At 51.3% G+C, this 267,874-nt stretch overlaps 11 protein-coding genes, 2 long non-coding RNA genes, 1 other non-coding gene and 3 pseudogenes across 39 annotated transcripts; 9 read left to right on the top strand and 8 right to left on the bottom strand.

Moving 5' to 3' along the window:
- Positions 1–15,800: 15,800 nt before the first annotated feature.
- PNMA8A (PNMA family member 8A) lies at positions 15,801–19,840 on the top strand. The gene is made up of 2 exons (XM_067718327.1): positions 15,801–16,077; positions 16,222–19,840. Exon 2 carries the CDS (start codon positions 16,310–16,312, stop codon positions 17,804–17,806), a length of 1,497 nt encoding a protein of 498 aa, XP_067574428.1. The 5' UTR covers positions 15,801–16,077; positions 16,222–16,309; the 3' UTR covers positions 17,807–19,840.
- Positions 19,841–53,669: 33,829 nt separating this feature from the next.
- On the top strand, positions 53,670–57,925 carry PNMA8C (PNMA family member 8C). Its single transcript, XM_067718438.1, has one exon. It carries the CDS (start codon positions 54,198–54,200, stop codon positions 54,807–54,809), a length of 612 nt encoding a protein of 203 aa, XP_067574539.1. The 5' UTR covers positions 53,670–54,197; the 3' UTR covers positions 54,810–57,925.
- A 5,226-nt stretch (positions 57,926–63,151) lies between these two features.
- CCDC8 (coiled-coil domain containing 8) lies at positions 63,152–66,075 on the top strand. Its single transcript, XM_067717902.1, has one exon. The coding sequence runs from the start codon at positions 64,048–64,050 to the stop codon at positions 65,479–65,481; it is 1,434 nt and encodes a 477-aa protein (XP_067574003.1). The 5' UTR covers positions 63,152–64,047; the 3' UTR covers positions 65,482–66,075.
- A 1,966-nt stretch (positions 66,076–68,041) lies between these two features.
- On the bottom strand, positions 68,042–73,591 carry LOC137215494 (paraneoplastic antigen-like protein 8B; annotated as a pseudogene).
- Positions 73,592–73,598: 7 nt separating this feature from the next.
- Positions 73,599–80,044, top strand: LOC137215493 (paraneoplastic antigen-like protein 8B; annotated as a pseudogene).
- A 26,894-nt stretch (positions 80,045–106,938) lies between these two features.
- On the top strand, positions 106,939–116,346 carry CALM3 (calmodulin 3). Its single transcript, XM_067720968.1, has 6 exons — positions 106,939–107,102; positions 111,405–111,435; positions 113,703–113,846; positions 114,014–114,120; positions 114,389–114,524; positions 114,663–116,346. Exons 1-6 carry the CDS (start codon positions 107,100–107,102, stop codon positions 114,689–114,691), a joined length of 450 nt encoding a protein of 149 aa, XP_067577069.1. The 5' UTR covers positions 106,939–107,099; the 3' UTR covers positions 114,692–116,346.
- A 4,763-nt stretch (positions 116,347–121,109) lies between these two features.
- PTGIR (prostaglandin I2 receptor) lies at positions 121,110–127,267 on the bottom strand. 4 transcript variants are annotated; one of them, XR_010938867.1, is made up of 4 exons: positions 126,945–127,267; positions 124,404–126,268; positions 122,339–123,376; positions 121,110–122,201 (listed from the first exon to the last, which is right to left on the bottom strand). XR_010938867.1 is itself a non-coding variant. In XM_067717921.1 (3 exons), the coding sequence occupies exons 2-3, from the start codon at positions 125,169–125,171 to the stop codon at positions 122,990–122,992; spliced, it is 1,155 nt and encodes a 384-aa protein (XP_067574022.1). In that variant the 5' UTR covers positions 125,172–126,268; positions 126,945–127,267; the 3' UTR covers positions 121,110–122,989. The 4 variants fall into 4 exon arrangements, 2 of the variants coding, with proteins under 2 accessions (XP_067574022.1, XP_067574023.1); XR_010938868.1 differs by having other exon boundaries at positions 121,110–122,124; XM_067717921.1 differs by having other exon boundaries at positions 121,110–123,376.
- A 4,824-nt stretch (positions 127,268–132,091) lies between these two features.
- On the bottom strand, positions 132,092–135,431 carry GNG8 (G protein subunit gamma 8). Of its 6 annotated transcripts, none has more exons than XM_067720995.1 (3): positions 133,892–135,431; positions 132,596–132,681; positions 132,092–132,281 (listed from the first exon to the last, which is right to left on the bottom strand). In XM_067720995.1, the coding sequence occupies exons 1-3, from the start codon at positions 133,893–133,895 to the stop codon at positions 132,153–132,155; spliced, it is 219 nt and encodes a 72-aa protein (XP_067577096.1). In that variant the 5' UTR covers positions 133,896–135,431; the 3' UTR covers positions 132,092–132,152. The 6 variants fall into 6 exon arrangements, with proteins under 6 accessions (XP_067577096.1, XP_067577098.1, XP_067577094.1 ...); XM_067720997.1 differs by having other exon boundaries at positions 134,502–135,431; XM_067720993.1 differs by having other exon boundaries at positions 134,826–135,431.
- Positions 135,432–142,958: 7,527 nt separating this feature from the next.
- On the bottom strand, positions 142,959–152,313 carry DACT3 (dishevelled binding antagonist of beta catenin 3). The gene is made up of 4 exons (XM_067720976.1): positions 151,987–152,313; positions 146,510–146,606; positions 146,190–146,342; positions 142,959–145,205 (listed from the first exon to the last, which is right to left on the bottom strand). Exons 1-4 carry the CDS (start codon positions 152,233–152,235, stop codon positions 143,818–143,820), a joined length of 1,887 nt encoding a protein of 628 aa, XP_067577077.1. The 5' UTR covers positions 152,236–152,313; the 3' UTR covers positions 142,959–143,817.
- LOC137215583 (uncharacterized) lies at positions 150,814–158,934 on the top strand. Its single transcript, XR_010939330.1, has 3 exons — positions 150,814–151,598; positions 155,642–155,801; positions 156,675–158,934. It is a non-coding gene; the product is annotated as an uncharacterized lncRNA (long non-coding RNA).
- Positions 158,935–159,248: 314 nt separating this feature from the next.
- PRKD2 (protein kinase D2) lies at positions 159,249–189,719 on the bottom strand. 2 transcript variants are annotated; one of them, XM_067720972.1, is made up of 19 exons: positions 189,532–189,719; positions 188,825–189,244; positions 186,490–186,628; positions 183,026–183,157; positions 179,859–180,013; positions 179,522–179,744; positions 177,846–177,923; positions 177,617–177,770; positions 174,908–175,025; positions 174,529–174,606; positions 172,870–173,128; positions 171,346–171,398; positions 171,128–171,200; positions 170,546–170,652; positions 169,508–169,669; positions 165,367–165,465; positions 161,547–161,814; positions 160,038–160,123; positions 159,249–159,703 (listed from the first exon to the last, which is right to left on the bottom strand). In XM_067720972.1, exons 2-19 carry the CDS (start codon positions 189,062–189,064, stop codon positions 159,491–159,493), a joined length of 2,637 nt encoding a protein of 878 aa, XP_067577073.1. In that variant the 5' UTR covers positions 189,065–189,244; positions 189,532–189,719; the 3' UTR covers positions 159,249–159,490. The 2 variants fall into 2 exon arrangements, with proteins under 2 accessions (XP_067577073.1, XP_067577074.1); XM_067720973.1 differs by lacking the exons at positions 183,026–183,157; positions 186,490–186,628; positions 188,825–189,244; positions 189,532–189,719 and adding an exon at positions 180,582–182,517.
- A 63-nt stretch (positions 189,720–189,782) lies between these two features.
- On the bottom strand, positions 189,783–218,063 carry STRN4 (striatin 4). 5 transcript variants are annotated; one of them, XR_010939327.1, is made up of 18 exons: positions 217,753–218,063; positions 210,847–210,950; positions 210,274–210,347; positions 209,248–209,326; positions 207,223–207,420; positions 205,079–205,220; positions 201,367–201,526; positions 200,667–200,780; positions 200,211–200,326; positions 198,196–198,371; positions 198,043–198,090; positions 197,560–197,681; positions 196,201–196,371; positions 195,907–196,047; positions 195,355–195,453; positions 195,090–195,176; positions 193,548–193,783; positions 189,783–189,903 (listed from the first exon to the last, which is right to left on the bottom strand). XR_010939327.1 is itself a non-coding variant. In XM_067720975.1 (17 exons), exons 1-17 carry the CDS (start codon positions 218,035–218,037, stop codon positions 193,614–193,616), a joined length of 2,286 nt encoding a protein of 761 aa, XP_067577076.1. In that variant the 5' UTR covers positions 218,038–218,063; the 3' UTR covers positions 192,526–193,613. The 5 variants fall into 5 exon arrangements, 1 of the variants encoding a protein (XP_067577076.1); XR_010939326.1 differs by lacking the exon at positions 189,783–189,903 and adding an exon at positions 192,526–193,293; XR_010939328.1 differs by lacking the exon at positions 189,783–189,903 and adding an exon at positions 192,526–193,293 and having other exon boundaries at positions 200,211–200,305.
- FKRP (fukutin related protein) lies at positions 217,637–227,262 on the top strand. 13 transcript variants are annotated; one of them, XM_067720983.1, is made up of 5 exons: positions 217,666–217,694; positions 218,409–218,467; positions 218,821–218,881; positions 219,283–219,344; positions 223,481–227,262. In XM_067720983.1, exon 5 carries the CDS (start codon positions 223,521–223,523, stop codon positions 225,006–225,008), a length of 1,488 nt encoding a protein of 495 aa, XP_067577084.1. In that variant the 5' UTR covers positions 217,666–217,694; positions 218,409–218,467; positions 218,821–218,881; positions 219,283–219,344; positions 223,481–223,520; the 3' UTR covers positions 225,009–227,262. The 13 variants fall into 13 exon arrangements, with proteins under 13 accessions (XP_067577085.1, XP_067577092.1, XP_067577084.1 ...); XM_067720981.1 differs by having other exon boundaries at positions 217,677–217,694; positions 218,779–218,881; XM_067720990.1 differs by lacking the exon at positions 218,821–218,881 and adding an exon at positions 219,454–219,619 and having other exon boundaries at positions 217,678–217,694.
- A 2,478-nt stretch (positions 227,263–229,740) lies between these two features.
- On the top strand, positions 229,741–229,844 carry LOC137215816 (U6 spliceosomal RNA). The gene has a single exon (XR_010939449.1). It is a non-coding gene; the product is annotated as a U6 spliceosomal RNA (small nuclear RNA).
- A 2,410-nt stretch (positions 229,845–232,254) lies between these two features.
- Positions 232,255–243,630, bottom strand: SLC1A5 (solute carrier family 1 member 5). The gene is made up of 8 exons (XM_067720977.1): positions 242,414–243,630; positions 240,077–240,119; positions 239,604–239,651; positions 238,238–238,404; positions 236,154–236,387; positions 235,176–235,370; positions 234,895–235,029; positions 232,255–233,121 (listed from the first exon to the last, which is right to left on the bottom strand). Exons 1-8 carry the CDS (start codon positions 242,980–242,982, stop codon positions 232,887–232,889), a joined length of 1,626 nt encoding a protein of 541 aa, XP_067577078.1. The 5' UTR covers positions 242,983–243,630; the 3' UTR covers positions 232,255–232,886.
- A 13,261-nt stretch (positions 243,631–256,891) lies between these two features.
- LOC137214647 (uncharacterized) lies at positions 256,892–258,655 on the bottom strand. Its single transcript, XR_010938972.1, has 2 exons — positions 258,195–258,655; positions 256,892–257,016 (listed from the first exon to the last, which is right to left on the bottom strand). It is a non-coding gene; the product is annotated as an uncharacterized lncRNA (long non-coding RNA).
- A 2,160-nt stretch (positions 258,656–260,815) lies between these two features.
- LOC137215490 (small ribosomal subunit protein uS8-like) lies at positions 260,816–261,462 on the top strand (annotated as a pseudogene).
- Positions 261,463–267,874: the final 6,412 nt, after the last annotated feature.

The raw sequence follows: 267,874 nt of genomic DNA, 5'->3' as shown, positions 1-267,874 counted from the left end.
GGGAGAGGCCACAGCAGTGAGAGGCCCGCGTACCACAAAAAAAAAAAAAAAAAAGAAAAAAGTTGGATTGGATACATGGATAGATGGTAGAACAAAAGTATTGTTTACTGAAAATGGCAAGTGTAGAGCAGTGCTTGCCATCTCCTTTTGCATCATCTGGGAGCTGGTTAAACAGCAGGCACCAGGCGCCAGCCTAGAACTACTGCCTCAGGGTCTGCATTTTAACCGAGGTGACCTGGATGCACGTTACCATTTGCGCATTACCATCTGAATTACCAAAAAAAGGGAAAATATGTGTATGGATGAACAAAGGATTTTGTTTTCATTGGGTTCCTGTAAAAAAAAGAGAACAGCACGTGGGACTTCCCTGGTGGCACAGTGGTTAAGAACCTGCCTTCCAATGCAGGGGACACAAGTTCGGGCCCTGGTCTGGGAAGATCCCACATGCCGCGGAGCAACTAAGCCCGTGAGCCACAACTGCCGAAGCCCACGCGCCTAGAGCCCATGCTCCGCAACAAGAGAAGCCACCGCACTGAGAAGCCCTCGCACCGCAACAAAGAGTAGCGCCCGCTCACCGCAACTAGAGAAAGCCCGGGCGCAGCAATGAAGACCCAACACAGCCAAAAATAAATCAATTATTTTTTTTTAAAAAAGAGAGAGAGAACAGCACGAATGGCCAAGAGTCTAATCTCTGGAGGCCTGATCTGGGTTCAAGTGCTAAGCTCCGAACTCCTAGGCTGTGTGAACTTAGACAAGTCATTCAGCTCCATGGGCCTCAGCTTCCACATCTGAAAATGGGGTGATGCTGGATGCAGCCCTTTCCCCGCTGGTCGCTGTGAAGTTTTAGTCCTCAGCACAGAGGACTCAGAGTACCCAGCCCAGAGCAAGGTCTGCCCGTTCCTTGTGCCACTTACATTTTGTAATCATGTATAGATGTACTCACAGTGTAACGCCTCTGTCATAAAGGGGCCAACTCCCCACCAACCACTTGGCCAGGCCACGCAATTGTGCGGGGTCTTAGTTCCCCAACCAGGGGTCCACCCGGGCCCTCCGCAGTAAAAGTGTGGAGTCCTAACCACTGGACCTCCAGGGAAGTCCCCCGACTTTCTTTTTGAGGTTTGACCATCCACAGCGTTTAGATCACCCGCCCCATGTCTGGGAAAGCTCATAGAAAAGCCCGCTCCCTCCTGTCCTTGACAATGGTGTGAAGGTCAAGGCTTACAACCCCCAGCCCCACCTACCGTAAAGACCCAACTCACTCCAACTCTGTTCAAGCCACCAGACTGCCTTGTGCCTGCCCTGGACTCTCCAGAAAGATCCATCCTGTGAGTAAGAAACCTTTTCCTACCCTCTTGGTGCTTGTGGTATCATAAGTCTCGACATCCCAACTGATTTGGGGTGTGTTTGATCCACCCAACCACAAAACCACCTTTTATGGGGCAACCACAAGAGGACTTCACTGTTAAAAACGTGTTGTCATGCAGGAATCATTTGTTTTTAATTGACATATATTTGATTTACAATGTCATGTTCATTTCTGCTGTACAGCAAAGTGACTCAGTTATACATGTATCTGTATTCTATTTCTTACTCTTTTCCATGATGTTTTATTGCAAGATACTGAATATAGTTCCCTGTGCTTTATAGTAGGACCTTGTTGTTTATCCATCCTATATAAAGTAGTTGGCATCTGCTAATTCCAGACTCCCAATCCTTCTCGGTTTTGTTTATAATGACCAGAGACTCATCAACTTGTAGGATGTCACAGCAGGGAGAGAGTTAACTAACATCTACGGCAGTGATTCTCAAGATGTGTTCCTTGGAGCAGCTGCAGTAGCCTGGGTTCTCTCCTCCCTGGAAACTACTGACTCAGAACCCCAGATAAAGGATGATTAAAAGATGATGATGGTGATTCTTTTCATGTATTTATTTATTGTTGGCTGCACCGTGTGGCTTGTGGGAATCTCAGTTCCCCAACCAGGGACTGAACTCGGGCCACAGCAGTGAAAGCCCGGAATCCTAACCACTAGGCCACCAGAGAACTCCCAGGATGGTGATCCTTAACCTTGGCTACTCATTGGAATTCCCTGGGGAGCATTTTAAAAATCGGAATGCCCTGGCCACATCCCCAGAGAGTTTGGACCTGTTGGTCTGGGATGGGGCGTAGGCATCGTAATTGGAAAAGCTCTCCAGGTGACCCTAACATGTGACCAGGGCTTCGAACCATTTCTACTGCAATCCTCCAATTTCAGAGGCAAAACGCTGAAGCCAGATAAGGGGAGGATCTTGCTAAGGTCACAGGGCAAGTTGGTGACAGAGAAGGAGAAGAACGCAGGAGTCCTGATTCCCCCTCAAAGCTTCCTTTCATTCTATATGGCGGCCCTGGGCCCTGTCGGTGGTGGTGCTGTTTTAAAAGTAATAATAATTATTTTTATGTGCCATGAGGAGACTGATATGGCTTACTTTGAAGTCTCCTACGTTCTTTTTTTTTTTAAGATTTTTTTTTTGATGTAGACCATTTTTTTTTTTTTTTTTGATGTGGACCATTTTTAAAGTCTTTATTGAATCTGTTACAATGTTGCTTCTGTTTTATGTTTTGGTTTTTTGGCCCCGAGGCATGTGGGATCTTAGCTCCCCTACCAGGGCTCAAACCCACACCCCCTGCCTTGGAAGGCAAAGTCTTAACCACTGGACTGCCGGGGAAGTCCCCAAAAGGCTTCTACGTTCTTTGAATTAAAACCAATAATCTAACTTTAGTAAGCAAAATGTTCCACAGCAAAATGTTTAAATGGTGTATACGTGGCAAAACGATGGCTCATTTTTCCATGTTTATCGAGGTTTTTCTATAGTAATCATATATTACTTACATCGTTAGATAAAGAATGTCTATAGAAATGACACTGAGGGTAAAAAAAACAAAAACAAGTAACTAGGGTGAGGCGGCCACGGAGCATTTTAATGGAAACGCCAGCTCTAGCCAGGAAAAAAAAAAAGAAAAATGTACAAATGATTCATTTTTTCCTTCAACCTCTAAGCTCAAAACCTTCCTGCTGTGTGAGTGGGTGGCCCTGGAGGGTGGCCTCATTCCTGCATAAACCTTATTTCAGTTGGAATAAAATCTCTCTAGTCGTGGGTCAGACGTATGTGCCTCATTACCACGACCCCGCTCCTAATGTCCTCCATAGCCCAATTCCTTGCATTTAGGGCTTAAATATATGTCATTTTTAAAAACCATTTTTAATGAAAGTATAGCTAATTTACAGTGCTGTGTTAGCTTCAGGTGTACAGCAAAGTGATTCATATATATATATATGAATATTCATATATATATTCATATATATGTATTCTTTTCCATTATAGGTTATTACAAAACATTGAATATAGTTCCCTTTGCTGTACAGTAGGTCTTTGTTGTTTATCTCTCTTTTTTTTTTTTTTTTGGCGGTATGCGGGCCTCTCACTGCTGTGGCCTCTCCCGCTGCGGAGCACAGGCTCCGGACGCGCAGGCTCAGCGGCCATGGCTCACGGGCCCAGCCGCTCCGCGGCATATGGGATCTTCCCGGAGGGGGCACGAACCCGTGTCCCCTGCATCGGCAGGCGGACTCTCAGCCACTGCGCCACCAGGGAAGCCCTGTTTATCTCTTTTATACATAGTAGTGTGTATGTGTTAATCCCAAACTCTTAATTTATCTCCCCCTCCCACCTCCCGCTATCCCCCCGGTAACCATAAGTTTGTTTTCTATGTCTGTGAGTCTATTTCTATTTTGTAAATAAGTTTATTTATATCATTTTTTTTTAGATTCCACATATAAATGATATCTTATGATATTTGTCTTTCTCTGTCTCACATGCTTCACTTGATATGATAATCTCCAGGTCCATCCATTTTGCTGCAAATAGCATTCTTTTTATGGCTGAGTGATATTCCATTATATATATATCTTCTTTATCCATTCATCTGTTGATGGACATTTAGGTGGCTTCCACATCTTGGCTATTGTAAATAGTGCTGCTATGAACATTGGGGTGCATGTATCTTTTGGAATTAGAATTTTCTCCAGATATATGCCCAAGAGTGGGATTGCTGGATCATATGGTAACTCTATTTTTTGTTTTTTAAGGAACCTCCATACTCTTATCTATAGTGGCTGCACCAATTTACATTCCCAGCAACAGTGTAAGAGGACACACCCAAAGATATGTGATTTTTCCCTCCATGTGGTAGCTTTCAGGCCCACAAGGGAGTATGATCTACCTCTCTTCATGTTGTTTATTAAATTTGGTTTACCAGTTGTCTTTCTGCTGTGTTGCCATCTTCAAGTAGATATTTATAATGTTTGGCAAACGTAAATATAATTTAGTATTCAAAGAATTTGAAAACAACAATACACATCTTCTTTCAGAAAAATAAATAAAATAGTTTATTCTCTTTTGTCCTTTAGTTAAAGTCTTCAGACAAAAACGCAGGATTAGTCACCAGCCAAGACGACTATTCTCACCATGTGACACTTTCCAGACACCAGGAAGAAATATGATCAGTGTCCACAACATAAACGAGAGAAGCTTCGCCTGACTGTTTTGTGCATTTGGTCTTTTTAAAATGCGCACTTGTACCGCTGGGTTCAGATTTTCATCCATGGAACATTCTAGAAAGTAGACATAACATTCATTCCATTGCTGTACCTGAATGAGTAGCTGCTTGTAAAAAACATTTTTTAAAGTCATGGAATATGTATCATGCATACAGACATGTGCCCCAAACACAGTTTAACAAAAAACATAGCAAACTCCATGGTCCTATGACCCATCAAGAAACGGTCAGTCCAGAAGCCCCACGTGTCCTGCTCATCACAAATTCCTCCCTCCCCCCAGGGTAAATCATACCCTGCTTTGTGATAAACACTTCCTTGCTTTTCTATAGATATGTATGTTTATTACCAAGCTATGCATCTCTCAACACTATAGATCTGACTAGTTTTGAATGTTATATTCATGCAATCCTACTGTATAGATTATTTTGCTGTGTGGCTGATTTTCAGGAAAAATAACTTAAGCAAAGGAAAAGAACATGGGGCCTCCCAGTTTCCTGGCTATGTTTCCTCCCTTGGAACCTTGTTCCTTCCCTTTAGAGAGTGGAGACAGCTGCTGGGTATTTTTTTGTCAGGAGAAAGTTCAGGGCCTGCAGCTGGTGGCTGTAACCTGAGCCCCAGCTCAGATGAGAACACATCTCTCCCCCCAACACATAATCCCAAGGTTTTGTCGATTATTTCCAGAGAGGAAGAGAGAGAGAACTCAGAATGGCCCTGGGAGGGGATAGAGTTGCCAGTTCCGTGGTATTGAAGCATGAGGCCGTATTTTATTTTATTTTTAAATTTTTTTATTTTGATGTGGACCATTTTTAAAGTCTTTATTGAATTTGTTACAATATTGCTTCTGTTTTTTGGGGGTTTTTTTGTTGCGGTATGTGGGCCTCTCACTGCTGTGGCCTCTCCCGTTGCGGAGCACAGGCTCCGGACGCGCAGGCTCAGCGGCCATGGCTCACGGACCCAGCCGCGCCGCGGCATGTAGGATCTTCCCAGACCGGGGCACGAACCTGTGTCGCCTGCACCGGCAGGAGGGCTCTCAACCACTGCGCCACCAGGGAAGCCCTGTGGGAGATTTTTATTGTCCTCTTTTCAGTATGTTCTTTCATAATAGCTATCTATTGCTCTTTTTTGGTGTTCTATAATCAGATTAAGACACTTATTCATACTTGCCCCCCTCACACAAATTAGGAAAAGATAAAATAAGTGCTTGTCCAGAAAACCATTCATTTCCCCATCTTGGATAATAATAGTGATGAAAGCTATGTGCTGAGTGAGTTCTAGGTGCCAGGCCCTGAGATTCATATGTAACATCCCCAGAATCCTCCCAACACCCCATTTTGCAAACAGAGAAGCTGAGGCTCAGAAAGATGGAGTGATGTGCTCAAGGTTTCCCAGCTCTGAGGTCATGAGCCTGACCCAAGATCACCATCACTTTAAACGTCCTCCCCTCTTGCATTAGTGTCTTTGGAGAATTTATGGCAAATCCATCCAATAAAAATATTCCCAAGCCCTTCCTCTGTGTTCGGCCTGTGCTGGGGACACAGAGGTGACCAATGACAGCCCCAGCTCTGACCCCCCCCAGGATTCACAATCCAGTGGGGGAGACAGACCCATATCCAGGCAGTGATGACCCAGAGTGTGCAGAGTTGGGACAAAGGAGCCTCAAGGGGGCGCTGGACCCATCTTGGGCAGTCAGGGAGGGCTTCTTGGAGGAAGCTGAGCCCTGAAGGACAAGGAGGTGTGATCCAGGTCAAGTGTGACCAAGGCTTTGCAGGGAGAAGCCCAGGGCACTGTGAGACTCCAGAAAAACTTACAGTGAGTGGAGGAATCCAAGCTGAACAAGAAAGGTAAATTCCAGATCCTCCCCAGAACTGCTCTTGGATAATCACATATCTTAGGACTGGCCATGAGGTTTGGTCTCTGGTGGGCAGGTGATGGAACAGAGGAGGAGGGTCTCTGATGAGAGCAGCTGGCAGTCTCTTCCAGGCCCAGCCCTACTCAGGGAGCTCTGTGGATCTCTACTCTGCTCAGTTCCAGAGCCAGGGTCACCAGGCTGCCCTTATCCTCTTTGTTTGGGGTCCAAGTCCCCGGTCAGGGACACAGCAAGCCAGACAGATGTAAGTTCAAATCCTGACTCCCGGGACTTCTCTGGTGGTCCAGCGGTTAAGACTCCGTGCTTCCACTGCAGGGGTCTCTGGTTCGATCTCTGGTCCGGGAACTAAGATCCCACATGCCACATGGTGTGGCCAAAATATTTTTTAAAAAATCTCACCAAATCCTGGCTCCCTACAAACTGGATGTGTGGTTTCTGAGCCTCAGTGTCCTCATCTATATAATGGGTTGATAATCTCTAGTCCGTGTGCCTGTTGTGAGGGTTAAATTCATATCAGATCACACCTCTGCTCAGAACCCCATGGTGTCTCCCATGTTCCTCTGAGAAAAAGCCAAGTCCTCCCAAGACCTCAGTCCCTCTCTGATCACAACTCCCACCTTCTCCCCCTCCCTCCCTCTGCACCAGTCACACTAGGCTCCTTGCTGCTCCTCAGACATCTCACGATCTCCAGCCCCTGGGCCTTTGCACTGGCTGTTTCCTTGTCTGGAAAGACTCTACTCCATCTATCTGCAAGGCTCATGGATTTTATCTGTTTTGTTCACTGCTGTATAAACAGTACTAGAACCATGCTTAATAATAATAATAGTAATTTTATATTATATTATATTAATATAACAATGATATTAGTGATGATCATAATTATTACAAGAGCCCCTAGGCATATTCAAGTGCTCAGCTCCATCCCTGAGGTTACCTTGTTACCAAGTCTAAGCTTGTACTGCTTACTGAATGACGGGTCAATAAGTCGAGAGATGAATTGTTGAGGCAAGAAATAGCAACTTTATTTGGAAAGCCAGCAGACTGAGAAGATGGTGGACTAGTGTCCCAAAGAACCACCTTGCCTGGGGTGGATGTTAGTTTCTTCTATAAAACAAAGAGGGGGAGGTAAGGAGGTAAAGTATAAAAGGTGATAAGTTATTGTATTTCCTGGTTCCAGCCAGATTCCAGAGGGGATGTGTTAATTTCTTCCTTCCTGCAGCCATTCACAGGTAAGTCTGGTCAGGATGTTTCCTGTGAGCTAAACAAAGGTACTTTAGCTTAACGCTCAGGCATGGGAGACAGAGTTCCTGGAGATGGGCTATTATGTATACTTTAAGCTTATAGGCAACATCCCTTTAGTGAATAACTTATAGCAAAAGCAATAAAATACAAAGGTTAAAATAAAAGAAACAGATCCAGTATGGAGTCAGATTTATTCTTCCTGATTACAACCCCCCTACCTCTGGCCCTCACTTTCTCTGGGTCTCAGCGTGCACTACAGTCAGGCCAGCAGGGGTTGTCCTAGAAGATGGCTCTCATTGGCTCTGACCATCTGATGGTTCTTTTAGCTGGACCAACAAGGAGAGGGAATTCAAGAAATCCACTGGGAAAGCTTGCCAGGATAAAAAGTAAATTTTTGTGGTAAGGCCTGTTAACAAGCAGTGGAGATTTTTGAAAATGTACATGTGAAGAGTAATGGAGGGTGGTGATGAGAAGGGGACTTGAGCTGTGAATACTCCAACCTTGATTTGACTAGGGGGACCTGAGCTTAGAGAGAAGAGGCAGAGAGAGTACAGGTTGAAAAGTTTCCCTGGAATGGCCACCCACAGGATTTATGGCCACCTGGATTGACTGGCCTCATTGACTGTCATCAAGAAAAAAAATCACCCTCCAAGGCAGCGGAGGGCGGGCGTCTCTCTTGTGGAGTTTACTATTTACCTGTCTACACTGATGAATAAGCACTCCTTTGTTCTGGCTCCCTTCCCAGCACTGCAGACAGAGGCAACCCTCTTTCTTTTGTCTTATTTATTTATTTTTAAAGAGAGTGTCTCACTCTCTGGCTTCAGAGTTCCAGTGGTTGTCCAAATGGCCGGCTCCATTTCCAACCCAGGACAGTCAATGGATGCAGTCATTTATTCATTCAGTAAAGAATGATTAAATGTCCCTCTATGGCGAACACTGTCTAGATTCTGGGAATCTGATGGTGAAAAAGACAGGGAAGGTGCCTACCCTTGGGGGCTTCTGTTGTCATGGGGAGTACAAATTTAGATAGTGTATGTACTATCTTTAAACCACTTTGGGAATTGTTTGTTACGCAGCGATGCTAACTGATACACTAATAAGCCAACGTGATGTGATAGTGATTTTTGTGAGTGTGTGTGAAGGAGAAACTCCTGCAGTTAGGTAGAATCTGGTAAGGCTTCTTAGAGGAGGTGACATTTGGGCCAAGGCTTGAAGGTCAAGGAGGGAACCACATAGGGAACAGCAAGTACAAACATCCTAAGGTGAGAATAGTGGAAGATCATGGCTGAAAAAGATGTAAATGAACATGGAAATGATTCAGTTCTTAAGCTGGGGGTGGGGTGGTGGGTAAACTGGCACGCAGGCACTCATTCTATTATTGTATATACCTTTTTTCATATATCTAAATATTTAATAATGACAGTTTTCTAAAATTATGAGAATAATTATTTAAATAGAGAACAGGGTATATATTTATTTGGTTAAATATTTCAACAAAACAAGGACAGATAGGATGACTCTTCCTAACCAGTTAACAATATGAATTTTACCTTTTAAAAGTTGTAGTACCAGATATTATGAGAACAGTTAGGATTAAAACAATAAAATCCTGTGGGGATGCATTTTACTCTTTCTGTTAGCAAGAAAAATGAAAAATAAAATACCAAAGATAGAAGACATTTTCTTTCTTTCCTTAAAAAAAAAATTCATGGAAATTAAAAAATGTAAACGACAGTAGTGAGAATAGTATAATTACCTCCATCTATAACAATTTTTTTTCAGGGTCAACTCACAGCCAATCTTGTTCCTTCTATCCCCCTACCCTCTTGTTTTTTCTGGAGTATTTTAACAATAATTTTTTTCAAAGTATATGGGTATTTGGAAATAGCCTGTGTATTTTTTTTTTTTTTTTTGGCCACACTGCACAGCTTGTGGGATCTTAATTCCCTCTGCAGTGGAAGCGTGGAGGCCTAACCACTGGACCACCAGGGAATTCCCTATAGTCTGTGTATTTTTAATGATTATATGAGATGGAGAAATATATGTGCAGACTCACATCAGATGCTGAGGTTAGCAGTCTGGGGGTTAGCATTGACGGGGAAAGCCATGTCACAGGACCTTTAGAAAGTACAAATTGAAGAAACTCTGGAGCAAGAAGGAGCTCTCACAGCACAAACCGGATAGAACAAGTCAGATGAGTCACAGAACCACCACAGTGGGTTATTACAACTTACTCAGGAGGGGAAATCTGGGTGGGAGCCCAGAGCCCCTGGACCTCAGTATTCATGGAAATTCTGTGTGTTCTCATTTAAAGTACACAAGAAGACAAAATAAAAACCTAAAGGTGAAACAGAGAGGAAGAGGATGCAAAGGTAACCCTAAAGTGCCAAGACGGGTGAAAGTGTTGGGGCTGCATGGACGCGTTGTCATGGAAACTGCAGTTGGAAGTGTTGTCATGGAAACCACAGCCAGGACTCCTACCAAAGTTGCTTCAAAACTATTTTTAGATCCACTGGTAATCATCGGTGGTTCACTGTTGGGAGAAGTTTCAGGCAGCTGATTCCACTTACACACACACATACACACTCACAGACATATATATACACATGCATATATACATATGTACAAATATATATTTATAATTACCTATACATATAATTGTATATTGTGTATGTAATTATAAATATTTGTTTGCTCATATATAAATAACAAATTTAAAGTTTTTCTCTCTCACGCATTTATTTATCTCTTTACTATTTTGGAATGCTTAATTAACTCAATCTGCTTCTCTGATTCAACCCTGACTGAAACACTCTCAGGCATCCGTGTAGTGAAGAGTTAACTCAACAGGTCTGGGTTGTCCAAACCCCATACCTTTTAAAGCATCAACTAGCCCTTCTCTGACTCCTGGGTAACCTCTAAGCCTTAGAGGATCCTGTACTAATAATGCAATTTATGGTGGTGGCCTTGTGCCATGCAGCATCGCTTTGACCTCTGGAGATGCTGACGGCTGAGTAACTAAAGTCAGTCACATGTGTGCTCCATGCCTACATGACTGACCCAGAAAAAAAAAATCCTGGACACTAAGGCTCAGGTGAGCTTCCCTGGCTGGCAATACTCTGTGTATGTTGTCACACACTGTTGCTGGGAAAAGTAAGTGTTGTCCCTGTAACTCCACTGGGAGAGGATAACTGGAAGCTGACACCTGGTCTCTCCCAGACTCTGCCTTAGGCACCTTTTCCCTTTGCTGATTTTAAACTGTATCCTTTTCTTGTAATAAAGTATAATTGTGAGTACAATCGTTTTTCTGAGTCCCAGGAAGACTCCCAGCAAATCATTGAAACTGAGGGTGGTCTTGTGACCCTCAACACAGTATCTCAAATTCATCATGGCCCAAACTAAACTTCTGATTCACCCTCTCCCTTCTTTCCCAAGTCTGTTCTCCATCAAACCTTCCCCGGCACTTAAAACTAAGTGCCGTCATGCCCCTTCTAGTTACTCGTTCCAAAACCCTGGGGTCATATTTGCTTAGTTTACCTTGCACCCTACATCTAATCCATCAGCAAAACAGCGAAGACTGGTATGAAATATTTACAGAAAAGTGCACATATCATAGGCATATAACATGTTGAATTTTCACAATCGGAACACACCTATAACCGACAACCAGAACAAGAAACAGAGCGGGAGGGAGACACATTTCAAGTCATTAGACATTCCACAGGAAACAACTCTCCTGACTTCTAAAAACATGGTTAATTTTGCCTGTTTTTGTACTTCATATAAATGGTATGATACAGTATGTGCTCTTGTGTATCTGGTTTCTTTTGCTCAAGATTTTGCAGGATTCATTTATATTGTTGCGTGTCATTGTAGATCATTCATTCTAATTGTTTAGTATTTTATTGTGTGAACGTTCTACAGTTTATCTGCTCTTCTGTTGACTGGTGTTTGGGTAGCTTCTAGATTTTGGCTACTAGGAACTATGCTGCAATGAATATCCTTGTCTATAGTTTTAGTGAACACATTTCTGTTGGGTACATACATAGCTAGGCGTGGGGTTCCTAAGTTGTAGGGCTAGCATCTGCTTTCCTTTAGTGGATACAGCCAAAGCGTTTCCAAAATACACATACACGGGACGTGTACACGTATTACACGTATGAGAGTTCCAGTCAATCTTCTCCTCATCAACACTTGGCATTTTTTGACCTTTTAATTTTATCCATTTTCCATCAGCAAATTGACAACAGTGCCCTTGTGCTACCGCTAGATTTTAGTACAACTTGCTACACTCTTCTAACAAGAACATCCCATTTGGTAGACATTATGCTACCAATCTTCTTGTTACTTTCCTGGACCCAATGGTTCAACCATCCCAGAACAAACTCCAGGTCAATGGAAAGATGGTATAAGAAGAATTCCACTCAACAGTGGGAGTGGGGCTTCCCTGGTGGCACAGTAGGTGAGAGTCCGCCTGCCGATGCAGGGGACACGGGTTCATGCCCCGGTCTGGGAGGATCCCACATGCCGCGGAGCGGCTGGGCCCGTGAGCCATGGCCGCTGAGCCTGAGCGTCCGGAGCCTGTGCTCCGCAACGGGAGAGGCCACAACAGTGAGAGGCCCAAGTAACGCAAAAAAAAAAAAAACAAAAAACAAACAGTGGGAGGACTCCTGGAACTCTTGCCTTTACAATAATAACAGTTTACTATGTGTCAGGACCAAATACACATTGTTTACTTATTTATTTATTTTTGGCTGCGCTGGGTCTTCGTTGCTGTGTGTGGGCTTTCTCTAGTTGTGGAGAGCGGGGCTACTTTTCGTTGCGGTGTGCAGGCTTCTCATTGCAGTGGCTTCTCCTGCTGCGGAGCATGGGCTGTAGGTGCACGGGCTTCAGTAGTTGTGGTACATGGGCTTAGTTCCTCCGTGGCATGTGGGAGCTTCCTGGGTCAGGGATGGAACCCATGTCTCCCACATTGGCAGGAGGATTCTTAACCACTGAGCCACCAGGAAAGCTCCAAATTCACATTTTTTATTTTATTTTATTTTATTTTTTGGCTGCATTGGATCTTCGTTGCTGCTCACGGGCTTTCTCTAGTTGCGGCCAGCGGGGTCTACTCTTCGTTGCGGTGTGCGGGCTTCTCATTGCGGTGGCTTCTCGTTGCAGAGCACAGGCTCTAGGTGCTCAGGCTTCAGTAGTTGTGGTGCACAGGCTTAGTTGCTCTGCGGCACGTGGGATCTTCCCGGATCAGGGATGAAACCCGCCTCCCCGCATTGGCAGGTGGATTCTTAACCACTGCACCACCAGGGAAGCCCCCAAATACACATTTTTTAAAATAAAACGTTGAATGCTGAGTATTCGGTCACAGGCAAAAATCATCATCATAGAATGAACTTTAGGGAATAAAAGAATAAATCTGAAATTCTATCAAATTCAAAATTTTTTATTACAATTTTATTTTTTAAATTTAGTACGCAATTTCTTCTTAAGTTTGGGTGTATAATCTTGTAGCAAAGTCAGCTACAACTTGCTCTTTTGGCGACTCTACTTTATGATACTAAATGGAGGAAGAAGAAACAAGACATATTTGACCAGCTCAGCTGATGGTGACACTTACCCAACTATCAACCTTTCCTTCCTTGCTAAAAGTAACTGACTAGAGTAGAAGATTTATTGTCTCATCATCTGAGAAACTGGAGGATCTTGTTGATAGTAATGATGGTATATCATTGAAACAAACCCATGAAGTGAAACTCGGTGCACTGCTAGAAAAAGCTACCTTGGGGAATCTTTTCAGGGACCAAAGATCGTGGCTCTCTGCATCTTTTGAAGTGATGTCAATCATCACCAATCCTAGACGCATTCTACTTTTGCAATATCTTCTTGTTATCACTTGCTGCATAATAAGCCATCCCCAAACTTAGCGGCATAGAACAACTGTTTGTTATACGCACTGATTCTATGGGTCAGGAATTTACACAGGGTAAAGCAATGATGGTTTGTTTTTGCTACGCCATGTCTAGCCCTCAACTGGGATGATGTAAGTGGTTAGAGAGTGACTCAAGTGGTTGAGGGGTAGAATCATCTACAAGTTTCTTTACTCCCATGTGTGGTGCCTGGACTGAGATCACTTGAAGGCTGGGCTCAGCTGGGAATCGTTGACTGGAGCACACACATGTGGCTTCTCCATGTGGCTTGGGCTTCCTCACAGCATGGCAGCCAGAGGATAGTTGAACTTCTTACTTGGATGCTCAAAGATCCAAGGATGAGATTGTCCCAATGAACAAGGAAGAAGTTGCGGGGCTTCCCTGGTGGCGCAGTGGTTGAGAGTCCGCCTGCCGATGCAGGGGACACGGGTTCGTGCCCCGGTCCGGGAAGATCCCACATGCTGCGGGGTGGCTGGGCCCGTGAGCCATGGCCGCTGAGCCCGCGCGTCTGGAGCCTGTGCTCCACAACGGGAGAGGCCACAACAGTGAGAGGCCCGTGTACCGCAAAAAAAAAAAAAAAAAAGGAAGAAGTTGCATGGCCTCCTAGCCTGAGGAGTCACATAGCTTCCCTTCCATGATACTATTGGTTCAATCATTTCCTTTCTACCACACTCGCTATTGGTTAATGCAGTTACAAGTCTGCTCAGATTCAAGAGGAGGGGACATAGATCCCCACCTCTCTGTAGAAGGAATGTTAAAGAATTTATGGCAACGTTTTAAAACCACTGCATAGTGACATACATTCATTCTTCAGCTGATTCATAGAATTTCAACATGTTAAACACTTGAGATTTTAAAACTCTAGTTATGGGCTTCCCTGGTGGCGCAGTGTTTAAGAATCTGCCTGCCAATGCAGGGGACACGGGTTTGAGCCCTGGTTCAGGAAGATCCCACATGCCGTGGAGCAACTAAGCTCGTGTGCCACAACTACTGAGCCTGCGCTCTAGAGCCCTCGAGCCATAACTACTGAGTCCACACACCACAACTACTGAAGCCCACGCACCTAGAGCCCATGCTCCGCAACAAGAGAAGCCACCGCAATAAGAAGCCTGTGCACCGCAACAAAGACCCAACACAGCCAAAAATAAAATAAATAAATTTTAAAAACTAATAAAACTTTAGTTATAGCTAGAGTGTTTGTCTTTACTGGAATGTGAATATTCAAATTTAGCAATTTGAATGATGTCTAAAATATGATGGCAGCTCGGGCAATCAATCACACAAATATTGATCATGCCCAAGTTCAGGGATATCAGAGAGGAAAGTGAAATGGATACCTGGCTATTTGGTCTTGCAAAGGCCAATTCCAAAATGGAATCCAAACAACAGATTTTGGTTGAACACCCAGGCCCACTGCATTTTTCATATGTGATCTCCCCCAATCTTCAAAATTTCCAGATCAGGAAAGTTTTTATTGGTATTCCTATTGTGAAGAAGAGGAAGGAGCTCAGAGAGTTCAAATTTCTTGTTTAAGATCGCACAGTTAGGAAGCCACATTGATAGATGTATCAGTGAGGGCCTGACAGGAAACATGGCAACTCATCCTGAGTCACTGAGGACTGTTTCATCAACTATTAACAAAGGTGTTACCTGTAGGCAGTGAGTTGAGGAAACCAGCAAGGAAAGGTGAGGCACTATCCCCAGGCTTGAAGGGGGTGGAAAATCGAGAAGTTTCTAGAAACTTTTGGAAATTTCTGGAACAAGGAACTGTAGCTAACCTAGAAGGCTCTCAACAAGAGCTGTGGCTTTTATTAGGGGAACTCAGGGGGACTGAAGCTGCTGTTTCCTCGCGCCCTCTGCTTTCTGTTGTCTCCTAGGAGTCTTGTTGGCTCAACCCAACAGGAAGGCTGAGGGTAAGAAGGGTAGTTGGTGCGGCCACAGAAGTCAGCACCCCCCACCCCCGTCCCGGAGGCCCATGTTGAGTAGAGAAAGGTGGAAAGACCGGGTCCGGGAGGGCAATCAGAGAACATGCAGACCTCGGGCTCGGTGAATAGATCGCACTCCCACGCGATTCCCCAGGCCCAGTTGCACAGCCCACGCGCTAGCTTGCAACCACCGGTTGCCATGGAGACCGCGGGTACTACGCGGGAGCAAGTGCGCAAGCGCGCCCTGGGACGCCGGCCTCGGCTCAGCGCAGCTGCCTGGACCCAGGCGAGACGCCACCTGACGCGCCCTGTCCGAGCGGGGGCGGACGCTGTCGTCTCGGGCACTTGGCCCAGAGCATCCGTGCCGGCGTGGCCCGAGCTGGCACCTGGCAAGCCGGCTGCATCCCGGCGGCCTCTCCTTGGCCCGTCTGGGCGGTCAGAGGCGGGGCTGCCGCTTCCCTGACGGGCTGGCCGAGAGCCAGGCCCCGGGGAGGCCGCTCGCGGTTTTCGGCGATTCCAGGACACGTGTGAGCACCCGGGGCCCGGTTTGGGGAGGAAGACCTTGGGAAAGCGCGAGGCCTCCTGCAGGCCAGCCTTGGAGGGGGCAGCTGAGAGCTCTGGGCCTGGCCTTGTTCCCGGGAATTTGACCTCCCAATCCTGTCACCTTACAGGATTGCTGTTTAGGGACCACTGCAGCCCCGGTCCACGTCGTAGACTCTTCAGCACACGTGGGAATCGAGCTGCCAGGTGTCCACGACCATGGCGGTGAACCTTTTGGAGGACTGGTGCCGGGGGATGGAAGTGGACATCCACAGGTGCCTGTTGGTCACAGGCATCCCGGAGGACTGTGGCCAAGTGGAAATTGAGGAGACCTTGAATGGGGTCCTCTCCCCGCTGGGCCCATACTTTGTGCTCAACAAGATTTTTTTGAGGGAAGAGAATGCCAAAGCTGCCCTCGTTGAGGTAGGCGAGGGTGTGAATCTGAGGGCCGTACCCCGGGAATTCCCAGGAAGGGGGGGCATCTGGAGAGTGGTCAGTAGGGACCCCACCCAGGATGCTGAGTTTTTAAAAAACCTGAGTGAATTCCTGGCTGCAGAGGGGCGCACCCGGGAGGATGTGGTCCGCCTGCTGCAGCTCAGCCAGTCCCCACCACCCCAGAACCGGAATCAGCCCCCAGAGGACTGGGCAGAAGCTTTGGGGGTGCTTCTGGGGGCGGTGGTGCAAATCATCTTCTGCATGGAGGGCGAGATCCGCAGCCGGGAGGAAGCTAGGGCTCGAGAGGTTGCTGAAGCCCAAGCAGTGGCATCCTTGACTTTGACAACAGCGAGGAAGGTCAAGAAGGAGCCAGGGTGGGCTGCAGAGGTGGGCTCTGCCTTGAAGATGGAGAACCTGGACGGCTGGAATGACGTGGAAGATGAGGGTGACCCTCTTGAACCTCTGGTTCAAAAGGCTGGAGCTAAGACTTTCCCCAGGAGAAAGAAGCAGAAAAAAACTCCCAAGCAGGAACCAGTGCCCTGGAAGAAATCCAGAGGCAGCCATTCCCACAGCTCGGCCTTGTTGGAGGATCCGGAAGCTGATGACGCTGAAAATATGGAGATGTCAGAATACATCAGGAGCAGCAGGAAGCCCTGTGTGAAGCGGGAGGGGTCAGCTTTGAAGAAGGCCCTAGCGAAATGTGCCTGGAAGTCTCCCAGCAACCCGCCCCACGATGCCCAGGCAGAAGCTGCGAGCCCTGGAGTTGCCTCTGAGTCAGACCAAGACGGCGGTCCAGAGGGTCCACAAAAGAAGAATACCATGGTCTGGGCCTCGGCAAAGAGCCCTGCTCCCACGAGGAAGAAGAAGAGGGTGAGCTTGGGCCCCGTCTCTTATGTCCTTGTCGATTCAGAAAACACCAGGAAGAAGCCAGAGATTCCAAAGAAAGGGCAAGGCTCGAGAAGGGATGCGTTGGATCAGAAGGCCCTTCAGAGCCCACAGCCCGCTGAGCCACCAGCCTCAACCTCCCAGGGTCCAAAGGCCAAGCCACAAGGCTCTCCTCATGCCTCCAGTGGTGAGAATGACAGCAGAAGTCATTTGGGTTGTGTCAACAAGCGGCTGAAGGGGGAGGAACAGCACGGGCAGGTGGGGACAGAGGAACCCAAGGGGACAGAGGGTCCAATGGTCGTTGAGGAGGACCCCAGTGCAGTGGAGGGAGTGAGTGACACACCAGTTGAGGTTTTAGAGGCTGGGAGCCCTGACCCCCCTCCTAGGAGCCCCTGAGGCCAACACTGGGGATACCTGTGGGGACAGGAGGTGGCGGAGCAAACCCACTGACCTATCTTTTGTTGGTGAGTGTCTCCGTGGTATTCTCCGGTCATCTGACACTTCATCTGCTCCATCTCCCTCAGTAAGAATTGAATCATTTGGGGTTATATATTGTTTGTCAGAGTAAGTGGCTTTCAGGGTGGAGTTTTCTGGAGGCCTGTTTGGGAGATGGAAATGTTCAAGGACTTAGAAGTTCCAAGGAAGTGAAAAAACTTTCCAGTGACACCTCTCCCTGCTTCCCCTCTCGAGCTGTTCTAATTTATCCACAGAACCCAGAAAACCTAGATTTCCGTCTGCACCTGAGCAGTCGAAAAAAGACCAAGGAAGAAGTTCCAAGCGGGGAACAACGTTTCTCTTGTCGTCGACTTTTCACTGTTTTAGGGACCCACCCAGTTCGTAGAGATCCAGCTCTCAGAGGTAAATGGTATGTGAGATGTAGGTGGGAGGAATTAGGGTAAGGAGGCGTACCCCTGTGCTTTTTCTCTGCCAGGCCTGCTTTTTCACCTCCTCCTAGACTCGCCTTCAGAGGTTGGAGAGTCACTAAGCAGATTGGGAAGACTCTAAAACGTTCACCTTGGCACATGGGCAAGGTCACTGTTACGTTCATTCACGTTCGGCCTTTCTCCCCCATCCCCTGCTTCCTTTTCTGGATACTCAGCCAACCTCTGCAGGGCCTGGCATTGTAAAGGGCGGGGCGACCGCTCGCTCCCTCCTTCCCTTTCTCTGCTTCGACCACCGGGTAGGTTAAGCGAAGATCTTTGCTGCAGACCTGACTTCCTTGCCGCTACTGGTCTGCGATATCTATCCTCCAGTTCTCTAACCAGAGGATGTTAAGGTCCAAGCATCGGTTTGGGGGGAAAAAAGATTGTCCACTTAGGCCTTGAAGTGTTTGGTTTTCGGTCCTGTTAATAAAAATGGGACTTGGATTCCCATTTGGGGTGAAACCCTTGCAGGAAGCATGGGGGAGCAATGGGTAGGAAAGGACTCTGGCCTTCCTGGTTCCCTGGCTCTAATTCCATCCAATACCCCCAAACTCTTTTTGAGGCTGAAGACCAAATCTCACATTCTAGGAAGAGAGAGAAAAACATTCTTTAAAACTTGGCTGTGAATTTCTGCTCTCTGACTAGACCAGAATGCCATGTGTCCTGGGTGTGCAGGAGTCGGGGGAGGGGCGGGTTCCCTGAGCTCAGTGGTTTCCAGATTGTATCCCGGGGAAGCCCGAGCTGTGCTTAAAGAAGTAATCCGAATCTATTTTTTCATGTATTTAAAAAACAACAGCAACTGAAAGATGACTACTTGAAGGTGTCGTAAGTCAAACAAGTCACATCAGAGACTATCAAAATAGGACCTTGTGTTCACCCGTTAGCTTGTTTTGGTACAGGTATCCAATTCGTTCATTCCACCACCTATTTGCCTATAATTGAATTTCTTGTAAATGTGACTGATAGGAAAAGTTCCAAGTGGGAGAAGTTGGTCCTGCGCATGGCCTGTCGTAGAACACTCCGAAAGAAGTTTCCCTTTGTAATTCACATCCTCTTGTCCTGCTGTGATGCTCAATTGTGTGATGGTAGATGTATCAATACGGCGCACAGTAATTCATATTCTATCCGAGAGAGCTTTAGGGTCTCTCTTCTGGCTTCAGTTTTTGTGATGAAGAACGTGAACAGTTGTTAGACGTTGTTGGTGATTCAACTTGGAAAACAGATTTCTTGTTGACGATTCATTTCAAAAGCCTGGATGAGTCTGAGGATGCAGGAAGAAAGGAGGTGGTTTCCGTTTGTAGCTCTTCACCTGCGTGCGTCACGGTTTTCCTTGGGTCCGAGCAAAACCAAACAGGAGTGAATTGGCCTTTCGAGGTGACGAAAGCCTCCAGCTCTCCAGCTCCTAATTTCAGAATCAGGTCCATTAGGGCTTCGTTGTGTTAACAGATTGACACCATGATTAGTAAATGTAAATGTATATGCTGTAAAATAAAGTTTAGCAAACTAAGTATCTGTTGAGTCTCTTATAGGCGCCAGTGGTATGGACTGTTTAATTTGAGAAAAGGGTTCCCCCCCCACGCTGAACGATACACACTGTCCTAGACACCCAGCCCAGCTGTTGCAGACCTGGGTTCAAGCTGGAAGGGTCGTCAATTTCCTGTGAGAGAAGAAGTCATCAAGATGTCTCTCATTGCTACATGGCCTGCCACCAACGTGAAAGCCTTCCCCAGACAGCCTGCGTTTTTTAGAAGTTTCTAGAACAGGTACCTGGTGTTGTGAATTAACCTGAGAAGGCGAGTTTATTTTTAAAAGCAGCTTCCCCTCAGACAGAAGCTGAGGTGTTTCAAGAAAAATTCGAGTTAAGTTTCCTCCTGACCAAGCCCCTCCCCTGCTTGGGACGCCTGAACCAGGGGGCCACCGCATCAGAGTGCACCCCTGCTGCACAAGAGACCAAAGGGGAAGCTGGACTTTGAGGACGGGGGAGCTAATTAGGCACTGCAGTATGCACACCTAAAAACCCAGGTCAGAGGTTAATTTACTGGGTCCTTTACTTCGCCCCTCTATGGGAAAAGCCACGTTTGGCCAAGATCTTTATGCATCTCCCATGACCAGCCCCTCCCTCCAGTTTGCACCCAGTCTGTCAGGAAAGGCTGGAAGTGGGGGAACATGGCCGGAAGTGGGAGGAGATCCTGGGATGGGGCTCCGAGGGGTACAGGGGAAGTCAGCCGTCCAAGGAAACCCCTCAGACCGCTGCTTGGACGGGTCAGCATTCTGTTCAGGGGCGGGCCTCAGAGCAAGGCCTGGCCGCAGGGGCCTCCAGGGCAAGGCGCACGTGCTGAGGAGAGGGTTGCACGCCACCAGGAGGACCTGAAGGTAAAGTTTGCTCATCCATTCGTGCTTCTGTTTAGCCAGAATTTATCGAGCATCTACCATGGGACAGCCAGGAACAAGACAGAGCCCTACCCTCCGGGAGCTGACATTCCAACAGGGAAGTGGACGATATGCATAGATATATGACGGCGGGTAAGAGTTGGTGAGTACCGTGACAAGGTATAAAGCAGGAGAGGGTCGAGGTGAGTGTGTGTGCGAGAGAGAAGAGAGAATTGGCTGTTTTACACAGTGGTCAGGGAGCGCCTCTCTTAGGAGGTGACGTTTGAACAGACCTGAAGGAGGTGAAGGGTGAGACAGACCACCGGCTGGTGGGACAGCATCCCAAGCAGAGGGAACAATCGGTGTGAAAGGAGGCACGAGGGTGCCTGGTCTGAGAAAAAGGCCGGCGTGGCTGCAGTGGAGGGAAGCAAGGAAGAAGTGAGGAAACGACTCAGGAAGGATGGAATTCGGCTTTCGTCTGAGCGAGTCAGGAGAGGGGAGGGTCGTGATCCAGCTACGATGTTCACAGGCTCCCTTCCCCGTTCCAATTCTCCATCCAACTGTTACTCTGAGGAGGAGATTTCTCTGCTCGTGGTTGGACATACAGGCTGTAAAGTGTAATCCTTGATCTGAAGAAGTGATGCTCTGCCGTCCAAACTGGTCCAGTATCTTGTGGCTCTTTTATAGGACTCTGGGCACTTGCATCTTCCGCTGAGTGAGAAAAGCCTAGTCTGGAGTCAGTTTCCATTTCCATCAACCTCCGTTTGGAGCCCCGCCCCCCCCCCGCCCCGGCTAGCGGCGTCAGCCTCACGTGCCGGCTACCTAAGATCAGGCCTTCCCACCAGAGGGTTTGCCGCACAGCCATGTGCAGTCTCTGTCTCTCGTTGGCAGATCCAGCAGTTCTTACTGGCATTTTGTGCCTCAGAGGGTGCAAGAGGACTGTGTCTGGCTTCAGCCCCTCTCTGTATTGCTGCAGTGCCCCCATAGCCACTCATTCCGTGGCCCCAGGTGACCAACTCAAGGGACCACATGAGGATATCTGCTTGTGGATTCCAGTCACCTTCCAAACCTGGGAGTTCTGAAAGGCACCGACATGTCCTACTTTAACGCACCTCCTAAATTCCCCTAGTGATTTCCACAGGGCTGTGCCCCATATGGGCATCCCTTTATTTATTTATTTATCTTTGTCTGTGTTGAGTCTCTGTTGCTGCGCGCGGGCTTTCTCCAGTTGCGTTGAGTGGGGGCTACTCTTTGTTGCGGTGCGCCGGCTTCCCATTGCGTTGGCTTCTCTTGTTGTGGAGCATGGGCTCTAGGTGTGTGGGCTTCAGTAGTTGTGGCAGGTGGACTCAGTAGTTGTGGCACGTGGACTCAGTAGTTGTGGCTTGCGGGCTCCAGAGCACAGGCTCAGCAGTTGTGGCGCACGGGCTTAGTTGCTCTGCGGCATGTGTGATCTTCCCAGACCAGGGCTTGAACCCGCGTCCCCTGCACTGGCAGGCGGATTCTCAACCACTGAGCCACCAGGGAAGCCCCTGGGCATCCCTTTAAAGGCCAGGTTTCCCATGGCCAGGCCATTGACCATCACTCATGAGTCAGTAAAAACCAAAGCGGATTTTACCACTTTAATTCTTCCACCACCGTTGGGGAAACATCATGCACTTCAGCCCACCGAGCTGATTTGTTTTTACGTCCTTCCACTCTCTTCTGGAGTTCCCTACTAGTAGAATGTAAACTACTAGATGTAAAAGACCAGTAGATAAGGGCTTCCCTGGTGGCGCAGTGGTTGAGAGTCCGCCTGCCGATGCAGGGGACACGGGTTCGTGCCCCAGTCCGGGAAGATCCCACATGCCGCGGAGCGGCTGGGCCCGTGGGCCATGGCTGCTGAGCCTGCGCATCCGGAGCCTGTGCTCCGCAACAGGAGAGGCCACAACAATGAGAGGCCCGCGTACTGCAAAAAAAAACAGAAAAAAACCAGACCAGTAGATGCTGATGGAGGTCATCTTGCCACCATGTATCAGGAAGTGCAAAGGCCCTGAGGCAGGAGTATTTCTTGTGTCGGGGAGGCCAGTGCAGCTGGAACAGAGTGAGCAGGAGGGGAAATAGGAGGTGAGGTCAGAGTGGGTAGACTTTCTGAACCCAAGGCAATACAGAGGAAAGCAGATGCAGAGGAGAGAAAAAGAGAATATTGTTTGTATTAAGTGAGAGCCTGGCTCCAGCCTTGCCTGAAAGCCAGACTCTTGGACTTTGGGGTTACATGAATCAATAAATACCTTACTTTTTCTTTTCTTTCTCTTGCCTTTGCCTATCCTCTCCCCCGCCCCCCCCCCCAGCAATCTGAATTAGCTTATTTCACGCCTGACAGTTTCCTGATTAATGAAACTACGAAAAGGAGTACAATGAAAACTAAATCACCCATCCAGCCTAGATTCCAGAGTTTAGTGGTTTCTTTTGTGTCCTTCCAGAGATGCTCTATGTAGATGGAAGATTTACAGCACTTATATGCAGATATATTTTCATCCTCTTTCTCACTCAAATGTAAGAATACTATGCACATTTTTCTGGGCCTTGTTTTTTCACCTGATATATCTTAGAGAATGTTCCAGTTTTCATCATCTGGCTGCCTAGTGTCTGGGTTAATGGCTTCAGGTACGTTTGTATCCAGCTGCTCAAAGACAAGTCTCAGGAATCTGGCTCCCCGGCCACTCTAAGCTCCTTCCTGTGTGTTGGTTTCTTTCTCGGGCCAGCCTCTCCATGGCGACAAAGGTAGCTGCCAGCAGTGTAAAGCTATTTGATCCTGAAAAGCTCCCAGTAAAAATGGGTGTGTTTTCCGATGGTTCCAGATACTGTCTCAGGGAAGACTTCTGATAGCCCCCCCACCCCCCATAACATGTCTAGCTCCAAACCAGAGTGGCTGATTGGCCAGCCTGGGTCACATATCCCTGTGACAGTGGGTGTAGTCCCTTTGATAGACAGCCAGCCCCTCCAGATATCAGTGGAAGAAGGGAGGGACCGGTTTTCAAGAGGGATGCAGAGAGGACAAAATAGATACCGAATGACTCCTATTCAGGACAAATCTTTAGTTCTCCAGCTCAGAGTAAAGCCTTGGAGAGACCCTAGAGGGCAGGCCACAGGATGGGCCTGGGGGAGACACAGCCTAGGGGAGTGGGTAAGGGAGACAACCTGCTTGAGTTTGAATCCCAGCTCCACTCTCTGACTGTGTGACCTTGGGCAGGTCCCTTCCCCTTCATTTCTTTACCTGTAAAATGGGGCCTATCAACTTCACAGAGTCCTCCCAAGGCGGGAGACTCTACAGTAATGGGTAAGACTGTTGGGTCTTTAAAATCCTTTATGATAAGCACCATAACTAGAAGGTAAGTAAGAAATATTTTAAACGGGGGGTGTCTTTGGGGAGAGGGATGAGAAGGTGATGGGGAGAGAAGAATTTCTTTTTCATTTTGTTCCTTTTTTGTACCTTTTGCGTTTTTGGCCTTGCCCATGAATTCTTTTTACTTCTGTAAGATGTCAGTAGGGCTGTTTTCTGACAGGTGGGATGACAGGCCATTTTTTTCCTCCCCAATATTTGTGTTCTGTAACCTAAAGCGCATTGACTAAGGTTGCCGAGATAACTTGTTTTTCTAGAGGTTTTGGAATAAAGATTCCTTTGAGATACGCACATATATTTGACATCGTGTTAAATGTGCCACGGGTAGGTGAATTGGTAGCTTTGTGCTGCCTTTGAAAAAAATTGTGGTAAAATACACATAACATAAAATGTAGCAGTTGAACCGTTTGTTTTCAGTGTACAGTCCAGTGGCATTAAGTACATTCACGTGGCTGTGCAGTCATCACCCCCATCCATCCATAGAATCTTTTCATCTTGTAAAACTGAAACTCGAACCGATAACAATAACTCCATGGCATCCTCCCTCCAGTGTTCAACAACCACCATAGAAATGGACTCACTTTTTATGACTGGCTTGTATCACCTAGAATAATGTCCTCAAGGTTCATCTCTGTCATAGCATGTGTCAGAATTTTCTTCCTTTTAAAAAAGAAGAATGTTCTTCCCCAATAATATCCCATTGTATGTGTGTATCACATTTTGTTTATCCGTTCATCCACTGATGGACACTTGGGTTGCTTCCACCTTTTGGCTGTTGCAAATAGTGCTGCTATCAACATGGGCGTATAAATATCTCTTTCACTCCCTGCTTTCAATTCTCTCAGGTATATACCCAGAAGTGGAATTGCTGGATCATATGGTAATTCTATTTTTAATTTTTTGAGGAACTGCCATACTGTTTTCCATCCTGCTCCCTTGATTTTTTTGTTTTGGTTTGGTTTTTTGTTTTCATTTTTGTTTTGTTTTGTTTTTGGCTGCATCAGGTCTTAGTTGCAGCACAGGGGATCTTCACTGTGGCATGCGTGATCCTCCACTGTAGCACGCAGACTCAGTAGTTGCGGCATGCGGGCTCTCTAGTTGTGGCTCGCGTGCTGAGTAATTGTGGCGCGTGGGCTTCGTTGCCCCGTGGATGTGGGATCTTAGTTCTCCGACCAGGGATCGAACCCACGTCCCCTGCTTTGGAAGACGGATTCCTAACCACTGGACCACCAGCTAAGTCCCATGCTCCCTTGATTTTGAAATCCCAGCCTTTTTCTGCAAAATTGTAGAAGCAGGGGACCACATGGCAGAAACTTCTCTGGCCCATCTGCCGCCAGTATGCTCCACTTTCACTGTGATAATGATGAGTGAACCTGGAACAGATTTTGCCAGCATAATCTGGCATGACAGAGGATGGCTGTGCTTACTGTAAATTTGAGGTGTTCTCCTAATACCCTCTGTTTATGGGAAGGAATGTGAGCACTTGTTAAATAGTGTTAAAAATTCAACACTGAAACAAAAGTACACCACTCTTCTTCCAGGCCTTAAGATCTGTTAACTTTGAGCATTTCCGGTAATTGCAGGGTGAACAGTTTTAACATTCTCACAGCTGGAGTAACCAAGAAAATTCTAAAACAGACCAGGAAAGAGGATGAGCCTTGCGGGTTATTAAAGATATTATAAAAATATGTTATGAATCCACAATAACAGATAGTGCAGTAGAACAGACCGGCAAATCCAGGAATAGACACACAGATTTGGGGAATTTTGTTTGGTGGTTTTGCAAATCAGTGGGAAAAGAGAGATTACTGAACAGCTGGTGTTGTGGCAGCAGTGGGAAGAGAGGCTAGTTACTCTTATAAATTCCAGATGTATCAAAGAATAAAACACAAAAAACTAAAAGGATGAAAGTCGTAGAAGAAAATACAGGCGAATTTGTCCGTCATTCTGGCATGAGAAAGATCTAAGCAGGATACAAACCCTAAGGGCCACACCAAGGAAGAAATCAATTCATTTTTCAACATAAAAATTAAAAGTCACCCTGTGACAGATGTTACTATTAAAAAAAAAAGACACGATACACTTGCAAAATGTTTCTAATGTATATCATAGGAAAGAGCTAATTTTTTAACTCTAGTAAGAGCTGGTTCAAGTTAATGAGCAAAAGATGAACACCCTAATAGAAAAATGGGCAAAGCATATGAACAGGCAATTCACTGGGAAGATATTACGAACAACTGATAAATTATGTGAAAAGTAAGCTTACTGCACTCAAGCTACAATCAGTGCAAATCAAAACAAGAGAGCCTTGTTCACCTGATGGGCAAACCTTCTTACACATCGTACATACTCCCTCCTGGCAACCATATTAGGGAAAGGCAGCTTCGTAGAGCGTATGTGTTTAAACTGATGCCAAGTTTCTGGAGTTTTTAATCGATATTTGGTGATTACAACTAATATTTTCACAGAGCACCAGTGAGCCTCTGTTACTTTAACAAAATAATCAATCTGGTGGTGCTACTTGCATGGTGGAATGCCACATACTTTGAAAAATTTACTTTTTTATATTTCCTCACATTAAAAAATACAACACCACAGAGATTTAAAAGCACGCAAACAGAGACATGATTCGATCCAAACATTAGCCAGTGTGGTCGGATGAATTCATTTCTCCACAGATAAAGCAGTGACTTTTTCTACACATTGTGCTTAGAGATTTGTACTTTTTGCAACAGAACGAGTGACTGAGATCAGAGAGCTGTGCTGGTCTGTGCTAACACCACTTGGGTACGTCCAGGCCTGTAAAAGTGGCCCCGGAAGTCCTGGGTCTACAGAGCGCATCTGTCCTTCTCAGTTAAGCGTCAGGTGGGACCGTCCCAGGTCCTTTGGGTCCTGGCTCTTGTCGAGCCCTGATGGCCATGGAACAGCAAGAGGATGCATGGCAGGTCTCAGCATGACTCCATGGTCCTGGGATCATCTTAGTGCCCGGTGTAAGATTTGGCGTTTGTCCTGTGACTGCTGCAATTTTGATGAGGAAAGGAAGGACTTATTAGATAGACTTAGTGGGTCCACTATGAGACCACGTTTCCTCTGACTTCACTTTCAAGCTTCTGGCTCCATTTAATTGAAGTGTATCCTGGGTTTGCAAAGCGAGCTATAGAAAAATGATCATACGAGAAGATAGGGAAATTTCTGGGGAAAAAAAATGTACTGAGTAGGGATTACCACATAATCTTAAAAAATGTATGTAACACATAAAAATGTAAACATGTATATCTTAATTCATTTAGAAGTATAGTGTCTGTGCTTTTAGCCACTGAAGAGGAAGTGGAAAAAAAGAAAGATGAACTGCAAACTGGGAATAATGTTAACAGCATGTATAACACACATGGGCTAATTAATTTACCAAAAGCTGATTCAGAATAATAATATGAAAAAGACAACCTGGCAGAAAAGTATACAAAGGCCAGGACAGGCAGTTTGGAGAAAAAAAAACAAGATGACTATTAAGTGTGTGAAAAGAACAACGCTCGACCCCATTCCTATTTTAAGAATTAAAATCAAAAGCAATGAATTATAGTTTTTCACCAATCAGAAATTTGAAAATTGGATAACAACCCACTGCTGGTGAGGCTGTGGAGAAATGGGCAATCTCCTCCACTGTTTGTAGGGAGGTGAATGTGTCCAATCCGGAAATGATCTCAATGCCTGTGGTTTCAGGACTGGTTAAATCAATTATCAGCCATTCGTATGTGCCGACGCAAAAGGATTTCTGAGCTATCTTATTAATTTAAGGAAACATTCAGAAGAATGCATATTAGGATCATTTTTGTTTAAACACAAAAGATTTGTATATACATGCTGGTTTATGAATAATTTATTTTTCTGATAGTAACAAGTAAATAAAGAGTAATAACAAAGCTGTCCTTTTGGGGAAGGGTCTAGGGGAGGAGTAGCAATAAGGTGAGTCTCACTTTTCATATTTTGTCTTTAAGTACTCTGAATATTCCAACAATGAACAATTCATTCATTCATCAGTGGATAAGAATCCATCTGCCAATACAGGGGACACGGGTTCGATCCCTGGCCTGGGAAGATCCCACATGCCACAGAGCAACTAAGCCCATGCGCCACAACTGCTGAGCCTGTGTGCTAGAGCCCACAAGCCACAACTACTGAGCCCGCGCGCCACAACTACTGAAGCCCACACACTTAGAGCCCATTCTCCGCAACAAGAGAAGCCACCGCAATGAGAAGCCCACACACCACAACGACAAGTAGCCCCTGCTTGCCGCACGCAGCAACCAAGACCCGATGCTGCCAAAAATAAAACAAACAAACAAGAAAACAAAATAACCAGAGATAGTACAACCACTCTGGGGAACTACTTGGAAGTTTCTTAAGGTTAGCCGTACCCTTGCCACATGACGCAGGCAATCTACTCCTAGTATTTTTGCCCAAGAGAAATGAAAACCTCTATCTACCAAAAACGTGTACCTGAACGTTCACAGCAGCCTCTTGCTGATTATAGCCCAAATCTGGAAACAACCCAAATGTCATACCAATTTTAGTTATCCATGAGTTGATGGAGAGTTGGGCTGTCTCCACTGTTTGGCTGTCGTGAATAATGCTGCTGTGAACATTCATGTAACAAATTTTTGGGTTGCCATATGTTTTCTTTTCTCTTGGGTTACCTAGGAAGTGGTTCATCCACTCAATGGAATATTACTCAATGACAAAAAGGAATGAAATACTGATACCCACAACAATATGGACAAATCTCAAGGTTGTTTTTTTTTAAATTGAAGTACAGTTTATTTACAATGTTTCAGGTGTACAGCAAAGTGATTCAATTATACATATATATATATATATAATTTTTTTCAGATTCTTTTCCATTAGACGTTATTAAAAGATATTGAATCTAGTTCCCTGTGCTGTACAGTAGGTCCTTGTTTATCTATCAAAGGTTTTATTTTAAAGGGAAGAACCCAGATACAAAATAAATACACATACTAGTCTTAGTTCAGGCTGCTTGAACAGAGCGCCATAGACCGGCGACTTATAAACAACAGAAGTTTATTTCTCACAGTTCTGCAGACTGGAAATTCGAGATCAGGATGCCAGCATGGTTCTGGGGAGGGCCTCCTTCCAGGTTGCAGATGGCAGACTTCTCTTTGAATCCTGACATGGCTAGGGATCTCTCCGGGGTCTCTTTTATAACGGCACTAATCCCATTCAGGAGGGCTCCACCCTCATGATCTAATCACCCCCAAGACCCCCCACCTCCTAACACATCACCTCAAGGATTGGGATTTCAACATATGAATTTTAGGGGGACACAGACATTCAATCGGTAGCATTACTGTATGAGTCCATTTATAAGAAGTTTTAGAACAGGAAGAGCTAATCTCTGGTGGAAAAAATCAGAACCGTGCTTGCCTCAGTTGGGGGAAGGTGTTTGCGAGGGGGTTTGGTGGAATGTTCTGTGACCGGGGTGGTGGTTGCACGGGTATACGTGTCTGTCCAGACTCACCGAATTGTACACTTAGAATGTGTGCATTTCACTGTGCGTAAATGACACCTCAATAAACACAGTTTTTAAAAAGTAAAGCGGGGTAGGGCTTCCCTGGTGGCGCAGTGGTTAAGAATCCACCTGCCAGTGCAGGGGACACGGGTTCAAGCCCTGGTCTTGGAAGATCCCACACGCTGCGGAACAATTAAACCTGTGAGCCACAACTATTGAAGCCCGCGCGCCTAGAGCCCGAGCTCCATAACAAGAGAAGCCACCGCAGTGAGAAGCCCGCGCACCTTAACAAAGAGTAGCCCCCGCTCACCGCAACTAGAGAAAGACCGCGTGCAGCAACAAAGACCCAACGCAGCCAAAAACAAATAATAAATAAATAAAATAAATAAATTTATTTTAAACAGAAAGTAAAGGGGGGGACTTCCCTGGTGGTCCAGTGGGTAAGACTACACACTCCCAGTGGAGGGGGCCCGGGTTCGATCCCTGGTTGGGGAACTAGATCCCGCATGCCACAATTAAGAGCCTGCATGCCACAACTAAAAGATTCCACATGCTGCAAGAAGATCCTAAAAGAAAAAAAAAAGAAGATCCTGCGTGCTGCAACTAAGACCTGGTGCAGCCAAAATAAAAATAAATATTTAAAAATAAAAAGGGGGGTGATTTTATTTTCATCTTTATAGTTCTGTGCACTGAATGATTAACAGCCAAAACCATAACTATGTTGTACACTAAAAGCCACATCACCGTGACGGGGCTGGTTTAACGCATTTTGTGTGTGGTTATAAATCTTGTGGTAAGCCAGCTCCAGCTCACTTTGTGAGCCTGTTTACATTACCCATCAACGCGATGTGGATTAAGACTGTTATAGCCCAGCTTGGGTCTCTGTTTGCAATTCAGGTCTGACACGTCCGTTCTCATAAAACTGTGCATGTGAGTCACATCGCAGGGGTGTGGAAGTCACATTCAGTTCAAGGTCGGGGGCTCAGACAGAGGGGTGGAGGCTGCTTGGTCCAGTGTGAGGATGCAACAAATCTCCGCCCCGGAGGAGGAGCTGTTGGAATGGATTTTCCTGTTGGATCCTGTGACCTTGACACTTCTGAGGGGAAGGTGCTCAGTTATTAAAGGATATTAATGACTCAAATGAACCCAATTCCCCATACTTGACTTACAAGCATTTGGTTTAACCGAACCACATCCTGACATTATAAAGGCAAACTATTTAAAATCTGCCACCCTCTGAGAACGGCCAGAACACTCAGGAAAATGAAAATTAAGATAGGGGAGTGAGTCCTAGTAGATAGTGAAATGGATTATGAAGCTGAGATATCACTTATTTTGTTTATGCTGAAGAAATAGACCAACCACTATATTCAATATCTTGTAATAAACTATAATGGAAAGGAATCAAAAAAAAAGAAAACGTGTGTGTGTGTGTGTATATATATATATCTGAACCACTTTGCTGTATACCTGAAACTAACACAGTATTTTAATTCAAAATACTTTAATTTAAAAAAAAGAAACGAAATAAACCAACAAAACAGTGAGACAATAATGAGTAAATAAATAGAAATTCATACAGCTGAGAAGTTAGACTCTGACTATGGTGCTATTTATTTTAAGTTAGCAGGGGAGAAAGGGGATTTTCTAGGCATAGCTAGTGCTTAGAAAACTGGGCAGCCACTTGGAAAACAGGACTAAAGTTGGGTTCTCTGCTTCCTTCTGCCAAAATACCTTCCAGAAGGATCACAGACGTACATGTAAAAAAGAAATCAACAAATATTTAGATAAAAACAGGAGTAACTTTACTTACCATTTTGGAAGCAGGAGGCATTTCCAAGAAGGACTCAAAGCCCAGAGGTCATGAGGGAAAAGATGAAATCAACCTGATTATATTAAACAAATACTTAGAAAAAAAAATCCACAAAGTCAAAAGAAAACAAACTGGGGCTTCCCTGGTGGCGCAGTGGTTGAGAGTCCGCCTGCCGATGCAGACGCAGGTTCGTGCCCTGGTCTGGGAGGATCCCACATGCCGCGGAGCGGCTGGGCCCGTGAGCCATGGCCGCTGAGCCTGCGCGTCCGGAGCCTGTGCTCCGCAACGGGAGAGGCCACAACAGTGAGAGGCCCGCGTACCGCAAAAAAAAAAAAAAAAAAAAAAAAAACAACAAACTGGAGAACACACTTACCATAAGTATGATGGACTCAAGATGAATATTCTCAATTTACAAAGAGCTTGTACATATCAAAGAAAAGGAAAACATAGAACAATCTGGCAAGGACCTCAATAGGAAATTCACAGAAAAAAATAATAAACAAAAAGCCAACAAAGGGTTTACTTTCCTACCAAATGTTTATGTAACATAACACAATGTGCCAAGCACTCATGAGCATTTTCCTAATATCTACTTATTTAAGACAAAAAAAAAAAAAAAATGGGGAGGGGGGTGCTATTATGATCCTCCCCATTTTTATAGATGAGGAAACTCATCACCCAAAGAGGTCAATAACCAGCCCAAGGTCACTCTGTTGGCAAATGGTAGAGCCCAGATTGGGATCCTGGGGTTCCAAGACAGGCTTTAACCAGGACGCCACACTGCTTCCCCACCTCTCTCATGAATGATTAAAATAAGGGCAAAGCCAAACAGCCATGCGATCTCATCATTCACCTATCAACGTAACAATAATGCAAAAGTTTAGGGATGCCCAGCCTGGCGAGGGCTTGGGGAAGCAGGCACCTGGCTATTATTTTTCTTTTCCTTTTTTTTTTTTTTTTTTTGATATATTCAAAGTGCTGAAAGGGAAAACCCTGCAACTTAGGATATTCTACTCAGGTGTTCTTAACAGGCATGGACATTTGTACTTCCTTCTGAGGGCGATGTGGTTCTAGCCATCAAGATTTAAAGTATACTCATCCAGCTGTGCTGAGGTATGCCAGGGATGCTGGTTATAGCATTTTTGTAAAAGGGAGGAGGAAACTGGAAGCAATATGGTTAAATGATTTATGGGACACCATAGGAAGGAACACTGTGCAGTTGTCAGAATGAAATGGATCTCAGTGCTGATTGCCGGGCCATATTTTTAAAACCTTTTATTGAGAAGTATGTGTATCCTAAGTGTTCAGCTGGACGCATTTTAGCAAATGGAACACACCTGTGCAACAGCCCCCAGAAAACGCCTAAGGCTCCCCCCACCAAAGTCTATTGAGAGCCCTGCCCGTCCTCCACCCTTCCCCCACCCCCCAACCTCACTCGCAGAGGTAGGTTCTCTCCAAGCCACACTTTTCAGTGAACAAACTCTGCTGCAAAAAAGATGCATTATGATTCCTTTTGTTGAATATTTTAAGAAGGAATAATAACGCATTGATATTGTTAATACATGCATACAGATATATTTGTTTCAGGAAGGTACAGGGTTTTTTTTTGTTTGTTTGTTTTTTCGGTACGCGGGCCTCTCACTGTTGTGGCCTCTCCCGTTGCGGAGCACAGGCTCCGGACGCGCAGGCTCAGCGGCCGAAGATCACGGGCCTAGCCGCTCCGCTGCATGTGGGGTCTTCCCGGACCGGGGCACGAACCCGTGTCCCCTGCATTGGCAGGCGGACTCTCAACCACTGCGCCACCAGGGAAGCCACAGGTATTTTTTCTTTAATAGTGATTGCCCTTAGAGTGAGGGACGGGGTAGAGGGCAGGTGGAAGGGGTGCAAGGTGGGGACCTTCAGGGTTTATTCTGGTTTCCTGTGCTTTGTCAATTTCTAACCATACAATCATATTGAGTGTCTTTTTTTCTTTCTTTCTTTTTTGGCCGCTCCGTGGCATGCGGGATCTTAGTTTCCTGACCAGGGATCAAACCTGTGCCCCCTGCAGTGGAAACGCAGGAGTCTTTAACCACTGGACCGCCAGGGAAGTCCCGTATTAGGTGTTTCTTTTCCGTAGTCAATATTCAGCCATAAAATGGCGTGAAGTGCTGATACGTGCTACATGTGGCTGGACCTCGAAAACATTAAGCTGAGTGAAAGAAGCCAGGCGCAAAAGGCCACATATCGTACGATCTATATATATGAAACGTCCAGAATTGGGAAATCTGTAGAGACAGAAAGCGGGTTAGTGGTTGTCAGGGGCTGGGGGAGGGCGAATGGGGTTCGACTGCTTAATGAGTACAGGTTTCTTTTTGGGGTGATGAAAAGATCTTGGGTCTAGATAGAGGTGGTGGTTCCACTACATCGTGATCTACTCAATGCCGCTGAATTGTGCATTTTAAAATGGCTCGGGGCTTCCCTGGTGGCGCAGTGGTTGAGAGTCCGCCTGCCGATGCAGGGGACGCGGGTTCGTGCCCCGGTCCGGGAAGATCCCACATGCCGCGGAGTGGCTGGGCCCGTGAGCCATGGCCGCCGAGCCTGCGCGTCCGGAGCCTGTGCTCCGCAACGGGAGAGGCCACAACAGTGAGGGGCCCGCGTATCGCAAAAAATAAATAAATAAATAAATAATCTAGTAAAATGGCTCATTTTATGTCACGTGAATTTCAGTGCAATGTTTTTAAGTAGTAAAAAAAAGTCTGGCATCTGGATCATGGACCTTTTTTGAGGGGGGGTACGGTAGAGGTTCTTCTTTATACGTCACCTTGAATTTAAAAAGCCACAAAGCCAAACGCCCGTGTTAGCTCTGGCTGCTGGGGAATGTAGCTCTGCTGCAGATCTCGGAAGAAAACTTTTGCTGTCCTCTTTAGATGTGTATTTGAGTTTTTGTTTTGTTTTGTTTTTTGTTTTGTTTTTTTGCTGTACGCGGGCCTCTCACTGCCGTGGCCTCTCCCGTTGCAGAGCACAGGCTCCGGACGCGCAGGCTCAGCGGCCATGGCTCACGGGCCCAGCCGCTCCGCGGCACGTGGGATCTTCCCGGACCGGGGCACGAACCCGCGTCCCCTGCATCGGCAGGCGGACTCTCAACCACTGCACCACCAGGGAAGACGTATTTGAGTTTTTTTAATCAACATGTTTTTGGTTGGAAAGTTTTTAGCTTTCCAAGGGTCAGTTTTTAAAATTCCAGCCTGGGCTCTTCCATTCTCACAAAACTGGAAAAGGAAGAGGGCTTGCAGAGAGTACAAGTCTGGTCATGCTCAAGCAAAGCGAAGCCATGGGGCCCCCGCCTCAGTGGGAACGTTCTGAAACAAGCGTGAGTGTGTAGCTAATGTCAACGATTACAGCCCACTTTCATGCTCCAGGCGTGTTCTGGGTGTTTCCCCTATGACTTTCACACTTCGATGAGAAATGCGAACATTTACAGAATGTTCAAGGGCAAAACGCTGAAGTAAAAATTCCCTCCCACTGCTTTTCCGTGATCCTGTACGCACTTAACTGAAGCATTTCCTATGAGGGCAGGCTGAGCTGCTTTTAAAACTGTCAACATGTAGGAATAGGGAGGGAAACATCCCGAATAAACAACCGGAAAACAGAGAGATAGGTCAGTCACGCAAGGGGATTGGCTCGGATAAATATGAAACTGTATGATGAGCCTGCAATAATTAAAACAGTCCAGTACAGACCGAAGAAAGGGAGGAACAGAGCAACGTAAATCGACGAAGAGTGTTTACAAATATAGGTGGGGTTTCAAATCGGCACAGGAAAGGTGAATTATTCAAAAAGTGGTCTTGGGACAACAAGCTAACAGTTTGGGGGAAAACAGCCCACTCCTTACATCAAAATTAATTCCAGACGGATCCAAGTGTATAAAATGAAATTGTAAGAGTTGCAGAGGGAAAGATGGGTGGATCGTTGATCATCTTGGAGGGGAGGAAGCTTGTCTCTTTTTTATTTTTCATTCTTTTAAATTGAAGTATAGTTGATTTACAAAGTTGTGTTAATTTCTGCTGTACAAAGTGATTGAGTTTTATATATATATACACACATATATATAAATATGTACATTCTTTTTTAAATATTCTTTTCCATTATGGATAATCATAGGATACTGAATATAGTTCTCTGTGCTATACAGTAGGACCTTTTTTTTATCCATTCCATGTATAATAGTTTGCATCTGCTAACCCCAAACTCCCACTCCATCCCTCCCCCAGCCCCCTCCCCCTTGGCAACCACAAGTCTATCCTCTAGGTCCCTGATTCTGTTTCTGTTTCATAGATAGGCTGCTTTGTGTCATATTTTAGATTCCACATATAAGTGATATCATATGGTATTCGTCTTTCTCTTTCTGACTTACTTCATTTAGTATGCTAATCTCTAGTTGCATCCATGTTGCTGCAAATGGCATTATTTTGTTCTTTTTTATGCCTGAGTAGTATTTCATTATGTATATGTACCACATCTTTATCCATTCATCTGTGAATGGACAGGTAGGTTGTTTCCATGTCTTCGCTATTGTGAATAGTGCTGCTATGAACATAGGGGTGCATGCATCTTTTTGAATTATAGTTCTGTCTGGATATATACCCAGGAATGGGATGGCTGGATCTTATGGTAATTCTATTTTTAGTTTTCTGAGGAACCTCCATACCGTTCTCCATAGTGGCTTCACCAGTTTACATTCCCACCAACAGTGTAGGAGGATTCCCTTTTCTCCACATCCTCTGGAGGGGAGGAAGCTTTTCAAAGCTGAGTGGACTCGCAGAGTTCAAAGATCTTAACACAAATGTAGGCTCAGCCGGGACCCAGCGAGGGGTTCCAGTCTCATGTAACCTGAAACCATCAAAGAAAACCGGCTTCTCAGCCACTGTGATTAACAGAAAAGTTAAGATTTTTATACAAGAAAAAAATAACAAAGTCAAAAGATAGTGACAAACTGGGGAAAAATAGAGGTTTCCTGCCTCCCTTTACAAAAAACTCACGTAAATGATCAACAGAAAGAGGAACAGCTGAGAAAAATAAGCAAGAGACACGGATTGGAAGTTTACCGGAAAACAAGCGTCCACAGCTAGTAAACACATAAAAAGATGCTCAGCGTCACACTTAAAGAAAAGCAGAGCAGAAACAGTCACAAGATAAGGATGGACTTAGAGATCAGGGGAGTAGAGCCGAGAGCCTAGAAAACAACCAGGAGATACCATTGTCCACGTACGTGATTGGCAAAAGTTCTAAAAGTTGTGTAATAGCCAGTGTTGACCAGGATGTGGTGAAACAGTGTCACTCATTATTATTGGGAGTGTGAACTGGTCCAAAGGCCATGTGGCAATAGCTGTCAAAGTTTCAAAAGACTTCTGTTTTGGATCCCAGGGAACCTGCTGCTAGCAGTTTTCTCCTGCCACATAGTCTCAAATATATGCCATAGCTCTCAAGAGCTATTAAAGGGGAGGGTTTGTAAGAGTGGAAAATGGGGCTTCCCTGGTGGCGCAGTGGTTGAGAGTTCACCTGCCGATGCAGGGGACACGGGTTCGTGCCCCGGTCCGGGAAGATCCCACATGCCGCGGAGCGGCTGGGCCCATAAGCCATGGCCGCTGAGCCAGCGCGTCCGGAGCCTGTGCTCCGCAACGAGAGAGGCCACGACAGTGAGAGGCCCACATAACGCAAAAAAAAAAAAAAAAAAAAAGAGTGGAAAATGAAAGTGATCCAAGGGTCCATCAGTATGGAACTGATTAAATGAACTGGGGTACAACGCTGGGAGGATGGGACACTCTATAGACATGAAAAAGAAATGCTTAGGACTTCCCTGGCGGCGCAGTGGTTAAGAATCCACCTGCCAATGCAGGGGACATGGGTTCGATCCCTGGTCCCGGAAGATCCCACGTGCCGCGGAGCAGCTAGACCCGTGAGCCACAACTACTGAGCCCGCGTGCCACAGCTACTGAAGCCCGTGGGCCTAGAACCCGTGCTCCGCAACAAGAGAAGCCACCGCAATCAGAAGCCCGCGCACCGCAACAAGGAGTAGCCCCCACTCGCCACAACTAGAGAAAGCCCGCGCGCAGCAACAAAGACCCAATGCAGCCAAAAATAAATAAATAAATAAAATTAATTAATTGAAAAATATTTTCCAAGTTGTACTATAATACATCAGTGATAGACATCTAAGCATTTCTTTTTTTTTTTAATTTATTTATTTTTGGCTGCATTGAGTCTTTGTTGCTGTGCGCCGGCTTTCTCTAGTTGCGGGAGCGGGGGCTACCCTTCCTTGCGGGGTGCAGGCTTCTCATTGCGGTGGCTTCTCTTGTTGCGGAGCACAGGCTGTAGGCACACGGGCTTCAGTAGTTGTGGCGCGTGGGCTCAGTAGTTGTGGCTCGCAGACTCTAGAGCGCAGGCTCAGTAGTTGTGTAGCTCGGGCTTAGTTGCTTCGTGGCATGTGGGAGCTTCCTGGACCAGGACTCCAACCCATGTCCCCTGCATTGGCAGGCGGATTCTTAACCACTGTGCCACCAGTGAAGTTCCGGAAAATATTTTTAAAATACCCAGGTGCAGTAGGGCACATGGGATCACCTTGGTATAAATGAAAAATATTATGTGGGGCTTCCCTGGTGGCGCAGTGGTTGAGAGTCCGCCTGCCGATGCAGGGGACACTGGTTCGTGCCCCTGTCCAGGAGGATCCCACATGCCGTGGAGCGGCTGGGCCCATGAGCCATGGCCGCTGAGCCTGCGCTCCGCAACGGGAGAGGCCACAACAGTGAGAGGCCCGTGTACCACAAAAAAAAAAAAAAATGTTATGTGGTTACAAATGGTAGTATATGCATCAATTCTTTTTTTTTCCCCCCTGGAAGGAAAAACAACAAACTTTGAAAAGGGATTCTTCTGAGGTAGGGAAATGAGTGGAAGGTGGGTGGGTGTGGGTGTGGGAGGGCTTTACTGCCATCCTTGTCTGTAGCTCTCACATTTGAAAGCACATTATTTTTTAGAATGCCGACATGGCGAGATAGTAAGACTTTTTCATTTTCTCTGTACCTCTTTGCATTAAAAAATGACACTGTAGTTTAAAAAAAAAAATGAAATTACCCGCACACCACATTCATAGATATTTGCTAAGTTAACCAGATTTTTCTGCTCTTCTTGGCAGTGTTTCCTGTCGTTTCTGTACAATATGTACTTCTTATAAAGTACCTTTGTCTTGGAAGGTGTATCCCTTTGGACGCTCTTTAGTTTTTAAACATTTTTCGTCTGGGCAGGTCCATGCCTGAAAAACTCCACCATTTCTGCAAAGCACAAGCCTTGTCACACTCAACGTAATGACAAGTAAACCTTGGGCACTGCTGTCGTGGAGAAAGTTCCAATCCCTGAGTAATAGTTCTATAAAAGCCAGTGAATGTGTAACAACTGAGGCGTGATCACAGGCTGTCGGGGACACGGGTTGGGTGCCTCCCCGTGACTTTGACATTCAGGCTAAGGAGTGCGAACAGCTGAGATTCTTATTAACTCTAAAATGAAAATCCCCCCCTACCTGTTTGTCCACCTCCTGGAAATTGACATATGCTTGCAGAAGAAGCTGCTGAAAAATTGTTACCATATGAGAATAATGGAGAAACTTTGAAGGTAGGGGCAAGAGTAAGCCCTTTCAGACAGCAAAATGCGTCCAAACCGTTTGGTGCCCCCAGGTACAAGGTTTTTGGTTTTAATGAAGGCAGCGCTGCTATTCACCAGGCAAGATGAGGACCAAGCAGCCAAACCTTTCTTTGGAGAGTGAGGGGATAAAAGCTGGATTTCTACGTTCCTTTCACTGAAATCCAGATGGATCCGAAAGTTAAATGCAAACCATGAAGCCATCAAGCACTCCAAAAAAAACTGGTGAATTAATATATGCACTTAGAAGTGGGGGAAATATTTTTCTAAGTGGAAAAACAGAACTCAGACGCTATGAGGAGCAAGCTTGATACATTTGAATTTGAAAGCTTGTATACGATCAAAGAATTGTAAAGTCGAAAAAACTGACAAACTGAATGCCTATATTTGAAATCATTCCATCGATGCGTTCTTTTTTTTTTTCTCCATTTCCAAAATCTTTTAATTGATTTTTTTTTTAACATTTTAATGGTTGTTAAATGAGCTGTTCTCAACTTTCTTTTCAGCAATGTCCCAGCTCTGGTACCAGTTTTTAAACAGCTGTCAGTTCTAATCTTGGTTACACATATCCAAAAGGATTCAAAGTGGGGCAATGAGGAAGTTGTGGGGGTTTTTAAATTTTTGATCAAATTGTGAAATTCTTGTCATTTCTAATCTTGGTTACGCAGGTCCAGAAGGATTCAAAGTGGTGCAGTGGGGGACTTTTTTTTTTTTTAACATCTGAATGGAATTGTGAAACTCTTGTCATTTCTTACCACAGATGAGAAAGGAAATACCCTGAATTTGCCAGCATGAAGCCATCTAGAATAGCAAACCCTTGTGTTCAAACTTGTCACCCAGTCATTTGTTATAAAGCTGTTATGTCACAAGGCTGAATAAATCCTTAGCAGATGCTCTTGTCATTTTGTGGAGCCTGAGGAATGTGAGAGGTGGCAACTGCTGGCTTAAACAATCTCACTGGCGAGGACGTGCCAGGGCCGGACTATTCAGATACGGCTATAAGTGTTTTATTCAGTGACAGATTTACAAGCGCAATCAGAGCTGCAGAAAAAGGAAGGGGAAGAAAAAAAGAAAGAAAGAAAAAAGCATCACTGTGGTTGCTGCCAATAATGTGGTCTTGGCTTCCAACAGATTCTATTTTTAGGTTGTGGTGGCTTGGTTTTTATTTAATAAGGACCCATATAAAGAAGAAAACAAGAAGTGACCCATTAACCTACTGCCAAAATAGCCCCTGTGGACATTTAAAAATAAGATATGCACAGTGTTAGACACTGAGGCAGTGCAGGATTGAAAATAGAAAGCACGATCCCATCCCACTTGTCCTCTGCCTCCCCTAAAGCCAATGGCTGTAGCACATTCACATTTTTCCTTCTAAAAGAGAAAAAATGTTTATGTATATACTGGCGCACATCTCTCTATGTGTGTGCGTATGCATATATTTGTGTGTGTATATGTGTCTGTGTCTATATGTCTTGTGTACATGTGTGTAAATGTATGTATATGTATATAGACGCATATGTATTTATATCTGTATACATGGTTGGATATGTACACATGTATATGTGTGCATGTATAAATGTATGCATATATGTTGGTGTGTATGTGTTTTTGTATATGTGTCTGTGATAACAGCATAAGTAGTTGCTTATATATCACACAGGATCTATTTTTGTATTAATTAATTAATTGATTTTTAAATTTTGGGCTGCATTGTGTCTTCGTTGCTGCACGCAGGCCTTTCTCTAGTTGCAGCGAGTGGGGGCTACTCTTCGTTGTGGTTCGTGGACTTATTGCTGTGACTTCTCTTGTTGCAGAGCATGGGCTTTAGGTGCATGGGCTTCAGTAGCTGTGGCATGCGGGCTCAGTAGTTGTGGCTCGTGGGCTTAGTTGCTCTGCAGCATGTGGGATCTTCCCGGACCAGGGCTCGAACCCGTGTCCCCTGCATTGGCAGGTGGATTCTTAAACCACTGCACCACCAGGGAAGCCCCACGCAGGATCTATTAAGAAATATCATCAGTTCTACTTTCCGGATGGACCCAGAATCCATTCACTTTTTACCCTGGATTGGTCTCCATCTCCTCCCACCTCCCTGCCTGCTCCCATGATTGCCACATAAACCCAATGAAATTTAGATTTCAGATAAATGATTTGGTTTGGTATAAGTATGTCCCAAATATTGTATGGGACATGCTTATAACTAAAATAATATTCATTGTTTATCTGAAATTAAAATTTCACTGGGCAACCTACCTTTTAATTTATTATATCCAGCAACCTCTAGCCTCACTATAGAAGATTCCCCACATGCGGCCAGAGGGTTCCTGTTAGCCCCTAAGGCAGATCATGTCCCTCTCTGCTCAGAACCCTGGCTCCTATATCCCTCAGAATCAAAGCCCAAAATCTCATCATGGCCCTACTAACTTTACCTTCTACTTACTTCTTTGCCTTCACCTCCCTCCACTCTGTCCCTTGTTTACTCTGCTCCAGCTGAGACAGGCTGGGACCTGGGACCCTTTGCTGCAGTGCTGCCATGCTTGCACCTGGACACTCCTCTCCTCCAGCAACAGAATACAAAGAAACTGTGTGGGACTAAAAATAACTGTGTGCATGTGCACTTGGGGCAAATTCTGGACCAAAGATACAAAGAGACCAAAAAAACCCAACTGCCACTTTTGAAGAGCCTGGAGCAAAAGCAGGGGTCGGGGTGGGGGTGGGGGGTCGGGAGCAAAGACAGGATACTGCGCTCGCCCCCTGCACACAACACCACCTAAGGGGTGGGCAAACCACCTAAGCCACCGCTCCAGCCGGACCCCTGGACACACCCCTACCCTCACCCCATGTAAGGAACAAGCTCGCCCCCCCAACCCCCTGGCCCCAGGGAGCGAGCCAGCAAGGGAACCTGTTGTTTGTTCTCGCTCCCCCCGCTGCCGCAGGGGCCCCCAAAAAGCCTTGCCTGACTTTCTTGTCTGGCCTCTGATCAATTTCTATTGTTGAAGAAGGCCAAGAACCCTGGTCCGTAACACAGCTACCCTGCTATTCCTTGATCACAATACGCATAGTCCTGCCTCGGGGCCTTTGCACTGGCTGTTCTGTCTGCCTGAACTGCTGTTGCTCCAGATAGTTCCATGACTTACTCTCTCATTTCCTTTAAGTCTTTGTTCAAATGGCATCTTTTCAATGACACACGCTCTGACCACTCTACCAAAAAATGCCTCCCTCCTCCCCCCCCATATCTTTAGAATTTATCACTTCCTCACTTACTGTTTTATTTATTTATTTATTTGTCTCCTCCTACTAGAATATAAGCTCCATGAGGGCAGGAATTTTCTTTTTTTCTTTCTTTCTTTTTGGCTGCGTTGGGTCTTAGTTGCTGCGTGTGGGCTTTCTCTAGTTGGCGGTGAGCAGGGGTTACTCTTCCTTGCGGTGCGTGGGATTCTCATTGCAGTGGCTTCTCTTGTTGCGGAGCACAGGCTCTAGGTGCGCGGGTTCAGTAGTTGTGGCTCGCAGGCTCTAGAGCATAGGCTCAGTAGTTGTGGCGCACGGGCTTAGTTGCTCCGCGGCATGGGATCTTCCCGGACCAGGGCTCGAACCCGTGTCCCCTGCATTGGCAGGCAGATTCTTAACCACTGCACCACCAGGGAAGCCCTTTTTTCCTTCTTTTGCTGTGCACACCTCTGTAAGACACTTCCCAGCCTCCTCTGACCACATGACTGAGTTCTAAGCAACGGGACCTGAGTGGAAGGGAATTTAAACCTCCTGCCCATGATTGTCTCTACTTGTTCCTCGTTGAAGCCAACTGGAACAGAGAAGCCTCCCGGCACCACCTCAGAAGCCAAAAGTTGAACATGGAGGAGCTAAAAGGTGGAAGGAACTCGGGTTCCTGGATCACACCTTGAGGAAAAGCATCTACGATCAAGAACAACCATGACTTCACATGAGCAGGAATAAACTCCTATCATTATTTGAGCCATTAGACATTTTTGGGGGGCGTGTTTGTTACAGCAGCTAATGTTCCCCTGACTAAGACAACAGGAGAAATGAGGTTTATAGTTTCCCCAGGTGAAGTCTAGTTGATAGAGAGATACATATTCCTTTCCCAGCTCTGGACCTAGTAGTCAAAGGCAGGTTCTGGTATAAAATTCATGGAGTGTCTTTCCAAGGAGGACTGATAGCAACCCTCTTCCCTATGTATTGATCACATCAACTTAAGAGGCTGTATTTATTAGGCTATTTTACTTTTAAGCTACAGAAGCTCAGGCTTCTGTTTTAAAAAAGCTGAATTGGCTCTTGGAAATACAGTGCGGGCAGAGCAGAGTGGGTTGTATTTTTTGGTTTTTTGTTTGGACACCTTTACAACAATTGGGATATAAATGGCTGTCTCTCTGAGTCTGCCTTCTCTGCACGTCTCTGCCTGTTGGCTTTATTTTTTGAATCTGAGACCACCTTTTTTTTTTCAGGAGAAGCTCCTGGCACATTCTAAGCTCACATTCCCCAAATTCTCATTTTTCCAAAGAAGAATTGAGGCTGTCTCTGGTCTTAAGGTCTGAGAGCCCACCTGTCCCCTCCTGCAATCCTGTCCTGGCATCTCCAACAACTGTCTGCGTAATGCTGAGTAACACCCCATGGCTCTCTGGGCCCAGTTTCTCTTCTGTAAGTCAGTCAGTAAAGAATGTGTTTGACCGAAAGTAATAGAAAACGATGATATAAAAAATATGTACTTATTTTTCTCACATAACAAAAAATCCGGAAGAATGTGGTTTGGTATTGGTTCAATGACATCTGATGTCCCAGGTTCTTTGTCTCTCTGCCTCACCATCCTTAGAGTGTTGACTTTCACGTTTGTGCCTGTTGCTTCATGACCACAGGATGGCTGCTACAGCTCTGACCATCACATCCACAATCAAGGTACGAATAAGGGGAAAGCCCTTTCTGACCCTTATTATCAGGGACACAAAGGTTTGCGCGAAGCCTCCCAGCTGACTTCTGCTTTCATCTCCTTGGCCATGATGGTGTCACATGACTGTGAGTAATAGTCAAGGATGCTGGGAAAATGAGTCCTTGTCTTTCAGCCTCGAAAACAGTGGTGGGTAGTGAAGAAGGGGGCTGGGAATGATCTTTGGGTTACCATAGGAACCACTGGAGTTCAGTGTCATGAATGTGATGAATAAGGAAGAGCCTGAGACAAGGAGGAAACAGAAGTTCTTATGGGGTGTGAGGATGATTCCTTTCTATGGGGGGTGTAATTTACAGCTGGGGGACAATCCATGGTCAGTTGTGACTCTGGAATCTTCTGTGACAAGGGGGAAGTAACAGAAACAACAATAATAATACAACAGTAATAATTAGCAACTAACATATGTGCCAGGCACCTGCTCTACAAACACAGACTCATTTATTGCTCAAACAAACCCTATGATTACTCCTATGATCATATCCTCACTGGGCTCACAGCTTCACTCATATTCCCCACAGTGTGTTCCCCACTCAGCAGCCAGAGGGAATCTTTAAAACTGAAGTCAGATTATGTCTCTCCTTAGCTCAGAGCCCTCCCACAGCTCCTCCCTCACTCACAGTAAAAGCCAGAGTCCTTGCCGTGGACCCAAAAGCCTCAGACAATCTGCCCTCCCTCCACCTGTCATCTCTCTGACCTCATTTCCCCCTACTTCTCACCCTGCCAGCCACACTAGCTTCCTTGCTTTTTTCTTGCAAGCTCTAGGCATGCTCCTGCCCCAGGACCTTTGCACTTGCTAAATCCTTCTGCTAAGGTTCTTTCCCAATTTCCAGAGGACTTGCTCCCTCGCCTCCTTCAGGTCTCTACTGAGATGTCCCTTTCTCCCCAAGGTCTCCTTGACCCAGTCCCCCAGCTCTGTCAGTTCCTCCTTCTTGATTTGTTGGTTACCTAGCCCTTAGCACCATCTCACTGCCCGTAGAGTTTATTCATTTCTTTTGTTTTTCTCCTTCTCTAGAGTGGAAGCTCCCCAAGGGCTGGGGTGTTTGCCTGTCTCATTCATGCTGCATCTCCAGCACTTAGAACAGTGCCTGAAACATAGAAGATGCTCAATAAATATCAGTTGGATACAGGAATGGTTGATCTCCATTTGGAAGATAAAGAGAGCTACTGTTGGTTGTGCACTTACTGTGTGCCAGCGACCACCCTAAGCACCTCCAATGTATCCATGCACCAAACCTTCATTACAATGCTGTGAGGATTCAGTTATCCCCAATTTACAGATTGAGAAATTGAGGCCCAGGGAGATGAAGAGAGCTGCTCTACCGAGTTTCTGCTACGGTAATAAATTACTACAAACTCAGTGACTTAAAACAATACACATTTATGGTCTTAAATTCTGGAGATTAGAAATCTAAACAGGTCAGCAGGGCTGTCTTCCTTCTAGAGGCTCGAGGGACGAATCCCTTTCCCTGCCTTTTCCATTGTATAGAGGCTGCCTGCATTCCCTGGCTCATGGCCCTTCCGTGCCTCTCTCGGAACTCTGCTTCCCTCCTTCTCTGACTCTGACCCTCCTGCTTCCCTCTTTCCTATATAAGGATCTTTTTGATTCCATTGGGCCCCCCTGGATGATCTAGGTTACTGTCCCCATCTCAGGGTCCTTAACCTGATCACATCTGTGAAGTCCCTTTTGCCGCAGCGGGGCAACACGTTCCCAGGGTCAGCACAGCAACTGTCCTTGGGGGACATTATTCACCCCATCACAGTTCCTGTAGTTACGTTCAGAAAATAATCCACGGCGCTGAGATCCAAACTCACATCTGGCTGGCTGCAGAGCCCCCGATCTATCCTACTCGCCATGACTGCGGGAGGAGACACGTCACAGCCCCCACCTTTCTCTGGGGTACAAAGAGAAGCTTCCCGAGCCGCTCGGAGGCCCGCCAAGCTCTGCGCGCCGCGTTCCCTCTGTCCCCCCAGCTCCCCACCCCCTGCCACTGGGTTTCTGCTCCTGGAATGCAACTTGTTTCCTTTGGACTTTGGCCTGTGAACAACCTTCCAGGCCCTTCCCTCCCCCTCAGCCCGGGGACGTGCTCAGGCGTGTTGGAAGGACCGAGGGGCCAGCCGGCGCCAGATTCTGGGCCCGGAGCACAGGGAGGGTTTGCAGATGGGCTGGGGAAGGGGCCCCACTTTTTGTGCAAAAACCATGCCCTGCCATGATGCAGGGAAGACTCAAACATCCAGCCTCCCAGATTTCACAGAAAACCCAGAACCACAAACCTCAAATGCGTAACCCTCCTGTTTTTCTAGTAAGTTTTCCTCACCAAGCCTGTGGCTGGCGATTCTCCTCTCTCCTCAAACCTCCAAGTGCCCCCACCCATCCTGAATCCCCAACTGCTGATCGCGCATCTTCCTTTATTAAGAACAGAGGCGAGACAGGCAGAGGTATTATGGGATAGAATTTAAGTCTGGATTCTGCAGCTCAACTGCCCAACTTCAGAAAGACTTGCCTCTTACCAGCTGTGTGACCTTGGGGAAGGCCATTCCCCTCTGTGGGCCTCAGTGTTCTCATCTGTAAGATGGGGATGAAATCGTAACAGTACCTACCTCTGAGGATTTTTATGCAAATCCAACGAGTTATATTTGCAAAGTGCTTAGAACAGGGTCTGGTATGTAAGCACTATATAAGTTTTTGTTAAAAAAGAAAATAAAATTAAAATTTGCTTCCTTAGCTTCCCATGGTGAAACCCACCTTTGCCAACATACGCTTGCTTTTCTCTTCCATCCTTGGAGGAAATGGCCATGCTCCCACCAAAAGCCAGTCCCTTCTCTGCACTGGGGTCCCACCTTCCTTACTGGGGGAAGGCTCCATCTCTCTCTAACCTGTTTCACAGTCTCTCTTGCATCATTTATTGGTTTTTAGAAGCCCTCTTTGACCCCATCTCCAGCTACCACCCCATTCCCCCCCTTTCCTCTTTATAGCAAAACACCTTGAAAGAACTGCTACCCTTGGGTTTCGAAAGACACCTTCTGGTCACTGTTCCAACCCCCTGTGCTTTGATTTCTGTTCCCACCTCTCAAAAAGTACAGGGGCCTACGTTTTGTAAAGCCAGCAAAACAGCCACTTCTCTGCCCTCATCTGACTGCTACCCCTTCCCTGAAACCCTCTCTTCTCTGTGCTGTTACATTCTTCTTTTGAAATAATTACAAACTTACAGCTGAGTTGCAAACTAGGACCAAGAACTCCTGCATCCCTGTAACATTCTGGCAGGTATGTGTCATCATTCCATCTCTCTGTTTCTCCCCAGCTGTCCTCCTTTCTCCCTCTGTTATGAGCTGTGTCCCTCCCCCCAAAATGATATGTTGAAGTCTTAACCCCCAGTAGCTCAGAATGTGACCTTATTTGCAAAGAGGGTGGCTGCAGACGTAATCAATAAAGATGAGGTCCTACTAGAGTAGAATGGGCTCCGAATCCCATGTGACTGGTGTCCAGTAAGAAGACAGCCACAGGGCTTCCCTAATGGCGCAGTGGTTGAGAGTCCGCCTGCCGATGCAGGGGACACAGGTTCGTGCCCCGATCTGGGAAGATCCCACATGCCGCGGAGCGGCTGGGCCCGTGAGCCATGGCCGCTGAGCCTGCGCATCCGGAGCCTGTGCTCCGCAACGGGAGAGGCCACAACAGTGAGAGGCCCGCGTACCGCAAAAAAAAAAAAAAAAAAAAAAAAAGTGGCATCTGCCAGGCTGCTCTGGCATGAATCACTACCTTTCCCTTTGTAACTCCTCTCTTTGCTTTAAACACACACACACACACACACACACACACACACTTCCCTTCGTTTTGTAAGCAATACCTCTTGAGGATTTCAGTTTCCTAGAAAGGGAATCTTGATACCTGCACAGGGAGACGCCCTCCTGCTTTTCTTTCACATGTGCAATTGTCCCGTTATACGGATGCATCATGATTTGCTAAACAGCCCTCTATAAGCGGATTCTTGGGCCAATTCCAATATTTTGCTATTCTTCTTTGCTCTTCAAGCACACACTCTTGGGGTTCTTTTGCCCCCTCCCCTCCTGTGCAATCCCTCTTCTTGACTTCTCCTCTTCTGCCTGACATTGATCCACCCCAGGGCCATTTTCTCTCCTTTCTCCACACCCTCTCTCTAGATGATCTCATCCTGCCCCTCAGCTTAAAATACCTCCATGTGTCAATGACTTCTATATTTATATCTCCACCCCATCTCTCCCCCGAGCTCCGGGCTCGCATGTCTAACTCCATTTGGAGGTCTGATAGGCATATCACATTTAAGACCTCCCCAAAAGGAATTCCTGATCTCCCAGCTCATTTCTCCCTAAAGTTTCCCCATCATGGTGAATAGACCTACCATCGTTCTAAACATCTGAGCCAAAAATAGAGGCATTAAGACTTTTTCATTGCGGTGCAATTCATGTAACATAAAATCAACCATCTTAAAGTGTACAAGTGGCATTTGTACCTTCACAATGTTGTGCGACCATCACCTCTATCTAGTCCAAGAATTTTCATCACCCCCAAAGGAAATCCAATACTCATTAAGCAGTCACCCCCATTCCCCCCTCCCTCAATACCTGGCAACCACTAATCAATTTTATATCCCTACGGCTTTACTTGTTTGGTAAAGCCTCTCTCCTGCTTTATTTTTTCCCAAAACGACTCATTATCACCCTGTGACATATTCTATATCTTTCTTATTTATTTTGTCTCTGCTCTGTCTGCCCAACAGAGTGCCAGCTCTCAAACGGCAGGGAATTTTGTCTGTCTTGTTCACTGCTCTATCCCCACTGCCTAGAATCCAACTCATACGTGGTGCAGATGATATACTAATTTCCTTTATTTGTAAAGCTTTCCTACTCCTCAGCAAAAAAAAAAAAAAAAAAAAGAACCTCAAATTTTTTTTTAAAAGAGTAAAGATAGGGCTTCCCTGGTGGCACAGTGGTTGAGAGTCTGCCTGCCGATGCAGGGGACACGGGTTCGTGCCCTGGTCCGGGAGGATCCCACGTGCCGTGGAGCGGCTGAACCTGTGAGCCATGGTCGCTGAGCCTGCTTGTCCGGAGCCTGTGCTCTGCAACGGGAGAGGGCACAACAGTGAGAGGCCCGCATACCACAAAAAAAAAAAAAAAAAAAAAAAAAAGAGTAAAGATATGAACAGAAAATTTAGAGAAAAAATTAAATTAAATTAAAAATTAAAAAATTAACTAGCTGTGTGGCCCTAGGTAAGTGATTTACCCTCTCTGATCCTTTCCCTGACTATAAAATACAGGAGCTGCTCAATAAATACTCATTGAATAAATGAGCAACTAAATCAGTAAAACAATATATAACTCATAAACTGTGGTAAAAGTTAAATGACTTACTGAAAAAGAATATATATATATAGAAAAAGAATACATATATGTATATATGTATATGTATATAATTGAATCACTTTGCTGTACACCTAATACAACATTGGAAATCAACTATACTTCAATTTTAAAAAAATGGTTTAAAGAAATTAAATGACTTAGTACAGATTCAGGGCTTAGAATGTCGTCTGGCACACCGCATGCCCTATGTAAGTGATAGTGATGACTCCTTTTAAAAATAGTATTATTGCTGTGGTTATTATATGCAACCTTCAAGATCCCTTCCAGTGTCACCTCCTCCAGGAAGCCTTACTGGATGAGACCAGACAGGATCAGTTGCTCATGGTCCCCAAAGCACTTTATGTAGTTTTCTCTTTAAACTTCAGCAAGACACGTCCCAATTAGTATACTCTGTATTCTCTGCCCCGCACCAAAGATCAGAACACATTTTTGTGATAATTATAGGGCTTTTCTCCCTGTAAACAGGCTGGCCTGGCCTGTCATAACCACTGGACTCTAAGCTCCTAAAAGTAGAGCTTATTTCACTCACTCAAGTATGCCTAACACGTCGCCCAGAGCCTGGAACAAGGAAACTTCTCAAGCAATCTTGGTGGATCCAATAAATGCACCATTCTGTCGCCTGCCTCTCAGTATGTAACGTACATAAACCCAGGGATATGCAATAGTACCCCAAGGATTCATAAATCCATGGGAAGGGAAGAAGGAAACATTTGTTTCTCCTTGTGTTGAGAACTCTTAGTACTTTTTTTTTCTTTTTTACACCCTTATAGTTATTTATCAGGTGAACAATACGTTTAAAAATCGTCATTGCAAAAAAAAAAAATTGTCGTTGCCAAGAACTCTTGGTATTCTTTATTTTTTTAATTAATTAAGGCTGCGTTGGGTTTTCATTGCTGGGTGCGGGCTTTCTCTAGTTGAGGTGAGCTGGGGCTACTCTTTGTTGCGGTGCACGGGCTTCTCATTGCCGAGACTTCTCTTGTTGCGGAGCACAGGCTCTAGGCGCGCGGGCTTCAATAATTGTGGCACGTGGACTCAGTAGTTGTGGCTTGCGGGCTCTAGAGCACAGGCTCAGTAGTTGTGACGTGCGGGCTTACTTGTTCTGCGGCATGCAGGATCTTCCCGGACCAGGGCTCGAACCCGTGTCCCCTGCATTGGCAGGCAGATTTTTATCCACTGCACCACCAGGGAAATCCCTCCTGGTATTCTTTTCTTTTCTTTTCTTTTCTTTTCTTTTTTGCGGTATGTGGGCCTCTCACTGTTGTGGCCTCTCCCGTTGCGGAGCACAGGCTCCGGACGCGCAGGCTTAGCGGCCATGGCTCACCGGCCCAGCCGCTCCACGGCACGTGGGATCCTCCGAGACCGGGGCACGAACCCGTGTCCCCTGCATCGGCAGGCGGACTCCCAACCACTGCGCCACCAGGGAAGCCGTCTCTTGGTATTCTTTTAACAACTTTCCCATATCTTGTGCAGCAGTGTTAACTAAATTCCTCATGTTGTACATTACATCCCTATTATTTTTTTATTACTCAAAGTTTGTACCTTTTGACCACCTTCACCCATTTTTTTCCACGCTTGACCCCCTGTCTCTGGCCACCACCAATCTGTTTGCTGTATATATGAGTTTGGGTTTTTTTTTTAAAGATTCCACATATATTTGAGATGATATAGTATTTGTCTTTCTGTATCTGACTTATTTCACTTAGCATTAAATCCTCAAGGTCCATCCACATTGTCATAAATAGCAGGGTTTCCTTCTTTTTAGTGGCTGAACGGTATTCGTGTGTGTGTGTGTGTGTGTGTGTGTGTGTGTGACATTTTCTTTATCCATTCATTCATTGATGGGCACTTAGGTTGTTTCCATATCTTGGCTATTATAAATAATGCTGCTGTGAACATGGGTGTGCAGATATCTTTTAGTGTTTTCCTTTCCTTCGTATAAATACCCAGAAGTGGAAATGTTGGATCATATGGTTGATCTGTTTTTCATTTTCTGAGGAATCTCCATACTGTTTTTCATATTAGCTGCACCAAGTTACATTCCCCAAGGCAAATATTCATGACCTTCCCACCATAATAGCTATTCCGTCACTTCTGTTATCTAAATCTCATGCAAATTTTCTTTTAGACAACTCTAACCCAGAACCACCAGGGGAAAGGTGTTCTAGGGTACATAGGCCCCACTTAGCTAAGTTGGACAGAACTAAATTGCCACACAGCCCAGAGGGGGACAGCAGCCTACCCAAGGTCACACAGCAACTGTATGATGGAACAGGAACCAAGCCAGGTGACACAATAGGGCACTTTCTTCTCAGGGAACAGCATAGTGTTATATGAGGTTAAATGTTTAGGCCCAGGCGTCAGGGTGCCCGAGGAAGGAAGTCTAGCTTTGTCATTCATTAGCTATGTGGCCTTAGGTAACTGAATTAACCTCTCTGATCCCCAGTTTTCTTGCCTATAAAATTGGGGACACTAATAATACCCCTTCCTAGGGTCGCTGTAAAATGAAGTGCGTGTGCAGAGTTTAGCATGGTGCCGGGCACATTGTGAGAGCCTGTGGCGGGCACCACTGTGTACACTGTTATTTCCAATTCCCCTGCACGTCTACGTGCAAGGGTGACTGTACTTCCCCACCTCCCGGAAGTTAGGTGTGCTCATGTGACTTGCTTTGGCCAATGAAATATGAGCAAAAGTCACATGTAGCTTCCTGGTGGAAGCATTCAAATGCTGGTGCACGAGTCCCTCTGCTCTCTATTCGCTTGCTGTGGTAGTCGTGGGAGCACACGATGACTTGGAAATAGAAAAGCAGCCTGCATCACTGAACCACAGCATGAAGGGGGTTGCCCTGAGAGGTCTCTGTGATTCTCTCAGCTCTGCCTTCCTCTGGAAGTAGAATTCATCCTCAAGATGGCTTCTCTTGTGGTTTTCCCAGATGGCTTCCTGCAGCTCCCATATTTATTCTTTCCCATCTAGGGGGAAAGAGAGGGTATTCCTCCTCGTAACTAGTCACAAAACTCCTGAGCGTCTTTCTGATTGGACTAAGTCCATGTATCCAGACCCTAACCAATCTCCATGACCAGGGAGATAGAATGCACTGATTGGCTTGGGCCTGGGTTACCTGGGTGACCACTTCTGAACCAATCACTGTGGCAAGGGGGTGGGATTATGCTGATTAGTTCAAACCCTTCAGTGCCCGTCCCTGGAGCTGGGAGTTTAGAGGGTGTCAGTCTGATTCAAACTTATGGCTTTTATTACTGGGATGGTAAGAGGAGAAATGGCCATTGTGAAGGTGAACACGTGTGCAGGACATTTCTTTTTCCTTTTAAAAAATATATTTGAAACAGTCACAAACTTATAGGAAAGTTGCATGTATGGTACAAAGAACTTCCCCCCCCACCAACGGTTTTGAGAGTAAATTGCAAATCTGGTACCCTATCATCCCTGAATATTGTAGTGGGTGTGTCCTACAAACAAGGACATTCCACGGTAAAGATACTTTTGTTCCCGTTGATTCATACATTTTATATGAGACAACATAATAGCCCACATTCCTCCACCAAACTTTCCATCTACCCGTTTACTTATATCCACATAGATTCATGGATTCTTGTTTTATTTAAGGGGTTATGATCTGTTGCGCTCATTTTTTTTTTTTTTCTTTTGGTACGCGGGCCTCTCACTGTTGTGGCCTCTCCCGTTGCGGAGCACAGGCTCGGGACGCGCAGGCTCAGCGGCCATGGCTCACGGGCCCAGCCGCTCCGCGGCATGTGGGATCCTCCCAGACCGGGGCACGAACCCGTGTCCCCTGCATCGGCAGGCGGACTCTCAACCACTGCGCCACCAGGGAAGCCCTGTTGCGCTCATTTTTAATGTTGATGCTCAAAATGTCCCAGATTTGGCCAGTGGGAGCCCTTCAAGCTGGCTCTATGCCCTTCCACCTGTTCTCATCATTCTTTGAGTATTTCCTTACTTTCTGACCCCAAAAATGTTCCAGACTCTTCTTGTATCTTCCCTGTCCCCCGACCCCTAGAATCAGCTATTTTCTCAAGGGAGAAGAGAGGGTACTTCTGAAGGCGGGTGGCTGACCCCTCACCCCTGAATGACCCCCCTCAGACTCAGATTTCAATGCAGCGGGCCGGGCCATTGGCAGAGGCAATGCTCTAGGAGTTGCCATGGAGACCGCTGAGCTGCAGAGCGGAAGGAGGCGGTGATGTCATTGTGGGAGCAAGTGCAGCGGCCACATCCTTGTCTCAGCCAGGCTACAGGGCAGTGAGGGTAGCCTCTGGGCCAGCGGCAAGGAACGAGCCGCCCTGCCCGCCAGGCACCCTCGCAGGACACCCCGGTGACAGCAGCCCCAGAGCGATCAGCCGTCCCAGATTTGCTGAGACTGACAGGGCCTGCGAGGCCTTTGAGGACCACCGCCAGAAGAGGGACCAGCATCTTCATACTCTCTCTGGTGCGGCCTTGCCTAGGACTCAGGATCCACGAGCTAGCCGGCAGACACCCACCCCTGCTTCACACTCTGTAAGTCCCTAGGAATTCCCAAGAGCCCCCTGGGAGGGAGGTTACAGAAGGCTGGACACTGTGCAGCCCTGTGGGCAGGGCCTGGGGCATCTTTGGCCGAGGTGGACAAACTAGGCCCCGTGAGGCCTCTCTCTTTGCCTTCGGAAGGGGTCGTGGCGTCCTGGATAACGTTTTGGATTCCCGAGACAGCTCAGGTGTGCGCCATCGGGCATACTGCTGCCTCAGAGAGCTGGGTAAGATGCTTTTCGGCGTCAAGGACATTGCATTGTTGGAGCATGGGTGCAAGGTTTTTGAGGTGGACAGTTACAAGTCTCTGATGATCCTGGGTATCCCGGAAAACTGCAACCGTGAGGAATTCGAAGAGATCATACAGGCCTCCCTAAAACCTCTGGGTAAGTTCAAAGTGGCTGGGAAGGCCTTTGTGGAAGAAGAGAGCTCCAAGGCCGTCATCGTTAGGCTGGCAGAGGACATCAATTATGCCATGATCTCCAGGGAGATCAAGGGCAAGGGCGGCATGTGGAGAGTGGTCTACATGCCCCGGAAGCAGGATATTGAATTCCTGACCAAGCTGAACCTCTTCCTGCAGAGCCAGGGCAGGACGGCGGAAGATGTGGCCCGGGTCCTAAGGCAGGAACTGTGCCCGACAGTGACGGGCCCCAGAGAACTTCCTGCCAGAAACTGCTATGAGCCTGGGCCAGGGGAGAAACCGGGGCCTGGGGCCACTGCTGCAGGGGACGGGGTGCCACCTCTGGACTCCACGAAGGAGAGCAAGGCGGGAGATGGCAAGAAAGGCAAGCGGAAGCACAAGAAAAACCGTCGACGACACCATGCATCTGACAGGAAGCTGTGAGGTGACCTGGGGTGGGCGTCAGCTGAGTGGGTGTGGGTGGCGACTTGGAAAGGTGGGTGCCCTCTGAGTAAGTTCGGGGGATGAGAGTGAATGTGGATAATGCGAGTGAGGATGGGTTACCCAGTCAAGGGAGTGGGCAACTTTTCAGTAAGAATGGGTAACATCTGACTAGTGTGAGCAAAGGTGGGTATTTTTGTTTTTGGTTTTTTCGCGGTACGCGGGCCTCTCACTGCCGTGGCCTCTCCGTTGCAGAGCACAGGCTCCGGACGCGCAGGCTCAGCGGCCATGGCTCACGGGCCCAGCCGCTCCGCGGCATGTGGGATCTTCCCGGACTGGGGCACGAACCCGTGTCCTCTGCATTGGCAGGCGGACTCTCAACCACTGCGCCACCAGGGAAGCCCTGCATTGTTTTTAAAAGGGGGGTGTTATCAGATCTCATGGCCAAGATAACACAAAACACACAGCTTTCTTCTATCTCACTGGCTTCCAGTGGCTGATGGGAAAAGTGAAACAATTTATCTGGAATAAAAAGACTAACAGCTATCCTGTGTTCCAGGCACTGTGCAGAGTCCTTCATATTCACTAATTCATTGTATCTTCCCATCCCTTGGGGTATGGGACTATAGGTCCACAACCCCTGATTCAAAACCCTCGGGCCAGATGTGGTTCGGAATTCAGAGTATTGGGTTTTAGAAAAGTGATACAGAGACTATATCTTATATTGTGTAATTCACCCCCAGGGGGGATTTGGGCAGCTCCCATAATCATATCCATTAGTATTCTAATAGTAGAGAAATACTGACATTAAGTGAAATAAATGAAAACTGCAAATAGCCTCCTGTCAGTCTAGATATTGCTTCCAATTTTTTTTCATTTTTTGGATACATTTTTTGGTGCAAAGCTTTCAGAGCTTTTTGGATTTCAGAAGAGGAGCTAAGTGATTATGAACTATCATTTTATCGTGACCATCTTCTCATTCTATGGCTGAAGAAAGCGATGCTCAGAAAGGTTAAGTGACTTGCCTAAGGCCACACAGGAAAGCTCAAAAGAAATTGAAGCCCAGGTCTTTCTGACTACAGTCTGTGCCCTAACACAGATCCCAAGAAAAGGGGACAGGTCACACCACAGTGGGGGGGCACACGAGGAAGCTCCAGGATTGGTCAGGAGGCAGAGGGAGAGGGAGAGGGGGAACCGTGGACAAGAACTTTATTATGGTTTCTTCAGGGAAGGAATGGGTGAGGCAGGGAAGGCAGGCTCAGAATTGGCTAGTCTGAAAAATTTCAGCAGGCTCTGGGGTAAAGGGGCTGTCCCTAGGTGTCTGGGACCTGGCCCCGGAGTGAATAGGGTAGGTGGATGGTGGCCCAGAGTGTGAGGGCTTAATAAAGAAGGTAGCTGGGGGCACGGGCTCTGGATTGGTTGGTTCGTTTGCATTTGAAGAACACGTTCAAGGACAAGCATTGTTCCCTTTCTCTAGGAATTGCCTAACCCTGGGAAGGGCAGCCCCTCAAGGGTCAGCAAGTCCCCAGATGTCAAAGCATCAGAGTACAGAAAATAAAAGACATGGTTAATACAGTGATAAACATACAACATGGATAACTATCTCTGTAAGTTCATAGTGGAACTAAATTCCTCTAATCTGCTTGCTCATTAGGCAACCTGCCAGTTAAGGCAGCAGAAGCCTCTGTCTGGTGTATGGAGGTTGGAGGTGAGGAATAGTGTTGGACGGATGGCCTGGGTACGAGTCCGGTCTCTTCCACTTCCCAGAGCGTGAGCCTGGGCACGCCTCTTATCCCCCTGTGCCTTGGGTTGCTTATCTGTAAAATGGGGCTAGTAGTAACCTATTTCACCAGGTTTGGGGGAGGAGTAAATCTGTCCAGACATATAAAGGACTTAGCACAGTGGCTGAGAGGGGGAAGCTGTTAAGTGTTGGCCGTTGGGATCCTGGATCCAGTGACAGTTGCGTTTTGCGTTGACAAAGAACACAGTCTGGTTTTAGAGCTCAGATTCCTGAACTTGATAAAAGCGTACCCAGCTCCCACAGCAGACTACGTGTTCTCTGTGTGCTGACAAAAGGCTGCTTCAGAATGGGATGCCGAAAGGCAGACTGGTGAATCTACCAAGGTCATGACCTTCGGAAGACAGTACCCACAGTTCCCTGGCATCAACAGGGCACACAATGGAAGGAGTGTCAAAGGATTTGGAGCTACACGGTCCTGGGCTCAATTCTTGATTCTGCTACCTGTTTAGCCGTGTGTCTTCAGGGAGCTGACTTCACATCTCTGGGCCTTAGTTTCTTTATCTGTAAAGTGGGGCTAATGCTACCCATGCTGCAGATTCTTTGCAACAGAGAGAGGATACAGCTTGCAGTGAAAAACGTAGGCTCTGAAATATTCATAGGAGCTTTAGTCATAAATCTGCTAGAACCCAGATCTCCACTGAGAAGCGAATGGATAAATCGTGGAGTATTCACTCAATAAATGATGACATAGCAACTAAAAGGAATGATCTACAGATACAGCAACACAGATGAGTTCCCAAATCATGATGTTGAGTGAAAGAAGCCAAACAAAAAGGACACATTGTATGATTCTTTTGATATAAAACGCTAAAAAAAGCAACACTTATAGGACAGAAGTCAGATCAGTGGTTGGGGGTAGGCAGAGGTGACGGCCATAAACGGTACAAGGGGAGTTTTGGGGCTGATGGAAGGATTCTATATCTTGATGGTGGTGACTCTAAAACTTACCACAATGGACATTTAAAAAGGTTACGTTGTATAAGATATAAAGTATACTTTCAATAAAACTGACTTAATGAAATAAAGAGTGGGCGGTCTAGAGGTGGGCTGCCTGGGTAAAGTACTTCATTTTTGTGCCTCAATTTCCTCATCTGTGAAATGGGTTGATAGTAATCGTACCTATTGTTGAGGGTGATCATGAAGACTCAAAAAGATGCTATCTGAAGATCAAGTGCTCAGTAAGGGGGAGGCGATTTTACAGGAAAGTTCAGTGTGAGATATGTGAATGCCAAAAGTTTCATAGACTCCTGAGAGAAGGGAGGTCTAACCATTGGAACGCCCTCGTGTGAGGCTGGCGACGAGGGGCAGGCAGCAGACAGAAGCTTGTGGCCCCATCACGCCAGTCTCTGTCACCATCTTCACATGGCCTCCTCCGATTCTGTACCTCTTTTCTGTGTCTCTGTCATCTGCTTCCTCTGCTTCTCTCTTATAAGGACATTCCTGATGGTAGTTTTTGGGTCCACCCAGATAATCCATGGCAATCTCATCTCAAATCTTTACCTGCATCTGCAAAGACCCTTTTTCCAGATAAAGCACCATTTTCCAATTCCAGGGATGAGGACCTGAAATCTTTGGGTAGATATTATTCAACCTGAGAGCCCCCCGCGCCCTTTAAAGGGCTCCTCTATGTTGCTAAAATTGGACAAACCGTAATTTCCGATCTGGTTCTTCGCTGCTATTGTGGTACTTCCAGTTGGTCAAGTTCCTCTAGGGACATTCAGTTCCTCACCTACTTCTGTCCATCCTTACCAGCCATCACCTCTGTCAGAGTCATTTGGGAAGATTTTTAAATGTAGTACCCCACCCCCACCCTAAGACATTCTGATCCAGTAGGCTGGACTCAGGAAAGTGGGATTTCTAAAACTCTTCCCAGTGATTCTAATGTGCAACCAGATTTGAGAATCACTGCTTTAGAGAAATGTGCCACATGAATAAATGAATGAATGAATGATTCTTTAAATATACGGCTGCTCTAACTACCAGCTTTGCTTCCATACTCACCAGAAGCCTTCAGATTTGGGATTGGGGAGGGTGGGAGGGGAGAGCGACCCAATTATGTGGTTGGAGTGTGGGCCACAAGGCTGCTTCCTGCTGTATGTGTTGAGGACCTACTATGTGCTGTCACTTAACCCAGTGATATCTGGTTCAAAAGTGTGGATAATTTATATCCTGTTCATTCTAGATAGGGATCTGATTTCGGGACATTTAGGACAAATCTGGTGACTGTGCCAGAGTTACAAATGTCACCTGGGAGAGAAGTCTTCGGGGATTGCCCGCCAACCTTGTTCCCTACCCACAACCACCACAGGCAACAGGGCAAATAAAGGAGGCTTAAGAGTATGGGGCTGGAGGGACTTCCCTGGCAGTCCAGTGGTTAAGATTCTGCACTTCCGGGCTTCCCTGGTGGCGCAGCGGTTGAGAGTCCGCCTGCCGATGCAGGCGACACGAGTTCGCGCCCCAGTCCGGGAGGATCCCACATGCCGCGGAGCGGCGGGGCCCGTGAGCCATGGCCGCTGAGCCTTGCGCGTCCGGAGCCTGTGCTCCGCAACGGGAGAGGCCACAGCAGTGAGAGGCCCGCGTACCGCAAAAAAAAAAAAAAAAAGATTCTGCACTTCCACTGCAGGGGACACAGGTTCGACCCCTGGTCAGGGAACTAAGATCCCACATTATTTAAAAAGAGTATGGGGTGGGACTTCCTTGGTGGTCCAGTGGTTAAGCCTTCCCCTTCCAATGCAGGGGGTGTGGATTCGATCCCTGGTGGGGGAGCTGAGATCCCACATGCCTGCAAACAAGGAACCAAAACATAAAACAGAAGCAATATTGTAACAATTTCAATAAAGACTTAAAAAAAAAAGAAGTAGGAGGCTGGGATCTAAGAATCCTGAGTGATTCAAAGTTCTGCCACTTCTTAGCTGTGTGGCTGCCTTTGGCCTCAGTTTTTCTCATCTGAAAAATGGGAATAATACTTGTTTAGGAGGGGTTGTGGGATTAAAAGAGAAAATGCACAGGGTTGGGGGTAAAATAGGTGCTCAAGAAAAATGAATTATTATCAGTATTATTACATTCCAGGCTTGAGGGCTTATGCAAAGATGAAAGCTGCTGAGAAAAAAGAAAACAGATCGATCTGCTTGTACTGATACGGAAAGACTTCAAGATATGCTACTAAAAAAAAAAAAAAAAGATATGCTACTAAGTGAAAAAAGCATGTTTTATAGCACTAGATCTAGAATCCCCTCATTCATTCATTCAACAGATACTTTGAGCTCCGATCAGCACTGTTCTAGATTCTGCAAATTCAGCAGCGAACAAACTAGACAAATATCCCTGCTGTCATGGGGCTAGTATTCTAATAGGGTGAGACAATGAATAAATAAGAAAATACGAGGACGTGGTAAATGATGTGATGAAAATAATTCAGGATCATGTTAAAAATCCTCATGGGTTAAATTCTAAAATTACCAATGCCAGCATTTTTTTTTTAGAAAACAAAGTACAGAGGCATTTAACTGTGGTTACTTTGGGGGGAGAGGCTGGAGGCTTGGGACGGGGGGAGGGAGACTTGTTTTTCATTTTAGCCTTTCTGTAAACTTCAGCATTTTCTTAAGTGTGTGTGTGTGTTACTTTTATTAATTTTTTTTAAAGTGGCAACCAAGTGTAGCTGGGTAGAGAGCGCTGAGCCATGTTTTGTTTTCTTCCTCCATTCTTTCTGGATTTTTCATTTCTTTTAAACAAGTACAGAAGTAGGAGCTATAATTATCGGTTTTTTCCGGGGCGGCTGGAGAATCTCGCCTGCCAGCGAGCTGGGTAATCCAAATCGCCCACAGCGGAACTGCTCAGGGATTGGCAATTTGTGTAACAATGTTGAACATTTGAGGGTTTTATTTCTAGGATAATCCCCAATAATAATTTTACCAGTTACAAAACCCAATGCCTCATCCGCGAGGCCATTCCCACGTGGAAGCCTTGACTTATCAGAGTTGGATTCTTAAGCCAACATTCCTCAACCAGAGGTGTCGCAGAAATTTTTAGTTTCGGACCTCTACAAAGCAGCTTCTCAGGGAAGCTGATTTGTGGGATCAGGCCGAGGGAAGTAATAAGAGGCTGAGAGGAGTGGCTACCTTGCTCCGCCCTCCGCCTCCGCCCACCCTCTCAGAGCGGACCATCGGGAAGGAGTGCATCTTCCTCGTTGCCATGGAGAACGCTGGGAGGCGGGGAGAGAAATTGTGCAAGAGGGAGGGGCGTAGTGACCCCGGCGGCTGGGATGGAGCTTGTGAGAGGAGGAGGAGAAAATCCAGCGAAGCCTAACGATCCGGCTCTGCAAAGGCAAAAACAACCCGAATGAGCCAATAACTGTGAAGAGGTCTCAGCGAGACCTTAACCATCCCCCGCCCCCGCAAGCATCTTTCTTCCTCCCTTCTTTCCTTCTCTCCCTTCCTTCTTTCCCTAAACATCTGCCTGCTTCCTTCAAGAGTGAAATAAAATCACACGTGGTGAGTTAAAGTTACACGTGTTCATTTTTATACTTTTATATTAAAGTCATTAGTTTACAGGTTTTGTTGTTGCGATATTTCTTTTAACAGTTCTAGTTCGTTATAATTGGTCTCCTTTGTAATCCCATGGATGCAATTCTATGCGTTGAAAAACTATCCTGAAAAGGGTCTATGGCACAGAAAGGGTTAAGGATTCCTGGACTGGAGGGCCCAGAAGAGGGTGGAGGCCAACTAGTAGTTTGGGGGTGGCAGGCAGTATGACCTTTCTAAAATGATGACCTTTGAGGTAGGAGATTGCCAAGAGGATGTGGGAGCAGAACATTTTGGGTGTTGGGAACAGCAAGTGCAAAGGCCCTGAGGTGGCAGTAAGCCTGTGTGTTGGATGAACAGTTAGGAGGCAGGTGTGGCTGGAGTGGAGTGAGGAGGAGAGGAAGAGAGAGGGAAGTGGGGAGATTTAATAGGGCTTCGTGGGCCTCAGAGTTACCTGGGAAGCTTTGCAAATCCTGGTCAACACGTCCCAGGGATCCTGACGCACTATGTCTGTGGCCAAGTCTGAGGACCTTAAATTTAATTTAACTTATTTTAATGAACATTACTTTTCTTTTTTGGCCCCTCTGCAGGGTTTGTGGGATCTTAATTCCCCGACCAGGGATTGAACCCGTGCCCTTGGCAGTGAAAGTGCGGGGTTGCAACCACTGGACCTCCAGGGAATTCCCTTAATGAACATTTTCGATTGCTAAAAAATCTAAGGAATCCTAAAGGATATGGAGTGAAAAGTACATGTCTCTGCCACCTCTGGGGGTCCCTAGTCCCCCTCCCCAGACACAGCCATTTTGGGCGGTACTTATATATGTGATGAGTAAACATATGCACCTAGACCCTTTGGCCTTCGCATGCGCACACGCTCACACACACGTCAGACTGTTTCAGATTCAAATCCAGGTTCCAATACTTCCTGGCCATGTGACCTTGAGCAAGTGATTTTATTTCCTCAGCTATAAAATGGGAATGATCATCATATTACCTGTCTCATAATGTTTTGGTGAGTTAATTTCATGAGTTAATTCGTAGAGAGCACTTAGAAAGATGCCTAGTACATAGGAAGTGCTCCATAAAAGGTGACTATTCTCAGTCACTTCTTTTTTTTCATAGCTGCCTAGTATATATCACTTTAAGAACAGAGCTGTACAGTTTAGTCAATTACTACAAATGAACAATTAGGTTCATTTGACACAGGCTGGGACCTGGGATCCTTTGCTGCAGTGCTGCCATGCTTGCACCTGGACACACGTCTCCTCCAGCAACAGAATACAAGGAAACTATATGGGACTAAAAATAACTGCATGCATGCGCAGTTAGGGCAAATGCTGGACAAAAGATACCAAAAAATTCCAACTGCCACTTTTGAAGAGCCCAGAACAAAAGCAGGGGGTCTGGAGCAAAAACAGGGTACTGCGCATGCCCCCTGCACACAACATCACCTAAGGGGTGGGCAAACCACCTAAGCCACCGCTCCAGCCGGACCCCTGGACACACCCCTACCCTCACCCCATATGAGGATCTCCCCACACACACACACACCCGGCCCCAGGGAGCGAGCCGGCAAGAGAACGTGTTGTTTGTTCACACACCCCCCTGCTGCGGCAGGGGCCCCAATAAAGCCTTGCCTGAATTCCTTGTCTGGCCTCTGATCAATTTCTATTGATTAAGGAGGTGAAGAACCCTGGTCGGTAACACATTCATTCACTCAAAAATATTTCTTGGGCACCTACTGTGTGCCAAGCCCCACACTGCGGTTGGTGCAGAAAGACCCTGGTACCAAGGTCTCCACCCACACATCTCGGTATATAGGTAGGAACTGCTGGTACCACAAGTCACGCGATTTTAAAACGGTAATATACGGTGCCAATGGCTTTCAAAGGGACTGTCCCATTAGCACGCCCACCTTCAGGGCTTGGCTGGAACCCGCACGTTTAGGATGGCAGGTTTGGGAACTGCTGCCTTTCCTGGGGTAAGGTGCTGACGTGGGCTTGGGCTTTGGCGCGGGCGTTCAGCTTGGAAGATAGGGCCCCTGAGAGGCCCGGGGCGCGGCCACACCCCTGTGGGGGAGGGGAGCGAGGGCGTCCCGAAGGGAGTGGACAGCCCCCTTGTCAGTCTTCCCGAGTCCCGGAGTGTAAGATGAGAAGGGGGTAGGTGGGCCTCATCCTGGGGGAAGGCGAGGAGGAGCTTCCTGCGCGCGCGCGCTCCTAGGCATTGAGCGCTCGGGCTGGGAGGTGGGAGGTGCGTCAAGGTCAGCCTGGACCGGGGTGGCAGCCTGCCTAGGGGCGGGAGACCCTCCTGGGGAACTGGGCTGCGGCCTCCAAGCGCCTCGGCCATATTGAATAGCCACGGCTGAGCCTTCTTTGTCTGCGAAGTTCTCTCCCAAGTTCCAGGCACGTCCCTGGAACAGGAAGAGCCTCCGGGCAGCCCCTGTATCGCAGCTGCAGCCGGGACACCCGTTTGCAGCTTGCGGTGGGCTTGAAGCCTCAGGACTGACCTCATCCCGGCTCACGTAAGCATCCTGGAAATTGATCCCCACCAGTCCTTGAGGGGAGCGGGACTTGATCAAGACCAGACTCGTTGCAGGCGGAGAAATTGGGAGGGGAGACTCTCCCGGCGGCGCCACCGAGACCCCACCCTCACCCCCAAGACCCGGGGCTACGAGTAGTTTGGGCTCATTGCCCCCACCCCAGATTTCACCCTGGAGATTTTAAAGACCCTCGAGAAAAGCCATGTGGGGGGCTGGTTCCCCTGGGGCTTCCTCCCATCCCCCGACTGCCTGATCCTCTGGAGCGTCCCCGACGTCTGCAAAGATGTGGATTTGGACGTCCTCGTGGAAGCCTTGAAGCCTGTAGGGACCTTTAAGAAGATCGGCAAGGTGTTTCGCCGGGAGGAGGACTCCACAGTGGGGATGCTGCAAATCGGGGAGGACGTGGACTATTTGCTCATCCCCCGCGAAGTCAGGCTGGCGGGAGGCGTCTGGAGGGTCATCTCCAAGCCCGCCACCAAGGAGGCGGAATTTCGGGAGCGGCTGATCCAGTTTCTGGAGGAAGAAGGCCGCACCCTGGAGGATGTGGCCCGCATCATAGAGAAGAGCACTCCGCATCCACCCCAACCCCCCAAAAAACCCAAGGGGCCCCGGATGAGGAGAGTCCGGCAGATGGTGGCCCCACCTCCCCGGCTGGTCGTGGGCACTTATGACAGCAGCAACGCCAGTGACAGCGAGTTCAGCGACTTCGAGACCTCCAGAGACAAGGGTGGCAAGGGCCGCAGAGGCACGGGGCGCGGCAGGAAGGTGCGCAAAATGCCTGTGAGTTACCTGGGCAGCAAATTCCTTGGCAGCGACCTGGAGAGCGAGGGTGACGAGGAACTGGTGGAGGCCTTCCTCCGGCGAGGGGAGAAGAAGCCCAGCGCGCCGCCAGCCCGCCGCCGGGTGAACCTGCCAGTGCCCATGTTTGAGGACAACCCGGTGCCCCAGCTGTCCAAGGCGGACAGGTGGCGGGAGTACGTCACCCAGGTGTCCTGGGGGAAGCTGAAGCGGAGGGTGAAGGGCTGGGCACCGAGGTCCAGCCCAGGGGTGGGCGAAGCCTGGCAGGCCTCTACCAGGTTGGAGAGGGATGGCGTATCAGTGCCCCGCAGCGCCAGCCTGGGGGATAATGTGGGAAATGCAGGAGACGGGCAGGTGCCTGAGAGCCCCCCAAGACGGTGGAGGCCTAAGATCAACTGGGCCTCATTCTGGCGTCGCAGGAGAGAGGAGGCAGCAGCCAGGGCTCAGGGGGCAGAGGCTGTAGATGAGCAGAGAGTGGAGGCCGTAGATAATCAGAGGGTGGAGGCCGTAGGTGATCAAAGAGCAGGGGCCGTGGCTGTCCAGGGGGCAGAGGCCATGGCTGTCCAGGGGGCAGAGGCTGTGGGTAATCAGAGGGCAGAAGATGCAGATAATCAGAGGGCAGAAGCCCCAGCTGTCCAGAGGGTAGAGGATGCAGATAATCAGAGGGCAGAGGCACCAGATGTCCAGGGAGCAGAGGCTGTATCTGAGGAGGCAGAGGCCATATCTGACCAGAGGGCAGAGACCCCAGCTGTCCAGGGAGTTGAATCCTTAGCTGCTGGGAGGGCCCTAGGGGTCAGCCCAGGATCTAGGACCCGGAAACAGGTCAAGACAGTGAGGTTCCAGACCCCTGGACGCTTTTCATGGTTCCGAAAGCGCCGGAGAGCCTTCTGGTACGCTCCCCGGTTGCCCACCCTGCCCAAGAGAGCCCCCAGGGCAGGCGGGGCTAGGAGCCTCAGGGTCTTGAGGGCTGAGGCCAGAGCAGAGGCAGAGCACGGGGAGCAGGAAAACCAGCTGTGAGGAGAGGGCAGGGGGGCCACGGAGGACCTCGCCACCTGCCACAGTATGGGCCGCTCAGGGTGTGTCCCTAACTCCGACCCTTGGACAGAGGTGCTATCTCCGTACTTGAAAATGGAGGTACAGCAAGGGCTTGGCAGTGCCCCGTGCATCTCCATCTAACACCCCTCTTTGTTTTCTTGTTAAAATTGTGTCTCTCATGCATTGATTTAATTTTGTTTTCTCGTGGCTTGTGGGATCTTAATTCCTGGATCAGGGATTGAACCTGGGCCCGGCAGTAAAAGTGCCAAATCCTAACCACTGGACCACCAGGGAATTCCCCATGCATTGATTTTTTTTAAATATAGACTCTTTATAGTAACCCAAGGAATGTAAATAAATAAACCCATACAACGGGGTCGGGGTCGTATCACCCATGATTTTAACTTCTTCATATGCAATTCTGGGTGCTCAGCTTGAAAAGGGAGAGGTGAGGGAGAAATTCCTTCCCCTTCTCCTTTTTCTTCGCCCTTTCGCCTGCACACTTAAACTCACTGCCTCCTGGAACTTAAAAAGAGGGCGCAGGTCAACATGCAAATAAAAGTGTTTACAAACTTATTTCTTGGCTGTGGACTCGGCAACTGAAGAGTGCTCCAGGGTGATTTTGTCATAGCCTTGTGTCCCCTCCCCTCCCCCCCTCCATGACGGCGACTTGTGTTTAAGTCACTTTGCTTGCCATCCCCACATTCCTGGGTTCTGCAGGCTTGGTGGGTACAGGGCCCGCAGTTTACATGCTTCGTCACATCTTGGCTACCAAGTACAGAATCATCATCTGGGAAACGTGGCCAAAACGCGGGTTCTGGAGCCCTTTGTGCCAGAGCTGTGAATTGCTGGTGCAGGCTGTGAGGCCCAGGAATCCGTTTTGATCAAGCCCCACAAACGTCTCCTGGGGCAGCTTGGCTCCTGGACACACTGAAAAAACTTCATTGCAATAGGAACAGGGCAAAAGGTGCGTTGTGGTGTGGTAGTGAGCAGTACGCTGTGACTGGCCCTTATAATCGGGAGACATCAGGTTGCTACATGCTGTGGGAGCTGGGGGACATTTCTCTGTGTTGTTTTGTGTCCCCTCACCCAACCTCACTGGGGGAAAAACACAGCAAATGACCCTGGCCCAACCTCGATACAGGCAGGAGAAAAGGGAATTCTTGGAGGGAGGTCTGAAGGTCACCTGGGTCCTCCTGAAGCTGCAGTCCTGGCCTGAGCTTCTTAGACCTGACTCAGTAGAGCTGTAGGGCTGGTTGGGGGTAGGGGGGGCGAGAATATGCATTCCTAAGAAGTTCCCAGGAGACGGGGATGCAGCTGGTTTCAGGACCTTATTTTGAGAACTGCGGCAGCCTGGCCGAAAGTTCAAAAAACAGGCGGAGCTTTGAAGTTTCAAGGCAGTGGACCAGTGCCCGCGCACCTTTAGTGCTCAAGAAGGGCCGTCATCCCCTTGATTTTAACCATCTGTCCTGGAGCGCTTCCTGGTTGGGACAGTGGGCGCACCCTGAGAGCCACCACGGCGCGATTTTAACCATCGGTCTTGGAGCGCCACCTGGTGGATAAACGGGCCACGGCAACTCGCCTGAGTTGACACTACCTCCTCAGGCCTAGTTGTAGCGGGGCGGAGCGTCCTGTCTTGGGGCGGGGCCTGCAATAAGGAAGGCGGGGCCTCGTGGGCAACAGAATTTGAGGAACCGAATAGAGGGAAAGGCTTGTTGTTTTCTGTTTCTGGAGCCCTGGCTTCTCCCTCCAGGCCGTTCTAGGACCAGGTCACATCCCCGGGAGTCTAGGGGGCCCCTGTCTCCGTTTGAGCAGACCGAGGGGTGGGACGGCTTACTCCTAGAGGTCCCAGGAAGGGGAGGGGGGCACGCTCCCGACCTGTCTGCTCGCCCCGACCCCAGGGACCTCTGCACTCTAACAATCTAAACTCCAGTAACGTGGAATCCAAAGAGACAGCCACCCCTGTGAAGGCAGGTGGACTGTTTTGGAGACACGGTCTCCCTTACGCTTAGCAGGGAATCCTGGCACCTGAGCGGTCAGGGGTTACACACGAATAAACCCCAATCACCACAGCCCTGGCCCCGGGCTTTTGCTCGGGCTGTTCCTGCCTCCTGAGAGCGCTTCCCTCGGGTATCTGCCGGCCATACCCCTCCCCTCCAGCGCTGAGGGGAGTCAGCCCACGGGAGGTGGGGTGGGGGACAGCTGGTGGGACGTGCAGGGAGCCACAGGCCCGTGAAGGAGCACCGCCTGGTACTGCAGAGAAAAGCCAACACTCTGTATGGGAATTGTCCCAAACTGAAAATGTTGCAAATAATTCCCACTCTTTGAAACCACCGTGCAGGTTGAGTGACAGATTCGGTGTCTGGGCACCAGCAGGTGGCTCTGGCCTTGAGGAGCTGGTGCATTTGTACCAGCTACACTTCAGATGGGCAGGGCAGGTGTGGGTCTCTCTCCCTCTCATCCTTCCCCTCCTTCCTTGGTCCTGGTCACCAGAGCCCCGCCCCTCCCTTTCCCTCCCCCACCTCTTTTCCCCTCCCCCAGGAGCAGCCCCTCTGCCTCTCAGGCTTCTCTTCCTGGAATCATCTCCTCCCCCAGCAGGGAGGTTCAGCCTTCCTGACTGAAGGCTCAGCTACATCCTGACACCCCCGCGCGGCTGGGTGGCCGAGCCTCCATCACAGAGCCCGGCCCCATCAGATTGGGGTGGAGGACAGGGGCACAGAGACGCTGGCCAGAAGCATGAGTCTGGAAGGGATCGGGGCTCTACGAACAGCCAGAAAGAACTCACTGGCACTGCTGGCCTCCCCCAGTGCCCGGTGTCCACGGACACGCTCACCCCTGCACTAACGCGGGAGACCCAAAGACAATCCCGCTGGGGGGGGCCTGAGACCCCGTCCCATCACCTAGGGCTGCTGCCTCCGCGGGCGCCCGTTACACTCTTCCTTCTTCCCTTGGGCTCGCTCGCGCCACCTGCAACGGAGGGACTGAAAGGACAGGGGAGCGAGCGGTGGGCGGGCGCGCACTTTAGAGCTCAGTGCCCACGGTTCAGCGGTTGCCGCCTCCGCGGCGGGGAGGGCCGAGGGGCGGAACTGGGGCTCCACCGGCAGCGGCAGCCTCGCCGTGGCCTTAGCGGCACTTGGGGGGCAGCCTCTTGCCCCGACCAGCCTTCTTCCCACGCGTGGACTTGGAGCCGGCGGGCGGCCGAGCCCTGGGCTGGCCGCCCTTGGCCTGCGCCCCAGCGCCCGCGCGTCCCTTCCTGCTATTGCTTCCTGCCGCCTCGTCCTGGGCTTCCGTCTCGGGAGGGATGCCCAGCCCGCCGGGGCCGCCGTCTCCCCCTCGGGTTTTGCGGGTCCCCGACGGGGCGGGAGCCGCTGCCCAAGCCCGCCCGACCCAGGGCCCTAAAGGCCAGGCGGACCCGCTTGGCCCGGGGCTTCCTGGACGCGCGGTCCTCGGGCTCAGACTCCTCGCTCTCCACGTCCTCCGACTCCCTGTTCCCGCGGGCCGCTCGCAGCGCCAAGACCTCCCCCAGGTTGCCTTTGGCGCATCTGAACCTCCCGCTCTGCCAGGCCTTTTCCTTTTCTTCCTATCACCTCAGCCACGTCCCGGGCATCCAGGAGCACCGCTAGCTCCAGGAGGCCGCCCTCATCTTCCTCGTCCTCGCCCCAGCCCGCCAGCGGGCCACCGGGAGCCTTCTTCCCTTTGCAGGTGGTCCGAGGCTCAGCCCCGGTGGAGATGCATCCCAGCAGGTGAGCGCCGTCTTTGGTCTTCCTCAGGACCACGGCGTCCACCTGGCGGCCTGCCTCCTCCACCTTCACCCGGGTTCCGGAAGTGTCCTTGGCTATGACGGACAAGACCTCGGGCAGGGCAGCTTTCTTGTCGCTCCAGCCCAGAAACTCGATCACAGAAGCAATTTTCAAACATCTCGTCGCAGGCGGAGTGGCCCGCGGGGTCTGTACAAGGCACAATGGCCACAAACTCGGGAATGTCCACCCCCCTCTTTCCTGATCCCCGTTTTCCTGAGACTCGCTTTGGGAGGCGTCACTGCCCATGGTTTCCTCGTCCGATGTGTCTCTCACTGCGAGTAAGTAGGGCCACTAAGTCTGGAATTTCGCTCCGGTCTTCTTTGATGTTCAGGCTGATCGACTCAGCCCCAGGGGGATCGTTCTCCATCTTCCTCTTCTTGGCTTTGTCCGTCACCGTTGCCAGGGCCAAGAACTCGCCGGGACCGTTCCATCATCTCCTTCCCTCTGGAGGGCCCACTTCCTAACAGGCTCCTTCGCGGCGGGCTGGAGGGTGGCGTACAGCGCGCTCTGTTCGCCATCCCCGCTCAAGTCCTCCTTGCCTATCTCCTCGATCATGATACCCAGGCTCTAGTCGGGAGAGTCTTGGGACTCCCGCTCCCCGACGTGGATGGCCGCCCTCCACGACGCTCTTCTGGCCCACCTGCTGCCTCTGGTTCTGTTTCTGCGACCCCGACGGCCCCTCCTAGCACCTTTGGCTGCACCAGGAGGGGGGCCAGCCTCCCTGACCCCCGGCTCCGACCCCAGAGCCAGGGTCTCCGAAGCGGGAGGGGTGGGCTTGTCCCCGGGGGCCCTGGCCACTGCGGCCTGTGGGGGCCTTTTATCCAACAGCAAGCGTTTCATCTGCCTCAGGACTCTCGTGCCCTCCGCGCTGTCCTTGCACAGAACCCTCCAGACGCCGTCCTTGCCCGGGATCTCCCCGGGGATGGCACCGTGATTAATGCCCTTCACAAACTCCATCAGGGAGGCCTTGGCCTACTCGTCCCTCACGGCCCGCGTGTTCCGCAGCCTGAACTTGCCCAGGGGCAGCAAGGCCGGCTTCAGAACGGCTTCGATGGCTGTCTGCTCCAGGTCCTCTGGGATGCCGGTGACCAGCAGGGCCCTGTGCACGTCCACGGCCAGCCCCCTGCACCAGTCCCCCAAAAGGCTCATGGCCACGGTGCCGCCGCTGGCGCTGACAGCGGAGCAGGAGGGAGCCCGAGGCGGACGTGGGCTGCGGTCCCCTGTGCAAATGCCACTCTGGAACAGCGCCACAGGGCTTGGAGTTCAGGTTCAGGTGAATGTGGCAAGGCTTGGGCTCCAGCTGCCCCTGGGCGGCTGACGCAGCGTCCTTTCCCGAGGCCCCTCCCCACAGGGGTCCTAGCATCCACAGGAAGCTTACGAGTCAAACCCAGGGATGCCACCGGCCCGGCCCCTCCGCCCTTTGTTCCTGACAGAGGCTGAGTGACACCGCGGCGCCCGGGACAGGTGCTGGGGAGGGCGACGCCGTGCGCCCCCGGAGCGGCGCGGGGAGGGGCGCCACGCTCGCCTGCCTGTGGTCGGGCCTGGCCTTGCACCCTCTGCTCAATCTCAGCAGTTCCGGGCGACGGGTCTGCTCCGCCCTGCGCCTGCGCACATGGGCTAGCCCCGCCTCCCAGCGGCACCCCATCTCCATGGCAACACTGCGGGCTGGAGCAGGGGTCGGAGTTGGTGGGGTCTGAGGAGCCGGCTCTGGACAAGCCTGAGGAACGGAAGACTCAGGGGGTGGGATCACCATTAGTGATGAGCCCCAAAAGGCCATATTCACAGGGGGCGAAACAGCAGTCAGGGGGACCCGAGCTCCTTCAGGGGATAGAGGCCTCTTTTTGGTAGAGGACCGGCTTCCTGCAGGGTTGCAATTCCCCTCCACAGTGTAGGTGGAGTTCAGGATATAGAGACGTAAACCAAGGGCTATGGGGGAAAAAAAGTGGTGGGGGGGAATTCCCTGGCGGTCCAGTGGTTAGGACTTCGTGCTTCCACAGCAGGGGTCACAGGTTCGATCCCTGGTCCGGGAACTAAGATCCCACAAGCGGCCCGGCGCGGACAAAGAAAAAACAGCAAAAAAGCCTATGGCCTCCCACGGTGGAACCAGGACTCACTCAGAGTTTTCAGGCCTCACTCAGTGGGGACGGGCTTCAATAAGGGTACACAGGCCTCAGCTGTGAGGTGAGGGCATCATTTGGGGTCCACAGCTCTCACTGATGGGGTACGGGCCTCGTTCAATGAGGCCTCGCTCTTGCAGATGTTTCTGTAGCCATAACGATGCACGTGCAATTCACCGTGTGTTTTTGTACACAGTTTCTGTACGTGTATGATCCTCAGTGAGATCAGACGTGAATTCTGCAAGAAGGCATTTCCGCTGACTGGGTCCACAGGCTGGGACAGGTGAATATCATAGCTACTCCAAATACACATCTGCATCGTCATCCTTTATAAACCTCCCCCACCCGCAACTCTATGTAAATCAGGCGCCTTGGTCCAGCTCTTGAGTTTCTACTGCTGCTCGCTGCCCTCGCAGTGACTCTGGGAAGGTCCCTGGGCTTCTCTACGCCTCGGTTTGCTCCTCTGTGAAATGGCGATAACCATTAACCCTACCTCACAGGATCCTTAGGGGGATTGAAGGTGATGAGCCATGAAAGCCCTTGGAACAGAGGTTGGCCCAGAGTTGGTGCTCCATGAAAGATACCTATGGGACTTCTTTCTTGAGAACGTATGATATAATCATTCAACAAATATATTAATTAATTTAATTGTTAAATAAATAAGTATATAAATAAAGAAGAAACCCAAACACTTCCTTTTTTTTTTTTTAACGTAGGAAGAGTTTACTGCAAGGTTACCATGGAAACTGGGCCTAGGGCAAACCAAAGGGCTTTCTTACTCTCCTACCCACGCCCTTGCAGCTCTTATTTTCCCTGCTTTCCTCTTTTCCTTTCGCCTTCCTGATCCCCAAATGGATGTTATCCTTCTCTCTAGAGCAGCGTTGTCCGACAGAAATATAATGCGAGCCCCCAAGGCAAGCCACATGCAAAATGTTAAGTTTGCTAACGTCCACCTTCAATAAATACAAAACAGGTGAGGGCTTCCCTGGTGGCGCAGTGGTTGAGAGTTCGCCTGCTGATGCAGGGGACACGGGTTCGTGCCCCGGTCCGGGAGCATCCCACATGCCGCGGAGTGGCTGGGCCCGTGAGCCATGGCTGCTAAGCCTGCGCGTCCGGAGCCTGTGCTCCACCAACAGGAGTGGTCACAACAGTAAGAGGCCCACGTACCGCAAAATAAATAAATAAAAAATAAAATAAAAAACAGGTGAAATGAATTTTAAGAATAGATTTCATTTTTAATATAAATTTGTTTATTTATTTTTGGCTGTGTTGGGTCTTCGTTGCTTCGTGTGCGGGCTTTCTCTAGTTGCGGCGCCACAGGCTCAGTTGCTCTGCAGTATGTGGGATCTTCCTGGACCAGGGTTCGAACATGTGTCCACTGCATTGGCAGGCAGATTCTTAACCACTACGCCACCAGGGAAGTCCTGGCTACAAGTTCTTTGACCGCCATCTGGAAGCGGCGTCCACATACCCTTTTCTTGAATCTGAATCTAGACATGCTGTGACTGCCTCGACAAGTATGGCAGCAGTGATGCTATGTGTCTCCCAAGGCCAGTTATAAAAGACTTTTGCCCACTTCTCTTGGAATATTTGCTCTCAAGACCCCCCTCCCAGGACATTCCTGCTTGAAACTTAACCTCCATGCTGTGAGGAAGCCCAACTCACACGGAGAGACCAATAGAGGTGCTCAAGCCAACACCTCCAGCTAAGCCCAGTTTTCAAGTCATCCCAGACCAGGCACCAGACATGACTGATGAAGCTTCCAAATGATTCCAGACCTTAGCCATTGGAGTCACCCCAGCTAAGGTACCAGATGTTGTGGAACTGAAAAAAAAGCCATTCCCCATTATTCCCTTTCATTATGCTGACCTACAGATTCCATGAACATAATAAAACATTTTTGTTTTATGCCAGTGAGTTTAGAGTGGTTTGTTATGCAGCAAAAGTAACCAGCACACACCCATCCCATCCTTACAGCTTTGGACAGGTAACTAACCTCTCTCCGTGCCTCCATTTACGTCCCTGAAAATGGGGATCACGTTCTCTTAGCGTCGTCAGGAAGATAGGAGAGGTTGTGGCGTGCTCGTGCCCAGCGAACCCCCGTGGCACTCAGCAAGTCCTACTGAGGTTATGAATCAGCGGCCGGTCATTTCCAGATTACCCACAGCTGACCATGACCGCAATGGGGGCAGCTTGCGTAGAGACCACGGCGAGCCCCAAGACCGTGTACCGTCCCCATCCCGGTGCCTCGGGCCCCTAATGATCTGCCCCAGCTCACCCTGGCCTCTCCCCGTCCCTCGCTCCTCCACACCCAGTTTTCCCCTCCCCCCAGAGTTTGCGGAGACGGCAAGGAAGGGGTCCGCTCACAGACCCTGGAGTCACACGGACGTGACTTGAGTCAAGCCAGATCGCCTGGGTTCAGATTCCGGCTCTGTGTGACTCTGACAAGTCATCTGCCTTCTCTGAATCTGTAAAATGGGCACAGTAAGGGCACCTAAACTTGCGTTGAAATCATCAAGGCGCATGTATTAAGAGATATATAAATAACAGCTATTGTTGTTCTTGCTGTTAGTGTTGAACCCCAGCACCCCACTTCAGAGCTGAATCAACTTAAGCAAATTATTTCGCCCGCGCACTTGAACGCTGGGGAAGCGCCTTCGCAGGTGCGTCTTTAAGTAGCGGCCCTGGAGCGCCGCCTGGTGGTCAATACGGGCGCCGCAGAACTTCATCTACTGCGCGCGCAGCCCCCCCACTATTCCCTCCCCGCGGTTCTGGGACCTGGTACATCCCTGAGAGGGGGAAGAGTGTTGAGGGAGGGAGTCCCAGGTTCGGGCATCGGATCTATCTCCCCGCCCCCCCAAACTGAAGGGGCTGGTGTTGGAGGTTTGCTAGATTCAAGGTGGGCATCAGGCTCGTGTCAGCCCGTACCACAGTCACACTAACACACACAAAACACACACTGGCTCACACACACTCACTTGCATTCACACAAGGTGACATTGACACACACTTGGACTGAGCTACTCTATTCCCTCCTACAAACATACACACACACACACACACACACACACACACACACACACACACACAATTCGCACATAACCAGAGACAGACACAGAAACCCATTCATTGGCACCCCGAGACTCGCCCCACCTACATCCACAGAGAGACACACACAGCCCTAACAAATGAAACACACAGATACACTACACATGCCTCAGCCCGAAACACCCACATCCTCATCTATAACACGGGAACAAACCCACCAACTCCACAAGGAGACCGCCAGAGAGCATGCAGGGACCAAGCGACGCCTCACCCCTCGCCCACTCTCGCCCCGCTATTGGAGCCGGGAAGGTTGCTCCTGCCCATGAAGGGACGGACCCCGCCCGGAGGGACCCGCCAGATTCTCCCTCAGGCTCACCAAGGCCAACCGAACCTGCCCTGGGGCGCAGGGAGCTTGGACCTGCAGGCTGAGGGGGTGCCACCGCCACCTGGAGCTCTGTGTGTGGACACTGGCCTGGAGACTTGGGCCAGGTCCGTGGGTGTGTGTCGGGGAGCTGCCATCAGACTGCCAGACTTGGGAAGACTCCGAGGGAGGGCGAGAGTCTGATCCAGCCCCACTCCCGCCCTTCCCATTCATCCTCCACGTGACATCACAAACTTGACCCTGTCTCTCCTCTCCTCTAAACCTCTCTATGGCTCCCCAGTGCCCTCGGGAGAAAGCACAGGCTCCTCGCCTTGTCCTATGAGGCTCTGCATACTGCGGTCCCGCCCTCCTCCCGGGTCTCTTTCCAGCCTAAAGTATCCGGCTTCCGTGTTAAGCTCTACTCAGGAGTGTCCTATGACGGGCACCCCTCCGCCCACACACACACTAGGGAGGGCAGGGCCTGGGCTGTCACAGTCACCACTGGGGCTCCAGATAGGTGGAAGCAGGTTCTGGGGGGATGTGTGTGGAAGGAAGGAAAGACGACAGGGAGAACGGAACGGAGGGAGAGAGGGAAGAAAGATCTTTAAAATTTAAACCTTCAGTCCATCTTTCTTCTCTGAGCCACGTCTCCCTGTGCCCACCAGAGGATGCTCTGACCCAGCAAATCCCTAAAGCAGCGACTCAGCTCGCTCTTCGTACAAAAAGGTATTACGATACTGAAGAGGATTAATACCAATAACCGCTACTGAAAGCCCTACTGCACCCCAGGACGTGTGCTAAACCCTCCACGTGCCTAAGCCAACACAGCAGCTCAAAGTATCGTGCAAAGGAGGAAAGTGAGGCTCAGAGATGTTGTTTGACTCTCCCAGCGTCACACAGCACCTAAACTGCAGAGAAGCTTCCCACTCTGGCCTTGGAGACCCAACCGCCCTTTGCTCCTTGGCCACATCCCTGGTGTAACCAACTCACAATTCCCCGTGGACCTGGCCTTGCCTCTTCCCCCACTCGGCCACACCTCATTCCCCTCAGCTCTTTAGGTCTCCTGTCCTCCATCCAGCCACTGGGGTCTTCATACACCAACCCCCTCGAAAACACTTCTTCCCTACTTCACAGAGGGTCACCTCCTCCCTTCAGACTCAGCTCAGTGTCACCTGTTTCGGGAAGCTGGCCCCAATCCAGAATCAGCTGCAGCTCTTCCGACCCACCTCCCCTGAGAATGCAGGCGTTTCCCTCCTAGCACTCGCTTCCGCTTCCGCTCCTGAGCTCCAGGAGGCAGAGCCTGCCTCAGTCATCACTGCTCCCAGCGACCTGCACAGGTGGGTCCCAGGACAGCCACTAGAGAAACACTGAATGAATGAGTGAATGAAGTCTCTGGGCGGGAATGCTTCAGTGAGCACCTGAAAGGGTGAATGCTCTTCCCCAACCAGTGTTCCAGAGATTCGACAACAGACACCCCCAGCCAAGGAGAGGGCCCCATACTCCCTTTCAGGCCCTCCCCTATCCAGGTACAGTGAGTCTCACTACTGCCCTTCCTCCCCTGGGGACAGAATCTCCTGCTTTCCAGCCCAGTATCCACCCCCCACACTCCCACCCCCGTCTCCTAAGTGATTTGCCTCCATTTCTCCTTGTGGCATCCCCTCCCTCATGTGGAGGGAGCCAGGTGGTTCCTGTGGGAATCACTAACCCTCACCCACCACTCCCCAAAACCTGGCCAATCAAAGCACTCCCTCCCTCTCCAGTCCCTGTGATTGGTGCAGGGGCAGGCAAATGACCCAGCCTGGCCAATCAAAGCACTCCCTCCCTCTCCAGTCCCTGTGATTGGTGCAGGGGCAGGCACATGACCCAGCTGATCCAATGGGAGCTGGGCCAGAGTCTTTGGTTGAATAAATGAATGAAGGGGCCCTGGAACCAGCCATGACTGAAGCTAATACAACCTGGACTTTACAGTAACGTGAGCCAATGAATTCCCTTTTCTGCTTAATCCAGGACAACTTCGGTTTCTGCACTTGGAACTCAAAGTGTCCTGTGTAATTTGTTCCCCCTAAAGCATTCTCCAAGCCCCCAAGAAGGAGGGGCACAGGGGCCTCTCAGTACCCTGCCAGACATTACCTCTGGCTCGAAGTGCTGGAGCAGGACTTGAGGGGACCAGGGAAGGGTCTTCCTGACTTCTCAGACCCGGCACCGTCACCTGCCATAGGTTCCTGAGGCTTTTTGCCTCATTCCTGGGGCCCCAGGTCTCATGCCAACAGGGAACCAGTAAAGGCGGTCTTGCTGCTCTGGAAGAATCCCAACGGCAGGAAAGTTCTCGGTCAGTGTTTGCTGGATGGGCCCACGCTTGCGCAGACTGGCAGCTCAGCCATCAGGTGGGCTGAGGAGAAAGGAATCTGATTTTATTTCTAATAGTTTGCCCAGAGGGAAGGAGGGAATGAACGAATGTCATTACCTGGGGCTCATCCTGCAGCCTGGGGCCTGGGTCACCACCACAGTGTGTCCAGGTCCCAAGTGAGGGGGAGGCGGAGGGGAGGGGAGGGGATGGGAGGGGAGGGGAGGGGGATGGGAGGGGAGGGGAGGGGGAGGGGAGGGGGAGGGGAGGGGAGGGGAGGGGGAGGGGAGGGGAGGGGAGGGGGAGGGCAGGGACAGGCCCTAAGGCTTGAAGGGGCAGTTCTGGAGGTAGCGCTTGAGGTGTTAATGCGGTAATTACTGAGATATCATTCAAGTGGCCCCCTGGGGGTCACTATGATATGATTTGCAGTGGCCGCAGGCCCTTCCCACGAGCATGCCTTGCCCTCTGAGCACCCCACCTGCTCTGATCTACAGAGAAGGTCCCACCGCAGTCCTGGTAGCTGTGGCTGCCCGGAGGGCTGTGAAACCCGGACAGCAGTCGTGCGCCTGAACCAGGCCTGGCCCACTGCTCGGGCTCAGCCTCCATCTCACACAGCCACCTCGGGGCCCTTAGCCCCACCGGGACACAGACCTGCCACTTGCACTCCCATCTCCGGCCTCAGCTTCAGTCCAGACCCCGCCTCCTGGCCCTAGCATCAAACTCACTCCAGACCCGGAGTAACCCCGAATGAGGGCTGATCACCCCCCATTAAGGCCTGGACCTCCTGAGACTTGATCCGCGAGTGAGCGGGGCTGAGTTTTCTGTGTGAGGCCTGCCCAGTGAAACTACAAGGCGAATATTCTCATTTTCATTGGGTTCCTCAAAACAAATGCTCAGACCCTGGCAACAGCCTGAAAGCGGTTGTCATGGAACCGGCAGTAGCCCGTGGGGGAAGGAGAGCTGCCAGTGCCCGGGAGCCAAAGCCTGCTGCCCACTCTGATGTAGATGCGGAAAAACTGGCAGGACGAAGCGGGAGGGGGTGTGTGTCACACTTGGCTGGAGTGGGAGGGAGAGTAGTGATCCGTCACCCAGGAGGCCCATACTCATGCAGGGGGCTGGCTGTGGACGTGCACAGGGCCCTGCTGGTCACCAGCATCCCGGAGGACCTGGAAAAGGCAGCCATCGAAGCCGTCCTGCAGCCAGCCTTCCCGCGCCAGGGAACGTTCAGGTTGAGGAACACGAGGGACGTGAGGGAGGAGAAGGCCAAGGCCGCCTTCATGGAGTTTGTGGCGGACATTAATCACGGTGCCATCCCCAGGGGGACCCCGGGCAAGGACGGCGTCTGGAGGGTTCTGTGCAAGGACACGAGAGTCCTGAGGCGGAAGAAACTGTCCTGAGGCAGCTGCTGCATGGAAGGCTCCCACGGGCCGCAGTGGCCAGGGCCCCCGGGGACTCACCTGCCGATTCAGAGACCCAGGCCCCGTTCCTGGTGCAGCCAGCAGGGCTAGCAAGGGCAGTGCGGGGCGGGGGGGGTCTCAGAAATAGAGCCAGAGACAAAAAGAGGGGCCGAGGAGGACCGCCATTTACCTCTGCAAAAGAGAAGCTGAAGGATTCTTCCATCAGAGCCTGGGCATCGAGCTCGCAGAGGTGGAAGAGGAGGACTTGGGCGGGGATAAGTGGCAATGCCAGCGCGCTCTACGCAACACTCCAAACGGCTGCGAGGAAGCCGTGCAGAGAGACGTGGATGAGGCAGACAGTCTCCATGGAGTTCTTGGCCCTGGGGACCGTTTTGGACAAAGCCAAGAAGAAAGTGACAGAAAGAGCCCCCCGATGTGATCAGCTTGAGCTGATCACAGAAGCCAGAAGCGGCATCTGCAACACGGTGGCTCTCACGGCCACGAGGGACACACCTGATGAGGTGCTCAAGGGCAGTGCTTCAGGAGGTGAGTCTGAGGAATGAAGCAACCAGGTCACCCAGAAGGGCATGGAGAACCCCGAGTTCTAGACATCATGGTCTACAGGATTTCATCAGACATCAAAACCTGCAAGGAGACGTTGAAAATCGCTTCTGTGATCGAGTCGCTGGGCTGGAGCGGAAAGAAAGACAAGAAAGCTGCCCTGCCCGAGGTCTTGTCCGTCATGGCCAAGGACACTTCCGGAACCCGAGTGAAGGTGGAGGAGGCAGGCCGCCAGGTGGACGCCGTGGTCCTGAGGAAGGCCAAAGACGGCGCTCACTTGCTGGGATGCATCTCCACCGGGGCTGAACCTCGGACCACCTGCAAAGGGAAGAAGGCTCCCGGTGGCCCGCTGCGGGGCTGGGGCGAGGACGAGGAAGATGAGGGCGGCCTCCTGGAGCTAGCGGTGCTCCTGGATGCCCGGGACGTGGCTGAGGTGATAGGAAGAAAAGGAAAAGGCCTGGCAGAGCGGGAGGTTCAGATGCGCCAAAGGCAACCTGGGGGAGGTCTTGGCGCTGCGGGCGGCCCGCGGGAAAGGGAGTCGGAGGACGTGGAGAGCGAGGAGTCTGAGGCCGAGGACCGCGCGTCCAGGAAGCCCCGGGCCAAGCGGGTCCGCCTGGCCTTTAGGGCCCCGGATCGGGCGGGCTGGGCAGCGGCTCCCGCCCCGTCGGGGACCCGCAAAACCCGAGGTGGAGGCGGCGGCCCCGGCGGGCTGGGCATCCCTCCCGAGACGGAAGCCCAGGACGAGGCGGCAGGAAGCAATAGCAGGAAGGGACGCGCGGGCGCTGGGGCGCAGGCCAAGGGCGGCCAGCCCAGGGCTCGGCCGCCCGCCGGCTCCAAGTCCACGCGTGGGAAGAAGGCTGGTCGGGGCAAGAGGCTGCCCCCCAAGTGCCGCTAAGGCCACGGCGAGGCTGCCGCTGCCGGTGGGGCCCCAGTTCCGCCCCTCGGCCCTCCCCGCCGCGGAGGCGGCAACCGCTGAACCGTGGGCACTGAGCTCTAAAGTGCGCGCCCGCCCACCGCTCGCTCCCCTGTCCTTTCAGTCCCTCCGTTGCAGGTGGCGCGAGCGAGTCCAAGGGAAGAAGGAAGAGTGTAACGGGCGCCCGCGGAGGCAGCAGCCCTAGGTGATGGGACGGGGTCTCAGGCCCCCCCCAGCGGGATTGTCTTTGGGTCTCCCGCGTTAGCGCGGGGGTGAGCGTGTCCGTGGACACCGGGCACTGGGGGAGGCCAGCAGTGCCAGTGAGTTCTTTCTGGCTGTTCGTAGAGCCCCGATCCCTTCCAGACTCATGCTTCTGGCCAGCGTCTCCGTGCCCCTGTCCTCCACCCCAATCTGATGGGGGCCGGGCTCTGTGATGGAAGCTCGGCCACCCAGCCGCGCGGGGGTGTCAGGATGTAGCTGAGCCTTCAGTCAGGAAGGCTGAACCTCCCTGCTGGGGGAGGAGATGATTCCAGGAAGAGAAGCCTGAGAGGCAGAGGGGTTGCTCCTGGGGGAGGGGAAAAGAGGTGAGGGAGGGAAAGGGAGGGGCGGGGCTCTGGTGACCAGGACCAAGGAAGGAGGGGAAGGAAGAGAGAGAGAGAGACCCACACCTGCCCTGCCCATCTGAAGTGTAGCTGGTACACATGCGCCAGCTCCTCAAGGCCAGAGCCACCTGCTGGTGCCCAGACACCGAATCTGTCACTCAACCTGCACGGTGTTTTCAAAAAATGGGTATTATTTGAAACATTTTCTTTTTTAAAAAATATTTATTTATTTTTGGCTGCGTTGAGTCTTCGTTGCTGCGCGCGGGCTTTCTCTAGTTGCGGCGAACGGGGCTACTCTGTTGCAGTTTTCAGGCTTCTCGTTGCGGTGGCTTCTCTTGTTGTGGAGCACGGGCTCTAGGCGCGTGGACTTCAGTAGTTGTGGTGCGCGGGCTTAGTTGTTCTGTGGCCTGTGGGATCTTCCCGGACCAGGGCATGAACCTGTGTCCCCTGCATCAGCAGGGGGATTCTTAACCACTGCGCCACCAGGGACGTCCTATTTGCGACATTTTCAATTTGGGACAATTCCCATACAGAGTGTTGGCTTTTCTCTGCAGTACCAGGCGGTGCTCCCCCCATGGGCTTGTGGGTCCCCCTGCACGTCCCACGAGCTGCCCCCACCTCCCGTGGGCTGACTGTGCCCTCAGCGCTGGCCTGGTAGCCCCTGACTTAAGGTGATAGGGTTCTCCAGTTCGCTGTTTGAGTAAATCAAAGGCCAGAGGGAACTCTGAGGGGGAACCTGTGAGGGGCTGAGGCTGGTCTGGGCCAGTGTCGGAGCTGCCCCAGGACCTGTCTTTAGAGGGGAGGAAATGCCCCCAGAAAGGAAATGCCCACAGCCTGGCCTTAGAGTCCCCCCAAGTAACCTGGCCTGGCGCTGTCAGGGGTCAGCACGTGCTGTCCAAGTGAAGACGCTTCCGGGTTGTGTCCGCGTCCGTGTGGTGACACGGGCACCAGCCCCCTCTGCCCATCGCAATGTTTTCCCTGTATCGCCATCTCCACCACTGCCCCTCCAGGTCCCCTTGTCCTGGGGCCATTTGTGTATCTGTGTCCAAGTTCCCGTGCCGGAGGGAGCCCTGCACATCTCGAGGGAGGCACAGGGGCCTGGGGGGGGGTGTGTGTCCCCGCAGCCCAGCTGGACGGTCCGAGCCCCACCTCGGGACACCCGGGGCAGAAGCTGACTCAGGAGCTGCTTCCCCGGTCGTGGTCGGAAGTGGCCCCCTCTGGGCTACAGGGACCTCCCCGGGGACAGAGAGGAGCTGACCCTGGAACAGGCCAGGGTGGACCTGGGGCTGGGGACGAAGCCCCTTCCTCCCCGGGAGGCTGAGGGACCTTGGGGGCCTGGCCCTGGGCTGAGCAGCCTCCGGCAATGTGTGGGGTGGCGAGGCCCCACGTGTGACTTCTCCCTGTGTCACCTGGGATCCTGCAGTCAACTGAGTTAAGCACCTGACCTGGTCTCTGGGTGCTCCGTGCAATGGGGGAGGGGAGCGTCTAAGGCTGGGTAAACAGATGCCCACGTGTCATGGCTGATGTGTGGCCAGAACACCCTGGAAACACCCTGTCTCTGTTTTACACCCAGTGTCCTTTGCTTCTTCAGTGCCTGGGCCCCCGCCTGGCCCTTAGCCCAGCATCATCTCATCCTGAGCAAGTAGGATGAGACGATGCTGGGCTAAGTAGAATTAAGCTCCACCTCTTGAAGGGAAGAGCATCAAAGAATTTGTGGTCATATTGTAAGATCACCACAGAGATCTTTATCATTTCTTGGCTCATTTTCTGCCAAACCCATATAAATTAAAGCTGCATTTGCACAGGGGGAGAAATGGTTGGCAGTTCCTGGGATTTTCTCCATTCTCCATCACAGCACGTGCTCATGCATATAAGGATTTGCTTGGGACTAAGAGGTAAAAGGTATGTAATGGGCTCAAGGGCAGATTCCTTCATTTCTTAACAGCACCTTCTGGTTACATAGGAATTCACAGTTTCCGTCCTGTCTAGATCTAGGGCACATTGAGACAGATAGGGAAATTACAGCAGAGATTCATTACAGGGCAAAAAGGAAGCCCAGTGCCTCATTAGGAACATTTTCAGGGACAAGTTAAAGAATACTCATTTAGTAGTGATTTAAACAGAGCAAGAAGTCAAGCAGTGGGAGGTGCTGGGTTTGATTTAGCAGCTCAACAATGTGAATTTCAGAGTGTGCAATTTCCCTGGCTTCTCTTCATTGTCACAAAATGGCTGCAGCAGCTCCAGACATCATATTCATACACGATGTTCAAAGACAGGAAGTAGGGGAATGCAGAAAGCAGGAAATTTCTCCTCCTTAACGGTAGGAAAGCCTTTTCCCAGAAGCCCCCAGCAGACCTCCTTTTTTATATCACTTTGACCGGTACGTGATCACATGGCTACCCCCCTGACAAAGGGTGGAGTTGATTAAGGTCAAGGAAGCTCTGTCTGACACCTGAATAAAATCCAGTTTTTGTTAGGAAGAAAGAGGGGCAGGGATAGCTTTGTGGATAGGCAGTAAACAGTATTTCATACATGTTCTGGTTATCTATTGCTGTATAACAAACTACCCCAAAACTTCATGCCTTAAATCAACAAATATTTTGCACACATTCATCTCTTCTCCATGCGGCATTGGCTAGGGATACCTCTACTGAGAGCTAAGGATCCTCTTCTAAGATACCTCACCCCTTTGGCTGGCAAGTTTGGGCTGACTGTCACCAAGAAAACTATTCCTAATCGATTCACATACCATGGAATGTGCTATACAAGTGCTTCCCACGCCTGATCTCATGGACTCTGTGCAGCACCCCTATAATGGAGTTACTATGATTTCCATTTTAATGAGGCCCAGAGAAGTTTAGAGCCTTCTGCATCATCACACAAAGGGTGCGTGTCAGAGCTGGGCTCTTTGAACCCAAACCTTCTGGGCTCCAAAGCCTGTTCCATTAAGCTCAGTAATTCCCAGCTCTCTGGATGCACTCTGCCTCTTCCTGCCCCCTCCAGAAATCACGTGACAATGAAAGCGGGGCAGAGTGTGGTTGCTATAGAAACAGCTCCGAATCCACTCTGGTTTATAAAATCGAGCGCATCCCGTGCTGACTTGTACTGCGTTAGCACAGGTTACCTATGACCTGCTGGAGACACGCGGGGGGTGGCGGGGGCGTGTGGGGCTGCTTCTGATTGACTCACTGCTTATGAGTCACAGCTGTGACTGTAGGTGTCGCTGTAACAAATACCCCGACATCTCAGCGGCTCGCGGCAGCAAAGGTTTGTTTCTCAGGCGTGTTGTTACACATCTGTGCAGTGGGCTGTGGATACTCTGCATTCTAGAAGCCTAAGGGGCAACCCTCATTTGGGCGTCTTCTTCTGACGCTGGCAGGTCAATGGCCAAACCTGCAGCGTCTGTCACAGCTTCCGCTGGTATCGGGCACTCGGCACATCCCCTCGCAACTGGACCAAGGCAAATCACAAGCCGCCTTGATTCTTGGGAGTCGCCAGCTACTTGGCGACAATCAGGAATGTGTACCCTCCTTAGAGGATCGGTGAACGAATGGAAAGATAGAATAATCTAACCCTCCACCGTCACACAGCAAAGGCAAAACCTCTTTCCGTGGGGCTTTTGAGCTCTTGTCTCCTGCACTAGGCTGTGCACTTGTCTGTCAGGTTTGAGGATCAGACTGTCCTCAGCTGAGCCCCTCGCTGCCCTGAGCCTCAACGTCCTCATCTGTAAAATTCAGCCTCGGGTGTTCTTGTGAGGTTGGGCTGTGATCGTTCATGAAAAGCATTTAGTACAGCCCAGGGCACGAGATAAACCTAAGCCTTGGCTATGAGGGTGTTAGGAGCCGGAGGCTGGGATGATGCGTGGGTTTGGAGCGCCTTCTGCTGGAAGAAGACATAACAGCAGGGCTGCCCAGGCCGGGGACCACTCTGCATCTCAGAACCTCATCTGTAACCATGACCTAACGATGATGTCAACATCGTGCGATTGCTTGAGGACTGATGGTGTTAATGCATGTAAAATTACTAGAGTAATGTGATGAATTAAAGGTAAGTGCAAATTCTTTATCCTTCTTCCCATCTGGAGGTGGAGTTTATTAGAATGAAGCGGTAGTCACATTGAGGCTGCCTGCTTCTGCCTACGGACTTTTGGAACATTTGCTCTCGGGAAACTCTGTCAGAAGACCCAGCCGCCGAGTTTTGGGAAGGCCGAGCCACATGGAGAGGCTGTGGGTAGACGCTGCAGTTGAGAATCCCAGCTGAGGCACTAAGAGTTTGTTCCCTAAACTATACTATACCATTTGATGGAGGGTAGAGAACCCCACCCAAAACAAATCCTTTGTAGCAGAAGATTTAGATCTAATGGCTGAGGGAAACCTATGTATTTGTAATTTGGGCTTACTATGCCCCCAGGAAAGTGAGCAAATCCAGAAGCCTTTTGGGACTGTTCAAAGAAGGACTTCCCAAGAGTATAGGAGGAATGTATGGCTGATTAATAGAACAGTTTCCTGTTTTCCAACAGGAAGCTTGGGGATATATGCATGGTGACGAATCACTCATCTTCTGGTGGAATTTTTTTAATCCTTTTTTTTTCTTTTTTCTGGCTGCACGCAGCATGTGGGATCTCAGTTCCCTGACCAGGAATCAAACCCGTGCCCCCTGCAGTGGAATCACAGAATCCTAATCACTGGACCACCAGGGAATTCTTGGAAATTTTTAAAAATAATTCTCAAGGACTTACATTCTGCATTGATTAGGACTATGGTTGAAGCTGTTGGCTGCAAGTTCCAAAGGTGCTGATGGGTATAAAAAAGCATGACAGCCTGGTGGCTTAAACAACAGAAATTAATTTTCTCACAATTCTGAAGGCCAGGAGTCTGAGATCAAGGTGTCAGCAGGGTTGGTTTCTTCTGAGGCCTCTCTCCTTGCCTTGCAGGTGGCTGTCTTCTCCCTGTGTCCTCACAAGCTCTGCCCTGTGTGTGTGTCTGTGTCCTAATTTCCTCTTCTTATACCATCAGTCCTATTGGATTAGGGCCTTTTAATCCAATTTAAGCTCATTTAACTTAGTTGCCTCTCTAAGCATTTTATCTCCGAATACAGTCACATTCGAAGGTGCTGGGGGGTTAGGACTTCAACATATGAATTTGGAGAATGACACAATTCAGCCCATAACAATAGGAAACTCTGGCCTGGAGAGACTGTTGACACAAATATTTTCCGGGCAGGTGGGGGAAGGTTCTGGTTAAGTTTCAAGAATGTAAGATCCTTACAAACAGGGACCAGTGCCTGATTGTTCACTGTTAAATCCCCAATGCCCTGCACTGTGTGTGGCACAGAGGAGAAAATAAATGTTCGTTGAATGAATGAATGAATGTATGAATGAATGAGAAGCTTGCCTGTAAGAGGCCATTTTAACCTTACTGGTTTTGTGTTGATACCTTCTGGAATGTAACTCTTCACCCTGAGGCCATAGTTCCTACAAAGTGTGTTTCAAATGTTTGTGGTGAGAGGGGCTTCCCTGGTGGCGCACTGGTTAAGAACCCGCCTGCCAATGCAAAGGACACGGGTTCGAGCCCTGGTCTGGGAAGACCCCACAGGCCGCGGAGCAACTAAGTCCATGCGCCACAACTACTGAGCCTGTGCTCTAGAGCCCGTGAGCCACAACTACTGAGCCCACATGCCACAACTATTGAAGCCTGTGCTCCTAGAGCCCATGATCCACACTGCAATGAGAAGCCCACGTACCGCCACGAAGAGTAGCCCCCACTCACGCACAGCAACGAAGACCCAAAGCAGCCAAAAATAAATAAATTAATTAATTTAAAAAAATATTTGTGGTGAGAAACTTCATTCACTGTACATCTAAAAAATAGGAAATAGAATGCATCACTCCAGCTGGAAATATTTAACTCCCTGATTAAAGCATCACTAATCCTGTTATAATTAACTCACCTTGTCCAGAAAGTGGGAAGGGTCTCCTGGAGTTAAGAAACGGATTGGTGTGCTTTTTCTCCTTTTATAAGTTTATGTAAGTAAAAGGAAAATAAAGTTATAGCAGCTTCATTTTCACATAAGCTACCTGGTTTCTGGATATCTGAGTTTGGGAGCTCTGCTCTAGCGCAATCTGGAAAGGAGCATGGATCAGCAAGGGGTGTTTCAGCTACCAGTTACAGATAACCAAACTGACAGCAGACATAAGCAAAAAGGATATTTCTTAGCTTTTTAACTAAAATTTTGGAGGAAGGAGGCTTCTGGGTTTAATCGGTCAAGTATGTTATCAAGAACCTAGAATGTTTCTATTCCTCCACTTATTAGCTTTTGCCTTCCAGCTTGTTGCCTTATGGTTACAAAATGGCTGCCAAGCTCCAGGCATCACCTTTTCACACAAAAAGCAAAAAGCAGGGGGGTGGGGGTGATGAGAGAGTCCTTTCCTCTCATGCCTCTCCTCTTTTATCCAGCAGCGAAAATATTTCCCAAAAGCCCTCAGCATACTCATTGGCCAGAACTGGCTCACTGCATACCAGTAGCTGCAGGGGAGTCTGGGAAAGAACGGAGCTGGCTTTTTTAGCTTTTATAGTATCACAGTAGTATGTAGGAAAGGGGCTGGAAGTGATTGTTAGATCAGCCAATCAACATTATTAACGACTGAGGTGCACTCATGCCCACCGAAAAAATAATTTTTATAAGTTTTTTTAAATAAACTTATTTTATTTATTTATTTATTTTTGGCTGTATTGGGTCTTCATTGCTGCACACAGGCTTTCTCTAGTTGCCGTGAGTGGGGGCTACTCTTCATTGCGGTGTGCAGGCTTCTCATTGCAGTGGCTTCTCTTGTTGCAGAGCACAGGCTCTAGGCATGCAGGTTTCAGTAGTTGTGGCGCATGGGCTTAGTTGATCCATGGCATGTGAGATCTTCCTGGACCAGGGCTCAAACCTGTGTCCCCTGCACTGGCAGGCAGCTTCTTAACCACTGCGCCACCAGGGAAGCCCACAAAAATAATTGTTAAACATTAAAACAAAGAGAGAGAGATGAAGCTGTCCCTTCTCTCCTGCAGCTTCAGTGGGAGGGTTACTACCTCTTATCATAAGTCTTTCTAAAGAATCAGCTTCGAGGGCACTCCCTGGCCGTCCAGTGGTTAGGACTCTGCGCTTTCACTGCCCAGGACGTTGGTCGGGGAACCAATATCCCCGTAAGCTGCATGGTGTGGCCAAAAGACAAAAATTAAAATTAAAAAATAAAATAAAAATCAGTTTCCATAAAGTGGCAGATTGAGAATAATCCCCAAACATCCATATTGTTTTCCTGTACAGCCAGGAGGCTTGAGTGAATTTTCCTGTTACCAGCCTCCTCTGTTCTCTGTTCAATTTAAGCCTGTCCTTGGAAAGAGAATTTGAACAAGAGTCTGGGAGATTCTCTTAGAAACTGTTGCAATTTCCAAAGAAAAATAACCTCCCAAAGAAGCCTACTTTTCTGATTGGCTGTCTTCCTTGATATTTGTTGCCATGGTGTTAACAAGATTAAATAGTCTATTTTTTAAAGAATAAATAACCATAGGTCTTCTCTATCAAATCAGGAAAAGACTATTTCTATCCTTCCACGAACATTATGAAATAAAGGCCCAAGTCTTTTCTAGACTTGCTTTTTAACAAAGAAATCGAAAGTCTCATCCCAACTAAATTAACAAAAGCGTTTATCACAACGTCTACTCTCCTGCTAATGGCAAGTATTGCTATCGGATCCAGCGCGCCATCTGGTGGTCGGTGAGAGAACAGCAGGACTGTATCTACCGCAAGTCGCCCGGTTTGCGATATGTACTGTTACGGCAGCCCTAACACATAACACAACAGGTTTGTTTCTGGTGGTCTTAGACTGATTGGGCCAGAACACCTGACTGCTTTGACCAACAAAATATGACAGAAGTGACATTATGCCAGTCCTGGACCCAGCCTTTAGAGGACAAGCAGCTTCCATTGTGACCTCTTGGAGCCCTGATCTGCCATGTAAGAATTGCAACTACCCCAAGGGCATCCTGCAGTGAGAAGGCCCAGGAGAATCGAAGCTCCAGGCCTGTGAGTGAAGAAGCCATCTTGAAAATGTATCCTCCAGCCCCAGCTGCCTCAGCCGATGCCACGCAGAGCCGAGATGAACATCCAACCAAGGCCTTTCTGACTTCCTGACCCACAAAATTGTGAACTCCAGTTTCTAGGTACTTGATAAATGTCTGTTGGATCGTTCAATGTATAAACGCCCTCCTCCTTCTCCACAGCCACTTTCCTTTGGCTTCTAGTGTCTCTCACTGTTCTTCTACATCACAGCTACCCCTGGTCCTCCTGATGATTCCTTTTTTCTCACTTTCTTGAGCTTCCATCCTCCAGAGGCTTTGTGATCTAATCCCAGAAGCGACATACCTTTTTTTTTTTTTTTTTTTTTTTTGCCGTATTGTATTTGTTAGAAGCCAGCCACTACATCTGACCTACCCCCAAAGGGGTATAAATCTCAGAAGGATGTAAACGGCTGGTGGCGGGATCGTTGGAGACCGTCTTAGAGGTTGCCTATCACAAGTACATGAGTTAAGGTGATTATAAATATGACCACGGCTCCATCTGGTGGGAAATGCTGGTAAACAACAGAATATGTGACAAACTGGGGAGTTTTAACAATTCGGACTCCATGAAACACAGAAAACACAGGACACCCAGTTAAACTTAAATCTCAGAAAAACATCGAATACCTTTTTTAGTGTAAGTATGTCCCATGCAATGATCCGTACATACTTATTCTAAAAAATAACTCATTGAACACCAAGGGAGGAGCATCCACGGAGCCTTTGGCTATCCAGCCCGGAACTCAGACACAGGGCTGGTGGGGTCGGCAGAATAATGCCCCCCAAAGATGTCCACGTCTGAATCCCCGCAACCCGTGAAAATATTACTCTACATAACAAAAGGGAATGTTTTGCTGTGATTAATTTAAGGCTGTTGAGATCGGGGGACTTCCCTGGCGGTCCAGTGGTTAAGACTTCACACTTCCACTGCAGGGCATAGGATGGGTTCCATCCCTAGTGGGGGAACTGATTCCACACGCCGCACAGAGTGGCCAAAAAAAAAAAAAAAAGAGGCTATTGAGATCAAGAGTTATCTTGGATTCCCTGGGTAGACCCACTGTAAACACCATGGTCTTGATAAGTGTTAGGAGTTGAATTGTGTTCCCCAAAGAGATATATTGAAGTCCTCTCCCCCGGGACCTCAGAACGTTCCCCACAAAGATATATTGAAGTCCTCTCCCCTGGAACCTCAGAACGTTCCCCAAAAAGATATATTGAAGTCCTCTCCCTCAGGACCTCAGAATGTGACCTTATTTGGAAATAGCGTTGTTGCAGATGTAATTAGTTAAATTAAAATGAGGTCTGGGCTTCCCTGGTGGCGCAGTGGTTAAGAACCCGCCTGCCAGTGCAGGGGACACGGGTTCAAGCCCTGGTCCGGGAAGATCCCACATGCCGCGGAGCAACTAAACCCGTGCGCCACAACTACCGAGCCTGCGCTCTAGAGCCCGTACTCCGCAACGAGAGAAGCCACCGCAATGAGAAGGCTGCACACCGCAATGAAGAGTGGCCCCCGCTCGCCGCAACTAGAGAAAACCCGCGCGCAGCAACGGAGACACAAAGCAGCCAAAAATAAATAAATAAAATAAATTTTTTAAAAAATGAGGTCAGACTGGAGTAGCATGGGTTCTTAATCCAATATAACTGGCGTCTTTATAAGACAAGGTGAGGATGCGAGGGAAGGATGCCATGTAAAGATGGAAGCAGACAGTGCAGTGCTGCAGCTGCAAGCTAAGGAATGCCCCGGCCACCCCCAGAAGCTGGAAGAGGCAAGGAAGGATTCCCTTACCGGTTTCAGAGGGAGCTTGGCCCTGCCAACACCTTGATTTCCTTTGTTGTTTTTTTAAAAATATATTTATTTATTTATTTGGCTGCATCGGGTCTTAGTTACGGCACACGGGATCTTCGTTGCAGCATGCGGGATCTTTCGTTTCCACGCACGGGCTTCTCTCTAGTTGTGGCGCCGGGGCTCCAGAGCACGCGGGCTCAGTAGTTACATCGCACGGGCTCAGTTGCCCTGAGGCATGTGGGAACTTATTTTCCCGACCAGGGATCGATACTTCACCCCTGCATTGGAAGGTAGATTCTTAACCACTGGACCAAAACCATGAGATAATAAATTTCTGTTGTTACAAGTCACCCAATTTGTGGTACTTCGTTACAGTAGCTCTAGAAAACTAATACAGTGAGGAAAAGAGGGATGCCAGAGAGAGAGAGAGAGATGTGATGGTGGAGGTAGAGGTCAGAGAGGGAGAGAATGGAAGATGCTCTGCTGCTGGCTTTGCAGATGGAGAAGAGACGGTTACTGACCAGGGTTCTTGGCCTCCTTAATCAATAGAAATTGATCCGAGGCCAGACAAGAAATTCAGGCAAGGCTTTATTGGGGCCCCTGCGGCAGCAGAGGGGAGCGAGAACAAACAACAGGTTCCCTTGCTGGCTCACTCCCTGGGGCCAGGGGGTTGGGGGGCGAGCTTGTTCCTTATATGGGGTGAGGGTAGGGGTGTGTCCAGGGGCCGGGCCGGAGGGGTGGCTTAGGTGTTTTGCCCACCCCTTAGGTGGTGGTGTGTGCAGGGGCGGGCGCAGTACCCTGTCTTTGCTCCCAACCCCTGCTTTTGCTCCAGGCTCTTCAAAAGTGGCAGTTGGGTTTTTTGGTCTCTTTGTATCTTTGGTCCAGAATTTGCCCCAAGTGCACATGCACGGAGTTATTTTTAGTCCCATACAGTTTCTTTGTATTTTGTTGCTGGAGGAGGGGTGTGTCCAGGTGCAAGCGTGGCAGCGCTGCAGCAAAGGGTCCCAGGTCCCAGCCTGTCTCAAGACCACGAGCCAAGGAAGGCAGGTGGCTTCTAGACGCTGGAGAAAGTTTAGGAAATGCATTCTCTCCAGAGCTTCCAGAAGGAGCACAGCCCTGCTGACACCTTAGTTTAGTCGTATGTAACCCACGTCAATCACCTCTGCTCCAGAACTGTAAGAAAATTCGTACGTGTTATTTTAAGCCACTCAATGTGTGGTGATTTGTTGCAGCAGCAACAGGAAACTGATATGGCTGGGCTGAGGACAAAGATGCAGGCAGGCAGACGGGAAATGTCATTAGAGAGAGAAGCACAGAGATGAATAAGATCAGGGTGAAAGGGTGAAGATGCCTAGAGGGCCTGAGCACGGGGTGGGGGGAGGGGTCAGCCAGGTACCATGCACAGACCAGGGGAGGGGAGGCCCTGAGGGAGGCTGGTAAGAAGCCATCAGAGATCAGAGTGCAAAGGACAGAAGCCCAGGGCTGACGCCTGTCATTCATGTAGACGGGTGGGGGTGGGGGGCGTGGAGCTCCCACTTCTCAGGGATGGTCCCCACGTCATCTCCGTGCTGATGTCTTCCCCATACGGCTCTCGCACCCAGCCCGGCTGCCGGAGCACCAGGTCCCATTGGGCCTCCGCTGCAATTACATGCAAACCATGGGTGACGAGTTCCAAAGGTACAAATGGGAACCTTGAATGGAGAGACTGGAGACACAGTGTTTCCCGGTGAGATGCGGTTAATGCGCCAGTTCCACTGGAAAAATGGAAAATCCGAAAGAGCACAAACTTGTGTGTTTTGTCCACCTCTGGATTCCTAGGACCTAGAACAGCAGCTCTTGACCGGGGGTGGGGGGGGGGGGCGGGGCGGCAAGAGACATCTGGCAGGGAAACCTTTTTGTCTGTCGCAACTGGAGTCAGAAGTGGAGGTGGGGCAGGGATGCTAAATGCCCCACAGTGAACAAGAGAGCCTCCTGAACACACACACGTACACACACACCCCTAAGAATGACCCTGACCACGGCAGACAGAATAATGATCTCCCAAAGCTCTGTGTGGCCTAATCCCCAGAACCGAGGAACATGTTAGAATACATGGCCAAGAAGAATTAGGGTAGCAGATGAAATTAAGGCTGCTAAATCAACCTAAATTAAGGAGACTGGGAATTCCCTGGCCGTCCAGTAGTTAGGACTCCCAGTTCTCACTGCCAAGGGCCTAGGTTTGAGCCTTGTTTGGGGAACAAAGATCCCCACAAGCCACGCGGTGCGGCCTAGATAAATAAATAAATAAATCCAAGCGCATAGGAATTAAAAATAAAACAAAATGGGGAGATTATCCTGGATTATCTTGGTGGACCCAAGGTAATCATAAGAATCCTTAAAAGTGGAAGAGGAAACAAGAAGAGAGAACCAGAGAGACGGCAGCATGAGAAGGACCTGGCCTGATGTTCCTGGCTTTGAGGATAGAAGAAGGGGCCACAAGCCAAGGAAAGCACGTGGTTTCTAGAAACCGGAGAAGGCAAGGAAAGAGATAACAGATTCTCTACTAAAGCCCCACCACCACAAAAGGAATACAGCCCTGCTGACACCTTGATTTTAGCTCATTAAGACCCATTTTGGACGTCTGACCTTTAGAACCGTCAAAGAATAAATGTGTGTTGTTTCAAGCCAGTAAGTTTGCAATCATCTGTCGCAGAAGCCATAGGAAACCAATACAGGCCCCAAACGTCAACAGATTTGGTTTCAAGAGAATCTAGCCTTGAACAGCACCTGGCATGCAGTAGCTGCTCAAAAGATATTTCTCGAAGGAATGAATGATTGAAAGTTGGATCTAGGGACTTCCCTGGTGGTCCAGTGGGGGGGACTCTGAGCTCCCAATGCAGGGGGCCCAGGTTTGATTCCTGGTCAGGGAACTAGATCCCACACGCATGTGGCCACTAAGGGTTCGCATGCTACAACTAAGAAGCCCTCATGCTGCAACTCAGACCCAGCGCAGCCAAAATAAACAAATAAATAAATAAATTTTTAAAAAAAGAATGTTGGATCTATACAAATGATTTCCGTTTTGTGACAGAAGAGTGTTTCCTGACTGGTTCTTAGCCAACAGATTGCTAATGAGAGGTGCCTTTCCACATCATCACCTGTGTTCATTCATTCTGGAATTTCTTTTTCTTTTTTTAAATTTTGGCCATGCAGCATGGCTTGCGGGATCTTTCTTCCCGGACTAGGGACTGAACCTGGGCCCGCAGCAGTGAAAGAGTGGAGTCCTAACCACTGGACCACCAGGGAAATCTCTGGAATTTCATCTTTAACCCTGAGGCTGAGATGACCACAAACTTGGCTTATACGTTTGCTACCGGGAGGTGTGTTTAATTATTGTGTGTGCGCGAAATAGAACTTATCCCTCAAGTTTGAGATTTAACCCTTCATGACATCGTCACTAATCCAGTTATAATTAAATCACCTCGAGCAGAAGGGCCAGAGAAACTCCTGGAGTTTTGAAAAGAATCTGTGTGCTTTGCCTCCTATCATAAGTTTATGTGAGTAAATATAAAATTAAGTTCGAACAGTTTCAGGGTTTTTGTAAGCTTGATAGGTATGTAATTCACATGCCAGAAAAATCCACCCTTTTAAAGTGTACTAGTCAGTGGTTTGGGGTATATTCCCTGAGCTCTGCAGCCGTTAGCACCATCAATTTTAGAACGTTGTCATCACCTGACAACAGAAATCCTGAAGTGTTCAAACAAAAACTTGTACATCAATGTTCTCAGCAGGATTATTCATGACAGCCAAAAGGTAGTGACAGCCCAAATGGCTATCAACAGATAAATGAATAAACAAAGTACAGTGTATCTGTACAATGGAATAGTATTCAGTCATAAAGAAGGAATGAAGGACTGATACACACTACTTCTTTTCCCCCCACCCCCACCATCCCCTTCTGGCTCTTGCTCTCCTGGCCCTTTGGACACCCTTGTAATAAATCCCCTGCGTTAAATTTCCTCTGCTTGAAACACCTGGAGTAGCTTCTGTTGAGAAGACACAACTCTACAGAGCTCAATTTCTGTGAGTGTATCTCTATTCCAGGCAGAGCACAGCTGGAAAGGGAGCAAGATGAAGCGTGGTTATTATGACAGTGCCTCAACTAAAGACGAATTCTAGGAAAATAGAACTTTTTTTTCAACCTCTACCCGCTCAGGCTGATCCGGGACAAACACCCTTGTTCAGGGGTGTGTAGGGGATGGGGTTGGAGGAGAGGTGTGTGTTACTCTGTGGGCCCCTGAGCCTATGGGCGGAAGAAGGGAACTCAATGTCTTAGTTTGCTCACGCTTTGATAACAAATACCCTCAATTGGGTGGCTTTAACAACAGACATATATTTTCTCACAGTTCTGGAGGCTGAGAAGTCCAAGATCAAGATGCTGCTTTTTGCCTGTGGTGTCAACCAAGGAGATTCAGAATCAGCTCCTTAAAATGCAAGTTCTCAACTAGTAGCCAATGCAGTTTGAAAAAGTGATTTTAAATTTTTAATAAAAATAATGTTGAAAATGTAAAAGAGAGGACTTCCCTGGTGGTGCAGTGGTTGACAGTCCGCCTGCCGATGCAGGGGACGCGGGTTCGTGCCCCGGTCCGGGAAGATCTCACATGTCGCGGAGCGGCTGGGCCCGTGAGCCATGGCCGCTGAGCCTGCACGTCCAGAGTCTGTGCTCCGCAACGGGAGAGGCCACAGCAGTGAGACGTCCACGTACGCAAAAAAATAAATAAATAAATAAATAAAAAAGAGGGACTTCTCTGGCGGTCCAGTGGTTAAGACTCTGCGCTTTCAATGCAGGGGACGCGGGTTCGATCCCTGGTCAAGGAACTATGATCACAACATGCCACGCGGCCAAAAAAAAAAAAAAAAAAGTAAAAAGTAAAAGAGGTGAAGATGTTCTCTCTTCCCTGCAGCTACATGAATAATAAAGCCCATCTAAAGAATCTGCCCCATAAGGAAACAAACTGAGAACACCCATCTGGTTTTCCTGTGCAATCTGGAGGCTTGAGTTCCTGTCACCGACCTGTTCTGTTCATTTAAGACTGTCCTTGAAGGATAATTTGAACAAAAGAGTCTTTGAGAGTCTCCTTGAAATTGTTGCCATATCTTGAGAAAAATAACCTCCGAGAGAAATCTGCAATTCTGATTGGTTTTCTTCCTTGATCATTTGTTGCCATAGTGATAACATCATCTCTATTGTTAAAAGGAATAAATGTCGGTTTTCTCTCTCTCTCTCAATCTGAAGAGGATCGTTGGCACTTTTCTCCCACAAACATAATGGAAATAAAAGCCTGTGACTCTGCTAGATTTCTTACTTTTAAGGAAGACATTGAGAATCCTGACTCATTTAAGTGAACCAAAGCGCTCAGCCACTATGTGCACAAATGGCGGTAGCTATGGTCACCGCGATGGCGGTGAGTTGCAATCATAACTTCACCAGAGCGCCCGCTGGTGGGAAATGAGAGAACAACAGGTCTGGCCCTGCTAGGAGACCACCCCCCTCCCCTCCATTCCTCTTTGGAGCGCTCACCACCACCCGCCACCTGGTCAGTCTCGCGATGGACAGAGAGAGGACAGAGATCCTTGCAGATTCTGCAGAGGATGGAGGAATAGCCTCTCCCTCTCTCAGCACACGCTATGGACACCTACTGTGTGCCAGGCATTGTGTCATGCCTTGCACACTATCCAACATCATTGCAACCCCTTAAGGAGGAAATATGACCCTCCCGCTTTCTGCAGATGAGGACTCCATAAACAGAGAGGTTAAGTCTCTTGACCAAGGTCACACAGCCAGAAACTGGAGGAGCCATGAGTTATTTAAAACCAGGTCTCTCTGACTCTAGGCAGAGAAATACAGCACAGAGGAAGTGTGATGGGATCCAGAAGGCTCCCAATCTACCTTCAAGAGAGATTATCCAGTAAGGGGCTTTCAACATCCAACCATATAACTGTCCTGGTAAATCGTGGCTAACAGTTACTGAGCACTTGTTATGTGCTATGTTCTTGGCTAAGCACTTGAGATACATAATCTCACTAAATCCTCCTGATAGATTTAAGGAGAAAAATTATTGTGCCTATTTCATAGAAGAAGAGACTGAGGTTCAGAGAGGCCCATTAAATTGCCCAAGGTTACACAACTGGGAAGTATTGGAATCAGGATTATGAACGCATGTCTGCCTGGCTCCAAAGGTTCTGCTCTTCTGGACTACACTATTAGGAAGAGAGACAGGATTTGGATTTGAGTGTGGCCCTGACTCAGTGCAAAAAGTGCTTTCTGGACCTAGGCACCAACTGTGACATTTTCTGATTATAGTCCTTCTGTATCCAGAGGTTCCCCCTCCACGGAGTCAACTAACCTTGGATCACAAATATTTGAAAAAAATTCCAGAAAGTTCCAAAAAGCAAAACTTGAATTTGTTATGCTCCAGCAACTATTTACATAGCAAATACACTGTATTAGGTATTATGAGTAATCTAGAGATGGTTTAAAGTACACACGAGGATGTGTGGATGTTATATGCACATACTATGCCATGTTATGTAAGGGACTGGAGCATCTCAGGATTTTGGTACCCATGGCAGTGTGTGTGTGTGTGTGTGTGTGTGTGTGTGTGTGTGTGTGTGTGAGGGTTTCCTGGAACCAATCCCCTGTGGAGACAGAGAGACAACTGGTAGTGGCTTAGTTTTTTTGTCTTGGTTATCTATTGCTGTATAACAAATCACCCCCAAAACCTGGTGGCTTAAAACAACAATTATTTATTTTGCTCACAAACCTGCAATTTGGAGAAGGCAGTGACAGTACTCTGCTCCACATGGTATCATCTGGAGAGCATCAGAATCTGCTTTCAAAATGGCACACTCATGTGAGCTGTCTTCTGGGAGCTCAGCTGGAACTGAGGGCTTGAGGCCTCATTTCCTCTCCACATGGTTTCTTCCTCTGGCTGCTTGAGCTTCCTTACAGTATGGCAGCTGGCTTTCAAGAGCAAGCGTCCCAAGAGAACAACTCAGAAGTGCATAGCATTTTTACAAGCTAGCTTTGGAGTTACGTAACATCACTTCCACTTTATTGGTCAAGGCCCACTCGGATTCCAGGGAAGGAGACACAGACTCCACTCCTGATGCAGGAATGGCAAGGTTCTAGAAGAGCATGTGGGATGTGAGACATTTTTGTGGCCATCTCCGGAAAATAAAATCTGTCACACTCCTGAAGGCAGCATAAGGTAGAGGGAAATCTCCCACTTGATCTCACTTTGCCCACTCTCTGGGAGGAGGGGGTGTTTTACTGGGGGAAGATGGGAGACTGAAGACCCTGCCTTGGTCTTAGAGCCCTAAGAATCCAAGACTTGTTTTGAGGACAAAAGGTGTCATTTGGGGAGAAGGTATCTCTTTGCGGGGATATTTAAGGATCCATGGGCTGGACCTGCCTGTTATTGAATGGCTTGCCAGAGACCTCCAGATAACTCAGTGGGTAATTCTGGAAACACCAAGGTCAAGATCCCAGTCTTTGCGGCCAGGCAGGCCAGTGTCCAAACCCCAGCTTTGCCACTATCTGTGTATCTCTGGTCCATTGCCACCTCACTTTCCTAACTTCCTAATCAAAAGAATATCCAGTGGGGGGTCCAAGGAAGATTGAGGTACAAGGTGTATGGATCAGAGCAGGATCTGGAGCAAGAAGCAGTATTGGTGTTGCTGGCGGGTGTTTCAGGCCCACCGCGGCTAACATCTATTTCCATCGGTGCCGCAGCTGCTCCCTACCCCTGTAGGGGCACAAGCTGCTACAACTGGGTCATCCAGGTTCACAGTACCTTTCCCCATCAGAACTGCACACAAGCTGGGATGTACGCCATATAAATGGAATAAACTACATCAGTTTAACCCACAACGACAGATGCCCCAAGGTGAAACATGCAGTGAGCTTCCAGAGAACAAAATCATCCCCTCCAGAAATTTAACGTCTGTGACACTTTTGCCAGGGAAGAAAAGAGGGTGGCAGAAATCTGTGCAAATGGTCCCATGCACTGCCGTTTAATGGTCACAGACATGAATGAGGACCCCTGGGAACATCTTTGCTGAATATGGTCCTTGCCATTTCTGTACTGGGAGAGGGTTAAAATGAAGGGATTGAGATTAGGCTGTCCTACACTTCTGGGGTGAAAAAGATATGATGACAGAATAATATATAAAGACAGAAAAGCACTAATTATAGCCCTGCTTTTGAAGAGCTCTGTACATCATTTGGGGACCTCATCGTTTAGACTGGATGGTTCTTTTTTTTTTTTTTTGGCTGCGTTGGGTCTTCGCTGCTGCGCGCAGGTTTTCTCTAGTTGTGGCGAGCAAGGACTACTCTTCACTGCCGTGCGCAGGCTTCTCATTGTGGTGCCTTCTCTTGTTATGGAGCATGGGCTCTAGGCGCACGGGCTTCAGTAGTTGTGGCACGCAGGCTCAGTAGTTGTGGTGCATGGGCTCAGTTGGCCTCAGCATGTGGGATCTTCCCAGACCAGGGCTTGAACCCGTGTCCCCTGAATTGGCAGGTGGATTCTTAACCACTGCATCACCAGGGAAGTCCAATACTGGATGGTTCTTGGGTAGCAGTCTGTGGAAAAAATTAAGTAATCTAAAGCAAGCAGAGGAGGGTCTGATGAGCACTGATATTTACGAAGAGTTGGAGTATCTCCCTGCAGATTACTTATTAATTACAAAAGGAAAAAGAGTAACTTTACAGCTAGAAACATCACCATTGCCAGTAATGGGACAAAATGCATCATCTGCCTCCAGATAAGATGCACTGAGGACACAGAATGACTTCTACGACAGTCTTTCTTTTTAAAAACTATATAACCCAGGGCTTCCCTGGTGGCGCAGTGGTTGGGAGTCCGCCTGCCGACGCAGGGGACACGGGTTCGTGCCCCGGTCCGGGAGGATCCCACATGCCGCGGAGCGGCTGGGCCCGTGAGCCATGGCCGCTGAGCCTGCGCGTCTGGAGCCTGTGCTCCGCAACGGGAGAGGCCACAACAGTGAGAGGCCCGCGTACCGCAAAAAAATCAAAACAAAACAAAACAAAACTATATAACCTGAATCTGGTCGTGAAAAAACATCAGACCAACCCAAATAGACATTCTACAAAATAACTGACATGAAATTTCAAAACTGTCCATGTCATAAAACACAGAGAAAGACTGAGGAACTGTTCCAAACTAAAGCAGTATGATAGTTAATGGAATATGTCATCCTGGCTGGATAAAATTAAGGGAAAAAAACACTTTTTTTTTTTTTTTTTTTTGCTATAAAGGTCATAATTGGAACAATTGACAAACTTTGATAAAGTTCCATAGATTAGATAATTGTATCATTGCTGAATGTCCTGATTTTGATTGTTGTAACTGTAATTTCATAGGCAAATGTCTTTGTTCTTAGGAAATTCACATTTGAGCATTTGGAGATAATGTGGCATGAAGTCTGCAACTTATTCTCAAATGATTCAGAAAATATATACATAAACGTATGGATGGATAATAATGCCATATTTAATCAATTCTTGGTCGCTCATTTTAACGTGTCTGAATCCAGGCTTCCTCTTCAACAAAGGTCAGCCAGGTAGCTGTCCACCTGCAGATGTCATCGGCTCTCTGCGTACATCTAACCTTGTGCATGGGTGACAATGGCTTGGAGGAAAATCCTGGAGACAAAAGCAGCACCGTTTAACAAATGCTGCCTCATGATGGCACAAAGAATGATATCTTGAGTAGCAATGACCCTGAGCAAAAAGTGCATCTGTATTTACCTAGAAATAATCCTAGAGAACAAGCTGATATAGTATTAGAACGAGCTTCCGTAAGAGGCTGGATTCAAGATCACTTATAAAAAGTCATAATGTCAATACACACCAGGCTGCTAGAAAATTGTGGAAAATTGGATCCCATTCAGATTGTCAACAAAAACTTTAAAATATCTAGAAATAATCCTGCCCAAGTTAGTAGGAATCAAATGAAGAAAATTTTTTTTTTTTTTTTTTTTTTTTGCAGTACGCGGGCCTCTCACTGTTGTGGCCTCTCCCGTTGTGGAGCACAGCCTCCGGACGCGCAGGCTCAGCGGCCATGGCTCACAGGCCCAGCCACTCCGCGGCATATGGGATCTTCTCAGACCGGGGCACGAACCCGCATCCCCTGCATCGGCAGGCAGACTCTCAACCACTGCGCCACCAGGGAAGCCCTTCCCAGTCTCTCTTGCAGTTATGTCTGGCCTGCGTCTGGGTTCTGGCCAATGAAATGCAATCAAAATACATGAGCTACATCCAGGACAAGTCACTACACGATCCTCTGTGTTCTCTCTTTCCCCAAATTCTGGCTGGACAGAAGATCCAGAAGAGAAGTTTGAGTATGCAGTGGATAACAGAACCATAAAAGAAAAGGAACTGGGTCTCTGAAGACCATCTCCCTAAAAGGAACTCCCGCATTAGACATTGTGTGAGTGAGATATATATACAGTGTTATTGTGTTAAGCCACTGAGACTTGGGAGCTTATTTGTTACGGCATCTCAGATTGCTTACCCTAACTACTGCATCTTCTCAGTGACAACACTAAATGTCCTTCTTTGCCTGTTTTTTACCTTCCTGCTAATTGGGAAGTGGCAGCAACTGTAGCAGCTCCTTAGGTACGTTCGTGGAACCCACATGTGGATGATGGCAGGGCCAACCCACCAGCCCTGGATGACCTCATGTAGTAATACTGGGACTGAATCAGCTGCAGGAGATGATTTTTGGAGGAAGAAAGTGAGTGTGAGGAAACTGCTTTGGGAGAAAAGGTTTGGAGACAAAATAGAAATGAGTAAAGAAGGGGATTAAGAATGTTTCCCCATGTCATAGACAACTTAACTTTCCTCTTTTTTTCCAGGAATTTGCCAAGAAAAATCCAAGACATTTTTATGTGGTGGGCCTTCTTCCCACCACACACCCCTCTTGCTAACCCGACCCCAGTTTTGTCCAGGTACCAGGTAACAATGTGCTCAAGGAAGGTGTGCCTTGACCCAAAAGGTGAACCTTGTTTGGTCTAAACCTTGTTCCTGTTTGCTAGTGATTGATTTAGGAGTGATCATGTGACCCATTTTGTGCCAATGAAACTTGAAGGGGTTTTGAGAAAAGGTTTATTCTCTCTGATAAAGGGAAATAAAAGAACCTTATTCTATTCCATCTTGACTTTGGTTACTGCCTTGGGAAGTAACGTTTGGAGCTGTGGCAGCCACCTTGCCACCATAAAGCTATGAGCCTAAAGACAGAAAATATTGAAGATACCAGAGCAGAAGGAGAAAAAAAGTCTGGGTCCTTGGTTGCATCATTGAGCCACTGAACCAGTCCTGATCTGACCCTGCCTCCAGACTATTATGTAAGATAATTTTTTAAAAGAAAACTTAGTGAGGTAAAAAAATCACAGGTAGGTGACCAATTTAAGGATACTTGGAGCAATCACTATAAAAATGCAAAGAGGTAGAGTTAAAAAAAGCAATCTTCAATAGCAACAAGGACACTCAGAGCCCAGATCTTAGTTTCTAACCTAATTATCCAATAAAAGGAGCCAGGGCTCCTTAGAGAAATGGCTGATTGTAGGATTGGAGCAAGAAATATGCAAGATGAGTCTGGAACATCCTAGAAAGTAGTAGCCAGAAAGTAAGGAAGTGCTAACACACACGCGCATGTGCACACGCACACACACACACACACACACACACACACGATGAGGCTAGTGGAATCAGTAGGTCACAGCGAGCATCATTTCTGAAGCATGAAATGGAATGGGAAAGAAAATATCAGAGTACCTTGTCTATAGTAAGACCAAGTTCTGCTTCTGAAATTTTTGTTTCAGACTAAATATATAGTTTCTGAAAAAAAATATATGAAACATGGCTGGATTATGATGTAAAATGTGGTTCTTGCTGTGACGCTCACTCAAAATAATTTGAAAGCCACTTATCAAGGATATAGTTAAGAGTAGAACTGCTAGATTTTAGCAAATGTACACGTTCAACTTAACAGATATGGTCAAATGTCTCTCTGTGACGAAGACCATGGTATGATCACCAAATTCTGTTTCCTGTTTCCTCTTCTGGGGCACGGGAGAAAATACACTTCTCCATCCCTTAGCAGTGACATGGGACCATGTGGCTGGTTCTGGACAATGAAATGTGCGCTGAAGTGACAGATGTCACTTCTACTAAGACAATGAAAACTCCCTGGGACATTCTCCAATCTCTCTTCCCCTGCTGTGGCAACATAGACACCCTCAGGAGAGAGAAAAGAGCCTGGGACACTGAGTCACCACATGGAGGACATCTGTCCTGCAGAGAGGCCAAGACACTTGGTGGATTTTATGTGAGTGAGAAAGAAACTTTAACTGTGTTAACTGAGATTTTTGCAGCTGTTACTGTACTATAACCTAGCCTACCCTAAATGGGACACTCACTAGGGTCCTTGTATCAATATATTCTCCCACCAGCACTGTAGGGGAATTTCCATCTCCCCATATTTATCTAGTTATTTTTAAAAAGTATTTATTGAGCACCTATTATATTCCTGGCTCTGCTTTTGGCACTGAAGATACAACAGTGAACACAATAGAAAGATCAGACCTCATGGAACTTATATTCCAGTGGGAGAATCAAACTCTAAATAGAATAAATAAGAAAAGTATATCATATTTGAGAAAGTGGTCCCACCTATGAAAAAAATAAGGTCAAGTAAAGGCAATTGGGAGTGTTGGTTTACAATTTTAAATGGGATGGTCAAGGTAGGCCGTCACTGAAGACGTGTCATTTGAACAAAGCAAAAGAGGAGACAAAGCACATATAACTATCATGGGTAGAGCATTTGAGGAAGAGGAAATAATACAAAGGCTCTGAGGCAGGGGTCAGCCAAATGTGTTCAAAAAACAGCAAAGAGGCCAATGTGGCTGGAACCAAGAGAGGAGTGTGGGGAGGTGATGTCAGAGAAATAACAGGGTCACCAGATCGTGGCGTGGATCCAGCAACAGATCGTATTATTGGACTTGGTGTTTATCCAGCTGGTGGAAGTGAACTGGGATGTTGATGATAATGGGGTTAAGCCTTTGTTTATTGATCATTCCTAAAGCTCAGAAGATTTGAAGCCACTATCGAGATTCTTGCCTGGCTGTAGCATAGGACAACCTGAGACCTGGAAGTTCAGGTGGTCCCCTGTAAGTTCACTAAGCTCATTTCCCAACCATGGAAAGAAGGTGCTTTGAGATTAGGATCACCAGAGTTAGCAATTAGAAGTACAGGACTCCAGTTGAACTCGAAATTCCAGATCAACAACAAAAAATATATTTTAGTATAAGTATGCTCCATGCAACTTTTGCTCAAAAATATTACATTGAGGGCTTCCCTGGTGGCGCAGTGGTTGAGAGTCCGCCTGCCGATGCAGGGCACACGGGTTCGTGCCCCGGTCCGGGAAGATCCCACGTGCCGTGGAGCGGCTGGGCCCGTGAGCCATGGCCGCTGAGCCTGCGCGTCCGGAGCCTGTGCTCCACAACGGGAGAGGCCACAACACTGAGAGGCCCGCATACCACAAAACAAAACAAAACAAAACTCTAGAACAGGCAAAACTAATCTCTAATGACAGAAACCAGAACAATGGTTGCTTGAGGGGGACAGGAATTGACGGGAAAGAGCCACAAGGGAACTCACTTCTGGGATGACAGAAATGTTCTACAGCTTGTCTTGGGTGGTGGTTACATGGCGTACACAATTATCAAAACTCATTGAACTGAACACTTTAAGATCTGTGGCATTTTATTGAATGTAAATTATGCCACGCCTGGAAAAAAATAAGAGTCATACAATTGACTCTGAACCACTCAGAGGTATGGAAGCAGGACATGCTGATTGGTTTACGCCTGAACCACATGACCCCTCACTAATGTAGGCATAAGAGCTTCCACCAAAGCAAGGGCAGTAACCAAAAAGGGGACATGTATGTGTTTGGCTGTTATAACAAAGTGATCCAAAATAACAGTGGCTTAAGCAATACAGAAATTTATTTCACTCTCGAATAAAAGTTTGGCACTGGGGATGGAAGGGTGGGCTCTGCTCCAGGCAATCATCAAGGTGCCAGGTGAGTATGGTCACCATTGGTCTCTCATCTAATGCCTACAAGGGCTGCTCTACTAGCAGGCAAGAGGAGAAGAAGGAGGGCATGTCCTCCCCTTTAACGGTATACCCAGAAGTTTCATATATCACTATCCTTTCTGGCAAGAATTCAATCAAATGACCACTCATAAGGGCAAGGAAGGTTGGGAAATGTAGTTTTCATTCAGGATCGCAATGTGCCCAGCTAAACTTCTATTATGCTGGAAGACAGGTAAAATGGATAATAGAAGACAAATATGATCTCTCTCACTGGTAGTGTAATGGTGTTTAAGAGTGTGGGGTTTTCAGGCAAACTGCTGGGGATCAAATCCTGACTCTACCTCCTACTGTGTGACCATGGGCAAGCTACTTCACTTCTCTGTTTTTGGTCAAGCTTTCATACCTCTCTGGTCTCATCTAATTCCAGTGGCAATAAAGCAGTTTCATCAGGTGGAAAATGGAAGTAACAAACCCATAGGGATATTGTAAGAACTAAATAAACTAATGGATGCAAAGCAAATGGAATGGTGCATGGAACAGAGTAAGTGCTCAAACATGTTAATAGTAGTATATGTATTATTTCGTAGGCCTAAGTAAATCAGAAGTTAAGGTCTGCCTGGCAGAAATCAAGACTCAGAGACAGGGAGGAGAGAGAAGGGGGGAGAGAGCATGAGCCTGACTTCATTTTGCTTATTTGTTCAGCAAATGTTGACTGGGTCCTTGGCCTTCTCTGTTTCAGGGCCAATGCTGATGACCAAGACAGAGTTTAGCCCAGCTCACATCCATCAGAAAATCTTTGGGTGCAAGTGACAGAAATTCAACTCAAACCAGTTTGGGATAAATGGGAAATTTTAATAGCTCATATATGCAAAATCCTGGCATGATGGCTGCGCAGCTGGCCTCAAGAGTACTGGAACCAGGGAAGTGAATGGCAACAGGACTCTCTCACTCCATCTCTTCTTTGCCTCTCCTTGGTATCACTTTTATTCTCCCCTCCAGGGTGGGAAAATGGCCACAGACAGTGCCAGACCTATTTCTTCACAGCCTCACCACGCAAAAAGAAAAGGCTTCCTGTCCCCAAACTCTAGATCCAAAAACCTAGGGAAGGACTCTCATTAGCCTACATCCTGTTCCAGGTGTGACATAATGATTGGCGAGTGAGTCATTCCTCAGCCAATCACCGAGAGGGGTACGGGACATGTAATCGAATGGCAGCTCCCATTCTAAACAAGGGAAGGGGAGCGTTTCTGAGCTCCAGTAAACAGTCTCAGCTAACCTTGGCACTCTTTTTCCTCCTATGGCTGGAACCTTAGAACAAGGAGTGCAAGAGTCAAGTGGTCTACAAGACAACAGGACAATGGTTGGGAAGTTTGGTCTCCCCAGCCCAGCCAATCACGGGTCCCTACATTACACCAGGCACCCAATTCAGTCTTTTTTAATGAATGACTGAATTAACGCCCTGTTCCCAGAGGCTGTCCTGCGACGGCCCCACTTTCACAGACCCTGAGCCAATCAGGAGTGAAGCGGGGATAGGGGTTCCGGACACCTGTGGAGGGTGTCACAGGGTGCACACACCTGTCCCAACGGACAGCACCTTTAGGGTAAAAGAGGAACCTTGAAGACCCCGCCACATCATAGGGCGCAGTTGGGGGCGGGGCTTCCAGGCCAGCATATTGGATTGCACCATCTTCCATCTGTTAGAGGGGAGAGCCGAGAAAGTGCTTCTGCATCTTCCGCCACCCCTTTACCACTCCCTGACCAAGAAGATGATGTATTTGCTTCTCTAACAGTCACACAATTTTCCCCTTCGCCTCATTACGCCTCACAGCTCCACGCAGACACACATTTAGGGCTGCCCACCACCACCACGCAGTGGCTCGCCCCAGTTTGACGCATTGCAGGGAAGGCCGGACCAATCGGCACCGCGCTCTCATTTCCGCCGTCGCCCAGGCCCAATAGCGGCGCGGCTCACACAGGAACGCGTCACGCGCCGCCGAGCAGTGCCCCTCCGCCGAGGAGAAAAGTAGAGTGGGCACAGGGGGCGGGGCGCGCGGCGACGGAAAGTAGTCCCCCGGCGGGTGCGCGCGCGCGCGGCCGGCCACAAACCCAGCCCCGAGCGGGGTGGGAGCGAGAGATCCGCGGGCCCGGCAGTGCGGAGAGAGGCGCGGAGGGATCCGTGGGAGCCGCAGTGCGGCGGCGCGCGGACCGGGCGGGGCGGGGCGCGCGCGGCGGCCGTTGAGGGACCGTTGGGGCGGGCGGCGGCGGCGGCGGCGGCGGCGGCGGCGGCGCGCGCTGCGGGCAGTGAGTGTGGAGGCGCGGACGCGCGGCGGAGCTCAAGCTGCTGCAGCTGCTGCCGCCGCCGGAGGAACCTTGATCCCCGTGCTCCGGACACCCCGGGCCTCGCCATGGTGAGTGAGGCTGAAGGGCCGCCGAGGCTGGGAGCTCTGAGGTGGGCGCGGCGGGGCAGGACCCCCGAGAGCGCGAGTGGACCCAGAATGGGGGGTGTTTGGGCTCCGGAGAGCGCCTCTGGACCCCTCTGTGCCCCACTATCGAGGGCATTCGAACCCAGAGCGGGACGTTTGGATCCGAAAAGGGGGTTGGGGCTTCCAAAAGCGACTTTTAGCACCAGATGGGTTCTCTGGTCCCCAGAAGGGGCACCTGAGCCCTCCAAGGGGGTATTTGAACCCAGGATGGAGCATCTGGACCTTCAGAGGGTAAGGGCTCTTGGACCCAGGATGGGGCGTTTGGTCGCTAAGGTGAGGTGTTTGGATTCCCGGGGGGCGAGGTAAGAAACATTGGCTAAGGAAGGGGGTGATTTGTGCCCTGATAAAGGCTTTGGGTCCTGAGAGGATGCAGGGAAGGGGGCTCGGAGGGAAGCCGGGCTGCTGGGGAGCTCCCCGAGAGGGGGCCGTGGGTAGCTGGGCCTGGATGGGGGGAGTGCTCCTGGAGCGGCGGGGGGGGCCCTTCTACAGATCAGACCCTTGAGGGGAGAGAAGGAGGTTCTCCAAAGACCGACAGTGCAGAGGAAGGAGGAGGAGGGTGAGATGCAAGCTTGGGGAAGAAGAGCCTGGGGTGGGTGGCAGCCGAGGTTAGGAGATGCTCTGGAAACCTGCAGGGACTGAAGAGGATTGGGGTCGGGGAAGTGGTCAAAAGGGGATGGCGAGCTTGCCAGTGCTGGGGGGACAGGGGGCCTCGTGGTTGATGTGGGGGGCAGCCAGAGAAGGTTCTGCGGTTACTGGTGGGTTAAGGCTATTGAACTAGGAAGGGAGGTTGGGTTTGGAAGTGCGGAGTGTTGCGTTTGGGTCCATGAGGAGGTGGCTTTCCGAGGTGAGGGGTGGGAGAGGACTTTGGCTCGGGTGGTGTGGGAGGTGGGGTGGAAGGAGATCTGGGGACGTGTTGGAGAAAATGAATGGCGGTGAGGTGGGCCTCGGGTTGGAGGTGGATGTGGGTAGCTCCCTGGAAGTTTCCAGGGCAAGCTGGGACAAAGACTGTTCAGTCTGGATGGGGGGTGGGCTGCAGAGGCCGGAGGGAGTGGCTCTCGGGTCCCCTTCCCAGAAAGAATGAAGCTGGGCAGAAGGCAGGGCAGTGGGAGCAGGTGGGCGGAGTTGTTCGGGCCCCAATGGCGCACTGACGCTGTAGGAAATGGGGGTGGGAGATGAAAGTTTGGGCTGCATCAAACGAGCCAGCTTTTTCAGCCTTGAACCTCACCCGCTCACTGTCCCTTTCAGACCAAGAGAGCTGTTCTTTCCAAACAGGAATGCTGGTTTTCTCATGGTCTCCAGCTCCACGCACCGCTCTGCATCTCCTCACTTGTGCCAAATGACAGTGCAGTGCAGTGTGGCGTCGGTGACAATCGGACGCCTGTTCCTGTGGCCTCGGGGTGGGGACTGCAGAGCTTGACTAGAGGAGACCTCCAGAAGGACCCCTTCATCAGCCCGAGGGCCGCTTGTTCTGTTCCGGGCCCTCACTGAGTGCTTCTGTTAATTCACACAGCTGGGGCTTTGAGAGAAAACCAGCAGACTAGTTCTTTCCCGGTCCCTGCTACCCACAACACCCCTAACCCCCCAGGCTTAGCCTTGGGACCGGGCGCAGCCATCATCCCTGGCAAGGCTGGGGAGAACAGGCCGCCGCTGCTGTGTATCAGATCTCATACTTGCTGACACAGGCTTCATGGCTCCTCTCACCTCTCCCCCATTTTCCCCCAGCAGAACCTTGCTAAACGGGCGCCGAATCACTGGCAGGTGCTAGGAGGCCCCCCGCCTCCCAAATAGGACCCGAGCTTTGGCCCTACTAGTTTCCCTTTCCATTTGTAATCGGCAAGGTATGGATGGGTGGGACAAGTCACTGCTAACTGGCCTTGGACTTTGGCCTGAGCTCTGTGGCTCCTCCTTGGCCCGGGTGAGGGGCCCTGGCCTTGGTTTCTGATCTCATCTAACACTGCTCTCTGGCACTGGCTGGGGGCTGGGGCAAGGCAGAGAAATAATACCCTCTTCCCTCCCCCACCCCAGGATTATTTTTTTTTCCTTGTCCAGCTCCTTGCTGGAGCCTAAGATGAGGGGCATGGAAGCAGGAGACCAACTGGGTTATTTTGGAGACAGTTGTTGGTGAAAGCTGAAAATCTTCAGCTCTGGAAAGGGAAGAAGCCCTGAGAAGGGCTCCCCAGCGGTGATCAGTTTCCTGGGCAGCAGCCATGCTTTGAGATCTCTAGCTCGGAGCTGGGACCTTTCCTTCTCCAAGCAGGGCAGAGGGTCTCCTAACAGGGAGGGAGAGAGTGTGCGATGGGCCCTACAGTCAGAGCCACGCCTATTTGCAGTGACCCTGTAGGAGTGTGGCCGAGCCTCTCTGCGCCTTGCAGCTTGGCGGTGGGGAGCGGCAGACACCGGCCTTCAGAGCCACTCTGGGCCATTCTGCAGCCTGTTCCAACCGCCTTGCCCGCAGCCCCTGCCACTGCTGCCCGAAGGTGGTGTGGTAGGGGCGCGGAGGTCCCCGACTGGACTAGCTTTTTCCATCCAGGCCAGGGGAAGAGGATGAAAGCAGAGGGGATGGCGGCCCTGCTCCCCAGACTGCTGCTCTCCCGTCTGCCTCCTCCCCTCCCCTCCCCTGGCATCACCTGGCCTTGGTAACCAGAAGCCCATCCTCTGTTCTCACTTTCCCCCAGCAGCTTCCTCGGGTGTCAGGACCTAGGGGATCGGCTCCGGCTTCTTTACCCGTAGAAGCCAGGGGAAGCGGAGGAGCAAGGGGCTGTGGGCCTAGGGCTGCCAGGCTGGCGTTCAGGAGCCCAGCAGCCCTGGGTCTTTTTTGAAAGCGATGCAGAAGTGGCTCCATTTGGCCTCCTAACCTTCCCTTTAGACTTTGGACTTTTCCAGAATGTGCATGTGTGGTGTTTTTCCTTCTCTACCTTCCTGCTTCCCCCTCCCTTAGCCATCTCCCCTCTGTCATCATCACTTTGATTTCCCCTCCCATTCTGACTATTTGGGGCTTGGCCTAAGTTTCTCTTCCCTTAGATTTAAAAAAAAAAAAGAAAGAAAGAAAGAAAGAAAGAAAAAGGACATTTGAGACCTGTTCTAACGTGATCGGTCTTCATATTTGGGACAGGGTTGGGGGGTTGTTGCTAGCTTTGGAAACTTTATAGAGAATAATGCAAATACACACAATGGCATGCATCAGTTTGGGGGGCTCTCAGAGTCAACGCTAGAAGCCCCTTTCCGCTAATTGTGAAAGGAAATAAAGGAAGGGGATGGTGGTCTGGGGAGAGCGGTGCCTTTTTGGCAGCATTCACAAAAACCAAGGAAAATTCCTTTTTTGATGCTAAATGTTGGGATTTTGTTCCCCTCATGGCTGCTCCCCCGGAGGATCCCTATGCCTGGCTAGTTCCCAGCACACCAGTGTGGGACAAGCTAGCCTTTGCGTCTCCTCTGCCCCGCATGCAGTAAGGGCTGCCTGCCACCGTCCTAACGACCAAACGGAGCGGCCAGGGCCGGAGAGGGTTCAAAACTGCAGTGCAGCGGGGGAAGCTGACTTTAGTCCTCCAGCCTCTGCCACCACTGCCTGCTGCAGTCCCCTCCCTGACACCCACCCTTCCTGCCCAAAAGAAACAGCAGAATGGTGCCCCGTGCACAAGAGAGTGGGGGGCTGCCCCCTGCCTGAGCAGGATTCTGTTAGGCACTCGGAGCGCCTCAGAGCCACCAGTTAGGAGAATTGTTGACAGCTGGGTCCACTGTGCTCGGACCTAGTGCCTCCAAATCTGTGACACAGAAACTAGCGAAGAGCCCCCAGACGCCTTCCCTCTGCCCTACCCAAGGGCTGGCCTGTTTTGGTCTGGAGCCTTCTAGAGCTGCTTGATTAGGCCTCTAGGGCAACTGCTCCCTTCACTCAGCCTCTGGGGCTCCCGTGCTGTGCTGGTGCAGCTGGGTCGGGTCTGGGGCAGCACTTCCTCCCGCCCACCGTGGCTCCAGAGCACTGGGCTGGATTGGAGACCTCGCAGTCTGGGCGGTGTAATCAGGCCCTGCGTCAGGCTGCTCTGGGTTTCCAGCCCACCTTAGTCCCCAGCTTCCTGGACCACCAGACTTTATCCCAGACCCTGGCTCTGGCATGACCTCCCTTGCCCAGGTATGTGGGTGCCGTGTGGAACCAGCCTCACCAGAGGGGGCCGGGCTGAGCAAGGAAGATGTACCAGCCTGTGACTAACTTTCTCCTTCCTGCTTTTCCAGGCTGACCAGCTGACTGAGGAGCAGATCGCAGGTGAGCTTGCCTCCCTCCCTCCCTCCCTCCCTCCCTCCCTCCCTCCCGCTGCCGCGGGAAGGCCTCTGCATCCCCAGCCAAATCTTGCTCCGGCCAGAGGAGCGTGTGACAGATAAACCTATTGTGTGTAAGAGCACGCCACTGCCCCAGTAACACCGAACCTCACAGTCCTGAGCCCGAAACCCACCGGACGGCAGGGCTGGCTCCTCTCCTGGCCATGGCTCCTCGGGGTCTTTTAATCAGTGGCTGCAGGGTGAGCCCGACCCCTGCCGGTTAGGCTCAGAAGGTGAGCTCCCTGCCTCACTGTGGGGCTGCAGAGCTCCTGGCCCACTTGAGGAGCCTCCCAGGAGATGGCTCGGCACTCCCACCTCCGCAGTCGCCTTTGCACGCGCTCGCACTTGCTTCCTCCTGGGCCAGAAGTGCCTTCCCCCGGCGGTTTGCACTGACGGGCAGCTCCTTCTCATCCTTCGGGTCTCGGCTCCAATGTTGCCTTGGAAGGGACTTCCCTGACTCCCCTCTCAAATAGACAGCTTTCCTTTACTCTCCTTCAGGTCACTCTGTTTCCTTCACAGCCTTTCTCTCTATCTGAAATTATTTTATGATGTCTTTACCTGCTGTATCTCCTGTCACTAGATGAGTTCCTTATTTGGGGACTTTGTGTCAGTCCCTGCTGTATCTTTGGTGCCTAAAGCATAGTAGGTGCTCTGTAAATTTTTGTTCGCTCAATAACTAAAATGAATGAACAACGGAATGATCACATATTTCCCAGTAAGCTAAAAGAAATCCTTGAATCCTGTCTAATTCATTTTTGTAGCCCCACTGTCCCCTAAAGCCCAGGAAGTCACAGCTGCAGGAAGTACTGTGTGTTGAGCAGGTTTCCCTGCCCCCCGCCCCAAGACGATGCGCTGCCTGAGGACAGAGGCCAGTTCTCAGTTACGCTCCACAGCCATGGGCTGGAGCAAAGTAGCCCCTGGGCCCCAGCAGCTACCCAACCCCAGCTTTGCTGTCACGTTCAACACGCTCCACGTAACTGGTACTGAAGGTCCAGCTTCTGAAGTGGGAGGAGACAGGGATGGACTTGGCCTTCTCTCCTTTCCTCCCCTCCCCGCACCCCTCCTCCTCCCCCCACACTTTCTGCTTCTAAACTTTGGCCCCCGGTGGCTATGGAGACCCACCGAGGAAAGCCAGAGAACCCCCTTGTTGTTTAGTGATCATGAGCGCAGGGTGCCCACATGACCCCCTCCCCCAAAGAACAACAAGGCCTCAGCACAGGGCGGTGGCAGCATCCCCAGGGAGACACTTAATGCTTCTCCAGGGCCCAGGGGCTCGGGGGCAAAGCTTCCCGGCTGTACGTGTGGCTCCTGCCACACTCAACCCCCGCTCTGCCCTCGGGTAACACAAACACACGCTCCACGTCACGCCCCCGTCCCCACCACCCCCACCCCCCACCGTACCCATTAGCAAACTGTCCACCACCTCACCCCAGCCCACGCCCTGTGGGAATAGGCTGCCAGGCATCTGTTCTCTGAGGGTTTGGGGGTGGGGAGAACCAGGTGCCGAAATGGGCCCAGTGGGAGGGCAGGAGCCACGCGCTTCTCTCCCGCTCCTGATGCGTCCCCAGCTGTGGCCTTCCCACTCAGTGCCACTAGCGCCTCATCCTCCTGGCTTGGCAGCCATCCCCTCTCCTTCCGTCCCCCCACCTACCCCACGCATCGTCCGTCAGCCGTGCTCTGCTGCCGGCCACCCCCAGACTCCACCATACACAGCGCTCGGCTCCTCTGGAAACCAGGGAACTGGGCTGGCGGTACCAGTCAGGAGGGATGCCGTGCCGCCCAGAGGCGTCCTGCACCTCTCCTTCCCTTCCTTTCCCAGCCAGTTGACCTTGGCTGGCATACTTCAGATAGAGACTTCCCACGGCTCTCATCCCCTCCATGACGTTGGTCCGTTTCATCATTTGAGGGAGAGGCTGAAGCCAGGGACCAAGAAGAAATGTAGGAAGGTCTAAGGCCACTGTCACCCATTTTCCCCTCTGTCCCCACTGAGCTAGGGTGACAGACAGGCAGCTTTGCCTGGCACAGGCCAGGTGCTCAGTAAGTGCCGACTGAAAGAAGGAAGGGTCCGGCCCTGAGTACAGAGGCGAGAGGCTTGGGCTGGAGTTGAAGTCTTGTTCTGGTTTCTTTAGGTGGGCCTGACTCTTTCGGCCTGTCTCCCAAGGTCAGGACTTCCCTGTGTCCTCAGCCTCTGACTCACTGTCTTTCTTCTCCCAGAATTCAAGGAGGCCTTCTCCCTCTTTGACAAGGATGGAGATGGTACCATCACCACCAAGGAGTTGGGGACAGTGATGAGATCCCTGGGACAGAACCCCACTGAAGCCGAGCTGCAGGACATGATCAATGAGGTGGACGCAGATGGTGAGCCCCATGGAGCGGGTGGGCAGCCCCACTCCCGGTCACCCTCACGACCACGGGGAACCTTCCTCCACTGATGGATGAGCCGGTGTCTATCCTCTGCCAGGGCTCCGGGCTCGTCTCCCAGGGCCCAGGCCCAGAGCATCCCTGCTCCCTTCCCCACCTTGCAGGGAACGGGACCATTGACTTCCCGGAGTTCCTGACCATGATGGCCAGAAAGATGAAGGATACAGACAGCGAGGAGGAGATCCGAGAGGCCTTCCGTGTCTTTGACAAGGTGAGCAGGCCTTTCCCAGAGTGGCTCTGGGACTCCGGCAGAGAGCAGAACAGGTGGCGTCCCAGGATGCCCTGTGTAACGGGAGTCAGAACTTCCAGGAGGCCCAGGCCCCAGTGCCATCCCCGCTGCCGACTTGCTCTGCCACCTCAGGAAGCCCCCCTGCCCCTGCTGAGTGTGGGTGACTTGACAGTTCCTGCACTGTGGCCCCCAGGGAAGAGCCGGGCGAATGCCTCGAGCTCAAAGCTTTTGTCTGTCCCCCGACACCCAGGATGGCAATGGCTACATCAGCGCCGCAGAGCTGCGCCACGTCATGACGAACCTGGGTGAGAAGCTGACCGATGAGGAAGTGGATGAGATGATCAGAGAGGCTGACATCGACGGAGACGGCCAGGTCAATTACGAAGGTGAGCCTACCCGGCCCCTGTCTCTGGGCCAGCAGGAGCTTCTGGAACAAGCCCCCAGGTCGGGGTGGGGTGCGGGTGCGGCTTGGGGCTGAGCCCTGCTCGCTGGCTGACCTCCTCCCTGTCTGCTTCCCTCCACAGAGTTTGTACAGATGATGACTGCAAAGTGAAGGCCCCCGGGCAGCTGGTGATGCCCGTTCTCTTGATCTCTCTTCCCGCGCGCGCATCTTCAACACTCCCCTGCGTATCCCGGTTCTAGCAAACACCAGTTGATTGACTGAGAATCTGATAAAGCAACAAAAGATTTGTCCCAAGCTGCATGATTGCTCTTTCTCTTCCTCCCAAGTCTCCTTCCATGCCCCTGCCACCTCTTCCTTTTGCCCTTCCCCCTTCCATTCACATCTTCCAAGGCCTGATGCATTCATAAGATGAGCCCCCTAGTCCCCTTGTCGGGGGGGCCCTGCCCTCCTTCTCCAGCCCGGGTGGCTCTCGTCCGTCTTGGTTTGTTTCTTTTCATATGTCCTCTTATATTTTGGGTGCCGGGTGGCTGCCAGCCCTGTCCCGGGACCTGCTGGGGAGGGGCCGAGGCCCTCCGAGGGCCGGGCAGGAGAGCATGCCTTTCGCTGTTGCATGCGACCAGCCCTGTGATTCCCTGTGCCGATTCCAGCAGCCTGTTGGGGCAGGGGTGCCGAGAGAGGCATTGCAGAAGGACTGAGGACGGGGCGGGGCGGCGGGGGGGTTCCAGAGTTGTGGTGTTGACTGGATGTGGCCCAGGAGGGGGTCAAGGGGCGAGGGAGGCTTGGAAGCCGGCATTCTTTCCCACTTGAGGAGGCCGGCTCAGAGAAGGGGCCGGAGAGAGTGGACGAGGCTCAGATGCCATTGGCTGCTCTTCTGAACCCATCTGATCGGCTTCCTGAGGTGGGGCTGAGCGGGGCTGCTCCCCGGACCCTCCTGCACGTTGTCCAGCCCGTGCTCCTGACGCGATCTCAAGCTGTCCTGTAAACACCTGGTGCTAACATCCCATGCCGCTCCCTCGTGACGCCCCTGCCCCCCCGCATCGAGGTCCCCTCGTCGGAATGGACGTGGGGATGGCCGCTTTGTAATATGCTGGTTATCCTTTCTTTTTCTTCATGCCCCTTAAAGCTTTAATTTTGTCCAACACCGTGCTGGGCTAGCTGAGGGGTGGAGAGAGGGAAGATGTGCCCCACCACACTCTGAAGAGAACATGCCTGCAATAAAACAGTCCCGTCGGCCAGCTGCCCTGGAGGACCAGTGGCCGCGGGCAGCTCTGCTTCCTCCGCCGGCCCCTCCCGCTCCCCTGTGGTGACTTGGCTGGCTCCCCGACCTTTGTGCTGTCTCTGTGCCCGCCTCTGCCCTCGCCCACCTGCCTGCCCTCACACTCCCCGGCCGAGAGCATGAGCCGTGACCTTGCTTCTGATTTTCGCCTCTGGGACAATTCAGTCAATGTGGGCAGTTTGGTCATCCGGATTTTTTTTTGTTTTTTTCCCTGTTCATTTCATCTGCCCTCCACTCCCTCCCCAGCCCCAGGTTGATCAAATGGCTTTTCCTGGGACCTGCCCAGCTTTGAGAATCTCTTCTCATCCCCACCCTCAGGCACCCAACCTCCGGGCGACGGAAGGGGAGGGATGGGGCATAGTGGGAGACCTAGCCGAGAGCTGAGGGTTAGGGCAGGTAAGCGTTAGGCTGTGGATGTTTTCGGAGTGTTTTGGTTTGTTTTTTTTAAACCGGGCAATATTGTGTTCAGTTCAAGCTGTGAAGAAAAATATATATCAATGTTTTCCAATAAAATACAGTGACTACCTGACTCTGCTCTTCTACTCTTGTCTTGGTTAATGGGCCTGCTGCCTGCAAGGGCCTGGAGCCCTTCCCCGGAAGAGCCTGTCCTCCGTGCTCGCTCAGGAGACTTGGCCTCAGCACTGCACAGCCACAGTTCAGAGCCCAACCAGACTGCCGGGTGGTTGAGGGCAGGATTCTATCCTGGCAGCGCAGCCCGTCAGCTCTGAGTGCTCGCCATTGGACATCTTGGGACCTGCATGCGTGTGCGAGAGAGACTGAGCCCGCCTTAGTGGGGGCCTCTATCAGTCACACGAATGACTGCAAGATGAGGCCTGAGAAGGCCTGAGGCAGGTCCATTGCGTCACAAGAACATCCCAGTTTGGGGGTTGAGGGCGGCGGGCAGCATCAAGCTGAAAGGTGAGTGGTCACCGGGGTGTGTGGGGGTGGGGGAAGGAAAGGCATCATCCCAGAGAACAAGAAGGCAGGGTCAGGCCCTGGGGGCCTAGGCCGGGGGGGGGCGGGGGCTGCGGTCTCGACAGGGTGCTCCGGCCAAGAGGTGACCAGTGTCAAGCGGGAACCCTGAGTGCCAAGTTCGAACACGCGGTGGGGAGAAAAGAGGCGTGATCCTGAGCTCACAGCTTCAGTCAGCTCCTGGAGAGGGCACACGACTAAGATTTGAAAGAAAAAGCCCCAAACAACTGCAAACCATAGAAAGCTCCTCAGCTTCCCTGAGGTAAGTGGGGATGAAAAAGAAAGGAGGGGAGGCCCTGCCCCCAACTACCAAACACTGGTCGATAGACGTCATCTAACATCTGAGCTGCTCTCACTCAACCAGGGGCTGGGCAGGAGGCGAGCAGAGACAGCTCAGTGGAGTAAAAAGACTTCTGCTCACCTTTACCCGGCCTTGGGAGGACGGAGAAGCCTGGCAGGGTTCAAACTCAGGGTCCTTCCTGTGGCAGAAAGGAGACACATTTTTCCAAAGCCCCAGTTTCTCTGCCCCCTTTTTCTGCCCTCTGGTTGTGGCTCGAAATTGGTGCAGTAAAGATGGTAGAGTGTTGTGGGTAAGAGCTCGGGGTCCGGAGCACTAAACTGCATGCATGGCCTTGGGTAGACGGCTCTCTGCCCCTGTTTGGGAAGTGGGGCTGTGATAACACTGACCTCGGGACTTCCCTGGCGGTCCAGTGGTTCAGACTCCATGCTTCCACTACAGGGGGCGTGGGTTCGATCCCTGGTCAGGGAACTAAGTCCCGCATACCACGTGATGTGGCCAAGAAAACCCACTGACCAGGGCCAGCCGAGGATTGGTGAGCCCGCAGGAGCCAGGCCTGGGGTGCAGTGAGCGTCCAGGGGGCATGAGCTGCTCTCCATTGGGTGCTTTCTACTCCACGGGCTGTCTTCTAAGCTCTGCCTCCGTGATCTCATTGAATCCTTCAAGCAGCCATCTGGGCTGGGTGCTGTTAGTCCCCATTTGGCAGACTAGGAAACTGAGGCCCAGAGAAGTGCAAGAACTAGTCCAGGGTGATTAAGCAGAAAGTGAGAGCTGGAATCTGAACCAGATGTGACCTGAGCAGTCAGTCCATGCTCTCAGCTGCCTGGCTTTAGAGTAAATGGTCTTTTTTTTTTTTTTAAGATGATTTCAGGTAGGCCAGAGACAGCCAGTGGGAAGGCTAGGCTGAGGCTGGGGTCACAACGGTGGAGTCTGTGATGGGAGCTGCCTTCTTAGCAGCCAGGATACCTGTGGAAAATTCTGGTCTTATAGCTGTGAAGAAGATAGGTTTTGGTGACTCACAGAATTGGGCTCCAACCCAGAGTGACCACTGCAGTGTCTGTATACTCACTAAGCCTCAGGTCCCACCTCTGTCACTTCCTACCTGATAACCTTGGAGCAGTGACTTCACTTCTCTGAGCCTCAGTTTACCAGTCTGCAAAATGGAGAATAGTAATTGTCTCTCAAAGGAGGATCAGAAAATATTGTGCCGCTTTTTAGACATCGTCTCATTTACTTCTCACCCAGGCCAGGTTGAGTCTTAATAAAATTTAGTATGCATTTATGACATGCATCCTCCCCAGTGGGCATATGAGCACAAGATAAGTTATCATCAAGAGCTGACAGGAGGGGGCTTCCCTGGCAGTCCAGTGGTTAAGACTCTGCACCTCCACTGCAGGGGCGTGGGTTCAATCCTTGGTTGGGAAGTTCTGCGCTGCGTAGTGTAGCCAAAAAAAAAAAAAAAAGAACTGAAAGGAATGGAGGCGGGGGTCAGGGGGGCAGCTAAAACCTCTAGCACCACACTTCTTGGAAGTGGGTGAGCTGGGACTGGAACCCCAGATTATTCGCATCCCAAATGCCCACGATTTTAACCACCGCATTGCTTTGCCTGCACTTCTCTACTGCCCCGTCGTTTATTTTCCCCCTTGGGCCCTGTGTTTTGACTTTTACTCCCATATGGCCTGCGTTATTAAAAAGTCATGACTTCTCTTTCCCATTCTTTATTAATGACAGACACAGAGATGGCGCTCTGCGCTGCTAATGACATGGGCAGGCAGGGAGGGGCAAGCATCAGCTGATGCTTGCTGTGGGTCATTTCCAACTCAGGCTTACAGATCCCGTGGGCCAGCTCAAAACCTGTCCTGAGAAAGTGACTACACAGGGGGACACATCGGGAGGTGCCCAACTGGGGCCCACTGGAGGGAAATCCAGGTTCCCCTCACCTCCCAGAGGGGAGCTCCAATGCAGTGGCTCTGGAACCACCTCTAAGTGTCATTCCCAGTGTGACCAGCAGGTGGGGCACTGACCACAGAAGGCCCAAGAGCAGCTACTCCCGGGGACTGGCCAGGGTGTATATGTGTGTGCGTGCTTAAGTTCCATCTGTGCCCGAAAGTCAGAAATTAATCAAGAAATGAAGTTAAAAGTGCATAAAATCTCCTTGAGGGAGACAGACCTGTTCCCAGCGTGTCACTTCTTGACCCCAACGCCAGACCAGAGCGGGCGCCTCCCTTTCACTGTGTGCTCGGTACATTCCACAGCTTGTAAATTTATATTTTTGTGGCTTATTGTAATACATATTTCTGTGATTATTAAATTCTCACCACCACTGAATTGTGAGCGAGGCAGGGCCAAGGCGGTGTCAGTCACTGCTATTTCCCCAGCAGGCACAGAGCAGGCTCAAGGGAATGTGTGTTGAATGAATGAATGAAATGAAGGAAAGGAGGCATCAGAGGCCAGAGTCAGAACTGTGAGCACAACAGAAACACTCTTCTTTACTTGGTTCACTTTCTTCCAATCCTCAGGTCCTGGCTCAGCCATCTCCTCCTCCAAGAAACCCTCCCTGATGTCCCCCAAGACTCCACCCTTCACAACGTCCAGCCCTGCCCCCTCTGAACTGTGAGCTCCAGGAGCGCAGGGCCAAGGCTGTCTGTCCCTGCCATGTCCCCAGTGTCATAGGGACAAAACCTGACATACAGTAAGCCCTCAATCAGAGCCTGCTGAATGAGTGAACGGACGTCTGTGCTACAACAGGCTGCAGTGAGAGCGCCTGAGAGGAGTGATTAAGTCTTCAAGGAGGAGGAATAGCCTAAAGCAGGAACTTGAAGGGCAAGGGAGCTTTTGACATATGGAGAAGGGGAAACACGTCTCATGGGAAGGGTGAGCTCAGCGAGCTAAGAGGTGGAGGCCCCAAAGGTCATGGGCTCTTTGGGGAAACCTCGGTCGTCTGCTGTGGCCAAGCAGAGAGTGTGGGAGCCCTTGGAGCTCGGCAGGCAGGGGAGGAACCATTCAGACAGGACCTCCAGACAGGACCATGGCAGCCAGCGGAGAGGCTACCCGGGCAGTCAGGGGTCAGGAACCAGCCAAGAGAGGAGCTTCCAAATCATCCTGGAGGGGCCGAGGGAGCTGTTGGAAAACCCGCACCCTGGCAGACAGTGTAGACATCCAGGCCAGAGCTGGTGGGGGTCTAAGATAAACAGTGGGATGCAGAGAAGGGGGAAGATTCCTGAGATGTTAGGCCTGGTGGGTAAAAGCCCGCAGAAAACCAGCTTCAACACTTAATCCTCTCCTCCCCTTAATCCACATCCGAAAAATAGGACTGATAATGGCACCCACCTTGGGCGAGGATGCCGTGGGTTCCAAAGCCCAGCCCTGCGCTGCCATTCAGCCAATGCTGAGGCCAGAACTGACCCACCTTCCAGGTGCAGCACAGAGAGAGGAGGGAAGCGTGCCCCCCACCCCCGGGGTCTTGCCTGGACAGGCAGCCCTGCCCCACCTCGACTCCTGCCTGAAACACAGCCCCTCCATCCCATCCCTTCTGCACGCTCCTCCAGGGGCACCTTTGGGCTGGTTCCCACTGAGGCTGGGCCAGGATTGGTAACAAAGACCGGACCCCACCTGTTGTTTCTTGAACTGTTTTTTGGTTTGTTTTGGTACAAGTCAAATTTTTACTATTAAATTCAAGCAATAGGACTTCCCTGGTGGCGCAGTGGTTAAGAATCCGCCTGCCAATGCGGGGGACACTGGTTCAATCCCTAGTCTGGAAAGATCCCACATGCTGCAGAGCAACTAAGCCTGTGAGCCACAACTACTGAAGCCCGCGTGCCTAGAGCCCGTGCTCCGCAACAAGAGAAGCCACCGCAACGAGAAGCCCGCGCACCGCAACGGAGAGTAGCCCCCGCTCGCCGCAACTAGAGAAAGCCCGCGCGCAGCAACGAAGACCCAACGCAGCCAAAAATAAATAAATAAAATAAAATAAAATAAAATATGCTAAAAATAAATGAAAAATAAATTCAAGCGATACAATATTTCTCTGGCAAGACTGCTATAAAAGTTTCTAAACTTCCTCAATTTTTTTTTCAGTATTACATTTTTTTTTTTATTGTGGTAAAATATCCATAACACAAAATGTACCATTTTAACCATCTTAAAAAGTACAATTCGGTGACATTTAGTACATTCATGACGTTGTACAACCACCGCCACTATCTAGTTCCAGGACATTTTCATCACCCCAAAAGGAAACCCCATACCCATTAAGCAGTCGTTTGACCTATTTTTAACTCTCGCAGACACCCCTTCAAATGAAACATAATGTCTGGTGGGAAGAAGTCAAACCAATGGAGAAAAGCGTTGTTTTCAAACAGCATTTGCCCAGTTGCCAAAGACCACTACAGTAGCCACAACAATAACAACGGCAGTGACAGTAACCCGTATTGTGGGCTTTACTCCAGGCCCTGTGCTAAACTGCTTTTCAGGGGAATCATTTAATCCTCAGCACGGCCTTGTAAGCTAAGTATTAGATTATGATCACCATTCTACGCAAAAGGAAACCAAAGCAAACTCATCAGCCCAACAGTGATCTGAGCTAAGAAGCTAAAAAGATAGACCAGGGACTTCCCTGGTGGTCCAGTGGTTAGGACTCTGGACTCCCACTGCAGGGTTCCATGGCTGCCGCTATTGTCTTTATAGGAAGCTCATGCCTCATCTACTCCTCCAGCCCTCCCCAGGGGCAGATTTACTGTTTTAACCCTGAAGCCAAGTGAGAAAGGGGAACCCAGGGCTGGGGGTGAGTCTGGGGGGCTTTCCCATTCACCTCCTCCCACCAGCAGAAGCACCACTTCCTTTCATGTTCACTCCTGGAAAACCCTTGAATTCTGTACCTGAGGGCAGGGGATGGCAACGAGAAGGGGGGAGGGGTGGATGGCTGGACATCACCCCAGCAATCAGAAGGGGAATTGAAGGCTGGAAATCACCCCAGAGGAATCCAGGGTGGGGCCGAGACTGCTCTGTGTCCCCAGCACTTGGTAGAGTCAGCGACCACTATGTTGAATGAATGAATGAATGAATGAATGACATTTGGGTGACAGTTCCCAGGACACAGGCAGTGAAGTGAGGCTCTGAGAGGGGGCATAGGGACAGGCACAGGACTTAGGTCTGAGTTCTTGGGCCGTCCCTGGGTTCTGTACCTCCCACCACTTCATTCCCCAGCTTCTCCCCCAGCCCAGGGCCCCACCATCCACATCTTGCAACTCACCAAGCCATGCAGTTTCCAGGCACCCGTCCAGTGGTGTCACCCACAATGCAACAGTCTCCCCTTCTTCACCTCCCCTGCGGGGACCAGGCCTCCCAAGTCTGATGGGGAATCAGAAGTAAAGGGAAGCAGGGAGCTTGTCGGAGAATCCTGGGCTCCCATGAGGCAGAGAGAGGGTGGCTCTTGGAGTGGACTGGGAGAGGGCAGGGCTGCCCGCTGGGGGTTTGGGGCGGGCATCCAGGGCACCCTGCATGAATGAGGATCAGAGCCAGAACCCTAACCAGAGCAGACCTGAGTGCACAGAAGCTGTTGGGAACTTTTCTACCTTCTAAATATTTAGACAGCGAGATGGATAGGCAAAGCGAGGGCCAGACCAGGCCACCCAGGTCACCGGATATTTTGAGAGAACTGTTCTTTTTATGCTCCAGGATAATTGTTTCCTCTCCCTCTCTCCCTCCTCCCACAGCCCATCGTGGCCACCCCGAAGGAGGAGAAATAGCAGCTGATCACCCCCCTGAATCCAGGGGGTCAACATTCTGGCCGGCTGGGCTCCAGGATCCAGCTCTGGGCTTGTCCACCCGCAGCCACCGGTCAAGTCCCTGAATTTCTGGCTGCTGCTCTCGGAAGACAGGGCAGGAGATCACGGGGCAGATGTCAGCAGAGGGAGCAGGCTGTCTCGGACCCCACTTTGGACGGTGTTCCCACGGTGCTGCTGGATGGCTGTAGGACAGGCAAGGGTGCCCCCTGCCCCTCGCCCCAGGCTGACGAATGCACCCAGCTCCCATCCTTCCCCCCGAGAGCAGTGGGGGCCCTTGAGCCCTTCCTCCCCGAGGCCGGCTGGGAGAGGGACGTCTGCAAGTCGCCCGGGCCAGGCCTCAGGCACAAGCAACAGAACCAGAGCTTGAGCCGCTGGAAGACGGCCTTGCGGAAAAGGATGAAGACCCAGGGATCCAGGATGGGGTTGAAGGCATTGAAACGGAAAGCGAGGAGGTCCCCCATCTCACTGCTGTCCGGGGCGATGGCCTGGGTGAAGCCGTGGATCTGAGGGCAGAGTGAGGGTGTCAAGCAGCACCCACGAGTCCTCTGCCCCCACCCACACCCCACCCTCGATCCCCTCCCCCCACTTGCTCACTGGCAGAAACGAAGGAGGGGTGGCCTGTCGGAAGGGGAAGGAAATAAGATAAGATGAAAACTAACAAACAAGTGCATCTGGGGAGCAGAGGGAGAGAAAGCCCCAGGAGACAGCCAGCAAAGCCCTAGAGGGAGAGAGATGGGGCGGTAGGGCTGGGTGCCAGGGCTGTGTCTGTGTGTGTCCAGTTTCTGAGTCCTCTGTAACCCCCCAAAGGTTTGACGACCCTCAGATCTAGCCCAGCCTTTGCGTTTTACAGAAAGAGGAACCGAGGCCCAGAGTATAGACAGGATGACTGGGTGCCACAGGGCCAGGGTTGGCCCCGCTGCAATTTGGGAGGGGCAGGGCAGGAGTTCCTGCAGGAAAGGGGCGAGGCCAGGAGATGCCAAGGGCAGACCCATGGGTGGGGCTGGGGAAGTGGGGAGCACGGTGGCAGGGAGATCAGACTCTGGCATCAGAGGAGCCCAGGGTGCAGACCTGCCTCTGTGTGATCATGGGCAAAAGACATCATCACCTGTCCTCTGTAAAAATGGTGACAGGGCAGAGACTTCGTCACATTTCTTGCTAAATGCTTGTGGAATAGATGCATAAGATCATTTTGGAGATTGTCGGAGAAAGGATTTCTAAACCACTGAGCACAGGGTGGACAGAGAGCAATGAATGGCGGATCTTATTATCATTGTAGGGGTAGGAGAAGGTTGGTGGGGGGTGGAATTGGTAGGGTTGGGGAGCTAGAGATGTGGAAGGGGGAGACAAGGGTCAGAAGGGGTCAAGTGGGGCAGAAGCAAATGGGGAGACTTCTCCAGCAAGCCTGGACAAAGCCTCTCATCTCTTCGGGTCTCAGTTTCCCCATGTGTGAAATGGGTACAAACGATGGAGGACGGCGCTGGGCTCTGCCTTCCTCCCCACCGCCCACCCCGATCTGCCGAGGGGACTCACCGTGAGAGGCAGGGAGCACACGGCCATGATGCCTGTCATGAGTGCCAGCAGAATCAGGTGGTCAACCTCGTCTTCGCCCGCCCGGGGGCTGGGGACCAGCGAGCCGTGGTGGCGCCTCTGCTGGCGGTACATGCGGCAGAGGCTGAGGGTGACCGAGCCGTTGCAGAGGAAGATGGTGGCCACCAGCAGGGCCACGAGGCTGGCGTAGGCCAGCGAGAATGCGCAGCCGCCCAGCTCGGCCGAGCGCATACGGATGAAGCACCAGCTGCCCGGGCAGTACTGCTGGTGTTGGCCCAGGCCCAGCAGGGGCAGCGAGCAGAAGACGGCGCAGAAGCCGTAGATGGCGGGCAGCGCCAGGCGGGCGCGGCGCGGCCCGTCCAGCCGGGCGTAGAGGTAGGGGTGGCTGAGGGCCAGGCAGCGCTCCACGGCCATGGCGAAGAGGATGAGCGTGGAGGCCAGGCCGAAGAAGGTCATGGCGAAGGCGAAGGCATCGCACAGCGCCGGGCGGCCCCGGGCCAGGCCCAGCAGCGAGCTGTTGCGGGCGTAGGCCGCGAACACCACTGGACTCAGGAAGCACGTGCCCAGCAGGTCGGTGACCGCCAGCCCGGTGACCAGCACCGCGAAGGCCGAGGGGCGTGACCGTCGCCGCGCCCCCAAGATGCCCAGCGCCAGCCCGTTGCCCACCACGCCCGCCACGAACATCAGGGCGCTGGTGGCCGGGCCCACCGAGTCCCGCACGTACGTGAGGTTCTGGCACGAATCCGCCATCCCCGGCCTCCGGCGGCCGCCCGGGCCGGAGGGGTCCCCGGGGTGGGAGGTGGCGACGGAGGGGAGCCGCGCCGGGTCCGGCCCTGCGACGCCCACCACCGCGCTCCCCTCCCCGTGGTCCTCGCTGCAGTTGGAGGTCGGGGGGGGGGGGGAGGGAGGGTCCCAGTCAACCTACCGCAATTCTTGTGCGACTGTTTCTCTCCCCTCTGTCTTCCCCAGGCTCTGGTACTCTCTCTCTCTCTTTCCCCTATTTCTTTCCTTCCCTACATCTGTCTCTCTGTCTAGTCTTTTCCTCTTCAAGCCCCTAGTTCTTTCCTTCTCTGTCTCTGTCTCTTGCTGTGTCTCTGTCTCTGTCTCCTCCCTGGTCCACCCCCTCTGCCTCCCTCCCTCCCTCCCTCCCTCTCTCCTGACAGCCGTCTATTCCCTTCTCCGCGTTTCTGCTTTCCCAGCCCCTCCTCACTGCCTGCGGTCTCTCTCAGCTCCTCCTCTGTCCCCTCGCTCCTTCTCCGGGGTCGTGCTCGCTGGGTCCCTCTCCGAGTGTCAGCTTCCCCCTCCTCCCCTCCCTCCTCCCTCCCTTTCTACTCATCTTGCCTGCTCACCCCGGCTTTTTCATTTCCTCTCTCTGCCCCATGTTCCCCCGCCTCTGCTTTCCCCAGAGGGCCCTGGCCTCCGTCCGCCTTCCCTGGCACGCTCCCTCCATGCCCTCTCCCCAAGACATCCATCTCCCGCCTCCCCCTCCCCCTCCCTGTGTCCCCTCACGGTCCCCATCACCGAGCCACCTGCCACCTCGCACACTCAGGACTCTGCCAGCGTTCTTCCCTTCCCAGCGCCGGCCGGGTGGGGATCACCCGAGTCATCATCACCCTGGAGTTGGGAGCTTGCCAGCAGGGACCCGGGCGGGACCTGAGGGGCACAGCCGACCAGTCTGCAAGGCTGTCTGGGGTGGCTTCTGGCATCTATTCTGGGCTCAGGCCCCACGGGGTTAGAACATTGCCCAAGGATTGAGAAATGACCAGGAAATTCCTGCCTGATGTAGTGTTTTCCAGGCACAACTGAGCTTGCTTTTCCCTGGACACAGTTCACTCCTTCCATGAGCCCTGGGGGGGTTGGGGGGCAGGGGGGAGAGGAGAGACTTGGCATCTGCTGGTACGGGACCAGCCCCCACCCCATCCCGCCAGGATTTCCACTGCTCAGCATCAAAGGGGAGCACCCTCCTGCCCTCTTGCCTCTCACGCTAGCACTCCCAGGCCTCAGGCCAAGCTCTGGTGACCTTGACTTCAAAGAATAATATTTTAGCCACAGACAGCCGTCCAGGGCTCCAGCACTGCTGTTCCTTAATTCCTCCCACTCCTCTACAAACACACCACCAGCGCAGAGCCGCCACCCTCCAGCCAGTGTGAGCAGCCTGTGTGTCCCAGACGCCGGCACAGCGGTCACCAGTCCCTGTTGCCACTGAGCCTGTGGCTTTCCATGCAGACTCCCAACCCATAAGGGCCACATGGGACCTCAGAGACCTTCTCAGACACCTCTTATTTTTCAGGGAGTCAGTCTAAGTGCAGAGATGACAAATTCAAGCTCTCACTCCATTTGACTGGAGTTTCTGCCCCAGTTCGACCACCCCCTTGCTATGGGATAGTCCCAGGCCAGGATGAGAAGCCAGTGGACCTCAGTTTCTTAATCTGTACAATGGGCTTCGTGGGCCTGGTGGCCAACCATGGCCAGTGGCCCATCCCAGACCCCCCTTTGTAACAAGGAGAGAGCCTGTGTACATACCGTATCCCAGCCAAGGCCAGGAAGGATGGTCCTGACCCCAAGGACTGGACGTGGGGCAGCTACAGACTTCCCCTCTCCGTCGCCATGCCACCCCTGCTTCCGTGACCACAATCCCCTCCCCCCTCCCCCTCCTCCATCTCCCTATCACCCATGCCCAGCTGGTACCCCCAGCTTCCGCCAGGATGGATGCCCCAGCTCCAGCCACACCAGGGGCTCCAAGAATGACCCTTCAGCCCCACTCTGAGGGTGCCTGTGTGTGTGTGTCTCAGGCATCCTGGCCACGTGGTACCGCCCTCACTCTCTGCGATCCCAGGCGGAGCAGAGGGAACTCAGGAAGTTCTATCATATTAATGATGATGCCTGGCAGGCTCGCGTCCTGTCTCTGCATCAGGGATGTTGCAGGAGTGCCAGGGGAGGTGGGGGTGGAGCTCTGGTTCCTGGAACTTCCCTCCTACTGGCTTCCTGCCCCCACCAGGCACTGCTGAACGTTCAGGAAGTCCACGCTGCTCCCATGCCCATCGGGGCCTCAGACAGGCGCCTCCCCCAGGCCTCAGTTTCCCCACCTTTGCCGCTGGGGGCCGGGAGCCCTGGCGACCCTGGCATCAGTTCTGTGCTCCAGAGCAGGCAGGAGAGGTGGCAACTGTAACTCGCTCCTAAGGAGAGGACTAAGGGTCCCTGGGGTCCATGCCAGTGTTGGACACACTCACGCCACGACAAGGGCACAAAGCGTTCCCCTTCCACCCGGGTGCCCTGGGGTGAGAGGTCACCCCAGCTGGGCTGGGCTGGGGGTGGGGTGACTTCTGGGGCGGGAAGAGCTGTGGGAAGGAACTGCTCTGGATGGGTGAGTCAGCGCCCTCCCCCTGCCACAAGTCAGGCCTCCCCAGAGGGACCCTGGGGCAGCGCCACAGAAGAGAGAGGACAGCCCAGAGACAACTGGGAATGGACACACAGCACTGGGAGCGGGGGAAGAACGGGTACCTGGGAGGGGGTGTGCTAGGGACTGTGGGTGTGTGAACTTCATGTGTGGGTTTGTGTGACCTAAGCGAGCATCGTGTCAGCATAGTGAGTGTGGGGTGTGTGTGTGTGTGTGTGTGTGTGTGTGTGTGTGTGAGTGGAGGGCATTCTTTCCTCTAAGGTCTCTTTGTGCATCTGTGTCTACTGGTGCGTCCACGCGTGTCTGTTTATTGGGGCCCACCTGTTTCTTTATGGCTGTGTTGGCCCACGTGGGTCTCTAAGCCTCGATGTTCGTCATCACATGGCTGCCATGCCCTTGGGATGTTGTTGGAAGGTTAGAGACGGAGTTCACCCTGCCTGCCTCTAGGAAGTCCTCAAACAGCTACCGTTGGTGTTGTTATTCAGCGAACCCTAACCCACTCACTGTGGGTCAAGGGCTGGGGGCGCAGAGGGCCTCAGAGGGCACCATCTGATGGGGGCGCGGTCCCAAGTGGCGTGCGACAAGTGATGGGAGAGGAAGGTCATAGCTGGAGCCTGGGCAGGCCCTCAGCTGAGTCATTCCATCTGGGTGGGTGTGCTCAAGGGGGCAGGCACCAACAAGGCCAGGAAATGGGACCAGGATGGGCTCTTCCACACCTGCCGGCCAGCGCCTCCTGCTGCCTGGCCAGGCCTGCCTGACCTAAGATGCCAGCCCACCCTGCGCCCGACCCTCTCCTGGCTCCCTGGTTTCCGTCCTTCTGGTCCTGCCCTGGGAGGAAGCTGGCCTCACCGCGTACCCCACACACACGCCACCAGCTGCTCATGCCTGCCAGGCCCGCCTGTCGCCTGTGCCCGCTCACTGCTGTGAGAAGCCGCTGTGTGTCCATCCTGACCCATCCTTCCTTAGCAGGTCCCAGCCGCCCCAGCTAGAGACCAATTTTCTCTGCCCAGCGCCCTTTTCTCCACCACCAGTGGGTCCTTGCCTACCTACTGGCCGCTGTTTCCCTCTCCGGCTACTGGTGTCCCTGCTCTGTCGCTCCTTTCCCACCTTTGCCTGGGCCGTGCGCCTCACCTGAGGTCCCCTCACTTCTGTCCTTCAAGGCCCCCTTTGAACCCCTCCAGCACCTCCTGAAGTCATCCATCGACTTCTCCCACTCCATCCTCAAACCCCGACTGACCAGGTGACATCACTTCTCCATGCCGCTCTTCCATGTCTGTAAAATGGGGGTAAACAGAGTCTTTTGGGGGCTACCGTGAGAATTACGGGAGATGGGGCTTGTGAAACCGGACTCCCAGTAAGTGATGGCCGTGATTCTGGATCCTTCTGGCTCTGGGTTGTCCCACCCCTTACCCCCGGCCCCTCAGTGCCAAGCACATGGGTGGGGTGTGGAAGGAGGACAGCTGGGTGGGGCAGCCCCCAGCCCTGGGGTTTGGGGTGAAATGGGAGAGAACTGCTGGGCGCAAGCACTACCCCAGGCCTTCACCTCTCTGCCTCTTGGCCTGGCTCTGCCTCCAGCCTGGGCCTGACCCCAGAGCTGACTTCAGAGCTGGGGGTGGCAGGAAAGAGCAGCGGGTAACCAGAAGCGGGTGCTACGGAGTCCTACCCGCTAATGACGTTATCTGGTTTGCAGGCTGGTCACCCAGGACCTGCTCTGGCTTCTCCCTTCTGGCTTCTCCTCCCTCCCAGCCTCAGTCTGGGTGCAGGCTCACCCAGCCCCCCTCCTTCTCCAGGCAGACATTTCCTCCCACTCCCTGCCCCCCACCAGGTCAGCCAGCCCCACTTGCTTCTCCCCAGCTTCCATTCTCCCAGACCAGTTCCAAGGTCCCAGGTCTCAAAGGATCTGAATCCCAACAGTCCAGGCTCAAGAAATCCTTACACTCCTGAAGTGCCGAGCTCTGGAATCCTAGCCCGACAAGGGCGCTGGACCCCAGCATCCTGGCCCCGCACTGGTCAAAGACTCCAGAATTCCAGCCCTCCAAGTTCCTGGGATTCTAGACTCCTTTGCATTTCGGGTTCTAAGATGCAAGGATGCTGGGTCTGTGAAATTCCAGAATCCTTCTGGCAACTTCCCTCCCAGCATCCCTCCTCCCCCCACTCCCCCCCCCGAGCTCATCCTTGGCTCTCTCTGTCCCCCATCTCCCCCGGGGCTCCCACAGACATGATGCAACCAGACCGGAGCCGGCTGAGAGGTAGGAGACAGGAGGGAGATATAATTACAGCTTCTCTTGCCTCAATTCAACAGGAAGCTCAGAGTTGGGACCCAGGGGACCCTAATCCAATGTGAATAATGGAGCACTTGCCAGACACAGGCACAGTCCCTCTCTGGGCAGCGGAAGCCCAGTGAGCCACCTTCATCCAGATCCAGGGTGCAGTCTCAAGATGAGAGAGTGAGGAGAGGGGAGAGGTTGCAAACTCAGTGGCCCTTGGACCAACCAGGTAAAATAATTAACCAAACCCACAGGTCACCCAGTCTGCATTTCTTTTTTTTCTTTTTTTAAAATTTATTTATTTATTGTTGGCTGCGTTGGGTCTTCGTTGCTGCACTTGGGCTTTCTCTAGTTGCGGCGAGCGGGGGCTACTCTTCGTTGCGGTGCACGGGCTTCTCATTGCGGTGGCTTCTCTTGTTGCGGAGCACAGGCTCTAGGCGCGGGGGCTTCAGTGGCACGCGGGCTCAGTAGTTGTGTCTCGCGGGCTCTAGTAAGCACAGGCTCAGTAGTTGTGGCGCACGGGCTTAGTTGCTGCTCCGCGGCACGTGGGATCTTCCTGGACCAGGGCTGGAATGCATGTCCCCTGCATCGGCAGGTGGATTCTTAACCACTGTACCACCAGGGAAGTCCAGTCTGCATTTCTTTATTTTCAACAGAGACATGGGTTCAAGATGTTTTACCTTTCTCTTCATTCCTCTGTAAGAAGCCCGCGGCACAGGCTCTGTGATAGATAGTAACTGACTCTCAGCCTCCTTAACTGGGAGACAATGGGGTATGGTGGGGACTTTGGCAAACTAGAAGGCCCAGGGCCCATCTCATAGCCTCTGGTCACCCTGCAGGGTTGTGCAGGTCTGAGGTCACCAGCCCTTCCAAATGGAAGAAGCCAGAAATATGGACTTTTATGTGAAGTACTCCTATCTAACTGCAGGCTATATAGGTCCTGCAGACCACCAATGTGTGAAGTGGTAAACACAGGACAGGAACCAGGGCTGTCACAGTCACCTGTGTCCAGAACAAAGGAAATCGGGAGGAATGCATACATTAATTTGTCTCCCGTAGCCACACATCTCTCTTCTCTGGGTCCCCAAGTTTTTGTGTTTGTTTTTTCGGGGGTTGTTTTGGCCACACCCTGTGGCATGCGGGATCTTAGTTCCCCCCGACGAGGGATCGAACCCGTGACCCCTGCAGTGGAAGCACAGAGTCCTAACCACAGGACCGCTAGGGAAGTTCCCTGGGTCCCCAAGTTTTATTATCACCATGTCCCAGCTCAGATGTTCCCTCCTCCAGGAAGCCCTCCCTGACCTTCAAGCTGAGTCAGGCATTCCCTCTGAATTCCCCCATCCCAGCCTTGCCCACTCTGAATCATCACTATCTGGGGACAGGTCTGTCTCTCCCACTGGATTCTGAGCCCCAGAAGCCCAGGGCCAGGACTGTCTCAGTCATGACCGTGTCCCCAGTTTCAACCAGCACAGGGCCAGGAGTGTTTGGAATAATGAATAAATGAACAGAGAAAAGTTCAGTGCTTAAGGAGAGGGGGGCCTGTGTCAGGGACTAACCAGATGTGGAAAAAGGGGGTGGAATCATTCAGGGGATGAGAAAGGTGGACACTGGGGATTCTAAGAACCTCCAACTCAGGAGGGAGGAGAGAAGAGAGGCCAGCTGAGAGGTTCAGGTAGCGCTGGAGTCCAGTCTTCACCCCATTATCTCCTAGCCACCTTTGGCTCAGTTTCCTCATCTGTAAAATGGGTGTCATACAAGTAGCCAGCTGCTTTCTGAGGCTGCTGGGTCGATTAAATAAATTCAGAATCGCGGAACACTCTGTGGAGGCCAGAGCCAGGAGCGCTCATTTCCTCCCCTAACCCCTCCGCATCCACAAACCCCGCATAACCTCACGCCCTGCCAGACACTCCACACACACTCAGAAGGGGTGAGACGGGACACCGGCTCCCCTACGGTGGCCCCAAGCTCTGCGCGTGCCTCAGTTTCCCCGAAAGCACAGGCACCACCACAGTCACCACGTTTATTGGATTCATACTTTGACAGGGGAGGGTAAGCTGTCGGGAGGGCTCAGAGCAGGACGCAGAAGAGGCGCTTGTCGCGGAAGGGGTTCTCTGCGGCGGGTACCGGCGTCACCAACGGGTCGTCTTTGGCATGAGTCTCGCAGAAGGCCAGGAGTTCGGCCGCCGCCTGTGACACCTGCGGGCACCCGGGTGGAGATGTTCACGCCCCGCCCCGCCCTTTGCCTGGGCCCCTCCTCGGGTCAGGCCCGCCCCTTATCAGACCCCGCCCCCTTGTCCGGACCGCTCCCATTACCCGGGCCCGCCCTTGGGCCCCGCCTTAGCTCTGGCCACGTCCCTTATTGGGCTCCGCCCCCTTGCCTAGGCCCCCTCCCCGGGTTCTGTCCGGTTCCGAAGGGGATCTCTACACGGCTCCCGGCCCCACCCCCAACACTGACCGGTCCAAACCCCAGCCCCGGAGCCCCCGCCTTCCTCCCCACCCCGACCCAGCACCTTCATACGGTCGATGTTCACCTCCAGCTTCAGCTGTTCCACCGTCTTCCGGGCCTCCGCTATCTTGGCCATGTTGTTGGACATGGCTGCGGCGGGGACAGGGTTAAAAGCCGGCGGGAGTCGGGGCGGAGGGGCAGGCAAGGGCAAAGCTGGGTCCCCAGATAGGGATGGCGGTGGTGATGGGACCCAGTAACAGGGGCGTGCGTGGAAGGGCGCACGAAAGGGGTGCCCAGAGGAAGGTGGAGGAAGGGACAGGAAAACAGAAGAAAAGGGGAGAGATGAAGATCTGCGCAGATGGGGTACCAAGAAGCCGAGAGGAGAGGGGCAAGTGGAGGGATGGAGGGGTGCACGGATGGGGTACCTAGAGTCAGGTGGAGGGAGGAACAGAGAGAGGAGAAGGAAGCCGGGAGGGAAACACAGGTGGGAGGCTGAGAGGCAGGTGGAGGGAGGGACAGAAGGACAGGGCCACAGGTGTTGGATCAAGATCCAGGGATCCAGGTGTCTTCACCTCCCGGGGATACAGCATGAGCCAGGAGGGGTCCCTCCCCAGGCCAATTAGCGGTGGCTCCAGGGAGAAGGGGGAATTAAGATCACGGTGGGAGGGGCCCAGAGGGGGCCTCATTAGGGCCTTCGCAGCAGCTGCCCCCTCTGCCCCCCTGGGGGAGCCCCCCTCACCCCAGCTCTGGCCACCTCAAAGGCTTCTCTTGCTCATTAGCAGCCGGAGAGAGGGCTGGAGAGGGGGGGCAACCCAGCCATGACTGCGAGAGGGGCAGAAAGGATGGAAAGAGGGAAAAACAGAGGGGCAGAGGAAGAAACAAAATGACAGAGGCAGAGTCTGAGGCACAGGGGGGAATAAAGAGACTGAGGAGGGATAGAAAGATGGAGAGATGGGGAGGGACGGAGTGATGCAGGGAGCAGCGAAAGAGGGAGACAAATAGAGGGGTAAAGAAAGGGACAGAGTGATACAGGGGGAGGGAAGCACAGAGGGGACGAGGGGACCGAGGGAGGATAGAGAAGGGGAGATGGAAGGGTTGGGGAGGGATGGAGTGATGGAGTGGGAGAGGAGAGAGAGGGACAAATGGAGCGGTAGAGGGAGGGACAGCGAGGAGAGGGAGAGAGAGGCACAGAGGAGATAAAGGGACAGAGGAGAGAAGGGGCAGGGGGACAGAGAGAAGGAAGTGGAAGGGCAGGAGGAGAGATGGAGTGACGAAAGGGGACAGAGAGGGGCACATGGAGGGACAGAGGGAGAGACGGGCTGCTGGAGATGCAGAAGTGTAAAGTCATTCATTCACTCACGCATCCATTCATTCCCAGGCAGAGGAACTAGCTGGCGGGGCCGAGACCGGAGCCTCCTACCTGTTGCTGCTCAGGGCCGGGATGGCGGGCGGGTGGCAGAGGCTGGGAAGCAGCGTCTGGGTCCCCCCTCAGCCCCGCCCCGCCCCCTCTCCTGGGGCACAGTCTCTGAGGACCCGCCTCCTCCTGCCACTGCCACCACCATCCCCTTCGCCCTCGCTGCCTCGCCTCCGTCTCTCTGGGTCCTCTTGTTATGTCTGTCCGTCCCCCTCTTTGTCTTTGTGTTTCTGTGCCTCTCTCTCTCCCTCTATCTCTCTTGCAGCCTCCCCTCTCAATCTCTGTCTCTCACTCTCTCTCTCTCTCTGTCTCTCACTCTCTCTCTCTCTCACACACACACACGCTCACACACACACACACACACTCACAGGTAAAGACAGTCTCTCAAGATGTGCCTCATGCTCTGCTGCATTTATTCCACAGTCACACAAATCTCTCCTGTGGGTCCCACACAGCCTCTCACTCCATTACATATGCTCTGCCACCCTGTCACATCCCCCACCTCAGTGTCACCCCATCCCAGATGACCCCTCTCAGCAAGCAGACTCACACTCACTGTCCCTGGCAGAGAAATGAACAATATCACGTTGTGTCACACGGTGCTGCACACGGTCTCCTGAACCAGCTGTGCTCAACACACAACCTCCCAGAGCGCCACAGTCACACAGCCTCTCAAAATGTCACACGGTCCCTCACAGTCTCTCCGAGTCTGGCCCATCCTCACTGGTGACATCTTACACAACTCGAGAGTGTCAAGCATACACACACAGCTCCGCACAGGATCGCACACAATCTCTCAAGATGTCATGCCGAGCCTTACACAGTGTGTCACACACAGCTGTCGCCCTCACACCGCAATCTCCTGGTGTCACACACGTACACTTACACACACGAGGTTTCTCTCGTACACCCATCTGAGTGCCCAGGATGGTTGAACACGCTCTAATGCACTGTCATGACACTGGGCCAGTCTCAGGGTCCCACATGGTCTGTGTTACACACAGTCCCACCCAGCTTCTCCTACGTCATCAGTGTGGCTGAAACATCCTGTCTCACACTCACATGGTCACTCTCACACCCAGCTCCCCCGCCCCCGGGGCCTCTCACACTGCTTCTCACATCATTACCTGGTGAATCACACTTATTCATTCTCGCCCTCTCTCACACACCATCTGCCCGTGTGACACACACAACTCTCCTGTCCTCACCATGTTGCACAGTGTCACACACGATCTCTTGCTCACGTATGGTTTCTCGATGCCACAAACATCCCCCAAATAGTGTCTCAGGGACACCCAACCTCACGGTGTCACACGCAGTCACCTATAGGTCATCTCGGTCACCTCACATACACTGTCACACACAACGTCTCGGTGTAACACGATTTCACACAGTCACACTCTGTTTCTGGTTGTCACAGAAAATCTCACAAGGTCACACAGCCACACACAACCTCTGGCGTCACGCGCGATCTCAAGTAGTACACACTCACACAGTGAGTCTCTTGGCGTCACACACTACCTGCCGGTGTCACCCACGGGCGGCCACAGTGTTCTGCACCAGGCACACCCATGCGGGCGCGCGCACTCTGCCTGCTGTCCTCTCCTTACAGCCCCCTGCGGGCCACACGGGGGCGCCCGCGGCCCGCCGAGCTGCCCACCCTGCCGGCGCCAAAGCCGTAGGCGGCTGTGGAAACCCTGAGGGCAAGGCGCCCCCGCTGTCCAGCTAGGCATGCAGACGTGGGAAAGAGACACAGAAAGGTGGAGGGAGCTAGAGGGAGATCACTGAAGATGGACTGGGACACAGAAATTCAGAGAGGGAGAGAGAGACGCAGGGAGAGACAGAGGCAGAGAGAGATAGGGACACAGAGACGGAAATTTGGAGAGATAGAGACCTAGGGACTAAGACAGAGACAGGCAGAGGGTTGCAGAGAGAGACAGACATAGAGACGTACAGGGTACAGGAGACACACACAGAAAAGTACAGAGACAGAAATAGTGACCGAGAAACACAGACACCCAGAGACACAAAACAGAGCGGGGTAGAGAGACAGAAAACTCAGACCGCGCCCTCCGCAGGGGACCTGAAGGCGGAGGCGCGTCCGAGGGACCTGACCTCCGGGCAGCCAAGGGGGCGTGGTGGTTCGGGGCGGGGTTTATAAGGGGAGTGTTCGGAGGGCGGGTCGGTAGGGGCGTGGCCTGGGTGCGGCGTGTCGCCCAAGTGGGCTGCGGGAGGGGCTGAGGCAGAGACCGGGGAAGAGGTGGAGGTGGGGGAGAGCCTCGTCTCTACTGCACTCACCCCATCCCAATTCGGTTTTTACCGCTTGAACAGGGAAACGAGACCTGCCGGGAGCGGATACGGGCCGGGGTCCCTGGTAGCGATTTGATAGGGGGGTATCGGACTCTAGCTCCCCTCCCTCCTACCCCGCGGGAGCAACGGGGCCAGATGGGGGAGGGAACCAGGCTCACATCTGGAAAGCATCAGGCGCGCCGGACGTGCCAGGGCCCCGGGCCCAGCTGCGGAAGAGCGGAGGGGAGTTAGGGCGCCCCAGTCCCCCGCCCTTAGCGGGGTCGGCCGGCGCCGGGGAGGGGCCTGGGCTTACGCCGAACCTCGGCGCCTTCCGCAGCTGGTTTCCATCAGCAGTTCTGGCCCGGGCAGCCCCCGAGGAGGAAACGCAGCTTAGAGCGGGGAAAGACAGGGTGACAACCCAGTCTCCCCTCCCTCCCTCCGACAGCAGCCAGAGGTTGGGGGCGGGGGAGACGGACAGGGGGACACTAACTGAACGGAGCGTAACCTCCATTTCTCTTCCCAGTTGCGGACCTTTCCACCCTACGCATAACCTTAGTTTCCAGATGTGCAATCCTGCCCTGTGTTGCCCAGGAATTTCCCAGCCTCATGACAATGGTATTACTGGCCCCATTTTCTGGAGGGAGAAACTGAGACCCTGGATTCGGATTCAGTTCTGACTTTAATTATTCAAGAAACATGCAGTGGGACTTCCCTGGCCGTCCAGTGGTTAAGACCCAGCGCTTCCAGCGCAGGGGGCACGAGTTCGATCCCTGGTCGGGGAACTAGGATCCCCCACGCTGCCTGGCACTGCCAAAACAATATATTAAAAAAGAAGAAAAGAAAAGAAAGAAACGTGCAGTGAATGCCAACACTAATTCTAGTGTCAAATACCCAATCCCTATTGAACACTGTCACCCAGATGTCTAGAGTATCTCAAATTCAGTGGTCCAAAACTGAGCTCCTAATTCCACCCGCCAAACTCCTACCACAGTCTTACCCATCTCAGTTGATAGTAAATCTTTGGGGTCAATCTGGACTCCCCTCCTCTTCTCACACCCCACAACTGATCTAGCAACAGATCCAATTAACTCCATCTTCAAAGTCTGTCCACAATCCAGTCACTTCTCACCTCCTCTGCTGCCCCCACTCTGGTCCAGGCATCATGCCCTCCAGCTTGGACTATTATAGTCGCTGCTCACTGGGTTTCCAGCTTCTAACTCTGTCTCCCTCAGCCTGTTCCTCACAGAGCAGCCAGAGGGACTCTAACAAAGTCCCCAGGTAATAATAGCAAGGGTTAGTGAGAATGGCGAAACTGGAACCCTCATATGTTGCTGGTGGGAATGTAAGATGAAGCTGCTATTTTAGAAAACAGTCTGGCAGTTCCTCAAAAGATTACAGAGTTACCAGATGACCCAGCAATTCCATTCTTAGGTATCTACCTAAGAGAAATGAAAGCATATGTTCACACACAAACTTGTACATGAATGTTCATAGCAGTATTATTCACAATAGCCCCAAAGTGGAAACAACCCAAATATGCATCAACTGATGAATGGATAAACTAAATGTGGTACATCCAAACAGTGGACTATCATTTGACAATAAAAAGAAATGAAGTACTGACACATGCTACAACATGCATGAACTTTGAAAACATTACGCTAAGTGAAAGACGCAGTTACAAAAGGCTGCATATTGCAGGATTCCATTTCTATGTCCAGAACAGGCAACTCTACAGAGACAAAAGTAGATTAGTGGTTGCCAGGGGCTGGGGAGACTGGAGGTTGACAAGTAAGGGGGACAGAGTTTCTACTTGGGATGATGGAAATTTTCTGAAATTTACTGTGGTGATAGTATAGTCACAGCACAACTCTGTGACTAGAATAAAAGCCATTGATAAGACATTGATAAAAGACATTGAAGAAGACATAAATAAATGGAAAGACATCCCGTGTTCATGGATTGGAAGAATTAATATTGTTAAAATGTCCATACTACCCAAAGCAATCTACAGATTCAATGCAATCTCTATCAAATTTCCAATGGCATTTTTCACAGAAATAGAACAAACAATTCTAAAATGTGTATGAAATCACAAAAGACCCTGAATAGCCAAAGCAATCTTGAGAAAGAAATACAAAGCTGGAGGCATCATGTACCCTAGTTTCAAACTATATTACAAAGGTATAGTAATTAAAACAATATGGACCCAGCAAGCCCACTACTGGGCATATACCCAGAGAAAACCATAATTCAAAAAGACTCATGCGCCCCAATGTTCATTGCAGCACTATTTACAATAGCCAGGACACAGAAACAACCTAAGTGTTCATCAACAGAGGAATGGATAAAGAAGACATGGTACATATGTACAATGGAATATTACTCAGCCATAAAAAGGAACGAAATTGGGTCATTTGTAGAGACATGGATGGACCTAGAGACTGTCATATAGAGTGAAGTAAGTCAGAAAGAGAAAAACAAATATCATATATTAACGCATATATGTGGAATCTGTAAAAATATTGGTATAGACGATCTTATTTACAAAGCAGAAACAGAGACACAGATGTAGAGAACAAATGTATGGATACCAAGGGGGAAAAGGGGGGATGGGATGAATTGGGAGATTGGAATTGACATATATACACTATGGATACCATGTATAAAATAGATAATTAATGAGAACCTACTGTATAGCACAGGGAACTCTACTCAATACTCTGTGGTGACCTAAATGGGAAGGAAATCCAAAAAAGAGGGGATATATGTATATGTATAGCTGATTCACTTTGTTGTACAGTAGAAACTAACACAACATTGTAAAGCAACTATACGCCAATAAAATTTTTTTTTAAAAACCCCAATATGGTACTGGTACAAAAACAGAAACATAGATCAATAGACCAGAATAGAGAGCCCAGAAATAAACCCATGCGTACATGGGCAATTAATTTACAACAAAGGAGCCAAGAATATACAATAGAGAAAAGATAGTCTCTTCAGTAAATGGTGTTCTGAAAACTGAACAGCTACATGCAGAAGAATCACAAAAAGTAACTCAAATGGATTAAATACTTGAAACTAAGACCTGAAACCACAAAAGTCCTAGAAGAAAACATAGGCGGTAAGCTCCTTGACATCAGTCTTGGAGATGATTTTTTTGGATTTGACACGAAAAGCAAAGGCAACAAAAGCAAAAATAAACAAGTGGGACTACATCAAATTAAAAGCTTCTGCACAGCAAAGGAAGTCATCAACAAAATGAAAGGGCAACCTACAGAAAGGGAGAAAATATTTGCAAACCATGCACAGGATAACGGATTAATATCCAAAATATATAAAGAACTCATACAACTCAATAGAAAAAAAAATCTGATTTAAAAATGGGCAGAGGATCTGAATAGACATTTTTCCAAAGGAGACATACAGATGGCCAACAGGTACATGAAAAGGTACTCAACATCACTAATCACCAGGGAAATGCAAATCAAAGCCACAATGAGATATCACCTCACCCCTATCAGAACGCCATCATCAAAAAGACAAGCCATAACCAATGTTTTCGAGGATGCGGAGAAAAAGGAACCCTCCTGCATTATTGTTAGGAATGTAAATTGGTGCAGCCACTATGGAAATCAGTATGGAGTTTCCTCAAAAAATTAAAAATAGAACTACTGTATGATCCAGCAATTCCACTCTGAGTATTTATCTGAAGAAAATGAAAACACTAATTTGAAAGGATATATGCACCCCTGTGTTCATTGCAGCACTTCTTACAATAGCCAAGATTATAGAAGCGACCTAAGCGTTCATCGATAGGTGCCTGAATAGAGAAAATTTGAATATAATGCAATATTATTCAGCCATAAAAAAGAAGGAAATCATGCCACTTGCGACAACATGGATGCACAAGTGACATAAGTCAGACAGAGAAAGACAAATATCACATGGTCTCCTTATATATGGAATCTAAAAAAAACAGGCACAACATTGTAAATCAACTATACTTCAATAAAAACTAAAATTAAAAATAATTAAATAAAATACAGTCCTTCAGCAAAATAAATAAATAAATAAAAACAAAACCAAGTTCATAGGTACAGAGAACAGACTGAGAGTTGTCAGAGGGGTGGGGGGGCTGGGCAAAATGGGCGAAGGGGATCAAAAGCAAATTTCCAGTTATAAAATAAATGTCATGGGATGTAATGTACAACATGGTGACTATAGTTGATAATCCTGTACTGAACATTTGAAAGTTGCTAAGAGTCAATCTTAAAGGCTCTCATCACAAGGAAAGGAAAATAAAGAAACAAAAGCCATTGAGCTCTATATTTTATATGGGTGAATTTTATGGTAGTGAATTATGTTTCCATAGAACTGTTAACCCCTCTTCCCCTCCAAACACCTAAGTCCCTCTTCTGCTCTGAGTTCTCCCATGGCTCCCATCTCCGGAGGAGTAAAAACCAAGTTCCTCACCATGGCCCACGAGGCCCCACGGGATGCAGTGGTCCCAATCATTCTTTGCCCTCGCCTCCCCCTCTTCTCCCCCTCACTCACCGCTCCAGACACGCTGGATTCCTGGTTATTTTGCCAACATACTAGGCACTGTTTTGGCTTCAGCAGTGGCTGACCCCTCTGCCTGGAGGCTCTTCCCCAAGAGATCCACAAGCCTAACTCCCCCACTTCCTTCAGGTCTCTGTTCAAATGCCACCCTCTCAATTAGACAGCTCTGATCACTCTACTTAAAATTACAAACTCCTCTCTTCCCCCATCCCTCCCAATTCCATCATATCTCTGCTCAGTTTCCCCCCACAGTCCTTAACACCTTTAAAAATTATAGAAGTTATATATTTATTATGTCAACATCCCCTCCTGCCCCCCCCCAGCCCCTATCCCTGTGAGCAGTTCCTTGTGTATCCGTCTAGAGATGAGCCATATAGAAATAGGCTTATAGGGCAATGGCTAACAGCATGGACTCTTAGGCAGTCTGAACTTAAATTCTGGCTTTGCTACTTATTGGTTTCAGGTTACTCAAGAGATCTGTGCCTCAGTTTCTCCATCTGTAAAACGGGCATAATAATCATATCTACCTCCATGAAATTGTGAGGATTAAATGAGTCAGAGAATGGAGTCTGGCATATAAAATAAGTGCTCATTGAGTGTCAGCTGTTACTTTTTATGATTAAGCACTAAAATTTTAAAAAGGAAGAAAGGTCAGCCATCTGTAATTCAACCATGTTGACCACTGTGTGGCCTGTGTATCCTTAGACAAGTCCCTTCCCCTTTTGGCTTTAGTTGCCCCTTTTATGAAACAGAGATGGGGCAAATACTCCCAAGGGCTTGAGAAGCAATGACTTTTCCCGCAAACTTTAAAAAATAGCTTTGGGAGTTCCTTGGCAGTCCAGTGGTTAGGACACAGCACTTTCACTGCAGTGGCCCCGGTTCAATCCCTGGTTGGGGAACTAAGATTCTGCAAACCGCGACTAAGAGGCCGTATGCTGCAACTAAGAAGCCCCCATGTCGCAGCTAAGAAGCCTGCATGCCTCAACTAAGAAGCCCGCAGGCCACAACTAAGTCCACATTCTACAACTGAGACACAGCACAGCCCAAATAAATGAATAAATAAATATAAAAAAAAGAAAGTAGGGAGACATGCTAATTAAAACAGAACACCATTCCGCTCCCCCCCCCCAGATTGGCAAAATGAAAATGATTAATAGCATCTCTTGTTTGGTGAAGGAGTGGGAAAATGGGCATCTCAGGGGTTGCTGTTGGAAATGTCAACTGAGGGCAGTCTCAGTGGAAGGAAGTGTGACCAAGTCAATTAAAAATTTTTAAATGATGGTACTGTAATGACCAAGCCAGTCTATTTCTAGGAGTGGATCCTACAGAAATATATATATGTAAAAAAGAGGCATGTACAAGGACATAACTGCAGTAAGGTCCAAAACAGCAAAGGAACTGAGGAGCTGACAACAGGGTTAGATTATGGGTACCCCCGACCCCATGGAATCGTATGCAGCTACTACAGTGATAGGAAAATACGTCATCTAAATTTAGATGAAATGAACAAATCCCTAGAATACAACTTAGTAAAACTGACATAAGAAGAAATAGAAAAGCATAAACAAATAAAATAAAATAGAAAAGCTAAATAGTACTAAACCCGCAGAGATTCAATTAATTAAAAGCCTTCCCATATAGAAATCTCCAGGCACAGATAACAAAAAAAATTGATAAACAATGCATACATATGGCTCAATTTATGTAAGTATATAGTTTTACCTATATAGAGTATAACTATATGTATATGCATATATATAGTTACATATATTTATATAGCTACAAGATTCATATATGTATGCAAACACATAAAGGAAAACATACAAGGATGCACATCAAACTGATTATGATGACTTCTGAGAGAAGGCGTTTGGGGCTGTCCCTTTACCTACATTATTTCCATTTAAAAAATTTTTGTTTTTTATTTCTTTATTATTTCCATTTTTATGAAACCATATTTATGACCAAACAAAACTCAACCAAAGGTCAGAGTCATTGAAGTAAAATATTCAATGGTAAGAAAATGCTATTGAGACCTACCCTGGGATCTGCCATCTGGTTCTGGACACTACATACCCAGAGCAAACCGTAGTTGCTCAATAAATATTAGTCCAAAGGAAAAGCCCATTTAGCCACAGAAGGAGAGTCCACCACCACGTATGTAACACTGTGCATTTATTTACAAAGAGGTTAGAGAAACACACAGATTCTGGCCCCCCTGTGCACTGGGGAGTCACCATCGTCATAATAAATACAGTAAGTTTAAAAAAAGAAAAAAAATACTGGATCAGAACAACGGAGGGTCATCCTGGACTCCCCCCACTCCCTCTCACAGAGGGTGCCACGAGATAGAAGCCATCTTCCTTCCCCTCTTCTACCCTCCAATCCTCCATATCTGTCCGGGGAGGGAGGTGAAAGAGTCTTTCTTTCTAGGTGTTACCAACTCCTACTTGACCCTCAAAACCCCAAAGTCAGTGCTCCTTCCCTTCCCAGGGCACTCTGCAGGCACCGTCTGGGTCAGACACAGAGTCTCTGACCAGGGTGCTAAGGGGGTATCCTAAGGGTCCAGGGACATGGAGGGGGGCACTTTGTGAATGAGGGGGGCCATATCTGGGCATGGAAAGGAGGAATAAGAAGGCTCAGTGAGAGAATGAAGGGGAACAAACGGACTAAGTGTCTAAACTAAAATGGGGAAATTCAAACTGAATTACCCCTGCTGCATACCATAGTACACCCATAGTACAGATGAAGAAAGTGAGGCCCACAGAAAGGGAACTTTCTTGCCCAAGGGCTGCAGAGCCAGCAGCTGAACTGGGTCAAACAGGGCTCCTCCCCCATTCCTCCCTGTGGTGGAGGGGGAGCCTTTTCAACCAAGACTGCAGTGGATGGGGCAGTGAGGAAGGGTCTTTGGAAGCAGAGAAAATGGTGGTCTTTGGAAGGGAGGTGTAGAAGGGTCAGTGATTGGGGGTGTGATGGTGCAGAGGCCATGAAGGGGGAGCCCAAGCAAACCTCTAAACTCACACTGTAGTCATGACCTTGAGAGAACCCGAACGGAAACGCAATATCTTCTTCTTGAGCGCGTGGGAAGCCTTGATCTTCACAAAGACTTTGGCGGGGCCCGCGGGCGCCCCTACACCTGCACCAGCCCCTGGCCCGGAGGCCGCGGTGGCTGCCACCAACTGCTGCGGCCACACGAGGCCACCGCTGCCATCGGAGTCGCTGGATGCGGAGCTGAAGGCAGGCGACTCTCCCTCGCTGGCGCTAGATTCACTCTCCCCGTAGCCGACGCCGACGCCGCCTGTCGGGCCCCGGCGTCCGAGGGGCCCCAGGCGCCCGGCCGAGCACTCCGAGTCGCTGCCCGCGCAGCCATAGAGCAAACGGCGCTGAGGAGCTGACGGGGATGGGCCAGGACCCGGGCCGCGGGCGGCGGGACCGCGGGGCCGGCCTCGGCGCCCATCGGCAGCGTCGATCTCGGCCGTGGAGCGCCAGCGGCGGCAGGACCCCGCGGCCTGAGCCGCGAGAGTGGGCGCTGGACCACGGCGGGGCCGTGGCGGCCGAGGCTCTTCTCTTTCGGCTGTAGGGTACTTGGGGGGGCCCGGAGGAACCGCGGCGGCGCGGCCCAAAAGGCTGGTCTCGGACTGGGAGCGAGCGGCCTTGCGAGCCCTGGGCGAGCCCCGGCGGCCCGAAGCCTCGGTCATGCGTCCGCGGCGGCCCGCGGCCCGGGGACGCTCCCGGGGTGGGGACTGCTCCACGCTGCGGCCGCGGGTTAGTGGGGGCGCTTTGCGGCGCGCCGCGCGGCCGGGGAGGCCGCGGGTGGCGGCCTGCGCGCCTGGGATGTACTGTGCCTTCACCAGGCGGCCCTCGGCCGGGCTGTCGGGGGGCGAGGGGGCAGCGGGCGGTGCGGCGGGCTCGGGGGCCGCCTCCGACTCCCATGGCGAAGCCCAGCCGCGGCCCAAGGGGGCCGGGCTGGCGGGACGGCCCACCGCGCGCTCCACCGGGGGCTCCGGCGCGGACCGCGCGCCTCCGGGGGGCGGGGACGCGTCGGGCGGCCGCTGGCGCACGCTGTTCTGGCGCCGCGGGCCCCCGTCCGCGCCCCCGGGACTGGTCCGGGGCTGGCCCGCCCCCCGGCGGCGGCGCCTGCGCAAGAGCGCCGAGATGTAGCCGTCCAGGGGCCGCCCGGAGCCCGCGGCGTCTGGCGAGTCCGGGGGAGGACGGCTGCACGGCCGCGGGCTGCGCAGCGCCACGGCGTGCAGGGGGCTGGGCGTCAGGAAGGGCCCCGCGCGGGCTCGTCGCTCCGCGGAGGAGCAGGCCTCCGGGACCGCAGCCGTCGGGTAGGGCGCCGAGAAGGACCGGGGCACGGCTGCCCGGGCGCCCACCGCCTCGTGTGCACTGGGACTGGCGTCTCCTAGGGGAGGGAGGCAAAAAGGGAAGAGAGGCTCTCAAAGCCTTTTCCCAATGAGCCTAGGAGGGGCAAATTGCCCACCACCTCTCCTACTCTCCCACTCCCATTAAAAACAAAACACACACACACACACACACACACAACCTGCTCTCACCCCTTCTCGCACACTAGGTTGATAACAAAATCTTCACAGTGGCCTATAAGACCTTGAATGGTCTGTCCTGCATCCGTGTCTCTGACCTCCAACTCCTCTACATTTATAGGTTTTCAGCTACACTGGCCTGCATGAAGGGGCCAGTCACGCTCCAGCCTCAGGGCCTTTGTACTTGCTGTTCCTGCTGCCTGAACTACTCCTCCCTCAGGGTATCTGCTTGGCCCACTCCCTCACTTACTTTAGGGCCCCACTCAAATGCCACAGTCTCAGTGACCTCCTCTCTGGCCATATTTTCTAAAATTGGAGTTCCCTCCCCAACTCCAAGGGACACGCTGTCGTCCCCTTCCCTAATTTTCTTTTCATGGTACATGTCAATATCTAATATCCCAGATATTTTACTTATTTAGCTTGTATATTACCTATTTCTCCCACTAGAATGTCAGCTTCATGAAGACAGTGATTTTACTGCTGTATCCCTCACCCCTAGGATATGTGCTAGGAATGCACATAGTAGGGACTCAGAAACTTACTTGAATAAATGAACGGCAATTTTTGTTTACCTAATGGCTACCATGTGCCAAGTTCAATGTCTTAGGGCAGAGGCTCACTGAATAGTCAAAACTTCCCTATGAAGTAGGTGCTGTCATTAATCCCATTTTAACAGATGGAGAAACAGAGGGCCAGAAAGAAGCAACATGCTCAAAATCACACAAAAAGGGACTGTCACGGCCAGAATTCGAATCCAGGTTGGTCTGACTCAGACGCTTGTGTTTAAAAGCATCCTCTTATTGTCCATTCCCTGGCTCTCGGGGGCCCAACCCCACCCACCTTACCTAGGGACTTGGGCCTCTCGCTGGCATAGATGCCCCGGGGTTCAGAGGGACCCAGGCGTCCATAGGAGCCAGATCCAGAGAAGCCACTGTCCCCACAAAAGGTCGAGGGTGGTGAGTCCGGACCTCCTGTGGAGCTGGGGTCTTCATAGAAGCCTGGATTCCAAAAAGAAGGGGAGAGACAATCAGGGGGGCCTGAAAGGGGAAACCAGGGGTGGGGAGGAAAGGAGGAGATCAAGAGGCATAGAGTGGGGAGCCTGAGAAACAGGAGACAGTGGGGTGGGGTGTCCCAGGCAGACCCCACTACCTCTAGCCATGCTTACCCGAGCTGCGCCCACTCTCCTGTTCCAGGCCCCCAGACTCCAGGCTCAGGTCTCCCAGCTGCTGGCCCAGGTCCCAGATGAGCCCGGGCAAGGCTTCCTGAGGAGGTGGGAAAAGCAAGATGGTCAGAAGTACCCCCGAGCCCTCTGCCAACTGGTCCCCTATTCTAGGAGCTCATGGGCAGGGTTTCACTTTGACAGGGAGGCTGTGATTTCAAAAAGGTAAAAGAGTACCCAAGTTCCAGGATCCCCCTCAAGATCTCTGTCCCTTCATCCCATTAGAAAGTCCTCTGGCTGTCTAACTCTAGTCCCTCATGCTGCAGTCACCTCGTTCCCTCTTAAGTGTGAGTGATAAGTCTTCAGAAGTCCCCATCCCTTGTCCCCTCCCTATCAGCTCTTCCCTCTATCTGGTGCTCATGGCCCCTTAACTTTATTAGAATGTCCCTCTTTGAGTGTAACTTCAGGTCTTCTTGCTGTAAGGGCAGTTCGCCGCTAAAAGTTGGTGTTGAGGACCTAGCAGATCTCTTAGCCATCCATTCGTCTGCCTTCTCCCAGACTTTGACTCTCCTTTCTCAGATGCTCCTATCTTCCCCCACTGCTCCTTATAACCAATGGAAGGTCCTTCTGCAAGTCTTCCTTAAGTCCTTCCTGCTGCAGATTTTTTAAAAAATAAATTTATTTATTTTTGGCTGAGTTGGGTCTTTGTTGCTGTGCGCGGACTTTCTCTAGTTGTGGCGAGTGGGGTCTTCTCATTGCAGAGCATGGGGTCTAGGCGCACGGGCTTCAGCAGTTGTGGCACGTAAGCTCTAGAGCATAGGCTCAGTAGTTGTGGCTCAAGGGCTTAGTTGCTCCGCAGCTTGTGGGATCTTCCTGGACCAGGGCTCAAACACCGTGTCCCCTGCATTGGCAGGCGGATTCTTAACCACTGCACCACCAGGGAAGTCCCCTGCTGCAGACTGATTCTTTCCCTCATTTGGATGACACAAGCTGACCATGACTCATAAATCTTTGCTTCTCCTCTCAGAAAGAATCCCCCCCATGCCTACTGGAAAGTCCTTCTGTGAATCTAGCCTTAGTGGTATTGTACTACAGCGGTGAACCCCAGCGGGTTCCTTTGTCCCCAGCAGGGACCACATCCTCCTCCTGCCCTTGCTCCATTCCCACCCAGAAGCCCCCATTGTCTGCTGCAGTTCCACATCCCCATGGGAAATTTCGATGGAGTCTACCCTGGATCCTTGCTGCAGGAAAAGACCATTTCCTATCAGATGTGGATAAATGAAGGTGAAAACCCTTTAAAAGGGGAGTGACTATGATGCGGTGGGGGTAGGGGCTGAAGCAACACAGATGGGGTCTCCAAGACACTAGGACTTAACCCTATTTTGGAAAACAGGGCCAGAGCCAGGAAGAGTCTCACGCGGATCTGGGTGAGGCCAGAGGTGGTGGCAGCCTCAGGCAGACGGTTGACCCTCAGACAAAAGCGGCTTGTCTGGACGGCAGGCGGCAGGAGGGAGGGAAGGAGGGAGGAGGGGCTGAGAGGGCAGACGCCCAGCCTTGCCTATTTAGGGCAGAAAGACTGGCCGGCTCCCCCGCAGACAACGCCCCCCCCCACCCCCGCCCCGCAGCTTCCTACTCCTTCGGCTGTTCTCCTGGGCCCCAGTCCCCACCCCTCCCCCCTAGAACAGAAGCCCCCGTCTGGGCTTGTTTATGGGAGGAAAGTCAACAAATCGTTCCACTTTGGGCTCCTGCCCTGCGTGTAAAGAGGTGCTCGGGGTGGTGTCATCTTTGAGCAGAAGCCAGGAATGCAGCCGAATTGTGCAGCCTCAGGAGTGGCTAAAAAACATCAAGGACCTCCCCTATACCCCATAACCTGTTCCCCACTAATCATGCCCTTGCTCACGCTGCTGGAGCCACACTGGCCTCCTCGCTGTTCCCTGAACATATCACACATGCTCCTACCTCGGTGGGATGTGTTTCCCCAGCATACCCTCCTGGCTCTCTCCCTTGCTTCATTCAGATTGTTACATGCTCCCTTCTCTGACCACTCTTTCCAAAATAGCTCCTGATCATTCTGCACCTGGGTTGCCCTGCCTTTTTTCCACCATAGCAGTAATGACCTCCTGACTTAAAGTGACATATCAGGCTATTTGTTTATTGTCCTTCTCCCTAGATTGTCAGCCCCAGCCCCAGGAGGGCAGAGATTTTTGTCTGTTTTGTATACTGCTGTGCCTTCCCCCACCTCCACACGCACCCCCCAACCCGCCCCAGTGTCTAGAACAGCTCTTGGCACAAAGTAGGTGCTCAGGAAATATCTGGGGAAGGAATGAATGAATACCACAGAATACTATACAGCTGTTAAAATGGAATGAGGCAATTTCTATATAGAACCATCTCCAAGACCTATCATGGAGTGGAAAAAGAAAAATGCAGAATGTATAGTATAAGGGTGAGTCAGAACTACTGGGGGGTCGTGTTAAAACCTAAATTACTGGGTCTGACCTACAGAGCTTCTGATTCCAGGCAGAAGCCTGAGAATTTGCATTTTGAACAAGTTCCCCAGTGACGCTGCTAGTGGTCCAGCGGGTCACACTTTGAGAACCACTGTCCATAGTGTCTGACACCTCACCCAAGAAACTGGAATTTGAAAAAAAGCAAAGCGAACTCTACGTATCGTGGTATGTAAGCTGTTTCTGCGCATAGATGCAGAACTCACACCAGGGTGACAGTGGTGGTGATCACAGGGGAGAGGGTGCATTTACGGGGTCAAGGGAGGGATGAGGGGACTGGATGGTAGGATGAAGTGTTTATGGAGGCATGGCTGGGAGCCAGATTGCCAGGGTTCAAATTCAGCTCTGCCACTTCCCAGCTGTGTGACCTTAAGCAGGTTACTTCACCTCTCTGGGCCTTAGTTTCCTCATCTGTAACATGGGCATCATTCGACTCCCTCTCCTATGAGGTTGTTGTGAGGATTAAATGAGTTTAAACAGCAGTTCCTTTTAGGCACTTAATAAATGCTGGATTTCATTATTACATGAAAGCTATGAATTTCTAACAAGGAAAATATAAAATCACGTTTTACTTGTGTAGTTAGAAATAAGAGAAAAAATATATATTTTTTTCCCGGTAAGTTCTGCAGGTCTAATTTCAGTTCTTCCACTGCAGGGAAGAGTAGGAGTTTGGAAGATAAACAGCAGAGGCCTCCTCTTCCCTTGTGCCTGGACCCCCCAGCACCCCCGTAGTCTACACACCCCACCCCATTTGTAAGTCTGACCTCATTTCTTCCAGCTGCAAAGGGACAAATCTTTAAAAGACCAGAAGGTCCTTGGCCTGAATCTGGCTCCCTGCCTACCCACAATGCCCCTCACCCTTTTTTTGCAAGCCCTTCAGCAAGTGGGCCTGAGGCTCTCCAGCTCAGGCAGGTTTGACATGAATGTGGTTCGGACCCCTGGAGACCCCTTTGCCCAAACTTTCCCAGACCTTGGCTGCCCCCACTCACATGCCCCCAATCTGTGTCCAGTTCCCTTTATCTCTGCTAGGAAGTCCTTCTGCAAGTCTAACTTTAATCCTTCTTGCTGGAAGGGGACCATTTTCCTTGGTGGGAGAGAACAGAACTCCTGCCCCCATTCAGGATTCTTGCCTCTTTTCTCTGAGATACCCCTAATCTTTCCCTTCATCCCCATCATTCCTATTAGAAACGAACCAACTCTGGCTTCCATCTTTCTTGCTTCAAAGGGAGTGTATTCCTGGGAGGGGGGTGGAGGAGTGGGAGGGGTAAGCTTCATAAAACAGAGACTCAGGGACCAGAGGAGGCTCCCACCCCCTCTTTGGAAGGACCCAGGAACCCCCAACACCAGAGGAGTTTATATTTAGCGCTTCTCTGCTCCTCCCTCAGTGGCGCTGTCTCCTTCCCGTTGCCTGCCACCGCCTCCTCCCTGACGCTGGGACGGAGCTTTGCCTGGAGATTGTGGGGGGAAGAGGCCCCTCCACTACCACTTCTTGGGGAGATACTGAGGGCTGGGGGGTAGACAGAGGGGCAGAGAAGGGGGAGACTGAGGCAGAGAGAGGCAGAGGATGAGGGACAGGGAGGCAGGACACAGCTGGCCCATCCGCATGCCTTCTCCCTTTCCTTGGAGGGGTGGGAGGTGCCTTCCCAAGCCCAGCCAGCTCAGGGTGGGGTGAGCTGCTGAAGGCCCCTACAACGCGTCTCTAACTTTGGGAGGGGGTGAGGCCTCCCACAGCTGTTTCTGTTTCCAGAGAAGAATGTGCAGGGTCCCTCTCCCCACCGGGGGTGGGGGGGGGCTGGGGGGGGAGGGACTGGGCTTGCAGCCCCAGAGTCTGGCTTCAGTATTCCTCCCCATTCTCCATCTGGGGAGGGGGCAGTCGAGGTCAGTAGCAGGGAGAGCCCCCTCCCCCCACTACCTCGGCTCAGGTTTCCCCAAACGGGAAGCTCTGACCACACACAGGCTTGGGGATGGGATCAGCAAGTGAAGCCCGGGTCTGGGGCCTGGCGGGCTGGGGGGAGGGGAAGAGAGAAAGGGACAAGGATGTGGGGCAGGAAGAGAGAGAGGTGCAGAAATGCGAGAAGGGAAGGCCAGGGAGACAGAGATAGAGAGACAGAGGATTGGGAAAGACGGAGAAAGAGACACAAAGTCACAGAGATGGGGCAGTTGGGAAAAGAGTGCAAGAAACACAGGAAGAGGTCAGGAGAATTAAGAAATGGCATAGAGACGGAAAGAGGGGTGATGCTCCTTAAGTAATTCTGGAGAACTCTGGCTCATCTTCCACTATCAGAGCACCCAGGGAATCTAGAAGTCAGACACCCATGCTGCCTCAATCTACCGCCTCTTGGCTTAACCAGGGCTGTGGCCAGGTAGGAAAGGAGGGAAAGTGTCACAGAGGGTCAAGATCACCGTGGGATCCTAAGGGACTGTGAACTTCCTCTCAGCAGCAATCCCTCCCTCAGGAGGCCCGAGGATCCCCTCCCCCCCTCCCTGCCCCCTCCGGAGATCTCCAAGCACACCAGGACTTAGGGAAGTCGGGGCCCGGTATGGAGGCCGGGAGAGAGGCATGTTTGGATCCTGCCGTGTGACCTTGGGTGAGTCGTTTGCCTTCTCTGAGACTCAGGGTTTTTTTCTCTGTGAAGTGGGAACTATCACCCCCTGCCCCCCAAGCTGCAAGAAGACAACGCTCGCCAAATACTCAGCCTGGGCTTGACACATACTTGGTGCCCAGATGGATTTTCTTTGGGGAAGGGGTGTAGGGAATGGGCCTGAGGGTCCGGCGGAGGCAATGCAGCCCCCTTCCCCAGTTTGGGGGCGGGGAGGCCTGATCCCGCCCGCCGCCCCGACCCCCCAGCCCCACCCCCCTCTCCTTTCCCCCTCCTCCCTCCCCCACCCGGACGGGTGTCTGAGCATCCAGCCGAGACAGGCGGACAGACAGACACAGACGGGGGCAGAGGGACGGACGGACAGGCGGCCCCTCACCAGCTGCTCTTCCAGGGCCGCTGCGGCCCGGCGCGCCGCCGCCGCATCTTCGTCCTCGTCGGCGTCCTCCTCGTCCTCGGCCTCGGCGCCCCCCATTCCGGGCTGGGCCAGCCGCAGCGCCTGCTGCACGCGGTACTCCTGCCTCTCCCGGAGCCAGTGTAACTCGCAGAGCCCGGCCAGGCTGCCCTCCAGCCAGCCCCGCAGCCGACCCCTCTCGGGGCTCACCGGGAAGGAGAAGGCCCGGATCATGGCTGCGGCCCCCCGCCCCAGCCCGGCCGGGCCCCGCGGCCACCCCTCTCCCGGTCCCACCTCCCCGCCCCAAGAGCCCGCCTGCCCGCCCGCCCGCTGGCCCGGCTGTCACCGTCTCATCTGCATAGGCGCCCGCCCATTGGGCCGCCCACCCGCGCCTTATCTGCATGGCCACGCCCCCGGCGACAGAGCAACCATCGCTTATTGGCTGGTACCCTTCCTTACGAAGATGCTCTGCTGTGCACCCGCGCCCCCCAACGCGACGCATGCTCGCAGCTGCCTACTCGCTCTGCTTACTGGCCTCTTCGCCACGCCCCCCTTCTCACCTCCCTTTGGGCCGTGGCCATGTCCCCACGCGTCACAATGAAACAAGTCTGCCCCTTGCCCCGATGTCATTGGTCCTTGTCTCCCCTGCAGCTGGTTCCGCCCCCTTGCAGGAGAGGTCTGGCTGCCATTGGACTGTCCCGCGAGAGGGGCAGGGGTGATCTATAAATAGAGAATCTGTCCCCGTGACACTTTGGCAGCTGCTTCTCTCCCCCCACCCCTCGTAACCTTCAGCTTCTGAGGCTAAGCGGGGGGTCGGAAAGGGTTTGAGAGTCGAGTGCTGATTTTGCCTGCTCTTCCAGGAAGCCTTCCCAGACATTCAGCTGTAAAAGTAGAGGGCCAAACCACTAAAAATTGGTAATCCTCCCATAAAATTGTGCTTCTGAGCGAGACCGGCTTCACGAGCATACGACCGGCTTAGAAGGGCCCCGAGCTTGGTTTAATATTCTGCTGTTACTGTCTTGAAATTCTTATTTTTTTGAAAACGGGCCTCGCATTTTCATTTTGCACTGAGCCTTTCAAATTCGGTAGCCAGTCTTACGTCTAAGAGTTTAAGATCGGTCATGTCCCAAATTCTGGAATTATAAGACCCTGGCTGTAAGATTCTATGATTCCACCCTAACAGAATCTAAGCGTCTTTTGTCTCCCAGATGCTGTGAGGCTTTGCGCTCACCATTCTACGATTCCAGGGGCCTTTGTTCTACGTTCTAAGAGGCTTTGTTCTCAGCCTTCTAAGATGCTCTGTTCTCAACGTTCTGTGGTTCATAAGTCTGAGCCTGACGTTCGTTTCCAAGGTTCCCTCCTCCCTCCCCTGGCTCCGCGAGCGGGGCTGGCGCCCCCTCAGGCGGCCAGCCAGTGTCACTACACCGAGTGTGCGTCCCTACAACCTTCAAGATTTAGCTTCAAAATTCATACCCATTTCTCAGACAGACCTTCACTCCCTAAAAGCCAGGGCCCAGAAGATCATGTAAGACCCTCCCTCTTTTATGATCCCAGGTTACCTTCCGGTCCTGAACTGGAGAGACAATGTTGGTGACTGAGAGCAAAGACTCCAGAACCAGACTGCCTAGGGTGAGCCCTAGCTCTGCCACTTTCTAGCTGTGTGACCTTGGGAAACATGCTTAACCTCTCTGTGCCTCAATTTCCTTAGCTGTATAATCGGAGTTGTAACACTGTCTACCTCATAGAGTTGTTATGAGGATTAAGGGAGATGTTTGTCAAGTGCTTGGAGTAGTGCCTTCCATGTATAAAGAGCCACAGAAGGGCCTGATAAATAAGTTAAAAATAATCTAGTGAGTCCCAAGGAGAAAAAATGAGTCTGGGTTTTAGTAGAGATAAACTTTATTTAATCCCCCTCTTGTTTTATTATTATTATTATTTACTTACTTATTTTGGCTGTGCTGGGTCTTAGTTGCCGCACGCGGGATCTTAGTCGTGGCATGCATGCGGGATCTAGTTCCTTGGCCAGGGATCGAACCCGGGCCCCCTGCATCGGGAGCATGGAGTCTTACCCACTGGACCACCAGGGAAGTCCCCCCTGCCTCTTGTTTAAGACAGATGTAGACTGTCCTTACATTACCTAAATTTACCAACAATGGGGAGATGATCAGGCTGATGAAAGGGGATATGGAAAACTCTCTCTCAAACAAGATTTTCTTAGTAGTAAGGATCTGGGGTGATGTCAGGATTGTTCTTCATCTCTGCTGTTTGTGCAAGACCAGTTGAACCATTTGCTGTGTAAAATGTTGGATCTGGAGCTGACTTAGGGGTTCTGGCCATTTGAAGATGGGTATTCCTAGGAAGACAAATAAAAAGAGAATTATTCATGGTTGAATAAGGGAGTAAAACCAAGATTTGAGACCAGAGGGCAGCCATTTAAGAGGGTTCCAAGAAGGAGGTGAAGAGAGATCCTTGGTTGGTGGAGTCAGAACAGCGGTAGCAATTTTGTGGATTTCCTTGTTGGCCTTTTCATGTTGATGACGATGATGTCTGCAGAATTCCTGGGGATGAACCTGGAACTTCCTGGTTCCAGGAAGTTCCTGGGGTTACTTCCAACCGCAGCACACAAGTCCCTGCCCTGGAAACCCCTGAAGAGTTGTCCAAACATGGTCAGAGGCCAGATGAAATCCTTGGAGTTTACTCCCAAGCATTTGGTTTCTTATCCCAAGGTTTCTTTGGGTCCTGATGAAAAAGGAGATTACAGACATCCTGGATCTGCATGATTTCAGCCTCCACAGGATTTGGCGGATCTCTCACGTTTGTGAGGAGTTGGGTGTTTGACAGGAGAAAGAATGAATTCTGAGGTATTGACAGAATGAAGGGAAATTGAAACGCTGATAAGGGCTGCGAAGTCGCCACGAGTAAATTATGAATCACTGGGGGGCAATCCAAGACTCGTGGAAATAATTGCCTTATTTATTTGAGTGGTCAGAAAACAAATGTCGATTAAAGGTGGAAAACCAAGGAGAAGGTGCAGGGACAGGACTGGGACCATGAGATGAGTCACAAGAGGTGCGATGCCACTGACACCAAGAGACATTGTCAGTGACATCAGTTGACTCGGGATTAGTAATATTGTGATAGCTGGAAAACCCAGGTGAGTTCAATGAGGAGGTGGTTCCTGCCATTATGGTTTTATGGCATCATTTAAAGTTCAGTGATTACAGAAACTGAGTCCCGTGAAGGGGCCATTAGGGAAGTTGTATTGAATAAAAGGAGGACGTGAATCCTGATTCATAGATGGTGCAGGCAGGGAGAACTTCCTGTAACAATCGAGCACTGAGTTGGGAGGGGTCTTGGAAGGGAGTATGTGGGACAATGCTCAATCCATCTGCAACGATCCTATTTTCCAAATCAGGTCACATTCTCAGATACTGGGGGATAAGACTTTCACATATATTTGGGGGGACACAATTAAACCCGTAACAGACCCAGAAACCACTGGAGTTGCATTTTCAGTCTTGGGTGAAGATGAAATTAATGATGGGATAAATGCGTTCTGTGGATAAGGTCTTACCTTCAGGTGCAAGGACATGTACTAAATAGTATACTTGTGGCTTACATCGTTGTAATTTGTCCCCAGATATCTTGCGTCCCTATGAGCAAGGGCACGGGGTAGATATTGAGTGGCAGTGAGTGAGCTGTTGAAATGAACAGACGAGAAGATGATCCACGTTTTGGATTAGAGAGGAACTGCAAGGGAAAACCAAATCCTTCAAATTTATACTCAGCGTCTGAGAAAAGTAAGTAGGAACTTCAGTGAGTCCTTGAGACCTACCTGTCCGTGTATATTGTTGATGTTCCCAGGTGAAAATAAAGAGAGACTGTGAATTGGGGGGTGTTGGAAGGAATAGAGGCTGGCCAGGAAGGTGTATGGATCGGGAGCTCTCGGGAACCAAGCTTTGACTATTTTATTTATAGCCTAGAGGTCTTGGACTAGCCAGTATCCCAGTGGAAACACTGTGGTTCTTCTTGGTTCCCTGACCAGGGATTGAACCCAGGCCCTCGGCAGTAAAAACGCAGAGTCCTAACCACTGGACCGCGAGGGAATTTCCAACATTGGGGTTCTTGACAGTCAAGATGGGAGTGTTGCAGGGGCTGGAGGTGGGTATGAGGAGGCCTTGAATGATGGGTTGAGTGTGTCAGAGCATGTGAAGGTGGTTTCAGGAGGGACATGAAAAAAATCTATTTCCACTTTAAGAGGCTCAGCCTCTGAGATGCATCCTATGTTTGCTGAGTTGGAGGCCCAAAGAGAATCACGGGTTGGGGTCAGCATATCTTGACTCTGTGGGCCTCAGGGAGAGGTTGATGGGTTTTTTTCTGGGGGGTGAGGGAGATTAGTGATCTAAGATGGACAGTGGCAGTCAGGGACTGGGAAAAATAGGCTCTCTTGTGAACATGAAATGTTAATGTTCCCAAATGATAAAATATCCCTTCCTGAAAGACTTATTGGAATAATCTGAGTAAGAAACTGTGCTGGGTAGTAAGGGGCCTAACAAGACGGACGGAGAGTGGCTTAGACACGGTGTGGCAAATTGTGGCATCTCATGGCAATCATTGCTGGGCAGGGGGCTTCTCTGGTGGCGCAGTGGTTAAGCATCTGCCTGCCAATGCAGGGAACACGGGTTCGAGCCCTGGTCTGGGAAGATCCCACATGCTGCGAAGCAGTTAAGCCCATGTGCCACAACTACTGAAGCCCACGCGCCTAGAGCCCGTGCTCCGCAACAAGAGAAGCCACTGCAGTGAGAAGCCCGTGCACCGCAACGGAGAGTAGCCCGCAAGAAGCAAGCCACTAAGAAGCAACGAAGACCCAACGCAGCCATGAATAAATAAATCAAATAAATCAATTTAAAAATCATTGCTGGGCACCAAGGGAGGGTAAGGGGTTGGGGGGACTGTGAGATACTTAAGGGGGTGGGGTGGCCCCTGTATCTACAAAGCCGGGGCTAGCACGTCCATTAATGAGAACGGTCATTTCCCTCTGTGGGTTGAAGGGTGTTTATGGACACAGAGGAAAAAATCTGCTGGGAGTCCCTGAGGAGACTGAATACAATTCCGTTTTGTATTTTAAAGCTGGACAGTCTCAAATCCAACGTCCCTTTTCTTTACAGTACCTATAGCTGTCTCTGTCAAGATTTGGTTTAGTGTTTTGTGATGGCCCTGATAGGATGGACCTTTTTTTTTCTTTTCCTCTCCCGTTGTTTAAGTAGGAGGTCTTAAACTGGATTGTGTGAATTTTTTTTTTTTCCTGCATCCTCTTGTTGGGCTCTCTTGGAGTTCTGGAATCAAGGCATTTCTCCAGCTAACATGGTGTTTTTCATCATGTCTCTAATTTTTGGTCTCAGAATGTTGACAAAACTCGTGGCCACGATAGAAGCGGTGTGACTGTCAAGGACCAGGCCTTCCCATACATTTCCTGGACTGGCTGTATCATTGCAGATGGATTTGGGACTCTGTTGTCTACACTCCTGGATTTTAGACCAGTCAGTTTTAGGAGAAGCATTCAGGATGGAGTCTAAGAGACATTTATTCCCCCATAGTATTGGCTTGGATTCTGCCTCGGAGGTGTTCTGGCTCATTTGGAGATCCTCATTGACTGAAGTTCATTTAGCTTTTTCAAACTAAAGATGTGCAACTCCGGAACCGACCAGCAGATGGACTAATGGATATAAATTGGAAAGACTTGGAGCGTAAGCTCTGGGTACTAGCCTAAATTGGCTGCTAAATACCACCCTGTTTTTATGGGGCTCGGGAAAATCTCTAACTATGGCGTGTAACTCCAAGCGTGACCAAGGTGTAAAGAGAACTTGTCTAAGTGCATGCTCTGATTGCTTGCCTTCAGCTGTAGGGCCAACAATCTGAGTGAACAACGGGGAGCTAGGGAGCTGAAGGGCAGGGGTCAAAGGAAGAGAGAGGTTCCCTCTGCCTACAACCTCAGGGCCAAGGTGAACCTTAAGAAGTCAGCTCAGGGACTTCGCTGGTGGCCCAGTGGTTAAGACTCCACGCTCCCAATGCAGGGGGCACAGGTTCGATCCTTGGTCAGGGAACTAGATCCCGCATGCCACAACTGAAGATTCGCATACCGCAATGAAGATCGCGCATAACGCAACTAACACCTGGTGCAGCCAAATATTTAAAAAAAAAAAAAAGTCAGCTCAGAAGAGCTGTCCCCAGACCCCCAGGCTCCCTCTAGGCTGCCCCAGCCTCTTGGGCTCTCCCATTCCAGCCCTCCCCACTCTCGGTCATCACTCACAGGGAACGGGTCTGTCTCCCCCACGGGATGGTGAACCCCCCTGAAGGCAGGACCTGGGCTGTCTCAGTTACCACCGTGTCCCCAGCATCATCCAGCACAGTGTGAGAAATGGAGGAACCGACGAGTGGGCACATTCAGTGTGTAGACAAGTCATCGCATCAATTTAAGAGAAAACACCAGCTGCTGTGTATCAGCTTTCTACCGTGGGCCAGACTTGTGCTAACTGCATTGTTATTAATACTTGTGATTAGTAGCAATAAGACCAAATAAAAAATTAAACCGTTAAGCCATGAGATTACTTGCTTTTCTATAAATCCTTCCCCCCTCCGATCACATTCCTTCCATCTCTCCTCCATTACTCTTCCCTCTCGTATGCTCCTCCACACTGTTCCCCTCTAGTCCTCCCTCCTGGCAGTGCTCCCTCTGTGTATATATATATATATATTTTTTTTAATTAATTAATTTATTTTTGCCTGCGTTGGGTCTTTGTTGCTGTGTGCGGGCTTTCTCTAGTTGCGGCGAGCCGGGACTACTCTTCGTTGAGGCACGCGGGCTTCTCATTGCTGTGGCTTCTCTTGTTGCAGATCATGGGCTCTAGGCGCGCGGGCTTCAGTAGTTGTAGCACGTGGGCTCAGTAGTTGTGGCTCGCGCGGGCTCTAGAGCGCAGGCTCAGTAGTTGTGGTGCACGGGCTTAGTTGCTCCGCAGCCTGTGGGATCTTCCCGGACCAGGGCTGGAACCCCTGACCCCTGCATTGGCAGGCGGAGTCTCAACCACTGCGCCACCAGGGAAGCCCCCTCTGTATATTTTTTACCCCAGTTAGTTCTCCTTCCAAAACTCCTCTCCCTTCAGTGCTCCTCCCCATCCCTCCTCCATCCCATCTTCTTTCCAGGTGAACTCCATCTGGGTGAACAACAAACTAATGATAGGAGAGTGCGGTGTGGCCAAAAGATCAAGGCCATTGGGCCAGGGATGAGTCCGTTTTAATTGCTGAGGAATTAGCTTTGTAAATAACCCCGGCCCCTGCCCCCAGCCCCGCCATGCCCCTCCCCCGGGGCGTGTCCAGTTTGGGCTGGAACCTGCTTCCCCTAGAACAGTTCATCGCTGGGAAGGCGTGGAGGGCCCCTCTCCGAAGACAGGAGGAGAGCATCACGAGGCAGCCAGGGCGGGAGCACGAGGCCTCAGAGGACACTGATGCGCTCGGCCAGCCCCTGCATCTCGTGGTCCCGGGGTGGGAGGCTCCCGCCGAACTCCCCGTCGGCTGGCAGCCCCGACCCGGGCAGCGGGTGCTCTGCCACGAACTGCTCCCAGCGCGCATCATCACTCTCGTGCGTTATGTACCGTTCGCCCATCTTCCCCTCCAGCTCTCGGAGGTCCAGCCACGTCTGGTACTCCTGGGCGGAGGAGAACAGGGGTTAGTTTGGGTGCTGCACCAAGGGCAGGCAATAGCGGCCAGAGCTTCGCCCCCATATGATCTGCCCTGCCAGTGAGAAGCCGGGTACGAGGGAAGGTGAAGGCACACCCTTCACAACCTGCCCAGCCAATTAGCTCCACCCCCTTCTACAGCCCAGCCAATGGGAGGCTCAGCCACGTTCCACGTCCATGAAAAATGTACCTACCTCCTTCACTACCTTAGCAGCCAGTAAGAGATATGGCTCCACCCCTTCCTCTAACCCAGCCAATGGGCCAGCCCCTCCCACTTCGCTCTCAGCCCCGCCCCTGCATCACCTGTAACCAGGGGTGGCTGAGAGACTTGTCCACGCTGTAGCGCTTGCGCATCTTCACCTGCAGTAGGTTGTTGATGAGGTCGATGGCTGCACCGGAAGGAGAGAGACGGCTCAAGCCCTGCGGGGTGTGGGGCCGTCCCTCCTCCAACAGGAATCCCAGCCTACTAACCTGCCATCCAGGCCTTCCTTCTTCACTGGCATGAAAGCGTCACCTGCACTAATCACTCACCCACCCATTTCCTCGTTAAATTACACATTTACCCCCACCCCTCACGAGGCACACACTAGATCCTCCATCTCTTCTCCAAGTCTCTACCTCAGTTTCCCCATTCCTATATCACCTTCATAAGTTTTGTCATACACAAGTACATACAGGATCTTGGCTTGCAGGATCTCAGTTCCCCGACCAGGGATTGAGCCTGGGCCACAGCAGTGAAAGCGCGGAGTCCTAACCTCTAGGCCAGCAGGGAGCTCCCAAATGATTGTCTTAACTAACCTCCCTCCCACACTTCCTGTCCTCCTGAGCTTCTGGCTTCAGGACCTGCCCCTTGTTCTAACTTATCTAAGGCTTCTTGATGCACCCCAGTATCTTAGCCCTGCCCTTAGCTCACCCTCATACTTGGCTTTGCCCCAGAGCCACGGCCTCAGGACTTAATTTTCCCAGGCCCATCTTGAAGTCGGCAAGGCGCATCACACTACCAGGTCACAACGCCACAGCCCCTATATGCAGAGATCCCAAGATCTGCCTCCATCCTGGCCCCCAACCCCTGCCACCATATGCTTCTCTGACCTCCACCTGCTCCCAGGTTCCAGGTGTGACTTTGGTCTCAGGGCCGGTCAGTCCTTCTCCTGGACAGCTTCAGAAATCCTCCATGGCCCTGCCCCTCCTCTAGCCATGCCCCTAAACCAGCTCCCTCCATCACTGGATCCAACACCATGGCCCCAGGCCCATCTCCATCCCAGTCACAGACCCAATACCCGGCAAATTAGCCAAGCCCGTGTTTCTTAACCTTGCCCCATGGTCCCACCGCTTCTGCAGGACTAACCCTTTTGGGGTCATAACCCCAAAGACTCCAGGCCCCAGCCAGTGCCTTGGGAGGATCTGTTCCCTCTCTTGGCCACCCCAGCCCATTGGCTTTCTCAGGTCTAGTCCCTCTCCTGGTCCCACCCTAGACAAGCCAAGTCTTAGCCCCCAAGGCAGCAAGGGTCTGTCTTAGCGCTGCTAGGACACTTCCTTTCCAAATCACATGACCTGGTCTAGGCCTGAGTCTAGGGACCCTGGTTCCATACACCCTCTTGAGTCCCTGGCCCAACGTCCCAGGTCCTGGTGCCTCCCTGTTTAAAAGACGGCCCTCCCCATGCCCTTGCCCCATCACTAGGCTCCACCCTCATGATACCAGGCTGTTTTTTAGGGCCCAACCCTCCTGCGGCCCCGCCCATTCTTCCCACCATGCCCCCACCAGGGGGCCTCGGCCCTCGCCTCGGCCCAGGGGTCAGGTGAGTCCCACACCTCCCGCGGAGATGCAGCTCCAAGGGCAGGCTGGGTACATGAAGGCAGCGTTCTGAATCTGGTCTTTGATGTCCTCGTCCTCGTTGAAGGGAAACGTGCCACTGAGGCTGACGTACATGATCACGCCCACTGACCACATGTCCAGCGAGCGGTTGTAGCCCTGGTTGAGCAGCACCTCGGGCGCCAGGTAGGCCGGCGTGCCCACCACCGAGCGCCGGAACGACTTCTCGCCGATGATACGCGCGAAGCCGAAGTCACACAGCTTCACCTGCGGAGGCGAAGGGTAGAGGGTCTGAGGGTGTGTGGAGGTCGTGCTTCCCGCCCCTCCGCAAGTGTACCCCACCGCGGTATTCCAGACAAACTCGAACGCTGGTTCGAATCCAGCTTCCTCTGTTCACTAGCTGGGTGACCCTGGGCAAGTGACTTCCTCTCTCTGTGCCTCAGTTTCCTCATCTGTACGAGGAGGAGGAGGACGAGGGGGAGCGTACCAACGCCTGTATCAGATGGCGGCCGTGAGGATTCCCTGAGTTGATCCATCTAAAACTCACAGGACAATAAATGGCCGGCGTGCAGTGAGGGGTCCGTAAAGGCTCCCTGCCACTTGACCTCTGTCACATCGAGCAGGTCTCAACCTCCTCGTGCCTCTGCTTCCTCTTTTGCACAGTGGAGATGCTAACAGTTCCTACTTAAAGGGTAGGGTGTATGAACTGAAATATATGGAAGATGTTAGGAGCAGCGGCAGGCATAGAGCGAGCCTCGGCGACCTCAGCGGAGGGACCTAACTTCTCCCAGCACGGGTTTTGTCTTCTGGGTTGGGAATGTTAACAGCAGCTGCCGCTCAGGCTTCCCTGGGGATTAAATGGGACCGAACATGTAAATCGCTGACGATGGTATCCAGACGGTAACAGGTGAGAACTTACCTTGCCCTTGTTGGGGGCAGTCTAGGGTCATGGACAGGCTTTAGAGCCAGCAATATCTGGGTTCAAGGTCCTGTCTGCTGCTTACCAGTCCATGGGCAGCTGCTACCTCTATTCACATACTGTCCCTCCCCTACACAAAACCCTTCTCTGGCTGACTATTGCCCTGAGCCTCTGTTGCCTTCAAAAACAGCCACACCCCAACCCCTGACCCAAATCTCAATGTGACAACCAAACCACCCTTTCCTAAGATCCTTTGCCCTTCTGACAGACCTTATAATCTTTTCCTTTTCTAAGATCCACGCTTTTCTACCTATCTTACAATGGAATATTATATGGCCATAAAAAGAAGTGAAGTTCTGACACATGCTACAACCTAAATGAACCCTGAAAACATTAACTAAGCGAAAGAAGCCAGTCACAAAGACCACATATTATATTATTGTATATTCCATATATTTAATTCCATTTATATGCAATGCTCAGAACAGACAAATCCATGGAAAGCAGATCGGTGGTTGTGGGTTGGGGGGACGATGGGACTGGAGGATGTTGGCTAAGAGGTATGAGGTTTCTTTTGTGGTGGTGAAAATATTCCAAAATTGATCGTGGTGATGGTTGCACAACTCTGAATACATTAAAAGCCACTGAACTGTATACTTTAAATCGGTGAATTGTATAGTATATGCATTATATCTCAATAAAGCCGTTAAAAAAACAAAAGTACAGATCTTTCCACCACAGGGCCTTTGCACAGGCTGTTCCAGCTGCCTAGAACACTTGTCCCCCCAGAAAACTACTCCTTCTTCAGATAGGTTTTCTCTGACTCTCCACTGGGCTATACAGTTACGTGAGCTCATAGAACTGTGTCATGGAACTCATCACAGATATAATTACATTTCTGGGACAAATTGATCAACATTTGCTCTTCCCTCTATGATCTTTGCTGTCCAATATGGTGGCCACTGGCCACATGTGGCTGCTGAGCACATGAATGTGGCAAGTGCAACTGAGGAACTACTTTCTATTTAATTTTAATTAATTTATATTTAAAAAGGGATCCTAGGGACTTCCCTGGCAGTCCAGTGGTTAAGAATCCGCACTTCCACTGCAGGGGGCATGGGTCTGATCCCTGGCTGGGGAACTAGGATCCCACGTGCCGTGCGGTACGGTCAAAAATAAAAAATAAAATAAAAATAAAAAGGGATTCTAGATTTTGTTATTGGAAAACTTTTAAATACGCTTGGAACAACTTGGGTGTGTCAATCCACTTTCCCAACGGTTAATTTTATGAAATCTAAGTACAAAACCGAGTATTTCTGATAGAAATTTAATATCTGAATTGAGATGTGCTGTAAGTGTCAAATACACACCGGATTTGGAACACAGTATGAAAAGAAAGAATATTTCATTAGTAATGTTTATGCTGGGACTTCCCTGGTGGTCCAGTGGCTAAGACTCCATGCACCCAGTGCAGGGGGCATAGGTTCGATCCCTGGTCAGGGAACTAGATCCCACATGCTGCAGCTGAGAGTTCACATGCCGCAACTAAAGATACTGCATGTTGCAACTAAGATCCGGCGCAGCCAAACAAACTAATAAATAAATATACTTTTTTTAATTTAAAAAAACTCAATAATGTTTATGCTGATTGCATGTTGAAATTGTCATATTTAGATATACTAAATAATTATTAAAGTTAATTTCACCAGTTTCTTTTCACTGTTTAAAATGTGCCTACTAGAAAATGTAAAATTACACATATGGTTCACATTATATTTCTAGTAGATATTACTGCTCGAAGTTAGAGTTTCTCATTCACTGCACTATTGACATTAGGGAAAGATAATCCTTTGTTATGGGGCTGTCCTGTGCACTGTAGGGTGTTTAGATGCCCGTAGCAACTGCCCCCCCCAAACAGTTGTGACAACCAAAAATGTCTCCAACATTGTCAAATGTCCCCCGGGGGGCAAAATCACCCCCCCACTCCCGCTGTAAACCAGTGGGCATAGAGATGGGGATGTCTCTACTTACCACAGTTCCTAATGCCCCAGCATGGAGCCTGGCACAAAGCAGGCACACAGTAATTTTTAGTTGGTGACCAAAATGAACTTTTAAAATGAAACGAAATAATCACAAAACATAGATAATAAAGCAAAAACTTCACAGGGATGTGGAAGGGCTAAATGAGAACCTATAACTAAAGGCCCGTGAACACAGTAGGCACACAATCAACTGTAGCTGTTATAATCATCACTCTTGCTTAATCTGGTTCTGCCCCAAGGGGGTTCTCATCGACTAGTCAGAGGCTCATCAAAACTGTTTTCCTAAGAGACCCACAGAAGAAATTACCAGTGGCCCCCCTCTGATATCTGTTCTCTGCTTCTCCCCTTCCTAAAAATCCTGAATTTTTAATGAGCCACATGGTCACCCAGAATGAAAACTACATTTCCCAGTTCCCTTTGCAGCCAGCCATGACCACGTGATAAAGTTCCAGTCAATGGGATGTGAGAAGTGCCCCATGCAACTTCAAAGTATTGCCTTAGGGAAGGTAAGGGGTGTATCCATTTCTTCTACCCCGTTTCTTTCCTCTCTTCCTCCCACCCCCATTATCTTTTCACAATTGGGGGCGCGGCAGCAGCACATCATGGACCATGAAGACCAGGCAACACCATAGAGAGGCCAGCACACGACAGCAGGAGCTGTGGTCCCAACACCATGGAGCTGCTTTTTCACCCTCAAAATGCTTATGCTGGACCCTACACGAGTGAGAGACAAGCCTCTATCTCATTTAGGCCATTATCTTGGGTCTCTGTGTCTGATTAATTATCTTGATTAATACAATCCCCACCCACCACCAGTACTGGAAGGACTTCCCCAAATCAGGAGGAGACATGTCTGACCTGAGGAAATGGGTCGGCTGACGCCAGCAACACATTTTCCGGTTTCAAGTCACAGTGGACGATATTCTTGAAGTGAAGGTGTCTCAAAGCCACCAGGATCTGAGGGGAGGCAATGGAGCCAGTAAGAAAGTTAGAAAGGTCCCTGCCCCAAGATTCTGCCCTCAGCAGCCAGCCCTCCACACCCCATCCATGCCCCACTCTGTACCCCTAAAGATGCCCCCCAGCACTAGGGGAGGCACTGGAGCACCAACGAAGAATTTCAAAAACCCAGAACCATTTCCATCAGAGATAGGAGTTGGACATACAATTCTAGGAAGGCTGAACTGGAGCAGAGATTTGGGAAGCTCCTGAGACACCTTGGCATGTGGATCATGATGAAAAAGTGCTATGAATAAAGCAGTGGCTTTCAAGGAGGTACTATTGTGTGATTCCATTTTTTAAAAAATATTTTTCAGCCATTAAAAAAATGGAAACAATACAAACAATACCAACATGACATGTCATAAATTAAACGTAACACCTTTAAGAGGTGGGGGGATTGTAGAGCCAGCCTACTAAGGTAGCAAACCTGGCTCCACACTTACTAGCCTGTTGCCTAGGGCAAGTCTCTTAACCTCTCCGGGTCTCAGTTTTCTCACCTGTAAAATGGGGGTAATAGCAGTACCCATCCTCATGGGTTGCTGTGAGCTTTAAGTGAGTTGACGCATATAGAGTGCTTAGGGCAGTGTCTGGCACAGAGCAAGCGCTCCACGTGAGCTATTATTATTGTTGCTGTTTTTAGTTATTATTCTTGTGGTGGTCTGTTAGCAGACATATTCTTGTGAGTGTTTCAAATAAAACTTTTCCTGCTGTATCTATTAATTTAAGAGTATTCTATGATGGCAAGGTGAGCTGACTTAAAAAAAAACTAAAACAAAAAACTGTTACCATCTGTTACCACTAATCTACGGGAGCCATGATTTTCCTTGATTCTAGGTAACCCAAACAAAATACACAGGAAGTACAGAGTGATATAAGCATGAAGTTGTAATCTATATCTTAGAACTGAAGTATTTGTACTTTCTCATTGTTTTTGCTGGATGATTTTCGAGTACGGAAATGCTATTTGAAAGCTACTGCTGAGGTCCAAGCTCCTCATTCTACAGACAGGGAGACTGAGATCCAAAGACGTATATGGACATCCTCTTCTACAGATCTTCAGTTTTTTTATTTTTCCAACCCCTAGTAAATGTGGTGAACAGAAAGGGCAGATTGGAAGCTAGACAGACCCAGGTTCAAACCTTGGCCAGACAGCTACCTAGCGATGTGACCTTGTAGCTGTGTGACCCTGGGCAAGACCTAGGAACCTCCCTCCACCTCAGTTTCCTCATCTGTAAGATGTGGATTATAGTAATACCTACCTCAAAGGTGGTTGTGAAGCCTATAAGTTCATGAGGTATAGGGCTTAGCACAGGACTTGGGGTGGGGCAGGCAAGAGGCAAAAAGCAGAAATCTGCAAAGGGAAAGAGAAAGAGAGAGAAGAGCACAGGCAAAAAGAGAGGAAGAGATGAAAGACCAGAAAGAGAAACTGCCTCAGTTGCTGAAGGCAGGCAGTTTCCTCTCCCCACCTGAAGTCTGGATGAGCCTGCCTCAGTGGGTTTCTAACCCCACCCTGCAAGTCAGCCTGACAAAGGCACACAGCTTGGGAGAGCAAGGGTGCTGGGCCTGGAGAAAGGAAGCCAGCACAGGGGACTTTGCAACCAACAGAGAACATGTCCCAGAATCAGGTGTGGAACCAGCCACGTGGGAAGATCTTTCTAGGAAGGCTGTGAAACCCAGAAAATGAAAGTAAACCATGAACAAAATAAAGAGGAAAAGAAATACTGGGATTAGAGATGGGTACAACACAAGCAGCAAAGATCCAGGGTCCTTCATATACAAAGAGCTCTTACAATTCAATAAGAATAATCCAATTGAAAAATGGGCAAAGAGTGCATAAAGCACAGGCCAATAAACATGTGAAAATATGCTCAACTTCACCCATAATTTTTAAACCAGCAAATGAAGCCACATGTAGTATTATTTTTCCACCTTTAAAACTGGTGATTGGGCTTCCCTGGTGGCACAGTGGTTATGAGTCTGCCTGCCAATGCAGGGGACATGGGTTCGAGCCCTGATCCAGGAAGATCCCACATGCCACAGAGCAACTAAGCCAGTGCACCACAACTACTGGGCCTGCACTCTAGAGCCCACGAGCCACAACTACTGAGCTCACGTGCCACAACAACTGACGCCTGCATACCTAGAGCCCGTGCTCAGCAACAAGAGAAGCTACTGCAATGATAAGCCCACGTACCACCAGGAAGAGTAGCCCCCACTCGCCACAACTAGAGAAAGCCCACCCGCGGCAATGAAGACCCAATGCAGCCAAAAATAAATAAATAACATTAAAAAAAAAAAAAGACTGGTGATTATATTGGGAATTCCCTGGCTGTCCAGTGGTTAGGACTAGGTGTTTTTACTGCTGTGGCCTGGGTTCAATTCCTGGTTGGGGAACTAAGATCGTGCAAGCCATGCAGCATGGCAAACAAACAAACAAAAAGCCTGGTGATTATATTATCCAGAGTTAGTCAGGAGTGAGAAAATAGACACCCTCAAACTTTGTTGGTGAGAACAAAGATTGAAGGAGGTTTTAGAGGACTTCCCTGGTGGCATAGTTGTTAAGAATCTGCCTGCCAATGCCGGGGACGTGGGTTCGATCCCTGGTGCAGGAAGATCCTACATGCCACGGTGCAACTAAGCCCATTCGCCACAACTACTGAAGCCCGTGCGCCTAGAGCCAGAGCTCCGCAGCAAGAGAAGCCACCGCAATGAGAAGCCTGCGGGCAGCAATGAAGACCCAACGCAGCCAAAAATAAATAAATTTATTAAAAAAAAAAAAAAAAAGAAAGAGGTTTTAGAGAATAACCGGGCAACATCTTTTTTAAAAATTTAAAGCACATTTCCCTGGGTTCAGGAGTCTACTCTTCGAAATGTATTCTATTGAAATTCTGCCACCAGAACCTGTCGACGTTTGTAGACAAATGTTCACAGGATGTTGTTTGCAGTAGTGGAATAGTGAGACCAACTACATGCTCAGCAACTGGGGAATTTGGTGACACCCGCCATGGGGCGCAATTAAGAAAAAGAGACAGTCCTGCTAACTACACACTGAACTAGAACAGTCTTCCAGAAGCACTGTTAAAGTGGAAGTAAGAAGCAGAACAACGTAGCGTTATATACGTGAAATCAATTAAAATGCATGCACTTGTGCACGTGCACACACACACAAATAGCACAAATTAGTTTGACTTTACTCAGTAAAAGCACAGCTCCCAGGTTTAAATCCCACCAGCTGTGTGACCCTGGGCAAGTTACTTATAAGGTCCCTGAGCCTCAGTAAAATGGGAGTAATAATAACCACTACCACATAGGTTGCTATGAAGATTAAATGAACTAAAACAGTGCCTGGCATAGAGTAAGTGCTCAATAAAGTTTAGTGACCACATTATTTATCATCCTCATTATCAGCATCCCCCGTCCCAGCCCCGCCCACTCTGGGGGATCACTGTCCAGGGCTGGGGCTATTTTGGTCACCGCTGTGTCCTCACCCTGCCCAGTATGGCCAGGCACAGTGGTTCAGGCAGTGTTTGTTGAACCATTTAATAAATGAATGAATGAATGATCTCCTCAGAGAAAGGCCTCTCTCCCCTTCCTTGTTTCTTCATGAATAAAGTCAGGCCCAGTGAACCTGACTCATTATATAAAGTAATAAAAAATATAAAATGATAATCATTTATTATTTTTCTATAATAAGTTGTTATTACTACTCTATTATTTTCTACTTATTATCCTATTATGTTTCTATTGTTATTACTCTATTATTATTCTATTAACTGTTCTATTATAATCTATTATAATTTAAAAAGTATCACTCTATTACTTTTTCTATGATTGTTATTATTACTCTATTATTACGTTTTCTATTACTCGCTATTATGACTCCCACCCAAGGTCTGCCTGCCCTTCGGGGGCACACGGCACATGCGCGTCTTGCAGGGCAGGTGGGGAGCCTGGGCGGGGAGGCTGGCGTTGGGCGGGGCAGTGGGCGGGACAGGCGCACCTGGGTGATGAGGAACTTGGTGAGGCGCTCAGGCAGCCGGCCCTTCTCGCTGGAGAGGATCATCTCCAGCATGTCCCCGTGCAGCTTCTCCATCACCACAAATACCTTCTCCGGGGTCTCGAACATACACTCCAGGTTGACAATCCCCGGGTGCCGCAGACTCTGGGGTGGGTGGGGTGGGAGGGGGGGCGGGGGTCAGAACCCAGGTCACCCGCAAACTTGAGACCCTAGAGGGCAAGCCATAGGAGCAGGCAGACGACAAACAAGACAGATATCCCCGGAGGGTCGGCTGTTCCTTCCCTGGGGGTGCCATTGGGGGAGGGGAAAGGGCTTCCACAGCCCCAGACAGAACCACCCCTCCAGCGCCACCAAGTGTTCGGAAGGATCTTTACATCATGAAATTCTGGTGAAGGTCCAGGGTTGTGGGAAGAAGAGAAGGGGAGCGTGGAGAAATGGGAAGGAGCTTTGTACATCTGTATCTTTTAAATCCCTGCCCTCCTTCCCTTCCCCAGCCCTTGCCTAGCTGAACCCCATCTCTCCCACCCAGGTCCCCACCCAGCCTCCTCCCTGGGGTACAGGTTCCAGCCCCACACCTTTTCCCCCTACCCTCCAATAGCAGCCTGAGGGATCTTTCGAAAGTTCACATCTGACCCTGTCCCTTCCTTGCTCAAAATCCTTCCATGGCTCCCCAGCACCCTCAGGAGAAAGCCCATAGGGTGTGACCCCCAGCCTCCCCCCTAGCCTCACCACCCACCACCTTTCTTCACATAAACCATCTAGTAACCTTGAACTCCTTCTAGTTCCTAGAAGACTTCGTGTTCCCTCTCACCTCTGGACCTTTGCACGGGTTGGTCCCTCTGCTCAGAATACCTTCTCTACCCCTTCAGTCTCAACATGCATGGTGCCTCCGCTAGGAAGCCTTCCCTGACTATCCCCAGACTGGAGGAAGTGGCAAGGGGGCAAAGGAGGAAGTGGGAAGGGAAGGCCCTTCCTGGGTGGGGAGGGGGGCAGAGTTGGACCACAGATCTCAGGGGTCACCTGCAGAATGGCTACTTCGTTCCGGAGTTGGCTCTCCTGCTTGGTGGGGAAACGCAGTTTGTCGATGACCTTTACTGCCACGTCCCGGCCTGTCTTCCGGTGCTTTCCTGGGCAGGGGGTAGGGGAGATGGGGGATGAGGGGAGCAGGACCTTCCAGTCCTGGCAAGAGGAAGGCCCCACCAGAGGGACACAGCCGGAATTGGGCAGAGGTGGATGAAAGGCCATCATGGGGGCTCTGAGGGGTCCCCAGGAGAGATGCGAGGGGTGGGGGGCCCTGGGAATAAAGGTGGAAAGTAAAGACAGAGCTCCGAGGAGGGGAATCTATAACATGGGAAACTAGATATATAACCAATCAGAATCTAGCATCTAGCTCTGTGGCCAATCAGCATAGAATTTACCTTCCCTATTAATAACGGGAGAAAAGTCATTGGCCTTTCCCAGTGAGAAAAGGCGAGCCTGCAACCATCTGCCCCCAGGATCTAGCTTTCTAATCAGCTAGAAAAAGTGGTGAGCATGCAGGCAATCACAGGGAAGGTCTGGGCTCAAGACCCCTTTCTGGGTCAGCTCTTGAAGCATCCTTACCGCCATAGACCACTCCAAACTGGCCCGAGCCCAGCACCTCATCCGGGAAGATCTGGTAGACAGTGGCAATGTCCTGCAGGGTGGGGACAGGGAGGGTCAGGGGTGCAAATGGAGATGGGGAGGTCAAGGAGACTAGGAGGGTGGGAGAGCTTGGAGGCTGTTTGGGAGCGGGAGGGGGAACACATCCTCGGGGCTGTGGGATGCGGGCAGGGTCTCACCACATTCTCTTGGATCTGGCTGTTAGACACAGAGATGCTCAGAGAAGCTTGTCCTGGGGAGAGGGGGAGGCGGAGGTGAGGGGACTCCAGGCTCAAGGTCACGTTCACCCATAACTCCACCCTCTGGAGCCAGTAGTCAGGCTACTGACTGACTTGTCCACTAAGAACCTCAGTTTCCTCCTCTGGAAGAATGGAAACCATAAAAAGACCTCTCTCCTAGGGCCAGTGAGAGGAGGAAATGAGACAGGAGCTCAAAAAGTGAGGCCATGAATGAGTTCACAGAGCATTTCACTCTGTGATCTCAGCACCAAGTGATGATCCCATTTTACAGAGGAGGAAACTAAGGCTCAGCGGGAAACTCCAAACTGACTCCAGCCTCTTCCCCTGCATTTGCCCCACTACTAATCCAACCAAGCTCAGACATTTCCAAAGTCTTGATCCTTCTGCCATTTGAACATCTGTCCCCTCCCTGAGGAACATCCGGCCCTCGCCCCTCAGCCTCCTCCCTGGTCTCCCTGCCCCGTTCCGCCCTCTCCTATTTGCCCTCCATAAGGAAGCCAGAGGGATCTTGCTGAAGCACAAACCTGACTCCATCCTTCCCCTGCTCAAAACCGTGCCATGGCCGCCCAGTGCCCTGAGGAGGAAGGCCGAGGCCCTTAAACAAGCAGAGTTTGTGTGTATTCCCAACATGCTGGCCTCCTTGCTGAGCCTCCGATACAGCAAGTTCTCTCCTACCTCTGGGCCTTTGCATTTGCAGTTTCCTCTGCCAGGAATGCTCTTTCCCTCATTGTGGACTTAGTTAAATCCTCCTCATCTCTCAGTCTCAGCTCAAATGTTACTCCTGGGGCCATGTCAGATTCCTTTAGCACATGTTCTACGTCCCACTTGTCTTTCATCCAGGATGACCTGATGAATGTCTGTTACTCACCCTCGACTATGAGCTCCATAAGGCGGGAACCTGGGACTCCCTGATCATCCTTTGCCTCTGCGTGAAAGGATTTCCCACTTCCTTTCCCTTCATTTCACCCCTCTTCAATTTCCAGGTCTTAGCTCAGATGTTGCCTCCTTCAGGAAGCCCTCCGGGACACCCAGGCTGGGTTAGTCACCCCCTCTGAGCTCCCACAGCCCTTTGGCTCCCCTATCCCAGCCCTGCCCACTCTGAGTCATCACTGTCTGGGAACAGGTCTGTCTTCCCTACTGGACCAGGAAGGCAGGTCCTGAGCTGTCTTGGTCATAGCGGTGGCCCCAGCATTACCCGGCACAGGTCAGGCACAAAGGAGCACGAATCAAAAAGTCTGAACTCACAGTTTGGCGGAGTTGGCACCCCTGGGAAAAGACTCAGAAAGGGAAAGTAACATGCCCAAGACTGTACGTTAGGTCTAGGGCTTAATGATTTAGACCCAGGCCTGCTGAGTCCAGAAGCCACATTCTCCACTCTGACATTCCCTGGCTCTTCCCTTCTCCAGGATCCCACCCAAGCCCTCCAAGACCCATCCTCCCAGGGACCCAGGGTGGGGGACTTACTGTGGGGCGCATGGCCTGGGGCACTGGGTGCATCCTGGAGGATGACAGGCATCAGGGCCTGGCGGATGGCTGTTTCCCAGCCCCGGGCAGTCTCGGCCCCCTGCCCGCTGGGCCCCCCTGGGGCCCCGCCAGGGGTTTCGCCCACAAAGTAGGTGGTGTTGGCAGTGACAATCTCGAAGCAGTGTGGGTTGGTGCCTGGTGGCACAAGGCTGAAGTTCTGGGCAGGCTCCACAGCGAGGATTTCAGACAGTGGAATTTCCTGGCAGGACACAGAGCCAGCACCCGTGAGGGCTCCAGGCTGACCCTGGGGCTCTCCACTTACTCAGATGAGGACACAGAACCCAGTGTCATTGCAGAAGGGGCTGGTTTGCATGGAGGGGTCAGGAAAGGCCTCCTGGTGGAAGTTACATTGAAGCAGAGATCGGAAAGGTAAGAAGAGGCCAGCTGGTGGAGGAGTGGGTGGAGCATGTGCAAAGGCCCTGAGGTAGAAAAGGCTTGTGTTCAAGGAACATGTCGTATCCCCATTACATGGATAGTGCCTGGCACACAGTAGGCATGCCATGTTTGATGAACTAATAAAGGATAAAAATAAAATAAATTAATTAATGAAATCAGGCTAGGCCCAGGCCTCATGGGCCTCATGGGCCACAGGGAGGAGCCTGAGCTTTGTCTCCAGGGCCTTGGGGAGCCACAGAAGGGTTTAGTGCAAGGTGGGGAGTAGTTCTCTCTGGCTGTGTGTGGAGGGTGGATGGGAGAGGATGGGACTGACATAGGAGACCAGGAAGGAGGCAGAGGGGACCCTGGGAGGAGAGAGGGTGCGGTGTCTATGGGGAGGAAAAAGAGTGTGCTTTGAAAAGTGTTGAAAGACAAAGGAAGGGAGGAAGAAAAGAAGGAAAGAGTGAGAAAGAGAGACAGACTTATGTAGCCAGTAAAACCAGGAGACAGAGACGTTGTGGTGGGGATGGTATTTTAGATAAAGTGGCTTGAGGAAGACGGGAAGGATAAGAAGGAAGCAGCCATTGGAAGGGTAAGGAAGATGCTCCAGGGCAGGTAAACAGCGAGGTGTCTGGGTTTTATTCCAAGGGCAGTGGGAGCCATTGGAAGCTTGTGATGGTTTTAATGGACTCCTCTGGCTGCTGCGTGGGAAAAGACTGAGGACAAGGGCAGAAGGACCGTGGAGGAGACTGGCGGGAATGCAGCGCTGGCATGGGAGGCGGTGATGAATGAATACAAAGAAAGAATTCAAAAAATTAATTATAAGGTTATAATGATAACACACTTATAGTTACTGGGAGTTTAACGGAGCTTAACATACGCCTGGCCCTAAACTAATTGCTCCACGTAGATTATCTCTTTGAATTCTGGCATTAGCCCTGAGGCGAGGACTATTCTTTGAGGCCTTTTACAGGTGAGACACGTGGGGTGCAGAGAGGTGAGGTAACTTGCTTGGATCCCCCAGCTGGAAAGTGATGGAGCTGAGATCAAACACGGGGAAGGGCATCCAGGTGGGCGACACTTGCTGATGGGATGGAAGCGGGCAAGCAGGGGTGGGCAGAGAGTGTGATTCGCAGGTGTTTGCCTGAAGCAACTGGGAGAGGAGGGGAGAAGATAGTGGACAAAGAGGAGAGGTCTGGGGGATCTGGGAGCCAGAAGGCCCACCTTGTAGTATCTGTTGGTTGTGTTGTTCTGGAAGAGCGTGATGCACTTGCAATCCAGGCGCCAATAGTGCCGCTTCCTCTGTTGGGAGAGGTGCTTGAGAGACTGAGGTTGTCTGCCCCACATGCTGCTAGGGCTCTGACTCTAATCCCAGCCAACCCCCGCCCCTAATTCTAGCCCCGCCCCGCCCCTGACCTTGCCTTAGTCCCGCCCCTCCCCTAAATCCTGTCCCTCCCCCTTCATCCCTATAGCCACCCCTCTAATTCTACCTCAGCCTTCAGCATGACCCCGCCCACTCCATACCCCAACCGGCTCCGCCCCCTCAAACCCCCGCTCTCCCCAACTCTAGCCCCACCCACCTGACCGCGCCCCACCCACTCACCAGCGTGTCCTTGTTGCTGTAATGAACCACCCAACCCTCACGTAGCGTCGTGCTGGATTTCCGTGTTGTGTGTCGCACTGACTGCACCACCCTCATTAGGGGGATGTACCCCAGGGAGCTGAGGGTTGGGGAGAGGAAGGGGTGAGAGGTTACAAGCAGAAAATAGCAGTAGTGCCTGGGGCCGCGGCGGGTGGTGGTAGAGGCCTGTTCGGGGCCGGGGGTGGGGGGGTGGGGGGGTGCATCTCTGGGCAGCCAGGGGTTTTTTTGGCCACACTTTTTTCCTTTGTGGTTTCCAGATTTCCCATAATGAGGAAGGGGACTCTTGAGAGGCCCACATTAAGAGGCTGCGTTCCAAAGCCAGGCTGCCTGGCAAATTACCTAACCACTTCGTGCCTCAGTTTCTCCACCCAAAGGGGTTGCTGTGAGAAGTGAAGCCTTTCTTAGGAGTTTAGCATAGTACTTGGCACACAGTGGGCCTCCAATAAGTGCTAATTAGTACTGAGCCCATTGATTGTGGAGCCAGCTGTGTGACATTGGGCAAGGGACTCAACCCCTCTGTGCCTCATTTCTCTCATCTGTGCACGTGCTATTATGACAGTGAGGAAATGAAGGCTGAGAGAAATTAAGTGACTTGCCCAACTTCAGAACCAACATCCTCTTGATCCCTGCGCTAGACCTGGACTTGAGAGGCCTTGGCCACTTCTCTTTGCCTCTCTGAGACTCGGTTTCCTCATCTGTGAAACAGGCTGCCTCTCCCAACAGCCCTCCCCTCCCAAGTCCTTCAAGGTCCAACTCTGATAGCCTATGATTCTGTTACTAAACACTCCCAGGAAAGACCTGGGAGAAAGGGATTCTGAGGTTCCAGGTGGCTAGGGCCGGGTGGCACGAGTAAGAAACTCTCAGTGATCACTGTGACCTGAATACCCGTCCCCCCTCTGGCCTCACTTCCCCTCCTCTTCCCATCACTCTCCCTGCTTCAGCCATCCCAGGTTCCTTGATACTCCTGCAACATTGTTGATTCTACCTCAGGGCCTTTGCACTTGCTATTCCCTCTGCTTGGTAGCCTCTTCCCCCAGATATCTTCCACACCACTCCTTCCCTCCCCTCCCTCAGATCTCTTTAAAGCTACAACATTTCCTCACAGAGGGCTCCTTTAACGACCCTAAGCAAGATAGCATGTCCCCATTTTCTATCCCCTCTCATTTCCTTTTTAATTTTATTTTTGATAGCAGTTACCAGTATCTTATAATAACCTATAACGGAAAAGAATCTGAAAAAGAATACATATATTATTCTCTCTCCCTCTCTCTCTCTCTCTCTCTCTCTATATATATATATATATACTGAATCACTTTGCTGTACACTTGAAACTAACACAACACTGTAAATCAACCATACTTCAATTAAAAATTTTTTTTTCTAAAACATATGAAAAAAAGTGAAAAGGTTCAAAGGATGAGATTAAAAATAGAGAAATGGAAATGCAAATATTTTCTTCTCATACCTCCAAATGGATCATCTCTCACCCTTCCCACTTTAGAGATTCAAGATTCAAATACTAGGGAGAACTCCTTTTCCATTTTCTGAGCACTTATAACCTGGCAAGCACTTTCCCTGCATGATCAAATAGAATTTGCACAATCTGTAAGGCACGTCCCCAGTCCCCAGGAGGAAACTGAGGCAGGCAGAGAAAGGACCAGCAGTTTAAGTGATGGAGCTGGGATCCATCTCTCAGCCTCCAGTGCCCTGTGCTTTTAGCCCTGCTGCTTTCCTGCCACCTCGATAAACAGTCATCCATGGAGGAAGCCAGGCCTTGTCCTAGGCACTTGGGAGGCGGATAAATATCCTTGCCCTCGAGCACTTGAACTCACATTCTAGTGAAGCTGAAGATTAATTCCATTTCTAATTTAAAATGTGTAATTAAGTAAAAGTTATTATTTTTCAGAGCTTCCATGCCAGAAGAAAGCCACTGCCTGTCAGTTCGTTGGGGATATTTTCCTTTCCCCATTTTACAGATGGGAAGACTGAGGCACCAAAAGGAGAAGGGACTTGTTTAAGGCCATACAAATCAATCCAAGGCCAAAACGGTTGAAAGAAAATGGATATTCTCCCTTCCTTTTTAAGATTTAGGGCTCTGGGATAAGAGTTAAACTAACACTTACTGTATACCAGGTACTGTTTCACATACTTGATTCACATTAATTCATTTCATTCTCGCAACAACCCTATACGGTAGGTACTACTTTATCCCCATTTTACTGATGAGAAAACTGAGGCCCAGAGAGGTTAATCTCTTGCCTAAGGCCATACAGCAGTCTGGTTCCAGAGTCCATATTCTCACTCACTCTTTGTACTGTCACTTTGCCATATGGACTGTTTCTAGAAGGACCCACCAGAACCTAATCCCAGTGGCATCCTCTGGGCAGAGGGGCTGGGCAGCTGAGAGGCAGGGAAGTGGGAGGGGTTGACTATATATGTTTTGAGTGACTGTATTACCAGTTCCAATAAAAGAAAAACAATTTAAGTTAAAATAGGCTTCCATTAAAACTTGTTAAAAATGTAAATCAGGAAGAAAGGTTAGGTTAAAAAAATAAAGTTCGGATGCTTGAAAAAGTTCGCCTCAGGAACCTGAGAAATTTGTAAGAATGGGGTGATGTCAACCCATTGTAGGGACGGAGAACGGCCTTTGCTGGAGAGGGCCCTGGGTACCTCTGGGCCTTGCCTCCCTCGCCTTCCTCCTCCTCGCTGGCATGGAGAGCATTTTCTGAGTGGGAGCCCGGGACGAAACCCGAGTCATCTGACTCATCCATGAGGGAGCTCTTGTCAGCCTCGCTGAAATCAGTGGCCTCCTCCATCGGCACATCTGGGAGGACAGGGGCATCAGAGGGGCCTCCACACAGTCCTGCTGCCCTTTCCCACTCAGCCCCCAGCCTCTTACCTCCATTGATGAGTGCCTCCCCCAAACAGTCATTAGGGACTCGGGTGGCGCAGCGTTTGTGACAGTTGAACTTGCAATCTGGTAGGAGGACAGGGAACATGGAGTGGGGTGGGAGGGGGAAGAGAGGTCACCTCTAAGGGTTGACCCTTGACCCCTAGCCCCCAGTCTCAAAAGAGTTCGCTATTGCTTTTTGGGGCAGGAAAGCTAAATGACCCTTCCCTGGTCATCCCTCCTTTAAGCCACAGTCCCCAGTTATAGAGAGGCTTGATTAAATAGAGGAGGGCCAGATGAAGTGTCCGTGGCTTGACAGCCCTAGCACTCTAAGGGTCTAAAGTTCTAACAGTGTAGCTATCCGTCACCCTAGATTTCTACAATTATAGAGTGTAATCGCATGTAACATTCTATGATTCTAGACTTCAGGCTTTTGAGGGCGGGGTTTCTCAACCTTTGGCACTATGAACATTTTGGGCTGGAAAATTCCTTGTTGTGGCGGGTTGTTCTGAACATCATAGGATTTTTAGCAGCATCCCCGATCTCTACCCATCTGATGCCAGTAGCACCAGCCCCATATGACAAACAAAAATGTTTCCAGACATTGACAAACATCCCCCCTTGGGCAAAACTGTCCTTGGTTGAGAACCATTGTTTGGTTGAGAAGTTTGAAGACTCCGAGGTTCTGGGCTGCTATACATCAAAGATCCTGGAATTCTATGAAAACTTATTTTGCTAAGGTCCTTATGATTCTAGATTTCTAAGACTGCAGAGTCTGATGTCCAAGTTTCTAGAACTCTACACATCTATGCTTCTACAGTTCTACAGTTCTAGACTGCTAAGATTCTTTGATGTCTGAGGTTTTAAGGTTTTATGTGTCTAAACTCTAGAATTCGGTGACCCTACAGTTCTATGATTCTAGACTTCTAAGCCTGTAGAATCTGAGAGTTCCAAAGTTCTTGGGTTCTGTACACCCAGGAATCTAGAACTTAATGTTTCTATGGTTCTTCAGCTGTAGACATCTAAGATGCTAGAATTTGACTGTTCTGATGAATTCTAGAATTGGATGGCTCTAACCTTTTTATGGATCTAGACTTCTGGTATTTCCGAATTTGATCGTTCAAAGTTCTGGGATCTTAGATTTCTAGGACTCCAGAATTTGATGGTTTCAAGGCTATATGATTCTAGACTTCTAAGACTCAAATGTTTTGCTTCTAGGTTTCTATTCTTCTCAATTCCTATGGTTTTAAAGTTCTAACATTCTGAGAATCTATAATTTGATGGTTCTAATATTTATGAGTCTAAAGTTCTATGATTCTTTTTGCTGAATCCTATGATCTAGAATTCTTGGAACTTATGTTTCTAAGGTTCTCTGATTCAAGAATTCTCAAGTTCTAAGGTTTTAGAATTCCATGCTAAGTATCATATGCATCTAGATTTCTTAGGTGCTAGGATTCCAAGTTTCTAATGACTGAGGTTCTAGGATTCCAGAATTCCAAAGGTTCTAGAACTTCAGGATTCAGGGCACTCCCTTTCCAAGGCCCTGTGCTTCTAAGGATCAGAACAGAGATTTTTGTTTCCTGCCACAAGCCCAGCTGAGATCCTAAGCCTCAGTGTGTCTGTGTGATGGGGGGTGTTCTGACTCTGTCCCTCGCCACCCCCCAACGTGGGGGGCCCCCGCTGACCTTTGCACTGCAGGCCCTGGCGAAAGAGGCCCTTGAGCAGTTTCTTGCAAGCCTGGCAGACGGTGGGCCGCGTGTAGCTGTGGATGAGGAAGGTGTGTGGCACCTTGACCTTGGACAGCAGCATCTTGTCCAGCTCGATCGGGCGACCGGTGTAGGATGAGACAGAAGATGAGGAGGACGAGGATGTGGGGCGGCGAGGGATGAGCTCGGTGGTGCTACGGCTCTATCAGATGGCAAGGTGGAAAGGGACACCTCAGCGCATCGTCCCTGCGCCTGGACCTCATCAACCCCCAACCACCACCCCTCCCCACCCCTCCCCACTCCCCCAGCTGCTCACCAGCTCATCAGTCATGCTGAGGAGGGACTCAGAGGTGCCGAGGCGCACCGAATGGCCACTGGCCAGAGACGTGGACGATAGGCGTCGCTTGCGGGCCCCACTGCAGTTGTTGGGGATGCTGAAGGCGCAGCGTTTGTGGTAGTTCAGTCCGCAGCCTGTGTGGGGCGCCCGACGGTCAGAGACATAGCCTCCACCTGACCTGGGCACTGAAGCTCAGCTCCCCCCACCACGCGCCCCTCCCCCCCTTCGCCACCTTCTCCTTTTCTGAGGATCTGGAACACAGCACGTCCCTCAGGATGCCTCTTCCTAGTGTAATTAACGTCAGCGGAACACTACAAAACCCAATTCAGGCAGAACAGCTAATGGCTGAGAGCCTTCAGGAATAAAGGTTTGGGGAACTCCCTGACGGTCCAGTGGTTAGGATCCCGCGCTTTCGGTGAGGCCAAAAAAAAAAAACAGGAATAAAGTTTTGGGCCACCCCAACAGACAAAATACCATGAGCAGGTGAGGTGCTGGCTGAGGGCAAAGGGAATATGGACCAGGCAGTGGAGAAGGCAGAGAAGGAAGCCACAGCCACGTGCCCAGTTGCAGCCGTGAGGACAGTCATAGTATCTCTTCCTTACTTTGTTATGAATATGTGCATACACCAAATATTTTTGTTTTCTTCCCTCTTCTACCCCCTTATCATCTAACATAAGATATTAATAATAATTAACTTTATACCGTGATATTTGTTACGGGATATCAAAGGAGAAGACGGAATATCACACAAGGACATCGTCTTATGGGGAAAGAGCATTTTTCAGTTGTACTCGGGATGGTTGTATCATATCATGTGGAAGTGTGACTTTGTTCTTTCTTTTCTTTTCTATTTTTAATCCTTGACCACGAAAGAGTCAGGCTCAGCTTGTCATTTCCTACTGGACTTCCTGAATGCTTCTCCATACATCTCTGGTGATTCCAAATGATTCCAGGATCTCTTTCTGGAGTAAAGAATGTTCCTCCAGCCTTTGGAAGCTTCCTTCGGACATTTTATGAAGATTGTCTTCTGGCAGCCGGCCTCTTATAGACTTTCCTGTGCAGTAATTCCTCATCATAGGCACTGTCTCAAATGCACAATGTCATGCTGCAGAGGCAAGCTTGGGGATTGCTGTTGCTGCTACGAGGAGAGTTTCAGGATGGCAAATTGCACACAGGAACCATATCCCAGTTTTGGCCTTTAATCACTCACATGCCTCACAGAATTTCAGAATCTCATCTATGGTTCCTGTTATGAGTATCAAGGTAGAATCAAACTCCCGTAGGAAGGCGTCAATGGCATAAAGTACAGGCATAAAGTATTGGAACCCTATGAACTTGGACCATCATCTGTGATGCTGGGCCGATGAAGTCCATTCGGAGAATGGCCATTAGAACTTGGTGATACCAGGTTTGCTCCACGACAACAGTTACATAAACCAAGACTTCAAGAGTTGGATATGGCATGTGGACGATGGCAATATCGATAGCAGCTTTGAATGCAGTAAATTGGTGTTTTGCAGGCCTGACACAGCTATTATCCCTAGAGTCCTTAAATAATGCCACAAGTATATTTAACTTTTTTTTTTTTCCGTGCCGTGCGGCATGTGGGGATCTTAGTTCCCTGACCAGGGATTGAACCCGCACCCCCTGCAGTGGAAGCACAAAGTCTTAACCACTGGACCACCAGGGAAGTCCTCCACAAGTATATTTAGGGCTGCATGATAACAATCCCAGTCGATGCTGTGGGTCATCTGGAACACAAGGTATCAGGGACTCCGGATTTCTACAGGAGCATGATAGCCACAAAGCTGGAGATCCTTAGGCAATGGAACATCTGAGAATACGCCTCTAATAGTGGAGCACACTGAACAACAATGGAGATGCAGGTCGTCATCATATAATGGATGGTCTTCATCTGCTGTGTGTAGAGCAGAGCCAAGGTGGGTGTGCGGCCTTCCTCTGCAGGGGAGGCGTGATCTCAGCATTCCCCCTCAGAAGCATCAAAGACGGGAACAGTGAACCTGTGAATCCTGACACTTGGGCTTAACCTTGAGACATCTTGTCTCAAAGGAACACACTGTGTTCCTTTATTTTTTTAAAGTATGATTTAGGGAGACGTGTATGGGTGCCTGTTATAGACTGAATGTTTGTGTTCTCCCCAAATTCATATGTTGAAGCCCTAACCTTCAGTGTGACTGTATTTGGAGATGGGGCCTTTAAGGAGGTAATTAAGGTTAAATGAGGCCATAAGGATGGGGCCCTGATCAGTGGGATTGGGGTCCTTATAAACGGAAGAGACATGAAAAATCGCTCTCTCTCCACGTGCTATGTGAGCACAGGAGGAGATGGTGGCCATCTGCAAGCTAGGAAGAGAGCCCTCACCAGGAACCATATCTTGTCAGAACCCAGATCTTGTTTACGCCACCCAGCCCGTGATCTTTCGTTAGGACAGCCCTAGCAGACGGAAGTGCCAAGTTGCCAACAGTTGGACTCTGATAGCTTTATGTGTCACATCCCCAGTTATTCAAACGATAATCTGCGTGTTGCTGTGAAGGTATCTGGAGATGTGATTCAAGTCCACAATCAGTTGACTTTAAGTGACGGAGATCATCCTAGTTAATCTGGGTGGGCCTGTTTCAGTCAGTTGAAAGGCTTAAAGAGCCGAGCTGAGATTTCCGAGCTGGAGAGCAGCTTCATCTCCTGCCTGTTCTCCCTGACGACCCGCCCTGCGGATTTCAGAGTGGCCAGCGCCCACAATCCTGTAAGCCAATTCCTTCCAAAAATCCCTTAACATATGCCTCCCTACAGGCTCCGTTTCTCCGGTTGATCCCTGACTGATATAGGCTCCGCCCTCTTCCCCATCACCCCTGTTCTCCCCCAAAGCTCTGCCCCTTACCACTCCCTCGGAGCTCCACCTCCCAGTCCCCACCCCCAAATGGAGCCCCACCCAGACCCCGCCCTCCACCCAAGCTCCGCCTCCTGTGCCCACCTCCAGTTCCTTCCCCAAGCCCTGCCTCTGGGCGCTCACCTCTCCCTCCGAACCCCACCTCTTAGGCCCCACCTCCTGGCCCTGAGCTCCAGCCCGGCCCCGCCCTCACGCCCACAACCTACCTCCTGGCCCCGCCTCCAGCCCCTCCGCCTCTCACCTTCACACTTGAGGCCCTGGCGCACTAGGCCGAAGAGCATCTCTCCGCAGTGGTCGCAGAAGGCAGGCGCTCGGTAGGAGTGCACCGTGAGGGCGTGCGGGCGGATCTGGAAGTCCTCGAAGGTGGCCGAAGCTGCAGGCAGCAGGGAGGGGCGGATGGTTGAATCGGGACCAGCGGTGGCCATTTCACCCTCCGCATTCCCGGGTTTCACACAGCCCTGTCAACTGCAATGTTTGATCTTTCCTTCAATCATTTACTCGCATCCTACATTTCATTCGACCTGGGTTCAAATCCCAGCTCCACCATTGGCCAAAACACCTATGTGCCTATGCCAGGGACCAGGGAGGGGGAATGGGGAATTGTTTAATGGGCACAGATTTCCAGTTTTGCAAGATGAAAACAGTTCTGGAGGTTGGTTACACAACATTGTGAATGTAATTAACACTACTGAACACTAGACTTTGAATATGGTTAAGATGGTAATTTTATGTTGCATATATTTTATCACAATTAAAAAATTTTTAATTAAAAAACACAGATAGGGCTTCTCTGGTGGCACAGTGGTTAAGAATCCGCCTGCCAAAAAAAAAAAAAAGACAAAAGACCTGGAAAAGGTAAGGGTCTGGACCATGCAGGTGTCTAGGGAAGAACATGCCCAGTAACATAATAGTATCGCCTTATAGTTCTTTTTTTCAAAATTTATTTTGATGAATGTTCCGCTTACACTTTTTTATTTCTATTTTTGAAAACTAATTAATTTATTATAATTTTTGGCTGAGTTGGGTCTTCATTGCTGCACGCGGGCTTTCTCTAGTTGCAGCGAGCGGGGGCTACTCTTCGTTGCAGTGCGTGGGCTTCTCATTGCAGTGACTTCTTTTTTTGTGGAGGACGGGCTTTAGGCCCGCGGGCTCAATAGTTGTGGCTCGAGGGATCAGTTGCTCTGCAGCATGTGGGATCTTCCCGGACCAGGGCTCGAACCCGTGTCCCCTGCTTTGGCAGGCGGATTCTTAACCACTGCACCATCAGGGAAGTCCCTATGGTTCTTTTCTATGGGTTAAATGAATATATGGAAAGCTTTTTTTTTTTTTTGGCCACGCGACGCGGCTTATGGGATTTTAGTTCCCCGACCAGGGATCGAAACGGGGCCCTCAGCAGTGAGAGCACGGAGTCTTAACCACTGAACCGTCAGGGAATTCCCGGAAAGCTCTTAAAACAGTACCTGGCTCAGAGAAAATGCTCAATAAATGTTAGCTATTATTTTAAAGTTTCATTTTTGGACTAAATCTTGTTCCTCTCCCCACCCCCATCCCCCCCAATTTCTGTCTAATATTAAGCTATTTTTCTTAGTATTATGCAATGGAGAGGGGACTCTGTTCTATGTGCCAAGCACTGTTTACACATGCAGGATAAAGCTCTGAACAAGAGAGTTTCACCACTCTTAGAGATCTGACATTCTTCTGAGGAGAGGGAAAAGATACATCAAACAAACAAACAAACAAACAAACAAGGATATTTCTGACAATGAGGAAATGGCAGTTAAGCTGAGATCCAAATAACAAGAAGGTGCTAGCTATGAGAAGACAGGACAGGGTCGGGGGTGGGGGAGAAGGACAGCAAGTGCAAAGGCCCTGAGGTGGGAGGGAGCTTGATTTCTTCAAGGGACAGAGGGCAGACAAGATGGTTGGAACAAAGAAAATAAGAAGGACAGTGTTAAGAGATGAATTTGGGGAATTGGCAGGGCCCAGGTCATGGACAGCCTTGAGGCCACGTTGAGGAGTTTGCATTTTGTTCCGAGGGTAATGCAGAGTAAGGGGAGGATTCTGAGCAGTGGAGTGTCATGAGCTGACTTAGGTGCTACTGCAATAGTCTGGGCAGGAGGTGATGGTGGCTTGGATCAGTGGAGGGAGGAAAGAAATAGATTCAGGATGAGTGAGACCAGTAGGTTTGAGGATGGACCAAGTGAAGGGGTGAGAGAAAAAGAGGAGCCAGGGGTGGCCCAAAGTTTGGGGCATGAGCACCTGGGTGAATGGTGATACCCTTCACCAAGCTGGAGAATACTGTGGGAAGAGCAGGTTTAGAAGGGCGAAATCAAGATTTCTGTCTTGGACAGGCTGTATCTGAGAGGCCTGGAGCTGCCGAGTAAAAGCGTCAGGGAGACAGCTGCAGGAACAAGACTTGGGTTTGGGGAGAGACCAGGATGAAGATAAAAATCCAAGGGTGGCAAGCCTATATGAGGGACGTAAATCCAAACTTCTTCTTTTTTTAATGATTTATGCTCTTTATTTATTGGCTGCGTTGGGCCTTCGTTGCTGCGCGTGGGCTTCCTCTAGTTGAGGCGAGAGGGGGCTACTCTTTGTTGCGGTGCGCGGGCTTCTCATTGCGGTGGCTTCCTTGTTGTGGAGCACGGGCTCTAGGCTCCCAGGTTTCAGTAGTTGCGGCACGTGGGCTCAGCAGTTATGGCTCGCGGGTTCTAGAGCGCAGGCTCAGTAGTTGTGACGCACGGGCTTAGTTGCTCTGCAGCATGTGGGATCTTCCCGGACCAGGGATCGAACCGGTGTCCCCTGCATTGGCAGGAGGATTCTTAACCACTGCACCACCAGGGAAGTCCCGTTAATCCAAACTTCTAACTGTCATCCATCCATCTATCCAACAAATTTTACGGAGCATTGCAGTACTCCGGGTGGGGGTGGGGGGCAGGGGAGGACATACAGCCATGAGTAAGGTACCTCCTACCCCCCTACCCTACCCTCCTGAAGGAACCAAGGGCTAAAGAGTCCTCTAAGTGCTGAGAGCTTGCCCACCCATCAAATGGGAATGGCCAGTGGGTGGACTAGATTTTGGCTGAAAATACAGGTACCCGGGTTTCATCTCATGCTGCAGAGTCTGATTTAATTTAGCATTTCATTGGGAGGAGGCACAGGCAGCAAAACATTTTTAACTTTACATCAAAGTGTAACGTAGGTCTAGGAAAGGACATATCAGAAATGCACAGCTTAATGAATTGTCAAACTGTACACGCCCATGTCACCAGCATTCTGATGGATAAATGGAAGTTTAAACCATTGTGCCCCCCACCCAACTCCAGCTGCCAAAAAGGTACCCACTCTCTTGGCTTCTAACAAAATAGCGTAATTGTCTTTGTGCTTCGTAAATGGAATGATACAATATGTAGTCTGATGTCTAGCTTCTGTCCCTCAGCATTAGGTGTGAGATTCATCCGCGTTGCCGTGGATGGTTTATGTTCAGTGCGGTGCGAATTCCACAATGTGCAGGCACCACACCTACCCATTCCGTAACGGTGGTTTGTAAAAAGCTCCCGCGGTGATTCTAATTTGCAGCCAAGGCTTAGAACCGCTGGTCCCTAACTTTAAGAACTAAGTTTCTGGGCCCACCTCCCCTCCCCCTCCTCCCGATGCCCCGCCCCCGCTCGAGGCTCCGCCCCTAGGCCCGCCTCGGCCTCTCACCCGACAGTACCACCTCCACCAGGTCGCCCTCCTGGATGTCTCCGGCAGAGCGCACCAACTGCAGGAGGTTGGCCGACGTGGGGTCATGTTTGAAGAGCAGGATCTTGTCGTAAAGGCCATAGAAGCCACACTCGGGGAACTGAGGAGCGGGAGAAGGAGGTGGTGACGGAAAAGCTCAAAGCAGCGGTCTGGAACCCTCCCAGGGCAGGGCCGGCTGTTTCCCCCGGAAACTCAGAGACCCCGCAGCCCCTCGCTTCCTGCCCGCTCCCTCCCAAGCCCAGCTCGAGCTGAGCCGGGCAGGGTGCCAGGGCCCCAGGTGTGCTGGGAGCGAGCGCTGGCCAGAGTTTGAGAGAGTGGCTCTGGGAGCGTGGGCACCTAGAATCTTCTGGAGATGGACGGGGGTAGGGCTGAGTGAGCATCCCTTCCCTTATCTCCCCACCACCTCCCGCTCCCCCTCACCCCCAGCTTCCTTCCTGGAACTGTTGTTGTCCCTGTTACCTGGCTCCAGGCCCAGCACTGGGGCTGGGCGATCTGGAAGGAGGGGATTTAGGACTCCTAGTTTGTGGGGGAGGGGGGTGTGGAAAGGCTAGGGCTCAAGGGAGCTGGAAACTGGCACGGTGTCCCCCACCCAATGCCTCAAGGACCCAGGTGTCCCGGTCCCTAGCTTGGGGAGGCGGGGCAGGAAATGAAACCTGGTAGAACAGAAAGTGAAACCGCCCAGGTGGAGCCACTGGAAGGAAGGAAAGGGGCCCTACCACACCTGGACGGGGTGGGGAGGGGGGCAGAAAATAAAACTGCGGTGAGGCCTGAGGCGGTAGGCTGAGGACTTGAGCATCGGATAAAGAACTTCACCCAGGGGACAATCATGCCCTCTCCCCTGCCTGTTTTCCCAAGGAGCAGGCTAAGTGTGCGAGCTGGGCCTGCTAGTTTTGGGGTTTGGGGTAGGTGGCAAAGGAAGCTCTATCTGTTCTTGTTGCTGGGAGAGGGTCCACAGGTGGCCAGGACTGCCAGGGTCCTGACTGCCTTGGAGGTCTTTCTCTAAGCTTCAGTTTCCTTGTCTGTAAAATGGGGGAGTTGGCCCAGTTCCTAATGTTTTGTCTGCAGCCCAAAGAATTCATTCCCAGGAATCTAAGAAGATCCTACAATTTGGGTATTTTGGGATTCCAGCATGCTCACATTATAGGATTATACATTCTAGATTCCAACAAATTATCATGATAAGTTTTAGGATTTTAATAATCTAGATTAGTAGTAGTCTAATATTTTAAAGTTCTAGGAATCTGCTAAACTAGGGTTCTAATATTTGAATATCTTAGCATGAAAGGATTTCAGCGACCCAGCATTCCAGAATTCTAACATTTTTACGCTCTAGGAGTCTAACAACGATGGAATCAAATATTCCAACATTTTAATGTTTTAGTATTTCAACAACCTCGGGTTCTAATGTTTGAACACTTTAATATCAGAGGAGTTCAGTTACCTAGCAGTTGCATATTCCAACAATTTAGAATTCTAACATTTTAACACTTTTACAGTCCAAAATTCCAACAGCAGAGTAGCCCACTATTCCAATTTTTTTTTTAATTCTAACTTTTAACATTCTAGAATCCAAGCATTGCGTCCCACCTGATTTCCCCTTGCCGTGCTCCCCCAGGCCCCAACCCCAGTGACCCTCGTGTCCAAAGCGAAGAGTGGGGTGGGACTGGGGAAGGTTCGTTTTCACAGACTAGCATTAGAGCCGGGGGGTGGGGGGACACTGATCAGGAGAGGGGACAGACACCTCAGAGCCTCTGGACTGTGAAGAGGCGCACCTGCCCCTCCACACACGCTCAAGCCTGGGGGAGGGCAGAGATTGGACTCTGAGACCTCACTTGCCCCTGGCAGCTACTGCAGGCACCCACACCCACACATGTCACTTGATCGCCACGGCCAGCCTGGCTTCAGTTTCTACTGTTTCCACCAAATGGGAGGCCGGGGATAGGCCTGGACAGGGAGGTCCCCCGACATCTGCTGCTCCCACCTGCCCCTTCCTCTCGGCTCCTACACCTCACCCGTCCCTCCCTTCCTCCATGCTGTCTGCAGCAAACAACAACATCCAGGGACATGCAATTTGGGGAGGCCTCTGGGGCACCCCACCCCTGACCAGGCCTCTCTCAAAGGAGTGGTGGGGTGAGGAGGCAACTGGGGGCCAATGCCCCCCCCCCTCAGTCGCCCAAGGCTTATCCCCCTTCTCTCCCTCTTCCTTATATACTGGGCTGGAGATCGCCTCTGCCAGCACCTCCCCACTCTTCCAGACCTCTCCTCAAGCTAGGTGAGGGGAACCCTGTGCCCTCACCTTCTGGTCAACGATGGAGCAAGCCAGCTGCTTCACGTGGGCCAGCTCGGAGGCGGTGGGCAACAGCACGAACTCGCGGGTCAGCCCGATCTGGATGTGGAAGGACACCCCCGAGCCCGGCGCCGGGACATGGGACAGCAGCGGTGGCGGAGCCTGCAGTTCCAAGCTGCCAGAGGGCGGAGGAGACCCCGGCCCGGGAAAGCCCGGGAGTCCGGCGGGATGGGAGGGTGCGGCGGCCATAGGGCGAGGCCCGGGACCCGCCGCCCGGCGCCCACCCGGGATCAGGCTGCAGGAGCCTGAGCAGGGAGGCTCAGGTCCCTGGATCCGAGGTATCTTGTTAGCTGGTGGTAGGAGCGCGGGGATCCCGGGGATCCGAGAAGAGAATCCTGGCAGGTTGAGGGAACTCGAGGAGGTGGGACCCTGGGAAGTTAGAGAAAAGGAATCTCGTGGATCAGACGCCCGCCCGGAGATTAAGGGATCACAGACGATCAGAAAGGAGAAATCTAATGGTTTGGGCGGCCCAGCGATTGGGAGATTCCAAGAAATCAAAAAAGAAAATCTAGTAGGCCGGGGTCACAGGGATCAGAAGAGCCCAGGATCCAAAGGCTCGCTGGAGAAAGAAGGGATTGGAAAAGGAGCAGGTGGGGCCAAGAATCCAGTGGCTGTAAGAAGAGGATCCACATAAGAAGGGAGCTCGAGGGATTCACCAGATCTTGGGGTGGAGAGCAGGAGTCTCTGAGTCGGGGATCGAATGGATCCCAGGGATCCGACGGCGGGCCTGGGAATGGGCAGAGGGATTCCGAGGGCTGGGGTGCTAAGGCGGGAATCTCACGGGTCTCGGCAGTTGGAGAAAAATTCGGTCGGGGGCCGCGGAGAAGGGGGTGTTACCGGCGGCAGTGGGGTGGCGGGGGGTGGGAGGGAAGGGAGGGTCGTCCGGCGCCGGGCGCCGGTGGCTCTTTTTCCCACTCCAAAGTTTAATTCGGCGGCTGCGGCCCAGGAGGAAGTGTCCGGAGTGACAGTTCAGTCGGCCAATCGGTGCCGGCCTCGGTGACGTCAAGAGGGCGGAGCCTGACGAGGGCCTGCGGGCGGAAGAGTAGGGCGGGCTTAGCGCCTCCGAGTTGGGGCGGCACCTCCCGCTCCCGGGTCTGGGGACCCGGGGGTGGGAGATGCGGGGAAGGGAGGCGAGACTGATTCCTTCCCACCTCACACCCAAATCTGGAAAACTGACTTTTCCCTGAGCTGGAGAGGGAGGGGCAAGCCACCCTCACCCCCACCACAGGTCGCGAGGCCGGGGCTGAGGAGGCGTCTGGCCCTTTAAGGAAGGGGGCCGTCTCGCCTGGCCTGCATCCGGCGCCCACCGCTGGGGAAAGGGTGGGAGGCGGTGTCAGGTCTGGCCCGCTCTCCGGGCCGGGCCTGCCTCTTCCCAGGGCGTCAGCACGCCCGCCCCCTCCCCCCACTCCCGAGCCCATTACACAGGTGGGAAGACCGAGAGACCTCCAGATGGGCAGAGGTCCTTGCCTCAGGTCTGTCTCCAGCGACCTTGGCCAAAGTGCCAGGAGCAAACTGCAGAGGCCAGGGCTGGGTTACCCGCGCGCGGAGAGAGTCAGGCACAGGGCAGGTGGAGAAGGGGTGTAGTTTCCTTCCATCAGCTCCCCACTCCACCCCAGTGTTTAGGAGGGTGAAGAGCCAAAGAAAAGCCTCGGGGTGCCTGGAAGGACCATAGCGACCAGGGAGGACCACACATCCACACCACTTCATAGATGGAGAGCACATAGTTCTCCTGGGGAAGTGTGCACATGTCTGTCTCTGTGTGACTTTAGGTTGGTGACCTACCCCCTCTGAGCCTGTTTCTCTTTTAGATGGGACAATAATAGGACTGACCCCAGAGGGTCTTTGTGGGGATTAATGAGATGGTTTAAGGGTGCCTACAACACAGCAGAAGCTCAGTAATGGTGACTGGCTATAATGCGCTGAGATAAAGGGGTGGGCACCTCAGGCACTCAGGTGTTTGTGGGTGGGTTTGTTCATATAGTCTTTCAGCAAGTATGGATTGAGGCCCTAATATGTGCTAGGCCTGTCATAAAACACCTCTTCCAGGACCAATTCCAACTTGGTTTCTCCTCCCTAGCTAATAATGAGTGGCTACCATTTAGTTTACATACAGGAAGCTGAACCCTCAGAGAGGCAAAATGACTTGTCCAAGATTGCCAAGCGAGTAGCTACCACCCACTGGCTTCACTGAGGGGCCAAGGCCTGGCTGAGCCCCAGAGGCATCCCAATAGAGATGGGCCACCGCCGCCTAGACTCCCGACCAGCAGGGCTGGGTAGCGGGGATGAGGAACTCACGATGAGCCCACATTCCTGGTAAAGGGCTGTTGGGGGTAGCTGAGGTCGGCACAGTAGCAAATCTGTCACCACATCCGGGGGCTGGCTGGGGCTGGGGAAGGAAGTCTGAGGCTGGAGCGAAACCCTAAACCACCACCTGGGGAAGCGGCACAGAGCCCAGAGGGATGAGGGGGCAGTGAGGCCACATGGTACCCATAGCTGGGCTCCTGTCAGCCTCACCTGATGGCCATCTGCCCACCTGTGCCCTTTGTCCAGACCAGCAGACGACCACCATGGTGAAATCCTAACGTGAGTGTGCACTTCTCAGGCCTTCCTCCTTCCTCAAGTGTTCATGGGGCCCTGACAGGAGCCAGGCCCTGTTCTGGGCACTGGGGTGCAGCCTTTGATAAGCCAGGAGGTGGGCATTACTGAAAGGCTCACTTTACAGGGGAGGCTGAGGCCCAAGGAGGTGCCAGGACTTGCCCAAGGACCTCTGGCTGGTAGGCAAAGAGGCCTCATAGCAAGCAGAGGGAGTCACAAGGGACTGGATACCAATTCTGATTTGTATCCTGCTGGGCCCTGAGCAAGCTCCTCGAGCCCCCGCCTCCATCTCTCGTCCTTTGTAACGTGTGCATAATGCTGCGCTCCCCTTCTTGAGGTTGTGGGGACCTAGTGAAATGGCACGTGAAGAGCTCTGAGGGCACAGCCGACTACTGTGATTCAGCCACCGCAGAGAAGGGAGAAGGGAATGGCATGTCCCAGGGTCTCCCTTCCTTCCCACTCCATGCAGGCCCAGGCGTGGGGCAGGGAGAGAAGGGGGGCGTTCAGTTTTCTGGATTAGCACTTTGGCCTCACTACCAACCATCACACAGGGGGCGGGGGGGATGAGGAGCTGAACCGTCACATTGTTTCATCTGCTAGTCAGGGCTCTGCTGTAGCCCCTGGGGAGGGAGCGCTTAGGGACAGAAAGGAGGGGCACAGGGAGATTCGGTCCTTGCCCCCACTTCCGTCCCGCCACCCACACCCCACCCAAGATCTGGGCCCCTCTCTGCACCCCCGCCCTACCACGAAACCCCAACCCATCACATCCCGTCGCCAAGCTCCACCCACCCCTGGCAGAGCCAGTCACTCCTCCCCGCGAGTCCCTGGTCCCCTCAGTAGTCAGCACCGCCGCCCATCTTACTCCAAAGGGTTTATTGAGACAAGGTTCACAGGCAAGACCAGGGCAGAGGGGATGGGGCTTATAAACAGGAACCTGGAAGGGGGCCTGAGAGCACAGGGTGGAACCCAAAAACGAGAGTGAAATAAATAGAGGAAGAGAGTGGAGGGTCAGGAGAGGAGACGGACAGACTATCACACAGTGATAACAACATGGGTGGGGGTGGGGCTCCATTAAAATCCCATTTATTTATACAGATATACAGGGAGTTACGGGGGACCCGAGGGACCCCACTCCACCCTCCATGCGCCACAGAGGGGCAAGAGAAGGCCACCTCTCCCCATGGGTGACCCCACGGGGGTTTGGGGGGCTGCCCTTGGAGGAGTGTTGGGGGGAGGTAGGGGTGGGCACCTCCCCCGAGGGCATCACCAGCTCCCCAGGCAGTTACTGGCCCTGGCGGCGTTGGGTAGTGTCTGGAAAGCTGTGCTGAGGAACTGGAGGGGAGGGGGTTTACTGGGTGCGCTCCGGGGCGGGCCAGGCCCGCACCTCCACAGAGGACAGCCCAGCCTGCAGCTGGCTCCAGGGCCCCGGCAGACCCAGAGCAGGGGCATTGGGGGCTCCTCCCGGCACAGCTCCCACCCGGATCCAGGGAGGTGGAAAGGAGGGGTCAGGGGTTCAAAGAGAGAACCTGGCACCTTCTGGCGTCTTGGAAAAGCTAATCCCTAAGGACACCCAGCCCTGGCTGTACAGCCCCTGCAGAGAAGGCAGCTCAGAGACCTGGAGTGGGTGTCAGGGTGAAGAGAAAATTCCCAGAGACCATCCTGGAGGGCGATTCCTGAAGGAGGCCACGCCCCGGCGGGATGCCCGGGGGAAGGACGGGCCGAGGGGAGGGCCTCCTGGGGAAAGGGCCAGTTAGCACCACCAGGCTCCAAGGCAGGCAGGAAGAAGCCAGGCCTTGGGGCCTACAGACCAAGGCTGGAGTCACCTATGGGGGGCAGAAGGGAGGGGAGACTGGACCACGACCTCCAGGGTGCAAGAGGCCAGGCAGCTCCAGCCCCTCCTCTGAATGCCCAGGGGCTACCTTGGCAATTCTCACAGGGCATCCTGACTAGGATTTCGGGTCTTGGCACCCTCTGGAAATGCCAGGCGAAGGGGTGTTTGTGAGGGCCCCATCGGGGGTGAGGATGCAGGGGGCTTCTGCCCTCCCAAGCCAAGCCTCCCTCCCATCTGGCCCCTCACCTCAGTCCCACCTGCCCAGCCCCGCTCCCCAGCCAGCGTGGCGGCCTGGGCGGGGCCAGGTGGGCATCATACGAAGACCTTGGCCAGGGCGTCGGCGCCCGCGCTGGCGATGAGGGCCTTGCTGGGGTGGCAGGCGACAGCATGGATGGCCTCCTCGTGCTTCTTGCGGTGGGCTGTGATCTCCTGAACGCATGTCTTATTGTCCAGGCTCCACAGACGCAGGGAGCAGTCGTGGCCTGTGCAGATGTGGGAGCAGCCGTGGCCATCACCCAGCAGCTCCGGGTCCCCCTGCCTCCTTGCCCAGACCTGCTCCCCGAACCTGGCCTCATCCGAAGGCCTGGGAGTTGGGTGGGGCTCGCTCCTCTGCCCAGTTGCCTCCAGATGCCCAGCGTGAAGGACTGCCCTTCTGACCAGCCTATCATCCAGCCATCTAGGCACCGAGTGTTCACTGAGCACCTACTGTGTCCTGCACTTGGGGGCGTGGTGAACAAAACAGGCAAATCTCCCTGCCCCTGTGGTGCTGCGTCCCAGTGTGTGAGACAGTAAACAAGAGAACAGGATAAACGAGGTCAGGTGGTCACAAGTGCTGTGAGCACAAGTCAGTCAGTGTGAGGACCGTGTGGCCCAGGGGGTAGGGCAGGGGGAAGAACCTTCCAGGCAGCGGGGACAGCCAGGGGCAGGTCCTGAAGACTGACAGCCTGAGCAGGCAGGCGGGGGGTGGGGGGAAGTAGACTGCGCCAGGCCTTGGGGCCATGAGCCACTGCGGGGAGACCGCCGGACTTAGGCGTTACCGGGATCTGGTGGGCTGCAGTGGGGGGACCTGGGCCCTGTACTGAATTTTTGCCTGGGCCTGATCTCACTGACTGTTCCCTCAACCGGCGTCCTCCCTGGAGACAGCTGTAGCACCGTCCTGGGCCACCCCCGCCCTCCACTGCCACTGCTCACGCCTGTGTGTGCACTCGCTTGCCGACACCCCGGGGCAGGCTCGGTCTGGTCAGGCCTCTGTAACCGCCAGCGCACACCCTTCACCCCCTGGGGAGCTTCAGCCCCTTCTCCATCCACCCAAGTCCCAGCCCATCCCGTTGAGGTGCAGCTCCACACTCACTGGGGCTCAGTGCCTTTATCCACAGACAGCAGGTGCACCAAATGCTAAAATTTCTCGTGGGGACCGAGAGTCAGATAAACCTGAACTTCAATTCCTGCAACCCTGTGGGCTGTGACCAAGTGAAATGACTTCTCTAGCCCCAGTCACCACATCCGTGGAGTGGGAATAACAGTACCAACCTCATTCAAATCCAATGAGATGATGTGGGAGAGGGCCTACAGTGGGCTCCGGTGCACAGTGCTTTGCTGTCCCCATTCCAGCCACAGAGGGGCTCCAGGCCCCTGCTCGGACAGCACTCCCACCAGCTCCCCACCCTCAGGGAGCCCCCGGAGTACTCCCTCGGGACCAGAGCCTGGGTCTCTTCCTCTTCCTCTCCCCAGCCTGCCAGGAAAGGCACACGCCCTCACTCCTTAGGAGCCAGGAGGCTCCCGACTTACTTCCTGACATCAGGAATGCGCCATTGGGGTCCACGGCTAGGCAGGTGACTGCATCCAGGTGGGCAACCATGGAGTGCACGGATCTCCCTGAAGGGAGAGAGGTGGGCAGCAGGTTACTTTCCACTCTGCGCCTTGCTGGGAAGGTGAAGGGGCTAGAAGGGACACAGCCTTCAATGTGGGCACCAGGAGGTCTGCCATCTGAGCCTGGTCGACCCCTGCTCCCCCTGAGCACACGTGAAGGGGGGCCAGGAAGGTTGGGCCTCACCTGTCCGGTTGTCCAGGAAGCGGATGCCTCTGTCGTCATGGGCGGTGATGGTGAGGGGCTGGCTTGGATGACTCACCACCTGGTTGATCTGGGTTGGGCCTGACAGGAAAAACGAGGGAGAGGGGAAGAGGTCAAGGGTGGGAGGCAATCAGGGAGACCGGGACAAAGATAAGAGGAGAACCACCATCCCATGCCCATCCTCTGCTTAGACAGCGAGCAGGGCCGGGCACTCCGGCTGCTCCCTCCTGGGCCCCGTGCTTCATCTGTGCAATGGACACTGCATGGCCTCGGGGCGAGCAGGAGGGATGACAAACACGAAGACGGTCCTTCTGCTCCACCAAGTGGCCCATGGGCGAGTCCCTCGTGATGTCTCTCCAGTCAGCCCTCCTGAGCACACTGTGCCGTCCATAATGGCAGTGACCGGGACCTGATCTCCGTCCCTCTCAGAACCCCCAAGGGGGCAGGGTAGCCACTTTCCGTTGACTGGGCAGCAGGTCACCAAAGCCACAGGAGAAACTGGGGCCCTGGAGGCATTCCTGGGGCCTCCCTTACCGCTGTTTCCCCGGGAGTCCAGTGTGAGGAGGGCACTGCCAGCCTCCAGGTCATACAGGACGGTGTCGCCAGAGCGGAAGGAGGCCACAATGTGGGCAGGCTCGGTGCTGGTGAAGGCCACTGAGGTGGGGGTCCCATGATCTGAAGGCGGAGGGGGAGAGAAGGCTGCCTAACGGCCCTGCTCTTCCCTGGGCACGGGGGGACGGGAGGCGACCCTCCTCTGGGGGCCTCCGTCTGTACGGCTCCTGTGCCACCTGTCAGGGTCCCGCATGCCCCCATGTCCCCCCCACTCACCGCTCGCTGTGGGGAAGGTACAGAGGCAGGTTGGGCTGCTGCTGCTGGGGTCCCAGATGCGGACGGTGCCGTCGGCAGAGCAGGAGGCCAGGCGCTGGGAGGTGGGACTGAAGGCCAGGCCCCACACTGCATCCCTGTGGCCCTCCAGGACGTGGCTCAACACGCTCGGGTCTGGACCCGCCAGAGGGAGAGAAGGGCTGCGTCAGGGCCGCCGGCCCCGGCCCCAGCCGCGACAGCCCTGGAGCACCAGTTCTGCCGAGACGCAGGCACTGAGCTCGAGCTGCCCTTTCGTCTGGCTTCGTCTCCAAATCCTCACGCCTGCTCTGACCGCTAGCTGTTCTGTGAAGCTTTCAGGGCCCTGAAGGCGCCGCAGAGTGGAAGCTCCAGAAGGTGGGGATTTCCTTGTTCCCTGCTGTCCCCGCAGGCCCGCGATAGTGCCTGGCACAAAGCCGCTGCTCGAGATACCTTTTAGGACTTAGTTAAGGGGATGAGGGACAAGGGTGGCTCTGTGGCCCTGGGACCCTTTGCAGCCTGGCCCCTGTGGGTCAGCCCCACCCTCGGTCCCTGCGGTGTTTTCTGCCCAAGAGCACGGCCTTGTCCGGTCTCTCCAAAACCCTCTGGTCGTTCCCACCATTGCCTCCCTGGTCACTCGAGTCCACACAGGGTGCTCTGGCTGGGTCCTGCTGACAGCCGACGTGTGACAACTTGCTTAGCCTAGAGCAGATACTGCCTGGGACTGACCCTTGACCTCTGAAAGGGTGAGACCATTCTTCAGAAAACAGTATACATTCTCTGAGAGGAGACACAGACCTCTAAACTCTGCCATGACAGCCTGTTGTACGGAGCCACGTGTGCGATCCAAAGGGTTATCAGAAGAGGCGTCAGAGGGCAGGGACACGGAACAGATGTTGACAGTCTGGTCACTTCTCCACTTAATCTTAAAGGTGGCCCAAGGATACAGCCAAACTCCCTACAGCCTGGCCCAGCTAGAGTCTCCGTCTCACCTGCTCTACCTGCTCGTCGCTGGCTCCCTCCGCTTGACCACGCAGACGTGGGCAGAGCTGAGCACAGAGGGCTGCCAAGGCCCACCACGCCTTCGCCCAGGCTGGTCCCCGGCCCCAAAGCTCAACCCCAATCAGCTCCTCTGCGAAACGCTCCCCCACCGCCCCCGCTGCTGCCTCTTCTTGTCCTACCCTCGGGCACGTGCTGAATCGCCCTGGCCCGTGCTTCACCAGACCGGGAGCCCTTGGCAATGCCGACCCCCAGTACCCAGTGTGAAGCCTGGGGGCTGCGGGAACCAAGAGGCCCCGGTGGCAGGTGGGTGGGGGAAAGGAAGGCAGGGGAGGGAGCTGTCCTCACCGTAACCGTCGTATGGGTCCATGTTGAGGTCTGGAATCTTCCAGCTATGGATGCGGGCATCTGCCCCACCGCTGTAACAGTATTCACTGTGGCTGCCCATGGCTACTGCCAACACGGGGCCCCTGGAGGATACCAAGTTGGGTGAAGCGGGGAGATGAAAAACTCCAGGCTCCCCCTCCCCCACGGGACCCTGAAGTGCTCCACTAGCATTTTTCAAGGCTGGCAAAAAGGAATCCAGCATCTGGACCTCTGGTGGTACCATCCAGGCAAGGTGCCTGTCCCAGTCCCCGTGTCTGTTTCCTCCTCCGAAGGCTGTGCTGAGAAGCAGCTACGGGGGCACTGAAAGTCTGCAGAGCGCCAGGAACAAGGTGGGGCGTGTGCAGAGGGTCACGGGACTCCGAGCCCTCCTGCCACCCTGCCTCAGCCCCCAGGACAGCAGTGGGCGGGCCAAGGGCCAGGCTGCCTTTGGGGGCACTTCCCTACCTGTGAGCCCGGAAAGCATGGATAGGTTCCACGTCTAGCGCAGCATTCCTGGGGGGAGACAGAGGAGCTGGATGTCGCTGGGAGCCCCTCATCACCCTGTCCCGGCGCCCAGGTGCCCTCCCCACCCCCCCACCCTGGGGCTGCTGCTCTCACTTCTTGGCCGTGACCGCCTTCTGCAGGTTCCAGAGCTTGAGCGTGCCGTCCTCGGAAGCAGTGAGCAAAGCCGACTGGCTGTGATGGAAAGCCAGGGAGCGGATGCCGTCGTAGTGGGAGCGGAGGGTGAATTTGGGGTTCCAGGTCTTCTTAAAGGCATCCTTGCTGTCAGACAGCTGGGGTGGGGGAGATGCCTCAGTGTCTGCTCGTCCATCTCAGCTGTCCCGCAGACACCAACCCCCAGCCCCACACGGGGCACCTCACAGACTGGCCTCCAGCCCGGCCCTCTCCCACTTCCTCCTTGCCCGCAGTGTCCCCTCACTCACTCAGCAAGTGCCTGCAGTGTGCAGGGCCTGGGCTGGCTTCTGGGGAGGCAAAGGGGAGCCCAAACCCTGGGGATCTCACCATGCAGAGGGAGCCTGGGGGAGACAATCAGATCGTCTCCACAGCGCAGAGGATTATGAACTGCGAGCAGTGCCACGAATTACAAATGCACTGAGAGGAGGTATGGGGCAGCCTGTCCTCCTCTGTGGGGGGTCAGTAAGGCTTTCCTGAGGAACTGACAAGCCATCAGGATGTAGCCAGATAAGGGGAGGGGACAGAGGATGGAAACTGCATGTGCAAAGTCCCTGAGGCAGAGGCAGCAAGGGCGGATCCTGAGCCTGAGAGGAGGGCTGGGATGCAGAAAGCAAGGGAGAGAGCGGCAGGAGATGAGGCCAGGAGGGCTGGCCAGAGCCACAATAGTGGCCCACGCTCAGGAATGTGCAGCTCATCCCAAGCAACAGGGGAGCCACAGAAGGCTTTACAGCAAGGAAATGACACAGCTTCTTCCGGCCGCCCCGTGGGGGGGCTCGACTCGGGAAGACAAGAGTGCCTGTAGAGAGAGAGGTGAAGAGGTCCTGAGGGAAGTCTCCCAGGGAGACGTGAGGCAGACCAGACGCTGCGGAGTGGAGATGGGGACAAGCACACAGTGGGGAGAGACTGGGAAGCCGAATCAATAAGCCTCTGAGGGAGAGTCCCAGAGACACCCCACAGGTCCTGGCGGACGATGGTGTCGCTCTCCAGGTGGGGTACCTGGGGAGGGCCACTCGGGAAAGGAGACGAGCAGATTGTCAGTCAAGCCTCAGTGCCCTGCCCCAAGATGAGGTGTACCCCTGATGAACCCCTTCATCTGGGCTCTGTCCCCCAAGGTCACCACTTCTGCCACAGAGGTTTAGGCCGGAGGGTCTACCCCCTCCCATGCACGCTGCCCCGTGGGGATGGGTCTCACCTCGGGGAGAGCAGAGGAGCCCTGCAGCGTGCTCCCTGCTCAAACCCTCCGCTCCAGTCTCGCTTCCCAACACCCCACAGCAGTGTCCTACCCTTGCTGGGATCACTTGAAATCTTGCTAGAAGCTGTGGTAAATGTCCTGCTACAGGAACTTGCTCACACACGCCCGTTTCAGAGATGCCCAGATAGCCAGAGGCCCGGCCACAGATCTCAGGACACTGGCCCTAAAGTCTCCCTTCATTCCAGCCCAACATACCAGATCGGCCTGATTTTTTGTTTTGTGGCTTAAAGTCACCTTCCCTTCCAAAGTCAGCTCAATTCTCACCTCCTGCGCAGACTTTCTTACCCGAATTGCCGCCAGCCCAAAGCCCCCTTCCTCTAATGCTGTATTTTGACTCAGCACCCCCTTCACCCTTGCCTCCTGTCTGCGGTGGGTCCTGGACTTGAGGTGCACGGAAGCCCAGGGTGCGAGGGAGCAGCGCCGGGAGAAGGAGCCTGGCAGCATGATTGAAACATAGGCGCCAGAGCCTTTTAGGCCAGAAACCTCGGTGACCCCAGTCAAGTCCCACCGCCTGTCTGTGTCGGCACCTCTGTGAAACAGGGAGCTGGCGAATGAGCTCACATCGTCCTCGTGTGTGAGGGGCTGGGCACAGGTCGGGCACACGGTCAGAACTCAGCCAGTCCCAGCACTGCGTTGACCGACGCCCCGTGGGGGCCTGTGGGGGGTGGGCACCCTGAAAACTTACATCACAGCTGAGGTCGTTGTCGTTGGTGACGGTGAGATCTGCCAAGTCCCCCAGGCTCACCTCCCCGCCCCCGATAGTGTCCATGATGAAAACGTCTGAGGAGAAGCCAAAGGAACCTGGTAGGGGGAGGGGAGGGAGGGTGCAGAGAGGGGCAAGGAGAAAGAGAGAAAGACAGAGAGAGGCAGAGAGAGAGATAAGGAGTGAGAAAGAGAGACAGGGAGAGGACAAGATCAAGAATCACAGCTGGAAAGAAAGAGACAGGGAGAGACAGACAGACAGGGCAGGACAGACAAAAAGAGAGGGAGACAGAGACAGACAGACGAACTTTTGGGACAGGGAGGCTGCAGACCAGAGGCTGGGCCTCGACCCTGAGGACACAGAAGCCCTGGGCTTAGCTCTGCAGCCTCCCTCTGCCGTGGGCCCTCAGGACTAGGCCAGGGTGGAGGGGCCTCTTACCTTCGTGGGGCCGGGGCTGGGGTGTGCCGGGAGGTGGGCCGGTCACTTTGGGTGGCAGCCCATCCACATCCCGAAGGTCGGCCAAAATTCCCTGGAGTTTGACCCGCCGGGTTTCTGCAGGGACAAGGCACAGGGCAGGAGTTACTGACTGGTTCACTCAGCCACGTGCAGGCGATGCCTTCCCCACCACCGAGAGCTCTCCTGCAGCTGTGGGGAGGCCGGAAAGCCCTGGGCTCCGGGTGGGGATGGCGGACAGGCAGAGGAGACAGACTGAGATGGGACCCTCAATGGGCTACCCTTGCTGGGGCCTCAGTCCCCAGCCATCCTACATGACCCCCGAGGGCCGCGCAGCCGGGAGTCACAGGACAGGAAGCAGCAGCTGCACTGCCCCGTCTGCCTTCTCCACTCCGGTTCTGCATCCTGTCCACCCCGCCCCCTCCGAGGTCCGCCAACAACTGGCTGCTCTAGTGGAGGACTGGAGGCCCTGCTGCAGGAAGAGCCGGGCCTGCCTGTGTCCCCACAGGGGTTTTCCAGGGAAGGAGTGAAGGCCTGGCCATCGTGGTGCAGGCCTCCCGCTCTCCTTGGCCACCCTCCTCTCAGGAAGTGTATCCGTCCGGTGGAGACCCTGGGGCAGGAAGCAGCTGCAGGCGGCTGTGTGTGCCCGCAGTGAGGAAGGTGGGCCAGAAAACCCCCAACTCACCCAGTTCATGGTGGGTCCCCTCTCCAGGGCATCGCCGGGGGTCTGGAGAGCCCTCTCCGTCCTCTCCTGAGCCCAGGAAATCAAATTCGTTGATGGCATCCTCTGAGTCATCTTCCTCATCTTCATCCTCCATTTCAGGAACCAGGGCCTTGGATGGCAGCTGGGACATGGAGACAACCAGGGGTCAGGGGCTCCTGCATGGGCCCAAGCCCACCCAGTCTCCAGGAACAGAGAAACCAAGGCTCCTGGCCTCGGCCCGCAGGGTCCGCCCCAGCCCCACACTTTGATGCCGTGCTCCCCCTGCTGGGAGCATTCAGGGCTGCTCCTCACTGGAGGAGCTGCTCCCCCAGCCTGGCTCTGGAGACCCCTTCCGCTCCTGCTGCCTCCAGCAGTGATCCCCGCACAGGGCCCCCCTCCTGGCCTTCACTCAGGCTGTTCCTGCTCCCCCATGCCCCGCCCCCCAGCACAGTACTTCTCATGAAAAAACGTCGGATAATATGACAGCCTGTTTCGGGGGCGAGGGAAGATATATGTGTTTCTATGGGTGTGAGTGGAAGGAGGCGCTCAATCAAAGTGAGAACAGATCTACGGGTACAATAGTAATAATAATGAACACTTACTGGGCCAGCCTCTCTGGGTTACTCAGTGCACTGAATAAGCTTCACATACATGATTTCACAGCCCCATGAATAATTACTATTGTAATTACTATCCCCATATTACAGATAAGGAAAACTGAGACCGAGCAGAGTGAGGCCCCTTGCCCAGGTCACCAGCTCCAAGCCATTCCTTATACACTAAGACGGCTCTGGGGTGCGAGGTTACCTGAGGTTCTCCAAGTCTTCCTTATAATTCTCTACACTGGCTGAATTTTTGTTTTCTTACATAACAAGCAGGAGCTACTTTTAGAATGAGAGAAAACACCCCAATTCCTCCATTTTGAGAAACAGAATGCTGGGCGAGTGAACACTGAGTTTGCTATTTCCCACAGTCGGTCTTAACCAGGAGCAAGAACCAAATCATCCTGTTCTCCTCAATTCACAAGCTTGGACCAAACCCTAGGCTTGTGAACTTAGGAGCAGCACCACACCTGTCTCCCCACACGGACAACTCCGAGATGCAGCCTCACGAAGTGGCATCTTGCGTATGATTCTTTACCCTCTTGTGGCGTAAGCATCACCGTGTTTCACATAAGGTGCCAGCCGGGAGCTGTGTACTTGGCACTTCAAAGGCTGCACTTAAATGGCTTAAGGGAGTTTCAGAATTTTCAAATACAGTTTTGAATCCGAGTTCTGCTTTAAGTGCTTCGGAGACCACTGGTTCCAAACACCACCTCTTCCAGGAAGGCTTCTCCCTCCTAAGTGTTCCCTGCCTGGGCCCAGCCTCAGTCAGACTGTGAATTCCTCGAGGGCAAGGCTGATGCCCCTCCTCGCAGAGGCTCAGCATCCTGAGCTGGGTCTGGAGGGTATGAATTTGGAGCAGCTATGCTCAGGCTCAGGCATCGTGGAGGGCCAGCCTCTGGCCTGTGTGGGAGGAGGGGGATGGGACGTGAGTGCCTTCCTCTTCCGTCCTGGGAGAAGACCCAGGGTCAAGGTTCAGACAGCCTGCCCAGAGAGATAATGGCAGGGGTCAGTCCACGAGAAGGGCCCTATGCAGTTACATCCTGCCATCACTGCCTGGGACTGTTAGTGCCAGGCCCCTGCCAAGCACTGCTAATACTGCTGCCGCCGAGCACCTGGCCTGGCAGCCACCATGCAGCCAAGGGCTTTGTACGCATGAACTCATTTTAACTAATTCCACAAACCAGAGACAGGTACTAATTTTTTTTTTTTTTTTTTTTTTTTGCCGTACGCGGGCCTCTCACTGTTGTGGCCTCTCCCGTTGCGGAGCACAGGCTCCGGACGCGCAGGCTCAGCGGCCATGGCTCACGGGCCCAGCCGCTCCGCGGCATGTGGGATCCTCCCGGACCGGGGCACAAACCCGTGTCCCCTGCATCGGCAGGCGGACTCTCAACCACTGCGCCACCAGGGAAGCCCGACAGGGACTATTAGTCCCTGAGACTGAAGCCAAGACAAAGAGAATCATGTGCCCACAGTTACAGAGCCAGGCCACGGCCACTCTGGGAGTCACGGACAGGTCTTCTGAATCAGGGTCTGGTCACTGAAGGTCTGCTGTGTGGAGACAGAGGGCTTGGGGAAGCATGGGACCCCTACATAATGGGCCACCTGACAGGGCATGTGGGACAGATGCGGTGACTGACGCAAAGGCTGAAGGGAATACGCGATCATTTCTGATGGGAGGAGCGGAGAGGAGTGGGAAGGTTTCCCAGAGGAGGCTGAGGCGAGACCTGCAAAAGGAGTGAAAATCCCAACAGGGGGCAGGAGGGACCAGGCGTTCTGGACCAGGGGAGAAGCTTAGAGACCCCGGACTCAGTGACACCCTGCTTCTCCTGCAACCCCAGTACCAGTGTGCCGGCTCTGTGCATTCCATTCCCCTCAGTGCGTTCACTGAGTGCCTGACCTGCGCGGGACCCTGCGCTGAGCCACGCCGGGGACACTGGACATAGAGCTGAGGCCAGAACAGACCTGACACCAGACAGGGAGGACCCAGAATGGTCCCGGTCAGGACGGGGGAGCCCACAAGAGCCTCCTGACCCTGTGGGGGGAAGGGGAGCAAGGGCGAGTCAGACAAGGATTCCTGGAGGAGGGGGGTGTCTGAGGTGAGTCTGAGGAGGGAGGGCTAGAGCTCGGGTGGGAAGGCCGGGTCAAGGCAAGCCCCTGAGGCCGTCTCCCACAGGCTCCCCTTCCTGGGCACGTGTCCCTGCATCCACTGTGGCACGTCCCTCTGCCTGTGACTACCTAGAAGCCCGCACTGGCCCCAAGCTCCTCCACGCCGGGACCGGACCTCGGCGTCTCCATGTTCTCACGGCCAGCACAGAGCTTGGCCCGTGGAGGCCCACATGGATGTCTACTGGACAGATGAGAGCCGGCCCCGTGTAAGGACGGCACCGTCAGGATGGCGGGAGCATGGGGCTCTGGCAGTTAAGGAGTGGGGGGAAATGCGGTGGGAGCTGTATCTCCAGGCCAAGCTGAGACGTGGACTCTACCTTGCGGGCAGTGTCCCTGGGCCTCGGTCCTGCCACCAACAGCAGACTGGACACTCACATCCTATGAAGTCCCCCCTGGAGTCCCCCGACCTGGCTCCAGGCTGAGCCCTGGGCCTGGCCACATTCCCTCAGGGTGCTGGGGAGGGAACAGTAAAAGACTCGCACAGTCCCTGCCTTGTGGAGCGCACAATCTACTGCAGGAGACAGAGGCAGAGTCACACCAAAACATTTCTAAGTCCGACTGTGGCCAGGCTGGCCAGAAGGAGAGCATAGAAGAGAGGGCGTCTCAGAGCTGGCCTAACCTGGAGACTCAGGAAAGGCCTCTCGGGAACATCTGAGCCCAAGGAAGGAGGATGGAGAGAATGACGGAAGTGCAGGTGGAGAAGGGGCCGGCCCTGATAGAACAGACCTAGGCACCTCCCAAGGTACCTGAGGCAATGGCACGGCGGGACAGGAGATGGGGACCCAGGGAAGCGACATGATCAGGACACAGACCAGTCCTCAGAGGCAGCCCCAGAGCACTCACAGAGGCGCTCTGCTCTGCACACACAGCAAGGGCCCCCTTGCAGAAAGGGGGAGGGGCACCCCTTGAGCTCCCGTGCTCACCTTCACGCGCTGCTTCTTGTGCTGCACGCTGTCCAGCTCATCGTCCTCATCGCTGTCCTCATCCTCGCAGCTCTGCAGGAAGGGAATCTGCTCCAGCACTGAGCCACCCAAGCGCTCTTTGCCGTCTTTGCCGGCCGCATTCCTGCCCACGACAGGGGGGGCAGAGGGGGCATTAGTCTTGCCAGGAGACAAAGCTCAGATGGGAGAGCGCCGAGGCTCGGGGGCCAGAGCCTGGACCCGGCTCTCAGGAGTGCCAAGCCCACCCTGACCCCAGAGGAACCTTGACTCTGATCACACGCAGGGCTTCAAGCCCAGCCTCTGCCTGACACACCCCAGCTGGAACCCTCACTGGGACCACAGACCAGGCCCAACCCCGCACTGAGCTCTGACCCTCCCTGAGTCCCAGACTAGCCCCCAACCCTGACGGCACGGCCCTGGCATATGCTGAGTCAGAAGGAGAGCTGGACAACCAAGCGCCACTGACTCAGCAGCTCCCGTTCCCACGGCCGCTCCAACGGCAAGCACAGAGCAGGTGAGTGGCGGGGACAGACCCAGCAAGAAAGAGGAACCGGCCACTCCACGGCCACTCGGGCCCCTCACAGCCTGCCCTCTCCCCACTGACAGACGGCGCTCCCCTGTCCACCCCGGCCCGCTGTTTAACGGCTCCGTCGGGATGACAAGTTTTAGTGAAGGAGGTTATTTTCCAAACCTGACTCCAGGGCAGAAAGGAGGGTAGAATTTGAAGTTCAGATAAATGCCAACAGCCTCCTTTTCTGCCACTGGACTGATGCCCCAGAGAGTTCTTGTCAACTGCCCGGGTGGATGGCTGCCACTCCTCCGGGACGCTGCGCCCAGGCTCTCCTCCCGCTCACTAGCTGCCTCGGCCTGGCCTCCTCTGCTGGACCGCCCCCAGGGCTCGGTCCTCGGACCTCCTCTCGGCACCATCGACACCCTCTGCCTCAGTGACCGCCGAGTCCCGTGGCTTCCAAACCCACCCGTGTGCTGGTGAACTGGAGGTACGTTTAGGAGTCAAGCGCCCCCACCCCTCGTGCTGGGGGTCAAACAGGCACCTCAAACTCCACTCGTCCTGAACGGCCCCCTTGAAGCCCTCCCACCCTTTGTCTCCTCCATCTGGGTCAGCACTGCTCCCAGCTCTCAGACCACACCCTTCAGTCACCCCTAATTTCTTTTCCTCTCCCCCCACAGGCAGTGCTTTAAATAGTGTCGGCTCAGCCTAAAAACCCACCGAGAAGCGGACCCCTTCTCACCCCTCCACTACTGATGTCCATCATTTCTTACCTGGACATCTGCAGGAATCTCCTACCCGGCCTCCCGGCTCCCAGCCCGACCCTCCGTCAGCCTCTCCGTCTCCAAGCAGACCAAGTATATCAGATGATGTCACACCCCTGCTCGAAACCACTGGCTTCCCACAACCCCAGCCTCCAAGCTCCTTCTGATCTGACTCCTGAGATCTCAGCGCACCGCAGACCACAGCCCCCACGTGCTCACGCCACTGCAGCCACACCAGCCTCTGTGGCTGCTCCCGAACGTTCCAGGCCCTTCCCATCCCGGAATCTTTACACTTGCTGTTCCCTCTGCCTAGAACATTCTCATTCCAGCTGCTTGGGTGGCTTAGCCTCCACTCCACGCAGTTCTCTTCCCAAATGTCACCCCATCCGAAGCAGTACTACTTCTCCCATCACTCTTTCTCACTGCCTTTTACATAGCACCTCACGTCACCACCCATTAAGTTATTTATTTTGACAAATTACAATTACTGATGAGAGAATGAACGAATGAGAGCTCCCTGGGGGCGGAGACCGCATGTTGTGCCCCCCTCACCCCCCGGTCCTGGCATGCGGCCCAGGGGCTGCCTTCAGCAGGGGCTCGGTGTTTCCTGGGGAGCACACAGGCCTGAGCCTCGGCGGGGCCGGGCCAGCGGGAGCTGTGATGCACAACAGCAGCAAGGCAACGCCAGGGGAGGGGAACCCAGGGGAACCCAAGACAGAGCCTGGACACCGCACAAGGAAGGGACAGAGGAGCCCACGATACACTCCAGGAAGGAAGCGGCCCCCAGAGCATGGCGGACTTCCTCAGGATGCAGAAGGCACACAGGGATGCACCCGCCAGACCCAAGGGCTCACCTCTTGATCTGCTCCTCGATCTGTTTCACCAGCAGCGACTCGCCGCCGCTGAGTCCCCCGGGGCCCGGCGTGGCCCTGGGGCCCCCTTCGCTGGGCTCCATGGCCCCGTTGAGCTCCAACGAGCGGCCCAGTAAAGAGCGCACGCGCTTGGACCGCATGTCCAGGATGGTGTCGGTGTAGCCCACCTCTTCCAGGTACCTGCGGGCAGGCAGAACCAGGGCGGGTCAGGCGCCTTGTGGCTTCTTCTTACGCTGCGGGGGGCCGATGCAAATTAGGCCAGGCTTTTTGGAGGAGCAACTTCAGACTATACATCAAAATTTCAAAGAAGCATACCCCTGACCTTACCATTTCCCCTTTGAGACTATTTCCAGTGGAAGCCTTTGTACACGGGCACTGTGCTGTCACAGATGCTCGCGGAGACACTGCACATATGGGTGAACCAAAACGCAGGGGCCAAACTACACGTCCGCTGCTGAGGACTGTGGGAGCAAATGACTGCTGGGACACTATGCACAAGATAAACAGAGCAGAGTGCCAAGGAAAGAGGCCATGATGAACAGTGCAACAAAAACTGTAAGTTAGGTGTTCCTTACAATTCAAGTGTTTGTGGGAAAAAAAGAATGTGCATATAAGTATAGACCACACACACACACACACTTCATCACGCCCCTCGCTAGGCCTAGAGAGAGACACACTAAACTTAAGAGCAGTGACCTCTGGAGAGCGAGATTGGGGATATTAATAGGAACTTCTGGCATTTACTCTACTCACTTCTATGAATGAGCATTTATTACTTCTGCAATTACGAGAACTGAAGCCAGCTGGGACTGGTCTAAAAGCTGAAAATATCTGTGGCTTCAAAAGACTGGAGACAAAGAGTCCCATGCTGGTCCTCAGGAGGCGCCTCCAGAGCCTCTTCTGTTGAGCCTGACCCTGTCCCTTTGGGAATATCAGACAGCGCCTGCCTCAGCCTGCTGTCTGGCCTGCTATCTCATCTCGGGTGCCTGTGTGTGTCCAACGCTTCCCCTCCCCACCAGTGGAGGGGCAGGAAAGTGTGGTGCGGAAGGAGTTGGGCTCTGGGGACAGGCTGCCCGAGATCACACCTCAGACCCTCTGCTGATTAGCTGTGACCTTCCATAAACAGATACCGTCTCTGCCCCTTGGTTTTTTCATCTGTGAAAATGAGGGGAATGCTAGCAGTTACACTACACGGGGGTTTATGTGAGGAATCCTTGGGTGCAAAGCGTTTAGCGCGGTGTCAGGCTCATAACAGGTCCCTGGCAAGCGTCGCCTGTGATGATCTTTCTGTTGTCACTGTTTGCACACCCTTTAAGCTAGCAATTGCACTCCCAGATATTCAGCTTAAGGAAATCAAGGATATGGACAAATAACTTCCTGGTGTTTGTCACACTGTCTACTGAAAAAAACACCTTCAACGAAATACACAAGAAGAGACTGGCCACAGGAAGTCATGATTATCCACGTGACAGACTACTATATAGGTCTTGAAATGATGCAACGTAAGTAACTTAGTGGGAAGATGTTCACAACGCTTAGCAAAAGCAATGCATTATGAAACACTGCGAAGGGGGAGCCCCGGCTTTTATAAAACACACACACACACACACACACACACACACACACACACAGGCACAAATACATATCCACGGAAGAGAAAGCATATGTGCCAAAATGTTTACAGGGGCATGAAATTCCTTGGGTGGTGGAATTATGAGTGATTTTTATCCTTTTCTTTCTGTTTCCCTATGTTTCCCTAGTTTTCTAAAACACACACACCTCTTTAATAAAAACATTACCCAAGGCACAGAGGCACTTGGGGTCGCTTTCCACACGTGCCTCCTGCAGGGAGTCTTCCCTTGCTCTCCCCAACGGGGTGACAGCTGTGGCCAGCAGGGATCCGGGTCCCCAGGGGGACAGGAAGGACTGTGGAGTCTTCGGGCTTATCTCCCAAGCCAAACATGTGTTCTCGCCCCCCAGCCTCCACCCTGCCCTCCACACACTCACTGTCGGAGAAGCTGCCGCCCCTCTTTCCACACCAGCGGGCTGTTCTCCAGGGTGACCGACTCCACCGGGCCATTGGAGACTGGAGGGTGGAGAGAAGGGAGGTGGGCTGTCTTGGTCAGGGCACCACCACACACCCATCACCTCCTCCATCGTCCTTGGAGCCCCTTCCTGAGAGCGTCTGAAGCCTCCCTCTGCCCCTGTGCTCCTCCTCTCTAGTCTCTGGGTCACTTCCCCAACCATTCCCAGACTATCCTCAGACTCTGCTTATGTTATTTTCCCACACGGGAAATGGGCTCAGTTCTGAGTGAACGGGCAGACTCGACCGCGTCCCAGCCTGGCTCTGCCGCTTCCCGGCTGTGTGGCCTTGAGCAGGTTAGTTTACCTGAGCCTCAGTTTCCTCTTCTGAGAAACGAAGTTAATAATCTCAGCACCTACCTCTTGGGATTGTTGTGAGGATTAAGTGAGACAATGTTTGGTTTATTCATCAAATATTTATCGGGCATCTACTATGTGCCCGGCTAGGTGCCTGGACTACATCAGTCGACAAAAACCCCTGCCCTGGTGGAACTCACACTCTGGTCGGAGGAGTCTGACATGAAGAACAATGATCACTGTCAGCCTGGCCTCGAAGGCCCCGACCCCGTGAACACACCACTCTTTCAGGTCTCCGTGCTCCACTACACTCCTCCCTCTACCTGGAGTGCCTTCCCTACTTCCCTGACGATGAACTGATGCCTCCTTCCAGGAGCGCAGATGGTCGGGCCTTGTGTGTCTGTCTACCTCACACAGGGACAGCAGGCAAGACTCCCAGCCTTCTTCACCCCCGTCCCCACTCCCCCGAGCGCCCAGCACAGGACCTGGCAGAGCAGCCTACGGGGGAGGGACACTGAGACCCAACCCCTCCCCACCCCGGCCGAGCCTGCTTTCTGTGGAGCACGGTAAGAGAGACATGGCCCATCTCAGCTTTCCTCTGTCACATTCGGTTTTGTTGGGAGGGGGCAAGAGGGGAGGATCGGGGGTGGGTACCTTGTTCCGACAGTTCTGGTTTCTTCTCCCCCTGGTTCAGGTCTGTCCCGAATTTCAATTTATGATATTTGGCCCTAAAAGATCAAGCGAATAACCAGTGAGAGACGCGGAAGAGTAGACAGGGCCAGCCCCCACCTCAGGAATCCCAGATCCCAGATCCTCTCTAATCAGCTCTCCTCCCTCTGAAGCTGAGCTGCCCGATTATGAAGCAGCCCGGGCGGAGGAGGCATCACGGATGGCACTGTGAAGAGCCCACTCTTTGGAGTCAGGCAAACTGGGTTGCTATCCCAGCTCCAGAGTCCTTGAAGAAGTCCTCACCCTCCGGAAGCCTCACCTGTACCCATTAGGCCACTGGAAGGGATAAATGAGACAATGAATATATGGTGTTTGGCACGCAGCGGGCCGCCACCACCATTATGAATACTGTTATCAGTTGTTTACCCCGAATCCCACCCACTATTTCCTGTTCTGTCGCCCTCTCCTGGAACCATGCAGGACTGGGTGATGGGGAAGAGAACGCTTGACCCCAAAGGCTTGATCCCTGAAGGCAGGACGGGGGACAGCTGGGCTCACCTTTCCTGCTTCAGTGCATATTCTAACATCTTGATCCGCCGCACCAGGTCTGTCTTGAGATTCTCTTGCCCCTTCCTTTCTCCCTGGAGGAAGGCCACCTGAGCCTGCGGTGGGGAGAGAGGGAGACAGGAAGGCAGCAGGGCTCAGGCTCACTGACATGTGTCACTCACTCAGGGACAATCAGCTCCAGCCCTGCCCCCACAGCAACACACAGCAGCCACTTCTTCAGGCGTGAAGACCCTGAGCCAGGGTTCCATGGAGCAGTGAAAGGGCGGCTGGATCTGTCTCCATGTCACCCGCAATGAAACAACTGAAGAGAAGCCCTTGACCCCTGAAATTAAATAGGGACAGCCCGGGCCTAACTTGGTCCCCACCTCTGGGGAAGAGGTGGGCCAGGGAGGTATTAACTGCCCTGGGCGCCTCCCCTCCCCACTCAGGCAGGTGCTGTCCCTAAGGTTGCTGGTGGAGGTGGTGTGCCACTACTCCTACCAGAGCATCTGTCTCTGGGAGGCGTGGGAAGCTACTTCTGGCGTTTAGGGACAAGAGTGGGCGGCTCGGCTCAGCTCCCGCTGCAGCGCGAAAGCTTCCCCACCCGACCCCCACGGTGGGGACCAACCTTTCCACTGGAGTCTGCCCAGGGTGAGGGAGACGTGCCACAGCCACGACCCAGGGCCCCTGCCAACCACCTCACACGGGCTGCTGGCACGGGCTGCCCCAGTCTCCTCTGGTCTGTCAACAGGTCTTTTGGGGACACTGGGTCAACGGCCTTCGAGGCGGGATCTTGGCCCCTGACCAGGTTCCGGAAGCCCAGTGCCAAAGCCCTGAGCGCAGGGCTCCTCCCTGGCTTCTCCCCAAGGCTCCTCTGTTCCAGGCTAGGACCGCCTGAGCTCCAGGCTTGGCTCGGCCACTTACTCGCTGCATGATCTTAGGCAGGTCACTGGCCCTCTCTGAGGCTCTGTTTCCCCTCACGTGTTAAGTTCTTCTCAGTCCAAAGCCTGGCACAGAAGAAAGGCTAACAAATGCCAGCCCCTACCTCTTATTATTTTTATTCTCCCTGCCTGTTCTTCTGGAGTCTTGAAATGGGCCCAGTTCTTTGAGAGAGCTAGGATCCCTCTGAGACCTAAGGCCCATCGGGCAGAGCTGGCTGTGGCTTACACGCCTCCTGCCCCACAGGCAGCTGCATCTTCCTGAAGCCAATCCTCACTCATCAAATGCTTATTGAAGAACTTCAGCAGCTCCCCCAGAAGCCCCCAGTCGCCCCAGACACCTTTTCCAGGCGGTGAACGTTCCCAAAGCCTCGCGTTCAAGGACTGTCCATTGTTGGCGGCCTCTCAGACGCCCATGAACACGCCTCTTCCTCGCCTTGGGGCTCAAAGGACCCTGACCTATCTGCCCCCAGCACTTGGAGCACAGCACAGCCCTGTGCCCACAGGCCTCCTATCACCCGTCCTGCTCCAGGGACCAGGTCTCTCCCACAGGTTAGTAGAGAACCAAATGTGCGCCGGCGGCCAGGGAAACAGGCACACTCAGACACCACTGGTGGCGCCATGAACTGACAAACCCTTCCGGGCGGGCAATCTGGCTATATCCACAAACGTGTTAAATGCACATGCCTTTCGTCCTAGCAGTTCCACTTCTAAGGAATTTACCCCACAGGCATAACTGCAATGGTAGACTGCCTTTTGAAGAAATAAACAGGCATATATGTATACTAGTGTATGACAAAAGTATCATTCATTCATTTACTCACTCCACAAATGTTTATTGAGTCCCAACTACGTATCAGATACAGTTGTGGACAGAGGATACAGCACTGAACAATGTGAGGTTTATATTTTAGAGGAGGATGTGGGAAAAACAACGAACAAATAAATACACGTCACAGGTACGCTATGGAAAAGAAACCTCACCTGTCCATTGAGAGAAAGGGACTCCCCCCAATACTTTTTTTCTTTCTACACTTTAAATCAACATATATGTACATAAACACCTAAGGCCAGACAGGCGGACTCATACGTGATCAATGTCTTGGAAGGTTGAATTTCTGTCCTTTGTATACCTTCTCAGTCACCCTGAGGTCTACTCTGTCCATGAGTTGTTAGAAGGTGGGGGAGCGGTAGAGAAGAAAAGGTCGATCACCAAATACAAGTCCGGGGTCACGGCCTCCCTGTACCCTCACCCTTCTGGGCTTCCGTCCATGAGCTTCTGTTTCCCAGTGCCTGTGCGGCCTGCTGAGCCCACACGCATTCAGTATCTGACACTGGTGACCGCCTGTGACGGGCCAGGTTCTATGTGAGGTGCTGGAGAAGGAACGGAGAAGACGAGTGCCTCCTGTCCCCGCAGAGCCCTCAGTCTGGCTCAGGCGACAGACAAGAGCAGTCACAACTAACACAGGATATGACTAGGACCCCAGGGAGGGAGCAGAGGTGGTTATGGGAGGGACACCCAACCCACTTCTGGAGTGAAGAAGTGACAGTTCAGCTAAGACCTGAAGGCTGATTAGCAGTCGGCCAGGGGCTGGAGCATCTAGCTGGCCGAGGCCAGAGATAAGGGTGGCAACGTGGGCTTAAGGAACTCTACAAAGGCCAGTATGCCTGCATCCGAATGTGTAAAAGGGTTAGTGAGGAAAATCAGAGAAGCCTGCAGGCCTGACAAAGGATCGCAGACCATGTGAGCAAGTCTGAAATTCATCCTAAGAGCACAGGGGAAGCTACGGAAGGGTTTTTTAAGCAGAGAAGAGATATAATCAGATTTACATCTTACAAAGGTAATTCCGCAAGCTAGAATGTGGAGAAATGATAGCTGCAGGGGGCGAGGGGAAGGCAAAGCTAAAGGCCGAGAGACCAGTCACAGAAGGAAGCAATCCCAGGAATCCCAGGGAGAAATGACAGGGGCCCAGACTAGGATCAGGCAGGGGGGCAACGAGTGGATTTAAGTTAACAAGGAGGTGGCCCTCACCTGCGGGGGAAGAAAGTGGAGTCGAGGGGCAGAAAGCAGGGTCAGACCTCACACCGGCTCAGCCTCCCGCACCCCCCTTGCCCCATAGCAAGCCCTGATTTCCCTTCTCCTAATGATGATGCAAGAATCTCACTCTGGGGGACTTCCCTGGCTATCCAGTGATTAGGACTCTGCGCTTCCACTGCATGGGACACGTGTTTGATCCCTGATCGATCGGGGAACTAAGATCCTGCATGCCATGTGCCGCAGTCAAAAATAATCTCACTTTGCTCTGTGGGCCTCTTCCCAGTTCCTCTGGCAAAGAAGGTAAAAAAGAGAACCAGAAACATGTGGCTGAAGTGTCCCGAGTTGGTGGAATACCACGGAGAGGGGAAGTGCTGGTGGCCAGTCCCTCCCACCCCGCAAACACCAGCAGCCGCGGCTGTCTGATCTGTTGGCAGGTAAGGCTGGGATCTGGAAGTTTTCTACCCACCACATCCACCCACTGCCACTCTGAGACAGGGCCGCCGCCTCTCCTCCGGCTGTTCCCTTTCCACCCAGGCGGCATGGAAAAAGCTTCCGGAGGGGCCTGAGCATCTCAGTCCTCCGAGGGGCCGCTGATGACTCTCTGTACCCCAACCTTTTTGTCCCAGCCCGCTCCCCGTCCCAGCTCAGTCCCATCTGGCCCTGCATCTCCTGCACTCCACTCGTCCTCCCCAGGGTCTGGGGGCCCCTGGCAGGGTTGAGTCCCCATGGATCCACCAGAGCCCTTTGTGAGGCTGGCAGTAGAGACGGGCCAGCTTCATACCTTCTCCACCAGCTGCTCCTATATGAATGTCCAGTTCAGGCCCCGCCCCCAAGGTTCCTCTCTTCCTCAAAGAGCTTGCTCCCCTTTGCAGAAGTACCAGAGATCGTGGGCAGAGCCACGCAATCAAAGACTCAACTGCGTCAGTGTGTACAGTTCTCTGTAACCTCCTGCACAAACCAGCCTTCTCTATTAGCCTGGAAGTTTCTGAAGGGCAGAAACCACACCACCTCCTTCTGGGAATTCCCCTACCTGGCAAAGTCCTGCTTACTATCAGACCACGTCGATGCCACCTCCTTGCTCCCATCTTCGGGCGCCTCCTGGCAGGACCTCACGAGAGGCTGCCTTTTCTGCCGCTCCCCACATGCTGACTGCACGTGGGTGCTGTGCCAGGAGCAGCTGCACGCAGCTACTTGGAGAAAAGGTATTCAGAGTTTATCAGAAAAATCTGACGCAGTCCAGGCCTTAAAGGATCTCACAGGAGAAGTCACACCTCCCTAAGTGATAAGGGCTCGAGCATAAGTGTATAAAAAGGGGTGCTGCTGCTGGGAGTGTAAATGTGGGGCAACTTGGCACAACTAATCACCCCTTTATAAACACATCTATTCTACCATTCCACCCATCTATTCTGCTGTATACTCACAGGGGAACACAGGGACATTCACTGCAGCCATTTCCCACAGGCAGAAACGGGAAGCAACCTAAAAGTTCAGCAAAAGGGCTCAAACTAAATGAGCTACGGTACAGACACCGGTGGAATGGAGTTTTCAAAAATAATAAGACCTCTCTCTGCTGATATGAAAGGAACACAAAGACACATGAGTATGTGGGATAAAAAAGTCACCGAATGATACATGTAGTATGATCTCATATATTACACACAGAGGTGAATTACTTTCATAGCAATAACAGTTGGGGGGGACTTTCCCTTTTCACTTGCGCGCACACGCGCGTATTCACGTCTATACACTCTGACGCTTCTGAGATCTTTGCATTTTTACTAATGTAACAGAACAAAAGAAAATAAAGGTACAAAGTAAGAAATGCTAGAGCCTAGACAAAGGAGAGCCTAACTGGGTGCTATCCACAACTTCCTCTCAAACGCCAAGAAGGACCACCAAATGCGGGAACAGACACATCTTTTGTTTGTCTCAAAGATGAGGAAGCGGGGTGGTGAGTGCTGTAGGGTACACTGGTCTGTTACAAGCGCCGGATGATCCTGGGGAGGCCACTGGGTTTCCTTGGAACAGGCTTCTCATCTGTCCTGGGCGTCAGAGAGGTATAATACATGGGCTTGAAAGCCCACAGACCACCCCTGCCACCCACAGGCTGTGACCCTAGATAAATCACTGACCTTCTCAATGCCTCCATTTCCTCTTCTGATTATTAAAAAAAAAAGGGGGTGGTGGTGGAGGAGGAATAATATCACTTACCCTCCCAGAATGTTGCAAGGATTAAATGATACCATGTATCTGAAGTGCCTAATACAGTGCCTGGCACATAATATGTGCTCAACAAACAGCAGCTGCTATCATGATTGCTAAGTGAGGGCAATGCCATTGGCTCTGCCTCCATAACGGGATACTGAGAAGATCTAATAAGATGTACCCTGGGGAAGAGTTCTGTAAGTAGAGATGGGACACCATGGGACACCAAAGCAAGGGGTACTTACGTAAGGATTTCTCTCCCACCCCAACCCCAAGCCTCTGCCACCACACAGCTAAGATCCCTATTGGGGTGGGAGAATTGCGGGATGCTCTCTTTATTCATCCTAAGGACAAAATTCTAAGCCGGTATTTACTTGGGTCCCCACCTCAACTAGATAGGAAATAGCAAATCGGAAGGGGAAAGACGAGCTGCTAGAAGCAGGTACTGACTTCTGCTAATAACGCCCCAGCCCAGGGACCCTTCAAATCCTCACAACTCTTGATACCCAGGCTCATGACACTCTGCCAATCGACCCACACTTCTCAAGGTCACAAAACCCAGTCCAGCCTCAGCCTCTTCCAATCATCATCCGAGGGCACATCCCTCCCCCAAGCTACTCGACAAACCATAGGGTCCTTTCCCAGAAACTTCCACAAACACCTTCCCCCAGGATCCTTCTGAGATGCTTCCTCTGGCTGCCTTCCTGCTCTACAAAGTGCGCCCCCTGCCATCCCTCAGGTCCCCCGGATTCCTCCTCACATTCTCCATCCCGCCTCCCATCTCCACAGCTGGACATGTTTGACCCTCCCCCACTCCAGTTCGGGGTTCTCCATCCGACTTCCTACACACTTCCCATCTCAGGGCGGGGGTCCCCACTCCTCCACACCCCCAAAGAGTTTCGGCTCTCAGGCTCTTCCAACACAGGTTCTTGGGCCACGTCCTGGCCCCGTCCGTGCTTCCGACCCAGGGACCCCCTCCCGTGCCCTCCGAAGCCACGCCTGCCAGGGCTCCCCAAAGTTTCCTCCTCAGAGAGGAGGGCACACATCTTCATCGGGGACGCCCCCCCGACACCTTGCTCTCATCCCCCGAGTCCTCAACACAGCCGTCTTTCAGTCCCTCCTGTCCAAACGCTCCGAAACACACCCGTCCCGAGCTCCCTGACTTCCTCTTCCGACTCACCCGGGTTACCCGCCCCGACCCGCTCTCGCCCCCAACGGATCCCAAGTTCCCCCGACTCCCCCTCTCTCCCACCCGGGGCCCAGCGGGCTCCACCTCCAACGCGCACCTGGTCGGGGACGGAGTGGGAGTCCCTCGGCACCCTTGGAGCTTTTTGCTCACTCGCATACAAGACTCCTCCATCCTCTCTCATCACCCTTTGCTGAGTTCTCTTGGGGTCCCCTCGGGGCCCCGAGGCCACTCTCTCAGGAACCCTTCTGCCGGTCCGTTCACTCCCACTCCCACTTACAGCCAGTTCTGCTCCCCTGCGCCCCTTCTCTCGGCGGCCGCGGTCGGGCCCTCCCGGCCCTGGGCCCCCCTCCCGCCTCCACCTGCCCGGGTGCCCTTAGGATCCCCCTCGGACGGCCCCTCACTCCGTCTCGGGGCCGGTCGCGGTCCCCTACCCGCCCCCCCGGCCGTCCCGGCGGCCATTGCTCCAAGATGGCGGCGGCGGCGGCGGCGGGTGAGGCCGGGCCGGGCCGGGCCGGGCGGGGGGTCGGGGGTCCCGGGGCGGTACTCACCTGCAACTCGGCGCGCTCGGCCTCCCAGCGGGCCTTCTCCGCTTCGAAGCGCGCCCACTCGTGCTGGATAAAGTGTAGGATCCCGGGCAGGCTCAGGGGCTCCGGTCCCGCCGTGGGGCCGGGGCTCCCTCCACCGCCGCCTCCCTTAGCAGCCGGGCCGGGACCGGGGGCGGGGGCAGAAACCGGGGCCGCCCCCGTCGGGCCGGGGCCCGCGCCGGAGCCGAGCGGGCGGCAGGAGGAGGCGGCGGCGGCGGCGACCGCGGCGGCCGCTCGCTCCTCCATCATGGAGGCCCCGGGGCCGGCCCGCGCGCCCGCTGTGCCTCGCGCGCCTGCGCGGCCGCGCCAACAGTCTCGCGCGCGCGCTTGGTGGGGGCCGGGGGGGCCGGTGACGGGAAAGAAGTCGGACGCGCGCCTCGCCCACCCGGGTCGACCCCGAAGGCGCGCGCGTGGGGGGGAAGGGGCGGGGCGGGGCGGGGCGCGCGCCCGAAGGAGGGCAAATGCGACCCAGGCCCGGCGCGAGGGTTGCCTTTGGGAAGCGCGGGACTTAAGGAGGGGCCGCTTTCTGCCCCCCTCCTCATGCTTCACCCCAAAGAAAGACTCTAGTCCTCTCCATACCCAAACACCATTCTCCTCGACAATCACTGTCACTCTTTCAGAGACAGAGCGACCACCAACGGTGGTTTCAGCAATGGCCCCATCCTGATTCCTGGCCCAGGTCGGTTGTCATGGTAACTCTTCCCAGTCGGGAACACCCTTAGCCTCCCCTCCCCTCCACCTTTGTGGTTATGGAGCTCCAAACCTGTCCTGGCCCTGCACCAGGAAGAGGTTGCTAAGGTAACCCAAGTCCCTGGTGGTCCTTATACCCCTACCCTCATTGGTTACTATGGCAACCTCACCTAGCACTCAGGTAGAAAGGACCCCAGCCCCAAGGACACTGCTGAGGGAAACATCTCTTTCCCAATCCCTCCGCCCAGCCACCCAATTGGCATTACCATGGTAACCATCCATCTCCCCCTTTCCCATCAGTGGGAGGTCTGTGGACCAAACCAACCAGGTGTTTTTATTTAGAGGAGATGCTCTGCTGAGGAGTAGTCGCTATGGTTACAAGGCCCGGACCATCCCCAGGGAGGTAAGAAAAAAGCAAAGCCAAGTCCTGGTTACTATGGTAATGGGGGCAGTCCCCCTTCCAGTGACCCTAGGAACCAGGCCCACCAAGGTACAGGACATTTTAGGATTGTCTCTCAGGATGGAGTGTGTCTAGGAAAGGGGTTGTCATGGTAACACCTTCTGTCACTTCTAACCTTACCTTTCTGGACACATTTATGAAAGAAGGGATGGTTATAGGTTGCTATGACATCCTTCCCTTCACTCCTTCCCTTCACAGATGCTTCAGGTGGTCCCTGAGCTTATGAGATTTCAAGAGAAACGATTCCTTGACCTTCTCGTTGCCACTTTTTTAGGTAAAATGAAATTGTGCTCTATTGTGTGAAATTGGCTGATTTGGGGTTTTCTGGTTTCTCCTTCCCTCAGCAGTGCAGCTGAGCTGGGCTGGAACTGCCCGCCTGGAGCTCCCTCAGCCTGCAACCTAGGAGGTAAGAAGCCCCTCAGTGTCACCTGCACTCACGTGGGAACTGCCCTTGTCCCCAAAGGTTTTTCCACACATCACTCATTTTCTCTATCCATCACATTCCCATTCTACAGATGCAGCAACTGAGGCTCAGGCCAGGTGAAGTCTAGCCTGAAGTGAATGTGGATCCACTTACCTTGTTTTGTGGGCAATGGAGAGACAGAGTCTCAGCTTAACTGTCCTCTCCTCCCCTGACCACCTTTTCTCTCTCATGCTCCCTGATGGTTTCCTGCTCTATCTGTAAGTTGTTTGCAGGGATTTTGTCTGTCTTCCTACCTCTGGAGGGCCTGCCCAACCACTGCCTGGTTCACCCCGTGTCCCCAGAACACAGAGGGCACTCAATAAATATATGTTTGTTGAGTTAATGAGTTGAATTAATTAATTAATGTTCATATTCAGCTTTGAAAGCACCTGTCAAGTGAGGGCAAGGGAAAGGGGTTATCTCACTGAAGATGGGTTGAAAGTTGGACTGTCTTTGTGGACCCAAAAGAGACAGCAGAGTTTATTGGCTAAAATCACAACACTGGAGCCAGCTTCCCGGTCAAATCCCAGGTCCACCACTTCCCAACTGTGTGACCTTGGGCAAGTGACTGCACCTGTCTGTGCCTCAGTTTCCTCATCTTTAAATGTGATCATAATGTGAAGATTAAACAAGTTAAGATCGGTAAAAAGCTTAGAACAGGAACTGGCACATCAAGAGCAGCTAGAATTGTTGATATTATTATGATCCTTCAAAACTATCGTTTCATCCACTTTGCCCCAGTGAAGGAGTTTTGAGTTCTTACAGCTGGGGAAGCCAAGACTGACCTTGTCAGGGTACTAGGTGATTCCTCTCTCTACTCTGGTTCCCTCACCTCCTCACCTGGCTGTCATACCTGCTGGTCTCTGAGAAACTGGCTTCTGTCCTCTGTCCTTTTGGGCACCTCCTGGCCCAGAGTCAGCCAGATAGCGCGTGCTGAGAACCAGGTTCCGGGGGCGGAGACCTGGGTTCCGCTCCCTTGGCCTTCCTCTCTCTGCGCCGCAGGTTCCCCGTCTGAATAACAGGAGTCAGTCATTCATTCCGCACACATTTATTGAGCACCTGCTGTGTGCCAGGTACCGAGCCATGTTCTGGGTGTACAGCAGGGAACAAAACAGACAAAACAAGAGACAAGATAAGTAAAATCTACGTGAGAACTACTAGGGGAGGAGAGTAGCCCAGGGATGGGACATAGGAAGTATGTGGGTGATAGGGAGAGGCATTTTTAAGTAGGGTGGCCAAAGGAAGGGATCACTGGATAGGTGATATTTGAGCAAAGACCTGAAAGCCAGGGGAAAAGGCATGCAGCTGCTACCTGGGGGAGAGCATCCAGGCAGAGGGGACAGCCAGTGCCACAGCTGAGGTCTCCTGGGTGTATTTGGAGAATGGTGTTTGGTGGCCCACGTGGCTGCAGCTGAGCGGACAAGTGGGAGAGGGTGGGGGGATCGCGTGGAGCCTTGTGGGTCCCAGCGAAGACTTTGGCTTTTCCTTTGAGTGAGTCTCGAGCCACAGAAGGCTTGAGCAGACGCAGGACAGAATCTAACTGAAGATTGAACAGGATCTTTCTGGGCTCTGAGTGGGGCACAGACCATAGGAGACAAGGCCGAAGCAGGAGGAAGGTCTCTTCAGAATTGTTAGAAGACTCTGAAACCATCTAAAGGTCTCTTCTCTGTTTCTGTGTACCTGAGCGCTAAAATTCTAAGATTTTTAAGACCCCGAAGATTCTGTGGTCCCCATGGCTCCTCCCCCCCCCACAGGAATGTGAATTGCCTAAGCTCAGTGGTATTGTCTTTCTCTGTGTGTTGTGTGTCCACGGCTGTTTCCCCAGGGCCTAGGACAGTGCGTGGTATGTTGTAGGAGTTCCACAACCTGGAATGATGGAAGGAAGGAGGGATTGATCGCAGGTCCAGAAGGCAGTTCCAAGGTTCTGAAGAATAACAAGTCACTCCGAAAGTGCAACTCAGACTCTTAAGTGCCATCTGAGTTGGGTCAGAGAAGGGCAAGCAGGCCTGGGATGGGTGAAGAGGGATGAGAGGGCGTTTCTGGAGGGGGAGAGAGAGAGAGAGGAGACAGGGAGACCAGGGCAGGGCCCCAGGTGCATGGCCACAGTGCAGAATTTGGCCCTGGGGACCTGAGTGGGCTTTACAGACACACAAAACCCCTGCCCCCAGTCATCATCTTTTCACCAAGTGTATTTTCAGTGCCCAGTCGTGTGGGAGGAACACAGTGGTGATTGAGACAGTCCTGGCTCTACCCTCCTGGGGCTCACAGTCTAGTGGGGCAGACAGAGCCATCCCCAGACAGTGCCAAACCAGAACAGGTAGCCCAGGGGTTCCGGGAGCCCAGAGGGGACTTCTGACTCAGACTGTGGTTCAGGGAGGGCTTCCTGGAGGAGGGGCCATCTGAGCTAAAGCCTGAGCATAAGTGAGTTCTCCAGGAGAAAAGAGGCACGGGGAGAAGGGGTGATCGAGAGGAGACTCTTCTAGGCAGGAGGAACAGGATACACAAAGGTTTAGAAATAAGATCTGTTTGAAGAAAAGTCCAAGATGGCTTAGGCACAGAGTTCGAGGATGCATGGCAGGAGATGGGGCTGGAATGGTGGCAGGCAAGGGCCAGGTCATACGAGGCCTGGTGGGACTTTGTAAGAAACTTAGACTTTCTCCCCAGGGCACTAGGGAGCCATGGCAGATTCTGAGCGAGAGAGGGAGAGGTCAGATTTGTGCTTTATGCAGACCCCTCTGGCTGCCACGAGGAGGGGACTTAGGAGACTGTGGGAGGCTGGGTGGGGATCTGGGTGAACCAGGGTTGAAGGGAGAGCTGTGGGAATGGGGAGGAGGGGGGTCAGAAGTATTTAGGAGGTAGGAAGATTAGCGGGGTCTCTGACGTCCCCCTCTCCGGCAGGGGCAGAACCTATGAAGATCCTTCATGGGGAAACTTTAGTATCTGCTCAGAAGAGAGAGTTAGTTATTCCTTCTGTGCTGGAGACCAGCCACATCTTCAAGTTGTGATGGGGACATGGAGACAGCGCCACCTGGGGGTTGCTTAGGAATGTGGCCCATGAATAGAGGTGGAGGTGCCCTATGGAGGGAGCACAGCCTCTTTGGATGCAGCCCACTGTACTTCAAAAAAAAAAAAAAAAAAAGATTTTTTTACTTGTGATAAAATACACATAACAAAATTTGTCACCTTAACAGTTTTCAAGTGTATAGTTCAGTAGTGTTAAGTATATTCATATTATTGTGCAAACAGTCTCCAGAACTTTTTCATCTTGCAAAACTGGAACTCTATACCCATTAAACAACAACTCCCCATTTCTGCCTCCTCACAGCCCCTGGCAACCACCATCTACTTCCTGTTTGTCTGAGTTTGACCCATTCCATTAAAAAAAAATTAATTAGTGGCCAACATTACAAACTGGAATAATTCTATGATTTAAGAAAACATTTCTAGCTTTCCTTGCAAAACCAAAAACATCTGGCTGACCATCAGGAAAGAGATGGCCAGATGGCAGAGGATTTGAGGAAGTGAGAAGGAGGCAGCAGGGGAGGGGCTTGGTGGCCAAGGTTCTGACCCCGAGGCCGGGGTGGGGGGGGGGTGCGGGGAAGGGAAGAAGAGATCAGGGGTGAGAGCAGGGAATGAATGGGGTCTGGGCATTTATAACTGAACCCGAATCTGAATGAGAAGTTGACAATGAATAAAAGGGTGAGACTGAACAAGGAAGAAGGGAAGGTGATTCATTGGTTAAAAACTTCCTGAGCATCTAATGTGTACCTGGCTCTGTGCTGAGTAGCCTTGGGGACCCAACAGTGACCAAGACAGGCTCAGGACCTGCCCTCACACAGACTGGGCCCTACTCACTAATGAATTAGAGTGGTAGGCTAGAGTCGGGGAACCCAGGGGTCTGAAGGAGCCCAGAGGGGTTTGCATGACCCAGCCTGGCATCAGGGAGGGCTTCCTGGAGGAGGAAATGTCGGAAGTGAAACCAAATAAGGAAAAGGCTGGGACAGGAAGACAAGGCTGAGGATGGGTGGGGGGGTTTCTGACAACCAGCTCCAGTCTCCCCTTTCATCCCCGCTCCCCAGGATACCCGGGAAGCCCAGCTAAGGGCCTGACTTCAGCCCCATGCGGCTCACCCGCTGCCAGGCTGCTCTGGCAGCCGCCATCACCCTCAACCTCTTGGTCCTGTTCTATGTCTCGTGGCTGCAGCACCAGCCCAGGTACTCCCCGGCCAGGGGCTCCCGCCGTGGATCTGCCTCCGGCCCCCGGGTCACCATCTTGGTGCGGGAGTTCGAGGCCTTTGACAACGCGGTGCCAGAGCTGGTGGACTCCTTCCTGCAGCAGGACCCAGCCCAGCCGGTGGTGGTGGCAGCCGATACGCTCCCCTACCCGCCTCTCGCCCTGCCCCGCATCCCCAGCGTTCGCCTGGCGCTGCTCCAGCCCGCCCTGGACCGGCCCGCTGCAGCCTCGCGCCCTGAGACCTACGTGGCCACCGAGTACGTGGCCCTGGTGCCTGACGGGGCGAGGGCCGAGGCACCGGGCCAGCTGAAGCGCATGGCTGAGGTGCTGCGAGCGGGAGGCGCACGCCTGGTGGCCGCTCCCGTTGCTTCGGCCAACCCTGCCCGGTGCCTGGCCCTGAACGTCAGCCTGCGGGAGTGGACGGCGCGCTACGGCCCGGCACCCTCCGCACCCCGCTGCGACGCCCTGGACGGGGACGCCGTGGTTCTCCTGCGCGCCCGCGACCTCTTCAACCTCTCGGCGCCCCTGGCCCGGCCCGTGGGCACCGGCCTCTTCCTGCAGACCGCCCTCCGCGGCTGGACGGTGCAGCTGCTGGACCTGCCCTTCGCCAGGGCGCGCCAGCCCCCGCTGACCACGGCCCACGCGCGCTGGAAGGCGGAGCGCGAGGGGCGGGCGCGGCGGGCGGCGCTGCTGCGGGCGCTGGGCATCCGCCTGGTGAGCTGGGAGGGCGGGCGGCTCGAGTGGTTCGGATGCAACAAGGAGACCCCGCGCTGCTTCGGGACAGTGGTGGGCGACACGCCGGCCTACCTGTACGAGGAGCGCTGGACACCCCCGTGCTGCCTGCGTGCGCTGCGCGAGACGGCCCGCTACGTGGTGGGCGTGCTGGAGGCGGCCGGCGTGCGCTACTGGCTGGAGGGTGGCTCGCTGCTGGGGGCGGCCCGCCACGGGGACATTATCCCGTGGGACTACGACGTGGACCTGGGCATCTACCTGGAGGACGTGGGCAACTGCGAGCAGCTGCGGGGTGCCGAGGCGGGCTCGGTGGTGGATGAGCGCGGCTTCGTGTGGGAGAAGGCTGTGGAGGGCGACTTCTTCCGCGTGCAGTACAGCGAGAGCAACCACCTGCACGTGGACCTGTGGCCCTTCTACCCTCGAAACGGGGTCATGACGAAGGACACGTGGCTGGACCACCGGCAGGATGTCGAGTTCCCCGAACACTTCCTGCAGCCTCTCGTGCCCCTGCCCTTTGCCGGCTTCGTGGCGCAGGCACCTAACAACTACCGCCGCTTCCTGGAGCTCAAGTTCGGCCCCGGGGTCATCGAGAACCCCGAATACCCCAACCCAGCACTCCTGAGTTTGGCAGGAAGCAGCTGAAGCTCCAGCGCCTGATCTTGGAGTCAGGAGCACATTCAGGCACAGGGCATTCATTGTCCTTTGTCTTGGTGCTGCTGGCGTTTGGTGGGCAAGCCAGGGATGCCAAGCCACCTTGCTGGGCCCAGCACAGCCCGGGACCTCAAAGGCGTGCCCTGCCCCGAATTTCCAGAACCGGGGCTCCAGGGCTGGGGCAGAGTTTTGGAAAGAGAGGGAGAAAGAGTGTAGGTTCTGGGGCCAGACTGCTGCGTCCCAATTTCTCTGCGCCTCGGTTTCCTCCAGGATTCAGTGTGTGCCTTCAGGGTCTAGCACACAAAGAGCCCCAGGACACTTGGCCGTTGGAGTTGCTTCTGCCACTAGAGGGCGCCCTTGTCCTACCTTGGGGGCCAAGGCGAATGTAAGCCCGGGACCTCTGTTCCACGGCTTTCACGTCTCTTGAGCCTTTGGTCTTCCCTCTAGCCTCCTGTGCCTGGCAGGACAGGATGACTAAATCCCCTTCTTTCTGAAAACGACCTCCTTCCCTCCTGGGAGAGCGCTGTGAGGTGCATGCTGCTCGTAACCCCATCTTGCAGAGAAGCAAACAGGCTCTGAGGTGTGGCTGTGGTTAAGAACCGGGTTCTGGATCCCGGCCCCCTCCATTTAACTGTTACCTCATTATTTTAGCTCTCTGCACCTGTTAGCCACTCGCAAGGTGGGGTAAACAATAATCATAGCTCACATTTACTGAGCACTTAGTGTGTGTCAGGCATCGTTCTCAGTATTTCACACGGAGTAACTGGCTTATCCCTCACCTTGCCCCTCTGAGGTGAGAGCTGCTGTTATTTTGATTTCACAGATGAGGAAACAGGCCAGAATGGTAAAGCCACTTGTCCAAAGTCAGACAGCTTGGGAAGTGTCAGAGAGGGGCCTTGAACCCAGGCTGTCCGTCTGTAGCCTGCATTGCCGTTGCCTGCTATGCCCCTCTCTGGTGATAGTACCCCAGGGGGGCTTTGGGAAGCCACACGGCTTAGCAGGTAAAGCGACAGCAGCCTTCCTCTTGTGATCGTGCACCTAAGAGGAAATACTGTTTGGGCATGTACCTCCAATAGGTAGATTTATTTATAACTTATATCCAGGTACTACTAGCATTCTGTATATTAGTCATAAGGCTTAAATTATTCCATTTTAAAATTAAAAATAAATAGAGAGGGTTTTGATTACCAGCCTCATCCCAGTGACTTGTCCCGCACACCCCTTGGGTGTATGCACCTGGCTTTGAGACCACAGGCTCTGAAGTGGGAGAGGCCTGGGTTCAAATCCAAGTGCTTCAAATCCAAATCCCACTGTGAACTTGGGCCACCAGTGACTCTGACTCTCTTCACCTTGGCTTTGCACCTGGGAAACAGGGCTAATGGTGACCCTCGCCCCACAGGGGTGCTGTGAGGCACTTGGGTGGTAAAGGGGTCGGGAGTCAGGGCTGGGTGTGGCTCCTGGCTTGGCTACTTACTTTCTTTGTGACCTTAGGCAAGTCACTGCTCCATTGAATGGGTGGCGGGGATTGGTGATATTGCAGAAGCGTGAAGCCCTTGGAGGAGGGAGCTTCGCACACCAGCAAGAGAAGATAAATGCCGATTTGGCCCAGACTCCTGAGGCTCAGACATACGAAGCCTGACTTACAACGCAGCCTCTGTTTTTAACCACTGAACCTGCCAACGGCTCGCAGTCTGTTGGGTTCCCAGGGAGCATTCTGGAAACATATGGGGATGATTTGGGTTATTGCTGTGATCGGACCGTGCTCTTGGCTGGTGGAAGGCACGGCCCAGGGATGGAGATGTCTTATAATATATGCAGGGCACCTCCACACAATGAAGCAGGGTCCCTTGTATATGTATAAATGTATAAATACATAAATCAATATCTGCATCACATCTTAAAATCTTTTTTAATTCTCAAAATAATCAATATTAGCTATCTATATATACATATTTCTTTAAGGTGTTGCCAAGAACGTAAGTTGAAGCTCAAATCACTCGTAAATTATTGTAATGGTTTTGTTTCATTTAGAAATTGTTGGTGTGATTTCTTGATTGGCACAGCTGTATATACGTATATACATAAAATAACATGTTATATATGTACATATGTATATTTAAAATAACCTTGTCTTAGCTGTGGTTTGATAAGGGAACCGCATCAAATGCTTTTAGCAACTTCCCATTAAATTGAGAATCCTTAGGACTTGAGATCTCAATAGATAAAGAATTTCTCTTAGCAGCAACTGCAGTGTTTTGGTGTTTTTCTCCTCTCTTTGCTGTTCCTGAACTAACAGCAATTACGTCTGAAACTTTTCTAGCCCTTAAAATATTGTCTAATAGTTTTGTCTATTCAATATGTTTATTACCAACTAAGTAATGGGATGACAGAAAACCCATCACAACAACTAACTTGAACTAATTTATCGCAATATGTATTATTGAATTTTACACTTTCTCACTCACTCTTATACTATTCACCAGCCAGAAGTATTTCAATACTTTAACAACCAGCCCATCCATACTAGTGCAAACTAACGAAATTTTAGCCTTACTTGGAAAAACCTGGTTAAGAATGATCTGAGCCTAGAACCTAACTCTCCTTAGGCAAACACAAAGTCTTTTTAGATGGTTTTCGTAGGTTCTGACTTTTCCAGGAAGTGCAACTACCACGTAAGATGAGGGAAGCTTGTGTTTTGTTTGAAACTTGGCCAAGGATTGTCAACAATATCAGAAAACCACGTTCCACCTGGTTCTTGGTAATTCAACACCTAAACCGCATGTTTACAGACGCGTTAGGAGCTGCCTATGTTTCCGGTGTAAATGTTTGTCTCCCTCCTCGGGTTCTAGGAAGGTGGCCCCGCACATTTGCATATTGAAATGTATATTTTAAATTCCTATCCTTTTATTTCTCCTTTTTCTTACAGTTGGGGCAATGGGATCATTTTGTGTGTGTGTGTGAAGTATTTGCTTTTATTTTATTTTTATTTATTTTTATTTTTTATTGAAATATAGTGGATTTACAATGTTGTGTTAATTACTGCTGTACAGCAAAGTGATTCAGTTATATATATATATATATATATATATATATATACACATTCTTTTCTTTTATATTCTTTTCCATTATGGTTTATCATAGGATATTGAATCTAGTTCTCTGTGCTGTACAGTAGGACCTTGTTTATTGGAATCATTTTTAATATACGTGCCCGTGGGTTATATCATCTGTGAACTTAAACACAGAAGCATTAAATTGTGGGTTATGAATCCATTGGTAAATGGTCACGGCCAAGAGTCCCCTACTATTACCCTCCTGGCTCTCCCTGGGGACCCCCTGGGTCTCCTCCTGACCCAGCAGCCCAGGGGTTAACACTAGGCATGGTGGGAGGAAAGGGGGTCCCAGGGACTGTGGGATGAGCCAACGCATTTACCAAGTAACAAATCTTCCGGGTATCGCCCCTGGACATTACAAAATATTTGCTCTGAAAAGTGAATGGCACTCAATGACATGTTTACAAACGCACCTTTATGCACGTTAACTCAAACTGGAAACTACCCAATGTCCGTGAACACATGAGACAAACTGTACATCCAGACAATGGAATACTCAGTGATTAAGACGGGTTGGGGGGGCCACGGCGGGGAGGAATGAACTACTGATACGTGTAAAAATATGACTAACCCTCAAAAGCATTATGCTGAGTCAAAGAAGCCAATGCAAAAAGTCATATACCATATGATCCCACCAATGTGAAATTCTAGAAGCGTCCAAACGAATCCTTAGGGACCAAAAGCAGATCAGCTGTGGCCCGGGCCTGGGAGGGGACGGAGGGAAAGACAACAAAGGAGCACGAGGAAGTTTGGGGGCAGGTAGGAATGCTGTGTGTTTTGATTGTGGTGGTGGATTTTCAAGCGTGTATGTATCTGTCAAAACCCATCCCGTTGTCAGCTTTGAGGGATGCAATTTATTGTGTGTAAATTATATCTCAATAAGGTTGACCCCCAAAAAGCAGATGGCGGAGAGGGGCCAAATGGCCTAGAAACACTGATCTGTCACTAGAAGACAGAGCTGAGTCATGACGCTGCCTGCCCGCCAGACTGTCACTCTGAGCTTGAACCCGGGCCCAAGCCCAATCCAAGGCCAGCCCGAGCCCTTCCTCCCACGCCAGGCTCCTTGGGAAAAAGCAAGAGGGGTGTCCCAATAATAGGAGTGGGTGGGGCAGGGGAGAAAGGGTGGGGAGGAGATGGAGGCTAGGCTCCAGAGAGTGGCTCTCCAGGGCTTTTTCTTCTGCTCTTATGTAACCTTCATCAGCGGCCTTTGGGTGAGGCGTAACAGAGCCATTGTCACCAGATGGTGACACCTGGCAGTGCTTGCCCAAAGTCACATAGCTGGTAGGTAGCAGAAGCGGGGTCTGCACCAGGGCAACAGCCTCTTGTAGCGAGGAGGCTCTGTAGCTGGAGCCCAATTCATTCCTTCTGCAAATATTGAGTACCTACTATGTGCCAGGACCTCTGCTGTGCTCTGGACATGCAGCCGCGAGCAGGACAAAGGTGGCTTCCTCCTGGAGTGCACGTCCTAGTGGGGACAGGGTCTGGGAGTCACCTGAGACCCTATCAATACCGAGGAGGCTTGACATGGCTCCAGTCTTTCTATATGACCTAGACCAGCATTTTAGGCAAACTCATGGCATGTGCTCAGCACTTTAAAAAAATGGAATAGAGTGCTTGCTTTGACTGCACATACACTAACATTGGAATGATACAGAGATTAGCTTGGCCCCTGCACAGGGATGACACGCAAATTCGCGAAGCGTTCCATATCTTTCTAAAATATGACACAAATGAACCTATCTACGAAGCACACTCACAAACATAGAGAACAGACTTGTGGTTACCAAGGGGGGCAGGGGGCGTGGGAGAGATGGGTGGGGGTTTGGGATTAGCAGATGCAAACTGGTATATACAGAATGGATAAACAAGGTCCTACTGTATAGCATGGGGAACTATGTTCAATATCCTGTGATAAACCATAATAGAAAAGAATATGAAAAAAAGTATATATATGTGTGTGTGTGTGTGTGTGTGTAACTGAATCACTCTGCTGTATATCAGAAATTAACACAACATTGTAAATCAACTATACTTCAGTTTTTAAAAATGGAATAGAAAAAATTTGGTAAGTGGGAATTCCCTGGTGGTCCGGTGGTTGGGGCTCTGCGCTTTCACTGCCATGGCCCGGGTTCAATCCCTGGTCGGGGGACTAAGATCCTGCAGGCCGCACAGTGTGGCCAAAATAAAAGAAAATTTTTTAATTAAAAAAATTTTTAAGGAAATTTAAAAATGGGTAAGTACTGTTTGGTGGAACATGGCCCAGTTTTATGTACATATATTTTCTACATAGATTGTACATGCAAAATATTACATGTGTAGGTGTGTATCTCTTTAAATAGGCATCCCTCATCATCTAAATTTCATCCATTCTCCCAAAAGCATGAAATAGAAAATTGGGCAGTAAACAGCTATTTCAAGTGAGGAAAATAATGCACTCCTAGCTCCATCCAAAAACCCCAACTGATTTCCCCAAAGATCATTTAACACTCTTATTAAACACTTCTGTAACAACCCACTAAGGTTTCTGGCATAATAGAAATCATTGAAAACAATTACTTAATTTATTCAACACTTAATGAACTCATCAGTGGCTATGTTTGTGTGCAATACACAATTTTGCACAGAATCAGATATGAATGATATTTCCCTGCCACACAGCAATGATCAGGAGAAGTAACTACATAAACCCAGAAAAGGTGCTCAAGCTGTAACATCTATAATTGGTGGTACCTCCAGGCACCTGGCAGAAGTCTACATAGGGACCTAGGAAGGGGGAGAGAATATCGGTCACGAGTAACATGCTTCAACAATGCACAAGACAGGATCCTGTTAGAACAGGTGAGTCTTAACTGGTGTCGTCCAGGACTCAGATAGAACTGAAAACAGTTGCAGAACAGGTTTTTGATTCAAACAGCAAATTGGGGGTTTAAAAAAAAAAAAAAGCGCGAGTCATTATTGGGACTATTAGGATAGTGAGAGTTATCAAGGGGTAACTGCATTCCCATGGAGGTGGTTATAGTTGGAAACGAATTTACCGCAGGTGGGACAAAATTTTTAACTGGAAGCTAACGTACCTAGGGTACATACTGCACACATCTTAAGTGTACTGGTTAGTTTATTTTTCCAAACGTTTACACCTGTGTAAGCATCCGTCCTATCAAGATATAGGACATTTGCTGTGTCATAGAAAGTCCCCTTGTGCCCTCTCCTGATCTATATATAGATCCTCGTAGGTCACCACTGTTCCGATTTCTCTCACCATAGACCAGTTTAGCCTGTTCTAGACCTTCATTTATAAATGGAATTATAAGGCATGTACTATTTCTGGTTCCTTTCACTCAAAATGTTAATCTGTGAGATGCATCGTGTTGAGTATATCAACACTTTTTTTGCCCAGCAGGCTTCCATCGAATGATGATTGTACCGGCTAATCCAATTGATGTGTTTCTAAATTTTGGCAATTACAGAGAGCAGCTATAACATTTGTGTACCAGCTTTTGTGTGAATAGCTTTCATTTCTCTTGGGTAAATCCCCAGGAGCAGGACTCATGAGCCCCATGGTAAGTAGATATTTTAAAATACACTTTGATATTAAAGTGCCCAGTTTTGGGGGTTTTTTTTTGCGGTATGCGGGCCTCTCACTGCTGTGGCCTCTCCCGCTGCGGAGCACAGGCTCCGGACGCGCAGGCTCAGCGGCCATGGCTCACGGGCCCGGCCGCTCCGCGGCATGTGGGATCTTCCCGGGCCGGGGCACGAACCCATGTCCCCTGCATCGGCAGGCGGACTCTTAACCACTGGGCCACCAGGGAAGCCCTAAAGTGCCCAGTGATTTTCCAAAGTGACTGGACCATTTTGCATTCCCACCAGCAATGCATAGGCTCTGTCCAGTTCCACATTCTCATCAGCACTTGGTATTGCTTTTGTTTGTTGCCATGCCAATAAGTGTGTGTAGTGGTATCTCACTGTGGTTTCCAACAGTGCTGTGTGTGTATATATATTTTTTTATTTTTTGGCTGCATGTTTTTTGATGAACGGATATTTTATTTCAATGAAGTCCAATTTATCATTTTGTTGTTGTTTTCTGTGTGGCTAGCACTTTTAGTCAAACTCTTGAAAACATCTGATTAGATACACTTGACAATTTTATTGCTGAAAAGCATCCTCTGGAGTAACAGCAGTGTGTGTCCTCAGTCTCCCCTCAGGGTTCCCGGGAGTGTTTCTGTTACTGTGAAGGGAACAGAGGGCCTGGGGACAGGGTGGGATTGTACCGTGGAGAGTCACAGAACACACACACACACACACACACACACACACACACACACAGAGCTAGAGCTACAGCCACCAAAATAACCATCAAAGGAGCCAGCAACCTGTCAGAACATCCTTCTGCTCGAAGAGGGAAGAATTTCCCATGGTGCCCTGTGCCCTGAGACACGAGGCCATGCAGGCTCCCAGGATGGGGTGTGGAGGCCGCTACTTCTCCATCTTGCTGTTTCCTAGCCTTGGGTGAGGACAGTAGTTGACGACTGGGGAGATTTGGGGACAGACAGTCACACACACACAAGCAAACGCATATACCCCAGCAGTGAGGCCTCCCAGATCTCATGGCAGGGAGGGAAGCTGAGGCCTGTGGCTCCCCGAGTGTGTGGGTGGGACTCTCCAAGAGGCCCTGTTTGTCCGTTCATCCATGCCGCATGATTCCAATGTCCAAAGCACCCCACCCCCCGACTGGGGCAGGGAGGGTCCCTACTGGGATTTACATGACTGATTCCTTCTCACAGGTGTCAGCGTCCCCAGCAGGTCCTGGACAGCGTTTGAGGAGAGGGTTCCCTTCCTCGGTGTGGTCCGGCAGCACAGCCAAGGGCGCCTCACTCTTCACATGGATCAGCTCGGGCACTGAACTGCGGGACTCTGTGCGATCCACGTAATTTTGGAGGAGTCCTGCCCCAAAGGCGTCACCTTCCACGTTGAGGACAGTACAGGACCGGTCGCTGAAGGGGGAACAGTGAGGGGGAAGTGAGTGGGAGGGGAAGGGTCAGGGCCCAACTCTCTCCCCTCTCCCTGCCTGTTACCTTCAAGTCCCCATCATGCCCTCCTTCACAGAACCCTGTTCTACTCCTCTTAGGAGCTCATCCCTCCATCCTCCCAGGATCCCAAATATCCCTTCCTCTAGAACCTTAAAGATCTTTTCCTCTAGAACCCCAGAAGCCTCCTACCCACCTTCCTTCCCCTACAATCCCAAGTGTCCCGTCAGGCTTTCTCTGCCTTAGGACCCCAAAGATCTCCTCCATCCTCCCTGGATCCCCAAAGATCCTTCTTCCAATCAAATACAAGATTTGTTCCTTCTGGAACCTCAAAAAATCATGCCTCCCTTTCCTTGGGGCCCCAGAGGACCCATCAATGCCTCTTTCTTCTTCTGAAATACTAAGTTCTCCCTCAGGTCCTTCTCCTCCCATTTAAAAAAACTGAGATACAATTCACATACCATAAAATTCACCCTTTAAAAGAATACAACCCAGTGGTTTTTAGTTTATTCAGGGTTGTGCAACAATCATCACTATTTAATTCCAGAATATTTTCATCACTCCAGAAAGAAACCCTCGTATCCATTAAGCAGTTATCCCCCATCTCCTCCCATCCCCCAGCTCTAGGCAACCACTAATCTACTTTCTGTCTATAGATTTGCCTATTCTGAACAGTTCATATAAATGGAATCATATACAATGTGGTCCTTTTTGTCTGGCTTCTTTCACTGAGCATAATATTTTCAAGGGTCATATGTTGTAGCATGTACGTTTGTATCACTGCTTCATTCCATTTTCTTGCTGAATAATATTCCATTGTGTGGACACATGACACTTTGTTTATCCATTCATCAATTGATAGGTATTTGGGTTGTTTCTACCGGTTCACTATTATGAATAGTGCTGCTATGAGGACTTCCCTGGTGGTCCAGTGGTTAAGACTCTGCCTTCCAATGCAGGGGACGCAGGTTCGATGCCTGGTCGGGGAACTAAGATCCCACATGCCTCGGGGCAACTAAGCCCATGTGCCACAACTACTGAGCCTGTGCTCTGGAACCCATGCACCATTAGAGAGCCCGCCTGCCACAACGGAGACCTGACTCAGCCAAATAAGTAAATTAATTTTTTTTAAAAGATGTTGAATTAAAAAAAGAAAAAGTGCTGTTGTGAACATTCACGTACAAGTTTTTGTGGACATGTTTTCAGTTCTCTTGGGTTTAAACCTAGGAGTGGTATTGCTAAGACACATGGTAACTCTCTAACTTTTGAAGCCAGACTGTCTTCTAATCTTTTACACTCTTAACAGCTTAATCATGATAGTTAACAATTACGTCGCATTTTCTACTTACTGTTCTAAGTAGTTCTAAGAAAGCTGCGTGTATTAAGTCATCTAATCCTCCAGGAGGAACTATTCTCTCCATTTTACAGATGGAGAAACTGAGACACAGGGAGATTAAGTACTTGCCCAAGGTCATTAGAGCTAGCAACAGTGGCTCTGGGAGCCTGGTCTAAGAGTCTGCTCTATTAACCACTGGGACATGCTACCTTTCTGGGGTTCCTCTTGGAACCCCAAAGATCCCTTTCTTCCCTCTGATTAGAACACTCAAGGTAAGGTCCCCTCCCCTTTCTTCTAGAACCCCTTCCTTCCTCTCTTCTGCTCAGAGGCTCTCAATGACCCTCTTGCTCGTCCCCTTTCTCAGGAGTACCCCTGAGCCCCCCGAACCCTCGAACCACACTCACACTAGCCAGTCCACAGCCAAGATCAAGGAGATGTCGTGAACTGGCAGGCTGACCGCCTCGAGGATGATGGCCAAAGTGAGGACACCTCCGGCGGGGATGCCCGCGGCGCCCACACTGGATGCTGTGGCGGTGACCCTGGGGGAGGAGAGGAGAGGTCAGGGAGAGGCCGCTCGGTAATGGGAGAAGCTGTGGGGGTGGGGCTGCTCCTCCCAGCTCGTGTCCATTCTCAAGGGAGGGGTCAGGTGCCTTGGGGGTCCTAGCCGCAGCCCCCCCGCACTCACAGGATAGTGATAATCTTCATGAAGTCCAAGGATCGCTGATTGAGCTGTGCAATAAACACTGCCGCCACACACTGGAAGAGCGCGGCACCGTCCATGTTGACAGTGGCACCGATGGGCAGAATGAAGCGGCTGATGTGCTTGGCCACGCCGTTCTTCTCCTCCACGCACTTCATCATCAGCGGCAGCGTGGCAGAGCTGAGAGGGGACCGCAGATCTGAGTTGGCGCGAGCTCACCTGGCCAGCCCGACCGGGCCCCGCCCACCGCTCAAGCCACGCCCCACCTACCTCCACTGACCATCCCCTGGACCAGGCCCCACCCACACAGCACCTCATCTCAGGCGCAAGCTCTGCCCACCAGCCTAGACCTCTGCTTCCCGTGAACCCGGGGTCTCCACCCACACCCCTTAGCCCTCCCCAGCTCGCCATGCCCTTCTCTTCTCAGAGCCAGAAGCCACTAGGGATCCCACAGAATGGAAGCATTCCAAAATATAGGGAATCTTGGACCCCTGGGAGATTACCAACGGCTACTCCTTAAAATACACATAAAAATTCATAACTAACTTCTAGAATGTCTGAGTGCTCACTGACTCACACCCCTTCCCCATCTCTACCAATAACAGACCTCGACTAAGAATTACTATACTCTGGGGGATGCTCCTATAGGGAGGGTGGGATCCTGAGGGGACAGGGCCCGCAGAGATGGACAAACTACTCAGGAGAGGCAGAAGGAGCTTTTAGAGGTTGGATCCAGGGTAAAACACTAGAGTCCCCCAAGGCCAGGCCTTGGGATGCGGAGGGGTTCTCAGGAAGGAAGGAATAAATCTCCAAGGCAGTAGTTTCCTAATGGTGGGGGGGGGGGTTTCCCTCTACCCAGATCCCATGTCCCTAGACAAAATTTCAGGGGTCTTTAGACATCTGATGCCTGCTCCAGGCCCCTTAAGCTTAAAAACCCTGCCCTGGTCTGCCCCAAGGTCACACCTGGAGGAGGTCCCAAAGGCAGTGGCCAGCGGCGTCATAATGCCCCACAGGAACCGGTAGGGGTTCTTGCGGGTGAAGAAGAAGTAGATGAACGGCAGCACCAGAAGCCCGTGGATGGCGTGGCCAAGCAGGCAGCACAGGATGTATTTGCCGAGACTGGCGAAGAGCATCCCCACGTCCTCCATCTCCATGATCTTGCCGGCCACCAGGAACAAGATGCCCACAGGGGCATACCTAATTACCCAGGAGACAGATCGCCACCTCTGACCATGTGCCCACCCAGGGCCAGGCATTGTGCTGGGCTCATGGCCTGACCACACTTCTCAGCCTCCCTCCAAGTCAGGAAGCGCCCACAGCAATGTGGGCTGATGTTCGGGCACCTCCCCTGCCATCCTCCATTCTCTCCCCTTGAACATAGCGCCACTGGGAGATAAAAGAAGTTTGGGGGGGTTCCATCAACCACTTGGAGTAGAGTCACCCACCAGATTTGGACTTAACACACGACCAGGAAAGAAACACCCACCGTGCATATCATTTACATATTCTGGGTTTGTTTGTTACAGCAGCTAATATGACATAAACCAATACACTCTCTCACCATGAAAAATAAAACCGTGGCTCATGTCTTAATGTCCCAGGTATGAAGCATTTATGATGTGCCGAGCCCTTGAATGGGATTGCGTCTTCACCACAACCCCACAAGGGAGCTCCTAGTTTGAATCTCTTGCCGCTATCATTGAATTAAAATCAAACAGGTCTATAAAACAGGGGCCATAATGCTACCAACCTCATAGGAATCTTGGGAGGATGAAATGAGATGCCAGTGGAAATGAGCTGAAAGCTTTTTGTACACAATAAGTGAAGTCTATAGGCTTCCGCTGGAATGTATCATCACCCTCTCCTGGAGGGAAGATCCCAGGGGTTGCATGTGTCTCCCAGCCAGGAGGGCTCCCAACATCACTTCCCTGATTGCCTGATCGCTATGGCTACTTGTCTCCAAACCCCTTCTCCTCTTTAGTTACAGAAGAAAAGCACCATTTCCCAGCCACCTGTGCACCTAGGTTTGGCCAAATGCCCAGGTTCTAGCCAGTGAGATGTGCCCAGAAATTATACAAGTACTTGACAAATATTAACTAAGCTTGTTTACTGTAGGCACGCTATAGGTCAGGCACTGTCCCAAGAACTTTACACGTATTAACTCACTCGTGCCTGGTACTATCAACGCCGTTTTCCAGATGGGGAAACTGAGGCACGGCGGGATAAGTAACTTGTCGTAGGGCGCACAGCTGGGAAGTAGTAGCGCCGGGATAGGAACTCAGGCTGCCCAGCTGCAGAGCCTGCTCTTACCCACACACCAAGTGTTTCTATTAGTTCCACACAGCAGCTTCTTAGATGTCAGCTACCCTGGAATCAGGGCTGGGGTTGGGGGAGATTTGGTAAAAAGGCAGCAGCCCTAACCCACCTCCTGATTTCTGACCTTCTGATCCAGGATGGGTCCTGAGAATCAGTGTGACACCATGTGGAGATGAGACAGGGGAGGTGGCAAGAGTGAAGCTGAAGGCCTCTGCACGTGTTTTTTTCCCTCATTATCTGAGGCCATTTAACAAAAGCTCATACATAATGGTGATGATCGTAGCTGACATTAACTGAACGCTCAGTAGGTGCTAGACATTTAAAACACTATCTAAGTGCTTTACTTACACCTCAGTCACTCATGTCATCTTAATCATAAACCTATAAAGCAGGCACTATTTTCCATTATTGATCCAAAGGCAAACATTTGATGACAGTGAAATCTCAGAAACAGATGCATTAGCCAGGCTGCGGCCGCAGCTCGGCGGTCTTTTTGTCACCTTCCAATAGGATCAAGAAGGTTCCAGGATCAGTATCAGCTCTCACGGCATAGAGTACTGTCCTCACCTTATAGATGAGGAAACTGAGGCACAGAGAGAGTAAGTCACTTGCCTGAAGTCACATAGCCAGGGAATAGTCGATGCTGGATTTGAATCTAGGCCGTCTGGTTCGAAGGAGCAGATAGAGGATTGCCCCACCCCGCCTCACCAGCCCCCTCTCCCACCACTTACCACATGATCCAGGAGACCAGCACCATGGTGGCATCGTTGAAGGAGTTGAAGAAGCGGATGAGCAGCTCTCCCTCAGGCCCCAGCTTCCGCAGGGCCACGCCAAAGATGATGGCAAACACCACCAGGCCCAGGATGTTCATACCCTCTACCTCACCCCCCATGGGCACCTTTGGGCAAGAACACATGGGGATGGGCGGGGCCGTTCAGTCAACCTGCACAGTGACTGAGGGCCTGTCCTGCGCACTGCTGGGACCCAGCAGAGACAAGACCATTCCCCAGGCCCCATCCTCCCAAGGCTCACAGTCCAGGTCCAGGGACCACCCAGAGTGGACAGGGCTGGGACGGGGGAACCCAGGGGAGTATGGGAACCAAGGAAGGTTGTGCTGCCAAGCTTGGAGGAGGGGAATCAGGGAGGGCTTCCTGGAGGAAGGGGCTAAGACCCGGAGACCGGGGGTGAACAAGGTAAAGGGAGGGGAGGGGTATTGTTCCCTCTTCTAGAAGGAGTTAACAATATGCAACAACCTTGAAATGACTCTAACTTAGGCATTCAAAGAACATTAAGAAATTCACTGTGGCTGGAGCAGAATGGGCCAGGCAGAGTCACAAGATGAGGCTGGGTGGGTTGATGGGCAGGGGCAGGACCTCACAGGGGCCCCGGGGACTATGGCGAGGAGCCTAGGCTTTCTTCTGAGGGCACTAGGGAATATGACAGGGCTTTAGGCAAGAAAGAGGCTGGGTCAGGTTTGTGCTTTGGAAAGAATTCTCCAGCTGCCAGGCTGAAGGTGGGCGGGAGGGGAAAAGAGGAGCCTGGACCTGAGTGTGGCTGTGGGGAGGGAGAAGAGAGGACAAAATGGAGATTCCAGAAAGGCAGAAAAGACAGAAATTGGGGAGGGGCTTCAGAGAGTTTAAAACAGATTGTGCCCAAATGTTAGAGGACCCAGGGGACTTCCCTGGTGGCGCAGTGGTTCAGAATCGCCTGCCAATGCAGGGGACACGGGTTCGAGCCCTGGTCCGGGAAGATCCCACGTGCTGCAGAGCAACTAAGTCCGTGCGCCACAACTACTGAGGCTGTGCTCTAGAGCCCGCGAGCCACAACTACTGAGCCCACGTGCTACAACTACCGAAGTCCACGCACCTAGAGCCCGTGCTCCGCAAGAAGAGAAGCCACCACAATGAGAAGCCCGCGCACCGCAACAAAGAGTAGCCCCCGTTCGTCGCAACTAGAGAGCACAGCAACGAAGACCCAACACAGCCAAAAATAAAAATAATAAATAAAAAAGAAGACCCAGAAGGCAGACGAGGCCAGGGTAAGAACAAAATGGAAAAACCAAGGTGCAGGGCCCCCCACCGCCTTCCCAGCTCTTACCTTCACCTGGGTTCCGTTGAACAATCTCTCCTTATAGGTGGTAGCATACTGCAGGTGGGGTTGGGAAGAGTCAGCATCAATTGTCATCGAGGCTCCCCCACCCCATTCAGGCACTGACAATACTCAAAGCCCGCCCTAAGCTTCCCTTAAACGTGATCTCATTCCATCCCACCAGCAACCCTGCTGCAGTAGGACTATTCAAACCCCCATTTTCCAGAGGCGGAAACTGAGGCTCAGAGAGGTAAAGGCACTTGCTTAGGGTCACACAGCTAGAATTAGAACCCAGAGGGGACTCAGAACCCATATTCTCATGAGGGGCGTGGATGGGTTTCATTCATAAGTCACCCAGGAGCCCTGCAATATGGCCTGTAAATATGTGGGCACGTGCGTTTTTCCAGGCACCAAGGGGCTGGAACTGGCTGTCTCCCTCCCTGCCCACCCCCCAACCCTGAGGGACACCCCAGAGGACTCACTGAGCGGAAGGCTGCGGACACCAGGTTGGAGGGGAAGATATTTCTGCAGAGATAAACATGGTGGGGGGGGGGGTATTAGATACCACAGGAGGAGGTCAGGGGAACTGGGTTGGCCTCTTGGGGTGAGGGGAACCTTGGAGGCCCCATCTGTACCCAAACGCGGTCCTCACCCATGCCTCAGCCAGGTTCAGACAGGTAGAGATGGACCTGGGCCTGCACACCTTTCCAGGGTGTGCAGAGTCTCAGCTGGAATCCTGGGGCCCAGGAAGCTGGTGTTCTAGCCCGGAGGGAATGTGGATTGAGGGTGAGGAATGCCCGCTTCCCAAGGCAGGCTGGGGCAGGGTTACGGGGCCTGGCTCCATCCCACACTCGGCACCCTCAATACTCTGGACACCTTGCATCAGCCACTGCCTCCTGGAGGCCTGAGGAGAGAGCTGGCCCTGGGGGCTGCTGGGGGGTTGCAGGCTGTGGGGAAGATCTGGGTGTGTTAGGGAAGAGGTGGTGAGAAAGCGACAAGAATTGACTGTGTTGTTGTGAATGCGCCTTTGTGTTTATGCAGCCACTCTCGTGTGAGGGTGTCTGGGTGTGATTAAGCGTGCAGCAGCGTGCATTAAACCCCACTGAGCATGTGAGGGAGTCGGACAGTGGCCCCGTGTACCTCAGGGCAAGACAAAACTAACAGCCAAGGTGACTACCGGCGCTGTACTAAGTGCTTTCTATAAATCAACTCATTTAATTCTCCTGACAGCCCTCAGGGCCCTGCACTATTATCCCCATTTCACAGAAAGGGAAGCCGAGGCACTGACAGGTGAAGAAACTTGCCGTTAGGAAGTGGCAAAACTGGGATTTGAAACCAGCCAGCTGGTGCCACAGTCCGAGCCACTCGGCAACCTCGGATCTTCCCTCTCACCAAAGACGTGGGTGCGCAGCTGCTGGTGGTGGTTGGTAGTTTATCAGGTGTTGGTATCCGGTTGGGGGGTGCAGGTTAGTGTTCAGATATGTGTGGCCCTGTAGGCACGTATGTGAGTGTGCATGTGCTCCTGAGCTGTGTTTAGGCAGTGTTCCACATGTTGGTGTGGTCAGTGGCATCGGTGAGCGTCTGCGTGCCCGTGTCCAGTTGTGTGTCAGTGGCTCATAAAGTTGGGTGGCTCTGAGATGTTCCAGCTAAGTCGCCGAGTGGCTGGCCAAATGAGTTACGCGGATTTGGGCACAACGGGGAAGCTTGCACACATAAACAAACTTCAAGCGGGTGTGCCCGTCTGCAGGTCGGCCCGTACCCACCCAGGCCAGCCAGGGCTGGGTTCAGGACACAGCTAATCTCCCCCAGCCAGGAGGTGCCCACCCACTGTAATTTCTGGACACCAAGCCTCCCCCCAATATCAGCCTGCACTGATGCCCCAAGAGACTGAGGGGAACCCTGTTCCGTGACTCGTCATTTCCTTCCCCCACTTCCAGGAAGTCCCCAAACAACCTGGCAACACTGAATCATCAGGCCTCAAAGGCAAGGCCATGTGGATCCAGCAGTCTGCCCTCCTTAAAAGGGGGGAAAGAGCCATTCTGGAGGGGAGGGGAGCAGAGGCCCAAAAGAAAAGAATCTGCCCCCTTTCTGAGCAGCCTAGTGTGAGGGGAGGGCGGCCGGGTACCAGACAGAGCAGGAAATGGGATGGAAAGTTTGTGGAGGTGGCAGGACTTACCTACCAGGAACATATAAAGGGGAAGCCAGGGTCCTGCCCAGCTGAACTGGGTGGAGAAAAGAGGCTGAAAAAAGGACCTGGCTTTGTCTGGGGGACACGTGGTGTGGGGAACCACGTGGGAAGAGGGCCTGGTTGGGGGTCATTCTGATCTCTTCAGGTCCTGCAGGAGTCCCTTACCCAGGGCTCCCAGAACTTCCAGACACTGGACTTAAACCTTTATCCAGAAGCCCCATCCTGGGGCCCTTGGCCACCCAAAGATCCCCTCAGGATCCTCCCCCGTCACAGCAGAGACCCTCTTATGTCCCCCTCAACCCCGCCAAGCATCACTTCTCCCTCTATAAGACTTCCACGCCCCTATCACCCTCCTGTGGGGTCCCGCTTATGTACGCAGGCCCCCATATTTAGAAACCTCCAGGAGTCTGTTCTCACCCTCTGTACCCTGACCCTCAAGGGGCCAGAGCTCCCCCCAACTATCCCATCCTGTTTTCCTGAGGCCCTGGGGATATCCCGGACACGGAGGACCCAAAACCCCCCTTCCGTCCACGTGGCGACTCCGGCCAACCCTAACACGCGTCCCCTCCCCACGAGGCTGAAGCACCCACCCCCTTCCCCCAACCCCTCCACCGGGCGGGCGGGGTCTGACCTCACAAGATCCAGGAACGAATCGAGCACCTCCTTGCTGGGGGCCTCTTCCACGGAGCCCGTGGCCTCGACGGAGCTGTTGATGGCGGCGAAGGCGGCGCCCGGCTGCAGTGCGAGCGCCAAGCCCACGCCGAGCGCCGACGCTAGCAGTGTAGTAACCAGGAAAAAGAGCAGCGCCCAGGCGCCCAGGCGGCCGAGCGCGCTCGGGTCCAGGCTGGCCGCGCCGCCGATCAGGCTGCACACCACCAGCGGCAAGATAATCATCTTCAGCAGGCGCAGCAGCAGCTCGCCCGGGAAGGCAAAGGCCTCCAGGCGCGCTGGGCCCAGCGCTAGCGCGCCGCCGGCCCCTGAGACCCCCAGCCCCAGAGCCACGCCCGCCACCACTGCCACCACTGTCAGCAGCACCAGCAGGTTGGCGCGAAGGCAGCGGCGCACCTGGTCCCCGGAGCCGCAACAGCCGCCTTTTTCCGAGCCGAGGTCCTCTAGGGGGACCAACGCCGAGACACCGTTGGCGGTGGGCTCCGCCGCCGCGTACTCCTTGGGGTCTCCCTTAGGCGGATCGGCCACCATGATGAACGCCCCGGGGTTCCTCAGAGCCTGGAAGCTGGGAGCGCTTGGGGCTCCTTCCCAGGACGCTATCGTTCCTTAAAACTTTGTTAAGTTAACAGAGCCTGGAGGCTGGAACTTTGGAGGGTTCCCTGGAGTTGTGAGTTCACAGCGCTTAAGTTCCTTGTCTCTTGGAAGCTGGAGTGTTTGAGATACCCTAGGCTGGGCGCTGGGGCTCCTCTGCTCTTCGTTTGCGCCCGGCGGTGAAAGCTGGGAGGTGGGAGCACCTGGGGTTCTTTACCCTGGGGGTTAGGAATACGGGAGTTTCTCAAGCTGGGACCTGGGGTCCTTGGCTCCGGAAGGCTGAAGGCGCCCAGGCGGCAGAGGTCTTCAAGAGGCTAGGTCCTGGTGGCGCAGATCCGGGAGGCGGGGACCTGGGGTGCCTGGGTCCTGGAAACGGAGAGCTGGGGAGCCTGAGTCTGGGGGCCGGAAGACAGAGCTCCGGGAAGAGGGGGGCCAGGCTCTTGGGTCCAGGCGGGAAGATCCGGTCCCCTGAGTGCCGAAGGCGGCGGCCCGGGATCCCGGGAAGAATCAGCTGTTAGCCGAGACCGGACCTCCCGGGCTCGCCGCGTGGCTCTGAGACTAGTTGGCGGAAGCTGCCCGGATTAAGCACCCGGGGCGAGGCTTGAGAGAACGGGGACAAACCCACCGGTGCCGATTGGCTCGGTCGGGTTCGGGGCCCTCCAGGGCGGGGCTTTGGCTGGAGTAGGGCCAAGTCGCCCATACAGAAGGCAGAAAAACAATGGTTACATTCAGGGGCGGGGTCCGGGTGGGGTGGGGGTGGAGGGTCCGAAGGGGGCGGGGCGTTGGGAGGAGTGTATTGGGTTGGGGGCCTTTAAGCCACAAAAGTGCCTGGCGCGAGGGTCTCTAGAAAGTGCCAGGTGATCCGCGGGTCTGCAAATCAATTTAGCCTGAAACTCCTCTTCCGCCCTAAATTCCGGTCTTTTGTCCCTTCTCGTCAATTCCTCGAATGAAAAATACAGATCCCTCACGTGATCGGTGTAAGAGTTAAATGAGATGGAGTGATTTATTTAATAATGTTAATAATTTTCAAAATAAAAGTTCTCAGTTCAGAGCCCCACACGTATCAATTAATGACAGTTATTATATTAGGACTGTAATCCACTTCCCCCAGGTACGCAATTTGCAATTCATCCACTAAAATTATAATTCAGTTTAATGACTGTGCTAATGCTTTTGCTTTCACCAGATATTTTCCCCTTTTTAAATTATTCAAAATTAATTAAAATTTTCAAACCTACAAAAAAGTTTAAAGGATTTTAGAGTGAACACCCATATACCCACCACCTAGCGTCTACAATTATTTCATGGTACTTCTATATAAAATTTCTAACCATTCATCTACCTCTCTAGCCATCCACCCATTTACCTCCTTTTGATGCATGTCAAAGTTGCAGATACCAGCGCACTTTGCCTATAAACACTTCAGTATGTATGCATTTATTAATCACCGTTCAATATTTCTACGTGGTCTTCTTAGTTCCCTGACCAGGGATTGAACCCGCGCCCTGGGCAGTGAAAGCACGGACTCCTAACCACTGGACCGCCAGGGAATTCCCTGTCTACAGTCCTCTTTTTCACAAAGTGCACAAACCATAAGTGATATCTACTGATTTTTGACAAATGCATATGCCTGGAATCTTCATAACTGCTTGGTGAGGTTGGGCCCACTATTCTACCCGTTCTCCAGATGGGCAAAACTGGGGCTTATGGCAAGAGGAAGTCACTCGCCTTGAGGCCACACCTGGGGAGGCTGGGAGTTGCAAGCCTGCCTCTCAAGGCCCTAACCTTAAAGGGAATCAGCTGTGATTGGCTACTCCTCCTGGCAACATTGAAATCCTAATTCCTTCCCCACCTGGCCTGTTCTCTGATAACATATCAGGTGTTCACACTTGCTCAAAGAAGATCGATAGTGATCATCAGAGGCTTCCTTCTGAAGCAGCTGTGGGGCCTTAGGCAAGTCACCGCCTCTATGAGCCTGTTTCCACATCTGTAAAATGGGAAGAATAATAGTAGCTCAGACCTCCTTGGGTGCTGAAGAGCAAATGAGATCCTATGTTCAAAGCATTTAGACAGGGTATAGGTTAGCCCTTAATAAAGTTAACTACTACTACTACTGTTGTTGTTATTGTCATTATTATTGAAGAACATGGTTTGGGCCCCAACCAGCCCCAGACACGGCTGGGCATTGGTCACTTGGTCACTGCCAGCCCTAGCCCTAGCCCTGCTTGGGAAGGAGCTTTGAGAGCTTGTGATAACATCCTGCAGGATCTGAGGGGCCAAGCCAAGCTGAGAATTTGCACAGGATCTGATGGACCTACCACCCAGGCACCAGTGGCCTTGCAGACCTCCTTCCTGTGTCTCCTGGACGCTCTCCCCTCCCAAATTCTCCTAGCTTCCACGCCACCTACTTCAGAAAGCCCCCATTCCCCATTCCACCCTCCAAGTCTGAAGTCATATTCATTCAACAAACTCACATTAAACTCCCACGTGCTCGGCTCTGTGCTAGACACCGGGAACATGGGCACTAAAGCCACACAGACATGGGTTCGAATCCTTGCGCCACCACTTACCAGCTAAGCATAAGTTTCTTCATTTGTCCTAGAGTCAGTGTGAGCGTAAATTTGATGGTGCACACGGTGACCCTCGATCAAAACACGAGGGGACAATTCCTGAGCACTCTATTCACTCCACAAATATTCCTCGGGCCCTTACTAAGGGCCAACTGCTGTTTAAGCTTCTAGGGATTCCACAGTGAGAAAAAAATTAAAAAATAAAAACCCAGGAACTATAGTCATTATCTGTTAATTTTTGGCCATGCTGCCGTGGCTTGCGGGATCTTAGTTCCCCGACCAGGGATTGAACCCGGGCCCTGGCAGTGAAAGCGCCAAGTCCTAACCACTGGACCACCAGGGAATTCCCTCAATATCTTATAATAACCTATAATGGAAAAGAATATGAAAAAGAATGTGTGTATATATATGTGTGTGTGTGTGTGTGTGTGTATATATATATATATATATATATATCTGAATCACTTTGCTGTACACCGGAAACAAACACGACATTGTTAAGTCAACTATACTTCAATACAAAAATTTTTTTAATACAATAAAAAAATGAAAGCTCAGACAAAACTCCTTGCCAGCATTCTAGTGAAGAGAGACAAGGAAATGAACTTGGGCTGTCAGGTGGAATAAGAGCTGGAGAAAAGGAAACCGTTGCACAGAAGAGACAGAGGGAGCAGTCAGGATGGACCACTCTGAGGAGGTGACATTTGCGATGAGACCAGAATGGCAAGAAGGAGCCCCCTGGGACAACCTGGGAAGAACTTTCTAGTCAAAGGGAAGATCAGGTGCAAAGCTCTAAGGCAGGAGAGGCTTCTGACCCCGTCTGAATTAATGTCAAAAGTTATCATATCTGGGCTTCCCTGGTGGCGCAGTGGTTGAGAGTCCGCCTGCCGATGCAGGGGACATGGGTTCGTGCCCCGGTCCGGGAAGATCCCACATGCCGCGGAGTGGCTGGGCCCGTGAGCCATGGCCGCTGAGCCTGCGCGTCCGGAGCCTGTGCTCCGCAATGGGAGAGGCCACAACAGTGAGAGGCCCGCTCGTAACACACACACACAAAAAAAAGTTATCATATCTTCACTAATCTTTGTGATCAATCCTGTTTTAGTGACTTGGAAGCAGATGGGATAATGAGGTTTGTTGCGGCCTAACCCCAACCTGGGCAGGGATTTGACCTCAGGTGTCTCTGCGTCCTCAACTCTTATCTGACACGCCAGCTACCCTGCAATTGGCTCCTCCCCAAGCAGGGACATTTCCTTCAAGGGACCATCATTTATTCTGATCAGTGTTGGGCCCTATGTTGGGAGGTGCCAGGGACCCAGCAACGATCAAGACAGTCCTGGCCCTATCCTCCAGGGAAGCACAGTCCAGAGTGGGTGACAGACCCATCCTCAGACAGTGACAACACAGAGTGAGCGGGGCTGGGATGAAGGAGCCCAGAAGGGATGCTTGACCAGGACTGGGAGGGCTTCCTGGAAGAGGAGGAATCCCAGTTGGGATTTGGAGGGTTTGGACTGAGCCCAGGGAAAGAGTATTATTCCAGGTAAAGGGACAAGTACATGCACAGCCTCAGAGTTGAGAAGGGCCTGGAATGTTTGAAAGCACAGATCTAATCTAGTAACCCCAGTGACTTCCCCGGGGATAAAGTCCAAACTCTTTAGCCATCTGTCTATTCAGTACTACATTCCTTCGATCATTCAACAAACCACGTCTAGTGAACGGAATGCTGAGAGGCGTCAAATAGAATGAGACAGATGGGGAAATGGGTGGAGAGCAGGTTTCAGTACCAAATCAGGTGGTCAAGAAATATTGCTAAGGGACTTCCCTGGTGGCGCAGTGGTTAAGAATCCACCTGCCAATGTAAGGGACATGGGTTTGAGCCCTGGTCCGGGAGGGTCCCACATGCCGTGGAGCAACTGAGCCCGTGTGCCACAACTACTGGGCCTGCGCTCTAGAGCCTAAGAGCCACAACTGCTGAAGCCCACGCGCCTAGAGCCCGTGCTCTGCAATGGGAGAGGCTACTGCAATGGGAAGCCAGCGCACCGCAGTGAAGTGTGGCCCCAGCTCGCCGCAACTGGAGAAAGCCCGAGTGCAACAACGAAGACCCAATGCAGCCAAAAAGTAATTAATTAATTAAGAAATATTGCTAAGGAGGTAAAGGCAGGATACGGGGTTGGGGGGAATATAGGACAGGGCACCCTATCACCTGTGGGAAAACAAATAAACAATATTAAAATATATATATATATATATATAACAACCTCTGTTTCAAATGCATTGGTTATCTCTGCAAGAATTCACAGAAACTGCTCAGAATGGGAGCTTTCAGGAAGGAAATCTGTGGCTTTGCAGCTCAGCACTGGCACCCTGAAACTGTCTTCTTGTCTCGCGGCTTAGCAGCTGAATGACCTCAGGCAAGTCACTCAATCCTCCAGCCTCAGTTTGCTTGACTGTGAAATAGGGATAAAGGGTAGCATCTGCCTCTGGGGTCATGGAGGGTGAACCAAGTTCATGTGTATAAAATGCTTTGGTTGGTGTCTGGCAAATCACAGCCTCATGGTATTTTAAGCTGTGATGACCTTTTTGAGATCAACATTATACCTAAGGGTGAAAGTAAAAAAGGCCTCTTCCTTGAGTTCCCACAGACTCACAGGCTGGTTCTCCTCCGCAGGAATGTTCAGGCCCCAGGGACCACTGAGCAAAGGACCCTGAGAGGCCCCAGTTGGGACCCGGAAGCTCGTGGCCAGGCCGGGGGCCAGCAAGCTCCTGGCGCCCCTCCTGGTAATCAGGGCCCCCCGGGGATGGAGAAGTGACCCATGTTCCTAGTTGAGCTACAGGGGTGTGGGCCGGGCTTGGTCTAGTCACTGCCCACCTACAGGGGTGCCAGACAGGGAGGAGAGGGAGGGAGAAGCCTCCAGGACTCAGGGGACCCTAGAATTCCAGAACCTTCAGGAAGTGCGGGGTGAGTCCGGACCAAGAGGGCAAGGTTTGAGGGTTTGGTTCAGGATTGGCCATGCATGTCCCACCTCCTGCCCTCCTCAGGCTCGGAGAGAGAAATAGACCAACTTGTCTCAGCCAGTTTTCTCCCCAATCAGCCAAACCTCCTACCCAGATTCAGATTTCATCATCAGAAAAAAAAAAAAAAAAAGACTCCAGGAAGGAGGTAAGAGGGTCCAGGAGGAGGCTGGGGTGAGCGGTGGGAATCTGAACCCCACAGATCAAGAAGGCCCTTCCTGGCCTCAGTTTGCCGCCTGTGGAAAGGGTATTGTTGTGAACGTTGTCCTCCCTGAGAGGACCAGTGTCTGACAGCAGGAGGGATTGAGTAAACTCCAGGGTTTCAGCCTTCTCCAGCAGACCGGTAAACAAGCCTCTCCTCTCATATTTGCATTCATGCATTCACCAAACCTTTTCTGAGTACCTACTGTGTGCCCAGCCCTGTGCTGAGTGGTACTGGGGACCCAGCAGTGGCTGAGACGAGCCTTGCTCCCACCTTCCCAGGTTCATAGGTCAGCAGGACAGACAGACAGTGATGATGCAGAGTGAGTAGGGCTAGAATGGAGGAGCTCCGAGGGGAAACGCCACTTGGGAAGTGGGGTCAGGGAAGGTTCCCTGGAGGAGGGGACAATCTGAGCTGCATTTGGAAGGATGTCAGAGCCAGCCAGTGAAGGGAGGAGGAAAAGGGAAGGTATGGGCAGAGGACACAGCAAGGGCAAAGACCTGCAGGTGAGAAATTTATGAAACGAAGAATAGTTCCATTTGGTCACCGTGGAAATTGGGGAAAACTGCTGTGAAATGAAGTTGGAATGGTGAGCTAGATCAGGTAGCCAGAAATAAAAAGACTCGAGTTAAAATCATTCATTTAGGGACTTCCCTGGAGGTCCAGTGGTTAAGACTCCACGCTCCCAAAGCAGGGGGCCCAGGTTTGATACCCAGTCGGGGAATTAAGATCCCACATACCCGCAACCAAGCCCGCGTGCCGCAACTAGAGAAGCCGCGCGCCGCAACGAAGACCCGGCACAGCCAAAATAAATATATAAATAATAAATAAAAATTTTTAAAATCATTCATTTAACACATCTTACCTAAGTGCCCGGCTCTGTGCTGCGTCCTGCCGGGGTCTCTGCGGTGGCCAAGGCGGGTTCTGCCCTGTCCTCATGGAGTTTATCACCTATGTCACTGTTTCTTAAATTTCCCAAGTCTCACAGCTCCCATTATCTGTTAAAATGCAGATTCCTGGGCCCCAAGGCGCAAGTACAATCCCACCAGGTGCCCAGAAGGAGAGGAGGATGGGAGTATCAGTGAATAGCCCCAAAGACATCACACCTGCTGATTCTAGAATTCTGCTCCTTTGATTGGAGTCCAAGCAACCTTAGCACAGCCTGGACATCTATATTTTCCAACCTCAGGTGTCAACCGATTAGTAGGGCATGAAATAAAGTAGTGAATCCCAAGCAGTTAATTTTTAAAAATGTCAAATAGAGCGTATTGTACAAGTAATTCTTATATCGCGACATTTTAATTTACATGTGTGTGTGCAGACCTGTTCATACACATACTGTGTTGCAAGCAAAATATACATTCTATTGTGTATCAACCGTCTCAAATTCAAAACAGTTTGAAAAACAGTGGTCTGTGGACCCCTGTGTGATCTGCCCCCTCCTCAAATTTTTAGTCCTCTTTTTCTCATATGCATTTCTCCTCACTTAACCAAGATCTTCAGATTTCCACTCAGGAATCCCCTGAGTTTTCAAGACCCTGAGGCTGGCTCAGATGTCCCTCAAGGCTCCTCCAGCCCCTTGGACGCCCCCATCCCAGCCCTGCCCACTCTGGGTGGTCACTATCTGGGGATGGGTCTGTGCCCTCCCTTGGGCCAGGGATGGGAACCGTCACAACCACTGCTGAGTCCCCCCAGCATTGCCCTGCATGGGGCTAGGCACACAGCAGGGACTCTGGGAATGTGGGTTGAGTCTTTTAGAAACAGGAAAGAAAGGAAGAAGCGGAACCCTTGGGTCCATCAGGGCCAAGAATCATGTGGACTTCATGCATTCTGGTCTGGCTGGGAAGCTGCAGCCTGGGGGACTGGAGACTGGCCCAGACCTTCCCTTCCTACATTTCTAATTATTTATTTAAAAGTTGGCTTGTCTGGGCTGCTCTGCCCCGCCTCCCCCAGCTGCAGGCTGTCCAGCCCCTGTGGCTTGTGGTACAACGTGTAACTCGGGTTTCTTGAGGCCCAGCGTGGGTGTGTCTGGCGCTCTCCTCCACACCTCCCCCCAGATCCAGCCAAGGCCATAAGAGCTGTTTTCCAAGGCAGTTGCCCCTGCCACCACTCCAGGCCCTGCCCTGGGACCCCAGAGGTGTCCAGGGGCTCGGGTGACCTGGAGAGAAAGACATCTGTTGCTTCCAGGGAGACAGGCTAGGATAATGGGCAAGGGCATGGGGGAAGGGCCAGAGAGATGAGCCCTCCCACTTCTTAGCTGACCTTGGACAAAGGATTCCACCTCTGAGCCTCAGGTCCTGGTGTCTGAAACAGGATGAAGGTAGTTTCTACCCCAGAGGTGGCAGGAGAATGAAACGAAACCATATGACAAAAGCCCTTAGCATGGGTCTGGACAATGTAATAAGAGCCGGTATATTGGGGAGGCTTTTATTCCTGTGATCATTAGCATTTCCCTTTAGAGAGCCCTGGTCAGGGGTGAGCCAGGCCCCGTACAAGGGGGAGGCCGAGGGGACGCAGGCCTGCCCTGGGGGTGTGAAGGACGAGGCCCTGGCAGGAGCCAGCTCTGAGGACAGATAGTCACACAGTGTGTTCCTGGGACTGCGTGGGCACCACCTCTGAGGGCGGCTGGCCTGAAGGACTAGGACATTGTGAGTCTGCAGACAATTCCCACCTCTGACTGCCTGGGGCTAGAGACCTGGAGGTCACTCGCCTCACTGTGTGCAGCCGGCTGGATCCCAGGAGAAAAGTCCAAAGAGCCCCTGCCTCACTTTCTGAGGGGAGTGAGGGGCCGGCGGCCTGACTTTGAGAGGTGTTAAGAGTCTGCAGCCCAAGATGAGGGCGGCGGTCTGAAGTCCGTTTAACAGTCCCTGGGCAAAGTCCTGCCAGAGCTGGGGGAGAGAGTTAGCACTTGGGGGTGGAAAAGGTAGGGTGAAGGGGGTTACCACCTTGGGCTCAAGTAAGGCCCATGAAATCAGAGGACATGTTAGAAACCTGTGGGTCCAGGGAATTCCCTGGCGGTCCAGTGGTTAGGACTCAGCGCTTCCACTGCCGTGGCCCAGGGTTCAATCCCTGATTGGGGAACTGAGATCCCCCGCAAGCTTGGCGGCGTGGCCAAAAGAAACAAACAAACGAAAACAGAGAAAAAAGCAAAGAAACCAGTGGGTCCAATGCCCTCTTGGTACAGACAAGGAAACTGAGTTCAAAGACCCGCAGGGGCTTCCCTGGTGGCACAGTGGTTAAGAGTCCGCCTGCCGATGCAGGCGACACGGGTTCGTGCCCCAGTCTGGGAAGATCCCACACGCCGCGGAGCGGCTGGGCCCGTAAGCCATGGCTGCTGAGCCTGCACGTCCGGAGCCTGTGCTCCGCGGCGGGAGAGGCCACGGCAGTGAGAGGCCCGCGTACCACAAAAAAAAAAAAAAAAAAAGACCCACAGTAAATTATTGCAAGAGCCAGGGGAGGAGCCGTGAGCCATGCCAGCTAAGGGCCCTGGTGGGGGTTGGGTACCAGGCCTGGGAGAGAGAAGGGCCCGAACCATCCAGGATAACAAAGTTTCAAGGTCTCACAGCCTGAGAAGGACATCAGGCTACATTCCATCCAATTTTCTTTTTTCAAAGTAGCCATGAAGGGCTTCCCTGGTGGCGCAGTGGTTAAGAATCCTCCTGCCAATGCAGGGGACACGGGTTTGAGCCCTGGTCCAGGAAGATCCCACATGCCACGGAGCAACTAAGCCTGTGTGCCACAGCCTGCGAGCCTGCGCTCTAGATCCTGCGAGCCACAACAACTGAGCGTGCATGCCACAACTACTGAAGCCCGTGTGCCTAGAGCCCGTGCTCCGCAACAAGAGAAGCCACCGCAATGAGAAGCCCGCGCACCACAAAGAAGAGTAGCCCCGCTCGCCGCAACTAGAGAAAGCCCGCGTGCAGCAACGAAGACCCAACACAGCCAAAAATTAATTGATTTATTTATTAATTTAAAAAACAAAGTACCAATGTAAAAGAATTTTTGCGTTGAAATTCACACAAAAATTAACAATATTAAAGTGTTATGACTCAGTGGCATTTAGTACATTCACAACATTGTGCAATCATCACTTCTGCGTAGGTCCAAATCATTCTCATCATTTTCCCAAAGGAAACCCCGCACCCATTCAGCAGTCACTCCCCACCCCCTCCCCACAGAACCTGGCGACCATTCATCTGATTTCTGTCTCTATAGGTTTGCCTATTCTGGACATTTATACAAATGGAATCATACAATATGGGATTTTGATAGTCTGAGTGTTTGTGTCCTCCGCCCCAATTCGTACGTTGAAACCTACATTGCGGCACTATTTACAATAGCCAAGACATGGAAGCAACCTAAATGTCCATCAACAGATGAATGGATAAAGAAGAATGAGATATTACTCAGCCATAAAAAAGAATGGACTAACACCACTTGCAGCAACATGGATGGACTTAGGGATTATCATTCTAAGTGAAGTGAGCCAGACAGAGAAAGACAAATATCATATGATATCGTTTCTATGTGGAAACTTAAAAAAAAATGATACAAGTGAACTTACATACAAAGAAGAAATGAACCCACAGACATAGAAAACAAACATGGTTACCAAAGGGGAAGGGGGTCGGGGTAAATTAGGAGTTTGGGATTAACATATACACACCACTATATACAAAATAGATGACCAACAAGGACCTACTGTATAGCAGAGGGAACTATACTCAATATTTTGTAATAACCTATAAGGGAAAAGAATCTGAAAAAAAATAGATATATATGTAGGTAAAAAAAAAAAAAAGCAAAAAAACCTAACTCCCCAGGGTGATGGTATTAGGAAGTGGGGCCTTTGGGAGGTGGTTAGGTCGTGAGGGTGGAGCCCTCAAGATTGGGATTAGTGCCCTTATAAAAGGGGCTCCCGAGACATCCCTTGTCCCTTCTGCCCATGTGAGGATACAATGAGAAGTCTACAACCCAGAAGAGCCCCTCACCCAACCATTTACCCTGATCTTGGACTTCCAGCCTCCAGAACTGTGAGAAATACATTTGTGTTATTCATAAGCCACTCCATCTGTGGTATTTTGTTATAGTAGCAGCCCGAACAAGCTAAGGCAGCCACCTTTTGCATCTGGCTTATTTCACTGGGCAATCCACCCAATATTTTGATTTAACAATAATAACTAACATTTATTGAACACTTAACTATATCCCAGGTACTACCCCAAGGACTATGCATGTATTAACCTACCTGAGCCTCTCAATAAGCAGGCATGTGGGGTTCTTTTATTGCCCTCATTTTATAGCCCAACAAACAGAGGTACAGAGAAGTCACACAGCTGGTAAGTGGTAGAGTCAGCCTTTTCTCTCTCCTTTTTATTTTTATTATTATTTTTTAGCACCACCAGCCAGTTTTTGTTTGTTTGTTTGTTTTGGCCGAGTCTCACAGCATGTGGGATCTTAGTTCCCCGACCAGGGATTGAACCCGTGCCCCCTGCAGTGGAAGCACGGAGTCTTAACCACTGGACCTCCAGGGAAGTCCCAGCCTCATTATTTTTGTACTGACGTAAAATATAAATAACATGTTGCTGACACTTTTAAACATTTTGAAGTATACAATTCAGTGGCCTAGAGCACATTCACAGTGTTAGTTCTGAAATTTTTCATCACCCCAGGATTTGAACCCAGGTTTTTTCTACCTCCAGGGCCCAAGCAGCTATTCCTACCCTGCCTCTGAGTTGAAGAATTTAGCATGGGGGCGAGAACGTGTCTTCCCCTTGGAGTTCAGCCTGCAGGAGGCTATGTGGCTATCAGGTTGTCCACTATGCCCAGCCAGGATCTGGGTTTACTAGCACCAGTTCTGGACTGTTTTCTCTGCCTGGAACCTTCCCTTCCACCTCCCAGCTCTTTGCCTCCTGTGACCATGAGGGGGATTTCTAAAGGCAGGAGCTGCCAAAAGATCCTAATGTGGAAGAGAACAGAACTGACAGGCCAAGACTGGCTTCATGGGATCGTCCGAGCTCCTGAAACCAGCTATGCCTGAAGCCAGCCAACTCGACGATTTTTTCACTCAAATGAGCCAATCAATTCCTGATTTTGCCGAAGACAGTTACGCTGGGGTTTTCAGCCTCTTGAAACAGAAAGGGACATAAGTGGGACTTCTTTGGCAGTCCAGTGGTTAGGACTTCGAGCTTCCACTGCAGGGGGCATGGGTTCAACCTCTGGGCGGGGAACTAAGATTCCATGCCATGTGGCACCGACCAAAAAAAAAAAAAGGGACAGAACCAGTGGAGTGGGAGCTAGCCTGGTGATTAAGGTGCTGGGCAGTAAGTTCTCAGAGAAGGGACAGGCATGAACAAACAAGAGTGGGTGGGGACATGGCCCATTTCAGGGGACAGACAACAGATTATCAAGGTGGCTGCAATGTGGAATTTACGAGGGGTCACAGTGGGGTCATGGTGCAACCTTCCACTTGCAAACAGAAAGGGGCAAGCCCTGACGATGAGGGGCCTAGGCCTTGGGAGAACCTCAAGGCTTCGTCCTAGGAGCAGCAGGTCATCAGAGGGTTTAAGCAGCAGAGTGATACAATCAAATTTGCATCCTTATTAGAAGCCTGTGCACTCTGACCCATTTGCTGGTGGCTGTGGAAATTGGTACAGCCTCCATGGAAAGGCATTAGGCAACAGGCATTCACGTTAGAAGGTCCCATGCCCTCTGACACAGCGGTTCTTCTTCAAGGGATTGGTTCTACAGTTATAGTCGCACACGTGGGAAATGAGCGCTGTTTGTGTTGGCAAGAGACTGGATGCCAGCCAAGCACCCATCAGGAAGGGACCAGCAAAATGCATTATGACCCATCCACGCAGTTGGAATACTATGCAGCTTTACAAGAGTAAGTCAGATCTATACGCATTTCGGTGGTGTGCTGGGAAATGTTTAACCGTCGGCTCTTTGGGGGAGAAAACAGTCCTGATCTGTAGCGTTCGTCAACGTCTGTGGTGTAAAGTACTCCCATCGCGGCTGATTTTAAGCTCACCAACGTGACCTCGCTGAATGCAGAGTTGGAAGATGTCCTCAATACCTCACCATGATGTGGGATTTTCGTAACCTCCAGAACAGAGGTAGCATTAAAATGTAGCAGAATAATTAGGAAGTGATAAATTGACTACTTCTCATCGTTCTGTGTAATAGAATGTATTCAGTTGTAAGTTGGTAGAATTTAAGTTTTCGTAAAAGCTATGTTTAACAACAGGCTTGCAAAATTCCCGGAAGTTTAGCAATCAGCCCTCACAAACTGTTACAAGCCAGCCCCCGCACACCACTGAGACAGCTGCAAGATGAGACAGCACAGCCAAATTATGGACAAGGATCTACAGGACTGTATCTCCCCCCACACACAAACTCTCCGCCTTACTTACTCCTCTCCAGCCTGGATCTGGGACACTTCAGGCTCACACCCACCTCAGGGCCTTTGCACTTGCTGTTCCACTCTTCCCTTCACATAACCACATGACTCGCTTCCTTACCTCCTCCAGGCCTTTGCTCAAACGTCACCTTTATCAAGGCTTTCTCTGAGCATCCTGTAAAAAAATAGAAACCCTCCTGCCGCCTCAACACTCCAGCTTCTTTGACTGCTCTCTGTTTTATCAGCAGCACTGACTGTGCCATCTGACCTACTATGTAATGTTAAAATGTACTTGTCATTTTATTTATCGACTGTCTGTCTCCCCCACTAGAATGTCAGCTCCACGAAGGCAGGGAGTTTTGACTGTTTTCTTCTCTGCTGTATCCCCAGTGCCTAGAAGAGTGCCTGGCATATAGTAGGTGCTCAATAAATATTTGTTGACTAAACTTAAGGAAAAAAATAAAGCACAGACTATTTACAATAGCCAAGACGGGGAAGCAACCTAAGTGTCCATCAACAGATGAATGGATGAAGAAAATGTGGTATATATACACAATGGAGTACTACTCAGCTATAAACAAGAATGAAACAATGCCATTTGCCGCAACGTGGATGGACCTAGAGATTATCATACTTAGTGAAGTAAGTCAGACAGAGAAAGACAAATATCACATGATATCATTTATATGTAGAATCCCTCATGGCCCAGTGGTTAGGACTCAGCGCTTTCACTGCTGGCGCCTGGGTTCGATGCCTGGTTGTGGAACTACAATCCCACAAGCCACATGGTGCTGCAAAAAAAAAAAAAAAGATACAAATGAACTTATTTACAAAACAGAAACAGACTCACACATGGAAAGCAAATTTATGGTTACCAAAGGGGAATGGGGGTGGGGTGAGGGATAAATCAGGAGTTTGGGATTAACAGATACATAAACAACAAGGATCTACTGTATAGCATAGGGAACTCTATTCAATATCTTGTAATAATCTATAATGGAAAAGAATCTGAAAAGATATATATATATATATATATATATATATATATATACACACATACATATATATACATATATATGTGTATATATATATATCTGAATCACTTTGTTGTGCACCAGAAACTAACACAACATTGTAAATCAACTATACTTCAATTTAAAAAACAAATAAGTAAACTAAAATAAATAAGGTGCCGAATCATGTAAATAACCTGAATAATATTCCCCTATCTGTATTTACAAATGATAGACTATCTCTGGGAGAAAATCCAAGAAACTGGTGGCCCCAGTGCCTCCCGGGAAGGGCCCCAGGGGGGAAGGGAGAAGAGAGAGTTTTCACTGTATCCTCTCGTGTACCTTTAAAAATCTGTGCCATGTGCCTTTAATTACCTATTAATATTTTTTTCGAGTGTTCTATTAAAAGCACCGCCTCAGGCTGGCGTAGGGAGCTGGGCCCTGGAAGAGGGCGAGCCTGGGCCAGGAGGCCAGGGCAGTGACCCGGGATCGGGGACCGGATGGGGCTGCCAACACTTCACGGCCTGTTTCAGAAGGTCCAGCTGTGGAATGTTCTACACGAAGCCCTTAGAAGGCTCTGAGCGGGGAGGCCTGTCCCTCAGGCCTGGCTTTTGCCAGTCCGACAGGCGGGTCTCCCAAAAAGGCACCTTGGCCACCCTCTCCGCCGCTACATAAAAAGATCCCAATAAGATGCCACCTTCTGCAACCGGCCAGTGGATAAAAGCTCCTCTCTCTTCCCCTCCCTCCTCCTTCCGGCTCATCTCCTGACCCTTTCCCCTCCCCTCGCCCTCCCTCCTCTCTCCACCTCCTCCTCCATCCTCCTTCTCCCCCTCCCTCCGCTGGCTCCTCCCTCCAGCCACGCACCACCTCCCCCAGAGCCTCTGAAACACCAGGGCTCTCTCTGCTCCACGCCTTTGCCCATGCCGTTGCCTCTGCCTGGAACTCCTTTCCCCTACCTCTTCACCGGCCCCTGCTTTATCCCAGAGATCTTAGCTTCCTTCCTTCACGTCACAAAGATTTACCAGGCATCGACAGTTGGTCGGGCGCCCTGCCAGGTGTGAGGGAGCAGGCGCTGAGGAGAGGTCACATCCTAACTGGGAAGGGCAGGGAGTAGAGTAGTCAGCAGAAACTAGAAACAAGGGAATTCTTAAAAAACAGCTAAATGCTGCAAGGATGAGTTGTCTGCAGTCTGAAAGAGGAGAAGGAGCCCGCCTGCTGAGGGACTGGGGAGAATCAGGAGGAGGGAACAGCAAGTGCAATGGCTGTTGAGGATGGGAATGAGCTTGGAGAGTTCAGGAATCAAAAAGGCCAGTGTGGCTAGATTCGAGGGAGTGAGGGAAAGTGTCATCAGATGCGCCAAAAAGGTAGGTTTCCATGAGGGATGTCAGAGACTCTGAGGAGCTTGGAGTCTCCTCCTCCAGGAAGCCCTCCTTGACTGCGTCAGGCACACTCACCCTAACCCTGTTCACTCTAAGTTGTAGCTGTCTGGTCACAGGCCTGTCTGCCCTACTGCCCTCTGAGGGCAGAGCCAGTCACCACTGTGTTCCCAGCACTGCACAGCACATGCCTGGGTACACAGCAGGTGCTCAGAAAATGCCCTGGTCATCCCCAGGAAGGCTTGCCTTCTCTACCTCCTTGCTTCCGCTCTGCCTATGCCTCTTCCTGACCCAGCCCAGCCTCTTTCATCCCATCCTCAAAGGCTCATCTGGGGAGGATGCCCATCCTCTTTCATCTTATCCTCAAAGGCCCATCTGGGGAGGATTCCCAGCCCCAGCCACCTCTGATGGGCTGCAGGCCCAAGGTGAAGGCTCTGAAGTGGTCAGATCAAACACCTCTAGAGCTGGCTTTGGGCTGGGCCAGAGTCAGGGAGGCTCCGAGAAGACTCAGCTTCCCAGATTTGAGTGTTCCAGCATGGAGAATGGAAGGGGGGCTGGGCAGCTTGTGGAAACAGCCAAGGCACAAAGTTGTTTCCCCATCATCATAATCATCACTTCCAGTTTCTGACTCATTTCGTGCCAGGTGCTGGGCTAATTTTTAAAAATAATGTCATTTATTAATTTAAATGGATAAGATCCGGTCAGGGTGCAAAATTCAGAAGCCTCTAAAAGCCTGTGGGAGAAAGTATCTCTATTTCACAATTTTAGAAGTTTGGGAAAAAGCACTCCTCACGTTAAGTGGGGGAAGCTCAATTTTTTTTTTTTTTTTTTTTTTTGGCGTCGAATCAAATTTTTAAACAATGTGGATCTGCTGTCCACCCAGTTACCCTTCCTGGAGGCAACTATCATTACCAGTTTCACCCAAAATGTTTATTCAAAAAATATTTATTGAACACCTACTACATGCCAGGCACTATTCTATGGGCTGAAGATATAATGGTGAACGAAAGAGGCTAAAGTCCCAGTGCTCATGGAGCTGATATTCTAAATGGAAGAGACAGATGCTAGACACACAGATAAGGAGACTATGGAGTGTGTCAAAAGGTGAGACATTCTGTGGAGAAAAATAAAGAACAGGTGGGAGACAGGTACTGGGAAATCAATTTTTTTGTTTTCTTTTATAGAAAGGTGAGAGAAGATCAAATTGCAGTTTGATGGGGATGATCTAGATTCCTAGTTCGAGAGGAGAAGCAGAGGAAAGAGGGGAGAACGGCTGGAGTGTGGTCCTTGAATTGGCAAGAGGGGAAGGGTCCCTGGGCTCCAGAGTAGTTCGTCATTAGTAGGGAATGTCTGTTTCCCAGAGGTGGCCATGACAATCTCTCCTGTCCCACATGCTCTTACAGGGTGACCTCAACATTCCTCCTATTGTGTGTGTTTTGTGTGGATTATGTTTTCTCCCTTTGAACCTGGGCAGAAATTTGTGACTGCCTTGACCTATAAAGTACGGTGGAGGTGAGGCTTCCAAGGCTACCTCATCAAATGCCAGGCACTTCCCACTTGCTGTTAGGGCACTCATTCTTGGAACCCATCTGCCATGCTGTGAGGAAGCTCAGCTAGCCCACGCAGAGAGACCACATGGAGAGGTCCCATGAAGATGCTCTAGCTGACAGCTCAGCCGAGGTCCCAGCCAGCGACTGCCAGCAGCATCTGCCCAGACATGAGTGAAGACTCCTCCAGCTGATTCTACACCCCCAGTCCGCAAGCCTCGCCAGCTGAGGCTCCAGACATCAAGGAGGAAAGACAAGCTGTCCTTGCTGTGCCTTGTTCCAATTCCTGACCTATAGTATCCATGACTACAATGCAAGGATTGTTTCACACCACTAGATACTGGGGCTGTTTGTTATGCAGCAGCAGGTAGCTGGTACCCCAAATAAAAGAAGAAAAGGTGGGTAGATGAGTAGAGGAGTTGGGGAAGTTTTCTTCTGATGGGTTGTCCTTTCTCAGTGAAGTAGGAAGCAAAGTCCCCACTGAAAGTGGGCAGGAAGGGAGAAGGTGCAGGAGTTTGAGGAGAGAGGAGAGGTTATTAAAAAGTCTAGGAAACAACCCGTGTCCATCAAAGAATGAAGGGATAAACAAAACGCACTATATCCACACAATGGAATATTATTCAGCCTCTCTTTTTGTGCCACCATGATGCTGGCATGAATGGCCAGGACGATGTTCTCAAGAGCATTAACAATGCCAAAATGAGAGTCACATGCCAAGTTCTTGTTAGGCTATGCTCCAAAGTCATTTTCCAGTTTCTAAGTGTGATGATGAAGCATGGTTACATTGGTAAACTTGAAATCACTGATGATCACAGAGCTGGGCAAATTGTAAACCTCACAAGACCATCCCACTAGTTTGGTTTCATTATACTGACGACCACAGCTGGCTTCATGGACCAAGAAGAAGCAAGACAAAAACACACAGGAGGGAGGGCTTCCCTGGCAGTGCAGTGGTTAAGAATCTGCCTGCCAATGCCGGGGACACGGGTTCGAGCCCTGGTCCGGGAAGATCCCACATGCCGCGGAGCAACTAAGCCCGTGCGCCACAGCTACTGAGCCTGTGTGCCACAGCTACTGAAGCCCGCACGCCTAGAGCCCATGCTCTGCAACAAAATAAGCCACTACAATGAAGCCTGTGCACTGCAACGAAGAGTAGCCCCCGCTCGCCGCAACTAGAGAAAGCCCGAGCACAGCAATGAAGACCCAACACAGCCAAAAATAAATAAAAATAAAATTAATTAATTAAAATTAAAAAAAAGAAAACACACACAGGAGGGAAAGTCCTGAGATTCTTTTTCTAGAGATGTAATATATACAAACATACAAATACAATACCTCAATGGAAAAAAAAATGAAGTGAAATTCTGACACATGCTACAACATAGATGAACCTTGAAAATCTTATGCTAAGTGAAATAAGCCAGACACAAAAGGACAAATATTGTATGATTCCACTTACACAGTGTACCTAGAATAGGCACAGTCACAGAGATGGAAAGTAGAATAAAGTTTACAGGCGGGGCTTCCCTGGTGGCGCAGTGGTTGAGAGTCCGCCTGCCGATGCAGGGGACGCGGGTTCGTGACCCGGTCCGGGAAGATCCCACATGCCGCGGAGCGGCTGGGCCCGTGAGCCATGGCCGCTGGGCCTGCGCGTCCGGAGCCTGTGCTCCGCAACGGCAGAGGCCACAACGGTGAGAGGCCCGCGTACCGCAAAAAAAAAAAAAAAAAAAGTGTTTTCCATAGAGTACAGACCTGTGGTTGCTAAGGAGGAGGGGGGTGGGGGGAGGGATGGATTGGGAGTTTGGGATTAGCAGATGCAAACTCATATATAGGATGGATAAACAACAAGGTCCTACTGTAGAGCACAGGGAACTATATTCAATATCCTGTGATAAACCATAATGGAAAAGAATATGAAAAAGAATATATATACATGTATAACTGAGTCACTTTGCTGCACAGAAATTAACACAACATTGTAAATCAACTATACTTCAATAAAAAAAATTTTTTTAGAAATGTGTCTTCGGGGTGCTTCCCTGGCGGTCCAATGGTTAGGACTCCGCGCTTCCACTGCAGGGGTCGTGGGTTCGATCCCTGGTCAGGGAACTAAGATCCCACATGCCGCATGGTGTGGCCAAAAAATTAAAAAAAAAAAAAAAAAAAGAAGTGTCTTCTACTGAGCCACTAAGTTTGTGGTAATTTGTTACAGCAGCAGTAAGAAATGAATATACACACACAAAAAAAAGAAAAGAAATGAATATACACATACATCCATATTATTATTTCAACGTGTAATCAATATAAAAATGATGGATTTATTTTGCATTCTCTTTTTTCATATTATTACGTCTTCAAACCCCAGTATGTATTTTGCACTTATCGCAGATTTAAGTTTGGATTTGCCACACTTCAATTATTTAATAGTCACACATGGCTGGTGGCTGCCGTATCTGACAGCACAACTCTGGAATGAGAGATGGTGATAAACAGGGAGGAGAAGGTTAGGAAGTGCTGGTGTTAGGTAGGAAGGGGAATAATTTGGAGCTTTAAATAAAACATTTAGGGGAGATGACATTTAAGCAGAAGTTAAAAGGAAAGATAGACATATTTGCCCACATTAAAAAGAAAAACATGGGACTTCCCTGGTGGTCCAGTGGCTAATGCTCCGTGTTCCCAATGCAGGGGGCCCTGGTTCGATGGCTGGTCAAGGAACTAGATCCCACATGCTGCAACTAAAGATCCCACATGCCGCAACTAAGACCAGCACAGCCAAATAAATAAATAAATAAATATTTTTTTAAAAAGAAAGAGAAAAACACTTGTGTGGCATAAAAACCAAAAACCCTAAACAAAGCCTATAGGCAAATGAGAAATGGGGAGAAAATACTGGCAATGCAGATGACACGTAAAAGTTTTACATGTATAATGAGCTTTTGTAAATCAATTGAGACAAACACCCCAAAGGAAACGTGGACTAAGGATTTGAATAGATAATTTTCTAAGCAGAAAAGTGAACCAGCTAATACATATATGAAAACTTAGCCTCTCTGCAGGAGGCAGGGTGAAGCATATTCAAATAACGTGGAGGTTTCCTTGTACACCCGCCAAATGGCGCACATGTGGAAAAGGGCAGGCTCGTATATCACTGATGGCAATGAGAATTGTTACAGCCTTTTTTTGGAAGGGAATCTTCGCAGCATCTACTACAATCAGAAATGCATTTTACCCTTGATTCAACAACCCCACTGCTGGGAAAGCATCTCATAGAAATCAAACCTCCGGAATGAGGTAAGGGCTTATATGCAAGAGTGCTCACTGCAGGACTAGAGGAGCAAAAAGCTGGGAATTGAAGACGAAAACCTATCTTTGGGTTGAAAAATGATGGTCCACTCACTCTGTGAACTCTTATGCAACCATTCCAAAGAATCTATTCTGACGGGCTTGGTTCAGTGGTCCACAGCCTCAGTCGCGTATTAACATCACCTTGGGCAGGATGTTTAAAAATCATGATCTTCAGGCCAAACCCTAAAACAGCCAAATCAGAGTCCCTGGGGGCCAGGGCATCAGTATTTTGTAAAATCTCCCCCAAGTGATAGCCAGAGCGAAAACTGCTGACTTAGAGGGATTTCCTGTGGCATAAAGTAGGAAAAGGAAGCTGCAGAGATGTGAGTACAGAAGAAAAAGTTCCCTGTGTATTGGTTTATCAAGCTATGTGCCAGGCACTCCTCTAAGGGTTTAATCCTCATAACAGCTATATGATGTGGGACTGCTATTATCCCCATTTTACGGATGGGAAAACTGAGTCTCAGAATGGTTCAGGCACTTGCCCAAAGCCATGGGCTATTAAGTGGTGGAGTTGGATTTGAAATGAGGTCATCTGGCTCCTAAAACTGTTCTGGGCTCTTAATTGCTAAACTTTATATACATATATATGTATTCAAATATATATTCACATATATTCACATTTTTAGATATGTAATATTCCTATGTGTATATTTCTATAACTCTAATCTTTCTATATACATAATACTCCTACATATGTTTCTATATGTAGTATTTATATGTAATACTCACATATATTTTTACATATAATAATAAATATATAATATTTGTGCATATTACTATAACATAGTTTTCCTGTATATAATATTCCTATGTATATTCTTACAGGTGTAAGATGCCTCTGTATTCTTATATAAAGTAATGGTATATAAAATATTCTTAAATATAATATTTATATTTGTTTATATATGATATTCCCATATACCATTCATAAATATAAAATATTCATTTATATTCCTTCATATGTCTCTCTATATAATGTTCCTGTATAAATATTTCCATATATATTTCTATATATAGTACTTTTCTATATACATTCATATATATCAATACATAGTATTCTTATATAGAATAATCCCGTATATATAGTATGTTTTTGTATTCCTATATACTATACTTCTACTTAAGTAATATTTATATATATTATGTATATAATCCCTTCCAAGGCTCCCCACCCTGGGCCTGCTCCCCTCTTTGGACTAGAAAGCTTCCAGGCCTTCCCCTCTTACTTTCTCATTCTTTTTTTTTTTTTGCGGTACGCGGGCCTCTCACTGTTGTGGCCTCTCCCGTTGCGGAGCACAGGCTCCGGACGCGCAGGCTCAGCGGCCATGACTCACGGGCCCAGCCGCTCCGCGGCATGTGGGATCTTCCCGGACCGGGGCACGAACCTGCGTCCCCTGCATCGGCAGGCGGACTCTCAACCACTGCGCCACCAGGGAAGCCCTTTTTAATTTATTTATTTATTTATTTTTGGTTGTGTTGGGTCTTTGCTGCTGCACGCGGGCTTTTCTCTAGTTGCTGCGAGCCGGGGCTACTCTTCGTTGTGGTGCTTGGGCTTCTCATTGTGGTTGCTTCTCTTGTTGCGGAGCACAGGCTCTAGGCACACGGGCTTCAGTAGTTGTGGCACACGGGCTCAGTAGTTGTGGCTCGCGGGCTTTAGAGCACAGGCTAAGTAGTTGTGGCGTATGGGCTTAGTTGCTCCTTGGCATGTGGGATCTTCCCGGACCAGGGCTCGAACCCGTGTCCCCTGCATTGGCAGGCAGATTCTTAACCACTCTGCCACCAGGGAAGTCCTTACTTTCTCATTCTTTTATAGGGTGTCCTACAAATTCAGCTCAATTCTGACACTAACTACCTGGAGATAATCTCAGATCCCACAGGTTAAGGGCTCAGTCCCACGAGACCATCCCCAATCACAAAACCAGGTGGTCACCAGTGCTTCTGACCAACTCGCTATAAATCAACCCCTTCCTCTGTTGGATCATTTGTTAAAACGACTCACAAAGCTCAGGGAAACACTTACTTGCATTCACCAGGTTATTATAAAGAATATTATAAAGAATATAGATGAACAGCCAGGTGAAGAGATGCACAGGGCGAGGTCCAGAAGGGTCCCAAGCATAGGAGCTTCTGTCCCCATAGAACTGGAATATGTCACCTCCAGGCACGTGGATGCGTTCACCAACCCAGAAGCTCATCAGATCTTGTCGTTCCAGAGTTTTTATAGAAGAGAGGATTGATTTGAGATGAAGAAAATAGAACGTCTCAGAGGAGCTTTAGGGTAAGATGTCATCACGTCCCTGAAGTGAATAATCTGCTACAGTTAATAAATGTTTGTAACAGAAAAGCCACAAATCGCCATACACTGGGGTACGCATCTTTCACTGTTCAACAAAATTTTGTTTTCACAAGCAAAAATCCATGCTGAGACTTTCAGAATCTAAACTCAAGATGCCATCACATGGTTCTTGTAGAAAGAACATTGCGCAATAAAGGGAATGGCAACAATTTTTCTGCTCAGGAAAGAGAAATCCCCTGACATGAAGTTAACAATTATAATAAAATTAACCTTCAAGTACAGTCTTTGGTCATGATGTGAACAAAGTAAAATCTTGCAGAAGGTACATCTGCAGATACATATAGAATAGTTAAAATTGAACCAAATAAATGAAATCACAGGGAACTTCATTACTGTTTTAAACTCCATATTATGCCCCACTGATATTGAAACTACTCATTTCTCCTAGACAGTGAAAGTGAAGATAGATTCACAGTGTGAGCCAGGAGAGGACTGTTGCCTTTTTTTCCCCAAATCCTCAATATAAAACTTTAAATTATACTATTTGTGATTAAAAAGGAAAAAAATAAATGAACTGATGGAAAATTCACTTAAATTAAAATGGAAAGTAAACTGGTGTGGGGGGGTGCAGTTTTTATAAAGTTTTCATCTCCAGTCCCCTCTCCCCCCACTCCCCGGAGGTGGGTGAGTGAAGCTGAAATTTCCAAGTCCCTGATCACTTGAATTTTCTGGTGACCAGCTCCATCCTGAGGCTATGAGGTGACTCCATGCTAAGTCACCTCATTAGCATAAACTCACGGATGATCAAAGGGGCTCCTAACGGATAATAAAAGACACTTCTATCACTCAGGAAATGCCAAGGGTTTTAGGAGCTCTGTGCCAGAACCAGGAACAAAGGTGAAATACATGTCTTATTATAGCACAGTATTCTCCCTTCAAGTCAAGGAGCTGAATCCCCCTCTCTTTGAGTGAGAGCTGAGTTTAGTAACTCAACTTGCAATGAATAGAATATAGCAAAACCGAAAGTATGTCACTTCCTGGATCGGGTTATAAAAAGATTGCAGTTTCCATATTGGGCCCTCTGTCTCTCATCACCTGCCCTGGAGGAATCCAGCTGCCATGTGTTAAGAGGAAAAACTGAAGCATATAAAAATTTTTAACAGTTGAATCGAGCCAAAATCAATCCCAATCAGGCAATACCAAACTAGAAGTGGTTAGGAGCACTCCACCGACAGGAGCTGGGGCAAGACTTTTGTAGAGAAGACCCGGAAACAAAGCAAGGAAATTATTTGATTGGCTGTAGCTTAAGCATTTGCCTTATTTGGGAAAGGCTCATTGGCTGTGATTGGTTGCCCTTGGATTTTGATTCTTACTTCGGACAAAAAATGTTGCCTGCCACTTTAGTAACCAAAGAATGTTGGGGCTTCCCTGGTGGTGCAGTGGTTAAGAATCTACCTGCCAATGCACGGGACACTGGTTCTAGCCCTGGTCCAGGAATATCCCACACGCCGCGGAGCAACTAAGCCCGTGCGCCACAACTACTGAGGCTGCGCTCTAGAGCCTACAAGCCACAACTACTGAAGCCCATGCACCTAGAGCCCGTACTCCACAACAAGAGAAGCCACCGCCATGAGAAGCCCGCGTACCGCAACGAAGAGTAGCCCCCACTCGCCACAACTAGAGAAAGCCCATGGCAGCAGCGAAGACCCAACGGAGCCATAAATTAATTAATTAATTAATTAAAATAAAAAAAAACAATAACAAAGAATGTTGCCTGCCATTCCAGTAAACATTGAATATTGCCCATCATCAACGCATCAGCCACTGCAGCCACCCCCATGGTGAGCCCTGAGGGGAATTCAGGATGGAGAAAAACAAGATACTGGCCCTAGATAGTTAAGATGCATATCTAAGGAATAATTTCAATGAGACCAGACTCTTGCATCTTCCCATACTTAGAAAAGCATTAAAATCACTAACTTGAAATGTCTGTTTTTTTGTCATTAGCAGTAATCTTTTGATGCTTGACTACATGTTGGTCTTTTTTATTCAGCAAAAATTCCTATATA

Source organism: Pseudorca crassidens, chromosome 20 (assembly GCF_039906515.1).
Source record: "Pseudorca crassidens isolate mPseCra1 chromosome 20, mPseCra1.hap1, whole genome shotgun sequence".
Taxonomy (NCBI): Eukaryota; Metazoa; Chordata; class Mammalia; order Artiodactyla; family Delphinidae; genus Pseudorca; species Pseudorca crassidens.
The sequence above is the reverse complement of the archived record's forward strand: the minus strand, read 5'-3'. Positions and strand labels throughout refer to the sequence as shown.

Coding starts and splice junctions, on each gene's coding strand:
- PNMA8A (XM_067718327.1), top strand. CDS start 16,310: ATGGCGGTGAACCTTTTGGAGGACTGGTGCCGGGGGATGGAAGTGGAC.
- PNMA8C (XM_067718438.1), top strand. CDS start 54,198: ATGCTTTTCGGCGTCAAGGACATTGCATTGTTGGAGCATGGGTGCAAG.
- CCDC8 (XM_067717902.1), top strand. CDS start 64,048: ATGCTGCAAATCGGGGAGGACGTGGACTATTTGCTCATCCCCCGCGAA.
- CALM3 (XM_067720968.1), top strand. Junction 114,121..114,388: donor CCTTCCGTGTCTTTGACAAG/GTGAGCAGGCCT, acceptor CCCGACACCCAG/GATGGCAATGGCTACATCAG. Junction 114,525..114,662: donor CGGCCAGGTCAATTACGAAG/GTGAGCCTACCC, acceptor TTCCCTCCACAG/AGTTTGTACAGATGATGACT.
- PTGIR (XM_067717921.1), bottom strand. CDS start 125,171: ATGGCGGATTCGTGCCAGAACCTCACGTACGTGCGGGACTCGGTGGGC. Junction 123,377..124,403: donor TGTGCTCCCTGCCTCTCACG/GTGAGTCCCCTC, acceptor CTCTGCCCTCAG/ATCCACGGCTTCACCCAGGC.
- GNG8 (XM_067720993.1), bottom strand. CDS start 134,859: ATGGGTGTACGAGAGAAACCTCGTGTGTGTAAGT. Junction 132,682..134,825: donor GAAACCTCGTGTGTGTAAGT/GTACGTGTGTGA, acceptor TCCCCGCCGCAG/CCATGTCCAACAACATGGCC. Junction 132,282..132,595: donor TGAACATCGACCGTATGAAG/GTGCTGGGTCGG, acceptor GGGTGCCCGCAG/GTGTCACAGGCGGCGGCCGA.
- DACT3 (XM_067720976.1), bottom strand. CDS start 152,235: ATGATCCGGGCCTTCTCCTTCCCGGTGAGCCCCGAGAGGGGTCGGCTG. Junction 146,607..151,986: donor CGGCCCTGGAAGAGCAGCTG/GTGAGGGGCCGC, acceptor CCACCTCCTCAG/GAAGCCTTGCCCGGGCTCAT. Junction 145,206..146,189: donor CGAGAGGCCCAAGTCCCTAG/GTAAGGTGGGTG, acceptor TCCCTCCCCTAG/GAGACGCCAGTCCCAGTGCA.
- PRKD2 (XM_067720972.1), bottom strand. CDS start 189,064: ATGGCCGCCGCACCCTCCCATCCCGCCGGACTCCCGGGCTTTCCCGGG. Junction 183,158..186,489: donor GGTGGAGGTGGTACTGTCGG/GTGAGAGGCCGA, acceptor TGCTGCCTGCAG/CTTCGGCCACCTTCGAGGAC. Junction 173,129..174,528: donor CAACCAACAGATACTACAAG/GTGGGCCTTCTG, acceptor GTGTCCTGCCAG/GAAATTCCACTGTCTGAAAT.
- STRN4 (XM_067720975.1), bottom strand. CDS start 218,037: ATGATGGAGGAGCGAGCGGCCGCCGCGGTCGCCGCCGCCGCCGCCTCC. Junction 205,221..207,222: donor ATCGAGGAGCAGATCAAGAG/GTGAGCCCTTGG, acceptor TGTCGTGGGCAG/GAATGCGGCCGGCAAAGACG. Junction 200,327..200,666: donor CCAGCCCCGGCCCCACGAAG/GTAAGAGGCCCC, acceptor TCCCCCTACCAG/GTTCCTTTGGCTTCTCCTCA.
- FKRP (XM_067720984.1), top strand. CDS start 223,521: ATGCGGCTCACCCGCTGCCAGGCTGCTCTGGCAGCCGCCATCACCCTC.
- SLC1A5 (XM_067720977.1), bottom strand. CDS start 242,982: ATGGTGGCCGATCCGCCTAAGGGAGACCCCAAGGAGTACGCGGCGGCG. Junction 236,388..238,237: donor CTGGTCTCCTGGATCATGTG/GTAAGTGGTGGG, acceptor CTGGGTAATTAG/GTATGCCCCTGTGGGCATCT. Junction 235,371..236,153: donor GCCTTTGGGACCTCCTCCAG/GTGTGACCTTGG, acceptor GTCCCCTCTCAG/CTCTGCCACGCTGCCGCTGA.